This window comes from Phyllobates terribilis, unplaced genomic scaffold (genome assembly GCF_046119375.1).
Source record: "Phyllobates terribilis strain yellow unplaced genomic scaffold, ASM4611937v1 Scaffold_2__4_contigs__length_985480577, whole genome shotgun sequence".
NCBI lineage: Eukaryota > Metazoa > Chordata > Amphibia > Anura > Dendrobatidae > Phyllobates > Phyllobates terribilis.
Genome location: NW_027362762.1, coordinates 84505432 through 84793789, shown reverse-complemented (window position 1 = coordinate 84793789; position 288358 = coordinate 84505432). Strand labels below are relative to the sequence as shown.

Here is a 288358-nt window from a genome sequence, read left to right as displayed (position 1 = left end):
TTCTTACAATCATCCGACCTCACCCATGAGTTATCCTCGGGTCCGAAACCTTTCCAGGCCACGAGATACTGCAAACTACCTCTATACCGTCTAGAATTAAGGATGCGAGAAATTTCATATTCCCCGTCCTCCACCACCGGAGGAACAGAGGCAGAGGCGTCACAATCCGACACAACAGCTTTTTTCAACAGAGAGACTTGAAACACCGGATTAATTCTCCAGGAGGTAGGAACCTCCAACCTAACAGCAGATTGGTTGACAACCTGAAGCACCTTAAAGGGCCCTACAAACTTGGGACCCAATTTCTTAGAAGGAATCCTCAACCGCAGATTCCTAGAGGACAACCAAACTATGTCACCAACAGCGAACAAAACCTCCTGTCGTTTCCTATCAAAGTAGCCTTTAGATTTTCTGTTAGCCTCCTGAAGATTACCACGCACATCCGTCCAAACTCTCTCCAAATCGCCGGAAAAATTCTCCTCCTCAGGCACAGCAGATACCAACTTGGAGAACGACCCAAACGACGGATGTCTCCCAGAACAACAAAAAAAAGGCGAACAACCAGCAGAAGATGTATGATTGTTCAAAGCAAATTCAGCAAGTGGCAGAAACTCAGACCACCCCTCTTGATTGTCTGCCACAAAACAACGCAAGAACTGCTCAACATCCTGTTTTTTCCTTTCTGTCTGGCCATTAGACTCAGGATGATATCCGGATGAGAACGACAAATGAACTCCCAACCTGTCACAAAAGGCGCGCCAAAAACGAGCCACGAACTGAGGTCCCCTATCAGAAACAATGTCAGTAGGAACGCCATGAAGTCTGACAATTTCCTTGACAAAGGCCTTAGCGAGAGTCTTAGCGCAGGGCAGTTTGACGAAGGGAACCAAGTGGCACATCTTGCTAAAACGGTCCACGACCACCCAGATGACAGTAAAACCCTCAGAGGGGGGAAGGTCAGTTATAAAGTCCATAGCCAAATGTGTCCAAGGAGCACTGGGAACCTCCAGAGGGCAAAGCAACCCCGCAGCAGGAGTATGTGAGGACTTAGATCTAGCACATATAGTACATTGACGCACCCACTTAATGACTTCCTTCTGCCATCCAGGCCACCAAAAACTGCGACCCACCAGTCTCTTGGTCTCAGAGATTCCGGGATGACCTGCCAACCGAGATTCGTGACACTCAACAAACAAATCTCTCCTAAAGGTCCCAGGCACAAACAACCTCCCATGGGGAGTGTTAGATGGGGCATTCTCCTGTGCTTTAAGAATCTCATCTTCCAAAACGGAGTCCAAAGCAGCAATCACAACACCTTCTTGTAAAATGTTCTCCTCTTTCTCAGCACCGACTATGGGAGAAAAAGTGCGAGACAAGGCATCCGCCTTAACATTCTTAGTACCTGGGATGTAAGTAACGGAAAAATTAAACCGCGAGAAAAACAATGCCCACCTAGCCTGACGGGCATTCAGGCGCTTGGCAGCATCAAGATATATCAGATTTTTATGATCCGTAAAAACCTGAACGGGAAATTCAGCACCTTCCAAGAGGTGGCGCCAGTGTTCAAATGCGAGTTTAATAGCCAATAATTCCCGATTACCAATATCGCAATTCAGTTCAGTCTCAGAAAATTTTTTTGAAAAAAAGGCACAGGGATGTAATCCATCCCCGTTATCCTGAGACAATACTGCGCCAACCCCCACAGAGGAAGCATCAACCTCAACCAAAAACGGCTTAGTCACATCAGGCTGCATAAGGATGGGAGCAGAGGTGAACCTCTCCTTGAGATACACAAAAGCTTCAATGGCCTCAGAAGTCCACTGAACCGCATCAGCACCTTTCCTGGTGAGATCGGTCAGAGGTTTGACAATAATAGAAACATTTTTAATGAATTTTCTATAATAATTGGCGAAACCCAAAAACCTCTGTATCGATTTCAAACCAATAGGCCTAGGCCATTCCTGCACAGCTTGAACTTTCACCGGGTCCATCTCAAAACCTTCGCTGGAGATAATGTAGCCCAAAAAACTAAATCTCTGCACAGCGAACTCACATTTCTCCAGCTTAGCAAAAAGCGAATTGTCAATTAATAACTGTAATACTTCACGTACGCTCCGCCAATGAGACTCCAGATCTGGCGAATAAATCAAAATGTCATCCAAATACACAACCACATTTTTGCCGATCAAAGGTCTAAGGATGTCATTAATAAGATTCTGAAAAAATGCAGGAGCATTAGTAAGACCAAAAGGCATAACCAAATTCTCAAAATGACCCACAGGAGTGTTAAAAGCAGTCTTCCATTCGTCACCCTCCTTCATGCGCAACAGATTGTATGCCCCCCGAAGGTCAATTTTAGAGAACCACTTGGCCCCCACTAACTGGTTAAACAGATCAGGAATCAATGGCAGTGGGTAAGGATTGCGTACAGTAATTTTGTTAATCTCACGAAAATCCAGACAAGGACGTAAACCGCCGTCCTTTTTTTTTACAAAAAAAAATCCAACCGCCACAGGAGACTTAGAGGGCCTAATGTGACCAGCGGCCAAGCTTGTCTGTATGTATTCCTCCAAAGCCTTTCTCTCAGGAATAGTAAGGTTAAATAAACGACTTTTAGGAAGAGTCGCTCCAGGGACAAATTCAATAGTACAATCATAGTCTCTATGGGGAGGCAAAACCTGTGATTCCTTCTCAGAAAAAACTCTCCAAAAATCCTGAATAGGAACAGGCAATTCCCCCCTATCCACAGCTGCAATACGCCCGTTACAATACTTGTCATAACATTTATGGCTCCAGGATTTAATTTCATTGGTAGACCAATCCAGTACAGGATTGTGCAATTTTAACCAGGGCAATCCCAACACCACCGGAGAAGGCAAGTTATTCAAAACTACCAAATCCAATTTCTCATGGTGAACACCATTAATAGTGAGGGGAAATTCACAGACCTTGAGAGTAACATTCTTCAAAGGGGAGCCATCCACAGAAACCACAGCAATGGGGGATGACAAAGGTTCGGGTTTTAAATTGAGTTTTTCCAAGAATCCCCCATCAATTACATTCAGAGTAGACCCACAATCGACAAACACCCGAAATTCCATTAATTTTTCCTGAGCAATAGTGGAAGCAGCTAAAAATACACCCTTGGAATTTAAACAGGCAATACGGGCATGACTGACCATTTTTTTTTCTTTCTTCATACGAAGCACACAGCTTTTAATGAAATGACCAGAATTTCCGCAATAGAAACACAAACCTTCAGAAAATCTGCGGTCTTTTTCTTGAGAGCGAGGTGCCATCGCTCCAATCTCCATCGGCTCTCCACTGTTAGTACTCACATTCATATGACCAGACTGTAACGGGTCTGGGAGGCGGAACCTCTGAGCTACTATACAAGGGGGCGGTCCTTGTAAGGGAGCGGGTGGCAATCAGGGATGACGGGCAGGCAGTCACAGCAGGTGACCGGGACAGTCTCTGAGTGGACGGGCTGGAGGTCACGGAAATTGACCGGGGCAGTCTCTGGATAAACGGGCAGGGAGTTACGGCAAGTGACCGGGGCAGTCTCTGGATGAACGGGCAGGGAGTTACGGCAAGTGACCGGGGCAGTCTCTGGGTAAAGGGTAGGTACGACCTGTGATGGCAGAGCCTCCGGGTAGGCTAGCAGGCAGATGGTAGATGTGTGCTCCCAGGTGAGCAAGCGAGAGTCTCTGGAATGGTAGGTGGTCACAGCACGTGACGGCGAAGCCTCCAGGTAGGCTAGCAGGCAAGTAACAGGTGGGCGCTCCCAGGTGAGCGGGCAGGAGTCTCTGGAAAGGCAGATGGTCACAGCACGTGATGGCGGAGCCTCCAGGTAGGCTAGCAGGCAGGTAACAGGTGTGCGCTCCCAGGTGAGCGGGCAAGCTGGTCCATAGACAGACTGACAGGAGTTGGAAGGCAGACCATCGGACCTCAGGCTAGCAGGCAGGTGACTGGATATCAGGCAGGACAAAGGCAGCAAGCTGGCAGGAATCTGGCAGGTAACTGGCAGGTAACTGGCAACGGGACCTGAGGGCTGAAGCACAGGTGAGACACAGGTGCAAACAACATTGCTCGGGCACCTCCATTTTGGAGGAGGTGCCCTTTATATGGGAGGTCCTCCGGCAATTGGCCGGGGACTCCTTAGGACGGCGCGCGCGGTCCCTTTAAGAGAGGGGGAGCGCGCGCGCGCGTGCCCTAAGCACACTGCCGGGGAAGGAGCGCGCGCCGGAAGCAGCGGGGAGAGCAGCGCTGGAGGACGCCGCGCCAGGAGCGGGGAGGTGAGAGGGACGGCGTCTCTGCCTAGAACGGGGCAGAGACGTCGATGCTACAGTACCCCCCCCTTTAGGCCCCCTCTTTTTTAGGCCAGAAAGAAATTTTTCAAGGAGAAGCGGGGCGTTGATGTTCTCCCTGGGTTCCCAAGTTCTCTCCTCAGGACCAAACCCCTTCCAATCTACCAGAAAAAAGTTTTTTCCTCTTACCCTCTTGGAGGCCAGAATACTCTCTACCTCAAAGATGTCATCAGCGGAAACCGGAGCAGGAGGAGCACCTGGATTTTTGGAAAAAGAGTTAAAGACAACGGGTTTGAGGAGAGATACGTGGAAGGAGTTGGGGATCCGTAGGGTGGCCGGGAGTTTTAATTTGTAGGCCACAGGGTTAATTTGCCTGAGGACTTCGAAGGGGCCGATGAATCGAGGACCCAACTTGTAGGAGGGTATTTTGAGCCGCATATGTTTGGATGAGAGCCAAACCTTGTCTCCCGGACGGAATTGGGGCGGATCCAGACGTCTCTTATAAGCATATCTCTTCATCCGCTCAGAGGAGAGAAGAAGAGCGGACCTGGTGCTCTCCCAAATAGTAGAAAATTCGCTGACAAGAGACTCCGCAGCAGGGTTGTCCACAGAAACGGAGACAGGAAGTGGAATCCGGGGATGTTGGCCACCAACTATAAAGAACGGGGATTTGGAAGAGGACTCGCTCTCATGGTTGTTATAAGAGAACTCGGCCCACGGTAGAAGATCCACCCAGTCCGAGTGGTGAGCATCCACGAAGTGCCGGAGGTAGCTGGACAAGATCTGATTGATCCGCTCCACTTGACCATTGGACTGAGGGTGGTAAGCGGAGGAGAAATCCAGGGTAATGTCCAGCAGCTTACAAGTGGCTCTCCAGAAACGAGAGGTGAACTGAACCCCACGATCCGACACGATGTGGAGGGGCAGACCATGGAGACGGAAGATGTGGCGGATAAAGTCTTTAGCCAACTCGGGTGCAGACAGAAGACCAGGCAGGGGAATGAAGTGGGCCATCTTAGAAAAACGGTCAGCGACAACCCAAATGACGGTACAACCGGCAGAAACTGGAAGGTCGGTGATAAAGTCCATAGCGATGTGTTGCCAAGGAGCAGCAGGTACGGGAAGGGGCAGGAGATGGCCGGCAGGTAGATGTCGGGGAACTTTGTTACGAGCACAGGATGAACAGGCCGCGACGAAGTCTACCACGTCCTTACGTAGGGTAGGCCACCAGTAATGCCGGGCAATAAGTTGAAAGGTCTTTTTTTGGCCAGCATGGCCAGCTAGTTTAGAAGAATGTCCCCAGCGAAGAACCCTCTCCCGATCTGGCACAGCTATGAACGTCTTACCGGGTGGAAGACGAGTTAGATCCAAGGGAGCCACATTCATCACCTTGGAGGAGTCGATGATGTGCGTAGGTTCCTCCTCTTGATCGGAGGACAGGAAAGACCGAGACAAGGCATCAGCTTTGACGTTCTTGTCCGCCGGACGGAAATGAAGAGTGAAGTCGAAGCGGGCAAAAAACAACGACCACCGGGCCTGGCGAGGATTGAGCCTCTGGGCATTTTGGAGATATGCCAGGTTTTTGTGATCCGTGTAGATAATTACCGGGTAGAGAGCCCTTTCAAGCAGATAGCGCCACTCTCCTAGTGCCAATTTGATGGCTAGCAATTCCCGGTCTCCAATGGAGTAGTTGCGCTCCGACGAGGAGAAGATTTTGGAGAAGAAGCCGCACGTTACCATTCTCCCGGTAGAAGACTTCTGGGTGAGCACCGCTCCGGCTCCGGAGGAGGAAGCATCAACCTCCAGGTAGAATTGTTTATTACAGTCCGGACGGTGCAGGACGGGAGCAGAGGCGAAGGCTTTCTTTAGGGAAAGGAAGGCCTCCTCGGCTTCAGGCGACCATATCCTGGGGTTAGCCCCCTTACGGGTAAGTGCAGATATGGGAGCAGTCCGAGACGAGAAGTGTGGGATGAAAAGACGATAATAATTAGCGAAGCCCAGGAATCGCTGTATCGCCTTCAAACCTTCAGGTCGAGGCCATTTTAGAACGGAAGAGAGCTTCTCGGGATCCATTTGCAGACCTGTTTGGGAGATGACATAGCCCAAGAACGGAAGGGAGGTCTGATCGAAGAGGCACTTCTCGTATTTGGCGTAAAGGTGGTTCTGCCGAAGCCTAAGCAGGACCTGACGAACATCCCTCCGGTGTGTGGGGAGATCCGGAGAGAAGACCAAGATATCGTCCAGGTATACCACTACGCAGGAGTACAGGAGGTCACGGAAGATGTCTTTGACTAGTTCCTGAAAGACCGCGGGAGCATTACAGAGACCGAAGGGCATCACAAGGTACTCGTAGTGACCGTCCCGGGTATTGAATGCCGTCTTCCACTCGTCTCCTTGACGGATACGGACCAGATTATACGCTCCTCGAAGATCCAGCTTGGAGAAGATCCTGGCGCCCTTGAGCCGGTCAAACAATTCGGAGATGAGTGGCAGGGGATATTTGTTTTTTACCGTAATGAGATTGAGTCCTCTGTAGTCAATACAGGGACGTAGCGAGCCGTCTTTCTTTTTGACAAAGAAGAATCCGGCTCCAGCCGGGGAGGTAGATTTTCGGATAAATCCCCTAGCCAGATTCTCTTCAATGTACTCAGACATGGCTCGGGTCTCGGCTGCAGATAACGGGTAGATACGCCCACGGGGAGGAGTGGTGCCAGGTACCAGGTCGATCGGGCAATCGTATGGCCTATGGGGCGGCAACGTCTCAGCTTCCTTCTTACCGAAGACGTCCGCATAGGGCCAGTAGGGAGCCGGGAGACCAGGTAAGTTAGCTGGAGTAGGCTGAGGGCGAAGTGGACGGACCGGAACCAGGCAGGTCCTATGGCAGTCAGGACCCCATCGGAGTACTTCACCTGACCGCCAGTTCAATACGGGTTCATGTGTCTGGAGCCAAGGTAGACCTAGCAACAAGGAGTGAGAAAGTCCGGACAGCACATGGAATGAGATCTCCTCAGAGTGCAGCATTCCCACCTGTAGGGTTATAGGTTCGGTGACGAGCGGGATGGTCTCCGAGAGAAGTCTTCCATCCACGGAAGCAACTGACAATGGCTCCGCCAGGGACTTGGTGGGAATATGGTATCTCTCTACCAGAGACTGGGCAATGAGGTTTCCAGCAGCTCCAGAATCCAGATGGGCGAGTTCGAAGAGACGGTTTTCTCCCCAAGCAATAGAGACCGGTAAGGTCAGAGACGGAGAGGACTTACTTTTGTCTAGGACGACCTCTCCGAGTGGTCCTAGACACTGGCGTTTCCCGGCTTTTCCGGGCAGGAACGGATGAAGTGCTTCTTACTGCCACAATAGAAACAGCTTCCCTCGGCTCGGCGAGATTCTTGGCGAGAACCGACCATCTTGGTCTGGTCGACCTGCATAGGCTCAGGAGAGACGGAGGGAGTGACGGGTTGCTGAAAAGTAGGAGCTAGGCGTGGAAACCTCCTCTCACGGGTGACCTCTTTGGCACGCTCCTGGAACCGCAGGTCAATCTGGGTGGCAAGAGCTATCAGGTCATCGAGGGTGGTAGGAATGTCCCGACCGGCAAGTTCATCTTTAATACGGCCGGACAGACCCTCCCAGAAGACTGAAACCAGAGCGTCATTATCCCAGGCCAGCTCCGAGGCAAGGGTACGGAACCGTATGGCATATTGGCCCACGGTGAGGCTTCCCTGACGGAGGCGTAGCAGTGACGATGCGGATGAGGTCTTCCGTCCGGGTTCGTCGAAGACTTTCCGGAAGGCCGTGAGAAAGGCAGGCAAGTTGGACACCAGGGGGTCTCCTCTCTCCCATAGAGGATTTAGCCAGGCCAGAGCCTCTCCGGTGAGATGGGACATGATGAAGGCAATTTTGGCCCGGTCGGAGTTAAACTGGTGGGACAGGAGTTCAAAGTGCAGGGTGCACTGATTTATGAAGCCCCGAGCCTGAGCGGAGTCGCCTCTGAAGCGAGGAGGTGCAGAAAGCCGGGGTCCAGGGTAGGATACCATAGTGTTGGTGGACAGCGGAGCTGTCGGATTGCGAATCATGGCGCTGGCGGAGGTTGCTGGCGGAGCAGTCAGAGTGTCCAGGCGAGAATTGACATTCCGCAGGTGACCCAGGATGGACTCCTGTTGGGACCTCTGGCGGGACAGTTCATGACACAGGTCCGAGAGCGAGGGAGCTTGGGTGCCACCGGGTTCCATGGCCCGAGCAAACTGTAACGGGTCTGGGAGGCGGAACCTCTGAGCTACTATACAAGGGGGCGGTCCTTGTAAGGGAGCGGGTGGCAATCAGGGATGACGGGCAGGCAGTCACAGCAGGTGACCGGGACAGTCTCTGAGTGGACGGGCTGGAGGTCACAGAAAGTGACCGGGGCAGTCTCTGGATAAACGGGCAGGGAGTTACGGCAAGTGACCGGGGCAGTCTCTGGATGAACGGGCAGGGAGTTACGGCAAGTGACCGGGGCAGTCTCTGGGTAAAGGGTAGGTACGACCTGTGATGGCAGAGCCTCCGGGTAGGCTAGCAGGCAGATGGTAGATGTGTGCTCCCAGGTGAGCAAGCGAGAGTCTCTGGAATGGTAGGTGGTCACAGCACGTGACGGCGAAGCCTCCAGGTAGGCTAGCAGGCAGGTAACAGGTGGGCGCTCCCAGGTGAGCGGGCAGGAGTCTCTGGAAAGGCAGATGGTCACAGCACGTGACGGCGGAGCCTCCAGGTAGGCTAGCAGGCAGGTAACAGGTGTGCGCTCCCAGGTGAGCGGGCAAGCTGGTCCATAGACAGACTGACAGGAGTTGGAAGGCAGACCGTCGGACCTCAGGCTAGCAGGCAGGTGACTGGATATCAGGCAGGACAAAGGCAGCAAGCTGGCAGGAATCTGGCAGGTAACTGGCAGGTAACTGGCAACGGGACCTGAGGGCTGAAGCACAGGTGAGACACAGGTGCAAACAACATTGCTCGGGCACCTCCATTTTGGAGGAGGTGCCCTTTATATGGGAGGTCCTCCGGCAATTGGCCGGGGACTCCTTAGGACGGCGCGCGCGGTCCCTTTAAGAGAGGGGGAGCGCGCGCGCGCCCTAAGCACACTGCCGGGGAAGGAGCGCGCGCCGGAAGCAGCGGGGAGAGCAGCGCTGGAGGACGCCGCGCCAGGAGCGGGGAGGTGAGAGGGACAGCGTCTCTGCCTAGAACGGGGCAGAGACGTCGATGCTACACAGACACTGACATAGCAGAGGATTTGCTCTCATTAACCCTTGCACGCAGTCTCCTATCCACCCGTATAGCTAATTGCATAGCCTGTTGCAAAGCTTCAGGTGTGGGATAAGCAATTAGCAGGTCTTTAACCCTTTCACTAAGCCCTGACAGAAACAGACTCTTCAGAGCAGAATCGTTCCACCCTATTTGAGTAGACCACCGACGGAAATGAGTACAATATTTTTCCACATTACCTGATCCCTGTCTCAAACGTCTCAACTCAGTCTCAGCAGATGAAACACGGTCAGGATCATCATATAATAGCCCCAAAGCAGAAAAAAAACTATCCACTGATCTAAGGCATGTATCACTAGGTAGCAAAGAAAAGGCCCACTCCTGAGGTTCTTTGCGCAAAAGTGACATTATGAACCCTACGCGCTGGGATTCATCCCCAGAGGACCTGGGTCTCAAACGAAAATACAATAAGCAAGCATTTTAAAATGAAAAAAATTCTTGGTGTTCACCAAAAAATAAATCAGGCAAACGTACCTTAGGCTCCAAGAAATGTGTTCCAGAACAGTTACTCACGTGCTGATGGAGCTCGGCCACCTCCAGAGAGAGTCCCTGCAGGCGTTTAGCCAAATCCTGAACCGACACCATGATGGAACAGAAAAATCTTTCCTTAGAGAATTTGCGGGCTGGACTTACTGTTATGTTCTGCTACCAGAGCTAAGGAAAGAGAGGAGATCTGTCCCTACGATAGAACTCAGCTTGATCCCTACGATGTAACAGGGGACCTGATCCTGCGATCAGACCTGCTAAAGTCCTCAGCTAGTCTGTACGGAGACCTATAGATGTGGGGAAGGAATCCCTACAAGTACTAGGGACTGGGAGCAAAATGGACACCTCCTAACAGAAATAGTAGCAGACAGACGAACAAATAATATATATAGAACACAGAGGTCCGAAGACCAAGCAAACTAACAGAGTTAGATACTGAGCACCGGCTAGCTAAAGAGTAGTAATACAATGAAGTCCAGCAAAGCCAGAAGGACGGAGCAGGACTAAATAGGCCAACAAGGTCATGTGACCAGCAATAGAAAAAGCCTAAGAGCAAGGTTCTAACAATGGGGCCCCTACTTCTGTATGGAGCAATGTATGGGGCCCATACTTCTGTATGGAGCAATGTATGGGGCCCATACTTCTGTATGGAGGACTATACTGTCCGGTCTGCACTGTGAGCTGCGAGGATTCGCCGGTTTCTGAGCTATTGTGGAATTTACAATAGATATCACTCATGTAATGTAAGAAGTGAAATCTTTGCATTGTACTATATACTGTACTAGCTGTACTACCCGGCTTTGCCCGGGTTAATAACTGCTGTTAGCAAAATAGAATGTGTTAACAAAAATTTATTCTCCCCACAAAAACCACAAAACAAATAGATAGAAATATATGTATATGTATGTGTATATGTATGTATATATATGTATGTATATATACATACATTTCTATCTCTGCTGAGATGACTCATTGGCCCTTGAGGAAGCAGCTCTTCTTCTTTGATCTGCAAGCCTCGCTTCCCTCTCCTCAGAAAGTTCATTGGCTCTTGAGGAAGCAGTTTATGTTCTCTTGTCTGCAAGCCTCGCTTCCCTCTCCTCAGAAAGTCCATTGGCCCTTGAGGAAGCAGCTCTTGTTTTCATGTCTGCAAGCCTCGCTTCCCTCTACTCAGAAAGTTCATTGGCTCTTGAGGAAGCAGTTCTTGTTTTCATGTCTGCAAGCCTCGCTTCCCTCTCCTCAGAAAGTTCATTGGCCCTTGAGGAAGCAGCTCTTGTTCTCTTGTCTGCAAGCCTCGCTTCCCTCTGCTCAGAAAGTTCATTGGGTCTTGAGGAAGCAGCTGCTGTTCTCATGTGTGTCAGCCTTGTTTCTCGATCTTCACATTTTTCATTGGCCCGTAATGCAGCTTTACTTTTCGCATCAGCTGACATTCGTGCCATGAAATTCCTTTTCTTATGAGGCATCATTGTGGTAAAAATAGTCTGTAACTGGCAGTTTCTATATCCTCTCACATAGAAGTAATGTGACTGACATCAGTCTTTCCACCAACACACCCTAACTGACATCTTATTACCTTACACAAGCTTTGTTATACTGAGAATGTCCTTTGTTGCCTATATTAACCAATCACAGCTCAGATTAATTAACTGTAGCAAAATAGAAGCTGAGCTGTGATTGGTTGCTATTGGCAGCCTGATAAATCTTTGTGAGATGAGTTTTGTGTGTGCTGAGGGTGGTATATGTGTTCAAGCACGTGGTAGTGTGTGGCGCATTTTGTGTGTGTGTTCATATCCCCATGTGTGGTGAGTATGAGTATCCCATGTCGGGGCCCCACCTTAGCAACTGTATGGTATATACTCTTTGGCACCATCGCTCTCGTTCTTTAATTCTCCCGTGTTCACATGTGGCAGCTGTCAATTTGCCTCCAACACTTTTCCTTTCACTTTTTCCCCATTATGTAGATAGGGGCAAAATTGTTTGGTGAATTGGAACACACGAGGTTAAAACTTCGCCTCACAACATAGCCTATGACGCTCTCGGGGTCCAGACGTGTGGCTGTAGCTGCGACGGTGCAGATGCCAATCCCGGACGGACACACACGCACACGCACACATATATTAGATATGTATATATACACTGCTCAAAAAAATAAAGGGAACACTCCAATAACACACCCTAGATCTGAATGAATGAAATATTCTCATTGAATACTTTGTTCTGTACAAAGTTGAATGTGCTGACAACAAAATCACACAAAATCATCAATGGAAATCAAATTTATTAACCAATGGAGGCCTGGATTTGGAGTCACCCCCAAAATTAAAGTGGAAAAACACACTACAGGCTGATCCAACTTTGATGTGATGTCCTTAAAACAAGTCAAAATGAGGCTCAATATTGTGTGTGGCCTCCACGTGCCTGTATGACCTCCCTACAAAGCCTCGGCATGCTCCTGATGAGGCTCAGTATTGTGTGTGGCCTCCACGTGCCTGTATGACCTCCCTACAACGCCTGGCCATGCTCCTGATGAGGTTGTGGATGGTCTCCTGTGGGATCTCCTCCCAGACCTGGACTAAAGCATCCGCCAACTCCTGGACAGTCTGTGGTGCAACGTGACGTTGGTGGATGGAGCGAGACATGAAGTCTCAGATGTGCTCAATCGGATTCAGGTCTGGGGAACGGGCGGGCCAGTCCATAGCTTCAACGCCTTCATAACCATAAGAAAGAAAAATGAGCTGCACTCACCAATCCTTAAAAGCAGTATCTTTATTCCATAAGAATAAAAAGTCCGGCAAGCAGGGAGAGCGGGGAAGAAAAAAGCAGACAACAGCTGTTTCGCTTTAAGACGCTTCTGTGTAACAGCTGTTGTCTGCTTTTTTCTTCCCCGCTCTCCCTGCTTGCCGGACTTTTTATTCTTATGGAATAAAGCTACTGCTTTTAAGGACTGGTGAATGCAGCTCATTTTTCTTTCTTATGGTTATTTTGGACTGTTTTTTAAATTTTTTTATGAGCTTTTGCACCTGAAATGTTACCAAGTCCTATTTAGGTGTCTGCATTGTACATGTTCAGCTTTGCACTGACTATTGCAGCTGCTTGCAGGTGGTGCAGGTTTTTCACTTTCCTTGCTGTAAGACTTAAATGCCTTCATCTTGCAGGAACTGCTGACACACTCCAGCCACATGAGGTCTGGCATTGTCCTGCATTAGGAGGAACCCAGGGCCAACCGCACCAGCATATGGTCTCACAAGGGGTCTGAGGATCTCATCTCTGTACCTAATGGCAGTCAGGCTACCTCTGGCGAGCACATGGAGGGCTGTGCAGCCCTCCAAAGAAATGCCACCCCACACCATTACTGACCAACTGCCAAACCGGTCATGCTAAAGGATGTTGCAGGCAGCAGATCGCTCTCCACGGCATCTCCAGACTCTGTCACGTCTGTCACATGTGCTCTGTGTGAACCTGCTTTCATCTGTGAAGAGCACAGGGCGCCAGTGGCGACTTTGCCAATCCTGGTGTTCTGTGGCAAATGCCAAGCATCCTGCATGGTGTTGGGCTGTGAGCACAACCTCCATCTGTGGACGTCGGGCCCTCATACCACCCTCATGGAGTCGGTTTCTAACAGTTTGTGCAGACACATGCACATTTGTGGCCTGCTGGAGGTCATTTTGATGGGCTCTGGCAGTGTTCCTCCTGTTCCTCCTTGCACAAAGGCTGAGGTAGCGGTCCTGCTGCTGGGTTGTTGCCCTCCTACGGCCCCCTCCACGTCTCATGGTCTACTGTCCTGTCTCCTGGTAGCGCCTCCAGCCTCTGGACACTACGCTGACTGCCACAGCAAACCTTCTTGCCACAGCTCGCATTGATGTGCCATCCTGGATGAGCTGCACTACCTGAGCAACTTCTGTGGGTTGTAGAGTCCGTCTCATGCTACCCCGAGTGTGAAAGCACAACCAACATTCGAAAGTGACCAAAACATCAGCCAGAAAGCATTGGTACTGAGTAGTGTTGAGCGAACATGCTCGACACTGCTCGGTACTCACCCGAGCATCACGCTACTCGGGATGTTCGGCGAGCACCGAGCATTTCCGGGTTACTCGGGCGGGAGCTCGGGTCTCCGCCCTGCATGTTTGGCGCTCTTTACAGAGCCAATGAACATGCAGGGATTGCCAGCCAGTCACTGTAATGCTGCAGCCATGTTGGTTGTGGGCATTACAGTGATTGGCTGGCCGCACAGCGTCACCTCCAGAATTTAAAACCGGGCGCCGCCATCTTGGACACAGTCGCTCCGGATTAGACAGTGTAGGGACAGCGCTGCTGATTTAGGGAGAGATATAAACTGCGAAATAGTTAGTGTAGGGTCTGTAAAGGCTGCCAGAACAAACAAACAGTCCTTTTCAGGACTAATATCCATCCCAGATACCAGGCAGGCAGGCTGTATAGGAGACACAGTGGTTATACCAGAAAACGCTGCATTACAGTCCTGTGTGCTCCTGTTGCTGAAATTGCTGGACTTAGCACCAGGTGTCGGGGGCCAGGAAAAATCCTTTTTTTTTCATCTAAATACTCCTTTTTTATTCCTTCTTCACACTGTACAAATACCCGTCTTATTAACCTTTTGGTGTGTCCCCCCCCCCAAAAAAAAGCGTGTCTCTGATTTTTCAGACTCAAATACTCAAATATAACTGTTGAAAATAGTCTGGTGTAGGCTAGAGAAACAGAAGTGTTGTTTTGCACTTCCACGGTTCAAACCTCTGTATTATCCATTTTGGGCCAGTTGTATCTAAAAAAAAAACAGTTTGAGTGTGTCGCTCACTGTTCAGCCGCAAATCTATATATTTAAAAAAGTCTGGTATACCCCAGTAAACAATAACTGTGGTTTTGCCATCCCACGGTAAAAAATCTCTATTATTCAGCTTTTGGTAGTTTTTTTCCGTAAAGAAAAACAGTAGTGTCTCCTGACTGTTGTGACACAAAAATATATCTGTTGAAAATAGTCTTGTGTAGGCCCGACATCCCAGTGTGGTTTCGCAGTTCCACGGGTCAAATCGCTGTACTATCCAGTTTTGGGCCTTTGGTATCTAAAAAAAAAGCAGTTTGAGTGTGTCGCTCACTGTTCAGCCGCAAATATCTCTATTTAAAAAAGTGTGGTATATCCCAGTAAACAATAACTGTGGTTTTGCCATCCCACGGTAAAAAATCTCTATTATTCAGGTTTTGGTATATTTTCCTTAAAGAAAAACAGTAGAGTCTCCTGACTGTTGTGACACAAAAATATATCTGTTGAAAATAGTCTTGTGTAGGCCCGACATCCCAGTGTGGTTTCGCAGTTCCACCGGTCAAATCGCTGTACTATCCAGTTTTGGGCCTTTGGTATCTAAAAAAAAAGCAGTTTGAGTGTGTCGCTCATTGTTCAGCCGCAAATATCTCTATTTAAAAAAGTGTGGTATACCCCAGTAAACAATAACTGTGGTTTTCCTCTTCCACGGTTCTAATCTACTCTTTATTACCCTTTTTCCATTGATAGTGCAAGTGTAAGCTATTTTACTTCATTTACAATGGGCAAGGCGCGTGGCAAGGGACGTGGAAGTGGACGTTCTGGTGATGGTTTGTGCAGAGGACGGGGCCGTGGCCAAGGTGAAAATGTGCCACAACCAACAGCCACATCTTCTCGCTCCCACTTCTTGACCAAATTACTAGGGAAGCACAGAACAACACCAGTATTGAGAACTGATCAGTGTGAACAGGTTATTAATTGGATAGCAGATAATACTTCCAGTTACCTGGGCACCACCACCTCTGGTCTGTCTTCCACACGGTCAACTCTTAGTAGCCGTGAGTCTCGACCGCATACTCCTCCTCACCCTGATGCTCCTTCCTCCCACCATGCCGAGTGTCGTCAGACAGCAAGTGATCCCACACTTGGACACTCTGAAGAGCTGTTCACTGGTCCATTTCCATATTTGGGCCCCTCGCCTGATACGCTTGAAGTGGTGGAAGAGGAGATCCCATGTTGCGATGTCCAAATATTTGAACAGCCACGGCCACAGGAAGTCGACGTTGGCAATCTGTCACAAGAGGTGGACGATGACGAGACACAATTGCCAGGAAGTGAGGAGGAGGATCATGGTGCGCAAGTGGATGATCTAGTAACTGACCCAACGTGGAAGGAGGACATGCAGAGTGAGGCCAGCAGCACACAGGGGGAGGGAGGCAGAGTACCCCAACAGGCAGGAAGAAGCAGTGTGGTGGCCGCAGACAGAAGGCAGGCAACCGTTCCCCGTAACACCAACACGAGGGACGTTGCCAGTACAAGCGGTAGGTCTTCCAGAGTCTGGAATTTTTTTAAAGACTCTGCTGATAACCCCAAAAAGGCCATATGTTCCACCTGCCATGCCAGTATCAGCAGGGGTGACAAAACTACCAGCCTGACCACCACCAGCATGATCAGGCACATGGCAGCAAAGCACCCGACTTTGTGGGGCGAAACCCAGGGTCCACGACCAGTGTCAGCGGGTGTCACCACTGCTTCTTCCGCTGTTGTGCGTGCAATAGAACCCCCTGTTGTGTGTGCAAGGCAATCCCCTGTCCATACTGCATGTAAAGATGCCCCCTCCTCTCAGTCTTCACTTGTTATGGCAGTTTCTCAAGAAACAGCATCAACGTCCACGTCCCACCGCAGCGTTCAATTGTCCATATCCCAGACCTTTGAACGAAAGCGGAAATTCGCAGCTAATGCCCCACAGGCCACAGTCCTAAATTTGCACATTTCACGACTGCTTGCGTTGGAAATGCTGCTGACGCGCCCCTGGGCCTGTGTCGCGCTGCGTTGCGCACGCGGGAGCTTACCCGGAGCCGGATCTGTTGAGGGTTGTAGTCTCGTGGCGGTGACCCGGTCCGTGCCCAGGGAGTCAAACTGGACGGCAGTCTATTAGCGGTAGATGTAGTACGACTACGCCACCCGTTGAATGCAGCTTATGGAGCTGCCGCTGCAGGACAGTCCGCTGAGGCCGGTGGATGGATGGTGCAGCGGGGATGGTATAACCCCCAACGGGAGGGGTATGGCCTCAGGGCAGCCGACGTGGATGATGGGGGTAGCAGGAACCACTCAGAGACGGTGCGGTGTAATTCAGGGTCTTTACTGGTAACAACGATAAACCCTCCCGGAGTACTTGCTAGCGAACGGGGCCTGGTCAGTCCTTGAGCAGATGGGATCTCCCCTGGCCAGGCGGAGTTGTAGGCCTCCAAAACTGACTGTACTCTTCTGGCTACCTTGCTAGAGGCGGGTATAAGTAGCCCACGTCCCTGAGTGTACCGTGTGGTGCTCACCCGTATGGCCGGTGACTCGGGGCCTTCTAATGGCTTCCGCTCCACGATGGCGGTGCTGGTCCCACGCGTGTGACCGTGCCTTCGGGTTTCTGGGCCTGAGGACCTGAAATCCCCTGCCGGTCGGCTTCTGCTGCTGGGTAAGAGTTAGTCCCCACAGCCTCGGACGCCGGGTCCGGTAAGAAATCTTCTCAGTCAGGGCGAGCTCTGCAGCTGCCAGCCCCTGACTTGTAGTAGTATTGCTCCCACTGAGCTTCTGCTGTTTCTTCCTATGCTGCTTCTCTGTCTCTACTCTCCTTGACTGACTAACCCTGCTTCAGCCCCGGGTTTATATAGGGGAAGTTCTTCCCCTCCCAAGACTGAGCAGGAGGTGTGGCATGCACAGGATCCCTGACCAAAGGACCTCCCACCTGCTCTCAGACATAACATTACATTACTGTGGAAACCAGACCCCTGGGGTGCCACATTCCCCCCTAGTAAAATTTAGTACTCCGGGACTAAACATATTTTAGAAAAACATAACAAGATATAAACAATAATAATACAATAAGAAACACATAAAGGTGGTCACGGCATGTCCGTAACTGGGTGCAGTCTTTGAAGAAAGCAAGGTGTCCATTTCACCAAAACAGGGAGACGTAACCAGGTAGGGGTCTGTCCTACCCCGAGTCCTTAACAGTCTCTAGTCCATCCTGGGTTACGCTCCAACTATGTACAAGGATTCCCGGTAATCCACCAAGGATTCCTAAAAGTAACTGGAAACACAAAATTATACACAAGCAACAATACACAGGTAAACATAAATAAAACAATTTATACACTTCAAATCCTCCAGCGTGCGGGTAACTGGCCTCTAGTGGCCCTAGTGGACCTACGGAGCTGACTGTCTGGCCCTGAACTACAGGGTGTAGGAGCTGTCAAGGGTAAACTGGGCAGCTGTCTACCGGCTCTTTGTCTCACTAGGGGTACGGCAGGCTCACTATAAGCAGAGGGTTGATCCTCCTGTTCTGCTTGTGTGGAGTCTTCTGCCTCCTGGACCGGCTGTTCTTCCAGCTCTACCTGTTGCTCCGTAGGTGCTTGGGATGCTGGTTGGAGGAAGGTGAGTACGGGTACCACAACTGCACCATTGACTTGAGTCCAAGACCGAGGGAAGTCCCCGAGCACAGTACTAACCATATCTTCCCTTTCCTCTACGGGTCGATGGTCTTCTTGTTCCTCTTCAGGGTTCCTCAGTTGTTCGGGACACTTCTTCAGGTGGTCCCGGGATACAATGGCTGTGGTTTCCCCTCCGTCTTTACTGATGGTACAAACCTTCGGGTTCTCGTGGCTTGAGGGCAGTACGGTGTACGGGTCCTTCTCCCACTGGTTGTCCAACTTGTGGAGCCGTCTCTTCCTCTTCAAGACCTGCTCTCCGGGTACCAGGGGAACAGCGGGAGCATACTGGTTGTAAGTTTTCTCTTGTCTTTCCCTAGCCTGACAGAGACTTCGCTCCACGCTCTCCTGTACTCTCCGGTACTGCTGCTGCCTCTCTGTGTCCCAGTCTGTTTCTGGTGAAGTGTCCTCGGGTGTCAGGACTCCCATTTCCAGGTCAACAGGTAACTTACCAGGTCTTGCCCTCATTAGGTAAGCCGGGGTACAGTTGGTGGAACCTACCGGGATGTGGTTGTATAGGTCCACCAGATCGGGCAACTTCTCAGGCCACAGATTGCGTTCTTCCAGGGGCAACGTTTTTAGAAGATCCATTACCACCTGGTTCATTTTCTCACAAAGTCCATTAGTTTGCGGATGGTAGGGTGTCGTCCTTATCTTCCGGCAGCCATACAGATTGCAGAATTCCTGGAAGACCTCCGCTTCAAAGGCAGGTCCCTGGTCCGTCAGCACTTGGTCCGGGTACCCGTGTGGACGGCAAAAGTGCTGCTGGAAGGCTCTAGCTGCTGTTTGAGCCGTTAAGTCCTTGACGGGGACGACAACCAGAAACCAGGAGTAATGATCCACGATGGTTAACGCGTAGACGTAGCCACTTCTGCTTGGGGTCAGTTTTACATGATCCAAGGCTACCAGTTCCAACGGTTGCCGGGTGACGATGGACTGCAGGGGAGTCTTCTGGCTGGCGCGGTCCTTCCTTCTCAGGTTGCACGGGCCACAGTCTCTGCACCACTTCTCAATGGTTCCCCTCATGCCTACCCAGTGGAATCGCTCGCGCAGCAGGAACTCCAGCTTCTTCCACCCGAAGTGTCCAGCTCCGTCGTGGTATGCCTCCATCACCATGGCTGCGTCGCTCCGTGGCACCACTACTTGCCAGAGTAGTTCATGCGTCCGGGAGTTAACCATTCTGCGGCACAACTTCCCCTTGTAAAGGAACAGTCGACTCTTTTCTGCCCATAGTTGTTTGGCTTCCTCCGGAGCGTCTGGTTCAAGGCAAGCCTCCGGGCGAGTCAGCATCTCCTTCACCAGTCGGACGGCAGAGTCGCTGTCTTGCGTTTCCGCCCAGTTGTAGTGAGGTAAGGGGTTCAACGTAACAGCCTGCTTACTCCTTACCCGGTGGGAATACTGGATAGTCCCATGACGGTGGAACGCAGGGAGTTCAACTTCTTCCAGTCCCTCCGGATCTTCTCCTTCGTCCGGCAGGTTGGGCATCCTGGACAGGGCATCCGCGTTGGTATTGGAGCGTCCGGCCCGGTATTTGATTGTGAACTCGTAGTTGGACAGACGGGCCATCCACCTCTGCTCCAGGGCACCGAGTCTTGCCGTGTCCAGGTGTGTCAACGGGTTGTTATCCGTGTACACGGTGAACCGGGAAGAAGCGAGGTAATGCTTAAAGCGCTCGGTGACTGCCCATACTACGGCCAGGAACTCTAGCTTAAATGAGCTGTAATTCTCGGGGTTCCTTTCGGTGGGTCGCAGTTTTCGGCTGGCGTAGGCGATTACTCGTTCCTTCCCCTGCTGGATCTGGGACAGTACGGCTCCTAGCCCGATGTTACTGGCGTCGGTGTAGAGGATAAAGGGCTGGCTATAATCCGGGTACGCCAGGATTTCGTCCCCCGTGAGGGCCATCTTCAGCTGGCGGAAGGACTCTTCTTCCAGCTCCTCCCATTTGAAGGGCGGCTTCTGGTTCTTGGCCTTCCGGGACTGGCCTATCAGGAGGTCCTGCATAGGTGCTGCCTTTTTGGTGAAACCGGGAATAAACCTTCGGTAGTAGCCTACCAACCCGAGGAACTGCCGCACTTCTTTTACGCTGGAGGGGCTTGGCCATTCCTTAATTGCGGTGATCTTATCATGGTCGGGAGCCACTCCGTCAGCGCTCACCACGTGTCCCAGGTACTGCACCTTTGGTTTCAGGAGGTGACACTTGGAGGGTTTCACCTTTAGGCCGTAACTCGCCAGAGCCTCGAACACTTCCGCCAGGTGTTTCAGGTGGTCCTCATACGTCTTGGAATATACGATGACATCGTCCAGGTACAACAGGACCGTCTCGAAGTTTCTGTGGCCCAGACAACACTCCATTAGTCGTTGGAAGGTTCCTGGTGCGTTGCAGAGTCCGAACGGCATGCAGGTGAACTCGCTAAGTCCCATCGGGGTGGTGAATGCGGTCTTCTCCCGGTCCGCCTCTGCTACAGGAACCTGCCAGTACCCGCTAGTGAGATCCAAGGTAGAGAAGAAGTTAGCAGATCTTAAAGCAGCCAATGACTCCTCTATCCTTGGCAAGGGGTACGCATCCTTGTGTGTGATACGGTTGATTTTCCGGTAATCTACACACATCCTCATGGTGTTGTCTTTTTTTCTGACTAAGACTAGTGGAGCTGCCCAGGGGCTACAGCTATCCCTGATCACCCCAGCCTCCTTCATGTCTCTAAGCATCCCCTTGGCGTGTTGGTAGTGGGCAGGGGGTACGGGTCGATACCTCTCTTTTATAGGAGGATGGTCTCCCGTGGGGATGTGGTGTTCTACCCCCTTGACTCGCCCGAAGTCTAACGGGTGTTTACTGAACACTCTCTCGTACTCCTGAACCACCCGATAGACTCCTTGTTTCTGGTGTGCGGGAGTGGAGTCAGTACCCAGATGTAGTTGCTGACACCAGTCCTCCATGTTTTTCTTAGAGCCGTTACCTTCCTCCGGGTGAGATGGAGGCAAGGGTTCCACAGATTGTATAGAATTTTGGTTAATGGTATATAATTTGGCTAGCGTGGCATACCGGGGCAGGTACACTTCCCTCTCCCCGATATTTATTATGCGAACGGGCACCCTCCCATGGCGTACATCAACCACCCCCCGTGCTGTCAAAATGGTGGGCCTACTGTCCGAGTAAACTGGTTCTACCATTGCCTGGTAATCTCTACCTCTCAGACCAATAGCTGCCCGGCACCAAATCATCATTTCACTTTTTGGGGGCATGGCAATAGGAAAAGGGTCACACATTCTTACGCTACCAATCTCACCGCCGGAGAGTTCCACCTGTTGCCGTCGCATCAGTGCCCGGATCTCTTTCTGGAGCACCCGCTGCTCGCCGGAGCTGGCGTTCTTGGCAACCTGCTGTAAAAGGAAAATCACCTCTGCAAGACAATTTTCAATTACATTAGTTCCTAGAGTTATTTTTGGGTGACTCTCATGTTTGTCAATATCTACAATGATCAGTCCCTGTGCTGCCAGTTCGACTCTACCGATTTTAATGGTCACCTCTTTAAATCCGATCTGTGGTACGGGCTGGCCATTGCTGGCGATGATAATCAAGTCGTCGTCAGGGTAGCGGGTAATATCCGAGTCATTCCAGTACTGCTTAAAGAGCACGTACGGGATGGTGGTGACCTGTGACCCGGTGTCCAGTAGGGCACTCATGGGAATGCCATCCAGTACCACAGGCAAGACTGGACGTCCTCCCACATATCTGTCGCGCCAGTTCGATGGGCCTGGTGATCTTTTTCCTGGGGGTTGGCCCTCTACCCCAGGTTGTGCCCGTTTAAAGAACAGTACCTTGCCATATGTCCGGGTTGATTGCAGCGGCGGCAGATGGGTCGTCCGTCCTCGCTGTATCGGTCACTGGGTCTTCCTCTGGCCGGTGGGGTCCTCCTTGGTCGACGCCACGGGATGTCCTCCGGTCCGGATGCCAGCTGGATCTTCCCTGGGGTGGAAGCCTGTAAAGACTGCACAGTTCGGGTTAGCGCAGCAACGCTCTTAGCTAGCTCTTGGACCTGATGGTGTAGGTCTGGAGCCGGGTCATTGTCCAAAGCCTGCGCATCAGCTCCCACAGGCCCTGCCGACAAGGGCGCCGCCTCCTGGTGGTAAGTGATAGCAGGGCGCCTGTGGGTCACAACGCCACCCGGTGCCGGTTCTCGGAGCACCCGGATGGCTCTGTCCTTGAACTGTGCAAAGCCCAGATGGGGATCCTGTAAGGCCATTGCCCGCAACTGGGTTCGGTGGGTATTACAATACAGTCCCTCTATAAACTGTTCGGTCAACAGCCTGTCCTCGTTTCCCACTCCATCAGGGTCGGTCTGCTTAATGGCCCTCAGGGCCTCTTGTAGGTTTAGTGCATAGTCCCTTATACTCTCATGCGCTCGCTGCTTGCACCCGTAGAATCTAAGCTTAATCTCGGCTGAGGTGCGGGTATCAAAGGTATCCTTCAGCCGGGTTAGTATCCCTGCGACAGTCTTCCTCCCAGGTGGCCAGGATTTTACTTCCCTTTTGGCTGCCCCGGTTAGTTGGGCCACTAGGATGCTCACTTTTTGCTCTTCTGTGAGGGGGTACACCTGGAAGAGGCTATCCAGCTTTTCTCTAAAGTCATGCAGGGTATGTGACTCCCCTGAGTACTGGGGTAGCCAAGCTGCTCCCGGGATATAGGGCATGGTGAAGGGCATAACTGCAGCAGCGGTAGCGCTGGCGGGGGTTGAGGCAGTGAAGCTCTCCTCCGTATCCGACATCTTCCTCCCCCCTAGTGGACCGTGGCCTACCTTGCGATGATCCTCTTCCGTAGGCCGCGGCTCCGCAGTGGATCGTCAGGGTTGAGGACCTTCCGTCGCGCTCCTGTGACGTCGGCGTCTGCTGGGCTCCTTCCAGGACCTTACGCAACGTCCGGACGTGAGGCGGGGCTTCAGTTCTCGCGCGTTTTCGGAGTCCACGCCCCTCTTCTTCCCGCGCGGCGTCCTCAAGATGGCGTCCAATGGCGGGAAAACTCCACGGATGGCGGGAAGAAGGCAGAAGATGGCGCCGGATGGCGGGAAACTTCACCGATGGCGGGAAGAAGGCTGAAGATGGCGCCGGATGGCGGGAATCTTCACCACAGGTAAGTTTGAAAAGTCTCTTTTTCAGGCACGCAGTACCCGATGGTTGCGGGCACGAAATCCTGCCGACTACGCCAAAGTTGACGCGCCCCTGGGCCTGTGTCGCGCTGCGTTGCGCACGCGGGAGCTTACCCGGAGCCGGATCTGTTGAGGGTTGTAGTCTCGTGGCGGTGACCCGGTCCGTGCCCAGGGAGTCAAACTGGACGGCAGTCTATTAGCGGTAGATGTAGTACGACTACGCCACCCGTTGAATGCAGCTTATGGAGCTGCCGCTGCAGGACAGTCCGCTGAGGCCGGTGGATGGATGGTGCAGCGGGGATGGTATAACCCCCAACGGGAGGGGTATGGCCTCAGGGCAGCCGACGTGGATGATGGGGATAGCAGGAACCACTCAGAGACGGTGCGGTGTAATTCAGGGTCTTTACTGGTAACAACGATAAACCCTCCCGGAGTACTTGCTAGCGAACGGGGCCTGGTCAGTCCTTGAGCAGATGGGATCTCCCCTGGCCAGGCGGAGTTGTAGGCCTCCCAAACTGACTGTACTCTTCTGGCTACCTTGCTAGAAGCGGATATAAGTAGCCCACGTCCCTGAGTGTACCGTGTGGTGCTCACCCGTATGGCCGGTGACTCGGGGCCTTCTAATGGCTTCCGCTCCACGATGGCGGTGCTGGTCCCACGCGTGTGACCGTGCCTTCGGGTTTCTGGGCCTGAGGACCTGAAATCCCCTGCCGGTCGGCTTCTGCTGCTGGGTAAGAGTTAGTCCCCACAGCCTCGGACGCCCGGTCCGGTAAGAAATCTTCTCAGTCAGGGCGAGCTCTGCAGCTGCCAGCCCCTGACTTGTAGTAGTATTGCTCCCACTGAGCTTCTGCTGTTTCTTCCTATGCTGCTTCTCTGTCTCTACTCTCCTTGACTGACTAACCCTGCTTCAGCCCCGGGTTTATATAGGGGAAGTTCTTCCCCTCCCAAGACTGAGCAGGAGGTGTGGCATGCACAGGATCCCTGACCAAAGGACCTCCCACCTGCTCTCAGACATAACATTACATTACTGTGGAAACCAGACCCCTGGGGTGCCACACTGCCTTTTAGGCTGGTGGAGACGGAATCCTTCCGCAATCTTATGGCGGTGGCCGTTCCTCGGTACTCGGTCCCCAGCCGACACTATTTTGCCCGGTGTGCCATCCCCGCACTACACAAGCACGTGTCCCAAAGCATCTGCCGTGCCCTCAACAACGCAGTTACTGGGAGAGTCCACCTGACAACGGACACGTGGACAAGTGCTTGTGGGCAGGGACGGTACATCTCTCTGACGGCACACTGGGTAAACATAGTGGAAGCCGGGACCCTGTCGGACCTTGGGACGGAACACATCCTCCCCACACCGAGGATTGCGGGCCCTATGTCAGTCAGAGTTGCCCCCACAGTGTACAGCTCCTGCGCATCCTCCTCCTCCTCCTCCTCATGTTCAGCCTCCATCTCAGATATCACCACATCAGTTACAAGCTGGAAGCATTGCAGTACTGCCTCCACCAAGCTGCAACAGGCTGTGCTGAAACTCATGAGCTTAGGTGATAAACCTCATACTGCTTGTGAGTTGTGGACAGCTGTGAAAGAGCAGGCAGATCTGAGGCTGAGACCGCTGAACCTACATCCCAGCATGGTCGTGTGTGACAATGGCCGTAACCTGGTGGCGGCTCCGAGGCGAGGTGAGATCACACACGTACCATGCCTGGCTCATGTGCTTAACCTCGTGGTTCAGCGGTTTCTTAAATCGTACCCCGAGTTGCCAGATCTGCTCGTGAAAGTACGCCGCCTGTCAGCTCATTTTTGCAATTCGGCTACAGCTTCCGCCGCCCTTGCTGTGTTGCAGCAGCGTTTGCAGCTTCCGGCACACCGATTGGTGTGTGATGTCCCCACACGTTGGAACTCTACCCTCCACATGTTGCAATGGATTTGTGAGCAGAAGAGAGCAGTTGTGGAGTACCAGCTGCAACAAGGCCGTCGATATTCAGACTCCACACATAAGACCTCAGGAGTGGACCTGGATGTCTGACATATGTACCATCCTGACAAACTTTGAGGAGGCCACCAAGATGGTGAGTGGCGATGACGCCATCTTTAGTGTCAGCATCCCACTTGTCTGTCTTTTGCAACGCTCTCTGCAGAGAATTAAAGAGGAGGCATTGCAGCCAGAGTATGATGAGATGGATCAAGAAGCCGTAGCGGGCGATTACACACAGCCCAGCCTCATCTCATCCCAACGTGTATTGGGGGACAATGAGGGAGAGGAGGAGGAGGAGGAAGAACAGGAACTGCTATCATGCGTTGTAGACGGTAGTACCTGTACAAGTGTCAAACCGTCGGTTCAGCGTGGGTGGCCTGAGGACAGGGGGGAGGAGGAAGAGGAGGAGGAGGAGGAGAGCATGGTCAGTCGTCATCTTGGTGAGGACACGGAAATCTTGCCCGTTACCAGTCTGGCACGCATGGCTGACTTTATGTTACGCTGCCTTAACCGTGACCCTCGCGTTGTCAAAATGTTGGGTGACAGTCATTACTGGTTGGTGACACTTGTAGACCCCCGCTACAAGGAGAACTTTCACTCTTATTCCTGAGGTGGAGAGGTCTACAAAAATGGGGCAGTACCAGAAGGCCCTTGCTGCAGAACTCTTAAAAAAATTCCCATCTGAACACGCTAGCAGCAGAGGTCACAGTTCGTTGCCCAACCAAGGCGTACAGGCGAGAGAGATGCAACTCCAATCCAGCAGAGGCAGGGGAACACTGTCAATGTTCTGGGACAGTTTTCTGACACCCGCCCAGCTTACAGGCCCTGAGGCGCGGGGTACTCTCACAAGGAGTGGAAAGTTTCAAAAGATGGTGAGGGAGTACCTTGCCGATCGTACCAGCTTCCTCCGTGATTCCTCTGTGCCTTTTAATTATTGGGTATCCAAGCTGGACACTTGGAATGAACTCGCTCTGTACGCCTTGGAGGTCCTGGCCTGCCCTGCCGCTAGCGTGTTATCGGAGCGTGTTTTTAGTGCCGCTGGGGGAATTATAACTGATAAGCGCACTCGCCTGTCAACTGACAATGCTGACAAGCTGACCCTTATCAAAATGAACAAGGGCTGGATTGGGCCAGACTTCTCATCACCACCAAATGACAGCAGAGTAACATAAAGTCAAATCCACTGTGTTATTTCGGGAGGTGTATTCACATGCACCGCTTCACACCCACACATGGGTATACGCATCCTCGTTTCGGCTGCTTTATCTTCTTCTCCTTATCCTCAGCCTCCACCACCACTATACCACCAGGGTGCCAGCATTGCAAGTTCATCCGTCCTTATTTTTGGCAGCTTTTGCTTGCAAGGCATAAGCAAATACTATGGGACACCCACTCCCCAATAATGGGACTTATGTTTGTAATATGCTGTACTGCATGGCTCTTGTAAGGGGCATTGCAAGTTGCTCCGTCCTAATTTTTTGCAGCTTTTGCTTGCAAGGCATAAGCAAATACTATGGGAGACCCACTCCCCAATAATGGGACTTATGTTTGTAATATGCTGTACTGCATGGCTCTTGTAAGGGGCATTGCAAGTTGCTCCGTCCTAATTTTTGGCAGCTTTTGCTTGGAAAGCATAAGCAAATACTATGGGAGACCCACTCCCCAATAATGGGACTTATGTTTGTAATATGCTGTACTGCATGGCTCTTGTAAGGGGCATTGCAAGTTGCCCCGTCCTAATTTTTGGCAGCTTTTGCTTGCAAGGCATAAGCAAATACTATGGGAGACCCACTCCCCAATAATGGGACTTATGTTTGTAATATGCTGTACTGCATGGCTCTTGTAAGGGGCATTGCAAGTTGCTCCGTCCTAATTTTTGGCAGCTTTTGCTTGCAAGGCATAAGCAAATACTATGGGAGACCCACTCCCCAATAATGGGACTTATGTTTGTAATATGCTGTACTGCATGGCTCTTGTAAGGGGCATTGCAAGTTGCTCCATCCTAATTTTTGGCAGCTTTTGCTTGGAAAGCATAAGCAAATACTATGGGAGACCCACTCCCCAATAATGGGACTTATGTTTGTAATATGCTGTATTGCATGGCTCTTGTAAGGGGCATTGCAAGTTGCCCCGTCCTAATTTTTGGCAGCTTTTGCTTGCAAGGCATAAGCAAATACTATGGGAGACCCACTCCCCAATAATGGGACTTATGTTTGTAATATGCTGTACTGCATGGCTCTTGTAAGGGGCATTGCAAGTTGCTCCGTCCTAATTTTTGGCAGCTTTTGCTTGCAAGGCATAAGCAAATACTATGGGAGACCCACTCCCCAATAATGGGACTTATGTTTGTAATATGCTGTACTGCATGGCTCTTGTAAGGGGCATTGCAAGTTGCTCCGTCCTAATTTTTGGCAGCTTTTGCTTGCAAGGCATAAGCAAATACTATGGGAGACCCACTCCCCAATAATGGGACATATGTTTGTAATATGCTGTACTGCATGGCTCTTGTAAGGGGCATTGCAAGTTGCTCCGTCCTAATTTTTGGCAGCTTTTGCTTACAAGGCATAAGCAAATACTATGGGAGACCCACTCCCCAATAATGGGACTTATGTTTGTAATATGCTGTACTGCATGTGACGCGCCCCCTGGGCCGTGTGTACACGTGTGTGGGATACCCGGTGCCGGGTCTCTGGGGTCTGTATTCTCCGTGGCGGTGACCCCTTCCCGTGGCTCAGGCTGGTCAAACCAATGGCAGTCTTTCTTAGGTTTTGAGGTTAATTGTCCGACTGCGCCACCCGTGGATTGGGGTCAGGGAGTACCACCGCTGCGAGGCAGACCGCTGAGGCTGGAGTTGTGTGCGCAGCAGAGAATAGGATAACTCCCCACGGGAGGAGTATAGCCTCAGGGCAATGAGTGTGGATGATGGGGGTGATGGTGCACGAGCGCAGCAGGAACGACTCAGAGTCTTTGCAGTGCTGTTCAGGGTCTTTACTGATGATTATAAGGTAGACCCTCCCGGGAGTACTGGCTAGCATAAGAGGCCTGGTCAGTCTGTGAGCAAGCAGGAGTTCCCCTGGCCAGGTGGAGTTGTAGGCCTCCCCGTCTGTCTGCACTCTTCCTGGCTACCTTGCTGTAAGCGGGTAGAAGTAGCCCACGTCCCTGAGTGTACCGTGTAGTGCTCACCCGTATGGCTGGTGACTTGGGGCCTTCTGTTAGCCTCCGCTCCACGACGGCGGTGCTGGTCCCTTGCTTGTGACTGAGCCTCCGGGCTTCTATGGCCAGAGGACCTGAAATCCCCTGCCAGCTGGTTTCTGCTGCTGGATATATAAGTCCTCACAGCCTCGGACTCCTGTGTCCGGTTCCTATTGTCTTCTGCCAGGGCGAGCTCTGCTCAGCTTCCAGCCCCTGGTCTTTAGCTCCTAGCTCCTACAGAGCTCCTTGCTGTTACTTTCCCTTGCTCTCACTCTGACTCTGACTGTTCTCTGTTCTCTGACTCACTCAACCACGCCCCAGATCCAGTTTATAAGGGCAAAATTCTCCCCTCCCAGGACTGGGGCAGGAGGATGTTGCATGTTTAAGGGATCCTGACCAGGAAACCTCCCACTTGCTCTCCGACGTAATATCTCTATTACTGTGGTGACCAGACCCCTGGGGTGCCACACATGGCTCTTGTAAGGGGCATTGCAGTTCCTCATAATTTTTGGAAAGCCTTCCATTCACTGCTTAGGCCAACAGTGCACAGGAGACCGAGTTGCTATAAATGGAAAAAAAGATTTAGTTAACGCCCTCTAACCTCCATGTCATTTCCAAGGGGCATTGGAGTGCCTCGAAATTTTTGGTAGGCATTGCACTCACTGTATGCCCTATAACTGTGTAGCCAAACCGCTCCTTTTGTTACAGAAACATATCCTACAAGACATATCTGGTTGACTGGCCTGATATTGATGTGAATGGTCCCTGTTCCTCCTGCTCTTTCTCCTTTGCCACTACCTCATCCATCATTTATCACCTGAAGCTTTGTTTTAACGGGAGTCATAGAACTTGGATAGTAGCAGGAAAACATCCAGCAATCCTCGGAGGAGGTAGGATATGTGCCAAAACGCTGACCAACTCAGGCCTAGCCGCTACTACATACATGTGCTTGCATTACAACAAAACAAAGCAGATGCTAACTTCTATCATCCTCATCATGCTCCTCACCTTGGCACTCTCAACTCCCCTGATGGAGAAGCCAGGGCCCACCGGAGGAGTCTGATAGTCCGGTGGGCTCGGCCAATGCTGCCCTAAAGCAGGCCAGGCTAAGAAAAGTGTGGGAAAGGTTACCGGGACAAATAGGGGTGGCTGGGGACCGAGTATGGCCACCCGGCCACCCCCTGGAGGCTGGGGAGCAAGGGGGGACACCCGGCCACCAGGCGGCTGGGGACTGAGTATGGATACCAGGCCGCCGACACAGCCATGGCGTGGTGGCCTGATTCCGCCTCCACATGCCTAAAAGGCCCAATTTAAAGTGCAAGCAAGCAAGCAGTATGGTATTGCAGCCTGGGGGCGGGTGGGTGGCAGGCTGCATACTTGCGCTTGCATTACAAGGAATGGGAGAGGTACAATTGAACACTGCCCTGGGACAAGGACTTGAATGGGGATAGTTGCAAGTCTGCAACGACAGGTGCAAAGTGGGAGGCATCTTCGCATGTACCATGAACAGGGGTTTGGCATGCACACACTACAGCGGAATAGGCTCTCCTTCCCACTAAATACACTGGGGAGGGCACAGGTAATGTTTTGGTATACGCTCTTAATCTTATGTATAAGGCACACCAGGACAAATAGGGGCGGCTGGGGACTGAGTATGGATACCTTGCTGCCAAAGCAGCCATGAGGTAGTGGCCAGCTTCAGCATCCTCCAAACTAAAAGGCCCCATTTCAAGTGCAAGCTAGCAGTATGGAATTGGGGGTGGGTGGGTGGCAGGCTGCACACTTACACTTGCATTAAAAGAAAACATAGCAGATGCTAACTTCTGTCATCATCATCATACTCCTCACCTTGGCACTCTCAACTCCACCGATGGAGAAGTCAGGGCCCACCGGAGGAGTCTGGTTCTCTGGTGGGCTCGTCCAATGTTGCCTAAAGCAGGCCGGGCTAAGAAAAGTGTGTGGGGGGGATGTTCCAAGGAGAAATAGGGGCGGCTGGGGACCGTTTATGGACACCCGGCTGCCCCCAGGCGGCTGGGGACCGTGTGTGGACACCCGGCCGCGGGGCGGCTGGAGACCGAGTATGGACACCCAGCCGCCGGGCGGCTGGGGACTGAGTATGGATTCCAGGCCGCCAACACAGCCATGACGTGGTGGCCAGATTCCGCCTCCACATGCCTAAAAGGCCCAATTTCAAGCTCAAGCAAGCAAGCAGTATGGTATTGCAGCCTGGGGGTGGGTGGGTGGCAGGCTGCATACTTGCGCTTGTATTGCAAGGAATGGGGGAGGTACAATTGAACAATGCCCTGGGACTAGAACTTGCATGGGGATAGTTGCAAGTCTGCATCTTCTGATGCGGCAAGGATCACTTATGATGGGCACACTTTTAGACAGTGACCTGGGAGTCAGAGATGCTTCCAGGGGTCTTCCCCATGCTGTTCCCATGTCTTTTCAGCACTTTATGCATGTGTCACACAGCACATGGCCAGATAAGGTTGTAAAATGTTAAAATGACATTTCCCAGTGAATGCATTTGTCATAGTTGAAAGCAATCCAAAAGTGCAAAAACGCATAAAAAATGCTACTTGTGAACATAGCCGAAGGTGTGGAGGAGTATTTTTGTTTTTGGTCATTTATTTTAACTTATACACATGTCTTTTCCCTGGAAAGGATGTTCCTTAACATATTTCACAGGAAAAAAGTTTCACTTTTGTTTTTGAACGTTTTATTGTGAGCCTGTAAAAGTTGCTTAATACCTCTGACCACGTTGTTGACAGCAGTGACCTGAGGGTCAGAAATGCTTCCTGGGGCAATCCCCATGCTGTCCCCATGTCATTTGAGCACTGTCACTATCGTTTTGGGCACTTGTTAGGCTTTTAAAAGACTGCCGGGGGTGCCACCGCAAAAATGCTCTAGTCTCCCATAGACTAACATTGGGCTCGTTGCTCGGGTCGAGCACCCGAGTATCACGGCGAGCTCGGCCCGAGCTTCGAGCACCTGAGCATTTTAGTGCTCTCTCAACACTAGTACTGAGATGTGGTCTGTGGTCCCCACCTGCAGAACCACTCCTTTATTGAGGGTGTCTTGATAATTGCCAATAATTTCCATCTATTGTCTATTCCATTTGCACAACAGCATGTGAAATTGATTGTCAGTCAGTGTTGCTTCCTAAGTGGACAGTTTGATTTCACAGAAGTTTGATTTACTTGGAGTTATATTCTGTTGTTTAAGTGTTCCCTTTATTTTTTTGAGCAGTGTATTTCTCTGTAGTATCTGTGCATCATGAATCGGGGTATGTGTTAAAGGGGCCCACGGAGACTGGTTCGCCCAGTACCCACGAAAACCTGAAGCCGGCCCTGTGTGTGTGGTGAGTGGTGCTAGCAGTAGTGTTGCTATCTTTTCTGTGGTTTTCTTATTTTCTCTTCTGATTACACTTCCTGCGAATCTTGCATAGGTACTCACCTGGTTGTTGACTAGACACCGACCACGTAACCAGACACCAGCTCTCCGGCGACAGTGGGCCTGGGAAGGGTTCTGCCAAAGTCCCCCTTCATTTTACTGGGAGGTGTATGAAGAGTATTCCCGGCTCTCAAGGGCTCGCCTAGCTGGGCTGCTTCCGCCAAGTGCGTCTGTGGCTGCACCTTTGCTGGTTTGGTGCCAGTCTTGATGGGTTCCTCTGCAAAGCGCATAACCGTAACGATCAAGTTCTTTGTCACTATCCAGTGTGTAACCATTAAGTTCTGTGCCCACATTCAGAGACTGTAACGGTTATAATTTCGGATAACGGGTTATACAATGAATTATGACCCGTTTCATTTTAATCCTCATCCCCCTCATATAGGGAGCTGTGTTTAGGGTCAAGGGCCATGTAGTTAAACTAGACTGTTTCTTCCTCTTCTTGAAAAACCACACATATTTTTCTATGTCTGGACAACCCATTTGAAGTGAAGCTTTTAAGGTATTTGGGGGCGTTCTATTTACCACCATAAGACGATTACCCCATTCCAGTTGGCATATTTCAGTACTTCCTACAGAATTTACAGTTTCCCCCTTTTCTTACACTTAGTGCATGCATCTTCCCGATTTCCATTTTTGAATGCTATACAAATAGATTAATATTATGTGCAGACCAATGAGAACATAATTCTGATTACAGAACACACTTTGTGCTCAGGCTTTCTTTGAATATTTGTTTGCATCCCACCAAACTGTATGTTTTCTTGTGATTGTACAAACAATATTATCTGTTTTCAGACAGACAGATGCAACAACCTAATTACACCAGGAGGCAGCAAATCCTCATCTAAATACAGTATGGGATATATTGTGACTGAACTGCCATCTTGTGGGGAAATATCAGAATGACGTACAACTCATTTTACAGAGAAAATCTTATACAATACTCACAAAAAGTTAGGGATATTTGGCTTTAGGGCGCAATTTATGGAAAACGTAAAAAAGTTCACGCTACAGTGATATTTTATCATGAATGTAGAGCATTTAAGTAGAAGCAGCAGTGGTGATTTCCTCATCTCAAATAATTTATTGAATCAAAAGCCAAGAACAGTGGTGGGTATACCCCCCAAAAAATGTCAATGTCTCAATAACTTGTCATGTGGCCTTGAGCATCAATTACAGCTGGATAACAACGTCTCCTGTTGTTCACAAGTTAAGTTATTGTCTGCTGAGGCATGGCGTACCACTCTTCTTGAAGGGTGGCCCTCAGGTCATTGAGGTTCTGGTGTACAGAGTTATGAGCCTCTACTCGGCGTCTCAGCTGATCCCATAGGTTTTCTATGGGATTCAGGTCTGGAGAAAGTGCAGGCCGCTCCACTTGAGGTCCCTTAGTCTTCAGCCGTCGTTGCCTAATGATGCGACCTCGATGAGCTGGAGCATTGTCGTCCATGAAGATGAAATTAGGTCTGTGTTGTTCATGCAGAGGCATAATGACTGGATTAATGATGTTATTTTAGTAGTAGGGGCTTGTCACAAAGTGTAGGGCTGTTTTGTATTGACTAGACACACCTGCCCATACTGTAACACCACCACCACCAAAGGCGCGTCTGGTGACAACAGTGGCTGATGCAGAGCGCTCTCCTTGATGCCTCCAACATCATTGGTGGCCATCATTTATGCTCCGCGTGAGGTGACTTTCATCAGTGAACAGCACTGAGTCCCGCTGATCCCTCGTCCAGTGTAGACAATGACGCCTGTGCCTGGTGGTGTGGTCAGGTACCTTGCAGGTCATCTTGCACACTGATGTAAAGGTTTCGAATGGTCTGACGTGACATTTGGGTGCCTCTCACCTCCCTTAAATGTGCCTGGAGTTGTGTGGCATTCATCATCTTTTTCCGAAGGGCATTGTTCACAATGAAGTGATCATCAATGTGCGATGAGGCCAAAGGACGTCCACTTCTCTGCTTTCTGTGACTCTTCCAGTCTCTCTGTTGCAACCTGCTGATGACTCTGTGACTCTAAGCTCAGTGGACACCTCCCTCTGAGAACATCCTGCCTGAAGCCTCTCAATGGCGGAGTACTGTTCATCAATTGTTAGGTGTCGTCTTGGTTTCATGATGTCAAAATGTGAACAGCAAGATGTGGAGGACTGTTTAATACCAATTCTAAGTGAACCCTGAAATTTATTTGTCGATTAATGGATCAAACACCTGTTGTGAATTTTACCATTAAGCTCCTTATTAGAGAACAGCGAGTTGTGCAAAAAGTCCTGAAACATTGAACAGTTGGACATATGCCTTCTAAAGTTTAGAGACGGTCACATTAAGTTCACCTGAAAAAGTTAGAGGGCATTTTAGGATTATCCTGAAATTTCACCCGTAAGCCAAATATATCAAACTTTTTGTGAGTAGCGTATATTGGAATCACTCACAGCTAAATTAAGGGAGTTGTCTGGAAATAATAATAATAAAAAAAAAAACCTCATGGCTGCTTTCTTCAAAAAGCAGCACCGCACCTGTTCACAGGTCATGTGTGGCATTGTAACTCTGCTCTATTGATGGGCATAGGTATGACCTGCAATACCACGCATAAACTGCGGACAGATGTGGGGTAGTTTTTCAGAGAAAGTAGTCACTTTTAAGGCTGCTGAGACCCATAACCCATCTGAGACACATAATGACGTGATGGTAACTCAGACTTCCAAACAATGTGTCAGACAGATAAAAATAGTCTCTGGATACAATCAACTATTTAAAGATTCCTATTAACCTAGCAAGTAGGTAAGAAGTGTAAATGATAATAGCCAGCCTGGGCGGGGATGGTGGGTAGTGTAAGGCTCCTAAATAATCAAGGAAGCTTAACATATCCAATCTAAAAATTCAATTCATTGGATAAACCTGTTGTCACGCACAGTGTAGGAAAGACAAAGTGCATCATGAAGGGATGAGGGGAAGGGAGCCCAGACACTAAGGAAAGAGGGGATGAGACCTCCTAGGCAGATCTAATATCACCCTGTCTCCCCTATCATCCCTATATTGGTTCCTCATCAATCGCCGCACAGGAACCTAAAACCCTGTATTTCCCTAGAGCTAGGCCCTGGATAGGGAAAGGGGGTGAGCACTAGTCAGTCCCCACTAACAACTAAAGACAAGAAGGGAGATAGACACGGGGGAATAACTTAGCTTGAGATGACTTCAGAGAAATTACACACACTGCCTCTTAGCACCAGAGAGGAAGTAAGCAGACTGCAACAGCTCCAATCCTTCAAAAGGGGTCATGTGAATATCACCGGCACCTCCCTATAGCAAACAGGAAGTATTTAAATACCCAGGCATGGGTGTCAATTAGCCAGAGGGAGGTAGCCGCTGGGTCCTAGAGTGAGACAGAGCTAAGAAGGTGTCTGTAATGCCAAACGAAGAGATCTCCTGAAACCAACTGTAGGGTGGCGGTCTGTCACATCTGACACACCCGTGACATCTGTATGCGGTGAGCTCCCCCTAGTGGAGACTCCTAGCAGCCAGAATATTATTGTTAATTTTACTATTTGGCAATAGCATGCTGAGCACTTAACCTCTGTATTAGAAAAAAAAACAAAGTTCTGACTGATATAAAACATAAAGAAGATGAGAATCTAGTCGGAGCGTGACTGCAAATTTGCAAATCACATACTTGCGTTCAGACTGGCAAGAAGAACTGAATCCTAATATTATATATATTGAGCACTGCAAGGAATAGGCAGACTGCATTGCTTGTTGAAATTTTTCCCAGAACTGTACAACCCGTTTAATGAAGAAGAATGAGGTCAGGTCAGTAAAAGAATTGATTAAATCCCACCTTTTCCAACTATTTAAAATTTCACAAATTTTTTTTTTTTATATCACAACCTGTATAAAAAAAATATAGAAATCTTGCAATTTCCACACTAGCCAATTACTGTTCTTTACAGAAGTGTTGTCAGCAGTCTCATTATCATCAGAGGCAGGATTATAATGACAGGTAACCTCTCAATACACAGGTGATAACACAGGAGCCACCAATCCTAATAGGCGATGTCCTGACATTTCTCTCCCTCCCTTCACAATCACCTTTGCACATGCTCGTTAGATGCGTCAATAGAAACATTAATGCTGCTTATCTACATGTAAATTACCTGAAAATGCAGGAATAATGAGTTACAAATAGCACCAGAGTGAGAATTGAAAGATTTCTAATTTTTATTTCTTAAACATTATGATAGAAAAATGTCATTGTAAAAAAAAATCCTGTGCAAAAAGGTGACAATGAACTTTTGTATGTAATATTCCTATAATCCCTGCAGTTGTTATGCTTATTAAATTACATCTTCGCTTTATTTTTTTATTTGATAAATCCACAGTGCAAGCAAAGATAAGAAATTTTATATACCTTTTTTTTTAAGAGAGAAAAATGACTCTTTCTCCATTTATCCATCACTTGTCTTCTTCTCTCCAGCGCTGATCATTCATTTTCAAAAACTGCTCGAATCTGTCTACAGATCTGTCTTCAGTTAGGGATCAAATTACGCTTGCTGCTGATACAAATCTATGGAGACGGGGAAAAAGCTAGATGGAGAAGCAGAAACTGCTGAGACTTGTATTGACTACAGCCTACAAATGGGAAAACTGGTAAGTGTACACACACTTATGTTTCCATGATTATGCCCTGTGCCACTACAAGCAATCACAATGCTCCTCTTTCCTACTGGCAATGACCCAACGCAGACTACATGGCTAAGTGCCATCTCCAGTCTCCCTCATGGTCTAGTCTCTACTGATTCCTCAGAGATCCTTATAACTATGGGGATTAGGTCACCAATGCAAAATGTATGTCAAACCATAAAACATTTTTGAAAAAAGGGCAATTTTAATCACATTTTTTAGTGGAAAAAGATTTTTATTTCTGAAAAAATAGTGATTACTCTGAACAAAAAAGTTCATATGAGTTCATGAAAAAAATACACAATTACAAATGTAAAAATAGTGGGGGAGAGTGGAATTGGTCAAAGCATAGTTTACCTCCCCGCTTAATTGTTAAATGCTGCGGAATATGTTGGCGCTATATACCGTATTTTTCGGACTATAAGATGCACTGGACTATAAGACGCACCTAGATTTTAGAGGAGGAAAATAAAAAAATAAAAATGTAAGCAAAAAATGTGGTTATGATGCACTTTTAAGGGGGAGGGGGCCTTCTGCTGACACTGGTATAGGGGTATGTCCCCCAATTCTGACAATATCCCCCATCCTAGTATATATGCCACCCCCCTTCCTTTTATATGTGGTCCCCATCCCCATCCTGGTATACCTTGCATCCCTCCATTCTGGTATGCATGGCACCCCTCATCCTTATCCTGGTATGCATGGCACCCCTCATACCTATCCTGATATGCATGGCACCCCTCATCCCTGTCCTAGTATGCATGGTACCCCTCATCCCTGTCCTGGTATGCATGGCACCCATCATCCCTATCCTGGTATGCAGGGCACCCATCATCCCTGTCCTGGTTAGCATGGCACCCCTCATCCCTGTCCTGGTATGCATGGCACCCCTCATCCCTGTCCTGGTATGCATGGCACCCCTAATCCCTGTCCTAGTATGCATGGCACCCCTAATCCCCATCAGGCTGCACATTAAAAAAAATAAACACTCCTACTCACCTCTCTTCTCTCCTCCAGCGCTGTGTCCTGTCTGCCTGCACTGATCTCTCCATGTGAGCCGCGCATGACGTCACTGCCATGTGCGGCTCACAAGGAGAGATAAGCTGCCAGAAGTTACTGCTCCCCACGCCGGGACTGTGAGCGCGGGGAGGGGAGCAGTGACTTCACTCTCCTTCATAGCCGGCACACAGCGGAGCCGCGCTACGGCAGCTGCCGGCTATCTCCTGTGCCCGCTCATTAAAGGGCATGAATATTCACCCCCTCCCCACGCCCATGAATATTCATGCCCTTTAACAGAGGGCACAGGAGATAGCCGGCAGCAGCTGCAGCGCGGCTACACTGTATACCGCTATTAAGGAGTGAATATTAATTTTCTTTAGCAGCAGGGACAGTGTAGGCTGCAGCGGGAGGCTGCTGCCTCCTGTGCCCCGCTCCACCACCGATACCGCTCCGCCCACACCACACATAAATATACATCGCACCCCCCATTTTCCTCCAAAATTTTGGAGGAAAAAAGTGTGTCTTATAGTCCGAAAAATACGGTAACTAAAATTATTATTATTATTTATTTACCTAAGACATTGGCAGAGCATTGAGTTGGTCAGGTATTGTTCAATTTCACACATTGGTGAGGCACTGTTTACTTTTATACATGTGTAGGGCATTGAGTTGATCAGGCTTGGCTTACTCTCACATATATCACTAATTTAGTTTAACTGTACTAATAGTAACTGCCATTCTCATGCGAAGATATGAAGACATTATGGTTTAAACTTGGGAAAATCACAAAAATAAATGGGTTTCACATCCTGCTGCACCTGCTTTTTTAACGAAAACACTGCAGAAACTGATGGCAACATACTTTTTGCACTTTTCCGATGCTTTCTATGGGTTAAAAAAAACACTGCAAAAACGCTGAAAGAAGAGACATGCAGCAGATTTAAAAAACGCAACAGTTTTCCAATTCAGTCAGGAAAAAAAAAATGTGTTTGCATGAGATTTCTGAAATCTCATAGCTTTTGCTGGTACGGTAAAAAGCACACTTTAAATTGCATAAAAAAAACGCAACTGTTGAAGATTGCCTTGGAGTTGAGCAAAACAAATTTATGCTGTCCTGGTCCGGTTGCTGCAGAGGACGAGCTGGATACTGGACGAGAGCAGCAGAAAACCTTCTGCTAAACTCTACTGATACTCAGCCATTAAGATGATGTACAGAGGCCATGATGTAGGTATGTGTGGATGTACGGGGCTGGAGATGATGTACAGAGGCCATGATGGGGGTATGTGTGGATGTACTGGGCTGTAGATGATGTACAGAGGCCATGATGGAGGTATGTGTGGATGTACGGGGCTGTAGATGATGTACAGAGACCATGATGGAGGTATGTGTGGATGTACGGGGCTGTAGATGATGTACAGAGGCCATGATGGGGGTATGTGTGGATGTATGGGGCTGTAGATGATGTACAGAGGCCATGATGGGGGTATGTGTGGATGTACGGGGCTGTAGATGATGTACAGAGACCATGATGGAGGTATGTGTGGATGTACGGGGCTGTAGATGATGTACAGAGGCCATGATGGGGGTATGTGTGGATGTACGGGGCTGTAGATGATGTACAGAGGCCATGATGGAGGTATGTGTGGATGTACGGGGCTGTAGATGATGTACAGAGACCATGATGGAGGTATGTGTGGATGTACGGGGCTGTAGATGATGTACAGAGGCCATGATGGGGGTATGTGTGGATGTACGGGGCTGTAGATGATGTACAGAGGCCATGATGGAGGTATGTGTGGATGTACGGGGCTGTAGATGATGTACAGAGACCATGATGGAGGTATGTGTGGATGTACGGGGCTGTAGATGATGTACAGAGGCCATGATGGAGGTATGTGTGGATGTACGGGGCTGTAGATGATGTACAGAGACCATGATGGAGGTATGTGTGGATGTACGGGGCTGTAGATGATGTACAGAGACCATGATGGAGGTATGTGTGGATGTACGGGGCTGTAGATGATGTACAGAGACCATGATGGAGGTATGTGTGGATGTACGGGGCTGTAGATGATGTACAGAGGCCATGATGGAGGTATGTGTGGATGTACGGGGCTGTAGATGATGTACAGAGACCATGATGGGGGTGTGTGTGGATGTACGGGGCTGTAGATGATGTACAGAGGCCATGATGGAGGTATGTGTGGATGTACGGGGCTGTAGATGATGTACAGAGGCCATGATGGAGGTATGTGTGGATGTACGGGGCTGTAGATGATGTACAGAGGCCATGATGGAGGTATGTGTGGATGTACGGGGCTGTAGATGATGTATATTTCAGCAGAGGGCAGCATACTACTCCTGACAGAGAAGCCTTCAGTTTCAGCACAAAGACATGGACTGGGTAGACTGTGGTTGGGGGACATGATGACACTCTCTGTTTTAAGATGCTTAATTTGTTGTGGGAGCAGATTGTGTAAAATGGATATTGAAAGGACTGCAATATCTTAGCACCCATCAAATTTATTCTGCAGCAGAACAATGACCCCAGACATACAGCTAATGTCATTAAGAGCTATCTTCAGCCAACAGGGACAAATCTGAACTCATCATCTTTCCTCCATCTCGCATATCTTCCCCACCTGACCTTTCTATAACAATAAATGACATCACGCTTTCCCCTGTACTGGCAATCACTGCCTCGGAGTAACCCTTGACTCTGCCCTGTCCTTTAAACCCCACATCCAAGCTCTCGCCACCTCCTGTCGCCTCCAGCTCAAAAATATTTCCAGAATACGTCCTTTCCTCAACCCTCAATCTACTAAACTGCTTGTGCATGCCTTCATTATCTCCCGCCTGGACTACTGCAACATCCTCCTCTGTGGCCTACCTGCTAACACTCTCGCACCCCTCCAGTCCATCCTTAACTCTGCAGCCCAACTAGTTAATCTCTCGCCTCACTACTCCTCTGCTACCCCCCTTTGCAAATCTCTTCACTGGATCCCAATTTCCCAGCGTATCCAGTTCAAACTACTAACACTGACCTACTAAGCCATCCATAACCTCTCTCCTCCGTACATCTCTGAACTAATCTCCCGATATTTTCTCTCACGTAATCTTCGGTCCTCCCAAGACCTCCTTCCCTCCTCCACACTTATTCGTTCCTCACCCAATCGCCTCCAAGATTTCTCCCGAATATCCCCCGTCCTCTGGAACGCTTTGCCTCAACATGTCCGACTATCTGCCACATTCGGATCTTTCAGACGGAACCTGAAAACCCATCTCTTCAAGAAAGTTTACAACTTGCAATGACCCCGCTGCCACATCACCACCACCGCCAGAGCTGCTGCAACCCCCCAACCTACTGTCTCCTTCCCCATCCTGTAGAATGTAAGCCTGCAAGGGCAGGGTCCTCTTTCCTCTGTACCAGTCTATCATTGTTAGTTCATTTACTGTAAGTGATATCTGTATTGGGTATGTAACCCCTCCTTATGTACAGCGCCATGGAATCAATGGCGCTATATAAATAAATAATAATAATAATAGGGAGTCCTGGTAGAGATGATCCGGCCCCCACAGAGCCCTGATCTCACCAGCATCCATTCTGTCTGGGATTACATGAAGAGACAGAAGGATTTGCACAAGCGACATTCACAGAAGATCTGTGGTTAGTTCTCCAAGATGTTTGGCACAACCTCCCTGTTGAGTTCCTTCAAAAACTGTGTTCCAGTGACAAATAGCTAGAAGAATTAATGAAGGCAAACAGTGGTCACCACATACTGTTAAGACTTTAGATTTCTCTTTTGTTCATTCACTTTGTGTTTCGCTAATTGATAAAAATAAACTACTAATACTTCTATTTTCCAAAATATTCTTACTATGCATCATTTTTTTTACCAACCTGTGTAAACTTTTGCACAGTACCATATAGCACTCTCAAAGCAATGTCTGGCACTCTTCAATACAAAATCTATGCGTGAGTTCCCCACCTACCATACCTCATTTATACTACTAATGTCTTGTGATAAGGAGGCCTTTGGGCCCCTTTGACAATGGCCTTTATGCGATTGAACTGAGCCAATTTTTAAAAATGAATTTCAAGTTTGATTAATTTGAATTGGCCAAAAAATTTGGTTTGCACTGGATCGATTTGTCACAATTCACGAGTGCAATTAAAATACATTTATTATGCTCTAAGGTCTTTACATACCACAAAGCATAGGAAACAGAGAGGAGGGAAGGTGTTCAAATACAAGATACTCCAGTCTTATGTCCACTTCTCACCTTTTTTATCTCTGTAGCTCCACTCTCTTCCAGTGCTGACCAAGCTTCACACAAGCAGTTGCCACACACATCAATGACTTGAGGCCAGAAGATCAGAAGCGAAGACAAGGAGACCCGACATTAGACCAGGTGAGGAGTGGGCCTAGATCAGGTATGTATAATATTTTATTACTTTTTAACGCTTTCTCGGCCCTCAAAATAATTTTAGTGTTAGTTAAAGGGAAAGTGTAAATCAAGTGTGATTCTGGTGAATCCAACTTTTCCGTGAAATTCTTTAAGAATCGATTTGCTAATTTCTACCGATCACTACTTAAAGTACTCCTCTGTTTAAATGCAATGAGAGCACCATTATGGGCAGGGACATCTCTCCTGTAGAGCGCCAGCTCTTATGTGCAGGGTCCTCTCTCCTGTAGAGTGCCAGCTCTTATGTGCAGGGTCCTCTCTCCTGTAGAGCGTCAGCTCTTATGTGCAGGGTCCTCTCTCCTGTAGAGTGTCAGCTCTTATGTGCAGGGTCTTCACTCCTGTAGAGTGTCAGCTCCTATGTGCAGGGTCATCTCTCCTGTAGAGTGTCAGCTCTTATTTGCAGGGTCCTCTCTCCTGTAGAGTGTCAGCTCTTATGTGCTGGGCCCTCTCTCCTGTAGAGTGTCAGCTCTTATGTGCAGGGACCTCTCTCCTGTAGAGTGTCAGCTCTTATGTGCAGGGTCCTCTCTCCTGTAGAGTGTCAGCTCTTATGTGCAGGGTCCTCTTTGCTGTAGAGTGTCAGCTGTTATGTGCAGGGTCTTCACTCCTGTAGAGTGCCAACTCTTATGTGCAGGGTCCTCTCTCCTGTAAAGTGTCAGCTCTTATGTGCAGGGACCTCTCTCCTGTAGAGTGTCAGCTCTTATGTGCAGGGTCCTCTCTCCTGTAGAGTGTCAGCTCTTATGTGCAGGGTCATCTCTCCTGTAGAGTGTCAGCTCTTATGTGCAGGGTCCTCTCTCCTGTAGAGTGTCAGCTCTTATGTGCAGGGACCTCTCTCCTGTAGAGTGTCAGCTCTTATGTCCAGGATCCTCGCTCCTGTAGAGTGTCAGCTCTTATGTGCAGGGTCCTCTCTCCTGTAGAGTGTCAGCTCTTATGTGCAGGGCCCTCTCTCCTGTAGAGTGTCAGCTCTTATGTGCAGGGTCCTCTCTCCTGTAGAGTGTCAGCTCTTATGTGCAGGGTCCTCTCTCCTGTAGAGTGTCAGCACTTTTGTACAGGGTCCTCTCTCCTGTAGAGTGTCAGTTCTTATGTGCAGGGTCCTCTCTCCTGTAGAGTGTCAGCTCTTATGTGCAGGGTCCTCTCTCCTGTAGAGTGTCGCAATGATAATCTGCAGCGAAAATTTCCGCAGCATGTGCACAGCACATGCGGATTATCATTGGGGAACATGGCAGGCCTTCTACCAAGTGTTTTTTAAGTGTTTCTGCAGCGGAATTGCCGCTGCGGAAATGCTTAAAAAAACGCATAGTGGACACACAGCCCAAGTGCTGCTGAAGACAAAGAAGAGTGAAGAATGCAGAGACGAGCTCTGGGCATAGAATCTCATAAAGGCGTCTCTACGATGACAAAATGGTTGGAGACAAACAAGATGGGAACGACTTCAGACTTCAATCAGAGATGATGTCAACTATAAGGTACCTGGATGTAAATTTTTATTTGTAATGCTGACGACTACGTCTCATCAGTACAGTTCCTGTATGGTCCGCAGTATGATGACTAGTAACAACAACTCCCAGTATCTTGTTACCATTATTAATGACCTATTGAGTGCTGCAGGTTCACGTATATGGGACTGACCTGAAACTGCAATTGATCACTGTACTAAGCTTGATGGTGTATTCCTGTACTGATGGTGATTCTGGCGCTGCATTCATGTACTGACAGTGGTTCTAACACTGTATTCATGTACTGACGGTGGTTCTGGTGCTGCATTTGACGCGCCCCCTGGGCTGTGTGTGTGTGGGGATACCCGGAACCGGACCTTTTGTGGATGCTGGGAATTGTAGTCCTTGCGTGGCGGGGACCCGGTCCCGTGGCTCAGGGTGGTCAACCCAAATGGCAGTCTATTATGCTAAATGTCCGACTACGCCACCCGTGGATTGTGGTCAGAGTGAACCGCCGCTGCAGGGCAGACCGCTGAGGCTGGTGTTGTGGGTGCAGCAGAGGGTAGTATAACTCCCCACGGGAGGAGTATAGCCTTAGGGCAGTAAATAGGGATGTTGGTGGTGATGGTGCATGGGAGCAGCAGTAACCACACGGAGTCTGTCATGCAATTCGGGGTCTTTACTGTTGGTGGTATTAAGGGACCCGTCCGGAATACAGGTTAACAATGGAGGTCTGGTCAGTCTGAGAGCAACTGGGAAATCCCGCTGGTCAGGGGGAGTTTGTAGGCCTACCGTCCTGACTTCACTCTTTCTTGGCTATCCCGCTGTAGTGTAGTGGTAGCCCACGTCTCTGAGTGTACCGTGTTGTTCTCGCCCGTATGACTGGTGACTCGGGCCTTCTGTACTTCTCACCCCTCTGGGGCAGTGGTGGTCCCTCTTGTGTGGCTGAGCCTCCAGGCTCCCTTGGGCCAGAGGACTTGAAGTCCCCTGCGTGGTGGTTTTCTGCTGCTGGGTTTATAACACTCACAGCCTCGGACTCCAGTGTCCGGCTTTGTAAGTCTCTGGCCAGGACGAACTTTGCTAGCTCCCCTCCTGGCCTCGTGTTCCTCCTCTGCCTACAGGGACTCCTCAGCCTGCTGCTGACCTGTCCCTATCTGCAACTTGTCTGGAACTTGTCTCTGGCTGGTCTCCCTAACCCCGCCCCAGATCCAGTTTATAAAGGGCAGGTTTCTCCCCTCCCTGGACTGAGGCAGGAGGTGCTGCATGCTAATTGTCCCCAACCAGGGAACCTCCCACCTGCTCTCAGACATGACATTGCTGCCACTGTGGCAACCAGACCTGGGGTGCCACACATTCATGTACTGAAGGTGGTTTTAATCATAATTCATAACATGTTTCATGTTAACTGAAAAATCCTCAAAACTTAGTTTTGATATTATCAGGAGGATTTGGTTGAATTTCTGCTACAAAAACTCAGGTGTGCGGGAGCTGGAGAGCAAACAATTGCAATAGGGTCTTATCTGACAGTAAAGGATTATTTTAAATAGGATTTGCCAACCTGATACAGGTGTGTACCATGCAACAGTTTGAGTAATCAGCTGCCGCAGATCCACAGGTCTCCAGACCAGATTCAAATGATGAAGGAAAAATTGTGGATTGTTCCACGCTGCTGAAGGAATCATAAGGACCCAGGATATAAGGAGCTGTATTTTTGCGGTTTTATTATCAACAAGTTTCGAAGTATAACACACTTATTCAGGATACAACCACATAAGTGGTTTTATCCTGAAGAAGAGGAGTGTGTTATAGTTTGAAACACGTTGATAATAAAACCGTAAAAATACAGCTCCTTATATCTTGGGTCCTTCTCATTCCTCCAGAAGCGCGGAATAATCTACAATTTTTCCTTCATCAACAAAAACTCAGTGTAAGTTTGGGTGTGATCACACAGATTTTTTGGTACTGAAACTGAGCAGAAACTCTCCAAATCCTTTTCAAATACTCAACACTTGGTTCTGATGTACTAATGTAGTGACGGTGGTTCATGTAAGAAACCCTTTAAATTTTTCGGCGGCCTTTCAGATTGGTTTAGCATGACAATGTGGCCCTTGGACCAAAAAATGTTGTGTACCCCTGTCTTATGAGCAGGGACTTCTCTCCTGTAGAGTGTCAACTATTATGTACAGGGTCCTCTCTCCTGTAGAGAGTCAGCTCTTATGTACAGAGTCCTCTCTCCTGTAGAGTGTCCTCTCCCCTGTAGAGTGTCAGCTCTTATGTGCAGAGACCTCTCTACTGTATAGTGTCAGCTCTTATGGTCCTCTCTCCTGTAGAGTGTCAGCTCTTATGTACAGGGGGGGGCATGTTCCTCTAGTAACTTTATGCTTGCGAAGTTCATCTATAATTAAAGCCCTTTGATATCTTTGGCTTTTCATTTCTAAATGATAAGGGGTTTAACACTGAAGAGATTTATAATCCGGCTGTAAAGAGGACAGACCACCTGCTGTTCCTCCTCACACAAAGAAGAATTAGGCCTGACTCTAGGTGATTCTACTTTAAAACTAAAGCTATTTCCATCTTCTGCCTCTACTTATCGGCTCATGGATTTTGACATTTTTATATCACATATATTTAAAGAAATGCAAGTTTAATGCTGACTCCTCGACACTCAGCGTTTTCTATCTCCTGTGTTTTCTCACTTGCCGTAGTAAATCCAGGTTTATGTACAGCGGCAGGATGGAAATGTTAAAGGCGAAGCAGAGGTAATGTTAACGCTAAGCACCGAGAGAGGAAATTAGAAGAAATAGTTTCTTATGAACCAATTTATTATGCGGAAGAAATGCAAATCAAGAAAATTTTGTATTTTAACCCCTGAGTGTCAGAGCCAAATTTGAACTTAACAATGTAGCCCCAGTTTTGAAACCTGACGTGTGTCACTTTGTGTGGTGATAACTCTGGAACGCTTCAACATTTCTTAGTGATTCTGAGACTTTTCCTTGTGACACATTGTACTTGATGTCATTTGTAACTTTAGGTCGAAATGTTTTTTTGTATTTTTTTATGAAAACATCTGAAATTGCACAAAAATTTCGAAAAATTATCAATTTTCAAATTTTTAATGTTTACATCCTAAAACCAGAAAGTCATAGCAAACAAACTATGTAATAAAGTAGACTTATTGGAAATGTTATTTATGTCAGCATAATTTTTCAAACGTCCTTTTATTTTGATACAATGTTATGTGGGTTAATATTTAGCAACAATTTTAGATTTTTTTCAAATCAATAAAAAATATTTTCTTTCCACTAAAATATTGCCTTAGAACCCAATTTGTCATGTCGTAAGGAGCAAATGTAATCCAAAATTTGTTACGCAATTTCACCTACGTGTGGTTATACCCCATCTGTGGTTCAAAACTAACGTTTGAGCACAAGGCACGGCTCAATAGGGAAGGAGCGCTATTTGATTTTTGGAGTGCAAGTTTGGCTGGAGTAGATTGTGGACACCAATTGCAGAGCCCCCAAGGTGCCAGAACAGCAGATACACCAAACAAGTGACCCTATTTTGCAATCTAAACCCCCTTAAGGAATTTATCAAGGGGTGTAGTTAACATTTTGAACTCACAGGTGCTTTACAACACTTTATATCTTTGGGACATGAAAATAAAAAAATATATATTGTGAAGATCTGAGGTTGTGGGTTGTAAATAATCACCTAGGCAGATTAACAATGCAACAATAGTTTATTCCTCACATCCATGGTAATACAACAACTCCAGGTAAATGGCCAAAATACAGTTCTCTCAGTCCTTAAGTTCCCGACCTGGGATCAGTAGTTCCACTGACTTTGTATCAAGCTATACTCACTGTCTTCCAACTTTTGGTTGGCCCACAGATTTCATATCTACAGCCAGTATAGTCTGTAGCCACAGTCCACGATCCTCCAGACGACAGATAAAATGATGGAAGCACAGGTATCCAGTAGCAACAGTCCTTTAAGAAAGTTTAAATCCCAATGACAAATCTTATAACTGTAGCACGTTCATCCAGCCCAATCGGTATTGATCTCCAAGACTCCATATGCCATCGATCCATCAATGGTCCAGGTCCTCAGATTAGATCCTACTCCTTCGACATCATTCCACTAACTTCACAGTAAAGATGTGGCTTCTTTTCTCCTTCACTGGGATGAGCACCCTGAAGGGGCAGAACTGCTCTCAACCTCCCCCCATCCAAAGCGAAGTGTGCATTAGTGGAGATATTTTTCTCAGGTCGAACTCATCACCTGGGTCTGCATGTGAGACTCCCTGTGGTGACGGCTCCTCCGGATCTACTTTCAACACTCACACAATGGGCCTAGTCACTGTTTGAACAATGGTTAGAGGTTCCTGAGATACTAATGAAATTACTGGAATGCTGGACACTTTACAAGTGAAATTCCATATTGACAAGCAAGCAGAACAATAAAACACATCAAGAAGTCACTAATAAAACACAACAATAAGATTGATGGCACTGGTGCTCCATGCTGGAAAAAGTCTGATAGTCTTTAGAACAAGGCCAGATCCTCACATATATTTTTTTCAGTAAAATGTTATTTTAGCATCAAATTTGTCATTTTCACAAGGGGTAATAGGAGAAAATGGGCCTCAAAATTTGTTAGGCAATTTCTCTTAAATGCAGTTATACCGCATATTGAGGGCTATATTTGCGACTAAGCACCGGAGGTCCAGTGATTTGGGAGGCAGGTTGCTGTGGGCTGCACTAGCACAAAGAAAAAAAAAAGTAAATATGAATGAACATGCGAGCAACCCAGAAATGTCAGGGTTAGAGGGGCACAAATCAGATCCACGTTCCAATGTTCAACAACATGATCACACTGCTGACATCGCTGCAGTTCAAGGAGGTCAACTCATCACGCTGCTGAGGTTGTTGCAGCACCACAGAGGCAGTGACAACAGGGGAGCTGGGGGAAGATTCCAGGAATTGTATAAAGAGTGAGGGATCGTGTGAAGGCACAGTATGGGTGCAGTATACAGAGTGAGGGATAGTGTGAGGGCACAGTATGAGGGGCAGTATACACAGCGAGGGACAGTGTGAGGGTACAGTGTAGGGGGCAGTATACAGAGGGAGGGACAGTGTGAGGGCTAACTATTGGGAGCAGTATACAGAATGAGGGATAGTGTGAGGGCTAGCTATGGGGAGCAGTATACAGAATGAGGGATAGTGTGAGGGCTAACTATGGGGTGCAGTATATAGAGCGAGGTACAGTGTCGGGGTTAAGTATGAGGAGCAGTATACAGAGTGAGGGATAGTGTGAGGGCACAGTATGGGGGGATGTATACAGAATGAGGGAAAGCGTGAGGTCACAGTATGCGGCTCCATATACAGAGCAAGAGACAGTGTAAGAGCTCAGTATTGGGAGCAGAATACAGAGTGAGGAATAGTATGAGGGCACAGAATGAAGAGGCAGTATACAGACTGAAGGATAGTTTGAGAGCACAGTATGAAGGTTTGTAAACAGGGCAAAGGACAGTGTGAGGTCACAGTATTCGGGTCAGTATACGGAGTGAAGGATGGTGTGAGGGCACCGTATTTGGGGGCAGTATACAGGTGAAAGATAGTGTGAGGGCACAGAATGAGGGGCAATATATAGAGTAAGGGACAGTGTGAGGGCACAGTATGGGGGAAATATACAAAGCAAGGAATAGTGTGAGGGTACAGTATGGGGGAGGAATAAAAAGCAAGGGACAGTGTGAGGCGGAAGTATACAAAGCAAGGAATAGTGTGAGGGTACGTACAGTATGAGGGGGAAGTATAAAAAGCAAGGGATAGTGTGAGGGCACAGTATGGAGGGCAACATAATTTGAGAGCTCAGTATAGGAGTCAGTATACAAAGTGAGGGATAGTGTGAAGGCACAGTATGTGATAGTGTGAGAACATAGTATGAAGGTGCAGCATAAAGAGTGAAGGACAGTGTGAGGGCTCAGTATGGGGGGGCAGTATAGAGAGTGAGAGATAGTGTGAGGACATAGTATGAAGGGTCTGTGTCACATAGCTAGAAACAGTATGAGACTCAGTATGGGGGCAGTTTATGGAGTGAGGACTAATGTGAAGGCACAGTGTGGAGGGGCAATATACAAAGTGAAGGATAATATGAGTGCTCAATATTGGGGGAGTATGAGTATACAGAAGGGGGGATATTGTTAGGGCACAGCGTGAAGGGGGGCAGCGTTGGGATAAGAGGGTGCACAGCATGGATGTGGTGCAGTGTTAAGAAGGGACACAGTTTGGAGGGAAGACAATGTGAATGAGGTACAGAATGAAAAGGGTTCAGTGCGGTGGGAACATATGCGTGTGTTGGGTCGCAATGAGGTTAAAAAAGGAGACCTCTCCTTCAGTTAACCATGTAGATGTTACTGTCACGATCAGCAACGGCATCTAGGGGGTTAAATGGTCTTTATAGGTGCTAAAACTAATTGTGGCCAATGCAGCAGGATTTCAGCAGCTATAATGTACAGCTGAAACTTGCTGCTATTTTCTTATTAAATTGCAGAGGATTAAGGCCCCTTAATGACCGCCATAAAAGGGTGTATTGGAAGTCATTAAACAATTAAAGATTGCTATAGTTTCTATCATTATTTAAAGGACTTGTGCGCTACCAGACAACCCTTTTAAGAGGCCTAGAGAGGTTGAGAAAGAAAAAAAAACTAGAGTTACATCCTTCATGCTCATTGCTGTGACGCGCCCAGGGGATGATGGGGAGGCGACTTGGCGCCTGGGCCTTGTTGTTGGTTTTGGGGATGTCGCGGTGGCCGGCTCCCGGGCCCGTACCCTGGGGTCACTCTTAAAAGCAAGGGAAAAAGGGGTATGGGAAAGGGGGAATGTTCGTGACGCCACCTGTGGTGTCTGGTGAAGGTCACCAGCGCTGCAACAGTCCTCCGAGGCAGGTGTCAGGGCAGCTATGGATGGTTCGGCTCCGCACAGGTGGAGCGGGGCCTCAGGGCAGCGTAGAGAGGAGTGAAGAATTGAGCGTTGGCGGGTGCAGAGCCGCGGAGGAAAGAACAGACAGAGGCAGTATTTGAAGTCATCCAAGTCTTTTACTCACGGTAGCATTTTCTCAGCTCAGAGCTTCTCTCTGCTGTCACACGGCGAGCTGCGGCCGCCAGGGTGGGGTTCAGCACACTCCAGGTAGTTCAGAAGCACTTGTCAGGACCCCCGCTCTAGTGTGTTCCTCTCTAGTTGAACTTCTCCCGCCTTGTGTCCCCCACTGAGTCCCGTACGGGTACTGCGATGTCCCTTGTGGGTAACATGTAGTTCCCAGACCGACTGGGTGCCCTTATCGGTGACTGGTGGTGGGAACGTGGCGTAAGGCTGGGTCCCTCTGGATAAACTCAGATTAGGGCATACAGGTGGCGACTCCGCTCCGTCCGTATCCCCCTGGGATCCACAGCTGCATCCCCCAAAACATCCGGTGTGGGCGTCATATGTCATGATAACTACAGTCGAAATTTGCCCTTTGGTGTCATTTTTCATTTTAGTAGAATCTGAAAATGGTTGTGACGCGATAAATACCAATCAGGACACTCTAGGCTGCTCGTAGGTGTGTCTTTTTCTCAACAGCACACCGTGAGGTCAGGCATGGTATTACAATTAAAACTTACCAAGATAAAACATTCTCATCCTGTGATCTGTGATTATCAGGCATGAAGCTAAAAAGTGTTGAGATCCCATAGAGTTAAAAGAGAGTTTATAAATGTGTAGTTTAGCACAAAAAAAAAATCATGGTTAAATATAGCATTTAAAGCGTGACAAACCTTGCAGAAAATCTTCACGAAGTAAGTGAAGTCATCTGGAAAGTGTAATAGAAAAGTGAATTGAAAACACTTTGGGGAATACCGCACGATGCTGTGCCAAAGTGTCCGCTCCACCCTGTTTTGTAAGTTGTGTCTATGGTAACTATAGTCACCTAATCCTCTAATCACCGAGCAGGAGCCTCCGATGCAGAGGAATATTTCTGGCAGCCGCTGTATCTGAGTTATTTTTGCAGGTATGGATTTTAGATAGAAAAAAATGCAGGAATAAGATCACGTATGTAAAAACATGCACGGTATCCATCTATTCCGACAACTTTAATTGGATATTTTATTATATATTTTATATATTTTTTATTAGCTGCTCAGGATTCTGACACTTGCAATAATAATAATAATAATAAAACTATTAGCTCTAGTGGTAAGGGGAAATTCCTTTAGTACAACCCCAAATATCTTTCACTTTTCCATTGGACAGATGATAAATGACAGATCCGTGATGTTTTGACCTATTGGATCTCACCAATCACCAGGTTCACTCCTGGCCCTAAAAATCAGGGCTGGGAGGTATTCGAATAAAGCGGTGATCGAACATGTGTATAGGTCCATTTATATTCTATGGGAGTGATGAGAACAGCCCGGCATTGCACCGGGGCGATCCCCACTTGTCAGATCAATCTGATTTAGCGTCCCATAGGTCTGAACACCATTGATCACATAGTGATGTCACATCATCGCTGTCATAGAAAATATTAAAAATCCCTGAACTCACTCACCCCCTCCCTCCTTTTTCCACTCTGTCATTTGCAAAGAGAGCTGACAATCTTCGTTAACCAGGTTAATTAATATGCGAGAGCTCTTGTAGGACATTGCTACATGTGAGTCTACTGACAAACCCAATTTTGCAACACCACTGGTCTTTGCTACATTACCACAAATATACCTCCTGACATACCCAGCACTGCCAAACTGCTGGGCTCTATTACATCATTATTTTTGATTCTTCCAAAAAACCCAGCTCTTTAATATCGCTGTGATCTGCTATATCATCACAAGTGTGCCTCCTGGCATACCCAGATCTGCTATGCTGCTGGGCTTTGCTACATGAGATTCATGAGTGTCATGACAAACCCAGCTCTGCTATGTTGCTGGATCCTACTACATCACCACAAGTGTGCCTCCTAATATACCCTGCTCTGAAATGGCACTCTGCTCTCCTACACCACTATTTGTGAATCTACTGATAAGCTCAGCTCTTCTACATCACTGGGCTCTGCTTCATCAGCACATGTGCGCCTCCTGAGATACCCAGCTCTGCCATGCTGCTTGGCTCTGCCACATCAAAACTTGTGAGTCTACTGACAAAACCAGCTCTACTATGTTGCTGGGATCTGTTCTATTACTGGTCCATACCCAGCTCTGTCATGCCACTGAGCATATACATACACTATGCATCAGCACACTGTGATTAATGAATACATGAGCTCTAATATTGCTGTAAACGTTAAAAACTTAAGGTGCTTATGACTCGCCCCCTGGGCCGTGGGGCACTTGGATCCGGGCAATAGGGGGAACGATGGGAGTAGTAGTGGCAACCCGGTTCCGTGGCTCAGGGTGGTCAGGCCAATGGTAGTCCGTTATTTGTTATTGATTATGTCCGACTACGCCACCCGTGGATTTGCGGTTATTAGGAACCGCCGCTGCATGCAGACCGCTGGGGCTGATGAGGTGTGCAGCTATGGTAGTGTGACTCCCCACGGGAAGAGTGCGGCCCCAGGGCAGTATAATGGATGGTGGGAGTGATGGTAGTGAGAGTCCCAGTGCTGATAGTGCTGGAGGAGCAAGGAGCACACAGACAACAGGTTGCAGTCCAGGGTCTTTACTGAAACAGGCAAACTGACCCCTAAACAGTCCCAGCTAGGAGGGGACCTGGATGTCTGAGAGCAACGGGGAAATTGGCCCTGGTCAGGGTGAGGGTATAAGCCTACCGTGCTTTCTGCGCGCCTTCTGACTATCTCCTCCTGATAGGATAACAGCCGACGTTTCCAAGCTTTCCGTGCTTTCTCGCCTGTATGGCCTGTGACGTGGGTTCCTTTCTGCTCCCAGCCTTGTACGGCTTTACTGGTCCCTTCTGTTGTGGCAGGGCCTCCAGGCTTCTTAGGCCAAGGAAAGTACAGTCCCTTGCGAATTGGTTCTCTGCTGGGGGATGTAGAATCCTTCCAGCCTCAGACACCAAAGTCTGGTAAAATTAAGTCTTTTCTCTGCCAAGACAGGCTCTCTTCGCCTCTTGTCTCTGGCTGGTGGCTCTCTCCTACTGCCACACTTCCTCTTAGGTGAAGTTGACGCGCCCCCTGGGCCATATTCTTTAGGGGAATACCCGGAGCCGGATCAGATGGGGGTTGTAGTCTCCGAGTGGCTGTGACCCGGTCCGTGCCCAGGGTGTCAAGCTCAGTGTGTGGCAGTCCTTACTGATGTTACTAAAGTTCTTTATGTCGACTACGCCACCCGTTGAATTGCGGTCACTACGGCCGCCGCTGCAGCAGGGTCCGCTGAGGCTGATGGTGTTTGTGCAGCTTAGGTAGTATAACCCCCAACGGGAGGGGTATAGCCTCAGGGGGTCAGGTGTAGAGGATGGTGGTTGTGGAAGTGCAGGGAAGATGGTAATGAGAGTCAGAGTCGGGTTGTGCAGTTCAGGGTTCTTTACTTACTGCAGATGTTCCGGTCACTCCGGCCTTGAGTGACCACCTGAGCCGTGCTGCGTCCACCAGGTCCTGGACTCGGCCAACCCCCAAGTAGTTCTGGAGCGTGGTTCTGAGCTCCCTTTCTGTCCTGTCCTCGTCTCTGGCCTTCCCCACCAGGGATCCACCTAAGTCCGGCTCCCTCGGGCCTCTTGTTGGCGAACCCTTGCCTCTGGGTTCCCTGACCCTATGCGTGGTCTGCCTTCTGGGTGGATATGGTGGGTGGCCGTGGCATATGCTGCCCACGGCCTCCGGTCTCTGGCTGAGGTATGCTGTAGCCCCCACCAGTTTGGGATCCGGTACCCTGTTGCCAACTCTTCACCCTGTGATTGTATTTGGGCTCTCAGAGTTCCTTCTTTCTCCCCCTCTGGGTCTTTCTCTCTCCTCTCTCACTCTTGGCTCTGGGGCTGCTCTGCTCTTCTGCTCTCTTCCACTGCTCTGCAAAGACTCACGTCTCACTGACTGTGGCTGACTGACTGACCCTGATCTTAGATGGTGCCCACCTTATATACTCCCTCTATGTGTGAGCTCAGGTGACCAGCACCCAATGAGCTCCTATCTTTACCCAGGCTGCTCCCCCTATCTGCCCCTACACTACTGGGATGTACCACCCCCCTCCCACTCCAGCCAGGAACAGACTCGGTCGTACCTGCACATTTCTAAGTGGGAGTACCGTTGGTCTGTTCCTCGGAAATGGGATGTGTGTAGTGCATGCAGCTTTCTGAGCTCAGCTCCACACTCCATCCTTACCCGGGAGTGGAATATCACACCTCTGGCTGAGGTGCAATACCCCTGTAGCAGCCGAATCCTCAGGGTGCTACACAATCAACTTTCTGTCCCTGCTCCACTCTGGGACACGTCTCAAAGCTGAGACAGGCAATCCAGTTCTCTCTAACCCTGTCCCCAGTACCAGCTTTTATAGGGGCAGCCTGCTCCCCCTACTGGCCTGAGACAGGAGGCATTGCATGCTAATGTTCCCCTGGCCAGAGAACCTCCCCCTTGCTCTCAGACACAGCTTTATTACACTTGTGGCATCCAGGTAGGGTGACACATTCCCCCCTAGTGAAATTTAGTACTCCGGGACTAAACAGTAAACAAAGACAATATGCATAATAATAAAACATTAACAGACAGACGGCGCACAAATTGAGTTCTTTAGGTCACAGTGTGGCCTGTGACCGGGTGTCCATATCACCAAAACAACGGGGAGCCTTAACCAGGTGGGGGTCTGTCCTACCCCAAGTCCTTCACAGTCTTAGTTCATTCCTGGGTTAGGCTCAGAATGCAGTCCACACAAGGTCCCGGTTATAAAATGTCCATAACCTGTGAATCCTCATGGTAGCTGCAAGAAACTGAAACACTCTATTAATAAACATGCAGGTAACTTTGGCAAACATTTTAACATTTGGCAACAAGGTTATTTACAATCTTAGTACACTCTATATTCTCCAGCGAGCAGGTATCTGTCCCTTTGTGCTCCTGGTTGACCTCCTTAACCCACTGTCTGGTGGTGGACCAACCTGGTTTTCCCCACTAGCGTTAGGGGTACAGCTACCAGCTGAATGTACAGGTAGGGCAGGCTGTCTGCGGGTTCTTTGGCTTACCGCAGGCATGGCAGGCTCACTGTCAGCAGAGGGTTGACTCTCCCGGGCTGCTGGAACAGGCTCTTCTGCCTCTGGAACCGCTTGCTCCTTTTCACCTTCCGGCTCTGGTGTTGCTTGTTGCTGGACCGGTTGCAGGAAATGCAGGACGGGTACCACTATGGCATCGTTTATGCGAGTCCAGGACTGAGGGAACTCTCCGAGAACGGTGCTGATCATTTCTTCCTTGTCCTCTGCAGGTTCAAGGTCACTCTGATCCTCTTCTGCACTACGGAGTTGCTCGGGGCACCTTTTGAGGTGGTCTCTGGAGACGACACTAGTGGTTTCTCCTCCGTCCTTGGTGATTACGCACACCTTTGGGTTGTCGTGGTCAGACTGCAGTACGGTGTAGGGTTCCCTTTCCCACTGGTCGTCCAACTTATGTAGCCTTCTCTTCCGCTTTAGGACTTGCTCACCAGGTTCTAGGGGACCAGCAGGGGCGTGTTGGTTGAAGAGTTTTTCTTGCTTCTCTCTCACCTGGGCCAGGCTCTTCTCCACACTCTCCTGTACCTTCTTGTACTGCAATTGCCTTTCCGTATCCCAGTCTGCATCCGGGGAGGTGTCCTCAGGTATTAGGACTCCCATCTCCAGGTCTACGGGCAGCTTACCTGGTCTAGCTCGCATCAGGTAAGCCGGGGTGCAGTTTGTAGCATTCACCGGGATATTGTTGTACATGTCTACCAGGTCCGGCAGTTTTTCTGGCCACAGGCTGCGTTCCTCCAGGGGCAACGTCTTCAGGAGATCAATGACTATATTGTTCATCTTCTCACACATCCCGTTGGTTTGTGGGTGGTAAGGCGTTGTCCGAATCTTCTTACAGCCATAGAGGTTGCAGAACTCCTGGAAGATTTCAGCCTCGAACGCTGGACCCTGGTCTGTCAGGACCTGTTCCGGATACCCGTGTGGACGGCAGAAGTATTGCTGGAAGGCACGGGCCGCTGTTTGGGCTGTCAAGTCCTTTACCGGGACCACCACTAGAAAACGGGAATAGTGGTCCACGATTGTCAGGGCATAGATGTATCCGGACCGGCTTGGAGCCAATTTGACGTGGTCCAGAGCTACCAGCTCAAGAGGCTGCGTGCTGACGATGGGCCTCAAGGGTGTCTTCTGGCTGGTGCGGTCCTTCCTCCTCAGGTGACAAGGGCCACAGTCTCTGCACCATTTTTCTACAACTCCTCTCATGCCGACCCAAAAGAATCTTCCTCTTAACAGGAACTCCAGTTTCTTCCAACCAAAGTGTCCCGCTCTGTCATGGTAAGCCCCCAGGACCATAGCTGCATCTCGCCTTGGGACCACGACTTGCCAGGTCAGCTCGTGCGTCCAGTGGTTAACAATCCTTCTGCACAACTTGCCTTCGTAGAGGAACAGCTTGCTCTTCTCCTTCCATAGCTGCTTGGCTTCCTCTGGGGCATCTGGATCTAGGCGGGCATCTTCCTGGGTCAGCAGATCTTTCACCAGGCGGACTGCAGGGTCACTATCTTGGGTCTCGGCCCAGCTGTGGTGAGGTAGGGGATTCATCATCATAGTTGTTAGATCCTCCTCCTTCACGCGGTGAGAGTGTTGAGCGGCTCCATACCGGTGAAACGCGGGGAGTTCTACCTCTTCCAGCTCTTCTGGGTCTTCGTCACCTTCAGGTAAGTGAGGCATTCTTGATAGGGCGTCCGCGTTGGCGTTGGTTTTGCCTGCCCGGTACTTGATCACGAAGTCATAGTTGGAGAGACGGGCCATTCACCGCTGTTCCAGGGCACCCAGTCTTGCATTGTCCAGGTGTGTCAACGGGTTGTTGTCCGTGTACACGGTGAACTTTGCGGAGGCCAGGTAATGCTTGAAGCGTTCCGTCACGGCCCACACCACCGCCAAGAATTCTAGCTTGAAGGAGCTGTAATTCTCCGGGTTCCTCTCAGTGGGCCTCAGCTTCCGGCTGGCGTATGCGATCACCCGTTCTCTGCCCTGTTGGTTTTGGGACAGTATGGCTCCCAATCCCACATTACTGGCATCTGTGTGGAGAATGAAAGGCTGGCCATAATCAGGGTAGGCCAGGATCTCGTCCCCTGTGAGGGCCATCTTTAGCTGGCGGAAGGACTCCTCTTCCGGTTTATCCCACTTGAAGGGCGGCTTTTGACTTCTGGACTTAGACTGTCCGATCAGGAGGTCCTGCATAGGAGCTGCCATCTTAGTGAACCCGGGGATGAACCTTCGGTAGTAGCCTACCAACCCGAGAAACTGTCTCACCTCTTTGATGTTCGAGGGGCTTGGCCAGCTCTTGATTGCCGTGACCTTGTCAGGGTCGGGGGCTACTCCTTCCGCGCTTACCACATGCCCTAGGTACTGGACCTTTGGTTTCAGCAGGTGACACTTCGATGGTTTTACCTTCAGGCCATAGCCTGCCAGGGCTTCGAACACCTCGGCCAGGTGCTTTAGGTGGTCCTCGTAGGTCTTCGAATAGACGATCACGTCGTCCAGGTAAAGGAGGACCGTCTCGAAGTTTTGGTGCCCTAGACAGCATTCCATCAGCCGCTGGAAGGTCCCTGGTGCGTTGCAGAGCCCGAAAGGCATGCAGTTGAACTCACTCAGTCCCATCGGGATGGTGAAGGCGGTCTTCTCCTTGTCAGCCTCTGCCACAGGAACCTGCCAGTACCCGCTAGTAAGGTCCAAAGTAGAAAAGAAGTGCGGCTAAAGACTCCTCTATTCTAGGCAGCGGATATGCGTCTTTGTGAGTGATACGGTTGATTTGTCTATAGTCGACGCACATTCTCATGGTGCCGTCTTTCTTTTTGACCAGAACCAAGGGGGCTGCCCAGGGGCTACAGCTGTCTCTAATGACCCCAGCTTCTTTCATCTCTCTTAGCATGCCCTTTGCGTTCTGGTAGTGTGCAGGGGGTACAGGTTGGTGTCTTTCTTTTATTGGTGGGTGGCTCCCTGTGGGGATGTGGTGCTCTGTCCCTTTTACTCTGCCGAAGTCTAGCGGGTGCTTACTAAAGACTCTCTCGTACTCCTGTACCACCCGGTAGACTCCTTGTTTTTGGTGCAGGGGAGTGGAGTCAGCACCCACATGGAGTTTCTGGCACCAGTCCTCCTTTTGTTTCTGGGAGCCATTATCCTCCGCCTGAGGAGATGGAGGCAAGGGCTCCACGGCCCTGATAGCTTGGTGTTCGACAACAAACAGTTTGGCGAGTGTAGCGTACCTGGGTAAGTGTACTTCCCTCTCCCCAATGTTGAGGATGCGGACGGGCACCCTCCCATGACGGACATCAACCACCCCCCGGGCTGTCAAAATGGTGGGCCTGCTGTCTGAGTACACGGGTTCTACCATGGCTTGGTAGTCTCTACCTCTCAACCCGATTGCAGTCCGACACCAGATCATCATTTCACTTTTGGGAGGCATGGAAATGGGGAATGGATCACTGAGTCTGACGCTACCGATCTCACCACCAGACAGTTCTACCTGCTGCCGTCTCATCAGGGCTTTTATCTCCTTGTTGAGGACTCTCTGTTGGCTGGAACTAGCATTCACCGCCACCTGTTGTAGAATTACAATTACTTCTGAAAGACAATTTTCAATTATGTTAGTACCCACAGTTATTTTAGGGTGACTTTCATGACGGTCAATGTCTACAATAATCACTCCCTGTGCCGGCAGTTCAACTTTACCAATTTTAATGGTCATCTCCTTGAACCCCATCTGCGGCACGGGTAAGCCATTACTGGCGATGATGCTCAAGTTACTGTCTGGATACCGTGTGATATCAGCATCAGTCCAATACTGCTTAAAAAGTACATAAGGGATTGTGGTTACTTGCGACCCAGTATCCAGCAAGGCGCTCATGGGGATACCGTCCAGCACCACGGGTAAAACCGGGCGCCCCCCAACGTACTTATCACGCCAATTATAAGGGCCTGGTGATCTTATGCCTGGGGGTCGGCCCTCTGCCCCAGGTTGGACCCGTTTAAATTACAGTACCTGGAAATGTGTCCGGGCTGGTTGCATCGACGGCAAATGGGCTGTCCATCCTCTGCGTAGCGGTCTGTGGGCCTCCCTCGGAACGACGGGATCCTCCTCTGTCGACGCCACGGGACATCCTCCGGACTTGAAGCCAGCTCGATGGGTCTTGACGGGTCCACTTGCAACGCCTGGACGGTCCTGGTCAACGCCGCGACGCTCCTGGTCAGCTCCTGGACTTGGTGGTGCAGGCCTTTCGACGGGGCTTGGTTCAGGGCCTGTGCATCAGCCTCCACGGAGTCCATAGAGGAGGGCGCCGCCTCCTGGTGGTAGGTGATAGCAGGGCGCCGGGGGTTTATAGCGCCACTGGTTGCAGATTCACGGAGCACCCTTATGGCCCTGTCCTTAAATTGGGCAAAGGTCAGGTCGGGGTTCTGAAAGAACATGAGGCGCAGCTGGGCCCTGTGGGCGCTGGACAGCAGACCCTCTATGAATTGCTCTGTTAGCAGCTTATCCGTTTCCTGCACACTGCCAGGGTCAGTTTGTTGAATAGCCCTCAAGGCTTCCTGTAGATTTAGGGCATAGTCTCTGATGCTGTCCTGTGCCCGCTGCTTACACCCATAGAACCTCATTTTAATCTCAGCGGAGGTACGTGTATCAAAGGTACCCCGCAGCCGGGCCAGAATACCCTTCACAGTCCCTTTCTCCTCAATGGGCCATGATTTTACCTCCCTTTGGGCTGCGCCAGTTAACTGCCCTGTCAATATGCTGACCTTCTGTTCCTCTGTCAGGGAGTAAACTTGGAACAAACTATACAGTCTTTCCTTGAAGTCAGTTAGGGCATGGGGCTCCCCTGAGTATTTGGGCAGCCAGGCCGCTCCAGGGATGTAGGGCAGGGAAAAGGGCATCACCGCTGCTGCAGCTGCGTTGGTGGTAGTGGGCGCCTCTGTGTCCGACATCTTCCTCCCCCCCTAGTGAAGTGTGGCCTACCTTCCGACGATCCTCTTCTGTAGGCCGCGGCTCCGCTGCTGCTCTGGACGAGGACCTGGCGTCGCACTCCGATGACGTCAGCGTCGCTCTCTCTCCCTTCCAGGACCTTGCGCAGCGTCGGTGCGTGGGGTGGAGCTTCGGATCTCGCGCGGTTTTGACGTCCACGCCCCTCTTCTTCCCGCGCGGCGTCCTGAAGATGGCGCCCGATGGCGGGAAGACGGCAGAGGACGGCGGGAAACGGTCCAAGATGGCGTCTGATGGCGGGAATCGGCTCCGGATGGCGGGAAACGACTCCGGACGGCGGGAAACTTCGCCACAGGTAAGTTACAAAAGTCTTTTTCAGGCACGCAGTACCCGGTGGTTGCGGGCACGAAATCCTGCCGACTACGCCAAAGCTGACTCGCCCCCTGGGCCGTGGGGCATTCGGATCCGGGCAATAGGGGGAACGATGGGAGTAGTAGTGGCAACCCGGTTCCGTGGCTCAGGGTGGTCAGGCCAATGGTAGTCCGTTATTTGTTATTGATTATGTCCGACTACGCCACCCGTGGATTTGCGGTTATTAGGAACCGCCGCTGCATGCAGACCGCTGGGGCTGATGAGGTGTGCAGCTATGGTAGTGTGACTCCCCACGGGAAGAGTGCGGCCCCAGGGCAGTATAGTGGATGGTGGGAGTGATGGTAGTGAGAGTCCCAGTGCTGATAGTGCTGGAGGAGCAAGGAGCACACAGACAACAGGTTGCAGTCCAGGATCTTTACTGAAACAGGCAAACTGACCCCTAAACAGTCCCAGCTAGGAGGGGACCTGGATGTCTGAGAGCAACGGGGAAATTGGCCCTGGTCAGGGTGAGGGTGTAGGCCTACCGTGCTTTCTGCGCTCCTTCTGACTATCTCCTCCTGATAGGATAACAGCCCACGTTTCCAAGCTTTCCGTGCTTTCTCGCCTGTATGGCCTGCGACGTGGGTTCCTTTCTGCTCCCAGCCTTGTACGGCTTTACTGGTCCCCTCGGTTATGGCAGGGCCTCCAGGCTTCTTAGGCCAAGGAAAGTACAGTCCCTTGCGAATTGGTTCTCTGCTGGGGGATGTAGAATCCTTCCAGCCTCAGACACCAAAGTCTGGTAAAATTAAGTCTTTTCTCTGCCAAGACAGGCTCTCTTCGCCTCTTGTCTCTGGCTGGTGGCTCTCTCCTACTGCCACACTTCCTCTTAGGTGCAATCAACTTTCTGTCCCTGCTCCACTCTGGGACACGTCTCAAAGCTGAGACAGGCAATCCAGTTCTCTCTAACCCTGTCCCCAGTACCAGCTTTTATAGGGGCAGCCTGCTCCCCCTACTGGCCTGAGACAGGAGGCATTGCATGCTAATGTTCCCCTGGCCAGAGAACCTCCCCCTTGCTCTCAGACACAGCTTTATTACACTTGTGGCATCCAGGTAGGGTGACACACTTACTTAGCGTTTTTTGATCAAAGAGTGCAAAAGTCATCCAACCACATCAAGGTGTACCCATCTATGGATGGTTCCTATCACTAATGTCCTATCTCTCCATGTGCCAAACCAGCCTCATCTGAATGGGGAATGAAAACAAACCAGGTGTAACTCGCAATTAAAACCTTGTGTGAGAAAGATGGGTGGAAGAGGGTGCTGAGGGCCCTATTTTTTCTTTTTGTAGCACATTTAAGGGGATTTTGCACCCTCCAGGGCTCACCCTTACCCACCCATCTTACCCATACAAGATCATACAAGGTTTTAATTGCGATCTACACCTGGTCTCCTTTTCACTCCCTGTTCAGATGACGCCTGGTTTGACACATGGGAAGGTAAGACATTTAGTGGTTAGGGACCATCCATAGTTGGGTACACCTTGACGTGGTCGGATGGATTTTGCGCTCTTTGATCAAAAAACACTAAGTACCTTATTTTGTTAACTTTTCCAGCAATATTGGAGTGTATTCATTAGTCACAGTGTGCTGACGTATCGTGTATGTATATGTCTGTATTTTGGCCACATTGCGTATTTGTGCACTTGTACATTAATTTAATACTATAAGTGAACGGGACCTATTTTTCAAATACCAACAAGAGGAATATAAATAGCCCAGAGGGATGCTTATGTAGTATTTACCAAATGGGGAAAACCCATATAATACCCCTCACTAAAGACTATAAAATTTAACTTTTATTAAATATTCAATTAAAATTCAGACTGGGTATTAAAAAAACATCCCTGATGGGATCCCTGATAACATCTTCGTGACAGCATGGCAAATCAGGGATGTTCATGGACGGAGCCAATTTTTTGGCGCGAACAAGCCGGAACCCCGAACACGAACCAGAATTTGAAATGCCGAACAAATTCGCTCAACTCTACTTGCGAGTCTCCTAATAAACCTAGCACTGCTATGTCGCTGGGCTCTGCTACAACTGAAGTGTGCCTCCTACCATACCCAGCTCTGCATTGTTACTCATCACTGCTACTTGGCTAGATTACATATAATAATGTTGGGGAGCTGTAGGGCTATTATACTGTGTGGGAGGCGGTTGGGCCATCATACTGTGTAGAGGGGCTGTGAGGGCATTATACTATGTGGGGGGCAGTGGGACTTTGTGGGGCATTATACTTTGTGGGGGGGGCTGTTTGGGCATCATACTGTTTGGGGGATCATCATACTGTGTGTGGGAGTTTGAAGCATCATACTATGTGGGAGGCTTGTGAGCCATCATACTTTGTGGGGGCCTGTTTGGGCATCATACTGTGTGGGGGATCATCATACTGTGTGTGGGGAGTGGAGGGCTGAAAGCATCATTCTAAGTGGGGAATAGGTGTCTGTGGGGCATCTTACTGTGTGGGGATATCATACTGTGCGGGGGGAGCTCTTGATCAAGGTGCATGTTAGAACTCTCCTGTTAGGTTTTTTTAGTTTGCTGGTCACATGACCATTTTTGCCTATTTAATCCGGCTCCGCCCTCCTGGTCTTTCTGGACTTCATTGTATTTACTACTCTTGAGCTAGCTTTGTGCTCTGTTGCCGTTCTCTGTTAGTTTTGCTAGGTCTTCTGACCTCTATGCTTTTTGTTGTGTGTTTGTCTTTGACTGCTACTATTTCTGCTAGGAGGTGTCCAACTTATCCCAGTCCCTAGTTCTTGTAGGGATCCCTCCCTCACATCTATAGGTCTTTGTTCAGACTAGCCGAGGACTTTAGCGGGTCTGATCGCAGGATCAGGTTCCCCGTTACATCGTAGGGATCTAGTTTAGTTCTATTGTAGGGACAGTTCTCCTGTCTTTCCTTAGTCCCTGTAGCAGATCATAACAGTAAGTCCAGCCCTAAAAGAAAAAAAAAAAAAAATTTTCTAAGGAAAGACCTCCAGTTTTCCATCATGGTCTCGGTTCAAGATTTGGCTCAACGCTTGCAGGGACTCTCTCTGGAGGTGGCCAAGCTCCAACAACACGTGAGTAGCTGTTCTGGAGCACATTTTGTGGAACCAAAGGTACGTCTTCCTGATTTATTTTTTGGCGAACAACAAGATTTTTTTTCTTTTAAAAATGCTTGTTTATTGTATTTTCATTTGAGACCCGGATCCTCTGGTGATGAATCACAGCGCATAGGGTTCATAATGTCACTTTTGCGCAAAGATCCTCAGGGATGGGCCTTCTCTCTCCAACCTAGTGATCCGTGCTTTAGATCAGTGGATAGTTTTTTTTTCTGCTTTGGGTTTGTTGTATGATGATCCTGATCGTGTCTCATCTGCTGAGTCTGAATTGAGACGTTTGAGGCAGGGATCAGGTAATGTGGAAAAATATTGTTCTCACTTCCGTCGGTGGTCTGCCCAGGTGGGGTGGAACGATTCAGCTTTGAAAAGCTTGTTTCTTGCAGGGCTAGGTGAAAGGGTTAAGGATTTACTGATTGCTTATCCCACACCTGGAAACTTGCAGGAGGCTATGCAATTAGCTATACGGGTGGGCAGGAGACTGCGTGCAAGGGTTAATGAGAGCAAATCCTCTGCTATGTCAGCTCCGAGTCTTGAGAGGGTCTGTGCTGACAATGGAGAGCCGGTGGAGATTGAGGCGATGGCACCCCGCTCTCAGGAAAAAGATCGCAGGCTTTCTGAAGGCTTGTGCTTCTATTGCGGAAATTCTGGTCATTTTATTAAGAATTGTGTGCTTCTTATGAAGAAAGAAAAAAAAATGGTCAGTTATGCCCGTATTGCCTGTTTAAATTCTAAGGGAGTATTCCTATCTGCCACTACTGCTGCTCAGGATGAATTAATTGAATTTCGGGTATTTGTGGATTGTGGTTCTACTCTGAATGTGATTGATGGGGGATTCTTGGAAAAACTTAGATTAGAACCTAAAACTTTGTCATCCCCTATTGCTGTGGTTTCTGTTGATGGCTCTCCCTTGAAGAGTGTTACTCATAAGGTCTGTGAATTTCCCCTCACTATTAATGGTATTCACCAAGAAAATTTGGATTTGGTGGTATTGGATAATTTGCCTTCTCCAGTAATATAGGGGTTACCCTGGTTAAAAATCCACAATCCTGTACTGGATTGGTCTACCAATGAAATTAAGTCCTGGAGCCCTAAGTGTTATGACAAGTGTTGTAACGGACGTATTGCTGCTGTGGATAAAGGGGAATTGCCTGTACCTATTCAGGATTTTTGGAGAGTTTTTTCTGAGGAGGAGTCACAAATTTTGCCTCCCCATAGAGACTATGATTGTACCATTGAATTTGTCCCTGGAGCGACTCTTCCTAAAAGTCGTTTATTTAATCTTACTATTCCTGAGAGAAAGGCTTTGGAGGAATACATACAGACAAGCTTGGCTGCCGGTCACATTAGGCCTTCCAAGTCTCCTGTGGCTGTTAGATTTTTTTTTGTAAAAAAAAAAGATGGCGGTTTACGTCCTTGTCTGGACTTTTGTGAGATTAATAAAATTACTGTACGCAATCCTTACCCACTGTCATTGATTCCTGATTTATTTAACCAGTTAGTGGGGGCCAAGTGGTTCTCTAAAATTGATCTCCGGGGGGCATACAATTTGTTGCGCATGAAGGAGGGTGATGAATGGAAGACTGCTTTTAACACTCCTGTGGGTCATTTTGAGAACCTGGTTATGCCTTTTGGTCTTACCAATGCTCCAGCATTTTTTCAGAATCTTATTAATGACATCCTTAGACCTTTAATCGGCAAAAATGTGGTTGTGTATTTGGATGACATTCTGATTTATTCGCCTGATCTGGAGTCTCATTGGCGGAGCGTACGTGAGGTATTACAGTTATTAATGGACAATTCACTTTTTTGCTAAGCTGGAGAAATGTGAGTTCGCTGTACAGAGAATTAGTTTTTTGGGCTACATTATCTCCAGTGAAGGTTTTGAGATGGACCTGGTTAAAGTTCAAGCTGTGCAGGAATGGCCTAGGCCTATTGGTTTGAAATCGATACAGAGGTTTTTGGGTTTCGCCAATTATTACAGAAAATTCATAAAAAATGTTTCTATTATTGTCAAACCGCTGACCGATCTCACCAGGAAAGGTGCTAATGTGGTTCAGTGGACTTCTGAGGCCATTGAAGCTTTTGTGTTTCTAAAGGAGAGGTTCACCTCTGCGGTTCAGTGGACTTCTGAGGCCATTGAAGCTTTTGTGTTTCTAAAGGAGAGGTTCACCTCTGCTCCCATCCTTATGCAGCCTGATGTGACTAAGCCGTTTTTGGTTGAGGTTGATGCTTCTTCGGTGGGGGTCGGTGCGGTGTTGTCTCAGGAAAACAAGGATGGAGTACATCCCTGTGCCTTTTTTTCAAAAAAATTTTCTGAGACTGAACTTAATTACGATATTGGTAATCGGGAATTGCTGGCGATTAAACTCACATTTGAACACTGGCGTCACCTCTTGGAAGGTGCTGAATTTCCCATTCAGGTTTTCACTGATCATAAAAATCTGATCTATCTTGATGCTGCCAAGCGCTTGAATGCCCGTCAGGCTAGGTGGGCACTTTTTTTCTCGCGGTTTAATTTTTCTGTTACTTACATCCCGGGTACCAAGAATGTTAAAGCGGATGCTTTGTCTCGCAGCTTTTCTCCCATGGTCGGTGTTGAGGAGGAAGAGGAGAGCATTTTACAAGAAGGTGTTGTGATTGCTGCTTTGGACTTCGTTTTGGAGGATGAGATTCTTAAAGCTCAGGAGAATGCCCCATCTAACTCTCCCCATGGGAGGTTGTTTGTGCCTAGGACCTTTAGGAGAGATTTGTTTGTTGAGTGTCATGAGTCTCGGTTGGCAGGTCATCCAGGAATTTCTGAGACCAAGAGACTTGTGGGTCGCAGTTTTTGGTGGCCTGGATGGCAGAAGGAAGTCATTAAGTGGGTGCGCCAATGTACTGTGTGTGCTAGATCCAAGTCTTCGCATGCTCCTGCTGCGGGCTTCCTTTGTCCTCTGGAGGTTCCTAGTGCACCTTGGACACATCTGGCTATGGACTTTATTACTGATCTTCCCCCCTCTGAAGGTTTCACGGTCATCTGGGTGGTCGTGGACCGTTTTAGCAAGATGTGTCACTTGGTTCCCTTCATCAAACTGCCTTGCGCTAAGACACTCGCTAAGGCCTTTGTCAAGGAAATTGTCAGACTACATGGTGTTCCTACTGACATTGTTTCTGATAGGGGACCTCAGTTCGTGGCTCGTTTTTGGCGTGCCTTTTGTGACAGGTTGGGAGTTCATTTGTCGTTTTCATCTGGATATCATCCTGAGTCTAATGGCCAGACAGAAAGGAAGAACCAGGATGTTGAGCAGTTCTTGCGTTGCTTTGTGGCAGACAATCAAGAGGGGTGGTCTGAGTTTCTGCCACTTGCTGAATTTGCTCTTAACAACCATACATCCTCTTCTGCTGGGTGTTCGCCTTTTTTTTGTTGTTCTGGGAGACATCCGTCTTTTGGGTCATTCTCCAAATTGGTTTCGGCTGTGCCTGAGAAGGAGAGTTTTTCCGGTGATTTGGAGAGAGTTTGGACGGATGTGCGTGGTAATCTTCAGGAGGCTAACAAAAAATCTAAGAGGTACTTTGATAGGAAACGGCAAGAGGTTTTGTTTGCTGTTGGTGACATGGTTTGGTTGTCCTCTAAGAATCTGCGATTGAGGATTCCTTCTAAAAAATTGGGTCCCAAGTTCGTAGGGCCCTTTAAGGTGCTTCAGATAGTTAACCAATCTGCTGTTAGGTTGGAGGTTCCTACGTCCTGGAAGATTAACCCGGTGTTTCATGTTTCTCTGTTGAAAAAAGCTGATGTGTCTGATGGTGACGCCTCTGCCACTGTTCCTCCGGTGGTGGAGGACGGGGAATATGAAATTTCCCGCATCCTAAATTCTAGACGGTATAGAGGGAGTTTGCAGTATCTCGTCGCTTGGAAGGGTTTCGGACCTGAGGATAACTCATGGGTGAGGGCGGATGATGTTTCTGCTTCCAGACTTGTCAGAGCGTTTCACAGGAGGTTTCCTGGTAAGCCTGGACCTAGGGGATCCGGAGGATCCTCTTAGAAGAGGGGGTACTGTTAGAACTCTCCTGTTAGTTTTTTTTTAGTTTGCTGGTCACATGACCATTTTTGCCTATTTAATCCGGCTCCGCCCTCCTGGTCTTGCTGGACTTCATTGTATTTACTACTCTTGAGCTAGCTTTGTGCTCTGTTGCCGTTCTCTGTTAGTTTTGCTAGGTCTTCTGACCTCTATGCTTTTTGTTGTGTGTTTGTCTTTGACTGCTACTATTTCTGCTAGGAGGTGTCCAACTTATCCCAGTCCCTAGTTCTTGTAGGGATCCCTCCCTCACATCTATAGGTCTTCGTTCAGACTAGCCGAGGACTTTAGCGGGTCTGATCGCAGGATCAGGTTCCCCGTTACATCGTAGGGATCTAGTTTAGTTCTATTGTAGGGACAGTTCTCCTGTCTTTCCTTAGTCCCTGTAGCAGATCATAACAGTGCAAAGGCCAATTAACAGGAGCCGCTTGTTTGATTAACTAAGTAAAAAGCAGAATTAATTCCAGTCTATTGGTCGGGCCCTCTACAACAGTCACAATCTCTAATGTGGCCCCTTGGGGAAATTAATTTCCCACCCCTGTTCTATCGTAATCCCCTCTAGAACCTGAGCCTATGTATCATATCCCTGAATAGAAATCTCATTGTTTATAACCTGTTTATACTAATTTAGTCAAGGAATCACTTTTCTTCTACTCCTTGCAGCAAAATTCAATGAAGACTTAGACTGTAATTATTCATTCTGTGTGTATCGTCTTTCTTCTGACTCCATACAGAAAGTCTAATTCATTAAGTAAAAACATAATCATTTATACTAAATTATTCTTTGTGCTCAATGACTGTATTTATTCTTGCATGGCTACTAACTGGTGCATAAAAAGTACCCCCGGGAAATGCAAAAGACAGGATAACATTAAAGGGTAACACCTTTAATATACAGATGGAGGAAGATAAGAGAAAATCACATCAGTCACATTAGGTGTGGGTTATGGCTCACATTCTCCCCCTCTCTGCACTAAGACCTCTGCACAGATCACACAGCATGGCCACAACACAGCATGCCCGCAACAGAACATGCCCGTGACACAGCATGCCCGCAACGCAGCATGCCCACAACACAGCATGGCCGCAACAGAGCATGGCCACAAGACAGCATGCCCACAACAGAGCATGGCCACAACACAGCATGCCCGCAACAGAGCATGCCCGCAACAGAGCATGCCCGCAACAGAACATGCCCGCGACACAGCATGCCCGCAAAACAGCATGGCTGCAACACAGCATGTCCGCAACAGAGCATTGCCGCAACACAGCATGCCCACAACACAGCATGCCCACAACAGAGCATGGCCACAAGACAGCGTGCCCGCAACGCAGCATGCCCGCAAAAGAGCATGCCCGCAACAGAGCATGCCCACAACAGAGCATGGCCACAAGACAGCGTGCCCGTAACACAGCATGCCCACAACACAGCATGCCCACAACAGAGCATGGCCACAAGACAGCGTGCCCGCAACACAGCATGCCCACAACAGAGCATAGCCACAACACAGCATGCCCACAACAGAGCATGCCCGCAACAGAGCATGGCCACAAGACAGCATGTCCACAACAGAGCATGCCCGCAACAGAACATGCCCACAACAGAGCATGCCCACAACAGAGCATGACCACATCAGTCTCCCATAAAAAGTCAACGCCTAACACCAGTCCTATGTAACTGATCTTAACAGGGTTGTGTAGATATACTCTGCTGATATCGGACATGGAGACGCACTACTCTATGTTAAATAGAAAGTTGAAGAGGCAACAGTCTAATTAGTAGGGTCCATTCATGATATTTGATGGTCGTTGCACAGTTGCTCCAGGATCAGTACCACCCAGAGAGTGCAGCGGCATCTCCTGTACCTAATGAGGTGGGAAAGTATGCATGCACCAATGCATCACCCCTATTCAAGGGACTGGGGTCCAAGCTGCAGTTCTTGACAGCAGCCACTATGCAGTGTGGGGAGCTGTGGTGTTCAGTGCCGTTCACTGTTTGCATCTAGCCACAGCATAGTTGATAACACCTGATCATTGAGGGGGCCAAACCAGTCAGATATTTATGACCTATCCTAAGTACATGATAAACTGCAGGATTATCAGAGGTTCAGGCTGATATTCTGTCCCCCATGCTTTATACTGTATCTTTGCTTTAGTGGTGTTTAGAGTTGAAGGGGTTATCTCACAAGAGACATTTATAGCATATCTTATAGCTATGCCATAATTGTCTCATAGAAGTGGGTCCCACCTCCAAAATGGGGGTCACCATAATTGTCTATCGTGAGACAGCCCCTTAGGGCAGGGATGTCAAACTCAAACACACAGAGGGCCAAAATGAAAAACTTGGACAAAGTTGCGGGCCAACCAGTATACAGTATAATGGGCCCCACACAGACCTCCATACAGTATAATGGGCACCAGATAGTCCTCCATACAGTATAATGGGCACCAGATAGTCCTCCATACAGAGTAATGGCCCCACATAGTCCTTCATACAGAATAATGGGCCCACATAGCCCTCCATACAGTATTATTGGCACTACATAGTCCTCCATACAAAATAATGGCCCCACATAGTCCTCCATACAGAATAATGGGCACCACATAGTCCTCCATACAGAATAATGGGCACCACATAGTCCTCCATACAGTATAATGGGCCCCACATAGTCCCGTACAGAATAATGGGCCCCACATAGTCCTCCATATAGTATATGGGCCCCACATAGTCCTCCATACAGTATAATGGGTGCGAGATAGTCCGCCATACAGAATAATGGCCCCACATAGTCCTTCATACAGAATAATGGGCCCACATAGCCCTCCATACAGTATTATTGGCACCACATAGTCCTCCATGCAAAATAATGGCCCCACATAGTCCTCCATACAGAATAATGGGCACCACATAGTCCTCCATACAGAATAATGGGCCCCACATAGTCCTCCATACAGTATAATGGGCCCCACATAGTCTTCCATACGGAATAATGGCCCCACATAGTCCTCCATACAAAATAATGTCCCCACATAGTCCTCCATACAGTATAATGGCCCCACATAGTCCTCCATACAGTATAAGGACCCCACATAGTCCTCCATAAAGAATAATGGCCCCACATAGTCCTCCATACAGAATAATGGGCCCCACATAGTCCTCCATATAGTATAATGGGCACCAGATAGTCCTCCATACAGAATAATGGGCACCACATAGTCCTCCATACAGTATAATGGGCCCCACATAGTCCCGTACAGAATAATGGGCACCACATAGTCCTCCATATAGTATATGGGCCCCATATAGTCCTCCATACAGTATAATGGGTACGAGATAGTCCGCCATACAGAATAATGGCCCCACATAGTCCTCCATACAAAATAATGGCCCCACATAGTCCTCCATACAGAATAATGGGCATCACATAGTCCTCCATACAGAATAATGGGCCCCACATAGTCCTCCATACAGTATAATGGGCCCCACACAGTCCTCCATACAGAATAATGGCCCCACATAGTCCTTCATACAGAATAATAGCCCCACATAGCCCTCCATACAGTATTATTGGCACCACATAGTCCTCCATACAAAATAATGGCCTCACATAGTCCTTCATACAGAATAATGGACACCACATAGTCCTCCATACAGTATAATGGGCCCCACATAGTCCTCCATATAGTATAATGGGCCTCACATAGTCCTCCATATAGTATAATGGGCCCCACATAGCCCTTCATACAGAATAATGGGCCCGCATAGCCCTCCATACAGTATTATTGGCACCACATAGTCCTCCATACAAAATAATGGCCTCACATAGTCCTTCATACAGAATAATGGACACCACATAGTCCTCCATACAGTATAATGGGCCCCACATAGTCCTCCATATAGTATAATGGGCCTCACATAGTCCTCCATATAGTATAATGGGCCCCACATAGCCCTTCATACAGAATAATGGGCCCGCATAGCCCTCCATACAGTATTATTGGCACCACATAGTCCTCCATACAAAATAATGGCCCCACATAGTCCTCGATACAGAATAATGGGCACCACATAGTCCTCCATACAGTATAATGGGCCCCACATAGTCCTCCATATAGTATAATGGGCCCCACATAGTCCTCCATATAGTATAATGGGCCCCACATAGTCCTTCATACAGTATAATGGGTACGAGATAGTCCGCCATACAGAATAATGTCCCCACATAGTCCTTCATACAGAATAATGGGCCCACATAGCCCTCCATACTGTATTATTGGCACCACATAGTCCTCTATACAAAATAATGGCCCCACATAGTCCTCCATACAGAACAATGGGCACCGCATAGTCCTCCATACAGAATAATGGGCCCCACATAGTCCTCCATACAGAATAATGGGCCCCACATAGTCCTCCATATATAATAATGGGCCCCACATAGTCTTCCATACGGAATAATGGCCCCACATAGTCCTCCATACATAATAATGGCCCCACATAGTCCTCCATACAGTATAATGGGCCCACATAGTCCTCCATAAAGAATAATGGCCCCACATAGTCCTCCATACAGTACAATGGGCCCCACATAGTCCTCCATACAGAATAATGGGCCCCACATAGTCCTCCATATAGTATAATGGGCACCAGATAGTCCGCCATACAAAATAATGGCCCCACATAGTCCTCCATACAGAATAATGGGCACCACATAGTCCTCCATACAGTATTATGGGCCCCACATAGTCCTCCATACAATATAATGGGCCCCATATAGTCCGCCATACAGAATAATGGGCCCACATAGCCCTCCATACAGTATTATTGGCACCACATAGTCCTCCATACAAAATAATGGCCCCACATAGTCCTCCATACAGAATAATGGGCACCACATAGTCCTCCATACAGTATAATGGGCCCCACATAGTCCTACATACAGTATAATGGGCCCCACATAGTCCTCCGTACAGAATAATGGGCCCCACATAGTCCTCCATATAGTATAATGGGCCCCACATAGTCCTCCATACAGTATAATGGGTACGAGATAGTCCGCCATACAGAATAATGTCCCCACATAGTCCTTCATACAGAATAATGGGCCCACATAGCCCTCCATACTGTATTATTGGCACCACATAGTCCTCCATACAAAATAATGGCCCCACATAGTCCTCCATACAGAACAATGGGCACCGCATAGTCCTCCATACAGAATAATGGGCCCCACATAGTCCTCCATACAGAATAATGGGCCCCACATAGTCCTCCATATAGAATAATGGGCCCCACAAAGTCTTCCATACGGAATAATGGCCCCACATAGTCCTCCATACATAATAATGGCCCCACATAGTCCTCCATACAGTATAATGGGCCCACATAGTCCTCCATAAAGAATAATGGCCCCACATAGTCCTCCATACAGTACAATGGGCCCCACATAGTCCTCCATACAGAATAATGGGCCCCACATAGTCCTCCATATAGTATAATGGGCACCAGATAGTCCGCCATACAAAATAATGGCCCCACATAGTCCTCCATACAGAATAATGGGCACCACATAGTCCTCCATACAGTATAATGGGCCCCACATAGTCCTCCATACAATATAATGGGCCCCATATAGTCCGCCATACAGAATAATGGGCCCACATAGCCCTCCGTACAGTATTATTGGCACCACATAGTCCTCCATACAAAATAATGGCCCCACATAGTCCTCCATACAGAATAATGGGCACCACATAGTCCTCCATACAGTATAATGGGCCCCACATAGTCCTACATACAGTATAATGGGCCCCACATAGTCCTCCGTACAGAATAATGGGCCCCACATAGTCCTCCATACAGAATAATGGGCCCCACATAGTCCTCCATACAGTATAATGGCCCCACATAGTCCTCCATATAGTACAATGGGCCCCACATAGTCCTCCATACAGTATAATGGGTACGAGATAGTCCGCCATACAGAATAATGTCCCCACATAGTCCTTCATACAGAATAATGGGCCCACATAGCCCTCCATACAGTATTATTGGCACCACATAGTCCTCCATACAAAATAATGGCCCCACATAGTCCTCCATACAGAACAATGGGCACCGCATAGTCCTCCATACAGAATAATGGGCCCCACATAGTCCTCCATACAGAATAATGGGCCCCACATAGTCCTCCATATAGAATAATGGGCCCCACATAGTCCTCCATATAGTATAATGGGCACCAGATAGTCCTCCATACAGTATTATGTGCACCACATAGTCCTCCATACAGTATTATGTGCACCACATAGTCCTCCATACTGTATTATGGGCCCTACATAGGGGTTGTGGTTCTGGGGTCGCGGGCCAAATAAAACCACCCTGCTGGTCAGGAAGATGGGGTAGAGAAAGCAAATTCTCGCCCAGTAACATCTACCGGTCATACTGGGCAGAAGTTCTGTTGCACATAATAATGGAGGAAAGAAGAGACAAAAGGAAAGAAATTCAGTACAACAGGTTTTCCTTTTTTACAGTTTTCTACTTTAATCAGAAAAATAGCAATAAAACCACCGATAATAAGTGCACAACAGACGTGCGGTAAATGCCGGCTGACCTGTGAGTAATCGGATGATTGATTCTTCTGACAGGATGGTTGAACAAGGCAAGTAGTGAAAATGATTGATTCTGACAACCCCAATAACCGCCCTGTGACGTGACGTGATCCGACAACCGCAGCTGTATGTTCTCTTCTAGGTGGATGAATGCTTTGCCCTGTGAGTTTGCAGTCAGTGCTGTGCGGTGTCAGTCCTCTCCTTACATTATGCTTTACTTGTACTTTATTCGAGTCGTCATATTCTTATGTTTTTCTGATAAAACGCTTGAAGCCTCATGCGCAGCACAGATATAGATTTGATAAGAAATCTACCATGCAATCGGTCATAAATATCTCAAACCTGGAAAACTCCTTTGAAGAGCTAAAGAAAGATGTTGAACAAGAAAATAATTAATTAATTTATAATAATTTTTTTATTTTTATAGCGCCAACATATTCCGCAGCACTTTACAATTTTAGGGGGGACTTATACAGACAATACAGAATAAGCATATCTCAAATCAAAAGGAGTGAGGGCCCTGCTCGCAAGCTTACAGTGTATGAGGAAATGGGGGAGACACAAAAGGTAAAGTGTACATATATTGTATAATACAGCTTTAATATACTAAATAGGATAAATAATAATACATGGACTGGTCGCTAGCCAGTATGTGTACAGTCCTGACCGCGGCTATTAAATACATGGATGGTATGAAGCTGAAATTGAAGATTTTAATATGGGGGAAAACTGGGACGGAGAGAGAGTGTGTTTAGGCGATACGCCAGTCTAAAGAAATGGGTTTTTAGGGTCCGCTTGAAACTGTGGGTATTGGGAATTAATCGAACTGTCCTGGGTAGTACATTCAAAAGAATTGGCGCAGCACGCGAGAAATCTTGGAGACGGGAGTGGGAAGTTCGGATTATGGAGGATTTTAGTTTTAAGTCATTGGCAGAACGGAGGGCACGTGTAGGGTGGTAGACTGAGACAAGAGAAGAGATGTAGGGGGGTACTGAAGCATGGAGCGCTTTGTGGGTAAGAGTGATAAGGTTAAATTGAACTCTATATTGGATGGGTAACCAATGCAAGGACTGGCACAGGGAAGAGGCATCGGTGTAGCGGTTGGCAAGGAATATGATCCTGGCTGCTGCGTTAAGGACAGATTGGAGAGGGGAGAGTTTAGTAAGAGGGAGCCCGATTAGTAGAGAGTTTCAGTAGTCCAGACGAGAATGAATAAGAGCTGCAGTAAGAGTTTTTGCCGAGTCAAAGGTGAGAAATGTCCTGATTCTTGAGATGTTTTTGAGGTGTAGATGACATGAACGAGCGAGTGATTTGATGTGAGGAGTGAAGGAAACATCTGAATCAAAAATGACCCCAAGACAGCGGGCTTGTTGCTGGGGAGTAATGGTTGAGCCACAAACGGAAATAGCAATATCGGGCACAGGTAGGTTAGTGGAGGGAGGAAAGACGAGTAGTTCAGTTTTTGACAGATTCAGTTTTAGGCAGAGGGAAGACATGATGTTAGACACAGCAGAAAGACAATCACTGGTCTTTTGTAGTAATGCAGGGGTGATGTCCGGAGCAGAGGTGTATAATTGGGTGTCATCAGCATAGAAATGGTAGAAACCGAATCTGCTGATTGTTTGTCCAATAGGAGCGGTGTATAAGGAGAAAAGAAGGGGGCCTAGGACTGATCCTTGAGGAACCCCGACAGTAAGGGGAAGGAGAGAGGAGGAGGAGCCGGCAAAAGACACAGAAGGAGCAGTCAGAGAGATAGGAGGAGAGCCAGGAGAGAACAGTGTCCTTGAGGCCAATAGTGCGGAGCATAGTGAGGAGGAGCTGGTGATCCACAGTGTCGAATGCTGCAGAGAGATCCAGGAGAATCAGCAGGGAGTAGTGACCATTAGATTTAGCTGTTAGTAAATCATTAGAGACTTTAGTGAGGGCAGTTTCAGTAGAATGTAAAGAGCGGAAACCAGATTGTAGAGGGTCAAGAAGAGAGTTGTCTGAGAGATAGCGGATTATACGGGAATGGACCAGGCGTTCTAGGAGTTTAGAGATAAATGGAAGATTGGAAACAGGTCTGTAGTTGGCCGTGCAGTTCTGGTCAAGGGATGGTTTTTTAAGTAATGGATGTATTAGAAGAGGGAAAGATACCAGATGAGAGGGAGAAGTTGAAAATTTTAGTTAGGTGAGTGGTGACAGCTGGAGAAAGGGACTGAAGGAGATGTGAGGGAATAGGGTCACTGGTGCAGGTAGTAGGGCGAGAAGATGCAAGGAGCCTGGTTCGAAGTCAGAAAGTGAGCAAGATACAATGTGGCAGGGGAGAGCATGCATAACGTTTGGGGATTGGGAGAAAATTTCCTGTCGGATATGGTAAATAATTGGCCAGATCGTCAGCACTGAGGACGGTGGTCGGGGCCTGTGCTGTTTCATTGAGGAGAGAATGAAATGTGTCAAAGAGGCGTTTAGGATTATTGGAAAGTAAGATGATGAGATTGTTAAAGTAGGTTTGTTTGGAGAGGTGAAGGGCAGAGTTATATGTTTTCAGCATAAATTTATAATGGAGGAAATCTTCGGGCAGATTAGATTTTCTCCACAGCCGTTCAGCGCACCTGGAGTACCTCTGGAGAAGACGTGTTTGAGGCGTGTGCCAGGGTTGTCGCCATCTATGCCGAATTGTTCTTTGTGTAGGAGGTGCGGCTTCATCCAGGGCGCATAGCATTATTTTGTTATAATGCTTCAATGCAGAGTCGGGACATGAGAGGGAGGAGATTGGGGCCAATGATGATTGCAACTTTTTCATAAATTTCTGGGTTTTAATGGCGCGTATATTTCTATAAGTGTGGAAAGTGGGGGTGTCTTGAGTAGAGTCACAGTTCTTGACAGAGAATGAAAGAAGATTATGGTCAGAGAGTGGAAGGGGAGAGTTAGTAAAGTCATGTACTGCGCAAAGCCGGGAGAAGATCAGGTCCAATGTGTTCCCGTCTTCATGTGTAGGAGAATTAGCAAGCTGTGAAAGGCCGAAGGAGGAGGTTAGCGATAAAAGATGATTAGAGTGGGGATGTCACAGGATAGAAAATTTGGAAGCCAGGCAGCAAAGTGATCCAGGAACTGACAGGAGGGACCTGGAGGGTGATAGACAACTGCTACTTGCAGGGAGAAGGGCCGGTAGAGTCTGACTGTGTGGGCCTCAAAAGAAGGGAGGATAAGGGAGGGTACTGGGGGGATAACCTGAAAAGCACATTTTGTTGAAAGAAGCAGACCAACACCTCCACCTGATCTGTTGTCAGGTCTCGGGGTATGAGAGAAGTGTAGGCCACCATAGGAGAGAGCTGCAGCGGCGGTGGTGTCTGACTGCTGGATCCAGGTTTCGGTGACAGCCAGAAGGTTGAGGGAATTAGAGAGGAAAAAGTCATGGATGTAAGAGAGTTTATTACATGCTGAGCGCGCATTCCAAAGGGCACAGTTGTATGAGACAGAAGATATGCAGGGAATATTAATGAGATTAGCAGGGTTTCTGAATGTAACAGGGAAAGAGTTAGTGTTATTATTACTGGAGGGTCCTGGATTAGGAGAAATATCACCTGCGACTAAGAGATGGAAGATACAGAGAGTGAGCAGATGGTTGAAAAGATTCATTACAATTACTTCCGGACCACCCATAAACTATAAACGTTCGGGTGGTTCGCATTCTTCTCTGCAGTGAAAAGACTTTTATTTGATACAAAAATTAAGGTACTTCGGTGTACCCTTGTCATGGCCAAGAGTTCCTGATGGACAGTGCTTATGACGCGCCCCCTGGGCCAGTGTTGTTTGGGGGATACCCGGAGCCGGATCAGATGGGGGTTGTAGTCTCCGAGTGGCGGTGACCCGGTCCGTGCCCAGGGTGTCAAGCTCAGTGTGTGGCAGTCCTTTTAGATGTTACTAGATGTTCTTTTATGTCGACTACGCCACCCGTTGATTTGCGGTCACTACGGCCGCCGCTGCAGCAGGGTCCGCTGAGGCTGGTGGTGTGTGTGCAGCTTCGGGTAGTATAACCCCCAACGGGAGGGGTATAGCCTCAGGGGGTCAGTTGCAGAGGATGGTGGTTGTGGAGGTGCAGTGAGGATGTAATGAGACTCAGAGTTGGGCTGTGCAGTTCAGGGTTTTTACTTACTGCTGTTGTTCTGGTCACTCCGGCCTTGAGTGACCGCCCGAGCCGTGCTGCGTCCACCAGGTCCTGGACTCGGCCAACTCCCACGTAATTCTGGAGCGTGATCCTGAGCTCCCTTTCTGACGTTCCTTCTCTCTGGCCTTCCCCACCAGGGATCCACCTAAGTCCGGCTCCCTCGGGCCTCTTGTTGGTAAACCCTTGTCTCTGGGTTCCCTGACCCTATTCTTGGTCTGCCTTCCGGGTGGATTTAGTGGGTGGTCGTGGCAGATCCTGCCCACGACCTCCGGTCTCTGGCTGAGGATTAGTGCCCTCCACCAGCTTGGGATCCGGTACCCTTGTGCCAACTCTTCACCCGCTGATCTAATCTTGGGTTCTTGGAGTTCTCTCTTCTCCCCCTCTGGGTCCTTCTTTCTCCACTCTCTCTCTGGGCCTTGGAGCTGCTCTTCTCCTCTGCTCTCTTCTTCTGACTCCACTCTGACAGACTGACTGACCAAACTTCTACAAAAGACCCTGATCTAAGATGGTTCCCACCTTATATGCTCCCTCTATGTGTGAGCTCAGGTGACCAGCACCCAATGAGCTCCTAGCTTTACCCAGACTGCTCCCCCTATCTGCCCCTACACTACTGGGATGTTCCACCCCCCTCCCACTCCAGCCAGGGACAGACACTGTCGTACCTGCACATTTCTCTAGTGGGAGTACCATTGGTCTGTCCCCCGGAAATGGGATGTGTGTAGTGCATGCAGCCTACTGAGCTCAGTTCCACACTCCATCCTTACCCGGGAGTGGAATACCACACCTCTGGCTTGAGGTGTAATACCCCTGTAGCAGCCGAATCCTCAGGGTGCTGCATTCCCCCCTGGTAAATCACAGCACGTCCTCGGGCTGTAAGATACAAAAACATCCAAAACATATAATTATTTTTCATAAACATCAACATATAAACATATAAAACATCATATATATTATCAGCAATAAACTTTTCCATATAAAACTTTCCATAAATAACAGTCTTGTAAACACTCTTGCTCCTCCGGCCACGGTGCAACTTGTGACCGGGAAAAGCGCGACAGTCTGTTAAAGAAAATGGCTTCCTATAAAACCGGTAGGGGGGCGCCTTAGGAAGCGCAACTATATACAAGGGGAGGTATGGCCGCTCTCAGTCCTCGGCCAGGTAATGGGAATAGGGACACACGGGTTAACAGTTCACTCTTGTCCCAACGGGGACATATTTAAATCAGCAACAGTTCTTGGTACCCCGACGGGCAACTTTATACAGTCTCTCTCTACCGTACTTCAACGACGGCGTCCTCCTGCTCTTTCTTGTTGGTTGGTTTCAGTTTCAGACCCGTCCGGGTCCTCTTGCTCCTCCTCACACCGCAGCTCCTCTTCCGTCAGGCGATGTACATGGAGGGCGTAGGGTCCTTTGGCACATTTGTGCCGGGTGAAGGTGACCTCGTCCCCTACATACAGGTCACGACCTCTGTGTCCCTCCGGCAGATGGCTTTCTACGTCTCTGCGGGTGACAAAGACGTCGCCGGGGGTATGATGGTCTCTTATGAAGCCCCACCCATGCTGCAGGTTGAATTTAATCACAGTCCCGGTGGTACGGGGACCATGAGCTGCACGGGGATCTCTCCTGGTCCGGCTCTTCTGCTCCGCGCTCCTTATCTGTGCTTGCTGTTCCCGGACCCGCCTCTCTCTCCGCTCCTTCTCGAAGACCTCGAGCTGCTGGCGGCAGCACTCTGCACGCTCCGCTGCGGCCGCCCGAGTCTCCTGAGTGAACCCCATGAGGTCTCCTCCGGTGGGGTCCCACTCAAACTGTGCCTCCTCTAGCGGGGGCGAGGTCCTCTTTACAGGCTTCGGAGCCGGAATCAGGGGCTCGCACATGGGCCTTGCTCTCTGGAGTTCCAGCTGAATGTACTCCTGGGGCCATACAAAGGGCTGCCCATCCGGGCACGTATGCTGGGCAAATAGATTTTCACCCAGGTGCGGCACTCTAGATGTTGAGGGCGCGTTGATGGTAGCGGCGCCCGGGTTGACCAGGCCTTGCGACCAGGCTTGGGGCACCCTAAAGGCAAAGGGCACCGTAAGAACGGCGGCGCCCTGGGTTACTCGGCCCTGCGACCAGGCCGGTGGCTCCGCGGAGGTAGGGGGCGCTGTTGGAATTGCGGCGCCCGGGGGTACTAGGCCTTGCGACCAGGCTGATGGTATTTCCTGCTTGGCCACGCTCGAGGTCGAGGCGTGTGACGTCACAGGGGTCGCGGCCGCAGTTTCCGGTTGAGGCCTAGTCTGCGGCGGTGACAATGCAGCGACGGGCACGGCAGGGGGAATTTCGGGCTCTGCGACGGGGAGCTGGGGCAGGTACACGGTATCCCGGCTCGGGGTAGAGACGTCCCCTTTACCTGCCTCCTTCCGTTCGGCTCCCTTCTCGGCGCCGTCTCCGGCCTTGAGTCCTCCTGCACCATCCTCAGAGGCGGTCTGTCTCCTCGTCTCGGGTGGCGTGCTCCGCTGACGGGTTTCGGTCTGCTGGGCCATCTCTCGGCTCCACTCCGCCAACGTCTCTCGCTGTACCCGGGCCATCCTCCGTGCGAGGCTCTCCAGCGCAGTCTGTGCACACTCCCGGTCTCGGGGGAGCTGTGCCAGGATCTCCACTAAGCCTAGTGGGGTCGTTGCTTGCAGCAGGCTCCTGACCACTGGGTCGGTAAAGCCTGTCTCTCCCTCCATCTCCGGGTACGCTTTCTCTGGACTCCTCTCCAGACTTCTTGTCTCCGAGTGCGCTCTCTACAGACTGCTCCAGGCGACACCCATCTTTGCTCTCTTGTTCTGTCTCCGCCCACATTGAGGGTGGTCCCGGGGCAACTTTGTGATTGTCAGTTCCAGGGGCAGTTCTCTCACGCTGATGGACACTTCCAGCATCACAGTCTCTGTTGGTGGGCGCGGTTTCCGCTTTTGGCGCCATTCTTCGACCTGGCCCACGATGGGAGGTGGCCTCTTGCCACCCTCTGGCACGCCCATAATGGCGTCCGCTCTTCCAAGGCGGGAAATCTTTGGAAATGGCGGGAATCGTCTCCCAGTGGCGGGAAACTCCATGGATGGCGGGAAAAAGCGGCAAATGGCGGACAACCGGCGGGAAACGACCTGTGATGGGGTCCGTTGGCGGGGACCCTCCGGAACCGGCGGGAGACTTCTTTTTGAGGTAACGGTGAACTTTTCTTCAGGCACGCAGTACCCGGTTGTTGCGGGCACGTTATCCTGCCGACTACGCCAAAGTTGACGCGCCCCCTGGGCCAGTGTTGTTTGGGGGATACCCGGAGCCGGATCAGATGGGGGTTGTAGTCTCCGAGTGGCGGTGACCCGGTCCGTGCCCAGGGTGTCAAGCTCAGTGTGTGGCAGTCCTTTTAGATGTTACTAGATGTTCTTTTATGTCGACTACGCCACCCGTTGATTTGCGGTCACTACGGCCACCGCTGCAGCAGGGTCCGCTGAGGCTGGTGGTGTGTGTGCAGCTTCGGGTAGTATAACCCCCAACGGGAGGGGTATAGCCTCAGGGGGTCAGTTGCAGAGGATGGTGGTTGTGGAGGTGCAGTGAGGATGTAATGAGACTCAGAGTCGGGCTGTGCAGTTCAGGGTTTTTACTTACTGCTGTTGTTCTGGTCACTCCGGCCTTGAGTGACCGCCCGAGCCGTGCTGCGTCCACCAGGTCCTGGACTCGGCCAACTCCCACGTAATTCTGGAGCGTGATCCTGAGCTCCCTTTCTGACGTTCCTTCTCTCTGGCCTTCCCCACCAGGGATCCACCTAAGTCCGGCTCCCTCGGGCCTCTTGTAGGTAAACCCTTGTCTCTGGGTTCCCTGACCCTATTCTTGGTCTGCCTTCCGGGTGGATTTAGTGGGTGGTCGTGGCAGATCCTGCCCACGACCTCCGGTCTCTGGCTGAGGATTAGTGCCCTCCACCAGCTTGGGATCCGGTACCCTTGTGCCAACTCTTCACCCGCTGATCTAATCTTGGGTTCTTGGAGTTCTCTCTTCTCCCCCTCTGGGTCCTTCTTTCTCCTCTCTCTCTCTGGGCCTTGGAGCTGCTCTTCTCCTCTGCTCTCTTCTTCTGACTCCACTCTGACAGACTGACTGACCAAACCTCTACAAAAGACCCTGATCTAAGATGGTTCCCACCTTATATACTCCCTCTATGTGTGAGCTCAGGTGACCAGCACCCAATGAGCTCCTAGCTTTACCCAGACTGCTCCCCCTATCTGCCCCTACACTACTGGGATGTTCCACCCCCCTCCCACTCCAGCCAGGGACAGACACTGTCGTACCTGCACATTTCTCTAGTGGGAGTACCATTGGTCTGTCCCCCGGAAATGGGATGTGTGTAGTGCATGCAGCCTACTGAGCTCAGTTCCACACTCCATCCTTACCCGGGAGTGGAATACCACACCTCTGGCTTGAGGTGTAATACCCCTGTAGCAGCCGAATCCTCAGGGTGCTACACTTACTTGCCGAGAGCGAGCACTGCCTGAACTGATTCCTTAACACACTGACACTGAAGGAGCCCAGTGGTGTTCACACAATGTCAGTGCAGGCGTGCCGCCAAGTCCGGCTCCTGTCCGCGGATGCAGCTCCCTAAAATGATAGCGGAAGCTTAGCGAGCCAGGGCTAAGAGTGCACCTGCACCCACACTTTGCGACGCCACTGGACTCGTTCAGTGTCAGTGTGCCGTGGATTGAATTCAAGCAGCGCTCACTCTGGGCTGTCATTCAGGATCAAGGAGAGTGCTTGAAATGCAAATTGAGGTCCGCAGAACAGTGCACTGCGTTCTTGGCCACACCAAGAGTGCACCAAAGCTCCCTCATTTACATATGAGATACAAGTCGCTTTTTTTGGCTAATAAAATATTGAAATCCATAGGGCTGATGTTATATTTACAGGGGACTAAGAACCTTATATAACTGAATAAGTAGTTTACTATGCGTTTTAGGGTGGACAGACTCTCTTTAATTAGAGTACTTTGGGCAGGTGGATGAAAAGGTGAATGTGTAAAAACATCTAAAACATCCCAGCACTTCCTCCCTTAAATTTCCTCCTTTTATTTTATCCTTTTTTTGTCTCATGCTACAATTAAAACTGAGAAATTTGCTAGAGAAATATGTTCTTTGTGTGTCTCAGGAGATCAGCCATGTCTCACTCCTCACTGACCTGTCGGCAGCAGGAGCCTCCCCCTCTGCCCTGCCTCCAGTAGAAAAAAAGATGGCTAAGCCCCCACCTCCTTCACTATGGATGCAGGGCTTTAATTGGTTATCAGCTGAAAATGGACCTGATCCGAAGGAGATTCGCTGCTGTGTCCTGTGCATGATTTCTATAGGATTGTTTCAACATCATGTAAAAAATGGTACAAAGAAAGAAAAACTGACCAGCACCCCTTAAAGAATGAAGCAAATGTGAATAGGTGCAAGCTGCTGTGACTTCAATATATTATATCAAAGTATTTATATATTGTGCACCCACCAGCCACAGCAAGGCAGCGTACGTTTTCTTTTATGAACTGACCAATTTGTGCACAAAGTACCTCACTTTATAAGCATATTCTATATGGCAGTAATACAGTTTATATTTCATATATTCAATGCTTGCTAATATCTTAGCACACACGGTGGTATATACATATCTTACTACATAAAGACCTTAATGTTGAGGTGAGTCTGAGAAAAACATCAGCTGACGTTGTTCCGTGTATACTTGAGTATAAGCTGACTTTTTCAGCACATTTTTTGTGCTGAAAAAGACTCCCTCAGCTTATACTCGGATATATACATTCTGGTGGTGGATAGTGGTGGGGGGTTGCAGCGTCGGAGAAGCGGGGCACAGGCACAGGCAGTAGCTGCTGCTGCACCTACCTTGTGTGCCCGCTGCTAAAGGTAAATGAATATTCACTCTTCTCCATGCCCATGGGAGTGGAGAAGAGTGAATATGCAATTTCTTTAATAGCAGGCACAGAGGAGCGCTGAGCTGCGGCTGCGATTGAAAGAAAATGCATATTCACTCCTCTCCACGCATAGTCCCACTTTTTTAGCTCCCGAAACATATTTGTTTCGGAACTCGGGGTGCCAATATATATATATATATATATATATATATATATATATATATAATATTTATAGTGGGTACGGAAAGTATTCTGACCCCTTTAAATTTTTCACTCTTTGTTTCATTGCAGCCATTTGGTAATTTTTTTTCTCATTAAAGTACACTCTGTACCCCATCTTGACTGAAAAAAAAACAGAAATCTAGAAATTTTTGCAAATTTATTAAAAAAGAAAAACTGAAATATCACATGGTCATAAGTATTCAGACCCTTTGCTCAGACACTCATATTTAAGTCACATGCGGTCCATTTCCTTGTGATCTGGTTCTACTCCTTCATTGGAGTCCAGCTGTGTTTAATTAAACTGATAGGACTTGATTTGTCAGGCACACACCTGTCTATATAAGACCTCACAGCTCACAGTGCATGTCAGACCAAATGAGAATCATGAGCTCAAAGGAACTGCCCAAGGAGCTCAGAGACAGAATTGTGGCAAGGCACAGATCTGGCCAAGGTTACAAAAGAATTTCTGCATTACTCAAGGTTCCTAAGAGCACAATGGCCTCCATAATCCTTAACTGGAAGAAGTTTAGGCCCACCAGAAGTCTTCCTAGACCTGGCCATCCAGCCAAACTGAGCAATCGTGGGAGAAGACCCTTGGTGAGAGAGGTAAAGAAGAACCCCAAGATCACTGTGGCTGAGCTCCAGAGATGCAGTAGGGAGATGGGAGAAAGTTCCACAAAGTCAACTATCATGGCAGCCCTCCACGAGTCGGGCCTTAATGTCAGAGTGGCCCGATGGAAGCCTCTCCTCAGTGCAAGACATATGAAAGCCTGCATAGACTTTGCTCAAAAACACATGAAGGACTCCAAGACTATGAGAAATAAGATTCTCTTGTCTGATGAGACGAAGATAGAACTTTTTACTGATAATGCTAAGCAGTATGCGTGGAGAAAACCAGGCACTGCTCATCACCTGCCCAATACAATCCCAACAGTGAAACATGGTGGGGGCAGCATCATGTTATGGGGGTGTTTTTCAGCTGGAGGGACAGGATGACTGGTTGCAATTGAAGGAAACATGAATGCGGCCTAGTACAGAGATGAAAACCTCTTCCAGAGTGCTTTGGACCTCAGACTTGACTGAAGGTTCACCTTCCAACAAGACAATTACCCTAAACACACAGCTAAAATAACAAAGGAGTGGCTTCAGAACAACTCTGTGACCATTCTTGACTGGACCAGCCAGAGCCCTGACCTAAACCCAATTGAGCATCTCTGGAGAGACCTGAAAATGGCTGTCCACCAACGATCACCATCCAACCTGACGGAACTGGAGAGGATCTGCAAGGAAGAATGGCAGAGGATCCCCAAATCCAGGTGTGAAAAACGTGTTGCATCATTCCCAAGAGGACTCATGGCTGTACTAGCTCAAAAGGGTGCTTCTACTCAACACTGAGCAAAGGGTCTGAATACTTATGACCATGTGATATTTCAGTTTTTCTTTTTTAATAAATTTGCAAAAATTTCTACATTTCTGTTTTTTTTTTTTCAGTCAAGATGAGGTGCAGAGTGTACTTTAATGATGGCTGCAATGAAACAAAGAGTGAAAAATGTAAAGGGGTCTGAATACTTTCCGTACCCACTGTGTATAAATATATATGTATATATATATATATTGCAGTCACAGCAGCTTGCTCCTTGGAGGTGGTGACGGCCTCTTTAGTTGGCTGAGCTCATCCCATCAGTCTAAAAGCTCATTCACACATCCGAATTCACACATCGCGTAGGAGTACTGTCCATGTTTTTCACGGATGGCCCCAGTACTTATAATAGTGAATGGGGCAGTCAACATACCCATGATTTTTAGGGACTGCAAAATCGCGGAGACATGTTGATTCGCCCCCAGGGCCGTGGGGCACTCGGCAGCCGGGCCTGATGGCTGCTTTTGGGGGAGATCACGGTGGCCGGCCCGGTCCGTGACCCAGGGCGGTCAGTGCAAAAAGGGGATATTTATAGGGGATTTTGTCGTGACGTCACCTGTGGTGTCTGGTGAGGATCACCAGCGCTGCGGCAGTCCTCTGAGGTAGATGATAGGGCAACTTAAGATGGAACGGCTCCCCACAGGTGGAGCAGGCCTCAGGGCAGTGTAGAAGAAAATGGAGGAGGTGCGCTGGGCATTGCAGTGCAGGGAGGGAAAAGGTACCGGCGAAATGAAGGAGCGGAGGCAGTTCAGTGCAGTCATCCGAGTTTACTCACAGTTCTGTTCAAGTTCCCCAGGTGCATAGTACTGGTGCAAGCCTCCCGCGTTCACCGGGCAGGGGTCCAGTCCTTCCCCAGGCAGCTCGGGTGTACCTGGCAGAACCCCATCTTCATATGTACCTTCCTAGACCGACTTCACGCTGGGTCTTTACTCCCTTCTGCCCTGCGCTTCCCACTGTGAATCCTATTCTGGTGCTGCGAGGTCCCCCCTGTCCGACGGAGTTGCACAGACCTGCTTGACCTTACTTGGATTGAAGTGAGAGTTTGGCTTATAGTTATAGAAGTCAGAAGCCTCCGGTCTTTCCAGCCGAGGCTTGAAGCTGCACGACTGGGCCAGTGGCCGGTCCCCTTCTTGCAGCCTAGATCCTCCTGACACCTGGCAGGTTCGGGGCTCCTGGGCCTCAGTCCTGGGCCCTTGTAGTGGAGTAGAGCTCCTAGAGAGACTCTGCTCCCAGACTGTTCTCCAACTACTAGGCTACTATCCCAAGATGGCTTTCCTATTTTACATCTTTACTGTATCAGTGCTCCCATGAACTACTTCCTCCACCCACACCCACTGCTGGTTCCCCCTAACTTTGGGTTCCCCCCACCCCAGCCAGGGTCAGGGCTCAGCAGAAAACTACATTGCGTCTTGCCCCTCCTGCTGGCCTGGGGTAGTGTAGTGTTGGATGTAGGTGTTTGGGGTTCCGTGCAGCACTCCCTCCTTACCTGAGAGAAGGGAGACACCACACCTCTGGGTGAGGTGCAGTACCTCTGTGGCGACCGAACCCTCAGGGGCGCCACAATGTCAGATCTTGATCCAACTATACCACTGATGAAACTCTCATACGAGAAAATCGCTGACCTGTGGATGAGGCCTATGGCTCACACCCCGGAGTGTACGGACCATCCGCGGGTCTCCTGACCCGAACTCAGCTACCTCATAGGCCTTCATGCTGCTGAGATGTTGCCGACGTGTGTTCTGGCATGTACCACGCTACTTTTTGGATATGTACCATTTTCTTTTCATGGAGAATGACCACACACGTGCAGTGCCCTCTTCGTTGTGGGACAATGTTAGATCACCATTGCCTTCTTATATATACCTTATTATGAAGGTGAATTTATTCCCTCAGCGATTTTACATACTGGAGAATCGTGTAGGAGAGCCATTCAGTGCAAACGAGAAAATTGTTGCCAGAATAATGGATATAAGGCCACGGCCCCACTATCAGTATTTGGTCAGTATTCGGTCAGTATCGTTTCTCAGGAGTGGGAGCCAAAACCAGGAGTGGGTGATAAATGAAGAATTGGTACACTTGTTTCTATTATACCTTTTCTCTGATTGTTCCTCACCTGGTTTTGGCTCCGACTCCAGAGAAAAAATACTGACCAAATACTGATAGTGGGGCCATAGCCAAACTGGAAAAATTGTAAAGTAATAACATCCAGTGGAGCTGTAGACAGGACTCAGACATGGCTGTTGTCTTTATAGCTTCTACTAAATGATATGAAGAGGCAGCCGAGGAGCAGAATTCATGGAGGGGACGTTGGACTGTGGAATGTGACATCAGATGAAGAGGTTGATGACGGGTGCCAAGAACATGAGTTGATTTCTTCAATGGGAGACCCAACAGTCAGTGAGTAAAAAAATACAACTTCACAAGTCTCAAATCAGAAGCTTCAAGTCACAACTTTGGAAAATGATTAAAACGCCTAGAAAAGGTCCAAAGACTGGGCTCAGACGAGAGTATGAAAAGTCGTCTGAGTTTCATCCAGAAAACTCGCATGATTGTTATCCGTGTGTCTGTTTTTATAACCGTGTAACATCCGTTTTTTATACATCAAGATTTTAAAATGCACAAGATCAAATATAGTTATTGGCAATTAATCTATAAATATTGGATGCAATACGGAAGATCCATATATGATCCGATTGTATTTTGTGTGCCCATAGACTTGTTTAGGTGAGTCTCATGTGAAATACAGAAGAGAATAGTGCATGTTGTGATTTTTTTCACATTCGAACCATGTGAAAAAAACTATTGTCTTTACAGCCCTCTTGCAGTTTTTTCCACAGACCGCACTCGGTCCGCAAAAGTAGGAATTAGTCCTACCGGTAATGGTATTTCCAGGAGTCCATCATGACAGCTCCACCAGGTCGTTCTTCTTACATACAGTACAGACCAAAAGTTTGGACACACCTTCTCATTTAAAGATTTTTCTGTATTTTCATGACTATGAAAATTGTACATTCACAAAGAAGGCATCAAAACTATGAATTAACACATGTGGAATTATATACTTAACAAAAAAGTGTGAAACAACTGAAAATATGTCTTATATTCTAGGTTCTTCAAAGTAGCCACCTTTTGCTTTGATGACTGCTTTGTAAACTCTTGTCATTCTCTTGATGAGCTTCAACAGGTAGTCACCGGAAATGGTCTTCCAACAATCTTGAAGGAGTTCCCAGAGATGCTTAGCACTTGTTGGCTCTTTTGCCTTCACTCTGTGGTCCAGCTCACACCAAACCATCTCGATTGGGTTCAGGTCTGGTGACTGTGGAGGCCAGGTCATCTGGCGTAGCACCCCATCACTCTCCTCCTTGGTCAAATAGCCCTTACACAGCCTGGAGGTGTGTTTGGGGTCATTGTCCTGTTGAAAAATAAATGATGGTCCAACTAAACGCAAACTGGATGGAATAGAATGCCGCTGCAAGATGCTGTGATAGCCATGCTGGTTCAGTATGCCTTCAATTTTGAATAAATCCCCAACAGTGTCACCAGCAAAGCACCCTCACACCATCACACCTCCTCCTCCATGCTTCACGGTGGGAACCAGGCATGTAGAGTCCATCCGTTCACCTTTTCTGCGTCGCACAAAGACACGGTGGTTGGAACCAAAGATCTCAAATTTGGACTCATCAGACCAAAGCACAGATTTCCACTGGTCTAATGTCCATTTCTTGTGTTCTTTAGCCCAAACAAGTCTCTTCTGCTTGTTGCCTGTCCTTAGCAGTGGTTTCCTAGCAGCTATTTTACCATGAAGGCCGGCTGCACAAAGTCTCCTCTTAACAGTTGTTGTAGAGATATGTCTGCTGCTAGAACTCTGTGTGGCATTGACCTGGTCTCTAATCTGAGCTGCTGTTAACCTGCGATTTCTGAGGCTGGTGACTCGGATAAACTTATCCTCAGAAGCAGAGGTGACTCTTGGTCTTCCTTTCCTGGGGCTGTCCTCATGTGAGCCAGTTTCTTTGTGGCGCTTGATGGTTTTTGCAACTGCACTTGGGGACACTTTCAAAGTTTTCCCAATTTTTCATACTGACTGACCTTCATTTCTTAAAGTAATGATGGCCTCTCATTTTTCTTTACTTAGCTGTTTTTTTCTTGCCATAATACCAATTCTAACAGTCTATTCAGTAGGACTATCAGCTGTGTATCCACCAGACTTCTGCACAACACAACTGATGGTCCCAACCCCATTTATAAGGCAAGAAATCCCACTTATTGAACCTGACAGGGCACACCTGTGAAGTGAAAACCATTTCCGGTGACTACCTCTTGAAGCTCATCAAGAGAATGCCAAGAGTGTGCAAAGCAGTTATCAAAGCAAAAGGTGGCTACTTTGAAGAACCTAGAATATAAGACATATTTTCAGTTGTTTCACACTTTTTTGTTAAGTATATAATTCCACATGTGTTAATTCATAGTTTTGATGCCTTCAGTGTGAATGTACAATTTTCATAGTCATGAAAATACAGAAAAATCTTTAAATGAGAAGGTGTGTCCAAACGTTTGGTCTGTACTGTACATACTTTCCTTCTACATACATTTACCTCATATAGCAGACAGGAAATCCAAGGGGAGGAAATGTAATGGTGCTGTCATGATGGCATGATCCAATGTTTTGTTGCATCTCACTCAGACCAAAAATACTGTCATCCGACTAGCCCTAAGGATGTGTTACCATGACCATTCCAGAAAACAGCTTAATGTTTCTTCCTTTTTCCAACAGGGAAGCATTTCTTTTATGTCGGCACACCAAAAAGGGTTCAACAGCTGACCCAAGAGGAGAGATTTTTTGAGAAAGAAGAAATTAAAGTCCCATCAGGTGAGAGTTCATGTTAGAACCTTGCTCTTAGTTTTTTTTCCTTTGCTGGTCACATGACCTTGTTGGCCTATTTAATCCTGCTCCGCCCTTCTGGCTTTGCTGGACTTCATTGTATATCTACTTTCTAGCTAGCCTGTGCTCTGTGTCTTGCTCTGTTAGTTTGCTTGGTCTACTGACCTCTATGTTCTATATATTTTGTTTGTTCGTCTGTCTGCTACTATTTCTGTTAGGAGGTGTCCCATATTCCTCCCAGTCCTTAGTACTTGTAGGGATTCCTTCCTCACATCTATAGGTCTCCGTACAGACTAGCTTAGGACTTTAGCAGGTCTGATCGCAGGATCAGGTTCCCTGTTACATCGTAGGGATTAAGCTGAGTTCTATCGTAGGGACAGATCTCCTCTCTTTCCTTAGCTCTGGTAGCAGAACATAACAGTAAGTCCAGCCAGCAAATTCTCTAAGGAAAGATTTTTCTGTTCCATCATGGTGTCGGTTCAGGATTTGGTTCATCGCCTGCAGGGACTCTCTCTGGAGGTGGCCGAGCTCCGTCAACACGTGAGTAACTGTCCTGGAGCACATTTCTTGGAGCCTAAGGTATGTTTGCCCGATTTATTTTTTGATGAACACCGAGAATTTTTTTCATTCAAAAATGCTTGCTTATTGTATTTTCGTTTGAGACCTAAGTCCTCTGGGGATGAATCCCAGCGCGTAGGGTTCATAATGTCACTTTTGCGCAAAGAGCCTCAGGAGTGGGCCTTTTCTTTGCAACCTAGTGATACATGCTTCAGATCAGTGGATAGTTTTTTTTCTGCTTTGGGACTATTATATGATGATCCTGACCGTGTCGCATCAGCTGAGACTGAGTTGAGACGTTTAAAACAAGGATCAGGTAATGTGGAAAAATATTGTACTCATTTCCGTCGTTGGTCTACTCAAACAGGGTGGAACGATTCTGCTCTGAAAAGTCTATTTCTTGCTGGGCTCAGTGAAAGGGTTAAAGACCTGCTAATTGCTTATCCTACACCTGAAGATTTGCAACAGGCTATGCAATTAGCTATACGGGTGGATAGAAGACTGCGTGCAAGGGTTAATGAGAGCAAATCCTCTGCTATGTCAGTTTCTGGTTATGAGAATGTGTGTACTAACAGTGGTGAACCGATGGAGATTGGATCGGTGGCACCTCGCTCTCAAGAAAAAGACCGTCGATTTTTTGAAGGCTTGTGTTTCTATTGCGGAAAATCTGGTCATTTGATTAAAGGCTGTGAGCTTCGTATGAAGAAAGAAAAAAAAATGGTCAGTCATGCCCGTATTGCCTGTTTAAATTCCAAGGGTGTATTTTTAGCTGCTTCCACGATTGCTCAGGAAAAATTAATGGAATTTCGGGTGTTTGTCGATTGTGGGTCTACTCTGAATGTTATTGATGGGGGATTCGTGGAAAGACTCAATTTAAAACCTGAACCTTTATCATCCCCCATTGCTGTGGTTTCTGTGGATGGTTCCCCTTTGAAGAATATTACTCTCAAGGTCTGTGAATTTCCTCTCACTATTAATGGTGTTCACCATGAGAAATTGGATTTGGTAGTGTTGAATAACTTGCCTTCTCCAGTAATATTGGGATTGCCCTGGTTAAAATTTCACAATCCTGTACTGGATTGGTCTACCAGTGAAATTAAATCCTGGAGCCATAAATGTTATGACAAGTGTTGTAATGGGCGTATTGCAGCTTTGGATAGGGGAGAATTGCCTGTTCCTATTCAGGATTTTTGGAGAGTTTTTTCTGAGAAGGAATCGCAGGTTTTGCCTCCCCATAGAGACTATGATTGTTCTATTGAATTTGTCCCTGGAGCGACTCTTCCTAAAAGTCGTTTATTTAACCTTACTATTCCTGAGAGGAAGGCTTTGGAGGAATACATACAGACAAGTTTGGCCGCCGGTCACATTAGGCCCTCTAAGTCTCCTGTGGCGGTTGGATTTTTTTTTGTAAAAAAAAAGGACGGCGGTTTACGTCCTTGTCTGGATTTTCGTGAGATTAACAAAATTACTGTACGCAATCCTTACCCACTGCCATTGATTCCTGATCTGTTTAACCAGTTAATGGGGGCCAAGTGGTTCTCTAAAATTGACCTTAAGGGGGCATACAATCTGTTGCGCATGAAGGAGGGTGACGAATGGAAGACTGCTTTTAACACTCCTGTGGGTCATTTTGAGAATCTGGTTATGCCTTTTGGTCTTACTAATGCTCCTGCATTTTTTCAGAATCTGATTAATGACATCCTTAGACCTTTGATCGGTAAAAATGTGGTTGTGTATTTGGATGACATTTTGATTTATTCGCCGGATCTGGAGTCTCATTGGCGGAGCGTGCGTGAGGTATTACAGTTATTAATGGACAATTCGCTTTTTGCTAAGCTGGAGAAATGTGAGTTCGCTGTACAGAGAATTAGTTTTTTGGGCTACATTATCTCCAGCAAAGGTTTTGAGATGGATCCGGTTAAGGTTCAGGCTGTGCAGGAATGGCCTAGGCCTATTGGTTTGAAATCGATACAGAGGTTTTTGGGTTTCGCCAATTACTATAGAAAATTCATAAAAATTTTTTCTAGTATTGTCAAACCTCTGACTGATCTCACCAGGAAAGGTGCTGATGCGGTTCAGTGGTCTTCTGAGGCCATTGAAGCTTTTGTGTATCTCAAGGAGAGGTTCACCTCTGCTCCCATCCTTATGCAGCCTGATGTTACTAGGCCATTTTTGGTTGAGGTTGATGCTTCCTCTGTGGGGGTTGGCGCAGTATTGTCTCAGGATAACGGGGATGGATTACATCCCTGTGCCTTTTTTTCAAAAAAATTTTCGGAGACTGAACTGAATTACGATATTGGTAATCGGGAATTATTGGCTATTAAACTCGCATTTGAACACTGGCGCCACTTCTTGGAAGGTGCAGAATTTCCCGTTCAGGTTCTTACGGATCATAAAAATCTGATATATCTTGATGCTGCCAAGCGCCTGAATGCCCGTCAGGCTAGGTGGGCACTGTTTTTCTCGCGGTTTAATTTCTCCGTTACTTACATCCCTGGTACTAAGAATGTTAAGGCGGATGCCTTGTCTCGCAGTTTTTCTCCCATAGTCGGTGCTGAGAAAGAGGAGAACATTTTACAAGAAGGTGTTGTGATAGCTGCTTTGGACTCCGTTTTGGAAAATGAGATTCTTAAAGCACAGGAGAATGCCCCTTCTAACACTCCTCATGGGAGGTTGTTTGTGCCTGGGACCTTTAGGAGAGATTTGTTTGTTGAGTGTCACGAATCTCGGTTGGCAGGTCATCCCGGAATCTCTGAGACCAAGAGACTGGTGGGTCGCAGTTTTTGGTGGCCTGGATGGCAGAAGGAAGTCATTAAGTGGGTGCGTCAATGTACTATATGTGCTAGATCTAAGTCCTCACATACTCCTGCTGCGGGGTTGCTTTGTCCTTTGGAGGTTCCCAGTGCTCCTTGGACACATTTGGCTATGGACTTTATAACTGACCTTCCCCCCTCTGAGGGTTTTACTGTCATCTGGGTGGTCGTGGACCGTTTTAGCAAGATGTGTCACTTGGTTCCTTTCGTCAAACTGCCCTGCGCTAAAACTCTCGCTAAGGCCTTTGTCAAGGAAATTGTCAGACTTCATGGCGTTCCTACTGACATTGTTTCTGATAGGGGTCCTCAGTTCGTGGCTCGTTTTTGGCGTGCCTTTTGTGATAGGTTGGGAGTTCATTTGTCGTTCTCGTCCGGATATCATCCTGAATCTAATGGCCAGACAGAAAGGAAAAACCAGGATGTTGAGCAGTTCTTGCGTTGTTTTGTGGCAGACAATCAAGAGGGGTGGTCTGAGTTTCTGCCACTTGCTGAATTTGCTCTGAACAATCATACATCTTCTTCTGCTGGTTGTTCGCCTTTTTTTTGTTGTTCTGGGAGACATCTGTCGTTTGGGTCGTTCTCCAAGTTGGGATCTGCCGTGCCTGAGGAGGAGAATTTTTCCGGTGATTTGGAGAGAGTTTGGACGGATGTGCGTGGTAATCTTCAGGAGGCCAACAGAAAATCTAAAGACTACTTTGATAGGAAACGACAGGAGGTTTTGTTCGCTGTTGGTGACATGGTTTGGTTGTCCTCTAGGAATCTGCGGTTGAGGATTCCTTCAAAGAAATTGGGTCCCAAGTTTGTAGGGCCCTTTAAGGTGCTTCAGGTTGTCAACCAATCTGCTGTTAGGTTGGAGGTTCCTACCTCCTGGAGAATTAATCCGGTATTTCATGTCTCTCTGTTGAAAAAAGCTGTTGTATCGGATTGTGACGCATCTGCCTCTGTTCCTCCGGTGGTGGAGGACGGGGAATATGAAATTTCTCGCATCCTTAACTCTAGACGGTATAGAGGTAGTTTGCAGTATCTTGTGGCCTGGAAAGGTTTCGGTCCCGAGGATAACTCTTGGGTGAGGTCGGATGATGTTTAAGCGTCCAGACTTATCAGAGCGTTTCACAGGAGATTTCCTGATAAGCCTGGTCCTAGGGGATCCGGAGGATCCTCTTAGAAGGGGGGGTACTGTTAGAACCTTGCTCTTAGTTTTTTTTCCTTTGCTGGTCACATGACCTTGTTGGCCTATTTAATCCTGCTCCGCCCTTCTGGCTTTGCTGGACTTCATTGTATATCTACTTTCTAGCTAGCCTGTGCTCTGTGTCTTGCTCTGTTAGTTTGCTTGGTCTACTGACCTCTATGTTCTATATATTTTGTTTGTTCGTCTGTCTGCTACTATTTCTGTTAGGAGGTGTCCCATATTCCTCCCAGTCCTTAGTACTTGTAGGGATTCCTTCCTCACATCTATAGGTCTCCGTACAGACTAGCTTAGGACTTTAGCAGGTCTGATCGCAGGATCAGGTTCCCTGTTACATCGTAGGGATTAAGCTGAGTTCTATCGTAGGGACAGATCTCCTCTCTTTCCTTAGCTCTGGTAGCAGAACATAACAGTTCAGCTGCAGAAGCTGTCCCAAAAACTCAAGGTCTTACACAGTGTTTCTCCATCTTGACCTACAGAATGTATATTTAAGGCGGAGATGTCAACCATAGAGGTCTAAAAGCTCCTACAGTTATGTTATGTCAGGTGGTAAAAGCTCCTACAGTTATGTTATGTCAGGTTGTAACAGTAATCTGCAATCTGTCGGGAAACTTGGTAATAAGGTGCACCCAAGTTTCCATCACAATGAAAATTCAGTATTGCAATGAGCCGATTCAAATCAGTGAGATATCTGTGAAATTGCAGGAGAATGGAAAATTCTTCTAAAGAGTAGACCAATTTGTAAACGCTCTTCACTCTGGTTAAGGCAAGAGGACCCTAATACAGAAGACCCCCCACCTCTGTTAACACAGAAATCCCCAATAGAGTGTATGAAAATGGGTTTTCTGTATTAGACAACTTCTTTAAAAAAAACACCCCCCCCTCTCAAGCCCTGCATTTGGCATAACAAAGAATATTAGTTTTGGCTTTAGAGTTTCTATAGAGGGGAACCTGTCTGATGATTTGTGCTCTTATCTATGTTTTACTCTGAAGCGCTACTTCATTTGTTCTAGTAAGGGGGTAGAATGAGCCATAGAGCAAATTTTGAAAACAAGTCAATTGATTCAGTATCGAATAAGATCACCATGTACAGGAATCCCCGCACTTACAGCCTCGGCTGCTATCACTGAGGTTATTAATGGTCCTCTGAGGAAAGTTCTGCCGCACTGAATGAATGCACTTGGGCAAATCATCAAGATTCGCTGCTGGCAGCTCCTGTACAATTGCCAAAAAAGAACGTCTAGTAGGACACTTTCACGTTCCCTCGTGAAAGCCTCTTTGTGTCGTTGCCCACATGGTCTCTACATGTATCATTGCATCCACAAAAAAAGTTTGACTCATCGCTGAGGACAGACTTCCATTCCAGCCTCCATTGCCGTCTTGCTCTGCACCCTGATATTCTTTGAGAACAGTGGTGTGAGGTCAATAAAACACTCGTAGCCGGACATCTGGCTCATAGCCCAACATCTTGCAATTGTCTTCTGATGGTTTGTGTAGACACTGATGCCTTAGGCTCGGTATTTGACGTCTAATTTCACTTGAAGCAAGAATGGATCACTACAAGCCATTCTACAAGTGTGGCAAGACCAAGTGGGCCACACTATGAAGAGGCCTTCATGAGGGAGCTTCACACCGGTCCTACTCCTGGGATTATTGTGTGCGGTGGCATAATGTATGATAACCAGATCCCTCTAGTCTTCATTCCAGGTGCACTAAAAGCTTGACATCACATTGATTTGGAGGTGGAACCAGTGGTGTAGCCATTTCTCCAAACTGTCCCTGGAGCCGTTTTTCAACACAACACCATCAAGCTCCATGTGCTGTTGAGCAGCCTGTCTAGCCTAAATGCGCCACCATGGTCTACAGCAGCCCGGACTTGTCTTTTATTAGATTTCTTTGTGACTTGCTAGTCACGATCGCAGTATCCTAAGAGTCACATTTGCGACCCTATTCACTTGTATTGCACTGAGATGTAGCCCTAACCATAGATAGATACATTTATTTGCAGGCTGCTAGCAGGGGCGTACATAGAAATCATGGGGCCCCATAGCAGAAGTTCTAATTGCCCCCCCCCAAAAAAAAAAAAAAGAAAAGAAAAACAAAAATTAAATATTTGTCGGGGCCACAGAACTTCATATTTTCCAATTTTCCATCCTTTACATAGTAATTTTACTCCTGCTGAAGTCCTAGATTTCTCTTTCATTGCTCCCATAAAGTATGATGCCAACAAAAGTGCCCCCTAAACACAGCATGATACCCCCATGGTGAATTCCTCCACATGCACAGTTTAATGACCCTACTGGACCCACCTCAACTCCAAAGGCGAATTACGGTGACCCCAACACAGTTTGATCCCTCAAATGTGACCCCCGCAACCCGCCATGCAGTATAATGAGCCTACATATAGTATAATGGCCCCACACTGTATAATGGCCCACACTAGCCCTCCACACAGTATGATGGACCCCACACAAATCTTCACACTGTATAATTGCTTGCATACAGTATAATGGCCCCACATAACTCTCCAAATATTATAATGGTCCCACATAGCCTTTCATATAGTATATTGTGGCCCCACATAGCCTTCCATATAGTATAATGCGCCCCCACCATGGTCCTCCATACAATATAATGCGCCCCCCATGGTCCTCCATACAATATAATGCACCCCCCATGGTCCCTCCATACAATATAATGCACCCCCCCTTGGTCCCTCCATACAATATAATGCACCCCCCATGGTCCCTCCATACAATATCATGCACCCCCCATGGTCCTCCAAACAATATAATGCACTCCCCATGGTCCTCCACACAATATAATGCACCCCCATGGTCCTCCATACAGCATAATGCAGCCCCCATAGCATATAATGCAGCCCATAGTCTTCCAGTAATATGGCCACCATGTACTCACTGATTTAAAAAAATAAATAATACAATACTCACCTCTCCTCCTCGTTCCCCTGCTGCTTCAGTCTCTGAAGCGCATCATCAGCTCCACTACCTAACCCAGCGTGGCGTGATGAAGTGACGTCATCGCGCCCGCTGCGTCAGATGCAGAGGGGGAATAATGGGAGAGGGAGTGTCACATGACGCACATGACGCTCTGCCAATACCGCTGAGTGCAGGTTGGGGGGCGACAGTGGCTGACCAGAGGTGGGGCCCGATGCGGGCTCTGACATCGGGCCCCCCGAAAATTGAAAAATTGATCATGGCGACCACATTGGTTGGCTCCAAGGAGATATACAGACAGAAAGGCCCACAAACAAACAGCAACTGAAAGCCACCGCAGTGAAGGCCTGGCAGAGCATCAAAAAGGAGGAAACACAGCGTCTGGTGATCTCCATGAGTTCAAGACTTCAGGCAGTCATTGCCAACAAAGGGTTTTCAACCAGGTACTAGAAATGAACATTTTATTTACAATTATTTAATCTGTCCAATTACTTTTGGTCCCTTTAAAAACAGGGTGGCACATGTTAAGGAGCTGAAACTCCTAAACCCTTCATCCAATTTTAAGTCTGAACTTCAACTGCATCTGAATTGTTTTGTTTAAAATTCATTGTGGTAATGTCTAGAACCAAAATTTGAAAAATGTTATCTATGTCCAAATATATATGGACCTAACCGTAACTACGATAGAAAATTGATAGAATTTTATAATGATTGAAAATGAGTCAACGCCTAATATCTATGGAGGATTTTTTGGCTTTTAGAAGGAAATACTTTAAGCTACCTGCGCTCGGATGGTTTTAATATTATTTTTGGGGCTTTTTTGTACCTAACAAACCTCCAAAGCGGTGAAGCCATAAAGCCTATATAATATCCAAAATAGCCATAAATCCCTGCATAATTCCGATGTGGCGGTAAGTGGCCTCATTAATTATCCCCATGTGCTCCCTGCTTGAGTGAATGTTCATTAGCAGCAACGTAATAGACAAGGAGCTAAAATATAAGTCAGAGACTGAAGATATTGACGTATATCAGGCGCACGGCCGCTGGAACAGTTTTCTTCTTGGCACTTTGGGAGAATACACTGAATTGTGAATGTTCACCTGCCGGGACATCATAAATAGCCGTCAGTAATTCATCCCTGGCAGCGAATGTCATTATTAAATCACAACTCAACCAGGGCCGTATTCCTGACAGAGAGAGCGGCGGCTCTGTGCGAGGAGGAGCGCGGGCACCAGATCTGGAGAGGAAAAGATGATGTTCTCACTGATTTATTTCAGCACTTCACTGCCAGCCGACATCTTTATGGGCAATTTATTATTGGTGGCGGAGGAAGGGGAACTAAAAGAATGAAAAAAACATTTCCTTCACTAATAATTGTGTACAGGGGCGAATATTGGGGCAATGCCAGAGTGTCTCAGCTGCTGCAGAACCTCATAATACACATCTCAGCTGCTGCAGAACCTCATAATACACACCTTGGCTGCTGCAGAACCTCATAATACACCTCAGCTGCTGCAGAACCTCATAATACACCTCAGCTGCTGCAGAAAATAATACACATCTCAGCTGCTTCAGAATATCATAATGCACCTCAGCTGCTGCAGAACATCATAATACACCTCAGCTGCTGCAGAACCTCATAATACACCTCAGCTGCTGCAGAACATCATAATACACCACAGCTGCTGCAGAACCTCATAATACACCTCAGCTGCTGCAGAACATCATAATACACCTCAGCTGCTGCGGAACATAATACACATCTCAGCTGCTTCAGAATATCATAATACACCTCAGCTGCTGCAGAACCTCATAATACACACCTTGGCTGCTGCAGAACCTCATAATACACCTCAGCTGCTGCAGAACCTCATAATACACCTCAGCTGCTGCGGAACATAATACACATCTCAGCTGCTTCAGAATATCATAATACACCTCAGCTGCTGCTGAACATCATAATACACCTCAGCTGCTGCAGAACCTCATAATACACCTCAGCTGCTGCAGAACATCATAATACACCTCAGCTGCTGCAGAACCTCATAATACACCTCAGCTGCTGCAGAACATCATAATACACCTCAGCTGCTTCAGAACATCATAATAAACCTCAGCTGCTGCAAAACCTCATAATACACACCTCAGCTGCTTCAGAACCTCATAATACACCTCAGCTGCTGCAGAACCTCATAATACACCTCAGCTCCTGTAGAACCTCATAATACACCTCAGCTGCTGTAGAACATCATAATGCACACCTCAGCTGCTTCAGAACATCATCATATAAATCTCAGCTGCTGCAGAACATCATAATACACATCAGCTGCTGCAGAACATCATAATGCACACCTCAGCTGCTTCAGAACCTCATAATACACCTCAGCTGCTGCAGAACATCATAATGCACACCTCAGCTGCTTCAGAACATCATCATATAAATCTCAGCTGCTGCAGAACATCATAATGCACACCTCAGCTGCTTCAGAACCTCATAATACACACCTCACCTGCTGCAGAACCTCATAATACACCTCTCAGCTGCTGCAGAACCTCATAATGCACCTCAGCTGCTGTAAGAGTGGTAGACTGTACTGTCGCATTCCTACCCCTGAAGCCACCAATCGCGTTATCACATAGTGTGAATAGTGTTATGCATATTTTTATATAAATTTATATAGTAATGTATAAAGTATAGAGTAAGACATAGGCTAAGATTCAGGATATAAGGTAGTGTGCAGCATGGTGTAAGTATAGGGTAAGATAGAATGCGATAAGCATTGTAAGTGTACAGAAATGTAATGCATAGTGTCTTGAGAGAGATCTGCCCAGCTACAAACTGCAGGGACAGATATAGTTAAAGTTCAGGACTAGCCCATAATGGGAGGGGAAAGTCACAGTAAAAAGTGACTGCTTCTTGTTAGTTAGAGAGATAAGGAGTTTGTTAACTGAGGTGACAGGGTCAAGGTGCAGAGGGCTGACGGCAAAAGTGAGAATCTAATGTTCTGGGCAGCAAGAGGCCTTATAAAATCCCCTGCGGACTTTCCTGCAACGTCCAGCGCTCAAGGCTCGATACAGGTGCTACGAAGAGCATCTCATCCCCTGGCGTACAGAGGAAGATGGATGTGGAACCCCATGTGGGGGAGGTAACGGATCTCGGGTGTACTGAGGAACTGAATTGGGAATCCCTGGGGCTTCTGTGTGTTTAAATGAACTGCGAGTCCCCTGAGTTATGTGCAGTGGCTCCTGAAGATGGAGGCCTACAAACAGTGAGTGTAATGCACCCCACACACGCCAGCACATTGGGATTCAAACATGATTTTTCTGTAAAATGCCAGGGCGACAAGGAGCAGCAGCTTGCCCATGGCTACCGCTTTCTGGCACTTTACAGCAGAACCTCATAATGCACCTCAGCTGCTGCAGAACCTCATAATACACCTCAGCTGCTGCAGAACCTCATAATACACCTCAGCTGCTGAAGAACATCATAATAAAAACTCAGCTGCTGCAGAACCTCATAATACACATCTCATCTGCTGTAGAACCTCATAATATACACCTCTGACGCGCCCCTGGGCCTGCTTGGTGTAGCGTTGCGCACGCGGGGACTACCCGGAGCCGGGCCTGTTGGGGGTAGTAGTCTCGTGGCGGTGACCCGGTCCGTGCCCAGGGAGTCATACTGAGTGGCTGAGTATTAGCAGTAGATGTTGGACGACTACGCCACCCGTTGAATGCAGCTATGGAGCTGCCGCTGCAGGGCAGACCGCTGAGGCCGGTGGTACGATTGTGCAGCGTAGATGGTATAACCCCCAACGGGAGGGGTATGGCCTCAGGGCAGCCGACGTGGATGATGGGGGTAGCAGGAACCACTCAGAGACGATGCGGTGTAGTTCAGAGTCTTTACTGGTGATAAAGATAGACTCTCCCGGAGTACTGGCTAGCGATCGGGGCCTGGTCAGTCTTTGAGCAGATGGGATTTCCCCTGGCCAGGCGGAGTTGTAGGCCTCCCCAACTAATTGTACTCTTCTGGCTACCTTGCTAGAGGCGGGTAAAAGTAGCCCACGTCCCTGAGTGTACCGTGTGGTGCTCACCCGTATGGCCGGTGACTCGGGGCCTTCTAGTGGCTTCCGCTCCACGACGGCGGTGCTGGTCCCACGCGTGTGACCGTGCCTTCGGGTTTCTTGGCCAGAGGACCTGAAATCCCCTGCCGGTCGGTTTCTGCTGCTGGGTAAGGATTAGTCCCCACAGCCTCGGACTCCGGGTCCGGTGGTAACTCTTCAATCAGGGCGAGCTCTACAGCTGCCAGCCCCTGATTCCTTTTAGCAGGACTTCCCCAGAGCTCCTGATCTCTCTTTCCTATAGCTGCTTCTCCTCTTCTCAACTCTCTCTCTCTAACCCTGCCTCAGCCCCAGTTTTATATAGGGGAAGTTCTTCCCCTCCCAGGACTGGGCAGGAGGTGTGGCATGCCAAGGATTCCTGACCAGGAGACCTCCCACCTGCTCTCAGACGTAATATCTCTATTACTGTGGCAACCAGACCCCTGGGGTGTCACACCTCAGCTGCTGCAGAACCTCACAATACACCTCAGCTGCTGAAGAACATCATAATACACCTCAGCTGCTGAAGAACATCATAATAAAAACTCAGCTGCTGCAGAACCTCATAATGCACACTTCAGCTGCTGCAGAACCTCATAATATAAATCCTCTGTGTGGTCTTCAGATGCATCCAGATTATAGATTCTGACCGATCTTTTCCAATATTTGGCAGTATTACCTTCCTCTCGACTCTATGTGCAGTCATTAAAATCTGTTGTTAAAGGGTGTGTCCACTTTAGCAAACTTGCAAGCTCAACAGTCAGCGACTCCCCAGCCTGACATGGCAGATAACAGAGGACACTAGATTGTAGCATAGCCTTTAGTCCTTACTTTCCTTTGTACCCTTAGAGCAGTGGTCTCCTGCCTGTAGTTCTCCAGCTGTTGTAAAACTACAACTCCCAGCATGCCTTGACAGCCTCCACCTGGTATAGATTGATGGCATAGCATCTGCTGTGAGATCCTGGAGCTGTAGGATGATTTATATGGACAGGAATAGAGATTGATAATAAGGTCCCATCAGGATTCTCAGTGGGCGCTGCTGGGATTTATGGCTGCATGTGGTGCAGTGGTCAGCTGCATCTTCGGAAGCTGCGGTGAGATCCTTCCTGGTGCAACGTCTGAGATATTACGATAATTCGGAGAACGGGAGGTTATTTGGACATTTATAGCTGCCGATATCACAGAAAAGAGGTTTTTATTTAATATGCAAGACACATTAACCCCTTCCCGACATCCGTTATACAAGGACAGCGCATGTCGGGTGCGGGTGCATGGAGCAGGCTCAGTAGCTGATACAGCAATGGTTGGGATTCATAGATGGACATTTTGCCTATACAATTCAGAACCAGAATAAACAGTCAAAGGGTCAAATTTTCATGTTCCCTAGAGGAACGAACGAGAAAAAAAAACTATTTTTTTTGTTATTCTAAAAGTTTAAAAAGTTTCACTCAAATTAAAAATAAATTAGATAAATAAAAAGATAAAAAGAAACACATATATTATCGTGCCTGCAAAAGTCCATGCTATCAAATTCTAAAATATATTAATCCATATGGAAAACGCTGTAAAAAAAAAAAATATTGAAGCTACATATTTGCTGTTTTTTGGACACCGCAATTCCCCCAAAAATAAAATAAAAAGTATTCAAAAAGGTAACAATAAAGATATAATCACACCACTTCTAAAAAGCAAAACTTCACAAAGTGCCATCAACGGATAAATAAAAATGTCTCTGAAAAAATGGTGAAACTAACAAAATGTGTTTTTGTTTTTTTTATAGCAAATCATCAGATTTTTTTATTTAAACTTGTTTTTATTAGGATATGTTCTCACTAGTGATGAGCGAGCACTAAAATGCTCAGGTGCTCGATGCTCGGGTCGAGCACATTGGAATACTCGGGTGCTCGACCCGAGCAACGAGCCCAATGTAAGTCTATGGGAAACTCGAGCATTTTTCAGGCGGCTCCCCCCAGCGGTCTGCAGAGGGCCTAAAAATTGCCCAAATCGATGGGAACAGTGCTCAAATGACATGGGGACAGGATGGGAAAGACCCCTGGAAGCATTTATGACTCCCAGGTCACTGCTGTGAACAATGTTGTCAGAGTATTACGCCACTTTTACGGACTCACAATAAAGCATACAAAAACGAAACCAAAATGGATTTTCCTGGGAAATATGTGAAGGAGCATCCTTTCCAGGGTAATGACTTGTATATAAAGCAAAATAAATAACCAAAAACAAAAATGCTCCTCCACACCTTGGGCTATGTTCACACGTAGCGTTTTTGATGCGTTTTTACACTTTTGCATTGCTTTCAACCGTGACAAATGCATTTACCAGGAAATGTCATTTTAACATTTTACAACCTTATCTGGCCATGTGGTGTGTGAGATATCATCAGACACATCGTGTTTCATTTATGAAGGAGGGACTCTGAAAGTCACAAAGCCTATTTTTATAGGGCCATCAAGCGGCCTTTACTATTTTTAAAGGGCCAGCAGTCGGACCTCACTATTCTTGGAGAGCCATCAGCCGGCTATGTTTTATTGTTCCCATTACTAAAGAGTGTGTCTCCTATACTGTTATTGGGTATGCAGTGAGTGGCAGGGCTGCCCAAAATTTGGATGCACCCCAATATCACTTTGAAAATTTGGATGCATCCCAATACCCCTTGGAAGAGACATAGAGGGCCTCATAAAAAAATGTTCCCATTATTAGGAAGTGGGTCTCCCATAGTGTTGACCTATGCAGTGAATGTAAGGGTTGCCAAAATTTGGAGGCACTTCAATGCCCCTTGGAAGAAACATAGAGGTCAGAGGGCCTCCTCAAAACAATGTTCCCATAATTAGGAAGTGGGTCTCCCATAGTGCTGGCCTATGCAGTAAATGCAAGGGTTGCCAAAAATTTGGAGGCACTCCAATGCTCCTTGGAAAAGACGTAGAGGGCCTCCTCAAAACAATGTTCCCATTATTAGGGAGTGGGTCTCCCATAGTGTTGACCTATGCAGTGAATGCAAGGGTTGCCAAAAATTTGGAGGCACTTCAATGCCCCTTGGAAGAGACATGGAGGTCAGAGGGCCTCCTCAAAACAATGTTCCTATTATTAGGAAGTGGGTCTCCCATAGTGCTGGCCTATGCAGTGAATGCAAGGGTTGCCAAAAATTTGGAGGCACTCTAATGCCCCTTGGAAGAGATGTGGAGGTCAGAGGGCCTCCTCAAAACAATGTTCCCATTATTAGGAAGTGGGTCTCCCATTGTGTTTGCCTATTCAGTGAATGCAAGGGATGCCAAAAATTGGGAGGCACTCCAATGCCCCTCGGAAGAGACTTAGAGGGCCTCATAAAAAAATGTTCCCATTGGAAAGGAGCGGGCCTCCTATACTTTAATGGCCATGCACTAAGTGTATGGGCTGACAAACATCTGCCCCTGGGGGGTATACATGAACATACTGTATACATTTTTTTTTACGGGCATCATAAACACCCTTTAAAACAATTATGTGGGTGTTGCATCACGGACAACGGTCACCCTGGTGATATGGTGGTGGAGGATGAGGAGAAGGAGGAGGACAAGAGCAAATATCCAAAATCAGGAAGAGAATAACCATGTCTGGGCATGAAAAGGTGCATGGGAATACACCTCCCAAGAAAAGACACTGGATTTGAGTTTATGTTACGCTGCTATCATTCGGTGGTATTGAGAAGTCTGGCCCAATCCAGCCCTTGTTCATTTTTATAAGAGTCAGCCTGTCAGCATTTTCAGTTGACAGGCGGATGCACTTATCAGTTATAATTCCACCAGCGGCACTAAAAACCCGCTCTGATAAAACGCTGGCCGCAGTGCAGCCCAGGACCTCCAAGGCATAGAGAGCCAGTTCATTCCACGTATCAAGCTTGGATACCCAATAATTATAAGGCACAGAGGAATCAAGGAGGACATTGGTATGGTCGGCAAGGTACTCCCTCAGCATCTTCCCAAACTTTGCACTCCTTGCGAGAGTACCCCGCGCCTCAGGGCCTGTGCGATGGGAGGGTCTGAGAAAACTGTCCCAGAACTTTGACAGTGTTCCCCTGCCTCTGCTGGATTGAAGTTGTGTCTCTCTCACCTGTACTCGTTGGTTGTCCAACGAAGTGTGCCCTCTGCCGCCAGAGTTTTCAGATAGGAATTTTTTTAATAGTTCCGCAACAAGGACCTTCTGGTGCAGCCCCATTTTTGTAGACCTGTCCGCCTCAGGAATAAGAGATATAAAGTTCTCCTTGTAGCGTGGGTCTAGAAGTGTCATCAACCAGTAATGACTGTCACCCAAAATTTTGAGAACGCGAGGGTCATGGGAAAGGCAGCGTAACATAAACTCAGCCGTGCGTGCCAGACTACTAACAGGCAAGACTTCCGTGTCCTCACCAAGAGGATGACTGACCATGCTCTCCTCCTCCTCTCTGTCCTCTGGCCATCCATGCTGAACACACGGCATGACAGCTGTGCAGGTAGTACCGTCTATAGCGCATGAAATTAGCTCCTGTTCTTCCTCCTCTTCCTCATTGTCACCCAATCCTCGTTGGGATGAGATGAGGCTGGGCTGTTTGTAATCACCCTGTATGGTTCCTTGCTCCATCTCATCGTGCTCCGCCTGCAATGCATCCTCTTTGATTGTGAGCAGAGAACGTTTCAGAAGACAGAGAAGCGGGATGGTGACGCTAATTATGACGTCATCGCCGCACACCTGTCACACTGTCTCTGTATACTGGAGGTAGGGGGCCTAAGCTGACCCTAAGCTGGGGCCCTGACTAATCCCTCAACCTGGAGGTACTGTTAAAGGTACAGAGGTCCAGGCCGCCAGCGTAACCCCTACCTCCTGAGGATCCCTGCACCTAAGTAATCTAGTCCTGAGAAGGACCCCGATCACAACAAAAGAGGACAAGTAATAATATGCCCACACACAGTACTTAGACGAACGAGACAGTACAAGGGAAAAACCAAAACCACCTTGCATACAAAGACTACACAACTACAACAGAGGGAACACAAACGGGAAAGGAGATAAATGATAAAGCGAGGAAGGGAAAATACACTCCAAATACACTTATCTCAGAAACTCCAAATACCACGATCCGCTCTGTAAGTCTGTATGAAATGCTTTCACCGACACTTCCCAAACAGACCAGCAGGCATTTGAAGGAGACTCACTACAGCAGCATTGATTGCAGCTGGGCGAGACTGGACCTCGTCTAGCACAGAGAGAAAGAGAATTAACTCCCTCACTGCCGAAAACACAAAGCACCAAAAAGTCAGCTGCGAGAAGTCAGGCTGTGTAATCGTGACGATCTTCGTGGCGACACACCCGTGACAGTACCCCCCCTTCTACGAGGGGCCTCTGGACCCTCAGGGCCAGGTTTATCCGGGTGAGTCGTGTGGAAGGCCCGAACTAATCGGTCTGCGTTAATATCCGACGCAGGAACCCACATCCTCTCCTCAGGACCATACCCTTTCCAATGAACCAGGTACTGAAGGGACCGACGATTAAAACGTGAATCGATGACCCTTGATACCTGGAACTCCAAGTTACCATTGACCACCACTGGAGGGGGAGGCAAAGGTGACGGTACCACCGGCGCCACATACCTCTTAAGCAACGATCTGTGGAACACGTTGTGAATTTTAAACGTAGGGGGCAGGTCAAGACGGAATGCCACCGGATTAATAATAGAACTGATTCTGTACGGCCCGATGAACCTGGGACCCAGTTTCCAGGAGGGAACCTTAAGTTTAATATTCCTGGTAGACAACCATACCCGATCGTTCACACTTAGGTCCGGACCAGACACTCTCCTCCTATCAGCCATACGTTTGTATCGGTTCCCCATAGTATTCAGATTCTTCAGCACCCCTCTCCATACTGAAGCGAGTGATGAGGAAAATCGTTCCTCCTCAGGAACCCCCGAAGAGCCCCCCCTACTGAAAGTACAAAACTGGGGGTGAAAACCATATGCCCCAAAAAACGGGGACTTACCAGTGGACTCGCTCCGCCTATTATTGAGAGCAAACTCTGCCAGAGGTAAGAAAGAAGCCCAGTCCTCCTGGTTCTCTGACACAAAACACCGGAGATATGTCTCCAAGCTCTGGTTCATACGTTCCGTCTGACCGTTGGTCTCAGGGTGAAAAGCCGATGAGAATGACAAATGCATCCCCCGCCGTGCACAAAACGCCTTCCAGAACTTGGACACAAACTGAGACCCCCGATCAGACACCACATCGGAGGGTACCCCGTGAAGCCTCACAATCTCCCCAATGAACACCTGCGCAAGAGTTTTAGCATTAGGGAGAGCCGGAAGAGTGATAAAATGTGCCATCTTGCTGAACCTGTCCACTACAACGAGTATGACCGTTTTACCCGAAGACGGAGGGAGGTCCGTAATAAAGTCCATAGACAGATGAGTCCAAGGACGCTCCGGGATCTTCAAAGGTAAGAGGGCCCCAGACGGACGGGTATGTGAGGTCTTAGAGCGCGCACAAACCCCACAGGACGCGACAAAAGTTACCACCTCCTTATGTAAGTTAGGCCACCAAAACCGACGCGAGAGAAGATCCACAGTTGCTTTACTCCCCGGGTGTCCTGCCAAAACTGAGTTATGGTGTGCCTCGATCACCTTTTGTCGCAACTGATCTGGAACAAACAGTCTCCCCGGAGGTCCAACAGGGGCGTCCCCCTGAGCCTCCAATACCTCCTCCTCCAGCTCAGAGCATACTGCCGAAACCACCACCCCCTCCTGAAGGATAGGAATCGGGTCGTCCGTATTCCCGGCCCCAGGGAAACTACGAGATAAGGCATCCGCCTTTACATTTTTTGACCCAGGACGATATGTAACGACAAAATTAAACCTGGTAAAAAACAATGACCACCTAGCTTGTCTGGGATTCAGACGTTTCGCGGACTCCAGATATAGCAGGTTCTTGTGATCGGTGATGACGGTGACCGGATGGACTGCCCCCTCCAAAAAATGGCGCCACTCCTCAAAAGCTAACTTAATGGCTAAGAGTTCCCTATTGCCGACATCGTAATTCCTCTCAGCGGACGACAATTTTTTAGAGAAAAAGGCGCACGGATGCCACTTACCAGGGGACGAACCTTGTGACAATACTGCTCCCACCCCTACCTCGGAAGCGTCTACCTCTACAATGAATGGCTGTGACGCATCAGGTTGAATGAGTATGGGTGCCGAGGCAAAACATTTTTTCAAGCAGGAGAATGCTTGACAAGCCTTGTCAGACCACCTAGAAAAATCCGTCCCCTTTTTAGTCATGTCTGTGAGAGGCTTAACCATGGACGAGAAATTACGAATGAACTTCCGGTAATAATTAGCAAACCCCAGGAAACGTTGTAGTGCCTTAAGATTCTCTGGCCGATCCCACTCAAGAACTGCCCGCACTTTCCCAGGGTCCATACGAAAACCGGACGCTGAAACCAGGAAGCCTAAAAACTGGAGTTCCTGTACGGCGAACACACACTTTTCCCATTTGGCATACAGTTTATTATCCCGCAAGATCTGTAACACCTGCCTAACGTGCTCCTGATGAGACACCAGATCCGGCGAGTAAATTAAGATATCATCCAGATATATGACAACAAACTGTCCCACCAGGCGGCGAAAAATGTCATTAACAAAGTGTTGGAACACCGCCGGGGCATTAGTCAGACCGAATGGCATGACAAGGTTCTCATAATGCCCCTCCGGAGTGTTAAACGCCGTCTTCCACTCATCCCCCTCCTTCATCCTAATCAGATTGTACGCCCCCCTGAGATCCAACTTAGAGAACCATTTGGCGCCCACGATCTGATTAAAGAGATCGGGAATAAGTGGGAGCGGATACGGATCTCGGACCGTAATCCGATTAAGTTCACGGAAATCCAGGCAAGGGCGTAGGCCTCCATCTTTCTTCTTAACAAAGAAGAACCCCGCAGCCACCGGTGAAGATGAAGGTCTAATATGCCCCTGAGCCAGACTCTCTGAAATATAATCCTTCATGGCCTGCCTCTCAGGACCAGAAAGGTTATACAACCTAGCTTTAGGTAACTTGGCCTCAGGGAGCAGTTTTACAGAACAGTCATACTCGCGATGAGGAGGTAGTTCCTGACACCCTTTCTCCGAGAATACATCCTCAAAGTCCGCCAGAAATGGAGGTAAGACCCAAGGAGTAACCGCACCGATGACCGTGTTCATGCAGTTTTTATTACAGAATTTACTCCATTGGCTTATCTCTCTGGTTTGCCAATTAATAACCGGGTTATGCTTAGTTAACCAAGGAAGGCCCAACACTATAGGAGTGGGAAGACCCTCCAACACGTAGCAAGACAACAGTTCTTTATGTAACGCCCCCACTTGAAGTTTTACGTCATGCACAGCTTGCAAAAAACTTCCCTGACCGAGAGGCCTGGCATCGATCGAGAATATGGGGATGGGTTTAGCCAACTCACTCAATCGCATACCTTGAACCCGGGCAAACCGAGCATCAACCAGATTAGCCCCGGCCCCACTATCCAGAAGAACAGATATCCTCTCAGTTCTCGTACCCACCACCACCTCCGCCGGTACGAGAAACTGAGACGAACCTAGGGACGAAATACCTACTCCCAGATTGCCGTCCACCACACAACCTGGGATCAACAGTTTTCCGACGACTCTTCACTCTGCAAGGGACGGGATGGACACCCCCCAATAAAATGTCCCTTTCTCCCGCAGAAGAAACACCTTCCTGTCTTATGGCGCACCACCGGTCCCCTCCCCCGAAATTATGTCCCTCCTAATTGCATAGGCTCCTCTGGACTGACCAGGGGAACCACCATATGAGGGGACCTTGTAGGAGGTGGAGTCATCACAGGGGGTCGAGTTATCCCGCACCTCTCCCGAAGCCGTCTGTCAACGCGAATAGCCAGGGCCATAGCGGCTTCCAGTGACGCGGGAGAGTCATACTGTGCCAACACATCCTGTAATTTGTCGGATAAACCTTGACAAAACTGGCTCCTAAGAGCCGGGTCATTCCACTGGGTGTCCGTGGCCCACCTACGGAACTCCGAACAGAATTCCTCCGCCGGACGATCTCCCTGCTGGATCCTACGTAACTTAGACTCAGCAAGGGAGATCCGATCTGGGTCATCATATACGAGTCCCAGAGCAGCGAAAAACCTATCCACTGACTGGAGAGCCGGGGAGCCCGGGGGAAGAGAGAACGCCCAAGATTGTGGGTCCCCTTGTAGGAGCGAGATGACAATTCCCACCCTTTGTTCTTCACTCCCCGATGACCGAGGCCGCAGCCGAAAGTACAATTTGCATGCCTCCCGGAAAACAAAAAACTTGTCCCGCCCCCCAGTGAACCTGTCAGGGAGAGCTACTTTAGCTTCTGGTCTGGCTTGCTCCAGAGGATGCAAAACCTTGGACCTAACGTCCGCCAGCTCCATGGACAAACTCTGCAACTGCCGAGCTAGACCGGCTACTGGATCCATGGTAGCTGGAGAAAAACTAAGTGGGTCGGTGAAAATGTCACACTGTCTCTGTATACTGGAGGTAGGGGGCCTAAGCTGACCCTAAGCTGGGGCCCTGACTAATCCCTCAACCTGGAGGTACTGTTAAAGGTACAGAGGTCCAGGCCGCCAGCGTAACCCCTACCTCCTGAGGATCCCTGCACCTAAGTAATCTAGTCCTGAGAAGGACCCCGATCACAACAAAAGAGGACAAGTAATAATATGCCCACACACAGTACTTAGACGAACGAGACAGTACAAGGGAAAAACCAAAACCACCTTGCATACAAAGACTACACAACTACAACAGAGGGAACACAAACGGGAAAGGAGATAAATGATAAAGCGAGGAAGGGAAAATACACTCCAAATACACTTATCTCAGAAACTCCAAATACCACGATCCGCTCTGTAAGTCTGTATGAAATGCTTTCACCGACACTTCCCAAACAGACCAGCAGGCATTTGAAGGAGACTCACTACAGCAGCATTGATTGCAGCTGGGCGAGACTGGACCTCGTCTAGCACAGAGAGAAAGAGAATTAACTCCCTCACTGCCGAAAACACAAAGCACCAAAAAGTCAGCTGCGAGAAGTCAGGCTGTGTAATCGTGACGATCTTCGTGGCGACACACCCGTGACAACACCATCTTGGTGGAGTCCTCAAAATTTTGGAGGATGGTACATATGTCTGACATCCATGTCCACTCCTTCCCAACATCTGCAGTGTAGAGTTCCAACGCGTGGGGACATCACACACCAGTCTGTGAGCCGGAAACTGCAAACGCTGCTGAAACACGGCAAGGGTGGCGGAAGCTGTGGGTGACTTTCTAAAATGGGCACACAGGTGGTGTACTTTAACAAGCAGATCCGGCAGCTCCGGGTAGGATTTGAGAAACTGCTGAACCACGAAGTTAAGCACATGGGCCAGGCATGGAACGTGTGTGAGCTCGCCTCGCCTCAGAGCCGCCACCAGGTTCCGGCCATTGTCACATACGACCATGCCTGGCTGTAGGTTCAGCGATGTGAGCCACAGATCTTCCTGCTCTTTCAGAGCTGTCCACAACTCTTCAGCATTGTGCGGTTTGTCACCTAAGCATATTAGCTTCAGCACAGCCTGTTGCCGCTTGACCGAGGCAGTGCTGCAGTGCTTCCAGCTTGTGACTGATGTGGTCATTTCGGAGATGGAGGCTGAAGAGGAGGAGGGGGCTGAGGAGGATGAGGTGCAGGAGCTGTAGACCGTGGGGGAAACCCTGATTGACCTAGGGCCCGCAATCCTTGGCGTCGGGAGGACGTGTTCCGTCCCAAGGTCCACTGCGTCCCGGCTTCCACTATGTTAACCCAGTGTTCAGTCAGCGAGATGTACCATCCTTGCCCACAAACACTTGTCCTCTTGTCCGTGGTTAGGTGGACTTTCCCGGTAACTGCGTTGTTGAGGGCACGGCTAATGTTTTGGGACACGTGCTTGTGTAATGCGGGGACAGCACACTGGGAGAAATAGTGGCGGCTGGGGACCGAGTACGAAGGGACGGCCGCCGCCATCAGGTTGCGGAATGCTTCCGTCTCCACGAGCCTAAAAGGCAACATTTCGAACCCAAGCAGTCGGGAAATGTGAGAATTTAGTAGTGTGGCCTGTGGGGCGTTGGCTGCATATTTGCACTTGCGTTCCAAGGACTGGGGTATGGACAACTGAACGCTGCGCTGGGACAAGGACGTGGACGTGCTTCCTGATGCTGCTACTTGAGAGTGTGCAACGGCAGGTGCAGGGCAGGAGGCATCTTCGCATGCACCATGGAGAGTGGATTGGCTTGCATGCACAACAGCAGAAGAAGCAGTGGTGCCACCCACAGACACTGTTCCTGGACCCTGGTGTTCGGCCCACAAAGTCGGGTGCTTTGCTGCCATGTGCCTCATCATGCTGGTGGTGGTCAGGCTGGTCGTTTTGCCACCCCTGCTGATGCTGGCCTGGCAGGTGGTGCAAATGGCCTATTTGGGGTTATCGGCAGAGTCTTTAAAAAACAACCAGACTCGGGAAGACCTAACAGTTGTACTGGCAAGTTCCTTCGTGTTGTTGTTATGGGGAACGGTTGCCTGCCTTCTGTCTGTGGCCACCACACTGCTTCTTCCTGTCTGTTGGGGTGCTCTGCCTCCCTCCCCCTGTGTGCTGCTGTCCTCGCTTTGCATGTCCTCCTGCCAGGTTGGGTCAGTTACTACATCATCCACCACCTCATCTTCCACTTCCGCGCCCTGGTCCTCCTCCTGACTTTCTGGCAATTGTGTCTCATCATCGTCCACCTCTTGTGACACTTTCCCACCGTGGCTGCTCAAATATTTGGGCATCGCTACATGCGATCTCCTCTTGCCCCGCTTCAAGTGGACCGGGCGAGAGGCCCGAATCTATAAATGGAAAAGTGAACAGCTCTTCAAAGTGTCCAAGTGTGGGATCATTTTCTCCAGGCACTCGGCATGGTGGGAGGAAGGAGGATCAGGGTGAGGAATATGCGGTCCAGACTCACGGCTACTGAGACTTGACCGTGTGGAAGACAAAGTGGTGGTGGTGGCTAAGTGACTGGAAGCATTATCGGCTATCCAACCAACAACCTTTTGACACTGCTCTAGGTTCAATAGTGGTGTGCTGCGGTCCCCTAGGAATTGGGACTGGATGGTCGGGTGAGAAGATGTGGGTGTTTGTTGTGGCACAATTTCAGCTTGCCCACGGCCTTGTCCTCGGCCTCTGCATGCACCATCACCATCACGTCCAGTTCCCCATCCCTTGCCACGTGCCTTGCCCATTTTAAATGGAGGACAATATCTTCCACGCTCACTACAAATGACTGAATTTGGAGCGAACTTATATGTGATCCGTTTGACAGAGAAACCACAGTTTTAAATACCTGGCCTGTAGGTAACTACAGTTAGGTCCATATATATTTGGACAGAGACTACATTTTTCTAATTTTGGTTCTAGACATTACCACAATGAATTTTAACCAAAACAATTCAGATGCAGTTGAAGTTCAGACTTTCAGCTTTCATTTGAGGGTATCCACATTAAAATTGGATGAAGGGTATAGGAGTTTCAGCTCCTTAACATGTGCCACCCTGTTTTTAAAGGGACCAAAAGTAATTGGACAATTGACTCCAAGGCTATTTCATGGACAGGTGTGGGCAATCCGTTCGTTATGTCATTCTCAATTAAGCAGATAAAAGGCCTGGAGTTGATTTGAGGTGCGGTGCATGCATTTGGAAGGTTTTGCTGTGAAGTAAACATGCGGTCAAAGGAGCTCTCCATGCAGGTGAAACAAGCCATCCTTAAGCTGCAAAAACAGAAAAAACCCATCCGAGAAATTGCTACAATATTAAGAGTGGCAAAATCTACTGTTTGGTACATCCTGAGAAAGAAAGAAAGCACTGGTGAACTCATCAATGCAAAAAGACCTGGGCGCCCACGGAAGACAACAGTGGTGGATGTTCGCAGAATAATCTCCATGGTGAAGAGAAACCCCTTCACAACAGCCAACCAAGTGAACAACACTCTCCAGGAGGTAGGCGTATCAATATCCAAATCTACCATAAAGAGAAGACTACATGAAAGTAACTACAGAGGGTTCACTGCACTGTGCAAGCCACTCATAAGCATCAAGAATAAAAAAGCTAGATTGGACTTTGCTAAAAAACATCTAAAAAAGCCAGCACAGTTCTGGAAGAACATTTTTTGGACAGATGAAACAACGATCAACCTCTACCAGAATGATGGAAAGAGAAAAGTATGGCGAAGGCGTGGTACAGCTCATGATCCAAAGCATACCACATCATCTGTAAAACACGGCGGAGGCAGTGTGATGGCTTGGGCATGCATGGCTGCCAGTGGCACTGGGTCACTAGTGTTTATTGATGATGTGACACAGGACAGAAGCAGCCGAATGAATTGTGATGTATTCAGAGCCATATTGTGTGCTCACATCCAGCCAAATGCAGCCAAACTGATTGGTCGTTGTTTCATACTACAGATGGACAATGACCCAAAACATAAAGCCAAAGCAAACCAGAAGTTTATTAAAGCAAAGAAGTGGAATATTCTTGAATGGCCAAGTCAGACACCTGATCTCAACCCAATTGAGCATGCATTTCACTTGTTAAAGACTAAACTTCAGACAGAAAGGCCCACAAACAAACAGCAACTGAAAACCACCGCAGTGAAGGCCTGGCAGAGCATCAAAAAGGAGGAAACCCAGCGTCTGGTGATGTCCATGAGTTCAAGACTTCAGGCAGTCATTGCCAACAAAGGGTTTTCAACCAAGTACTAGAAATGAACATTTTATTTACAATTATTTAATCTGTCCAATTACTTTTGGTCCCTTTAAAAACAGGGTGGCACATGTTAAGGAGCTGAAACTCCTAAACCCTTCATCCAATTTTAATGTGGATACCCTCAAATGAAAGCTGAAAGTCTGAACTTCAACTGCATCTGAATTGTTTTGTTTAAAATTCATTGTGGTAATGTCTAGAACCAAAATTAGAAAAATGTTGTCTCTGTCCAAATATATATGGACCTAACTGTATTTTGAACAGCAAACCGGTGTCAAAAACTTCGCTGACACAGTGAAAAAAAATTTGAATGGAGGCCAAAAATGGCAGTATTTTCTGAAAACGTATATGTGATGCGTGTGACGGAAAAAACACAGTTTTAAATAGCTGGATTTTTAGCGCTGTAATATGGAAAGCACCTGGCTGTATTCTACAGTGCCAACAAGCAAATGGCGCAGAAAAACCATGTTCTCTGGATTGCTTTTTAAGCAAATAATGAGGATTAAGATCCAAAAAAAAGTATTCCTGACCCCTGAGACCTGGGCCTTTGTCTAGAAATATCTAACAGCAGCAGAAGGCAGAATTGGAATGGAGCCTCTTGTGCTATATGCACTGCAGTCTGCTATATACACTGCCTGCCTATACACCCTGCCTGCCTGATATCTCTGCAGATGGATTAGTCCTCAGAAGGACTGTTTGTTAAGATGGATATGTGTAATGTATGGTTTTTCTCCCTACACTACCTAATACACAAATATATCTCTCCAGACACAGCAGCAGCTCTCCCTACACTGTCTGATCCGGAGTGACTGTGACGAGCACAGCGGCGCCAGGTCTGATATAGACCTGATGGCGTTGTGCGGCCAGCCAATCACTGTAATGCCACAACCACCATGGTTGCGTCATTACAATGAATGGCAAGCAAACCCTGCATGTTGATTGGTGCTCTAAAGAGTGCCAAACATGCAGGGAGGGGACCCGAGCATCCGCCCGAGCATCTCGCAAGTACTCGGCGAGCTCCAAGCAACTCGAGTACTGAGATGCTCGGGCGAGTTACCGAGTATTTGCGAGTATGCTTGCTCATCACTAGTTCTCACCATGAGCTTTTGGTGAGTTTCTGTTGTAGCAGATTTTTGAAAAAGTACAACTAACCAATTTTACTTACGGTAATAGGTGTAAAAAATCTGCAACATCAAAAATTCACCAAAAGCTCATCGTGGAAACATGGCCTTAGAGTTTTGCATAATATAAAAATAAAGAGCATAGATTGTCCAAGAAAAAGGAGATGTGAGATGTTGCATAGTAATGTAATGCTGAGAATACAAGGTTACTAAGAAAACATATGAAAACTTGTCAAAGATTCATTGAGTCAAATGATCCTCTAGTGGGTTCTTCACGAGATGGGTTTTGGTATATTTTGAGTATTCCAGGATTGAGGATATCCTCTGGATGAAAAAAGACATCGCGTATGTCATAGTGTAACGAGATAGACAAGTGAGAAGACACACACAGTTAATAACTAACAGTGTGTCTGCAAGCAAACACTGACACCTGCTGGTCAAAGACGATAGAGGAATTGAAAGCTGAAAGAATTGCATTAGTAGGAACTCAAGAGTGAAGTGCATGTTCCCTCAGGGAAGAGATTGGAGGAGACACCAGGTCAGGTGATAGCTGTGGCGCAGTTAGTAATTATAAAAGGCCCAGGAGGGCAGTGAAGGGGAGGAGTTGGCGCCCAAACCTGTAGAAGGATAGAATTGCGGTACAGCGGGCTGGCTTATAGCTGCCATTACGAGAGGCCAGATCCGAGGAAAGGAGCCGAGGGAGGCCAGATCCGAGAGAGAGGCGACTAGGCCGCAGAATAGGGACGTTCGTCTGAGCCGTCGTTTCCAGTGTAGATGTACGGTACAAAGTGGGGACCGGGGCCGTGCTTCAGGGAACGAAGGCGGCCAGTGTGACAACTGTACATAATAACTCACCAATCTGTAGTACCGTCTACCCCCGTTAGGACCTGTGTGACTCTTTGTGTTGCCTAGCTGATTCCCTTTGAAAAGTAATATGAATATCTCACCACATGAACACAAGAACAATTTGCACAATTTTGACAAGACTGAGTTTCACTGAACATTTTTTTTATTCTGATTTTAAAACTGAAGATTTTGTAACGAAACTTATTATTAACTTTACTTTCGTTTTATGGGCTGAAAAATGTTTCCATGTCTGGTCAAAATTTTGGAAATGTTTCATGTGTTCAGTGAGATATTGATTAAAATCTTCATTTCAAAGGGGGTGTACTCAGTTATGCTAAGCACTGTGTGGAATATGCTTATTCCTATTAATGTCTACTGGACACAAGACTGCAGTCAGGAGTAGTTTACTGCGGTACTGCCAATATCCTAAGCCACGGACATTAAAGGTTGCCGAAAACAGCGCTGAGGTCAGACATCTTCTTCAGGCTTGGGACTTAGACTGGAATGGCAGAGCGCATGTGTGACCTTCCTCTCTTGTTTTTTGCAGACCAAGTTGTAATTTTAAATGACACCATTGATTTTACCATATAGTGTACTGGGAAAAGGGAAAAAAAATTGCAAGTGCGGATAAATTACAAAAAAAAAAAAATACAATTCCACAATTGTTTTTTTTTTTTTAATTTATTTACAATGTTCACTATATGGTAAAACTGACCTGGCAATATGATTCCCCAGGTCAGTAAAAGTACGCAGAATTATTTTTTATTTTAGTGATGAAAAATTTCGAAATTTGTTTGTCGCCATTTTCCGAGACCCGTAGCGTCTCCATTTTTCAGGATCTGGGGCCGGGTGAGGGCTTATTTTTTGCACCTTGAGCTGACGTTTTTATTGATACCATTTTGGGGTACATACAATGTTTTGATCTCCTTTTATTGCAATGTCACCGCGGCCCGAAAAAATGTAATTCTGACGTTATGATTTTTTTTCTTGTTACGCCATTTACTGATTGGATTAATTGTTTTTATATTTTGATAGATCGGGCGATTCTGGAAGCAGGGATACCACATATGTGGCGTTTTTTTGTTTTATTTTATTTTTTTTTATTTTCAATGGGATTAAAAGGGGGGTGATTTGTGTTTTGCTTTTGTTTTGTTGTTTTCTTCATATTTTTAAAAACTTTTTTTCCCACTTTTTACTGACTTCAGTAGTCTCCTTAGGAGACTTGAAGCTGTGATCATCCGATCAGCTGTGCTATACATAGCAGGGCTTCAGCCGTGCTATGTGTAGCAGAAATCATCATCTCCTATGAATGCCGGACACAAGCCAGCATTCACAGGAGATTCACAATAACAGGTATAGGGTCCTCTGCAGACCCCCGGCTGTCATGACAACCCATCGTCACCCCCGATCACGTGACAGGGGTGCCGATTAGTGACATACTTCCTGCTGGCGTGTTAAATCCCGCTGTCAGAGATTGACAGTGGGATTTAACTGGTTAACAGCCGCAGGTGGAGCTCCCTTCTGTCTAAATAGAATCTCATCAGTAGCAGGGGCCATCTCCTATCTCAGTAATAAAAAAGTCTTCACTGAATACAGATTTTACCCCAGAATTGAAAATTTTGATAATGACTGATCAATTCTGTAATAGAAAGAAGCAAATTTCTCTGATGAGATATATTACAAAGTTGCTTATTTTCATGTGTACTATTTTTTTATGAAATAAAAATTAAAATGACCTTGACTCTTTAAACAGTTTTTATAAGTTTTCATTTTCTTTTACATTTTTAAAGTTGTTTTTTTGGCTTATGCTACAGTTCTGTGGAAAAGTCTTACGCAGGTGTGGAAAAAATGCTACAGAGTAAGAATGTATTCATAAATAAAATTATTAATAGTATAGCTTTATTAATTAACAAAATGCAAAGTGAATGAACAAAAGAAAAATCAAGATCAAATCAATATTTGGTGTGACCGCTCTTTAACTTCACCACTTCTTCTAGGTATACTAGTACATGCGCACAGTTTTTGAAGTTAACTCAGCAGGGAGGTTGTTCCAAACATCTTGGAGAACCAACCACAAATCTTCTGTGGATGTCACTTGTGCAAATCCTTCTGTCTCTTCTTGTAATCCCAGACAGACTGGATGATGAGATCAGGGCTCTGTCGGGGCCGGCTCATCTCTACCAGGACTCTTTGTTCTTCTATGTTGAAGAATGGCTTATGTCTACATCATATATGGCCCCTATCAACTACCACAACACATGCAGATCTGGTTTTTAAAAATGTAAAAATGTAACGAAGAAACCATTCGTGCAGATTTGTGGACTGGTTGTGAATTTCATTGTAATGCATTGAGTAAAATCTGCATGAAAAATCTCCTAGTAACAGGTTTTGGCACAGATTTGTTGTTGATTTGCTGTAAAATAAAATGTAACAATAATTAAAAAATCATATAAAATACACAAACATATAAAGATAATGGTAGAAACCACTCACTGGTGATCTGAGCCCAGCAGACTTGTTTTGGATGTTTTTATTTGCTGTAGCAGGCAATGGGTTAATGCCATCTGACATTGATTGCACTGATGTTACTGCTAATGAGCAATTGTGAAAGTAGAGAAAGCAAACAACAACGTTTACCGCGAGGAGCATTGATGTGACGAGAGGGTGACCCCACCGCCCGTGTAATTATATCTGAGATAGAGTTGATTAATCACCGTCGCGAGTGATGAGACGGCAACTAAGAGAGCGCTGGGCAACTGTTCTGTATATATGTGAGAAGGACACCACCATGTTAATGCTGCTGCGGGGCTCAGCTCGGGGGGGGGGGGCAAAGCTCATATAAGTGGCCCCTAATCAGGTAAACCTGAAAACAACTACTGTGGTGCCCCCTAATCATGGGTAAAGGGGAACCTCAAGATGACCTGGCTGTTAATGAAAATAAATCTCTATAAAAAGACCAGCACTGATATTACTGCCATATGGTCACCACATAGTGGTAGATACCAGTCCTGCAGACCATACAAGTATATACAGTACAGTTATAAATGGTGACTTACAGCTGACGTTCTTTCTGATGGAGTCGTTTACTTTTCCCGTTTTTTATTTTCCATTTGACCCAGACCGTTATGACGACTTCTCCAGCCAAAACTCGTCTGCAGAGATTACCAAAAAGACATATCTGACTGCTCACATATCCAGCACCATCCCCATCTATTCCCAACCCGTACAAACTCCTCATCTTGCTGTCACCCCAATGCTGAGCCGCTGCTGCCGTATCTGGCCCTGTTACTGGACCTTCAGTGTGGCATAGTAAGGGTGCCTGTTTTTCCACCATTTTTTGCATGTAAAAAAAGAATGCTCAAAAAAGTCTCAAAACAATGAACATATTCATTTCTATGGAAAAACAACTCAGTGTGCATATGTTCTGGCTTTCAAAAGGCGCCAAGAGGTTAAAAGAAGTGATGGGACTATTCTTCTGCCAATTTCCCCTAGGAAGACGCTACATACTTACAGTGCAAGTCAATGGGAAGTCTAAAGAGATTCAAAGAACGCAAGTGTTTTCTTCATTGCTTAACCCCCTTCTTCGTAGCCGGTTTTCCTATTTGAGCTTGCATTTTTTCCTTCCCTTCTTCTAAGAGCAATAACTTTTCATTTTTCCATCAACATTGCCCGTACAAATGTTTGTTTTTTTGGCAGGACACTTCACAATTTTGAATGATGCCATTTGTTTTAAGATTCAAGGTGCTGGAAAACAGGGAAAAAAATCCAAGTTCTGTGAAATTGTTAAAAGAAATCCAGTTCGGCCATTGTACACCTTTAACACAAATTCCAAAAATCATTTTATGGAAAAAATGATTCTGAATCATGAGTCTCCCAACTCATTAGGATTAGGGCGATATCAAATTTGTGTAGATTTTTTTATCATTTAGGCCTCATTCCGATGTCCATTTTCCTTGTACGAGTGCGATCTGTGATTTTCATTGATGTCCCTTGTACCTGTGATATTTTATGGGGCCATTGACATGTCCGTGGTTTCCTGCAGACAGAACGGTCTGTGCTAAATCTCGGGGACATGTCCTATTTTGATTTGAGGGTGAGATCAGAATCGGCAATGCAAGTCTATAAGATCATGAAAAAATCGGACAGCACTCGGATGTCGGGGATAAAATATAGAGGAATACAATAAAAAAACTTGCGCTGGACCTAGGCCTAAAATGAATGAGCTGTTAGTAGAGATTTATTAAAAAAAAAAAAAAGGTTTATTTGATAAAAGATGCGTCTTTTTTTTAAAAAGCAAAATAGTCACTTTAGAAGCAAACAAGTATTTGTAGGTACTGGTAGAAGAGTAGGTGAGAGTGGGTGTCACCAATAAACGGATGGTCCTGGATAGTGGTTCTTCCCTAATTAGGAGGAAGAGAGGACAAAGTTAAATAGTTGGGGCAGTAGCCATAAACATAAGAGGAGATTGGTCTAAAGTTACCTGGTGGTCGAGGGTAGAAGGCGGAGGGTGGTCCGGCAGAGTAGTTGGTGAGTTCAGCTGATGATAACTTAGGGAGGGAATACAAAATGTGATTAGAAGAACACCATGTATGGTTATGTATATTAACTCGGAGGTATGTTGATGTACCTACTGTAGTTGTCACGGAATGGTGTATGTAGATCTCCTGGTCTTGATAGAGTGGAATCCAGATAGTCTTCCGTAAAGGATACACTGGGGTCAGTGTTGAATGAGTAAACTAAATGAATAGAGGACCAAACAGTAGGTGAAGCAGGTCCTCCTTTGGGGTAGAGTAGTGAGTTGTCTCAGTTTTTACCTGGTTTTGGTATCCCTGGTTTCGGATTTCGGTGTTACAGATAAGAGTAGACCTACCTGGTGTGTGTGGTAAGATATAGATGATGATATTACCTCCTAGTTAAGGTAGATCTCCTGCAGCTTTCATGTGTTGGAGCTAGATAGCGCGATCTGGTATCAAGCCCCTTTTTGGGGGTTGGATGCCTGGCGCACGGTTATAGGGAAAGTGGCTATGTAGTCCACTCATGGTTCCTGGGATAAATGGACCTGTTTTTGGATATCGCTTATAGCCCGGGTATGTTACCTGCAGGTTAGTGCTCAGAAGCGGAGTTCCCAGTTGCTGGTAGGCAGATTGGTGGTTCGGGCCCTGCGGTGACAGAGGTAAAGTGTAGACTCACTGTTCCGAAGCTCTGTCAGTGGTAGACCCGTGGAGAAGCACTGCCAGCATCTTGGTGATCCTTAGGCCACGGCCCCACTATCAGTAATCGGTCAGTATTTTTTCTCAGGAGTAGGAGCCAAAGCCAGGAGTGGGTGATAAATGCAGAATTGGTGACTTGTTTCTATTATGCCTTTTCTCTGATTGTTCCTCACCTGGATTTGGCTCCCACTCCTGAGAAAAAATACTGACGAATTACTGATAGTGGGGCTGCTCCTCCTCCAGCTTACTGGTCACCACTGCAGTGATTGATCTCACTGCAAGGAGCGCAGTGCTTACAAGTTCTTTCCTACAGAGTTTGTAAGTGCTGTTCTGAAGCTGGCGGGATCATTGGACCCTGTGCTCCTCCGATGCTGCAGAGACAAAGCTGCCTTATTTAACAGCATTTGAGAGAGTGCACAGTTCAGCCCAGGGGTGTAATGATGCCGATGGTCCGAACTGTCAATCTTCCAAAGCGCAACACCCCCTTTCTGTAACAAGCAGGAAAGTAGAAGATCAAACTCCCCTTTAATGGATCCTGTTGTCAGTGCCAGGTTACATTATCACCAGTGTAATGATTGGCTTAGTCGCGTTATTTTTCATCATATACAACTGTGAATGGTTCACCCAAGACCAGAGAATCCTCCATTGAGCCTCGGAATCTGTAGAATATCCGACCTTGGCTGCTTGTAAAATAAAGTGTTGTTTTCCTGGGACTTGACAAATCTTCTTACATTATTATAGCATATAGAGTATAGTATATAAACTACAGTTATAACATCGGTGCTTTATTTTCTCTTCTAGCAGTACAGATGGATAAGATTCTGAAGGTCGAGAAGAATGTCCAAATTTATGGATCTGTGGCTCCCTACAGGAACAGCTTCCTAACCCAACCAGGCCATTACTCCCGACACAAGGGTGAGATTTAACCCCATTCTACACAGCTTAATCCCAATCAATTAATCAGGAGGTATCAGAGGCAAAATCAGAGAGAAGGGAAAAATAGTCATCAAATCTTGGGCAAAATCAGGGGCACTGCTAGAAATTGAGAAGATCTGGGGTTGTCCCGTGAAGAAAACTTATTACATATCCAAACGATCAATGTTAGTTTGTAGATTGGTGGCGGTCAGTCCGTTGGAAACTTGCTGGACGAAGGATTTTTGTAGCATCAGCGTCTCTGCCTCCTGTCGGGCAGAGACGCCGTTCCCCTCACCGCCGGGGTCCAGGTCCGGTGTCTTCCTGCTCCCCTGCTGCTGTGGCGCGCACCGCGTGCAGCTTACCGGGCACTGTGCTTAGGGCGTGCGTGCTCCCTCCCTCTTAAAGGGGCCGCACGTGCCGTCCTATAGAGTCCCCGCCAATGGCCGGAGGACTTCCCCTATATAAGGCACCTCCTCCAAAATGGAGGTGCCTGTGCAAGGTTGTTGTTCTGTGTGCTAAACACTAGCTCCAGCCCTCAGGTCCCGCTGCCTGTCAGTCCTGCCTGCCAGTCTGTCTGTCAGTCCAGCCCACCAGCCTGTCTAATAGTTCTGCCCTCCAGTCTGTCCACAGTTGTGCCCACCAGCCTGCTTACCTGGAGCGCCTGCCTGTAACCTGCCATGCCCGCCAGTCTGCCTACCTGGAGCACCTGTCTGTTACCAGTCGTGCCCGCCAGCCAGCCTACCCGGAGCACCTGCCAGTCACCTGCCGTGCCCGCCTGCTTGCCTACCCGGCGCACCCGTCTGGCTATCTGCCGAACCAGCCTGCTTATCTACCCGGACCATCCGTCAGCCTTCCTGCCGTATTCATCCGCTGTACCGGTCAGTTCCTGCCATCTGACCCATGGGAGTCACCTGCTCTCACACAAGGTCGGTCCCAGAGTGGCACCTGGTCCACCTGCCCGGTCCCTCCCTGGTTCTCAGAGTCGACTAAGCCGCCGTGTGACCTTGGCCGGGCCGAGTAGGCACTTAGTCATGCCCCTCTGGTCCCTCCTTGCACCGAAGCACAGAGGTTCCACCACCCGGATCCGTAACAGTTTGCACAGGCCATGGAACCCGGTGGCCCCCAGGCTCCTTCGCTCTCTGACCTGTACCAGGAGGTCTCACGTCAGAGATCCCAACAGGAAACTATCCTGTCCTATCTGCAGACTGTCAACTCCCGCCTGGACACGCTGTCCACCCCGTCTGTGTCCGTCTCTAGCCAAGCGGCATCTGCTCCGGCGGCACCTCAACTCACTGGCGCCATGGCACCCGGCTCTGGACCCCGGCTCTCTGCGCTTCCACATTTTGGTGGTGACCCCGTCTTATGTCGGGGCTTTTTAAATCAGTGCACGCTGGACTTTGAACTCCTGGCACATCAGTTCCCCTCCAACCGGGCCAAGGTGGCGTTCATCATGTCTCACCTCACCGGGGAGGCATTGGCATGGCTAAACCCTCTGTGGGAAAGAGGGGATCCCCTGGTGTCCGATCTTCTGGCTTTCCTTGCTGCCTTCCGGAAGGTCTTCGATGAGCCCGGACAAAAATCTTCTACTGTCTCCTCACTTCTCCGTCTCCGCCAAGGGAGTCTCTCTGTGGGCCAGTATGCCATACGTTTCCAAACCCTCGCATCTGAGCTTGCCTGGAACAATGAGGCCCTGGTGTCTGCCTTTTGTGAGGGTCTTTCCGGACGGATCAAGGATGAGCTAGCCGGTCGTGACATCCCTTCCACCCTGGACGACCTGGTGTCATTAGCTAGCCAGATTGACGTCCGTTTTCTGGAACGTGCTAAGGAGACTACCCGGGAGAGAAGATTTCCGTGTCTCGCTCCTGTATTCCAAAAGCCAGCCTCACAACCAGCAATTCCCCGGGCATGTTCACCTGAGCCCATGCAAATTGACCAAATCAAAATGGTCAAGTCTCGCCAGGAGACGCGCCGAGCCGAAGGGAGTTCCTTCTACTGTGTCAGTAAAGAGCATCTGATCTGTTCCTGCCCGGTGAGGCCGGGAAACTCCAGTGTCTAGGACCACTCGGAGAGGTCATCCTAGGCAAGAGTAAATCCTCTCCGTCCTTAACTTTATCTATTTCTATTTCCAGTGGTGAGACCCGCTTCTTCGAGATTGCCCATCTGTATTCCGGAGCCACTGGGAATCTCATTCAACAGGCTGTTGTGGAGCGGTATCAGATTCCTACTGTACGTCTGGCTGAACCGTTGGCGGTTGACTCCGTGGATGGGAGGCTTCTTCCGGTGACCATCTTGCTCTTCACAGAGCCTGTAACCCTTCAGGTGGGAATGCTGCATTCGGAGAAGATCTCCTTTCATGTGCTGTCCAGTCTCTCTCACCCCCTCTTGCTTGGTCTACCCTGGTTACAAAGACATGAGCCCGTCCTGAATTGGAGATCTGGTGAAGTGCTCCGTTGGGGTCAGGAATGCCATAAGTCCTGTCTGGTTCTGGTTCGTCCAGTTTGACCCCCGTCTACTCCGGCTAATCTACCTGGTCTGCCGGCACCCTACTGGACCTATGCGGACGTCTTCGACAAAAAGGAAGCAGAGACACTACCACCTCATACGCCGTATGATTGCCCCATCGACCTGGTACCTGGTGCTTCTCCTCCCCACGGGCGTATCTACCCCTTGTCGCTGGCTGAGACCTGGGCCATGTCTGAGTACATAGAGGAGAATCTTGCTAGGGGATTTATCCAGAGACAACCAGCAGACACAAAGGCCCTCTAAAAAATACCTTTTAATAATTCACTCTAAAAAGGACTCAAAAATTCCATAGACAAACAACAATAATACTCCTAATGATAGGACATCAAGAATTAGGGACACCGACGTGGAGCGGGGGCGCCACGAAGTACAAATTAGAGTGCCAACCTCCGCTGTCAGGAAGGGAGAGGTTTTAGGGACAGGATTCATTTGTATTGCCTCCCGGTCGGTGTATTACCTAATTCTTCATGTCCTATCAAGTCCTACCATTCCTGGGCTATATTATCTCCGAGACTGGTCTGCGGATGGATCCCGAGAAGGTCTCTGCTGTCTTAAAGTGGCCCCGACCGGAGGGGTTGAAGACGATTCAGCAATTCCTGGGCTTCTGAAATTATTACCGCCTCTTGATTCCTCATTTCTCTTCCCGGACTGCTCCCATCTCCACGCTCGCCCGTTAAGGAGCAAATCCCAGGTAATGAACTTCCGAAGCGGAGGAGGCCTTCATCTCCCTAAAACAGGCCTTCTCCTCCACTCCTGTGCTACACCGTCCGGATTGCAACAAGCAGTTCTTCCTGGAGGTTGATGCATCCTCCGCCGGAGCAGTGCTCACCCAGAAATCCTCGTCCGGGAGAATGGTAACCTGCGGCTTCTCCTCCAAGCTCTTCTCCTCGTCCAAGCGCAACTACTCCATAGGAGATCGTGAGCTGCTAGCTATCAAATTAGCGCTGGAGGAGTGGCGCTACTTGCTGGAGGGGGCTCTGCACCCGGTGGTCATCTACACTGACCACAAAAACCTTGCTTATTTTCAGAACGCCCAAAGATTAAATCCGCATCAGGCCAGGTGGTCTCTATTCTTTGCCCGCTTCTGCTTCACTCTGCATTACCGCCCGGCGGACAAGATCATTAAAGCTGACGCTCTATCCCGCTCATTCCTGTCTTCCGACCAAGAGGAGGAAACTCTACATATCATTGACCCCACCAAAATGATAACTGTGGCTCCGTTTGACCTGTCTCATCTTCCACCCGGTAAGACCTTTGTAGCGGTTCCGGATCGGAAGAAGGTTCTACTCTGGGGCCATTCATCCAAACTAGCTGGTCATGCTGGCCAGAGGAAGACCTTTCTGCTCATCGCCCAACATTACTGGTGGCCTTCCTTGCGCAAGGATGTTGCAGACTTCGTTGCAGCTTGTCCCTCCTGTGCCCGTAACAAGGTTCCCAGGCACCTTCCATCCGGCCTTCTCCTTCCTCTCCCCGTGCCTTCCGCTCCGTGGCAACACATTGCAATGGACTTCATTACGGATCTCCCTGTTTCTGCCGGTTGCACTGTCATTTGGGTGGTCGCTGACCGCTTTTCTAAAATGGCCCACTTCATCCGTCTGCCTGGTCTTCCGTCTGCATCTGTGCTGGCTAAGGACTTCATCCATCACATCTTTCGTCTTCACGGCCTACCCCTTCACATTGTGTCTGATCGCGGGGCTCAGTTCACTTCGCACTTCTGGAGAGCTACGTGTAAGCTGCTGGATGTCACCTTGGATTTCTCCTCTGCTTATCAGCCTCAATCCAATGGTCAAGGGGAACGTATCAACCAGGTCCTTACCAGCTTTCTTCGGCACTTTGTCAACACTCACCATAACAATTGGGTTGAGCTCCTGCCCTGGGCCGAGTTCTCCTATAACAACCATGAGAGTGAGTCTTCTTCTAAATCCCCGTTCTTTGTGGTCTGCGGTCAACACCCCCGAATCCCGTTTTCCATCTCCTCTTCAGCGGACAATCCTGCCGCGGAGTCTCTGGTCAGCGAATTTTCGGGTATTTGGGAAGACACTAGATCTGCGCTTCTTCAGTCCTCCGAGCGGATGAAGAGACATGCTGATAAGAGAAGTCTGGATCCGCCTCAATTCCGTCCGGAAGACAAGGTCTGGCTTTCCTCCAAATATGTTCGTCTCGAGATACCTTCCTATAAGTTGGGTCCACGGTTCATCGGTCCGTTCGAGGTTCTGAACCAAATCAATCCCGTGGCTTACAAGCTGAAACTTCCGGTCACCTTACGGATTCCCAACTCCTTTCATGTATCCCTCCTCAAACCTGTTGTCCATAATTCTTTCTCTGATGATCCAGGTACCACCCCAGCTTCAGTCTCTGCTGAGGACATCTTTGAGGTGCAAAACATTTTAGCCACCAAGAGGGTAAGAGGAAAGACTTTCTCTCTTGTGGATTGGAAGGGGTTTGGCCCTGAGGAGAGGTCTTGGGAACCCAGAGAGAACATTCATGCCCCTCATTTTCTTAAAAAATTTCTTGCGGGCCTAAAGAAGAGGGGGCGTAAAGGGGGGGGGGGGGGTACTGTAGCATCGGCGTCTCTGCCTCCTGCTGGGCAGAGACGCCATTCCCCTCACCGCCGCGGTCCAGGTCCAGCGTCTTCCACCTCCCCTGCGGCTGTGGTGCGCACCGCGCACAGCTTCCCAGGCACTGTGCTTAGGGCGCGCGCGCTCCCTCCCTCTTAAAGCGTCCTATAGAGCCAATGGCCGGAGGACTTCCCCTATATAAGGCACCTCCTCCAAAATGGAGGTGCCTGTGCAAGGTTGTTGTTCCGTGTGCTAAACACTTGCTCCAGCCCTCAGGTCCCGCTGCCTGTCAGTCCTGCCTGCCAGTCTGTCTGTCAGTCCTGCCTGCCAGTCTGTCTGTCAGTCCTGCCTGCCAATCTGTCAGTCCAGCCCGCCAGCCTGTCTAACAGTTTTGCCCTCCAGTCTGTCCACAGTTGTGCCCGCCAGCCTGCTTACCTGGAGCACTTGCCTGTAACCTGCTGTGCCCGACAGTCTGCCTACCTGGAGCACCTGCCTGTTACCAGTCATGTCCGCCAGCCAGCCTACCTGGAGCACCTGCCAGTTACCTGTTGTGCCGGCTAGCCAACCTACCCGGAGCACCTGCCAGTTACCTGCCGTGCCCGCCTGCTTGCCTACCCGGAGCACCCATCTGGCTATCTGCTGAACCAGCCTGCTTATCAACGCGGACCATCTGTCAGCCTTCCTGCCGTGCTCATCCGCTGTACTGATCAGTTCCTGCCATCTGACCCGTGGGAGTCACCTGCTCTCACACAAGGTCGGTCCCTAAGTGGCACCTGGTCCACCTGCCCGGTCCCTCCCTGTTTCACGGAGTCGACTAAGCCGGCTTGTGACCTGGGTCGGGCCGAGTAGGCACTTAGTCACGCCCCTCTGGTCCCTCCTTGCACCGAAGCACAGAGGTTCCACCACCCGGATCTGTAAAAACTTTTATCCCTTTTAGAGTGGCGCTGCAGTGCACGTACCCAACCGCTGCGCCATTCATTGTCCATGGGGCTGCTGAGCTCTGCATTTGTGTTTTTCCTGCCGTCCTATACAGAATGAATGGAGCGGCGGTGGATCATGCACACTGCTGTTTCATTTTAACTGGGATAAAAGTGCCCCATTCTACCAATCGGTGCGGGTCCCAGAGGTCAGACCCCCATTTATCAATAAGTTCTCCATGAGGCTGCTGAGTTCTGCATTTTGCTTTTTCCTGCTTTTTCCAATGGATAGGTGACAACTTCTTTTCACCAGACAACCCCTTTACCTTTTGCTTGAATTTTTTATGGACTTCAATTTCTCATGATACACATTGAGTACATTATCGTGACGTGCTAGAAGACCCTCCTCAGACAACTATTTAAATCACACACATATAGCAAAAACATCTTCCGACAGAGTATCCCAAATCAGAAAATCAAAAGACAAATATACAGGCCATAATGCTCCGTACAAATAAAAATAATGTTCTCCCCTGCCATCCACAAAGTCCCTTATGCCAACTACAATGTCTCATGTCAGCGTCTAATCCGCCATATTAATTCCTATAATAGTAATATTGTTCCTATGCCAGCTACACTGTCACTCATTTCAGCCACGTTGGCCACTATTCTTCCAAGACGGTCACAATGCTTCATTTGCTATACACAATGCCTACTTCCTTGTATAAGGACGGGTCTCTCTCTACCTCTGATGACCCAAATGTTAGATGTAACAACTCGGTGAGTTGTGGATATGTCAACCAGTGGCAGGGAGAAGACCCAATTTTAATGGTTGCCATATGTTTTGAACATGAATTGCTGGCAGGAGCCGAGCTCTTTAATTATAATTTGGCATAGGATTGCATGGAAATCCTCTACATATGCCTAACAAATAGTGCAGCCTAAAAATTCTTCTCTGCCACGTATTTGGGAAAACAACTCCTAAACAGCCAGCAGATGGCAGTAGTGTGCACGACTAAACACTATTTAATACTCTGGGCTTTGAAATGTGCGTTATATGAACTGAGCCCTACACTCCCTTAAGAAATTATTTCAGTATCCAAGAGACTGTTCAGGAGGTGACGGGTCAAAATAAATGCAATTTTTCAGCTATTTCTAGTTTTTTAATACCAGTTTTATCTGCCAAGATGGCTCGATCCGGACCATGTTCTGCAGATAGATCGTACATTATACGTTTATAACTGTCAGGGTTGTATACAAGATAAAGTGAGGATGAGAGAGGCTCTGGACAATGAACAGTACGTGAAGAGTCAACAGCATCTTCGAGGCACAATTTTAGAGTACGGTGAAGTCATGGCATGTGATTGTGATCAGTTCTGTAACTAAATTGATCTGTTCAGTTTAATTATTTGCAGACGTATCTAAATATAACATTAGGCAAAGAGCAGGGCCTGTGTTAAAATAATTGATCATTAGATTCAGGGTTTTGATCATTAGATCTGGATGCCGTGATCTCCACCGATCATTGGAAACAGAGACAGAAAGGCTCAGCGCAACATTGTGCTCTTTGGCTCTGACCAGTTTTAATCTCTAATTTTAAGGGAGGTGGTTAAACCAAAAATATGTGCTTTAAAAAATACCACACTCTGAAGAAAGGTAGCGAGGCCAAGCTAGCTTTCTTCATGAGGTCCAATTTTTAATCGTGAAAAACTTTTTTTAAATAAAGGTATTTCACTTTACCTCTTTTGGAGCTGTGTGCCGGACTGTTCACCTTTGTTCATTGGGAACACATTTCAGGTGTTGGCCTGTAGAGGTTTAAGATTTCCATTATCCTTTGGGTTCCTCCTAAGAGTAGCAGCAGTAGTTTGTTTGAAAGGAGCAGCAGTGCTTTGTAATTGAGCATCGGTAGTTTGTAGTGGAGCACCGGAAGTTTGTAGTGGAGCACCGGAAGTTTGTAGTGGAGCACCAGAAGTTTGTAATGGAGCACCGGAAGTTTGTAATTGAGCTTCAGTGATTTGTAATGCAGCAGCAGTAGTTTGTAATGGAGCAGCAGTAGTTTGTAATGGAGCAGCAGTAGTTTGTAATGGAGCAGCAGTAGTTTGTAATAGAGCAGCAGTAGTTTGTAATGGAGCAGCAGTAGTTTGTAATGGAGCAGCAGTAGTTTGTAATGGAGCAGCAGTAGTTTGTAATAGAGCAGCAGTAGTTTGTAATGGAGCAGCAGTAGTTTGTAATGGAGCAGCAGTAGTTTGTAATGGAGCAGCAGTAGTTTGTAATAGAGCAGCAGTAGTTTGTAATGGAGCAGCAGTAGCTTGTAATGGAGCAGCAGTAGTTTGTAATGGAGCAGCAGTAGTTTGTAATAGAGCAGCAGTAGTTTGTAATGGAGCAGCAGTAGTTTGTAATGGAGCAGCAGTAGTTTGTAATAGAGCAGCAGTAGTTTGTAATGGAGCAGCAGTAGTTTGTAATGGAGCAGCAGTAGTTTGTAATGGAGCAGCAGTAGTTTGTAATAGAGCAGCAGTAGTTTGTAATGGAGCAGCAGTAGTTTGTAATGGAGCAGCAGTAGTTTGTAATAGAGCAGCAGTAGTTTGTAATGGAGCAGCAGTAGTTTGTAATAGAGCAGCAGTAGTTTGTAACGGAGCAGCAGTAGTTTGTAATGGAGCAGCAGTAGTTTGTAATGGAGCAGCAGTAGTTGGTAATGGCGCAGCTGTAGTTTGTAATGGAGCAGCAGTAGTTTGTAATGGAGCAGCAGTAGTTTGTAATAGAGCAGCAGTAGTTTGTAATGGAGCAGCAGTAGTTTGTAATGGAGCAGCAGTAGTTTGTAATAGAGCAGCAGTAGTTTGTAATGGAGCAGCAGTAGTTTGTAATGGAGCAGCAGTAGTTTGTAATGGAGCAGCAGTGGTTTATAATGTAGCAGTAGCTTGTAATGGAGCAGCTGTAGTTTGTAATAGAGCAGCAGTAGTTTGTAATGGAGCAGCAGTAGTTTGTAATGGAGCAGCAGTAGTTTGTAATGGAGCAGCAGTAGTTTGTAATGGAGCAGCAGTAGTTTGTAATAGAGCAGCAGTAGTTTGTAATGGAGCAGCAGTAGTTTGTAATGGAGCAGCAGTAGTTTGTAATGGAGCAGCAGTGGTTTATAATGTAGCAGTAGCTTGTAATGGAGCAGCTGTAGTTTGTAATAGAGCAGCAGTAGTTTGTAATGGAGCAGCAGTAGTTTGTAATGGAGCAGCAGTAGTTTGTAATAGAGCAGCAGTAGTTTGTAATGGAGCAGCAGTAGTTTGTAATGGAGCAGCAGTAGTTTGTAATGGAGCAGCAGTAGTTGGTAATGGAGCAGCTGTAGTTTGTAATGGAGCAGCAGTAGTTTGTAATGGAGCAGCAGTAGTTTGTAATAGAGCAGCAGTAGTTTGTAATGGAGCAGCAGTAGTTTGTAATGGAGCAGCAGTAGTTTGTAATAGAGCAGCAGTAGTTTGTAATAGAGCAGCAGTAGTTTGTAATGGAGCAGCAGTAGTTTGTAATGGAGCAGCAGTAGTTTGTAATGGAGCAGCAGTAGTTGGTAATGGAGCAGCTGTAGTTTGTAATGGAGCAGCAGTAGTTTGTAATGGAGCAGCAGTAGTTTGTAATAGAGCAGCAGTAGTTTGTAATGGAGCAGCAGTAGTTTGTAATGGAGCAGCAGTAGTTTGTAATAGAGCAGCAGTAGTTTGTAATGGAGCAGCAGTAGTTGGTAATGGAGCAGCTGTAGTTTGTAATAGAGCAGCAGTAGTTTGTAATGGAGCAGCAGTAGTTTGTAATGGAGCAGCAGTAGTTTGTAATGGAGCAGCAGTAGTTTGTAATGGAGCAGCAGTAGTTTGTAATAGAGCAGCAGTAGTTTGTAATGGAGCAGCAGTAGTTTGTAATGGAGCAGCAGTAGTTTGTAATAGAGCAGCAGTAGTTTGTAATGGAGCAACAGTAGTTTGTAATGGAGCAGCAGTAGTTTGTAATGGAGCAGCAGTAGTTTGTAATGGAGCAGCAGTAGTTTGTAATAGAGCAGCAGTAGTTTGTAATGGAGCAGCAGTAGTTTGTAATGGAGCAGCAGTAGTTGGTAATGGAGCAGCAGTAGTTTGTAATAGAGCAGCAGTAGTTTGTAATAGAGCAGCAGTAGTTTGTAATGGAGCAGCAGTAGTTTGTACTGTAGTGGGTCCCACTTGTCAGATGAATCTAACATTTACCACCTATCTTTTGGATAAGTGATAAATGTTGATGGCTGGAATATCTCTTGAAAAAAAGGATGTCACATGGAGCAGATTAAAAAAAATGTAACTAGCATTCTAGATATCCAGCAAAGCTGCATTTTACATTTTACTATTTAAGCTGCACTACTTCTGGGTATCAGGATAACATTTTGGCTTTAAATAGTAGACTCGTTTGTAGTCCACCTGATCTACTGTCTCCTTCACCATTACCTTGTAGATTGTAAGCCTGATAGGGAAGGACCCTGTTCTGTACCAGTCCCTTTGTTTACTTTATTTTATGTTCATGTTTTTATAGAATCAATTGTGGTTTAAAAATAAATAATAATAATAATAATAATAATGAAATCAGACATTAATGATTGTGATTTGCACTAGATGATGGATTCACACCTATTTGTTGCTTAGGCAAATTATCCCCCCAAAAATTTGTGTAGTACACTATAAGTCTCTTTTACTATGGCAGGATTTTTAGCGAAGTGCTATATTTCTAGGATAATCTGCGAGGAGTTGATGAGGATGAAACAAAGCGTTTTCTATGCTAAGTGTTGGCACATTGTAAATGTCATGCAGTCCCGACCTTTGTAATTCAGAGCTGGATTTACTGGTGGATTTATGACCATGATCCATAGTTCATGCATTGTGACAGTAAGGAAAATGTTTCTTCTTAAAGGGAAAGTGAACTTAAAATAAACTAGAGAACTAAATGTCTCAAAATGAGATCAATAAGGTGATGTTGAACAACACTACACCCTTAGCAATGGTGGTGCCTATAAATATGTCAGATCACATAATTTAGTATAAGGTTAATTTGTATTTAATTACAGTGGACTTTCCAGTAATAACCAATTGTCAGTATATTAAGGCATTTCCAGGGTTAGACCAATGGAGCAGCAGTAGTTTATAATGGAGCAGCAGTAGTTTATAATGGAGCAGCAGTAGTTTATAATGGAGCAGCAGTAGTTTATAATGGAGCAGCAGTAGTTTATAATGGAGCAGCAGTAGTTTATAATGGAGCAGCAGTAGTTTATAATGGAGCAGCAATAGTTTATAATGGAAGAGTCAATATCAACCGAAGTGACAACATTCTATGGATAGTATTAACATAGCCAAACGCCTTAAAGAATGGCCATAATATGTCATCCAAATGGACACTCCCTGCACATATTATTCCTACAAAAACATGAAGTCAAAGTCCACCAGTATGGAATATAATCAAGCAAAGTTTATTTTTACACACAAACAAGGCTTATATTTTTTTTGTAACAAGAAAATCATAAAAGTCACAAGAAAAAAGGCTCAGGTGTTTATGACAGCTGTACAGCATATGTATAGCATGGTAGGCTGATAATGGGCCCCTATATATATAATATAGAATTAATTAACATTTCATATCTGCGTAAATTGCATAGTGCAAAATATGTCGTATGACAGAGGACAACCAATAAAGTACCATGTGTGTAATATGTGCATACATACTACCTATATTGTAAGTGCTAGTGCATAGTTATAGCCAGGCAAGAACAGCCCATAGCTCTAGGGAATACAAACACTCACATGTGGTGGTACTTCTGTCCACTTAGGGAACAATACTTAGAATGAACTCATACAAGGTACTCATTTATCCACACTTCCACCTGTGTGACCAGCTGTGCCTGCAGCAACAACGTGCGTTTCGCGTGGGCTTCCTCGAGGGGCTGTCTAGTAGTTTATAATGGAGCAGCTGTAGTTTATAATGGAGCAGCTGTAGTTTATAATGGAGCAGCAAAAATTGACTCTGACGTATAGGATTCTGAAATTGCTTCTCATCTTCATTCACTTGAATGTAATACCTGATGCTGCCTGTGGACAAGAGTGGCACTACTTCTTGAAAACAAAGCAAACACTTTTTTCTAATCTTGAACAACCCTTTTAACAAGGATAGGTCCTCTTTCATGTTATGTCTGTTTTAGTAAATACTTGTGACGCGCCCCTGGGCCTTCTGTGTCGTGCGGCATCGCGCGCACGGGGGCTTACCCGGAGCCGGATCAGATGGGGGTAGTAGTCTCGTGGCGGTGACCCGGTCCGTGCCCAGGGAGTCAAACTAAGTGGCGAGTCTATTAGCAGTAGATGTTGGATGACTACGCCACCCGTTGAATGCAGCTTTGGAGCTGCCGCTGCAGAGCAGACCGCTGAGGCCGGTGGAAGGATGGTGCAGCGGGGATGGTATAACCCCCAACGGGAGGGGTATGGCCTCAGGGCAGCAGGTGGAGATGATGGGGGTTGTGATGGTGCGGTAAGGAGGCACAGAGACGTGGGATGCAGTTTCAGGGTTTTTACTCACTGGTGTTGCTTCAGTCACTTCGGCCGGGAGTGACCACCCGAGCCGTGCTGCGTCCACCAGGTGCGGGACTCGGCCAACCCCCAGGCAATTCCGGAACGTGGTCCTGAGCTCCCCTCTCTCTCTCTCTCTCCGGCCATCCCCACCAGGGATCCACCTTTGTCCGGTTCCCTTGGGCCTCTATATGGTAAAACCTTTTAAGGCTTTCCTGACCCTACTCGTGGTGTACCTTCCTGGTGAATGTGGTGAGGGTCGTGGCAAAACTTGACCACGACCTCCGGTTCCTGATTAAGGATGTTTTGCCTCCGTCAGTTTGGGATCCGGTGCCCTCTTCTGCCAACCCTTCACCCTTTTTAGCTCACTCGTGGGATCTCAGGGTTCCCTCTTGGTCTTATGCCTCTGGGCCTTTCTTCCTCTTCCTCTCTGCTTCAGGCCTGGCCCTGGAGCTGGGCCCAGCCGGAGCCACAGCTCCCTGTCAGCCCTCCTGGCTGAACTCCTCCTCAGAACTCTCCTGACAGACTGACCCTATCTCTAGATGGTGCCCACCATATATACTCCCTCTATGTGTGAGCCCAGGTGACTAGCACCCAATGGGCTCCTACCTCTATGCCCAGAGCCCCTCCCCTATCTGCCCCTACACTACTGGGATGTTCCTCCCCCCCTCCCACTCCAGCCAGGGACAGACGCTGTCGTACCTGCACATCTAACTGGTGGGAGTACCGTAGTTCTGTCCCCCGGAAATGGGATGAGTGTAGTGCATGCAGCTATCTGAGCTCAGTCCCACATTCCATCCTTACCCGGGAGTGGAATACCACACCTCTGGTTTGAGGTGCAATACCCCTGTAGCAGCCGAGTCCTCAGGGTGCTACATTCCCCCTGGTAAACCACAGCACGTCCTCGGGCTGTAAAAGAGTAAAACAATATAAAACATACAAAAATTTTAAAGTGCACTTACATATAAAACACATTAACTTTCAATATAAAACTCTTGCATATAAAACATTCTATTATAAAACACACTCTTGATCTTCTGGCCACGGTGCAATTTATGACCAGGTAAAAGTGCAACAGTCACAAAAACAGTTCCTTATAAAACCGGTAGGGGGCGCAACTATTTACAGGGTGGCCGCTCTCAGTCCTCGGCCAGTGGGGATAAAGGGATGGCTGCTCACAGTCCTCAGCCTGGTTAGGGATAGGGACACACGGGAACAATTCACTAGTCCCAACGGGGACCATATTTTAATTAGCAGCAGTTCTTGTACCCTTACGGGTAACTATTTACAGTTCCGCTTTACCGTACTTCAGTAACGGCGTCCTCCTGCTCCTTTCTGAGGGTAATCTTCAAACCCGTCCGGGTCCTCTTGATCCTCCTCATACCGCAGCTCTTCCTCGGTCAGTCGGTGCACATGAAGAGCATATGGTCCCTTAGCACACTGATGCCGGGTGAAGATGACCTCGTCACCCGGGTAAAGGTCACGTCCTCTGTGTCCCTCCGGCAGATGACTCTCGACATCTCTGCGGGTGACAAAGACGTCGCCGGGGGTTCTGTGATCCCGGATAAAGCCCCAACCGTGCTCCAGTTGGAACTTGATTATGGTCCCGGTGGCGCGGGGACCGTGGGCTGCACGGGGGTTTCGCCGGGTCCGACGTTTCTGCTCCGCACTCTGAACTTGCAGCCGCTCCTCGCGGACCCGCCTGTCTCGCCGTTCCCTGTCGAAGACCTCCAGTTGTTGCCGGCAGCACTCCGCACGCTGGGCTGCGGCCGCCCGGGTCTCTTGGGTGAACCCGGTGAGGTTTTCTCCAGTGGGGTCCCATGCGAACTGCGCCTCCTCCAACGGGAGTGGGGTGATCTTGGCGGGCGCCGGAGCCGGAATCAGGGGCTCACACAGAGGCCATTCCTTCTGGAGTCGGGGAGTGGTGTACTCCGGAGGCCACACAAAGGGTTGCCCATCCGGGCAAGTATGCTGGGCGAACAAGTCTTCACCCAAGGGTAGCACTCTGGAGGTCGAGGGCGCGGTGGTGGCAACGGCGCCCGGATTCACCAGGCCTTGCGACCAGGCCGGCGGCACCCTGAAGGTGAAGGGCGCTGTGGAGACTGCGGCGCCCGGGGGTACTCGATCTTGCGACCAGGCCGATGGCTTAGTGGAGGTAGAGGGCGCTGTTGGAACTGCGGCGCCCGGGGGTACTCGGCCCTGCGACCAGGCCGGTGGCGTTTCCTGCTTGGCCACGCTCTGGATTGAGGCGCGTGACGTCACAGAGGGCGCGGCCGCGGCTCCTGCCGCTTGAGGCCTAGTTTGGAGCGGTGACGGTGCAGCAACGGGCTCGGTAAGGGGAATTTCGGGCTCTGCGACGGGGAGCTGGGGCAGGCTTACGGCTACTAGGCTTGGGGTGGTGACGTCCCCTTTACCTGCTTCCATCTCTTCAGCTCCTTCCACGGCGTCGTCTCCGGCCTTCGTCCCTCCTGCACCATCTTCAGGGGCAGGCGTGCTCCTCGTTGCGGGTGGCGGCCTTTGCTGGCGGGTTCCAGCTTGCAGGGCCATTTCTCTGCTCCACTCGGCCAGCACTTCTTGCTGCACTCGGGCCATCTTCCGAGCCAAGCCCTCCAGTGCGGTCTGTGCATGCTCCCGATCTCGGGGGAGCTGTGCCAGAATCTCCACCAGGCCTTCGGGGGTGGCGGCCTGCAACAGGCTCCTGACCACAGGGTCGGTGCTGCCTGACTCTCCCTCCATCTCCGGGTGCGATCTCTCCAGACTCCTCCAGGCTGCACCCATCCTCTCTCTTTTGTTCTTGATCCGCCCATACTGAGGGCGGTCCTGGGGCAACTTGGTGATTGTCAGTTCCAGGGGCAGACCCCCCACTCTGATGGACATCTCTATCATTGCAGTCTCTGCTGGTGGGGGCGGTCTTTGCTTTTGGCGCTCTTCTGGGACCAGGCCCACGATGGGAGGTGGCCTCTTGCCACCCTCTGGCACGCCCATAATGGCGTCCGCTCTGCCAGGGCGGGAAATCATCTCAGATGGCGGGAATCGTCTCCTAATGGCGGGAAACTCCGTGGATGGCGGGAAAAGGCTGCAGATGGCGGGCAAACGGCGGGAAACGATCCGAGATGGCGTCCGATGGCGGGGACCCTCTGGAATTGGCGGGAGACTTCTTCTTACGGTAACTGTGAACTTTTCTTCAGGCACGCAGTACCCGGTGGTGGCGGGCACGCGATCCTGCCGACTACGCCAAAGTTGACGCGCCCCTGGGCCTTCTGTGTCGTGCGGCATCGCGCGCACGGGGGCTTACCCGGAGCCGGATCAGATGGGGGTAGTAGTCTCGTGGCGGTGACCCGGTCCGTGCCCAGGGAGTCAAACTAAGTGGCGAGTCTATTAGCAGTAGATGTTGGATGACTACGCCACCCGTTGAATGCAGCTTTGGAGCTGCCGCTGCAGAGCAGACCGCTGAGGCCGGTGGAAGGATGGTGCAGCGGGGATGGTATAACCCCCAATGGGAGGGGTATGGCCTCAGGGCAGCAGGTGGAGATGATGGGGGTTGTGATGGTGCGGTAAGGAGGCACAGAGACGTGGGATGCAGTTTCAGGGTTTTTACTCACTGGTGTTGCTTCAGTCACTTCGGCCGGGAGTGACCACCCGAGCCGTGCTGCGTCCACCAGGTGCGGGACTCGGCCAACCCCCAGGCAATTCCGGAACGTGGTCCTGAGCTCCCCTCTCTCTCTCTCTCTCCGGCCATCCCCACCAGGGATCCACCTTTGTCCGGTTCCCTTGGGCCTCTATATGGTAAAACCTTTTAAGGCTTTCCTGACCCTACTCGTGGTGTACCTTCCTGGTGAATGTGGTGAGGGTCGTGGCAAAACTTGACCACGACCTCCGGTTCCTGATTAAGGATGTTTTGCCTCCGTCAGTTTGGGATCCGGTGCCCTCTTCTGCCAACCCTTCACCCTTTTTAGCTCACTCGTGGGATCTCAGGGTTCCCTCTTGGTCTTATGCCTCTGGGCCTTTCTTCCTCTTCCTCTCTGCTTCAGGCCTGGCCCTGGAGCTGGGCCCAGCCGGAGCCACAGCTCCCTGTCAGCCCTCCTGGCTGAACTCCTCCTCAGAACTCTCCTGACAGACTGACCCTATCTCTAGATGGTGCCCACCATATATACTCCCTCTATGTGTGAGCCCAGGTGACTAGCACCCAATGGGCTCCTACCTCTATGCCCAGAGCCCCTCCCCTATCTGCCCCTACACTACTGGGATGTTCCTCCCCCCCTCCCACTCCAGCCAGGGACAGACGCTGTCGTACCTGCACATCTAACTGGTGGGAGTACCGTAGTTCTGTCCCCCGGAAATGGGATGAGTGTAGTGCATGCAGCTATCTGAGCTCAGTCCCACATTCCATCCTTACCCGGGAGTGGAATACCACACCTCTGGTTTGAGGTGCAATACCCCTGTAGCAGCCGAGTCCTCAGGGTGCTACACTTGTTTTCTTCAAAAAATTCTAGAGCCCTTTTTTATCTCAGAACTTCATGTTTATGCCGTTCCTCGGTTGTTTCTTTTGCATAGGAAAATACTGACTTGTCCGGGACTAAGACATTGATAACCCATCCTTAGGATAGGTCATCAATATGAGATTAATGGGGGTCTAACACTCTCTACATCCCGAGCAATCGGCGATTACCTAGTTTCACGGCTGCTTTAAGTTAGCAGTGTATGGAGCTGGATAGTGTACAGTGTATGGAGTTCTGTATAGTGGCCATCCTTGGGTACTGCAGCTCAACTCTCATTCATTTCAATGGGAGCTGAGATGCAGCTCCTTGAGAATGGCAACTATACAGTGTACTAAACCATGTTGTTCCTGTGGGACCTCGCAACAGCTGACTGCTGAGAGTGCCCAGTGTTAGACCCCCACCAATCTGATATTGGCAACCGATCCTATGGATAGGCCTTCAACATCTTAGCCCTGGACAACCCATTCAACAGATAGCAAAGAGAGGTGACAGTCAGTGAAGTTTTATAACAGCAGCTAATAATTGCAGAGACCAGTGGAGTAACTAGAGTCCGATGGGCCCAGTGCAAAACTTAGATTTGGGCCTCCACCTGCATGTTGGTCAGATGTATGTGCCCTTGTTGCGTTCTAGATTCTATCAAGACATATACGTTCGTCTATCATGTAATAATGTCCCCTGCCCTGTAATAATGTCCTCCATCCTGGGCCCCTTCCTGTAATAATGTCCACATCCTGGCCCCTTCCTGTAATAATGTCCCCATCCTGCCCCTTCCTGTAATAATGTCCCCAATTCTGTAATAATGCCCTCCATACTGGGGCCCTTCCTGGTATAATGTTCTCCATCCTGGGCCACTTTAAATAATAATGTCCTCATATCCCTGATCCCTTCAGTAATAATGTCCTCCATCCTGGGACCCTTCCAGTATTAATGTTCCCCTGTTCTTCTTCAACACATTTTTTTTAAATACGATTCTTCTTACGTTACCCAGTTCCCACAATGTGCGGCGTCCTCTTCTACGGTATAGCCAGCGCAGAGACCGGCAACGGACGTCGGCATGCTGTCTGTTGCCGGCCACTGATTGGCGCTGGTGTCGGCGGGCCCTCCCCTCCCACATGGGGCCAGTCGCAGCACATCCTCTGCAACCGATTATTACGCGGCCGCCCATGGTAAAGACACACCTGCTTAGAGGAAATCTATCGTCAGGTTTTGCTATCCCATCTGAGAGCACCATGATGTAAGGACAGAGACTTTCATTCCAGGGATGTGTCACTTCTTGGACTGCTTGCTGTAGTTTTGATAAAATCACAGATATATACTGTATATTCTGCATCTCTGCTAGTCCTCTCAGTGTTGAGCTTCTGCTATGTAGTCCTCCATATCCATGAGCTCCAATTGTCCCTGCTGCCACTACTGATTAGTCTATGGACCAATATACGCATATTGCAGGCAGAAAGCTATTAATTAATATTGTGGGCGCGTTAAAACTTATTGTTGAGAAGACTAGCAAAGCTGTGTTAGATAAAACTACAGCAGGAAGCCCAGTAAGTGCCTATCTGCTAGAATCAGGGTCACTGTCCCTATTTTATGCTGCCTATACAGTAGATTGGGAAGCATACACCTGCTGACAGATTCATGATGGTTACTGCACTTTCTAGTCCCTTATACTGGGCAGAAATTATATCTGCAGGTCTGGAACTCTGAAATAACAAAATAAACTTTTTGAATGAAGCTTTATTAGTGTCTTAATAAAGGGTATGTACATTTTTGCAACATTTTTTAGGGTTCAAATTATTATTTACTTTTCATCTTAAATACAAAGTAAAGCACTTGTCTTGATTTCAAAATTTCCTGCCGCTCAATTTCGGCAGCTCTTATGTAGATTTATGCGTCTCCCTAGTTACTGACTACAAACAAACCCTGTGTAGTCTGATCGTGCAGTCATACTTTCCTCCTGGCAACACATATGGAATGTACAGTATGTTAGCAAGAAGCGGGCGTGACTGCGGGATCAGACTACATAGGGTTTGTTTGTAGTCTGTAACCATGGAGACACATAGGTCTGTATAGAAGCTGTATACACAAAACAGTAAATTTATAAACAAAGCGATTTGTGAAAATTCCTAATATTTAAGGTTATAGAGACATAAAGACACTCTTCAGTAGCATGTCTGCCTAGCAATATACTATAACTGTGCTGGAACTAAGGGGAATCTGTCACCAGGTTTTTGCTTACCCAGCTGAGAGCAGCATGATCTAGGGGCAGAGACCCTGATTCCAGCGACGTGTCACTTACTGGGCTGCTTGCTGCAGTTTTGATTAAAAATAGTTTAATCTGCTACAGATATACCAGTTCTCTAAGTGCTGAGCTGTGTATAAACCCACCCACACCACTGATTGGCTTATTTCTGCCTATACACAGTGTACACAGAAAGTTGCCAATCAGTGGTTGTAGCGGCGTTAGACTACCTCCCAGCAGGCCAAGTAGTCCTCTAGTGATAATATCCTGCTGATAAAATGGTGATTGTATTGAAACTAGAGCAAACATCACGGTAAGTGACACCTCAATGGGATCAAGGTCTATGTCTCTACATTTTGCTAATATCAGATTGTGTAACAAAAACTTGGTGACATATTCCCTTTAAAGAATCTGGTAAAGCTGTAATGGCATCCTTAGTGGTTGTTTCCCGCTTTCTAAGAAACAAACACAACAGGAAGAATAGCCTTAAGCAGTTATGTTCACACGTTGCGTTTTTGCAGCCTTTTTTATGCAAATTAAAAGCTGTTTTCAGAAATCTCATTCTCACACTTGCTTTTTTTTCCTGGCTGAGATGAAAAACTGCAGCATGTCAATTCTTTCAACATTTGTTTAACCATAGAAAGCAATGAGTAAGTGCATAAAAGCAGCAAAACGCTGCTATCAGTTTTCGCAGCATTTTTGGTGAAAAATACGCAGGTACAGCAGGTTGTGAAACTCATTTATTTTTGTGATTTTTTTTTTCCCATGTTTAAACCATAATGTCTTGGTGTCCTCACCTGAACAGGGATGTCAGTGTTAGTACAGTTTAATTAAATTAGTGATATGTGTAAAGGAAAGAATGTCCGACCAACTCAATACCCTATCAATGTGTGATAGTAAACAATACCCGACCAACTTAATACCCTATCAATATGTGATAGTATACAATGCCCGACCAACTCAATACCCTATCAATGTGTGATAGTAAACAATGCCCGACCAACTCAATACCCTATCAATGTGTGGTAGTAAACAATGCCCGACCAACTCAATACCCTATCAATGTGTGGTAGTAAACAATGCCCGACCAACTCAATACCCTATCAATGTGTGGTAGTAAACAATGCCCGACCAACTCAATACCCTATCAATGTGTGATAGTAAACAATGCCTGACCTAAGTATGAAAGTGAACAGTGTCCTACCAACTGAATGCCCTACCAGTGTGTTAGGTAAACAATGCCCTACCAATTCAACTTCCCTCTGCTTTTTTTACATAAAATTTTTTTTCTTGTTTCACAATTAGCTCTTGCATTGGTGGCTTAAAACCTTTTATTGTTCCTGCTTGCAAAGTGGAAGTAAAGGTGAACTTTGGTATCTTGAAAATTGCACCCCCAAAAAAAAACGCTGCAAAAAGGCACTAAAACCTGTGTTTTTGCTGCAGCTTTTTTTTTTTTTACCACCAAGAGATCAGGTTTTGGCTGCAGAAAAGTAGCAAAAAAAAACAAAATGTGAACATAGCCTAACGGGTCTTTTTTTTTTTTTTTTTTTTTTACAGAAACAGTGCCATGTTAGGCTACTGGCTGTGTCTGGTAGTGCAGTTCATCTAGTTTTAAATAAGCACTCCAGTAATTTTTCTTTTATATTCTGGGCTGACAATAATCAGCATCCGCTACTTAGCAGATCCCTTATTTTTTAGGGCTTGCCCCATGCCGTATTTCTGATATCTAAGCCTCTGCTCCAGTCTCCATTATTACCATGTCACCTGCATATAAGATGCCAAAGATCAATGCATGGCGCTGTTACATCGCAGCATGATGCAGCTGAATGCAGGGTACTAGCAAGTCGCAAAAAAGTTGAAACCTTAATGGGAACCTGTCTTGCTCCCAAACACAGTTAATCTGCAGATATAGGGTTAATCTTGAGGTTTATAGCGTTACATTGCTATATGTTTTGCAGTTACTGAAGACTGTAAATCAGGAAAGTCACGCAATGTTAATCTTGTATCAGTCCCTTTAAATGCTGCGCTATTGTCATGCAATGTGGTTATCCTAGACCTTCCGGATCCTCCTATCGCTTCAGGAATTACCACCAGAAACAATGTCAGCGGTTCTCGCATGAAACCTAAGCGATCTGACATACGTGATGTCTGTGATGACTGAGCACTCATCTGCAGCATTGTTTTACTGGCACGGTAAGGAGGAAGTGGAACAAAGTAACAGCGAGCGCGGCAGACGGCGCAGGAAACCACGCTGCTGTGCAGACTGACTCAGGGATATCGTGCAAAGTGTGACAGTCGCTTATGAGTCAGCAGAAGGAGGTCACTGAGCTCTAAAAATAGAATCCGGAAGCTTTATAATGAAGTTATTATCATTACACAACCTGCTACACCGCTTCAAGGGTTCCTCCAGGTCTGTCCATTTATGAGCAATGTGTAGAGAACAGGCAGCGGAACAGAGAATGGAGACAGGTTACTGATCTGCAAAGGATGAAAAACATGGAAACTAAATTGTCAGAACATCTGGATTTATTTAGTATGGAGTATGAGCACCATGTGCAGGAATCCCCGCACTTAGTCTCGGCTGATATCAATGAGGTTATGATTGGTTCTACCACGCAAATCAATGTAATGAGGAGCTGTAAGTGCACCTGGAATGAAGGCTAGAGGGGTCCGGCTACCGTACATTAAGCCACCCCAAACCATTGGAGTAGGACTGATGTGAGGTTCCCCTGTGAAGGCCTCTTCATGGTGTTGTCTACATGGTCTCCAGACTCTTCTTGTCTTCAATCCAAGTGCACTAACAACTCGGTGGTGGGACCAATAGTGCGTCCATTTCTCCGAAATGTTCCAGGCGCTGTTTTTCAACACAACAACACCAGGCCACGTGTTGCTCTTTCTACCGTCAGCAGCCTGTGTGGCCTAAACATGCTACAATGGTCTGCATCGTCTCCAGACTTGTCTCCCATTGAGAACATCTGGGACGTCATTGGTCGGTGATTACACAGGAGCTGCCAGCAGCGGATCTTGATGATTTGCCCAAGTGCATTCAGTGCTACAGAACCTTCCTCAAACGACCATTAATAACCTCATTGATTTCAGTGAATCTCCCAAAATGTGATATGCATTGAATAATAAACTCGATGCAAGTTACATCAGCCGTCAAGTGCGCTGTTTACAGAGCATCAATTTTAGGCCACGTTCACACGTTCAGTATTCAGTCAGTATTTCACATCAGTATTTGTAAGCCAAAATCAGGAGTGGTTGATAAATACAGAAGTGGTGATGTGTTTCTATTATACTTTTCCTCTGATCGTTCCTCTCCTGGTTTTGGCTTACAAATATTGAAGTAAAATACTGACCAAATATGGAATGTGTGAACGTGGCCATACTCTTATTTATTTGACCCATTTTCATGTCAATGTCAATGGTAAGATTTGTGATGCTGTGAAACCTGAATGTCTAAAATATTAATAACAGTATTTTTGAGGTGCTGGCGGATCTGCCTGTCAGCAGGATGGTGCAAGGGATAAAGTTTTCATTTTGGAAATCACCAAGTCGGAATAAGGAGACTTGTAGGCCATGCAATGCCCCCCTTCCCCCTGGGAATATGAATTTACAAATATCCACTTCAGAGAGAAAGAGGACGGGGGCTCTAGTGCCACCTACTGGATGTAGTAATCCTAAAAGTCAATATTAACCCCTTAACGGGCCTTGCCTCACGGTTTAGGATGAGAAACCAAACCAAACGCTCAATTTGCAAACTAGTGTTTTGGTTTTTTTCCCCTCATTGGTGCAAAGCTGGAATAACTGGTTTGGAATCTAAAGGGCAATGCTTTCAACTTTAAAGAGGACCTTTCACCAAATTTTTCTTCTTGAGCTTCACACACAACGTATTAGTGGCTGCAGAGAGGATTAATACATTTTTTTTTAATTTTGCCTTTCTGTTGCGTAGATATTAGCAATCAAAGTATTTGGTTAATGAATAACTCTTAAGTCCAAGTGGATGTCATCAGTTTTCTCTGGGGGTTTTACTTCTTCTCCATGTATGAGTCGGTATCTGGTACAAATATCTCATATAAATTCAGCAAAAGTACCATCATTTCATTCACCAGGAATGTTACTCTAGTCTCTGACTGGAGTAACATTTCTGGAGAAGCGCATGCCACTGATAAGATGCGTCGAATTGATTAAGTGGTGCGCACCTTTTAATGAATTTGGTGCACCCTCCTCCTATGAAATGCCAGTCTTAATGAATTGGGACGCAGATGCCCAAAATGCTCACTACCATTAGATCCATCTTTTAAAGCAGCATTCCAACTTTTAACATGTATTACCAATTTATAGGATAAGTCATACATTCTGGATCAGTAGCAGTTGGACGGCTGGGATACTAATTAAAGGGGTTGTCAGGCCTTATGCTATGAGTCTTAAGTCACTCTATGTATGCGCACTGTGAGGATTCCCCGGTGCCGAGAGCAGGTGGTAATGTGACCGCAAGTATTGCATTTGCATACCTCCGGCCACATTCAGACTGGACTTGTCTGGTCTTGCTCAATACACTTGCACTGAGTGAAGCTGCGCACGTCTAGTCAGCATGTGACCGCATGTATGCAAATTTCATACTTGTGGCCAAGCACCCTTGTACCCTAAAGCTGGATAACCCCTTTAGCTGATGGTGAACAGGGAACCCCTTCCGAATCCACCAGCATGTCTAAAAATATTTTCTGGAGTATGCTTGTGCACTACCACTTTTTTAACATCAATGAACATGAGACAACCTCTTTTAATACAATTCTGTGGCAGGTAATCCAAAATTATTATACAATAGAACATATAGATAAATAATCAGATACAAGTCTTACTCTCTGCCTGGATATGTCTCCGCATTATAAGAAGCTCAGCAGTTCTTTCCACCTACCACAGCCCGAAATCCCACACTTTCTTAGAGTCGGGTAGTGTTTGTTTTCTTTTTTTTTTAAGAAGCAGTTCTAGGAAGTGCTGAAAACTGTATTGTGGCTAAAAGTTTTGAGACTGACACAATTTTTGCACAATTTTGGTTTTCACACGTTTTGCTGCTTCAATGTTTTTCGCTCTTTTAGTGGGATGTCTCTATGGTTACAGCATTATCAGCATTCCATGAGTCTTTACACTTTAATTGACAAATACGTCAAGTTTATGTAAAGACTCAATATTTACAGTGTTGACTGTTATTTCCCCAGACTTCTGTCTTTTGTTCTAGCAGCTGGATATCAACTTTTGGCCCAAATCCTGACAACTAGTGATGACAACTAGTGATGAGCGAGCATGCTCGCTACTGCTCGGTACTCGCCCGAGCATCTCACTGCTCGAGTATTTCCAGGGTTGCTCGGCGGAAGCTCGGGTCTCCTCCCTGCATGTTTGGCGCTCTTTAGCATTGTAATGCTGCAGCCATGTTGGTTGTGGCATTACAGTGATTGTCTGGCCGCACAGTGTCATCAGGTCTATATCAGACCTGGCACCGCCATGCTCGTCACAGTCACTCCGGAATCAGACAGTGTAGGGAGAGCTGCTGCTGAGCTAGGGAGAGATTTGTAATAGTTAGATATACAGTACTGACCAAAAGTTTGGACACATCTTCTCATTTAAAGATTTTTCTGTATTTTCATGACTATGAAAATTGTACATTCACTGAAGGCATCAAAACTATGAATTAACACATGTGGAATTATATACTTAACAAAAAAGTGTGAAACAACTGAAAATATGTCTTATATTTTAGGTTCTTCAAAGAAGCCACCTTTTGCTTTGATTACTGCATTGCACTTTCTTGGCATTCTCTTGATGAGCTTCAAGAGGTAGTCACCGGAAATGGTTTTCACTTCACAGGTGTGCCCTGTCAGGTTTAATAAGTGGGATTTCTTGCCTTATAAATGGGGTTGGGACCATCAGTTGTGTTGTGCAGAAGTCTGGTGGATACACAGCTGATAGTCCTACTGAATAGACTGTTAGAATTTGTATTATGGCAAGAAAAAAGCAGCTAAGTAAAGAAAAATGAGTGGCCATCATTACTTTAAGAAATGAAGGTCAGTCAGTCCGAAAAATTGGGAAAACTTTGAAAGTGTCCCCAAGTGCAGTTGCAAAAACCATCAAGCGCAACAAAGAAACTGGCTCACATGAGGACCGCCCCAGGAAAGGAAGACCAAGAGTCACCTCTGCTTCTGAGGATAAGTTTATCCCAGTCACCAGCCTCAGAAATCGCAGGTTAACAGCAGCTCAGATTAGAGACCAGGTCAATGCCACACAGAGTTCTAGCAGCAGACACATCTCTTCAACAACTGTTAAGAGGAGACTTTGTGCAGCAGGCCTTCATGGTAAAATAGCTGCTAGGAAACCACTGCTAAGGACAGGCAACAAGCAGAAGAGACTTGTTTGGGCTCACGAACACAAGGAATGGACATTAGACCAGTGGAAATCTGTGCTTTGGTCTGATGAGTCCAAATTTGAAATCTTTGGTTCCAACCACCGTGTCTTTGTGCGACGCAGAAAAGGTGAACGGATGGACTCTACATGCCTGATTCCCACCGTGAAGCATGGAGGAGGAGGTGTGATTGTGTGGGGGTGCTTTGCTGGTGACTCTGTTGGGGATTTATTCAAAATTGAAGGCATACTGAACCAGCATGGCTACCACAGCATCTTGCAGCGGCATGCTATTCCATCCGGTTTGTGTTTAGTTGGACCATCATTTATTTTTCAACAGGACAATGACCCCAAACACACCTCCAGGCTGTGTAAGGGCTATTTGACCAAGGAGGAGAGTGATGGGGTGCTACGCCAGATGACCTGGCCTCCACAGTCACCAGACCTGAACCCAATCGAGATGGTTTGGGGTGAGCTGGACCGCAGAGTGAAGGCAAAAGGGCCAACAAGTGCTAAGCATCTCTGGGAACTCCTTCAAGATTGTTGGAAGACCATTTCCGGTGACTACCTCTTGAAGCTCATAAAGAGAATGCCAAGAGTGTGCAAAGCAGTCATCAAAGCAAAAGGTGGCTACTTTGAAGAACCTAGAATATAAGACATATTTTCAGTTGTTTCGCACTTTTTTGTTAAGTATATAATTCCACATGTGTTAATTCATAGTTTTGATGCCTTCAGTGTGAATGTACAATTTTCATAGTCATGAAAATACAGAAAAATCTTTAAATGAGAAGGTGTGTCCAAACTTTTGGTCTGTACTGTAGGTAGTGGTACTCCAGGAGTATATATACAGTTGAAACCAGAAGTTTACATACACATTTCGGACCAAAGCACGTTCATCTCTGGGACACAGAACCCGTCTCCTTCCTGAGCGGTATGATGGCTGGACATTCCCATCTTGTTTGTACTTGTGTATAATTGTTTGCACAGATGAACGAGGCACCTTCAGGTATCTTGAAATTGTACCCAAGGATGAGCCAGACTTGTGCAAGTCCACAGTTCTCTTCTTGATATCTTGGCTAATTTCTTTAGACTTTCCCATGATGCTACACAAAGTATCAGTGTGTTTCATGTGTGCATTATAATACATCCACAGGTGTGTCTTTAATTAACTCAGATGTTGCCAAAAAGCAGATCAGAAGCATCCAAGCACAGGACATCATCATATGTGAAGTCCAGAATTGTTTAAAGGCATAGTGATCTTAGTGTATGTAAACTTTTGACTTTGCAGTAAGTAATAAAAATGCCTTAAAACATTCTCTCTCTCATTATTCTGACATTTGGCAAATATTAAAAATTATGGTAATCCTAATAGACCTAAAACGGGAAAGATTTATTGTGATTTCATGTCAGATATTGAGAAAAACATGCAGATGTGTCTTTTTATATAGTGTATGTAAACTTCTGGTTTCAACTGTAAATCCATCTGAACTAACAGTCCTTCTGAGGACTAATCCAGCTGCATATATTCAGTGGTGATAGCAGGAGTTAGGCAGGCAGAGAAATTTGTGAACACTATACAGCACAATAGTGTCCATTGCACGTTCTGTCTGCTCCTGCTGTACCAGATATCGGTAGACATAGCCCCAGATATCAGGGGCCAGGGCTAATTGCTTTTTTTTGTATCTTAATCCTGATTATTTTCTAAAAAAGTAATGGTGTCCAACATTTTACTGCTCCATTTGCTTGTTAGCACTGCAGAATCCAGCCATTTGTAGCAACCGTACAAAATACTGTCCTCTATTTACAGTTTGGCAGCAGTGTGTCAGTGAAACTATTCACACGTGGTCACTGGGAATAATAGGAAACTAGAAGCCCACTATTTAAAACCATAGGCATCCGTCAGACATATCACATATAACTGCAGTGCAAATCCAGACATTTGTAGGGGACTTCAAGATATTATATTCCATTTACAGTTTGTCAACAGTGTGGTAGTGAACCTATTCACACGTGGTCGCTGAGCAATACTAAATTAGAAGGGCGGTGCTTAAAACTGTTGGCGTCCCGTTACACGCATCAGATATTACTGCAGTACCAATCCAGCAATTTGTAGGGGACGTTCAAGTTATTATACTCCATTTAAAATGGGCAAGGTGCGTGGCAAGGGATATGGAAGTGGACATGATGGTGATGATGCATGCGGAGGCCGAGGCCGTGGGCAAGCTGAAATTGTGCCACAACAAGCACCCATATCATGTCGCCCTACCTTCCTGTCTCAATTCCTAGGGGACCGCAGCACACCACTATTGAACCCAGAGCAGTATCAAAAGGTTGTTGGTTAGATAGCAGATAATGCTTTCAGTCACTTTGCCACCACCACCACCCTGTCTTCCACACGGTCAAGTCTCAGTAGCTGTGAGTCTTGGCAGCATATTCCTCGCCCTGATCCTCCTTCCTTCCACCATGTCGAGTGCCTGGAGACAACTGATTCCACACTTGGACACTCCGAAGAGCTGTTCCCTTTTCCATTTATAGATTCGGGCCTCTCTCACGGCCAGTTTCAAGCACGACAAGCGGAGAATGCGTGTAGCGATGCCCAAATATTTGAGCAGCCACGGTCACACGAAGGCAGCGGTGGGAAAGTGCAATTACTGTCGCAAAAGGTGGATGATGATGAGACACAATTGCCAGAAAGTCAGGAGGAGGACCAGGGTGCGAAAGTGGAAGACGAGGTGGTGGATGATGAAGTCACTGACCCAACCTGGCAAGGTGACATGCAGAGTTAGGACAGCAGCACACAGGGGGAGGGAGGCGTAGCACCACAACAGGCAAGAACAAGTAGTGTGCTGGCCACAGACACAAGGCGGGCCACTGTTCCCCAGAATACCAACACGACGGAAGTTGCCAGTACAACTGTTAGGTCTTCCCAAGTCTGGTTGGTTTTTTGCACACTTGCAACTACCACCATCAGCAACCACATCCACCTCCTTGTCCTCCTAAATTTTGGCAGCCATTGCAGTCACTGCATATGCACTAACTGTATAGCAGAACTGCTCCTTTCTAATGGGAACATGTTGTTACCGAGGCCCTCCTCTATGTGTCTTCAAATTGGTATTGGAGTTTTTCCTACATTTAGGCAGTTGTTGCAGTCAATGTGTGATGCCTCTACTCGAAAAGCCCTTCGTTTTACCCTGGGAGATGGGGGACTCGGAGTCGGGTCCTGTGATGGAGAGATGGGGGTGCAGCCGTGGCCTGGACCCGACCCGTGCTGAGGGCCGTCACATTAAAAAGGATGGTGTGGGTTTGTCCGGGTTGAGTGGCTGATTTACGACTACGCCACCTGTGGCACCTGGTGAAGGCCACCAGCGCAGCTGCAGTCCGCTGAGGCATGGTGTTATGGCGGCCATAGTTCTTACTACTCCCCACAGGCGGAGCAAGGCCTCAGGGCAGAGGGACAGGATGGAGGGGGTAGTAGTAGAGGAAGACGGGCGCCGCGTCATGCGGTGTAGCGCAGAATAAACAGTCCGGAGGCCATAGGGGTGAACTTCCATGGCTTTACTCACTTTAGAGATGGCAGAAGGAAGGCGACTCCCTGCTCCCCGCGGAGTCCTGCGGTCACCAGGGACGAGGGTCCGACATCCTCCGAGTAAGTCCAGCGTTCAGTCGGGACCCTACATCAGAGTGTTCCTGAACTACAGACCGAATCCTTTCCTGTCCGTGTGTGTAGATAGGCCGGGTCTCCCTCTGAACTCCTCTCAGAACAAGGGCACGGGTGGCAGCTCCGCTCCGTCCGATATCCGGTGGGATCCTCAGGGCCTACCGGGCTTTCCCGACCAGGACATGAAGTAGCAAGGTCGGGTGTCGGGGGCCGGTACCCCTCTTGCAGCTGGACTCCCTCCTGAATATATCAGCATGGCGAGGACAGGTGGCGTACACCGCTCCGTCTGCATCCTGCCTGGGATCCATTTGCTGTGGAGCCACACTCTTAAGCTCCGGGCCTTCTTGGTCCTGGTTCTTGACCTGGTTGAGACATTCCTTGTCTACAACCTACCCCGCGTCCCAAGGCCAGGGCACGAGGGCTGTGTCTCCCTCCAATGCGGGCCCACACAGGATCCACGTTGGGGTGAGAGATCACATTCCACTCAGCAATTGACAGCATAGAGACAGTCAAAGAGCGATTGAAGGCAGCCAAAGAACCATTACTAAGGACAGACTGACTGCCAGAGACCAATGACCAAGATGGCTCTTTATTAAATATGAAATTTAAAGTGTAACTAACTTGTAGGTCCTCCACCCTCACCCACTAACTGGATCCCCTAATTCTTGGTTCCCAAGCCTCCCTGTAACCAGGGGAGCAGCACCTAGTGCATACTAGCCCCCTCTGGTGGAGAAATGTGGTGTTGGATGCAAAGGTTGGGTCACGACTATCACACTGTTCTTACCTCAGAGGAGGAACACTACACTCCATTAGAGAAGTGCAGCATCCCTGTGGCGGTCGAACCCTCAGGGGCGCCACAAATGCATATGCAATAACTGTATAGCTGAACCGCTCCTTTCTAATGGGAAAATGACGTTACTGTGGCCCTCCTCTATGTGTCTTCAAATTGTTTTTGGGGTATTTCACAAATGTAGGTGACTCGCCCCCTGGGCCGCGTTTGCGCACGTGTGTGGGTTACCCGGAACCAGGTCTCTGGGGGGGGGGGGTTGTAGTCTCCGTGGCGGCGACCCGGTCCCGTGGCTCAGGGTGGTCAAACCAGTGGCAGTCTATTTATGGGATTTTTATGGTTAATTGTCCGACTACGCCACCCGTGGATTGCTGTCAGCGCGGACCGCCGCTGCAAGGCAGACCGCTGGGGCCGATGGTGTGTGCAGCTGAGGTAGTGTGACTCCCCACGGGAAGAGTGAAGCCCCAGGGCAGTGTAGTAGATGATGGGAGTGATGGTGCGAGCGTCCCAGCACTAGTAGTGCTGGCGCGGCGATGAAGCACAGAGACGAGGGATTGCAGTTCAAAGGCTTTACTCACAGTTCTTTATATTCCAAATCACTTCGGTACCGGTAGTGACTGCCCAAGCCGGTGCTGCGTCCACCAGGCAAGGGGCTCGGTCAACCCCCAGGCAATTCCAAAGTGTGGCACAGGACTCCCTTTGATTCCTTTCTCTGGCCGTGCCCCACCAGTGACACTACTTTTGTCCAGCTGCCGCGGGCCTTCTCTTGGGATGTTGGATGTCCACTTCCCTGACCCTATGTGGTATGCCTTTCTAGTAGGTGTAGTGAGGGGTCGCACCAAGATGTGATCACGATCACCGGTCCTTGGCTGAGGATTAGTCGCCTCCACCAACTTGGGATACGGTACCCTGTTCTGCCAAACCGTCACCCGCAATCTCCTGGGCCTTTGGGGTTCCTTCTGCCTTCGTGTCTCTGGGCCTCTCTTAGTGTTCTGTTCCTTCTTACTTCCCTTTCTGTTCCTCTCTGTTTCTGTCCTCTCTGCTGTTTCTGGCCTTCACTCCAGGCCTGCCTCGTGGAGCTGGGCCCAGACTGAGCCACAGCTCCCTGTCAGCCCTCTCTGGCTGAGCTCCTCTCCTCTTCTCCTCCTGACTGAACTAACTACTGTCCTAAGATGGTGCCCACCTTATATACCTCCCTCTCTGTGTACGAGCCCAGGTGACTTGCAACCAATGGGCTCCTACCTATGCCCAGAGACCCAACCTCTATCTGCTCCTACATCACTGGGTTTTCCTCCCCCCTCCCCACTCCAGCCAGGGACAGATGCTGTCGTGCCTGCACTTCTGTCTAGTGGGAGCCCCGTTGAGCTGTCCCTCAGAAATGGGGTGTGTGTGATGCATGCAGCTTACTGAGTCTTGGTCCACACTCCATCCTTACCCGGGAGTGCAATATCACACCTCTGGTCTGAGGTGCAATACCCCTGTAGCGGCCGAACCCTCGGGGCGCTACATTGGCAGCCCTTGCAGTCACTGTATGGGCTTTACCACTATAGGAGACCCACTCCTTTATACTGGGATTTTTTGTTTTACTGAGGCCCTCCTATATGCCTCTTCAAAGGGGTATTGGGGTGTGTCCAAATTTTTGGCAGCCCTTGCAGTCACTGCATACGCAATAATAGTATAGGAGGCCCACTCTTTAATAATGGAAACAACAAAGCATAGGCGGCTGATGGCCCTCTAACAATAGCAAGGGCCGACTGCTGACCCTTTAAGGATAGTAAGGGCTGCCTGATGGCCCTATAAAAATAGTCTTTGTGACTTTGAGTCCCTCCTTCATAAATGAAACAGGATGTGTCTGGTCATGTCTCATACACCACATGGGAAGATAAGGCTGTAAAATGTTAAAATTACATTTACTGGTAAATGTTTTTTTCACCGTTGAAAGCAATGCAAAAGTGCAAAAACGCATCAAAAACGCTACGTGTGAACATAGCCCAAGATGTGGAGGATAATTTTTGTTTTTGGTTATTTATTTTGCCTTATATACAAGTCATTACCCTGGATTGGATGTTCCTTAACATTTTTCCGAGGAAAATCCATTTTGATTTAGTTTTTGTATGCTTTATTGTGACCCTGTAAAAGTGGCGTAATACTCTGACAACATTGTTCAAAGCAGTGACCTGGGAGTCAGAAATGCTTCCAGGGTTCTTCCCTATGCTGTTCCCATGTCATTTTTGCACTGTTCCCATCGATTTCTGCAATTTTTATGCCCCCTGCAGACCTCCGGGGAGAGCCACCGGAAAAATGCTCGAGTTTCCCATAGATTTACATTGGGCTCGGAACGAGCACCCGAGTATTCCAATTTGCTTGATTCGAGCAAAGAGTACCCGAGCATTTTAGTGCTCGCTCATCACTAATGACAACACATTCTTGTCTATACTGTGCTCGGAGTTGATCAGAATGTTTGGTGTTTTAGTTTGTCCACCCGCTTTTGGAGGATTGACCACAGGTTTTGAATGGGATTGTGATCTGGAGAGTTACTGTCCATGGACCCATAATCTCAATGTTTTGATCACCAAGCCACTTGGTTATCACTTTTCCCTTGTGACTAAGGTCTCCATCACGTGGAAAAAGCATTGCTCATCTTCAAATTGCTTCAGAATCGTTAGAAGTCAGTCTTTGAGGATGTTTAGATCTCATTCTTTGTTCATGGCCGTGTTCTTAAACAAAATTGTTAGTGAGCCCCCTCCATGGATGAAAAATGATGCTATGCATTGATGGTCTCACGACGCTTTACTGCTGGCATGACACAGGATTCATTGTAGCCCTCACCTAGTCTTCTCCGCACAATAATTCTTCCAGATGTCCCAAACAGTTTGAAGGGCGCTTAACAAACAGTTTGAAGAGGGCTTAATCAAAGAAAATAACTTTTCCCCAATCCTCTACAGTCCAATCCATGTATTTCCTGCAGAATGTCAGTCTGTCTGTGATATTTTTCTTAGAGAGAAGTGGCTTATTTGCTTTTCTTGACACCAGGCAGCCTCCAAAAGTCTTTGCTCTGCTGTGCATGTGGCGTGCCCCCTGGGCCGTGGGGTACTCGGTGCCGGGCCGGTCGTTGCTCGGGGATATGTCACAGTGGCGGTGACCCGGTCCGTGACCCAGGGCGGTCATTCAAAGGGGGATTTTTATAGGGGATTTATGTACAAAGTTCGTGACGCCACCTGTGGTATGCGGCTAAGGGAGTCGCTTCTGTGGAGCAGGTCTTCTGGGGCTGATGTTCGTGCAGCAAAGCTGGTGTGGCTCTCCACAGGTAGAGCTTAGCTCCAGGGCAGTGTAGATGTTATAGGTGATGCTGGGCGTTGTAGTGCAAGGGGTGATGGCGCAGGCAATAATCAGAGAGACAGTGGGGTGCAGTCTTCCGAGTTTACTCACAGTTGATAAGTTCCTCAGGTTACAGGTTCCGGACTACAACCTCCCACGTCGTGCTGCGTTCACCAGGCAGGGGTTCAGCAATCCCTCAGGTAATTCAAGAGTGCCTGACAGGACCCCTTTATATGTGCCTTCCTCAGTCGTCTTCCTGTGCTGGCTCTAGCCATCCTGCCCTGCGCCTCACAATCAGTGTCCCAATCCGGTAGCCTCGGGTCTTGTCGGGCGACCTGCAGTCCCCTGGACCCTCTGTGGCCACCTTCTCGGCGATATAATTGTGGTTGTGGCCACTGCACCTTGCAAGTACAGCAGCCTCCGGTTCCTAGCTGAGCCTTGTAGTTCTCCACTAGTTTAGGGGCCAGTCCCCTCTGCGGCTCGATCCCTCCACCGCCTGGCAGATTCGGGCGTACGGGTGGCCTCCAGCACTTCCCGTACCCCTGGGATCCCTTCTGTTCCTGGAGCCTTTCTCCTGCTCCCTCTCCTCTTCCTTCAGTCCTGGGCCTCTCCTCAGGCCCGCTCTGGAGCAGAGCTCTTGCAGAGCCTCTGCTCCCCTCACTTTCCTCCTCCAACACCACTCCTCACTGACTGATCACACTGAACTGACTGGACTTTCAAGATGGTTCCCCCTTTTATATCACTCCCTCACAAGTGCCCCCCTGATCTACGTCCTCCACCCACACCCACTACATGGTTCCCCCTCACTAGGTTCCCCTCCACTCCAGCCAGGGACCAGGGACTGTGCTCTCCCGTAGGAGCAATCTCGCCCTGCCCTACTGAAGTGGACGTGTTGGATGCAGGTGTTAGGGTCCCGGGCTGTACTCTATCCTTACCTGAGAGTGAGATACCACACCTCTGGGTGAGATGCAGTACCTCTGAGGCGACTGAACCCGCAGGGGTGCCACACATGCAATGACACCTGCCTGCTGCTATTCCTGAGCAAGCTCCGCACTGGTGTTGAACGCAGGGCCACCATCAGAGCATTACTGCCCTTACTACAGTATAGGGCTCGGCAGACCCAGTGTCAGCACCTGCTGCACCCGGGCAAGTGCCGGGGCCCTGAGGCAAGGAGTACATTGCTCAGGGCCCTGGCACAATACTTACCTCTCCCCGTGCCTCCGCAGCAGGTCCTGCATCTTCCGCGGCTGCTGCACTGTGATACCTCAGGTCAGAGGGCGCAGTGACGTCTTTCCACCGTGCCCTCTGCTGAGCAGTCACATCGCAGAGCGGGAAAACGCCAACGCGGCTGAGGAGTCCGGAGCAGAGCAGCAGCAGCAGGTGAGGAGGAGTGAGGTGAGTATTTTTTTTTTTTTTTATGTATGGAGGCATGGGGCATTATATGGGGCACCTGCATGGGGCATTATATGGGGCACCTGCATGGGGCATTATATGGGGGCCCAGGAGGCATGGGGCATTATATGGGGCTCCTGCATGGGGCATTATATGGGGGCCCAGGAGGCATGGGGCATTATATGGGGGGCACAGCCTACATGGGGCATAAGATGGGGCACCTGCATGGGACATTAGATGGGGCACCTGCATGGGGCATTATATCGGGGCCCATGAGGCATGGGGCATTATATGGGGACCCAGGAGACATGGGGCATTATATGGGGGCCCAAGAGGCATGGGACACCTGTATGGGGCATTATATGGGGACCCAGGAGACATGGGGCATTATATGGGGCCCCAGCCTGCATGGGGCATTATATGGGGGCCCAGCCTGCATGGGGCATTATATGGGAGCACAGCCTCCATGGAGCATTATATGGGGCCAGTATTCTGTATGGAGCATTATATGGGGGCCTGTATTCTGTATGGAGCATTATATGGGGGCCAGTATTCTATATGGAGCATTATATGGGGGCTAGTATTCTGTATGGGGCATTATATGGGGGCCAGTATTCTGTATGGAGCATTATATAGGGGCCAGTATTCTGTATGGAGCGTTATATGGGGGCCAGTATTCTGTGTGGAGCATTATATGGGGGCCAGTATTCTGTGTGGAGCATTATAAGGGGGCCAGTATTCTGTATGGAGCATTATATGGAGCCCATAATACTGTATGGAGGACTATACTGTCCGGTCTGCACTGTGCGCTGTGAGGATTCGCCGGTTTCTGAGCTATTGTAGAATTTACAATAGATATCGCTCATGTAATGGAAGAAGTGAAATCTTTGGCCTTGTACTATATATATACAGTATATTTCTCTGCGGTATCTGTGCATCATGAATCGTGGTATGTGTTAAAAAGGCCCACTGAGTCTTTTTTGCCCAGGGCCCACAAAAACCTGGAGCCGACCCTAGGGCACGGTGATCAGAAGCAAAGGGCCCCTCTCTTCGCTTCTGCTTACCAGGCCTCTTAGGGAACAGTTCGGCGCATGATGCACCCGGTGGACGGAAATGAGCGCTGTACCTTTAATCCGCGGCCGAGTGCATCATAGTCCTGGTCATGTCAAAGATATGTAAAGACCAGGCTCAACTATGAAAAAAAATTCCTTTTAATGATTCTCCAATAGGTAGCTGCCCAACGTTTCAACCCCACCGGGGTTTTCATCAGGGGCCTCAAATCAACTGATGCAAGATCATGAAACCAAAATAAAGAAAAACATAATATTAATGCTAGAAAAGCTAACATCATAATAGTGGGAGAACCACGGATTTGTGTACATTCTGGTAGTAGATGAATGTATATTGCTGAACATAATAACAAAGAAGCTGAAAAAATGGTAAATAGATCGACATCCCACAAAACAAGATGACAGAGCAAATATTATATTGTGGAATGCATTAAGGAATAATACACATATAACACAGTGAGGCATATATCTACAGTATATATACTCCATATGAGACATCAGACAACAGACCTGAAACTGAGAAGTAAAGGAGATATAACAGAAATATTTAAATACCCAAGATTGTAGGTTTTTGACCAATGCGGGTGGAGAGTCTTCCGGAACAGTATGGGATACCCAGGCAGCTAGTGCTGCTACTAGTGACAGAAAGAGACCCATATAAAACAGCAATATAATAAATGTAATGCTAAATATAGTTAAATGAGAGTATACCTACCAATAGATTAAGGTGTCAGGTGTATCACCTAAAGTGGGTGTTAGAGGTGTTGCCACCAGGGACTGCAAGATAACTGCGCTTGCCAGTCTAGGAGAGAAATGGGTCCTTATCGGTGAAATTTTCCAAGGATGCATGATAGCATAAAATATAAATTTCCACTATATTGGTAGAACATACCTGTGTGCTTCAAAGTGTGTCTTGTGAAGGTGGCTGTGGTGTGCTGTGCATGTGGCTATCTGGCATTAAATAGCGCTATACCCTGTGCTGTGTTTCCAGTTTCCGGAGTTTTGGAGCATAACTTCCGGTTTGGTGGAACGCAACTTCCGGTTTGGTGGAACGCATCATCGCGCATGCGCGAGATGCGTGTTTCTGGACTAAATCAAGTAATGGAACGCAAGCTACGCGTTCCACTGCATAGCTGGGAACTACACTGTGTTCCAAATTATTATGCAAATAATATTTTCTCAGATTTTCCCAAATTACCTTTATGAATTGCAGTCATTGTAATTTTCCAGTCAAATAACTATTAGAGTACAATTGAAAGGTTTTTGTACAAACTGCCTATGATAACAGTATATTTTAAAAAAAATAAAACACTCAAACTGCACTCAAAATGCATGTTCCAAATTATTATGCACAGCAGAGTTTTCAACCTTTTCATTTTAATAAAGAACAAAAAAATGGTCATTTTTGAAATTATAAGCATTAGCAGGTTATTACAAACTGAAATCAAACAGTTTTCAACTCAAAACTTTATTCTAGGTGATGTAACATTGAGACCTCAACCCCATTGAGAACCTCTGGAGCATCATCAAAAGAAGTGTCTATGATGGCTGGAGGCAGTTCACATCTAAGCAACAGCTCTGGGAAGGAATTCTGTCCTCATGCAAAACAATTGAAGCAGAAACCATCCAAAACCTGACAAATTCAATGGCCGAGAGAGTTCAGAAGCTCTTTTCGAACAAGGGGTCCTATGTGCAAATGTAACATCAACTAGAATAAAGTTTTGAGTTGAAAACTGTTTTATTTCAGTTTGTAATAACCTGCTAATGCTTATAATTTCAAAAATGACCATTTTTTTGTTCTTTATTAAAATGAAAAGGTTGAAAACTCTGCTGTGCATAATAATTTGGAACATGCATTTTGAGTGTTTTATTTTTTTTAAAAATATACTGTTATCATAGTCAGTTTGTACAAAAACCTTTCAATTGTACTCTAATAGTTATTTGACTGGAAAATTACAATGACTGCAATTCATATAGGTAATTTGGGAAAAACTGAGAAAATATTATTTGCATAATAATTTGGAACACAGTGTACATATGATATACCACGACTGCATAACGCAGGCACGCAGTGTGTATATATTGATGTCCATATGGGGGAAGATGACAACAAAAGAGAGGAAAAAAGAGGAGACAAAAAGAAAAAAGGGGAGGGAAAAAGGAGGGAAAGAGGGGCAGAGTGAACATGACATACACTGTGGAATCTCAGAAAAGATGGATAACATAATAAGGTAAATGAAGAAATGTATAGGTATCTAATACAATCTCAATGTAACAAAGGATATATGGTTTCATATTCATTGTTAACCTGGAAAGGACAAATCATGTATATACATGGAGGATCTGGAAGAAAAAAGAATAAAAACATTAGTATAGTGTCAGGGAAACAAATACAGGGTTAATATAGGGGAATGAAAGAACTAGTAACGGACCATATAGAGAGCTCTCTCATGGTCAATATGACAAAAAAGGGGGAAAAGCGTTCAAACTTGGATCTCGTTCTCTCTATTGAGACCATGTGGTTCCAACGTTTTCAAGGTAAAAATCCAAAAAGCTTCTCTATCCTTGAGTATCTGTATCCTATTATCCCCCCTCCTACTAAGTGGGACATGATCAATAACCTGGAAGCGAAGCTGTGCAATTGAATGGTGTTGTGTGGAAAAATGATTGGGGATGGGTAGCAGATTGTACTTACATCGGATAGTGGATTTATGTTTGCTAATGCGGTCTCGGATATGCAGGGTGGTCTCCCCAACATATCCGAGACCGCACGGGCACTTGATCAAATACACAACAAAAGAGGACTCGCATGTAAAATATCCCTTAATGGGGAATCTCCTGCCTGATGATGGATGAGTGAAGAAACTGCCTTTTGTCATGTTGGAACACTGGTGGCACCCCAAACATGGGAAATTACCCATGCGAGGCGCCGCCAGAGTCCTCTGACGTATATTAGTATGAAAGCTACCAATGTCGGCCCTCACCAACCTATCTCTCAAATTTGGTGGTCTCTTGTTACATATCAGAACAGGCTGCTGAAAATCCATTATTTTCGGGTAGGATCTGCCTAATATCGACCAATGATCTTTGAGAATGTCCTGAATCAATGTCTGATATGGATGGTAGGTATTTACAAAGATCATCCGATTTGTTATCGGTGTGCGTTGTCTCGATTCCAATGGGAGAAAAGAGACAGAAGGTGAGTATCATCTGTTGATAAATTTTTGTCCCATCTCGTGACGTCGAATTTTGAGGGAAGGGTCTGACACTATTCTGCTGACTCTTGTATGTTGTGAAATAGGAAGAGATTTTTTTACATGTCTGGGATGACAGCTGGTATAATGTAACAAAGCATTCCGATCTGTCGATTTGACAAATAGGTCAGTGGTAAGATTTCCCCTGTCATCCACAATAACCATAATGTTAAGAAAATTGATATGACATCTGTCATAGTTCAGGGTAAAGGAAATGTCCGGTGTACAACCATTAAGATATGCAAAAAAATTCCTTAAGTTCTATTTCCTCTTTATCCCAGATGACAAAAACGTCATCGATGTAACGCTTCCATAGCCTGATGCCTGAATGTGTACTCGTGTCTGGTGATACATATTTCTCTTCAAAATATGCCATAAAGATATTTGCATAGGGAGGGGCCATGTTGGAACCCATGGCTGTCCCTTGTTTCTGTATATAAAATCTGTCACCGAATAGAAAAAAATTGTTATGCAGAATAATGTCAGATAGATCCCTACAAAAGTCTTTACGAGACTGTGGACAATTACTATATTTTTCAAGGAACCATGTGAGTGCCTCTATGCCTAGATCATGATTAATAGACGTATATAAGCTATTCACGTCTGATGTGACTAAAATAGACCCTGGAGGAATTGTATCAAGTTGACGAAGATGTAACAAAAAATCGGATGAATCTTTGATATATGATGGGATAGCTGGTAGAAGTGGTGTTAGAATTTTCTCCACTGTTTTTTTGCAAGCGGAGAGAGTATGGAATCTGTGGATGCAACAGTCGGGGGTCCAGGTGGAAACTGTAGGTTTTTGTGGATTTTAGGGAGTGTGTAGAACACTGGAGTGATGGGATGTTTATTTATCAGATAATCAGATAATTTTTGATCAATGACTCCTAAACTGGATAGTGTCTCTACCTTAGTGCGGATCAACTGACTGATGCGGGATGTGGGGTTATCTGAAATCATGGTATACACATCTGGATCATTCAGTTGCCCTTCAATCTCTCCGATATAATAGGAGCGATCCATGACTACTATGGCGCCCCCTTTATCCGCTGGTTTGATAATAATTTGATCATTCGTAGTCAATGAATGTAGAGCCTGTTTTTCCTCCTTATTATGGTTCATCCGAAGAGGAAACATACCACTAGAGACCTTAGCCTTGAGTTTTTCAATATCTCCCCTAACTAGTGTGATATATGTCTCCACAGGATGACATGTTTTGGGAGGATTAAAATGAGAGGGTATTCTGAGTCCCAATTCGTTGAGTGAAAGTTGTTCTCTCTCATGCTCGATAGGGGGGCGGCTGAAAGGGTCCTCACTGTTAGAAAAGTGGACCTTAAGCCTGAGATTCCGGAAAAAGCGTCTGAGTTCCCGATCTAAGGTGAATGGGTCAAAGGACGGGGTAGGGCAAAAGGATAGTCCCTTCTGTAGTAATCTGGTCTCTGTGGGAGTGAGAAGCTGTGATGAGATGTTGTAGACAAGAGTGTCGGGCCTACCTGTGACCGAAGTGTCATTCTGTCGGACTGCACCTGCGAGGGAAGAGGAGGCGGTACAGTTGTTAGACTCATGTTGGGCTCTATGACGTGACCCCCTACTGCCCTGCCGCGCTTGGCGCGTCGGGATTGGCGTGTCCCAAAAAAATGTCTTGGGCGTGGGGGCATGTATTCGCCCTCGCTGCCAGAGGAGGAATAGAAGCGGGAATTTTGTGTTGTATAGGTCTCTTTCTTTCTGTCACTAGTAACAGCACTAGCTGCCTGGGTATCCCATACTGTTCCGGAAGACTCTCCACCCGCATTGGTCAAAAACCTACAATCTTGGGTATTTAAATATTTCTGTTATATCTCCTTTACTTCTCAGTTTCAGGTCTGTTGTCTGATGTCTCATATGGAGTATATATACTGTAGATATATGCCTCACTGTGTTATATGTGTATTATTCCTTAATGCATTCCACAATATAATATTTGCTCTGTCATCTTGTTTTGTGGGATGTCGATCTATTTACCATTTTTTCAGCTTCTTCGTTATTATGTTCAGCAATATACATTCATCTACTACCAGAATGTACACAAATCCGTGGTTCTCCCACTATTATGATGTTAGCTTTTCTAGCATTAATATTATATGTTTTTCTTTATTTTGGTTTCATGATCTTGCATCAGTTGATTTGAAGCCCCTGATGAAAACCCCGGTGGGGTTGAAACGTTGGGCAGCTACCTATTGAAGAATCATTAAAAGAAATTTTTTTGGAATTGCAACTATTGACTCCTTGTATCTGTTTACGAGTGCCGGAACCTTATTTTACTTATTGGTCCTGGTCATGTGACACGCTGCACACTCATCCTCAATCCGAAGTAGAGCAGTGTACGTGCCACATGTGTTGCAGGGACGGCGGCCGGTAAGCTGCTCTGCTGAATGAGGGGAGGCTGATGAGGGAGGGGAGGCTGCTGAATGAGGGGAGGCTGATGAGGGAGGGGAGGCTACTGAAGGAGGGGAGGCCTATAAGGGAGGGGAGGCTGCTGAAGGAGAGGAGGCTGCTGAGGGAGGGGAGGCTGCTGAAGGAGAGGAGGCTGGTGAGGGACGGGAGGCTGCTGAAGGAGGGGAGGCAGCTGAGGCAGGGGAGACTGCTGAAGGAGAGAAGGCTGATTAGAGGATGCTGGTGAGGGAGGAGAGGCTGCTGAAGGGATGCTGTGAGGGAGGGGAGGCTGCTGAAGGAAGGCTGATGAGAGGATGCTGGTGAGGGAGAAGAGGCTGCTGAAGGGATGCTGGTGAGGGAGGGGAGGCTGCTGAAGGAGGGGAGGCTACTGAGGGGATGCTGGTGAGGGAGGGGAGACTGGTAAGGGGGAAGCTGCTGAGGGGATGCTGTTGAGTGGAGGCTGTTGAGTGACTGCGGAGCGGGGGCACCAATTTTGTTTCAAGAGGGTACCAACCTCCGCAGACAGGTAGAGACGAGTGGCTGCTAAATGGGGTGCCCCCCTTCCCCCTTTACTCTTGACTACTTGATAATTTTTTTATATTATTATCACTTTTAGTTATCATGTTTTGAGGTGTATTTATATTCTAGAATTTATAGGTTTTTAATGAATACCAATGAAGATATTTTTAGTAGTGTATAATCGTTGAATATATATGCAATAATACAGTTATATGAAAAAGTTTGGGCACCCCTATTAATCTTAAGCTTAATGTTTTATAAAAATTGGTGTTTTTGCAACAGCTATTTCAGTTTGATATATGTAATAACTGTTGGACACAGTAATGTTTCCGCCTTGAAATGAGGTTTATTGTACTAACAGAAAATGTGCAATCTGCATTCAAACAAAATTTGACAGGTGCATAAGTATGGGCACCCTTATCATTTTCTTGTTTTAAATACTCCTACCTACCATATAACTGTATACCCTGTTTACATTTATTAATTCGGTGATCGTAGGCTGCGGCGGTGGGCAGGTGGCGGCGGTGGGCAGGTGGCGGCGGTGGGCAGGTTGCGGTGGTGGGCAGGTGGCAGCGGTGGGCAGGTGGCGGCGGTGGACAGGTGGCGGTGGTGGGCAGGTGGCAGCGGTGTGCAGGCGGAGGTGGTGGGCAGGTGGCAGCGGTGGACAGGTGGCAGCGGTGGGCAGGTGGCGGTGGTGGGCAGGCTGAGGCGACCATTAGATTCTTCTTGACTGGGCGGCGGGTCCGGCTGCGGTGCCACAGGCTGTGTGAGTAGCTAACTTAAGTCCATGTATTAATTTGTACACCATTTCAGTACGTGATTGTATGATGCAATCATTCCCTCCCCTCCCACCTTCCAACCCCCAACCAAAATTTATAAGGTCCTGGATGACCCTGAGCGATGCTGCACAACCCAATGCCCAATTACAGCATCATGAGGCCGCGCTCAGGATTCTCCAGGAGCTTGTACATTTTGGCTGGGGAGGGAATGATTGATGGAATCTGCAATCAGAAATACAGATTATTAAAAAACAAATTCACAATCTGGTTACAATTAGTTTAAAAAAATGTATGTGACAAATTCCCTGAAAGAAAAATACATAAAATATACCTAAAAAAAGAGTATTGGATATTTTTAAGAAATGTTTATTAGGTTAGAGTAGAGTAGGGTCCGGCCAGAAGAGTCTCCTTGTCGTGGTGGCAGCTGCTGGCTATGTGTGTGATCTGGTGTTCAATGGGATCTATTAATGTGTGATTGGTGAGGACGTGGTGCAGAAGTGGAGTTTTCCCAAGAGCGGGCGGTGAGACTGTGGAAAGTTCAAGGGGTGGAGGCATTTGGGGTGGAGCCTGGGCGGAGTCTCAAGGGAGCCCAGAAATTTTGACAGTATGAGGGCCTGAAATTCCTAGTGTCAGCCCTGGTTGAACTGATCCTTCAGCTGAATTCTCTGTAGTAGACAGTCCAGGCACTCTCTCTTTGAAGTTCTTGATGACCCCATAAATGTTTGATTTAGGTGGAAACTTACAAGCTGCAATGTCCTTGCCTGTAAAGCCCATTTGATGCAAAGCAACAGTGACTGTACATGTTTCCTTGGAGGTAACCATGGTTTATAGAATAAAACAATGATTTTAAGTACCAGACCCTTTTTAAAGCAACCAAACTGCTTTTATAATTCAACCAGTAAAGTATCATGAGACCACTCATGTATGGGGGCAGAGTGAGGTCAGCTGCCTTGTCCTCGTCAACACTTTCTTCTGAGCTAACAAGAATATCACTGAATTGATGTAAGCAGGCCACTTTGTGGAAATTCAGTGGAATTGGGATTTTTGTTATTACATTAATTTTAATGGCAAAGTATGGCGTGAAAATCAAAGTTTGTGTCAGTCTCAAAACTTTTAGCCACGAATATTCATGCAAAGAATACAAACCCTGTTCATAGGCGAATCTTCCTTAATAAGGTCATTATGAAAAATATACCACAAAACATGTCAGACATTGGGCAGGCAAAAACTTCTGTGGTGGAATCACATTCTATATTGATTGTCACCCACCTTTTCTATGAAAATATAACTAAGAAGGAGCAGACTAATACACTTCACAAAGTTACTAGGGATTTTTAGTCCATCTTATCTCATGCAGCTTTATAATAATCATGAAACATACAGTGGTGTACTGTCAATGGAGACAGACCATGCAACTACTTGGGGGACCAATGACTGATAGAACCATTATCCAAGATGCCTTGTCTGATACTTCCACCATCTCCTTACATTTGCGCACTTTTGCTAAAATGATTTTTTTACGCAATTTTTCAAAAATTGCAGTAAGAACATTATGGGAATCTGTCAACAGGTTTTGTTTCTATTTAATCTAAGAGCAGCATAGCTAGGGACAGATACCCTGATTCCAGTGATTTGTCACTTGCTCAGCAGCTTGCTATAGTTTCAATACAATCAGTATTTTATCAGCAGGAGATTATCACTAGAGGACTAGGTGTCACGTGCCTGGCAGTCCAGCTAATCTCTGTAATCCCGCTCCCACCACTGATTGGCAGCTTGCTGACAGTATACACAGGGAGTTGCCAATCAGTGGTGTGGTTGGGGTTATACACAGCTCAGCATTTTGAGCACTGCTACACCTACAGCAGAGAAAACAGGGATTCTGTAAAAACTACACCAAGCAGTTCAACAAGTGACACATTGCTCGAATCAGGATCTCTGCCCATACATCATGTTGCTCTCAGATTCCATAGCAAAAACCTGCTCACAGATTCCCTAAAACCAACATTTTCTAATTTTGTAGTAGTTCTTGCAAAACTACTGTAAAAGGACATAGTGGAGATAAAAAAAATAATAAAATGTTGCTAAAAAAATAAAAAAAAAGACTAAAAAAAAGACTAAAAAAAAAAACTTGTGAACAGGACCTAGAGAACAAGGACTGGGCAGCTTTAGCATTAGCCATGATTGCCCACTCTTGTGAAATGTCCTTGAAGCCCCTAGATAAAAAAACTTCTCAGAATTTTGCGACAGTTGGCAAATGTCTCAGGAGCACACCAAACAGAATGCAGTACTTCCGAAATGATCGTCTGTAATGAGGACTAATGTCCAAATGCACCTTAAAGAGTGTGGAGTACACTGCGGGTGGTCTATAGCAGAGGTCCCCAACCGCCGGTCCGCGGACCAGGACCGGGCCGTTGGGGTTTTTCAGCCGGTCCGCGGGGAGAGGGGGCCCCTCCAGCCTCCAGCAGGGCCGCCATCAGGGCATGACTGCCCTGACTCCAGTATGGGGCCCGGCCGGTAGGAGCCCCCTCGGAGCCCCCCTCTTGTGCGTCTCTCTCCTCATGGGGCCCCCGGCCGCATGCTAAGCGCCGGGTCCGGGACATCTTAGCGCTGCGCTGCTGCGGCAGCACCTTCATGATTCCCCTGACTTCCGGTCATGTGACGGCGCCATCACATGGCCGGAAGTCAGGAGAACCTGGTGTCAGCGATTTGGACGAGCGCCAGGATTCTGCAGGGATCGCATGGGGGTAAGTATAACAAGTTTTATTTTTTTTTAAATACAATTAACTAGGAGTGGGGGGAATGGGAGATGCACATGGGGGGAGGGGAGAGATGAGAGATGCACATGGGGGAGGGGAGAGATGAGAGATCCACATGGGGGGGAGGGGAGAGATGAGAGATGCACATGGGGGAGGGGAGAGATGAGAGATGCACATGGGGGAGGGGAGAGATGAGAGATCCACATGGGGGGGAGGGGAGAGATGAGAGATGCACATGGGAGGGAGGGGAGAGATGAGAGATGCACATGAGGGGAGGGGAGAGATGAGAGATGCACATGGGAGGGAGGGGAGAGATGAGAGATGCACATGGGAGGGAGGGGAGGGGTGAGAGATGCACGGGGGGGTGAGAGATGCACGGGGGGGATGAGAGATGCACGGGGGGTGGATGAGAGATGCACGGGGGGGTGAGAGATGCACGGGGGGGATGAGAGATGCACGGGGGGTGGATGAGAGATGCACGGGGGGGTGAGAGATGCACGGGGGGGTGAGAGATGCACGGGGGGGATGAGAGATGCACGGAGGGGATGAGAGATGCACGGAGGGGATGAGAGATGCACGGGGGGTGGATGAGAGATGCACGGAGGGGGATGAGAGATGCACGGAGGGGGATGAGAGATGCACGGGGGTGAGCTGCACATGGGGGGGTGAGAGATGCACATGGGGGGGTTATGTTTACATAACTTTGTTGCCTTATGAAGGGCGGGGCCCCCAAAAATTTCTTGCACAGGGGCCCACTACAGTCTGTGTCCGCCCCTGGGATGAAGTAAATGCAGCTGAACAGCAGCTGTCAGGACAGCTGCCCTGTCCTGCTGCAGGGCGTGATGGGGCCTCAGTGATGCGGCTCCTGGCACAGCACATTATGTGGGGCTCCTGGCATAGCTCCTGGCGGGGACCTGGTCTACACTATATGATAAGTATGCACTAAACTCCAAATCCCTCCATTACCCCGCCCCCATATGACCAAAGCCCCGCCCACCCCACCCCCTCCTTGCTGGGCCATGGAAAAATGATCTTGCTTCAAGCCGGTCCCTGGTGCAAAAAAGGTTGGGGACCACTGGTCTATAGCATAAAATGGGAATAGATAGGGGGAATAAAACATTTCGGGCAGCGACACATAAAAATGAGTGACTGTGCATAGTTCACATGGATGTGGCAATTTCAAGATGTTTTTGATCCAATTCAATCCTGCCTCCAAACCAAGTGGGACCGCCTATTTGTGGGTGGAGCTTTTAATAACCCCTCCCCTTTATAGCCAGAGATATAACCACATTTTAGGGGATTGTTTCAGAAGCATCGAGACCGTCCCAGCATCCAGTTTTTGGGACTGATGACAAGTATGGGTCATACATATATCTGAGTTTATGTATCTTTAAAAGTTTTGCCCAGGGGCCCAATATTTTTTGATTTACACTGCTGGAAGCAGACATGTGTAAGCCTGTTTAGATACATGAGAATGTGGAGCTTTATATACATATTTATTCTGTATGGGATATTAGTAGAAATCAGTAATTGTCACAAAGGCGACTATTTGTTCAGCTGTTTGCAGGTGATTAGTAGACATTATTCCTGCAGGTTCCTGTATACTTGGTGACTCAGCCGCTCTACACAGACGATTTCCCACGAATAAATGGAAAATAATGATACGATTGAGATCAAGATCAGTAAATCCAACCAGTGAAATGTGATAATACATAAGGCTTTTAATCCTTTTTTTGCCCTGTTGTTTTTTGCAGCCAGCTTGGCCGTTACTTGCAGTCAGGCGTCCGCCTACTCTCAGTACCGGAGAATCCTGACAGTGCGCAATGTGCGCTTGAACATTCACAAACACCTGCAGTCACATAGAGTGAGTTCAGACATGAACCCCAAGCCTGGACAACCCCTTTTAAGTAAACAAAATTGTCTACAAATGGTGGTCACCTCAGTCTGGGATCCTACAAGTTTCACGCAAGCGGATTGAACGCTGTTGAGAAACTAAACCTCTGTTTCTTGGGATCTGTAGCGTCTGAGCTAATACTGACCACATATGTATTAATTTCATATCAACATGCCACAAGGCTTCACATTAGAAACGTACTTATCTATACTTCTATATAATAAAGTAAATTTATACTCGTGTTTCCTTCTAATTCCTTTATGGCAATGTGCTCACTCCATGTCACAAATGAAAAAAAAAGATCTTATGCTCTGTCCAGGTGCACTATAGCACAGATGAAAAAAAAATGAAATGCTGCATTCCTTTTTTATATTGCTCACATACTGAGGCACACTCCAGGGTCAGTTTCATTACCAGATAGTTTAACAAAGTAATATGTTTTTGGAGTGTGGGAGATAACTGAAAGACGATTGAAGCAAGTGAAAAGTTAAAAAAAAATTTTTTTTAAATATTTAAAAAAATATATATAAAAGTTTTAAATCACCATGCTTTTAGCCCCATTCAAAATAAAACAATAAAAAAAGAATCAAATATACACATATTTGGTATCGCCGAGTTCAGAATTATCCGATCTATAAATATCTAAAAATAATTAATCTGATCGGTAAATGGCGTAACGAAAAAAAAAATCAAAACGCCAGAATTACGTTTGTTTTTGGTTGCCACAAATTGCAATAAAATGCAATAAGAGGCGATCAAAACATTGTATCTACCCCAAAATAGTATCAATAAAAACGTCAGCTCAATGCGCAAAAAATAAGCCCTCACTTGGCCCAAGATTCCAAAAAATTGAGACGCTACAGGTCTCGGAAAATGGCAACTTTTTTTTTTTTTTTGCACCACTTACGAGAACCTATACATGTTTGATATCTATGAACTTGTAATTACCTGGGAAATCATAATGGTCGGTCAGTTTTTGCAGTTAGTAAACATGGTAAAAAAAAAAAGGCCAGGGAAGCTGCAAGGTAACGCTGATGCCCTGTCTAGACTTCCTAGTTTGGTGTCTGAAATTGCTAAAACTCCCGACTTTGGGCAGAGGAGGGGGATATGTGACAAAGTCACTGGCAAAGTACTGGAGGGAAGATATGCATCTCTGAGGTTGTTAGCTTCAGTGATATGAACCTAGAAAATTGCTTTAGCACACTAAGTGCTGAGTGGGGTTAACCGGCCATGTTTAGGGCTAGGTTGATTGAACAGTTGGTGAGAGGCTGTTCAACATATCTCCACCCCAAGGTGGAGTCAAGAGCATTAATACACAGCCTGCTTTCTGATTCATTGTTGGGTGTGTCTGGAGATGTTCTTGTTAAGGAAAGCTGAACTTTTATATGTTAGTTCCTAAGCGAGCGGATCTCTGCAGCAACACAGACTGTGCCATACATTGGAAAAAGAAGAAATTATTGCCAGCTCACCTTCAGTGGTTCATGCGATGGAGCACGGATCTGCGTCCTGACCAGACATGAAAACAGTTCATAAGAAGAAAAAGGTTTGTCCAGCTCCAATAAAAATATAGATCAATGTCCCACATCTAAATGGAACCTTCCTGTTACATTTTTTCCCCACCGGATGGATCCTTTCATTGAATGAAATTGTCATTTTTAAGATATTTTTGATATGAATAAATTGAATGTTTTTATTGGAGCTGGTCAAACCTATTTCTTCTTATGCTGTGCCACACGTTATGTTTTGTTTTCTCGTTACGCCAGAAAGGCTGTGTTTATTTTGCTAACCCTGCACTGGTTTATGCTGTATCCATAATAAACCAGTGGAAGATTTAAAGAGACAGTGTTCCTGAGTCTACCTCTATGTGCAGCTAAGTGAACTGATCTACCACAACAAAGATAGATGGATATACAGTATATGGCGGCATTATTTAGATATAAAGTATTAGGTGGTATTTTTAAAATACAATTTAGATTGCCATTAGTTATGTTTTCCGTATTGCTGTATTATTTATATATACAATATTTGGTATATTTATTGAAAAAAAAATAAAATTTATACATTTTCTGCTACATTTACGTGTTCAATATTCAGTGTATATTTAGAAAGAGAGAATGGTACAAAGTATGCTCTTATTTTTGTCATATGCCGTATTAGACAGGGTGGGGGCTCAGTAACTTGTTTTGCCCAGTAGAACCAAAGGGGTCCATAGCAAAGGTGCAATATACCCCTTTAAATATAGCCTAACTCTATACTCAACAATAGCAAATTTGCTAGTTGGCACATCAACCCCGCGCATCTCTAAGCAACAACATAGTTTTGCTATTCACACAACCCCCTTGAGAGTCGTAATTGTGTCCACATTGATTGCTACCCAATTTTCCCAGAACGAAACATAAATTATAAATTGTAGAACATATAATAATCAGCACCTCAGGGGTCATGTTTAAAGGTATTTTTTTTATATCAGGAGAAATATTTTAATGCAAAAACATACAGTACACCCCCAAGAAAATCCTCTACTCTATGCAGATCATGATGAATGCACAATAAACTGTACTGTACCGTTTATTTTTTTGTTTTTCAGTTTATCCATCAGTTTCAAACAGCAGCACAATGCACAAGATAACAGGTACGTATTATCTGGGGGGAAAAGGCTTGTTGTCTTTTTTTTTAATTTAAAAAAAAAAAAAAAATCAACAATTTTAGTGGTTTGACTGTACACAACCACAGCAATAATTACAGGTAAACTGCAGAGAAAGAATTTAGTTATATGATTGCTAGTCACATTTCATTCCGCACTAAAAAAGATTAAAGTGCCCTTATAACCCCAAATTTGTTTGGGCCTTAAAGAGAATCTGTCACCCGGTTTTTGTTACTTAAAATGAGAGATGCGTGATGTAGGGACAGAGACCTTGATTCCAGCGATGTGTCACTTACTGGGCTGCTTGCTGTAGTATTTATAAAATCACTATTTTATCAGCAGGAGATTATCACTAGAGGACTAGCAATCCTATTGCCAGGTAGTCCAGCCTCGCCCCCATCACTGATTGGAAGCCTATGCACAGTGTACACAGGAAGCTTCCAATCAGTGGTGGGGGCGGGGTTATATAGGACTCAGCATTCAGAGATCTGGTAAATCTGCAGCAGATAAGTGATTTATATGAAAACTGCAGCAAGCATCACTGGAATCAGGGTCTCTTCCCATACATCATGTTGCTCTCAGATGGTGTAGCAAAAATCTGGTGTCAGATTCCCTTTAAGGCTGTGTGCCCACGATGCGTTTTTTAAGCCTTTCCGCAGTGGCATAAACGCTGCAGAAACGTTCAACGCATGGTAGAAGGCCTGCCATGTCCCCCAATGATAATCCGCATGTGCTGTGCACATGCTGCGGAAATTTCCGCTGCGGATTATCATTGCGGAAAAAAACGCAGCACTACCAATTATTTTGCGGAAGTGCTGCGTTTTCGCCGCCATTGACTTGCATTAGAGCGCATGCATTCCGCATCACTGTATATCTAGATGCGCATTCCACGCGTTCTAATGTGCGGATGGTACCCAGGTCTAGAGAAGAGGAGACTCTCCTCCGGACCCGGGAACCATAGAAAACTGTAAAAAAAAAAAGAATAAAATAAAAAATAAATATATACTTACCTTCTGGCGGCCCGCGGTGCGCTCCTCGTTGCTTGCGGCAGTTCGCGATGGAATGAAGGACCTGCGCTGACGTCATAGTCATGTGACGGGTCACGCGACGCTGACGTCGGCAGGTCCTTCAGTGTACCGCTGCCGGCAGCCGGGACGGAGGGAATCAAGACTCCGGGGTCCATCGGAAGGTAAGTATAGATATTATTTTTTATTTTTTATCATTCTTTACGGTCACACTATATAAATCCATGCCGTTTGCATGGATTTATATAGTGTGACCAAGTTGTCAAGCACTTTACAAGTGATGCTAAAATCGCTTGGAAAGCGCTTGATAACCCGCAGGCAGAAATGCAAGTGAAGAACGCTTCACATCCGCATGTCCCTGGCAGGAAAACGCATGTACAATCCGCATGTACAATCCGCATGTACAATCCGCATGCGTTTTTTTCTGCCAGGGAGATGCAGAAACGCTTAGGAAAAAATCCTGAGCATTTCTGCATCGTGGGCACATAGCCTTAGAATGCAATACATTTTTTTTTCATTTTTGCCTCTTTCAGAACTTTTAGTTTCTATCTCATTGACATAACCTTGTTTTAACAGAGAAAAATTATAGGATTTTTTTTTTTTGCTGAAGTTGGAGGTAGATATACTGTATATTACTAGTTAGTTTATTTCTTTTTGTGGGACATAAAACAAAGAAAAAAAAAATCTATATATTTTTTTTAATTTTTTTATTGATTTTTCAGTTTTTTCTGGTCTAGTCATTTTTTTGATAAATAATCAGTTTTTTTAAAATCGCAATAAATGATTACTAGTAAGTTATAAATTATTAATAAACAGTACTTCTGTATGTAACTATAAAAGTGCAAATACAGACCAGGGGTCCTATCTATGTCCTGGCGACGCAAGCAAAGAGGGAAGTTCCCTTTGGTCATGCTGTGGTCCATGTCTAAGGGTCTCTCAGTCAATCCTGCTATATCGACAGGTTTGGCCGACTTTCGTTTTGAGAAGGATCAGCACCTTGGAGTTTCAGTGGTCGATCCTTTTGTTCTGCGTTGAGATAAGCAGCTGCCAGAGGAGTCCTCCGAACGTTCCTGTATATGTGGGAGCTGCCCACAGATATCTAATGTGTACGAGGACTTGAACACTGGTGTGTATGGGTTCAGAGAGGTCCAAGCTTTTTAGGGAGAAGGGCGTTTATTTTGACGCGCCCCCTGGGCCGTGGGGTACTCGGTAGCCGGGCCGTCGATGCTGGGGGATGTCACGGTGGCGGTGACCCGGTCCGTGACCCAGGGCGGTCAATAAAAGGGAATTATAGTTTTTATATATACAGCTGTTGGTAATGCAGCAGAGTTGGTTCAGCTCTCCACAGGTAGAGCTAAGCTCCAGGGCAATGCCGTGATGGTTAATGATGAGATAGCTGTTGTTGTGCAGTCTAGTGCAGGGCGGGTGATGGCGCAGCAATAATTCACAGAGCCAGTGGGGTGCAGTCTTCAAGGTTTACTCACGGTTATCACGTTGCTCCTGGTTACAACGGTCAAATTATCACCACCCGCGTCGTTCTGCGTTCACCGAGGCAGGGGTTCAGCAATCCCTCAGGTAACTCGAGAGTACTTGACGGGACCCCGTTCTGTGTGCCCTTCTCGGTCGTCTTCCTGCGCTGGCTCTCACCCTCCTGCCCTGCGCCTCGCAACCAGTGTCCCAAGCCGGTAACCTCAGATCTTGGCGGGCAACCTGCAGTTCCCTGGATCCTGTGCGGCTACCTTTTCGGTGATTATTTGCGGCTGTTGGCAACTACACCCTGAAAATGTAGAAGCCTCCGGTTTCTAGCTGAATGTTGTAATTCTCACTAGTTAGGGACCGGTCCCCTTTGTGGCCTGATCCCTCCACGTCCTGGTAGATTCGGGCGTACGGGTGGTCTTCTGCACTTCCCGTACCCCTAGGATCCCCTCTTTCTTTCGGGAGCTTTCCTCCCTGCTCCTCTCTTCTCTTCAGTCTCACCTCCTGGGCCTCTCTCACTCAGGCCCGCTCCTCCCGAGCAGAGCTCCTACAGAGCTCCTGCTCCACACACTCTCTCCTCACTGTTCTCACCACTCCCAAGATGGCTTCCCCTTTTTATACTACTCCTGAAGTGCTCCCTTGTCCTTCTTCCTCCACCCACACCCACTACATGGTTCCACCCTCCAGCTAGGAACCAGGGACTGTGCTCTCCCTTAGGAGCAATCTCGCCCTTCCCTACTGAAGTGTAATGGATGCAAGTGTGTGAGTCCTGGGTAGTACTCCCTCCTTACCTGAGAGAAGGAGACACCACACCTCTGGGTGAGATGCAGTACCTCTGTGGCGACTGAACCCGCAGGGGCACCACAATTTTTATTCTCATGTTTCATTGTTTTCTCATTTCATCTATTTTTGAACAATTTAACATATTTTTTGTTTAATTCTGAATGGGAACACATGTTCCTTGCTGACTTCATACACAGAATGCTGATAACCACTGATCTGACTGTCGCCAGTGCTCAAAATACACAGACCTGCATAGAAGACACAGATTACAGGAGCATGTTTTTCTATTGTAATGCATGGTGGCAGCTGAAGTCATTTCTGGACTTTGATGAATTTCAAATAAAGAAGAAATGTTTTATAGTTTAAAGGGAATCTGTCAGCAGGTTTTTGCTTTGTAATTTGAGAGCAGCATGATGTAGGGGCCCAGAGCCTGATACCAGGGATGTGTCACTTACTAGTCTCAGTTTTTGTTTCAATAAAATCAATGTTTTATCAGCATGAGATTATCACTACATGACTAGGTGTCTCCTGCCTCCTAGTCCTGCTGCTCTGTGTAACCCCGCCCCCACCACTGATTAGCAGCTCTCTGTCAATATACAGTGTACATAGAAAGCTGCCAATCAGTGGTGTGGGCGGGGTTATATACAGCTCAGCATTCAGAGCTCTGCTAGATCTACAGCAGAGAAAACTGTGATTCTATCACAACTGCGGCACCCAGTAAACTAAGTGATACAATGTTGAAATCAGGCTCTCTGTCCCTACAGAATAGCAAAAACCTGCTAATGGAATCCCATTAAGATCCTTGTGCTGGATTGATTTACATCCTTTCTTGAATTTTTCTATTTGCGTTTCCCTGATACGTCTCTCCTCAAGAACCTGACATTTCATCCTAGCACCCGAAAGGGAACCTGTCACTAGATTCATGATATCTGAACCACGAGCAGCCTGAATCAGAGCCTCGGTGCACAATTGGAGCCAGGTATGTTTTACTTTGAAACGCTCCATCATTTCAGAGCAAACCTAGTTGAAAGATCTGGGGATCATAGCCAGATGTCAGACTAGTCTGTCTGCACCGCTGCTGTCAGCTTTTTCCCGCCCCACTATAGTTGATTGATAGGTCTCCTTATGTACACATATGGGGGGAAAACTCAATCAACTGGAGATTGAAGAGAAGCCAGCGGTGGCCAGTGCCAGACTAGTCTCATCTCTCCCTATATTCCCTCGGCCAACTTTGCAAATTATGTTTCCTCTGAAATTCTGCAGTGTTTCAAAGACAGACATACCTGTCCGCAGTCGTGCAGCCAGACTTTGATTCATACCGTCCATGTCCCCTATAAGGGTATTGGCACAGTGGTCATGAGTGTGCCAGCTCAGCTAAAATCTACCAACAAATTTTGTCCCAAAACTCAAAATCCTCCAATTAACTGACAAATGAACCTCGTGGTTAATTTTAGACCTTCTGTCCCTAGACCACCCTGGAATATAATAGCACATTCATTGACCATAGAACCTAGTAAAGAGAGGTGACTATTAGAGGGAAGCAAATCTTTTGAAATTCAAATTCACCAGCTTTGCCAAATTTCCCCAAGAATTGATTATCCATTACCTTCAATTGTCCTTAAAGGGGTTTTCCCACGAACAAAAGTTAACTTTAAAAATTGTCTGTGTCTGATCATGTACGGAACATACCACAGCTCCTGGTCAGACAGAGACAATTTCTAGAATTAACTTTTGTTAGTGGGAAAACCCCTTTAACTATGTAGGACACTATTCTCTTTTCCTCAAACACTAATCCTCTTCACTGATGAAGATGTCTTTGAGAATGAAGTGATTAACCAGAGACAGCATGGGTTTGTAACTAATAAGTCATGTCAGACTAACTTCCTTCTATGACAGAATCACTGACTGGGTGGATCAGGGAAACGCAGTAGATATAGTATATCTAGACTTCAGCAAAGCATTTGACAAAGTATCTCATACCATTCTTATTGAAAAAATTACCAACTACCAACTATTGAATGGACAAGGCAGCTGTTAAGTGGATTACTAACTGGTGATCGGATCCAAAGAGTGGTCATAAATGATTGCACATCCAGTTGGAAGAATGTCTCAAGTAGGGTTCTACAATGCTCTGTCCTGGACCCTGTCTAGTTCAACATCTTTATCAATGATTTAGATGAAGGAATTGAGGGTAAACTGATTAAATTCGCTAATGACACAAAGTCAGGAGGGGTAGCTAATACTAGAGAAGAGAGAGGATTCAAAAAGATCTAAACAAATTGGAACTGTGGGCAGCAACTAATAGAATAGTTTTTATCAGGGAGAAATGCAAAGTCCTACATCTGGGGAAGGAAAATGAAAAAAGCATATACAGAATGGGAGGAATAGGGTTAAGCAACAGCACATGTGAAAAAGACTTGGGTATACTGTGACATGCAGAAGTAGTGCTGTTGCTTCAAAAGCATCCAGCAACTATTACAAATAACACAAGGACAGGAGACAGGAAGTGTTGTGCTTCAGAGGCATCTAGCAACTAGACACTCCCCCCTCCATCTCCATGCAGGATAAAGGATGCTGTGTACTATTGTGTCCTTGTGAAGGAAAAGCCTGTGGTTGTGTATGCATAGAAGTGTGCTGCTAAGAGATCTCATCTATGCTGAATTATGCTACTGAAGAGACTGTAATACTGTGCCTTGTGAAGAAACTACTGTATTGTTACTGGAGCCGGTTGCTCAAGAAACTCAGACTGTACTGTAATGAAGATTGTGCTGTAATATACCTGAATTGCACTGGCCGTGCTTCAGATTAAATTCCACTGTTAAACTGTTGAAAAAGACTCTTGTCGGATTTGTCTGGTCAGCAATTGAATCTTTCGTGTGCCTGAGAGAAGCTGCAGCCTGTGGTCGCCCTGAGTAACGGTTCCCCCAGGATTCCAAAGAATTTATGAAATCCGTCTCACCCTATCTGAACCTAGCAGCGTGTGTGTAACATTGGTGGCCCGTACGGGGAATCCTGAGCGGGAATTAGCGTGTAGAGGGAGAAGAGGAAAAGTGTCTGGAAAAACACCTCAATTCAACACTGCTGCAAGAGTTAAAGGGGACCAGCCCTAAAGAAAACTCACTAGCAGCAATGGATGTGGAAATACAAATGGACAGAATTTGTGAGCTGCTTCTTCAGTTAACCTGTGAAGAATTGAGAACAGTAGCAGAACATATAAAGATGTCAGAAGAACAGATGTCTAAAGCACACAACCGCAGGCAACTGTTAGCTGCCATTAATGCAAAAATGAATGAGCTGGGGGAGAAAGAACCTGAAGACGTCATGGGGACGTTCCTCCAGGAGCTAACACAGTTTCTAACCAGGTTGAAGTTGGAGGATGGAGTGGCGGCACCAATTACCAAAAGCGGGAATCTCCGTCCGCAGACAGAACTACAGGAATTGAAAGAACAATTCAAAGCCCTAACAACAGCCCTGCAGGAATCGACCAAAACCTCTTAACGGTTAATAGACTCAGACAGGACCTTTAACCTGCTCCGGTTAGATAAATCAGGGAGACAGTCCTCTTTAACACCACAAATCACCATAAGGAAAGAATTCAAGATCCTGGGACAGATTGGAGAGTGTGAACATGTCTTATATGGACTAGTTGCACCAGATCGATGCAGGCTTACAGAAAGACTACCAGCCAGATGAGATCGTTGAGGGGGTGGTGAAAGCGATCAGTCCAGGACTGAACCTCCGTAGTATGCTAGAAATGAAGAGTCAATTGACCTTGCAACAGCTGAAGATGATTTTAAAAGGACACTATAAAGAAGAGTACTACAGAATTGTTCCACCGACTCATTAACCTCTCACAGAAAAATAATGAATCACCCCAAAGTTTCTTGTTCAGAGCAATTGAACTGAAGGATAGACTGTTGTTTGCATCCAGAGATGTAGAAGCAGAGGAGAAGTTTGGTGCTGGACTAGTCCAGAAGAAGTTCTTGAGATCATTGGGAATGGGGTTAATCAGCAAAGACATCAAGTTGCAGCTGAAACAGTACCTAGAAGATCCTGGCATTCTGGATGAAGTCCTAATTGAAAAAATGAATGAGGCAGCTAGTTTGGAGTCAGAGAGCGAACAGAAGTTAAAGAAAGGCTCTGCTCCTAAAATCACCAAAATGAGTCAGCTGAAGTTGGAGACCCCTGGTGGCCAGTCCGAAGATAATCATGGAGACCCTCTAGTGCCACCTCCGAGAGGGAACCTTAAATCACCAACAAAAGAGAGGACAACCAGAGCTGACTGGGAGGAAGTAATAGGAGAACTGAGAGCGAAATTGGTTGAGGTGAAAAAGTTGATTTGTTCTAGGCCAGAACCTGTATCCCTCAGACCCAGGAGTGGGTTCCAAAACAGAAGATACTCGGCTTGTGAAGCATGCCGTTCATCAAATCAGAGTACGGTGTGTTTCCACTGTCTGAGAAGTGGTGAGGAAGGACATTATGCCAAGGAATGCCAATAGTCATGGTCGTTTGGGTTAAAAGACAGGAGGTTGCTAGTGGGGGGCGACTGGTAACTACGACACGGAGGAGGCCCCAGAAGCAAATCCAAATCTCACCAAACCCCAGAACAGCGCATGAGGTAAAACGGCTGCGTCAGTACTATCCCCAAGTGTGTTCCCGTCTACAACAGCTGCAAAAGAAACAGGGGCATCAGTTACTTAATGCCCAGTGGGGAGGTCAAACGATGTACTCCTGGAATGAGGATTCCTCGGTCAGTAAAGATAGCCTCATCAGCCTAATCGGTCACAGGTGCTTTATACAGTGCCAGCTAGATGGACTCCGGGTAAAAGCACTGTGGGACACAGGAGCCCAAGCGAGCCTTTTAAATGAAGAATGGAGAAGACGCTACCTTCCACATACCTGCCTTTGGTCGCTAAAAGAACTCGTTGGACCAGTGGAACTTTACGGCAAAGCTGTCAACCAGACCGAAATCCCTTTCATAGGCTGGGTGGAAGTAACTTTACAACTGAGGGCCACGAAGAACAGCAACACCATCGAGCTTTTGGTACCTTTTCTCGTGACCAGTGATCAGAACGTGGCAGAGGATCCTATCCTGGGTTATAATGTAATCAGTGAGGTCATCACGAAACACAAGTCAGGGACGCTGCTGTTGGATGCAATTGCCACATCACTTGCCATACCCAACGCCGTGGCAGAAAATGTAATTTATAGAGTAAAGAAAGCACAGAATACAATGGACCTAAATGAAGTCAAGGTAGGCTGGCGCCCAACCATCCCTGCAAACCAAATGGTGGGGGTGAGGTGTGGAGTCCGGGTAGAACCGGGAAGAAAAGTCCAGAAAAGACTTTTCATGCCAAAAGACTCTTCAGAACTTCCGGAAAGCCTAGTTTAAGGTGAGACTGTGCTTACGATTCCTACTGGTGGGTTTGCTCGAGTGACAGTACCGGTGATGAATACTACGAAACACGAAATTAGACTGGATCCAAAGACTGTGTTAAGTCACATTGAAACCGATAAAACGGTATATCCAGCCAGTGTGAGACTCGCCAAAGAGTCTACTGTGAATTCAGTCTCCCCACCAAGGAACAGCAGTTGCCCAGGGGAGGAAATTGCACGACCCGCCTCAGGGTCCTGGGATCCCCCAATACCCCTGGAACACTTGTTTGCTGAAGATATAGCGATAGCAAAACAGATGCTGAGAGATGAGTGTCATGCATTCCTAAAGATGACTCTGATATAGGCTCTATCCCGTCATTGCAATTGAAAATCAATTTGAAAGACACGACCCCAGTAACCAGAAGTTACATGTCTGTGCCAAAACCATTACACCGTGAAGTGAAAGAGTATTTACAAGATCTAATCAACAGAGGTTGGGTCCAAAAGTCGAAGTCATCGTATTCCTCTCCTATTGTTTGTGTTAGGAAGAAGAACGGTACGTTGAGACTCTGCTGTGATTACCGGGAACTAAACCGTAAGTCAGTACCTGATCGGCACCCGATACGAAAGATTCAAGATATGCTGGATAGCCTATCAGGAAGTACCTGGTTCTCTGTCCTTGATCAGGGTAAAGCATACCATCAAGGGTTTGTTGAAGAGTCCAGTAGACCTTTGACAGCATTCATCACACTGTGGGGGTTATATGATTGGATCCGGATACCGTTTGGGCTCAGTTCAGCTCAGGCAGAATTTCAGAGGAGCATGGAGACCTGTTTGGAAGGATTGAGAGACGATATCTGCCAGCCGTACTTGGATGACAATGTAGTACGCAGCAAAACCTTCCGGGAGCATGTTGAACACGTGAGGACCGTATTACAGCGGTATCAACAACACGGAGTTAAGTTGACCCCAAAGAAGTGTGAACTGTTCAAAAGGCAAGTCCAATTTCTAGGGAAAATTGTATCCAGATAAGGATATACCATATACCCAGCAGAAATCGCTCCGGTACTGGCCTTAAAGGACAAGTGGCCCTCTACTGTCAGGGAGTTGAGGCAGATCTTAGGATTCCTCTCCTACTATCGTACTTGCGTTCAGAACTTCTCGAGGATTGCCGCCCCGCTATACCTCCTCTTCGGGACAACAGTGTCAATAACACCCACTGAGAAAAAGAAGAACACGGGTAGGACCAGGCTTAAAAGAAACAATGCCGTTTCGTCCCAACAGCCCATTCTCTGGACAGCAGACCACCAGGAGGTATTGGAAGAACTAGTAGACTACCTGGTAAAACCATAAAACCACCCAAGTTGGGATATCCTGATTTCAACTTACTATTTGCTCTTCATTATGACGCTTCTCAAGTTGGACTGGGAGCTGCCATGTATCAGCATCAAGATGGAAAATTGAGAGTCATCGGTTACGGTTCTAGAACATTGACAGATGTAAGGCGGCGGTGTTCACACCGTGCAGTAACTGAGGCAGTGACCCAAGCAAGTCCAACATAAGCAGCTTTTATTCAGGAAAACTTACAGGTAAACAGAGAGTCCTCCAGGTTCACAGCCGGGTTAACACAAGTTCATAACAACCGTTGCCGGGGGCAACGGCCTCGCCGGGCCGCACAGAGCCTGACGTGTGCAGAGCCTTCCCAGGCATGGGTTCAGCTACTCACAGGCCCGCCGAGCTTTCCTGCTATGCTCCTAGCAGGTCCCAACACTAAACAACACTAATCCTTAATGCAGGATTTTTAAAGGACCTGTGGCAAGAGCCGCTGGAAAACCCGGTTTGGAGGGAGGAGGTCGCCCCACTGCCTTCCTGTAGCCTCTTCCAAGAAATGAAGGCCCTGCCGGGTTTTACTAGTCTGCCTTAGCCAGATAGCCTGACCAGGTCAATGCTCACCTTCATTCCTGCATTGCAGCCGCAGGTGTGTCTGTGACTGCAATGCACTCCAATGGATTTAATAGGTCTCTGTACACATTCTGGGGATATATAACGTCCCTCGTATATGATCCCAGTCACTGCCTCACACAGAACATTGACAGCCGAGAAGAATTACCATCTATATTCCGGAAAGTTCCTGGCATTGAAATGGGCTATCTGTGAACGATTTAGAGATTATCTCTACTACAGCAAAGAGTTTGAGGTATACACTGACAACAACCCTTTGACCTATGTCCTTACTACAGCCAAACTGAATGCAACGGGTCAGAGATGGGTCGCTGAACTAGCTGACTTAAATTTCAGCATCAAGTGCAGGCCAGGAAAATGCAATGTGGATGCTGACGGATTGTCGAGAATGCCACTAGAGCCAAGAGGAAGACACACCACTGTGGTGTCCGTTGACGGTGGAAACCACCATAAAAGTGAGAGAACAAGATCACCCCCTGTCCATTCAACAACTACAAAAAGGAAAAATCCGTAGAGCACAACGGGAAGATCAGAAAATTGGTAGAATACTACTTTTTGTGGACCAAAATCGGTTTCCAAGTAAACGGGAGAGAGACAAAGAGTCACCAGCAGTATCTGTTTTAGTTAAAGAATGGACGAAGCTCTACCTCAGTGAAGACGGCATCCTGTATCGTAAAGGAGGACAAAACTGGCAGTTGGTACTACCCCGATTTATTCTGACTGCTGGTTTCAGAGTCGGGAGGGAATTTTTCCTCAGGTGAAGATTGGCCAAATCATTTGGGGTTTTTGCCCTCCTCTGGATCAACTTTAGCAATTACAGAACTAACAGGTCGAACTTGATGGACGCAAGTCTTTATTCGGCTTTACTAACTATCTATGTAACTATGTATTCAAAGAACTATATGAAAACATGGGACACCTGGGAGTGGAAAGGACAACCAACTTGATCCATGAAAGTTTATTCTGGCCGTACATGCAGAGAGATATTGAGAGGTACGTGACCAGGGAGTGTAGGTGTCTGAAAGATAAACATCCCAACACATCAACCCGGGCACCTATGGGCAACATCCAAACTGCATATCCATTTGAGATGGTCTCAATAGACTTTCTACATTTTAGATGTGCAAGTGTGATTATGAATACATATTGGTGGTAATGGACCATTTTACTCGATTTTGCCAAAGCATATGCCACCACCAATGAAGCCAGTCGAACAGCGGCAGAGAAGATCTTCAATGATTTTGCTTAGAGGTTTGGGTTCCCTACGAGGTTACACCATGACCAAGGAAAAGAATTTGAGAACCAGCTCTTTGCCAAGCTAGGAAAGTACTGTAGAATTCAGAAATCCCACACAACGCCCTATCACCCAGAGGGTAATGGACAAGTGGAACTTTTTAACCGAACATTATTGTCGATGTTGCGCACTTTAACAGCTGACGAAAAGAAAGACTGGAAGAGTTTTCTGTCAAAAGTGGTACATGCCTATAACTGTACAAAGAGCGATGCAACGGGTTACTCACCCTTCTTCCTATTGTATGGACGATCGCCAAGACTGCCAATCGACATCATGTTCGATACTCCGGTGGCAGAGACATACAACATAGCGTCCAAAGTGGTTACGCAAGGACAGAGCAAGAGAAAGGAGTACTATGATCAAAAATGTTATGGAGCAGAATTGGCACCGGGAAGCCGGGTGCTAGTCAAGAATGTACGTGAGAAAGGTGGTCCAGGAAAACTTCGTTCGTACTGGGAAGACCAGGTGCATGTGGTCGTAAGGAGGGAAGCTGATGACAGTCCAGTGTATGAAATCCGAGACAAGAAGACGGAGACAAGAAAACGAGAATAGTCCATCAGAATCTACTACTACCCTGTGATTATCTCCCACCACAACAAGACTTCCCAGAAATAGACGGATATCGTCCGAGATCGACTAAGGGACCATCACATACTGAAGCTCCAGAGGTGTTTAGTGACCTTGAAAGTTCCAATGAGGAAGAGCACACCATTGTATTGCTCGGACCGGCAAGAAAAGGGATGTACCATCCTCAGGAGACTTAACTAAGTCCCGAGGCTCCAGAGTTTGTACCAAGGAGTACAGATGAAGTCCAATTCAGATCTGATGATCGAACACTGGTTGCCGAAGAGACCGATTAACACTCAGGAGGAGCGGAATTACCAGACCGTGCGGAAACAGGCGATTCAGGAGAAGTACAGGAACTTACAGAGGCAGCTCCATGAGCATCCAAGGAAGCACGGGAAATGAGTGCAGTGGAAGAAACTCCTGTGACCGAAGAACCTGTGGTATCTGAGGAACAATCCACTAGGAGGATGTCGACCCGAGAAGTGAAGAGGCCTGTGATGCTGACGTACGAGACACTTGGTGAACCGAGTCAAGTGCCAAGGACTGTCGACTGGAAACAGGTATCTCTGCCTGTGGACCAGGTAAGCCCACTTGCGTGGAATTCATTACCGAGAGGCAGTATGGAAGATTCATGCTTTGATTTTCCTTAAAAGACTTTGTAGAAACAAAGAACTGTTAAGGCCTAGTGAGAGAGAGACCTGGTTGAAGACGTACGAAAAGCTCCTGCTGAAGAGATGCTGATTGTTTTAATTGTGTTAATTGTTTATTTCTTACAGGCGTCCTACAAGAAAAAGGTTGTAAGAATAGGTTGTTATCAATGTTTATAAATGTTGTGCCAATTTGTATATAAAGTTACTCAACTTTCACCACTGTCTCAGAATTGGTCAGATTGACCACTTAAGACCAATGTCGAGGACGACATTCAAAAAGGAGGGAAGAGTGTGACATGCAGAAGTAGTGCTGTTGCTTCAAAAGCATCCAGCAACTATTACAAATAACACAAGCACAGAAAACAGGAAGTGTTGTGCTTCAGAAGCATCCAGCAACTAGAGGGGTTAACACAGTCACAGGAGACAGGAAGTGTTTTAGCAGAGCACCAGGGGTATTGTGGGGAACTTGTTATTGTAGTCTGGCTGAAGCCGAAGAGAAAGGTGGTGTGTTATCTGGATCTGACAGAAGGCTACTGAACAGGATTCAGATCAGGAGAGAAACTAAACACAGGTCAGATAAACTCCCTGAACTAACAGTGCATAGTATTATCGGGCAGGAAGATAAGTACTGGAAGGAATTGTGTCACAGGGATCATCTCCCTCATCAAACCCTTCCCCCCCTCCATCTCCATGCAGGATAAAGAATGCTGTGTACTATTGTGTCCTTGTGAAGGAAAAGCCTGTGGTTGTGTATGCATAGAAGTGTGCTGCTAAGAGATCTAATCTATGCTGAATTATGCTACTGAAGAGAGTGTAATACTGTGCCTTGTGAAGAAACTACTGTATTGTTACTGGAGCCGGTTGCTCAATAAACTCAGACTGTACTGCAATGAAGATTGTGCTGTAATATCCCTGAATTGCATTGGCCGTGCTTCAGATTAAATTCCACTGTTAAACCGTTGAAAAAGACTCTTGTCAGATGTGTCTGGTTAGCAATTGAGTCTATCTTGTGTCTGAGAGAAGCTGCAGCCTGTGGTCGTGCTGAGTAACGGTTTCCCCAGGATTCCAAAGAATTCATGAAATCCGTCTCGCCTTATCTGAACCTAGCGGTGTGCATGTAACAATACTAATAGATCACAGACTGAACATGAGTCTAGATCACGTGAAGTAATTATCCCCCTCTACTCCTCTTTGGTCAGACCCCATCTGGAATACTGTGTACAGTTTTGGGCATCACATTTTAAAAAAGACATCGAAAAACTGGAGCAAGTTCAGAGAAGAGCTACCAGGATGGTGACTGGTCTACAAACAAGGTCCTACGAGGAACGGTTAGAGGATTTGGGAATGTTTAGCTTGCAAAAGAGAAGGCTGAGAGGAGACTTAATAGCTGTCTATAAATATCTGAAGAGATGTCATGTCACAGTGTAGAGGGATCATCCTTATTCTCATTTGCACGTGGAAACACGAAATGCAATGGGATGAAACTGAAAGGAAGAAGATAAAGATTAGATATTAGAAAAAACTTTTTGACAGTGAGGGTGATCAATGAGTGGAACAGGCTGCGACGAGAGGTGGTGAGTTCTCCTTCAATAGAAGTCTTCAAACAGAGGCTGGATAAGCCTGAGATGGTTTAGTAAATCCTGCATTGAGCAGGGGGTTGGATACGATGACCCTGGATGTCCCCTCCAACTCTAACATTCTATGATGTGCTGTCACGCAATATCTGTACAGTTGCTTCAGTATTTTATGCCTTTCTCTCCCTATACCTATAGCTAAGCTGACTGCTGTAATGTTCTCTCACTAAATCCACTACAAATTGACTGCTGCTTTCCCAGCCTTGGCTTTTGCATATGCTATGATAGTCCTCCCCCTGATTAACACTGATGTGATATCTGCCAGGCATTATGGAGAAACTTGCCAGAGATCATGTGACTCTTCTCTGGCTACTGCTGTCTTCTACAAAGTGTAGAGTTCATGGTGGTCATCTTCATATCGCAAATTGTTCAAATTTCTAGAAACTTTATAACAAATTTAATTTGCATCAAATTGATTTGCTCAAATCTAGGGACCATATTGCCAGTGGACAACAACCACCTCAATAAGAGCCATCCATGACCTCCACATCACCAGCTGCTATGACTGATGATCAGCACCGAAGTCTAGTCTTTGCATCTCCAACCAAAATTCATATTTCGGAAGGGCTACTGTCATTCTGGACTACTATTATCATTATCTCTCTTGTTCAATATGATTTTTTTTATCCCCTCCTCATCCTTTTTGGCTTTCTCCTTTCTTCTTAACCATAGTTAACCCTTTGTTGATGACTGTGGCCTTCAAATCCAGTCATGTCTAGGCCTACTCTATGGTGCACCTTGAGGAGCTGAATATTTTGGTTCTTTGTCTCACCACAGTAGATGCATATTCTAACTGTACAACTGGGGACTTCTGGTCATTCAATGACGGCCATTTCAATAATGTCAATCTGCATCGCTGATATGAGGCTAGTGCTGAGGGATTAGATCCTTCTATATCTAAACATAGCTTTCACAGTCACATTCTGCTGATCTGGCTGGTGGAGGGCTGATCCGGAGAATTATTGATGCGGGGAGAGAGAGGCCGGGTCTCAGTCTGGTAATTTTATCAGGTAGAGAGCACATCTGTGCATTGTGCTGGCTGCAATTAAGTCATTAACTTGTATACCTTGCTTTCTGCATACTAATAAGTCGGCTACATTTTCACCGGCCCTTGAATATTCTAATATGTGAATTTTATTTCGAGTTTTAAGTTATTCTTTCATTCTTTCCTACTGATACTTATAAATGGAAAAATATCAGAGATTAAATATCTGCTGCAGAATGTATACCTGCCCTACGGCCCATCCATGTTTTATGGCTAGAATTTCCAGTCAACGGCAGATCTAGTGTCCCAAGCAAACATCATCATCATAGATTCATTCAATGATGTCGCTTCAAATAGGCTTTCCTAAGATTGCAATCTGCTGTATCGATAAGGGATGACATATGTATAAGAGTTGGGCCCAACTTGCGTGGTAAACTGTAAAATCCGTATAGTTTACAGGAAGTTCCTGTCTGGGTGCTTTCATCTCTGGCAACATGAAAGCACGGAAAAAAAACACTGTCTCTAGCAGTAGAAACATTATTCAGATGAGATACTTGCTTACATTTTAGAGGAACAACATATTTACAACATTTATGTTTCTCCCAAACAAACTTCTTCTGGCCAACCCACCAGATTGTCCAATTCTAAAGACCTTTCATTCCGGAGTGGTACCCATGTTGGCAGTGAGCTTTTCTCTCAATCTCTCTCTCTCAAATGCCCCTCAGTCCCTCGTTCCTCTAGTGCAGTGTTTCTCAACTCCAGTCCTCAAGACCCACCAACAGGTCATGTTTTCAGGATTTCCTTAGTATTGCTCAGGTGATGGGATTATTGCCTGTGCAATACTAAGGAAATCCTGAAAACATGACCTGTTGGTGGGCCTTGAGGACTGGAGTTGAGAAACACTGCTCTAGTGGCTTACTCTTATCTCAAAGTGCTGGTTTGCATCTCTTCACACCTTGAGTTTCGCTCATCAGCTCTTTCGAATGGCAGGCACTTGCCACTCGGTCCTGGCAATAACATCTTCCATCTCCATAGGGATCGAATTCTCCTCACCCCTTGTGGTTCCATTTCTCTGGCACTGAGACAACATTGCAGACCTTTATTATTCCCTAGCTATGGATGGCTATTGGGAAAGCTGATTATTACGGCAGTCTTCTCATCTTCTCCTTCCTGACGAGCACATGTTTCTCCGCCCGGAACAATCACAATCTATTACGTGGGATGATACACTTCTTCAGATGAGTTTTCTTCCTATTCGCAAGTCATAGATTGTAAGATACATTGTAATTACTAACCGCTTTATATCCCCTCTACAACTTACCCAGAATGGAGGGGAGCCTGCCTTTAACCACTTCGCACCAGAGCCTGTTTTTGCCTTCGTGACCGGGCCAATTTTTTCAATTCTGACCACTGTCACTTTATGAAGTAATTACTCTGGAACGCTTCAACGGATTCCCCTGATTCTGATACTGTTTTTTCGTGACATATTGTACTTCAGGATAGTGGTAAAATTTCTTCGATATCACTTGCGTTTATTTGTGAAAAAATCGGAAATTTGGCAAAAATTTTGAAAATTTAGCAATTTTCAGACTTTGAATTTTCATGCCCTTAAATCAGAGAGATATGTCACACAAAATAGTTAATAAATAACATTTCCCACATGCCTACTTTACATCAGCACAATTTTGGAAACCAAATTTTTTTTTGTTAGGGAGCTATAAGGGTTAAAAGTTGACCAGCGATTTCTCATTTTTCCAACAAAATTTTCAAAAACATTTTTTTAGGGACCACATCATATTTGAAGTCACTTTGAGGGGTCTTTATGACAGAAAATACCCAAAAGTGACACCATTCTAAAAACTGCACCCCTCAAGGTGCTCAAAACCACATTCAAGAACTTTATTAACCCTTCAGGTGCTTCACAGGAATTTTTGGAATGTGGAAGAAAAAAATTAACATTTAACTTTTTTCACAAAAATGTTACTTTAGACCCAATTTTTTTCATTTTCACAGGGGTAACAGGAAAAAATGGACCCCAAAATTTGTTGCGCAATTTCTCTTGAGCGCGCTGATACCCCATATGTGAGGGAAAACCACTGTTTGGGCGCACGGCAGGGTTCGGAAGGGAAGGAGCGCCATTTGACTTTTTGAATGTAAAATTTGTTTGAATAATTAGCGGACGCCATGTTGCATTTGGGGGGCCCCTAATGTGCCTAAACAGTGGAAACCCCCCACAAGTGACACCATTTTGGAAACTAGACCCCTTAGGGAACATATCTAGATGTGTGGTGAGCACCTTGAACCCCAAGGTGCTTCACAGAAGTTTATAATATTGAGCTGTAAAAATAAAATTTTCACATTTTTCCCACAAAAACGTTTTTCATCCCTTAATTTTGCATTATCATAAGGGTAACAGGATAAATTGCACCATGAAATTTGTTGTGCAATTTCTCCTGAACACGCTGATACCCCATATGTGGAGGCAAACCACTGTTTGGGCGCACGGCAGGGTTCGGAAGATAAGGAGCGCCATTTGACTTTTTGAATGTAAAATTTGTTTGAATAATTAGCGGACGCCATGTTGCATTTGGGGGGCCCCTAATGTGCCTAAACAGAGGAAACCCCCCACAAGTGACACCATTTTGTAAACTAGACCCCTTAGGGAACTTATCTAGATGTGTGGTGAGCACCTTGCACCCCCAGGTGCTTCACAGAAGTTTATAATATTGAGCCATAAAAATACAATTTTCACATTTTTCCCACAAAAAATGTTTTTCATTCCCTAATTTTGCATTATCATAAGGGTAACAGGAGAAATTGCACCATGAAATTTGTTGTGCAATTTCTCCTGAGTACGCCGATACCCCATATGTGGGGGAAAACCACTGCTTTGGTGTACGGCAGGGTTCGGAAGAGAAAGGAGCGCTATGTTGGCTGGGATAGGCAGCAGACACCATGTCACATTTGAAGAGTCGCTGACATGCCGAAACAGCAGAAACCTCCACAAGTGACCCCATTTTGTAAACTACACCTCTCAAGGAATTCATCTAGGGAAGTAGTGAGTATTTTTTAATTTTTAAATTTATACCATTGGGCAGTGAAGAAAACATAATTGTATTTTTACCACAAAACAATGTTTTACCCTCAGATTTTACATTTTCACACAGGGCAATGGGTAAAAATGGTGCCGAAATGTGTCACACAATTTCTTCTAAAAGTGTCAATACCCCATATGTGGCTGTATCGTACCGCTTAGCCATACGGCGAGATCTGGGGGGGACGGAGCGCTATTTGACAATTGGAGAACAAATTATTGTAGAATAGGCATTTGGATTCGGGAGCACAAAATTTTCTGAATTTCTTTTGGGGGGCAAGGACCATTTCGCTTTTCCAGAGCCTTTCTGCTACCAGTAACTTGGAAGTCCCTTATATTTTTAACAGATGACGGACCTGAGTGGGGACTAGCTTTTTTTGAGGACTGAGTTGAAGCTTTTATTGGGAACATTTTACGTAACATTTATCCGGCGCTCTAGGCTGAGCACTTACATTGGGGTTTCCATCTAAATTTCCAAGTGATATAATTCAGATGAAACCCCTGCGGGATCGATTCACTGTAATGAGGCAGCAGAGTTACTCTGGACTCCGTCTGGCCTCTGTTTAGCGGTGTCCTTTTATTCAGAAGTGCACAAAACTGTGGCCAACCGCACTTTTATGCACGCCTAAAACAAATGACATCGTGGGATCCCAGGCTAGACGGCGTCCACAGTGGCCTATATCTGCCTCATTACAGGGAATCTTCCGTCATGGGTTCCGTCTGAATCACGTATTTCAGAGATTTACATGGAAACTCTGGTGTAAGTGCTCAGCGCAGAGCGCAGGATAAATGTGAGCAGAGCCTTACTGCGATCTTTGGGAGACATAATAAACAAATCAGTAGCAGGTGAAGAATTGGTTTTATTTATTTTTTACGCCTTTCCTCGTGCAGTATAAGTGATGAGATTACTTTATTCTTCGGGTCGGTGCGATTACAGAGATACCAGATTTATATAAGGTTTTTATGACTGACAGATGTCACACACTAAAAGACGCTTTTTTTTGCAAAATCTAGTTTTTGCATCGCCATATTTTGAGAGCTATAATTTTTCCATATTTCGGCCGACAGAGTCATGTGACGGCTTGTTTTTTGCGGGACGAATTGACCTTTTTATTGGTACCATTTTTGGGTACGTGACATTTTTTGATCGCTTTCTATTCCGTTTTTTGGGAGGTAAAATTAACAAATACAAACAATTAAGAATTGTTTTTTGAGGTTTTTTTTTATGCCGTTCTGCGTGTGGTAAAAGTTTTCAGGCAGTGTTATTCTTCGGGTCAGTACGTTTACAGCGATACTACACTTACTGTATTTTTTTTATGTTTTGGCACTTTTACACAATAAAACAATTTTTTAGAAAAAAATATTTTTTTTGCATTGCTTTATTCTGAGCGCTATAACTTTTTTATTTTTCGGCTGATGGAGCTGTATGGCAGTTTTTTTTTTGCGGAACAAGATGGCGTTTTCAGTGGTACCATTTTTATTTCCATTTTGCTTTTTGATCGCATTTTTTTCCACTTTTTGTTTGGCGATATGAGGAAAAAGCATAGTTTTTTGCTCCGTTTTTTATTTATTTTTATTACGGTGTGCACAGAAGGAGTTAATTAGTGTGACAGTTTTATAGCTCAGGTTGTTTCGGACGCGGCGATACCAAATATGTGTACTTTTTTTATTTTTGCATAAATATATGGATTTATCGGTTTAATATTTTATTTATTTTAATTTATTTTGTTTTGTTTTTTTAACAGTTTCAAAACATTTTTTTTTACATTTTTACTTAGTCCCTGTATGGGACAATAATTTTTATTTTTCTGATCGCTGATCTCATGTAATGTAATAGACATATATTACATTACATGAGATCTTCACACAGTCAGTGTGTCCTGCCAGGCTTCAGCTGCAGGCTGACGCTGGCAGGACACCATATATGGTAGAGCTGGAGGCGGTCATGTGACCTCCAGCTGCCATAGCAACCCAAGGTCCTTGAAGGTATCAGGGGTCTTCGGAGAGGTAAGTATACCACCCCCTCTCCTCCTGCTATCGTCTATATGCCGCGATCACTATAGATCGCGGCATATAGAAGACAGCAAAGGGTTAACATCACTGGGACCTGATCCAATCAGGTCCCGATGATGTTCCCTGTCAGAGCTATCGCTCCGCACCGCTCTCGCAACACTTGCAGGACCCTGGGGGTCCTGAGCGCTGCGAGACCACCCACCGTTTTTAAACGTCCGCGCTGCACAGAGTCCAGGCAGCGCGGATGTTTATGTACAGTGGGCGGTCGGGAAGCAGTTAAATAACCTATGTCCCCTCCAGTCACACTCTGAAAACAAGTTACTAACTAAATGGCAGCTGAAGTGTCAGAATAACTCAGCACTTTCCATAGATGCAAATCATTCACAGAATACGGTCAGAATTCCTGTTGTCCTTCTACAGTTTGACCACTAGTGGCTGCTATTGTTCACCTTAATAATTGTGCTGCAATCCCACTCCTTACCACTGAAGGATGCTGTTGTGTTCTGCAATTGCCCTTTACTAAGGTGGCAGATTCTGAACCTGTGGTATCCATCTTGTTTCCTATTTGGGCCTACTTAAAGCCACATGGATCTCACTCATTGCTTGAGTATTGTGTCTAGCTGTTAGCCTAATTCCAATTTCCAGCTCCTTAACATTCTTACCCAGACTGTTTTCACTTATCTACAGATTGTTTCCTTCAACTCCTTTTGCTAACTCTAAGAAATTCTACTACTGCTTGCTGTTCCTGCTTGTGCTCCTTCGGCCACTGGTTTCCAACAGTACTATGCCAATAGCATAACAAATGCATAGATGAAAATGAATAGAGGATTAAAACAGAAACAAGTGCACTGAGCATAGTGAATGGAGGGGAGCTGAAAGCACACAAATTAAAGGTTCAGTCTCTCTTGTAAGAAGTTTACCAGAAAAGTAATTTTCCACCCTTTCCCATACTGATCACTAGAGGTTTGACCTCCAGCAATCCCAAAAACAAGACTCATGTGCACCTCCATTCTAGTCTTTGTCCATATGTCTGGTGGAGAATGCCAAGTACAGCATTTGACTATTTTAGACAGTCACATAAACAATGCACAGCGCGGATATGCACATGCTCAACCTCCTCTCCATTCAGATGGAGCTGTGCACCCCATTCTAAGGGATCACCAGGTGTATATCAAAATGCAGTGAAAAATGCTGCAAAACTAATCAAGTCATTTCTAACTAAGCAAATAACTTTGTACACAATGTAGGAACAATAGAAATCCATTCTTTTACTTTTCAAATCAGTTTCTCCATTGCCTCCAAAAGTAATTTTAGGCAATATGCAAATGAGGATTCTTAGTGCATCTTTGACGTAACCACCCACTTATTAAGCATGCTGCCTTGACGTGTGTCTGTGCAGGAGAGAGTGTCACTCTCTCCTCTCTGCTGACATCACTTGCTACTAAGTGTGCAGGAGCAAGTGCACACATCTCTCCCTGGTGATGTGTGTACTTCTCCTGCACTGGAGTGATATCAGCAGAGAGGAGAGAGTGATGTGTGTGCTTGTCCTTACACAGATAGTGTGCACATAATGGAGATGTATCACCAGCCAGCACTGACTCTTGAGAAACCAGTGTGCTGTCAATCAACATGGAAGACAGGGGCATGCTAAGTAAGTGGGTGGATTGGTTCACCAGAGCATCCTGCCACATCAAGGGTGCACTGGGCACTCTCATTTGCTTATTGAAATAAAGTTCTTTTTGCACTTTGATGCCATCTGTGTGCTGGCCGTGACTTTCACGGACCCATAGACTTGTATGGGTAATTTAAATCTGTGATGTTAGTAAAAAACTTATGTCTCCATTATTTTCGCATGGACATGTGCACAGCCCCATAGACTACGGGTATGTGTTGTTGAAAATCATGAATAGATCACATACATGAAAACCAGACATCTGAATGAGACCTAAGATATGATACTGTATACTAGATTTTCTTTTGTGTAGATCTGTGTTGCATTACCACACATAGTGGTTATCCAGCAGGGCACAATCATTTTAAAATCCAATCAGAAAGGTGTAAAATATTGTAAGCAAAGTCACTTTACTGATCTACTACCCCTTTGGTTCTGATGCTTTCCAGGTCCATGGCAGGTCTCCATCTTCTGCTCCAGCTATGACGTACCCAACACTGGCACGGTATTGTAGCAGCCAATGACTAACTGTAGCCGGTCACTGCTGCGGCCAGTGATTGGAAATTATTACACTAATTATGAAGCCATTGTCTTGGGTGCCGAAAAAGACAAAGTATTTATGAAAGTTGCAAACATTCCATCACCATTATACAATGATTAGCCTCCATATACAGAAACTGGAAACAACCCATAAAACTTGAAAAATTACAACATCTTGTTTAAGATATAATGGACTCATTGTGCATCTTAATACAAGCGATCGCCTCTGTGGTGACATTCTGTAACTGAAGAGTTAGTCCAGCTCTGAGGCTGCCAGCCTGACCCTGACCAGCCACGCACTGACCCTCATATGAGGTCTTTATGAGAGGTTTGACTTTGCTGAACTCATATTCACAGTGTGCCAGTGATATATTTCCACATTCAATGAAAATTATATGCTGATTATTCAATGTATGTATATTTCACAGTATATAGCTAAAGGTATATTTCTGGGCCATGTTCCCACATAGCGTAAGCTCAGGGAATCTGCTATGTTTAAAAGGTCAAGCAAAGTGGATGTGATTCCATGAAGCTCATGCCCACCGCTTTCCAATATTTAAAGTACTGATTTCCTATCTCAGACTTTAATGCAGGCTCAGGAGTTGAGCCTGCATCATTCCCAGCAGATAATGGCTGTGTTATTGAGTGATGATCTACATCTAACAGCAGCAGGGAAAGCTGAGCACTGCCTGCTGTTGTTAATCCCTTAAATGCCGCAGTCAATCTCTGACAAAGGCATTTAAAGTGCATGGGCCATGGGGCGCCCCTTCCTGGTGACATGAATGTGCTGGGACAATGAGTTGACATGATAGCAAGGGGCCTGCTGAAAGCCATCGTATCTGTCAGGACAATGCTCCTGTGAAGACCAGCCTGTGGCTGGGCTTCAAGGAAGACCATAATTTTTACTATATACTGTAATATTATACTATATTATATAGTAAGTACAGTACAAGTGATGGGATGATTGCAGCTTTACGTTTTCTAAATAAAGAACAAAAAATTCTATTTAAAAATATATAAAATTAAATACTGTGTATAACATTGGTTAAAGACATAAAAAATAAGAATGTGTGCCGGAATAGCTACATCTATAAACGTCCGATCTATCAGTTAATAAAAAGAAGTCCTCGCAAAAGCTCCATTTATGGAAAAAATGACTCAACCCTAGTGCAGGTTTTAGTTATGGGACACAGAGGAACACCCCTGCCAACTACTGGCGATACCTCCCTTAACCCCTTGCCACAATAGCACATAGAGTTATGTCCAATGTGGCTCCCTTACTTTGATGCGGGCTCACAAGCTGAGCCTGTATCTTTTCCAGCAGATGATGGCTGTCATATTCAGCCATCATCTGCCTCTAACTGCTGCTTGTGTCAATTTCTTGACAGATGCTTGGATGATGTTTTTGAATCACTTTTCCACACTCTTTCAAGGACATTGTCATCCATAACGTTAGTGTGCTGATGGGTTACCATGGAAGCCAAACAAAGGCCTCCACTTCTACCATTTATATTGGCCTACTAGGCCAAGGAAGAGACGTGGTCTAATGGATTGTCCATCTATGATACAGAGTCCAAAGCACTTTGTATCAAACAATCGCAGCTTCAAATCCCATTCTGGGACATAACAAAAAAGAGAGACTGACTCATAACAAAGTTATGGCACAAGAAAAAATCTGAGGGAATAAGCACAGCCATGGATGCAAAACTACCCTAAATCTTACGAGGGGTCTGCAGACCCTTAGGAAAAGGCTTATAAGGAAAACTTTGATGGAAGCTTCTGATCCGGTTGTCGGCATTGAGGTTACTAACTGAAACCCAGGATTGTTCCTCTGGTTCATAATTCTGTATTTAACCAACATGAGGAGGAAAATTACTATCGGACTGCACTGGCCGACAGTATTAAGTAGTGATTTGTGACACACACTGGGTATCCGGAAGGAAAAGAGGAGTTTCAAACGAAAGGCGACAGGATTATCACCTCAATATTTCATGAGATCCAAAGAACTTGGATCCTAGCTCTGCAGAAGGAATCTAAAGTTTTATATTTTTAGTGGACAACTATACCTTATCCCCAACACTAAAACGTGGCCCATCCATGTGTCTTTTATTAACAGAAGAGGTCTGTTGGTCCTGTGCTCTTCTCAGGTATTCTCTGACCTCAAACCAGATAAGCTTCAACTTGTCTATGGATTTTTTTGTCTTTGGAGTACCAACTCAGGGGCTGAAAAAGAACCAAAATGCAGGTAATACCCAAGATTACAGAAGAACAGGGAGGTCTTAGTAGACTTTTGATATTGCTTATTTATGGCACACTGGCAAAATTTATGGCAAAATTCTTCTCGGCAGATGAGAATGACTCGCCCCCTGGGCCGTGGGGCACTCGGATCCGGGCAATAGGGGAACGATGGGAGTAGTAGTGGCAACCCGGTTCCGTGGCTCAGAGTGGTCAGGCCAGTAGTAGTCCGTTATGTGCTGATGATTATGTCCGACTACTCCACCCGTGGATTGCGGTTATTAGGAACCGCCGCTGCATGCAGACCGCTGGGGCTGATGAGGTGTGCAGCTATGGTAGTGTGACTCCCCATGGGAAGAGTGCGGCCCCAGGGCAGTATAATGGATGTTGGGAGTGATGGTAGTGAGAGTCCCAGTGCTGATAGTGCTGGAGGAGCAAGGAGCACGCAGACAACAGGTTGCAGTCCAGGGTCTTTACTAGAACAGGTAAATTGACCCACAAATAGTCCCAGCTAGGAGGGGACCTGGATGTCTGAGAGCAACGGGGAAATTGGCCCTGGTCAGGGTGAGGGTGTAGGCCTACCGTGCTTTCTGTGCTCCTTCTGGCTATCTCCTCGTTATAGGGTAACAGCCCACATTTCCAAGCTTTCCGTGTATTCTCGCCTGTATGGCCTGCGACGTGGGTTCCTTTCTGCTCCCAGCCTTGTACGGCTTTGCTGGTCCCTTCTGTTGTGGCAGGGCCTCCAGGCTTCTTAGGCCAAGGAATATACAGTCCCCTGCGGACTGGATATCTGCTGGGGGATGTGGAATCCTCCCAGCCTCAGACACCAAAGTCTGGTAAATTAAGTCCATTATCTGCCCAGACAGGCTCTCTTCGCCTCTTGTCTCTGGCTTGTGGCTCTCCTCCTGCCACACTTCCTCTTAGGTGCAATACAACTTTCTGTCCCTGCTCTGCTCCGGGACAAGTCTCAGTACTGAGACAGGTCATCCAGTTCTCTCTAACCCTGCCCCCAGCACTAGCTTTTATAGGGGCAGCCTGCTCCCCCTACTGGCCTGAGACAGGAGGTACTGCATGCTAATGTTCCCCTGACTAGAGAACCTCCCCCCTGCTCTCAGACACAGCTTTATTACATTTTGTGGCATCCAGGCCAGGGTGACACAAGAACTTTTGTGAAAAGAGGGCACATGGACAGGGTTGAGTGAGAGACTGTGTCCCCTGTGACAACATGGCTCCAATTGCAGTCTCTGGGGTATCTATTTCGCCAACCTACAATGATTTCTACAGTCATTGTCCCAGATGTTCAAAACTGTCTGAAGGGGGCTTCATCAGAGAAAATAACATTACCCCGGTCCTCCGCAGTCCAATCCCTGCAACCAGAGAGAAATAAAACTAAAATAACTAAAAACAATAAAGCAGCAAGTTGTAAAGAACAAAATTCGTGTCAGTCTCTAAACTTTTGGCCACGACTGTATATATATGTCAGAAGTGTGACTCATAATCTGGTGAAAAGAAAAAGATGTCATCAAGATAAATGACAACATAGAAACCACTTATATCTCAGAATCAGTCATTAACAAAACTTTGAAATACAACTGTGGCATTAATTAGGTCAGCACAAGATTCTCATAGTGACCCTCAGCTGTACTGTCTTCCACTCATCCCCTTCCCTGATATAGATCAGGTTATACCCCCCTGAGATTCAGTTTGGTGACCAACCGGCTCTGAACAGCTGAGATCAGGGATGAGTGACAAAGTAAGTTTGTTAAATTCCTGGAAGTTAAGAAATCGTCTTAGGGTATGTGCCAATTTCTTCAAGGCGAAAGTTTTGCAACTTTCAATGCAATTTATGCTAGAATTCTGTTGAAATTTCTTTGATGAATAGGGGCTTATATATTTTATCCTTAGCGAGACTGTAGTAGGGTACGAGATCCATAAACATTGAATGGAGGTAATATTTTAGGATCAGACATCGAATAAACATCAGCAAAATTTTGACATTTTTCAAGTAACGTTTCTCCTTGTAGAGAGTGACATACCGGCTCTGGCATGCCAATGTAAAGAGGCTTGTTTGTCGTGCAATGCTCCTCTGGGAAGTTTAACATGCATATTGCCTCTTCAGAAAGAAAAAGGACTTGCTCTATAGCGCCACCTATTGGAAGCAAGAATCCTACAAGTCACTATCAACCCTTTATCGAGTCTTGCAATATGACTTAGGATAAAAAGCCATATCAGAATCTCAATTTGCAGACACGGTGTTTCGGGTTATTGCCCCTCGTCAGTGCAAAGTATGAAAACTGATTTGGCTATGTGAGAGACCCCTTAGACCTCAGTCCAGAGCCTCTCACCTAGCCAAATCAGTTCTCATACTTTGCACTGATGAGGAGCAATACCCCGAAACACTGTGTCTGCAAATTGAGGTTCTGATTTGGCTATTTATCCTAAGACATATTGCAAGTCTCGTTAAAAGGTTGATAATGACTTGTAGGATCACTACTTTCAACAGGTGGCACTATAGAGTTCAAGTCCTCTTTCTATCTGAAAAGTCAATTTGCATATTAAATTTCCCAGAGGAGCATTGCACTGTAAATAAGCCTCTTTACATTGGCATGCCAGAGCCGGTATGTCACTATCCACAAGGAGAAACGTTACCCCTTAGACCTCAGTCCAGAGCCTCTCACCTAGCAAATCCATTCTCATACTTTTCACTGACGAGGGGCAATTCCCTGAAACACCGTGTCTGCAAATTGAGATTCTGGTTTGGCTTTTTATCCTAAGTCATATGGCAAGGCTTGTTAAAGGGTCTATAGTGACTTTTAGGATTGCTGCTTCCAACAGGTGGTGCTATAGAGTTCAAGTCCTCTTCCTTTCTGAAGAGGCAATTTGCATAATCTCTCAGGTAACTCACTGGCCAAAGTTTCAGACAAATTCACAGGTAAGGATATACATTTCTTTTTACACTCAGGGCTTCAACCAATAGTATCTCCCTAATGCCAGTCAATATTCGGGTTATGTCTGTGTAACACTGAGGTACACCCAAGACCACAGTCGCAGACAGGTTTTCAAAAACAAAAAAACTAAATGTACACAAGAAACATACTGCACCACACCCTGGGAAAGAGGTTTAAGATTGATATCAGTGACTTTCATAGAAAAACATAATTTTGATAAGGGTAAGTCAAGCTCTTTAGCCACTTTGGCAAAACCATAATTTGCTGCAGGACCGCAATATGTGTTGAAGCCTGACAGTTCTAATAGGATCTGTTGGCCTGTCTGAGGAAGACCAAAGTGGTGCCCTGCTCTTCACCCTATAATTCCTTCAGAGGGATCTGGACTTATGACTTACACAGGTACGCCTGGGTTGTCTCCACAAAGTGGCTGCTAGCTGATGGAACAGGTTGTCAGGAGATGGTCAGAAAGCAGCGTCAATACCAGAAGGTCAGGAACAACAATGGAATCGTCAGACGGTTCTGTTCATGTTCCTGACCTTCTGGTATTGACTCTGCTTTCTGACCATCTCCTGCCAACCCGCTCCATCATAAGAACAGACCAAGGACAGAAACAGGAATCAAGCAGAACAGTGGCATAAAAACACATGTAAACCAGAGTAAGGGAACTCACAACTGGCCAATAGAGGTATGAAGGTAGAGGATAAAATAGTGTGAGCCCTGCTCAAGGGTCACAGAAGGGTGTTAATTAACCCCCAAGCTCCATGCCTGAATGGCAATACAGCTTCCGAAATATCAATCTAAACGGCTGCACTGTGGCCCGTAATGAAGGCGACCGCCGTGTAGTGGCAGAACCAGGAATGGGGGGGAAAGAGCACAGACGTGAACACAACAATATGCAAATTAGACTTGGACTACATTGCAGCATATCACTGTGCTCAGAGTACATCAACCTGCTCCAAGACTTTTTTGCGGGTGGCTTCAAAGCTTGATTTCTCATCGATGGCACATTGCATTACTACAAGACAAGTATCTTTTGTAATGTTATACTAGGACCCAATAGTTTCAGTAGTCAAAAAATGCCCTGACAATTCCCTTTGAGGGGATCTGTATCTCCAGCACTGCTTGGTGCACCTCTGATGCGGTTCCTCTGGCACTGTTGCATGGTTTGGCGTCATCGCTGATATAGTATATGCTGTAAATACATACGTACTCTTCTTTGTATTCTCCAGTTCAGAGTTATTTCCAAAATTAGTCATTATGTGAAGCATTAAAAGTAAATATTCTGCATATATTGGCCAATCTGTTCATAGAGACATACTTTTTTAACACTCACCCATTAACCACACCTGTCTGATATATAAGAGGCAAACTGCAACATCTGCCGCAAAATTCTGTCTCCTGATCTCACTTGTCTGCTGCTTTGTACTGATCCCAAGCACTAACCTGGGAGACTGTGAGATATAAGAAGTATAATTAGACGAAGTGTACAACCAATCCCAAGGTAGTAAACAGATATTGTGTTTTCACCCTTCGAACAGATGGTGCTTCCAGTAAGAAATGGCTTCCAAAACCGCTGACATCCCAGCCAAAGCCCTATCTCAGCAGGGACGCAGAAGACGTGCCTCCTCCGTAGTGTATTTTTGTTCATTTTATGATGCCTACCTTATGTTCTTTTGCTACCAGATGCTTTTTTCTTAGATTGTTAACACTTTTTATGGTGCTATTTTGGAATATTTACAGTGCATTTGAATGTGATGCGAAAAATATCACTTAATAAAGGAACTGCGTCTAGTTCCAAGACTTCTGGGTTGAGATAAACATTTTCAGCGTTGGCCGGGAGACTTCCAATTGACTCGAACAAATACGCAAATTTAAAGGAATTCTCCAACCAGAAGGAGGAATCTGCCAGTCTTCATTTTCCATTGCATTAGAGTTGAGCAAACAGATACGTAGGACCCTGGTCCAGTGGCCACATTGTCGTCCACGGCCGTGAGACCAAAACCCTACAAACCCCCTGCCGCCTGCTTTACACGATGGATTTTAAAAAATAAATAAAAAAAAAACGCCTTCATTTTTTGCTTTTATCATTATGGAGTACACCGCGATGTAAAATTTCCATTTTAACTTTACTTTTTGGATCAGTGTGATTACGATCACACCAAAGTCAAACCAAATACGAAAAAAAAATATATAGTTTAATTTCATTGGAAAAGTATAAAAATTCTACAAAAACACATATTGTTTCTGTCCTGATATTCTGAAACCGATAACTTTTTTTTCCATTGATGTTTTTTTTTCTCTTGGGATTTTTTTTTTCTATTAGTTTTTAGTGATACATATGACTTTTTCATCACTATATTGCAAAGGCACGGTGACCCAAAAACACAAATTTAGTTATTTTAATGTTCTTTTTTTCAGTGTATATTTGTTGCCCGTGTTTATATGTGACATGCAGAAGTAGTGCTGTTGCTTTAAAAGCATTCAGCAACTATTAGAAGTAACACAAGCACAGGAGACAGGAAGTATTGTGCTCCAGAAGCATCCAGCAACTAGAGGGGTTAACACAGTCACAGGAGAAGGGGAGTGTTTTGGCAGAGCCCCAGGGGGACTGTGGGGAAGTTGTTTACTGTCTGGCTGGAGCTGAAGAGAAAGGTGGTGTGTGTGTTCTGCATCTGACAGAAGCGCCCCTGCAAGGATTCAAGTCAGGAGTGAAGCTAAGCACAGGTCAGGTAGAGTTCTTGAACTATTAGTGCAGCGTATTGTCAAGCAGAAAGATAAGGACTGGAAGAAATGGTGTCACAGGGATCATCTCCCTCAGCAAACCCTCCCCCCTCCTCCATCTCACTGTGCTGTAAAGAATGCTGTATTTATTAATGTGCCTTTGGATTAGAACTGTGCTGTCCTGTACTACTGGGAAGACTGTGAACTGCTGTGCTGCTAAGGAAACTGTACTGTTTGTCACTGGAGCCTGTTGCTCATAAGACTTAACTTGCACTGGCTGTGCAGCTTCTTATTAAATGCTACTGTTCTACCGTTTATGAGGACTCTCGTAAAGTGTGTCTGGTCAGCAAGTGAAACAACCTACGTGTCTGTGCCTGAGGGTCAATACCCCTGTGTGCCTGAGAGAAGCTGCAGCACATGGTCTATGGTCACCCTGAGTAACGGATCCCCCAGGATTCCAAAGAATTCAAGTAACATGTCTCGCCGCTATCTGAACCTAGCGGCGTGCGTGTAACATATAGCGCCACAAAATACTTGCATGTGTAATATAATTCATATGTATTGCCAGTTATGGTGAGGGTAAGTTCTCTGCTATTTTCATTACACACACATACCCTCACCATGCAGGCCTGACCAAAACCCTGTATGTGAATTGCATAGAAGCTTCTGGAACTGTTTGCAGAACTCCAGTAAAAGGTACAAACTTATTACCCTGTCTAAAGCTAATTATTTTCTGCTTCACCATTCCTGCTCCAACTCCCCTGGGAGCCAGCCCTGGTTGGGAAGGGTTAATCATCTGGCACTGCTCATCACCACCTAACTCCCAGGGATCTTCATCAGTGCCCGGCCATACCAGGCCGAACATCCCAACTGGCGCCACAAACCTTTTTATTATTTTATTACCCCCACAATTGATAAAGACTGGCGTGCGCCCCCGGTCGGACCATACCAGCTCTCGGACCGCCGTGTGTGGCGCCCCTGAGGGTTCAGTCGCCACAGAGGTACTGCACCTCATGCAGAGGTGTGGTGTCTCCTTCTCTCAGGTAAGGAGGGAGTGCTCCAGGCCAGCTGGCGGGGCAACATGCATGAGCGCAGCTGCTGAGCCCTGACCCTGGCTGGAGTGGGGGGAACCCAGACGTAGGGGGAACCAGTAGTGGGTGTGGGTGGAGGAAGGAGTTTAGGGGAGCACTATAGAGTGAGATATAAATAGGGAGGCCATCTTAGGGTGGCAGAACAGTTGAGTAAGGGGGAGAAGTCAGTCAGGGAGCAGAGTCTCGTCAGGAGCTCTGCTCCACAAGTAGGGCCCAGTCCTAGAGGTGGGGAGCAGAGGAGTAGGCTCCGTTCTAAGAAGGGATCCTAGGGGGTACGGCGAGTGCAGGATGGCACCCGTACGCCTCGCATCTGTCAGAAGACAGAGGAATCATAGGCCGCAAGAAGGGGACCAGCCCCTGGTCCAGCCGTGCTACTCTACGTCTCGGCTGGGAAAATCGGAGGCTTCTGGCTTATATAGTCAGTTGCCGAAGCCTCATTCTAATCCCCGTGAGGGTCAAGCAGGTCCGGGAACTGCGACGAGACAGGAGGGACTTCAGAGCACCCGAGCGGGATTGAGAGTGGGAAGCGCAGGGCAGGAGGGAGAAAGACCCAGCTTGAAGACGGTCTAGATAGGAACACAAGAAAGTGGGGTTCTGTCAGGTACTCCTAATCTGCCTGAGGAAGTGCTGAGCCCCTGCCTGGTGAACGCAGCACGACGTGGGAGGCCGACAACTGTACAGTGCACCAGTGGAACTGTCATAAGAACTGTGAGTAAAAACTGTGATGACTGCACCGCACTGCCTCTGTCCCTTCTTTCATCTGCGCCATCTCTCCCTCCTGACACTACAACGCCCAGCGCAACCTACACTTTCTACACTGCCCTGGAGCTAAGCTCTACCTGTGGAGAGCCACACCATCCCTGCTGCCGTAACACCAGCTCCAGAGGACTGCTCCACAGCAGCGGCACCCTTTAGCCGCAATCCACAGGTGGCGTCACCAACTTTCCAAATCCCCTATAATTAATCCCCCTCCCTTTTTACTGACCGCCCTGGGTCACGGACCGGGCCAGCTACCGTGATATCCCCCATACCGGCATCCATAGGCCCGGCACCGGGTACCCCACGGCCCAGGGGGCGCGTCACGTGCACCAGTACCGTGACTGCAGCGGCCCAGCCGGGGCGGTACGTATACACAATGCAAAATTTTAATTGTTTGTATAATCACAGATGTGGTCATTCCATATATGTTTTTTTTAGTTTTAGATTTTACAAAAAGGTGAGTTAGGCCATGTTCACACGTTCAATATTTGGTCAGTATTTTACATCAGTATTTGTAAGCCGAAACCAGGAATGGAACAATCAGAGGAAAAGTACAATAGAAACACGTCACCACTTCTACATTTATCACCCACTCCAGGTTTTGGCTTACAAATACTAATGCAAAATACTGACCAAATACTGAACGTGTGAACGTGGCCTTAAGTTTTGTATTTTTTTTTCAATCAGGCTTGATCCTGGTTGATGGTACAATACCATGTAATACTTCTGTATTGCAGTGCATTGTCCTGCCAGTGTTATCCTATTAAGATCAATGGGTCTTCTGTTAGCCACCAGCTGACATGTCAACCCATAGGCACATTGGATTTGATTGCAGCATCTAAGGGGAAAAACTGCCGGGATCAGAGCTATCTCTAATGCTGACTGTTGATCATATATACTGGAATTAACGTGTTGGTTTGTCTTTAAAGGAAACTTTTAAATGGTCTTGTAAATCATTAATAGCTGACCTCTGAATTAACATCTTTTTCTCTTCTCCTTAGCTTGATTGACAGCAATCTTTTGCCCAGAGCGAGTGTTGCCTGAACCGAATTCATGGTCCTACGCGTCTATTAATGCTTTTTTTTTAATGTAAAACTAAAAGAGTGAAATTTATACTAAAGGTAGGATTTTTATATGGGCTAAGTCCACTCCCAGGCTGTATAAGTGGTCTAGTTTCAGTTTGGCAGGTGACTGACTCCCTTTTAAAAACCTAGATCTCTAATGATATAATGTAATGACTCTGCTAATCTCGCCCCATTCTATACAACAAAGCTGACAAGTGAACTGCAGAAGATAGAACATTTCAAGATTTTTTTTGGTGAATAACCACATAACAAAAAAATAAAAATAACATAATAAAGTACAATTTGCTAATGATATACTGCCCTTAAACTATTCCTCTTTTGAAACACGCGCTGAATGTACAGTAGATGGAATTTAATAAATTAACTGCTCAACTGAGTCTGTCTGGTTCCTTGATATACTGACTGCTTCTTGACCACTACAATGTTATTTCATTACTTACTTTGTCCTTTTATGTTGCTATATGCAGCTAATTTTTCTGAGGATTAGTGAACGTAATATGGAAAAATAAGTGAATTTTACCAACCCTTCAACCTCTGGCACAGGTTCAACAACACCAGGAAGATCTTTTACTGTGCAAATTTTAAACACTGGGAAAAAAAGTGTTCTTTACCAGAACTGCCACGTATGAAACTGTACTTCTTAGAATGTTCTTATCTAAAATAAGAACTTTTTACTCTTTTTTTTTTATTTAGAATCGGACATCCTCCATGTCTGGAGGAAAAAAGATTTCACCTTGACATGACAGATAGCAATTATTCACTGTACAGGCAGTGAGACTATGGATTCTTTACTGTGCAAGCAGTGAGATTATGGAGCTCTGCCGCTAGATGTTGTGATGGACCATTCAGAAATCAAGTTGAAGGAGAACTTGGACTCCTTTCTTGATAAATTTTATATTATAATTACTGTTGAGCGCGTATGCCTCATGAACCCTTTCGGCAAGCACGCTCGGGTGCTCGCCGAGTATTTTGGCGTGGTCTGCGTTTCATTCATTGACGCTGCGCCTGCAAGTGTCACGGCTGTTAGACAGCTGTGACACATGCAGAGATAGCCTGGCGAACAGGTGATGCAACGTTGATCCAGGGAATTAGTCTGATTGCCACATGTCGAGTCGTGAAGAAGTTTTTACCCAAGTATGGGGCAATTAGCATCTGCCTCAAGGGGTTTTTGCCTTCCTCTGGACTAGTAAAGTAGGATAATAAACTGATCTTGATGGACCTGTGTCCATTCTTTCAACCTTAACAACTATGAAATTACAATAGTGACCAGTTTTATATCACAAAAACCCACACTAGGCGTACCTTACACATGGACTATGTGATTTATAGGAGCCATAATGGCATACTTCCCAATTCTTCCAAAACATCCAGGAGGCCTCCAATGATTTTAGAAGATTTCTTGTATGGGGAGGTGGTGAATTAGACGTGGCAGAGAATGAGTGCAGAAGGGTATGTATCCCACCGTTTTGTATCCCACCGTTTTGTAGAATGCCAGATATCTATACTGGTGTTTTGGCCTAGAGCCCTTGATGAAGCCTTTTCAGGCGAAACCAATCAGAACAGGGAGCAATTGACCCGAGAGTTTTAATTGATATGCTGTTTTATAGAAATCATTTTGTAAGTATGATATTAATGAAAGGCAATGATCTTCATATTGGAACCTATAAAGTGTTGTCCCTTTACAATCTTGTAGTCCAGTACGAGTGTTAACCTGTGAAGATCCAGTGAGACGGTGCAAAGTGGTATGATCGGCGTTACCAAAAGATTGCAAACTAGAACATTCTGGAGGAGAGCCTCATTTGTACTGAAGATTAGAGATGAGCGAACTGAACTGTAAAGTTCGGGGTTCGTACTGGACATCTAGTGTCCGGTGCCGAATTCTGAACACAGACTTCTCCCAGAAGTCTGGAGAGAGAGAGATGGAGAGATAGTCTGTGGGGGTACTCTACTACCTTTGACAGCCCCCTAGCCTATGCTATGACAATTTTACAACACCAAAGTTTGGGTCCCCATTGACTTCTATGGGGTTAGGGTAGAATTCTGGTACCCAAACCAAACTTTGAAATAAAGTTTGCTCAAACCTGACCATCCACAGGTCCGCTCATTCCTACTGAAGAGAAGTGGATTGGTATAACAGACTGAGATTGATGAGATAAGGAGGGGGGGCATAGATAAGGAGGGGAGGACATAGGTTAGGGATAAACACAGCGCTAGTGTGGCACCCCTGAGGGTTCGGTCGCCACAGAGGTACTGCATCTCACCCAGAGGTGTGGTATCTCACTCTCAGGTAAGGAAGGAGTACTGCCCGGGACCCTAACACCTGCATTCAACACATTCCACTCCAGTGGGGGCAGGGCAAGATTGCTCCTAAGGGAGAGCACAGTCCATGGTCCCTAGCTGGAGGGTGGAACCATGTAGTGGGTGTGGGTGGAGGACGTAAATCAGGGGAGCACAGCAAAGGGAGTGATATAAAAGAGGGAACCATCTTGAAAGAAGAGTTCAGTTCAGTGAGTTCAGTCAGAGGAGGAGTTGGGAGCAGGAACTCTAGGAGCTCTGCTCAGGAGGAGGGCCTGAGGAGCGGCCCAGGACTGAAGGAGAGAGGAGCAGGAGAGAAGGCTCCAGGAACGAGGAAGAGACCCCAGGGGTACGGGCAGTGCCGGAGGCCACCCGTACGCCCGAATCTACCAGGAGATGGAGGGGTCAGGCCGCACAAAGGGGACCGGTCCCTCAACTAGCAGAGTACTTTATGTCTCAACTAGAAACCGGAGGCTGCAGTATTTCAAGTCCTGCAGCTGTGGCGCCCTGCTGCGCATTGGTGCCACAGATCCTAGAGGGGTGCATGGACGGATTCCTCCACAAGAGGCCCTCATAGCATTCACACACCTCCACCTTCCACCTCAGACCAGCAGAGGGAGCCCGTTAGGGATATAAAAAGGGAAGGTGGAGCTAGGCAGTTCAGTCTAGTCTGTGAGGAGGTCAGTCTGCTGCAGTCAGAGAAGTTGCCAGTCCAGTCTAGACTCAGGGAGCTCAGGTTAGTGAGCCTAAGGCGTGCCGACGCCATAAGAGCGGTGAAGAGTAGCGAGGCCTACTGCCAGTGTGAAGCCTAGTGAGGGCCCCGAGTGAGGCCGAAGGCAAGTGGAGTAAGCGAGCTACATAGGGGGCAGAGGAGCTTTACCAGCTCACCCCACAACCATTTACCGGACACCGGGTCCTTGTCTGCAAGGATCTCTAGGACCAGCAGAAACAACCGGAACCCCTGGCGAACTACATATCCCAGGAACACCAAAAGCTGACTGATATACCAGGATCAGGAGTCACTGAGGCCCAAGAGACCAGGGAGTGTGATCTCCAACAGAAGGCCCTACCACCAGGTCAGCCAGTGCAAGACAGAGACTAAGCTAGGCCTAGCTCCAGGCAGGTCATAAACTTATCAGGAAAGGCAAGAAACGGGAGGCCCCACACCCGATCACTAGGGAGAATCCTGAAATGCGCCCTTCACCCTACAGTGCCCTGGATCGTGCCTGAAACACCACCAGTAAAGGTACTGAAGTGAACTGTTGTGAGTGTGCCTATTCTTCTTCTGACCCGGCTGGGTCCCCTCTGTCCTGCATCCCTTCTCCTACGCTGCCCTGAGGCCCCGCTCCACCTGTGGGGAGCCGCACCAACCAAGCTGCCTGACCACCGGCCTCAGAGGACTGTAGCAGCACTGGTGATCCTCACCAGAAACCACGGGTGGCGTCACGAACTTTCCCCTTTCCCATACACATTTTCCCCTATTATTTCTTGCTTTTAAGAGTAACCCCAGGGTACGGCCCCGGGAGCCGGCCACCGCGGCATCCCCCAAAACCAAACAGCAAGGCCCGGGCACCGAGTCCCCATCCCTTGGGCGCGTCACAGCCAACAGTCCACATCAGTCTCACCAAGAAGGTAGCCATAGAAGACCCAGGGGACGGAACAGACGTCGCCCGACAAGGCCCGTGGGTACTGAATTGGGACACTAGGTGTGAGGTGTAGGAAGATGGCCAGAGAGAGAGAACACACAGAAGGGGGTCCCGCTAAGTACTCCGGAGATATCTGAGGGTTGGCTGAACCCCTCCCAGAGTAAGCGCAGCACGATGAGGGAAGTTACACCGGGATTAGGTGGAGGGCTGCTTTAACACCTAGAATTATATAAAAAATGTGCAGCCATTCCTCATAGTCCTTTCTTCCTACACTGTACTGAGCATTAATCTTCACATGTGCACAAAGTTATTTCAGAATAGATGAATTGTACAGAGATAATTGTTGCGGCTGATGGATTTCTGTTGAAATTACCGTAAATTATCATGTAGATTTTAATCTTTTGATCTCCTGAAATGATTGTTTAATTCTGGAGAACATCACTTTACATTTTCTGAGGATATCTGAAATAAAATAAGTGATGTCTGTGGGTTTTATTCCGCGACCACAACAATCAGTCATCCATCAGATTAGAAATGTATTAATGTGTGAAGCAAAAATTAAACACATTTATAAAGCAGCCATTATAACATGTCAGAATTGTAACCTCTTCCCAGAGGTGGGCATATTTTTGGTGCAAGGGGGGCCCCAGAGGTAAGGGGGCCCACTACCACCTTCCAATCAGCAAGCAGGTTCTGCCACAGAAAGGAGCCCATATACTGTTCTTGCACAGGAGCCCTCTTCCAACCACAGTAGGTTGCGGAGTTGCAGCTGCTCTGGTGTTGGTGAGGCGGCAGTTCCAGTGCTGGTGAGGCGGCAGCTCCGGTGGTGGTGAGGAGGCAGCAAGGTTATTGCAGGCTGTAAGCTTTCTTGAAGAAATGAGTTTTCAAGTTCCGTCTGAAGGATCCAAGTGTGGTGGATAGTCGGACGTGTTGGGGCACAGAATTCAAGAGGATGGGAGATATTTGGGAGAAGTCATGGAGGCGATTGGGTGAGGAACGAATAAGTGTGGAGGAGGGAAGGAGGTCTTGGGAGGACCGGAGATTACGTGAGGAAAAATATCGGGAGATTAGTTCAGAGACATACGGAGGAGAAAGGTTATGGATGGCGACGCGCCCCCAGGGCCGTGGGGTACTTGGCAGCCGGGCCTCTATGGATGCCGGTGGGGGATATCACGGTGGCTGGCCCGGTCCGTGGCCCAGGGCGGTCACCCAAAAGGGGGATTATTTATAGGGGATTTGTAAAGTGTTCGTGACGCCACCTGTGGAGTGCGGCTAAAGGGAGCCGCCGCTGCGGAGCAGTCCTCTGAGGCAGATGGTAGGGCAGCTTGTGATGGAACGGCTCCCCACAGGTGGAGCGGCCTCAGGGCAGCGTGGGGTAATGGATGGTGGTACAGGGGAGAGACGGCCAGGAAGGTTCAGGAGGAAATGACGGACACTCACACGGGGGTTTGCTTCGGTACCTTTACTGGTGAAGATGCAGGTATGGTCCAGGGTACTCGGTAGGCAGGGTGCACTTCTGGACTCTCCCCAGTGAGCGGGTATAGGGCCTCCTGATCCATTGCTTCCACTTGCTAAGCTTCTGACCTGCCTGTAGCTAGGCCTGGCTTTATTACTGTCTCTCTTTCTCTTTTGCACCTGCTGACCTGGTGGTAGGGCTTTCTCCTGGAGATCACTCTCCCTGGACGTTGGGGCCTCCGTGACTCCTAGCCCTGGTACTGTAGTCAGCGTTGGTCGACCTGGGACTTGTAGTCTTCAGGTGTCCGGTAGTCCCTACTGGGTGTGAAGGTCCCTGTATGCGCGGACCCGGTGTCAGGTGTATATTTCGTGGTGAGCCTGGTATGCTCCTCTGCCCCCTCAACTCCTCTCTCCTTTCCTCTTCTCTCTTCTCTCTTCTCTCTTCTCTGTTCTCGCCTTCGGCCACACTCAGGGCCCTCACTAGGCTTCAGTGCGTGCTGTAGGCCTCAACTTGCCTCACACAGCAGCCTGTGTGCTGCTCTCTCACTGAACACACTAAAATCTAAACTAAACTGAGCTGCCTGGCTCCACCCTCCATATATATATCCCTATCGGGCTCCCTCTGCTGGTCTGAGGTGGTAGGGTGGAGGTGTGTGAATGTAATGAGGGCCTCTTGTGGAGAAGTCCATCCATGCACCCTACTGGGTTCTGTGGCACCTGTGCGTAGCAGGGCGCCACAGATGGCTTTGTAGGTCAGTGTTAGAAGTTTGAACTGGATATGCTGGGGAATTGGGAGCCAGTGAAGGGATTTGCAGAGGAGAGAAGCAGAGGAGTAGCAAAGAGAGACGTGAACCAGTCGGGCAGCAGAGTTAAGAATGTACTGGAGAGGTGAGAGAGTGTTAGCAGATAGGCCACAGAGGAGGATGTTGCAGTAGTCCAGGCGGGAGATGATGAGGGCATGCACAAGCAGTTTAGTATTCTTTGATCAGAATTTGGTCCGAGTAGTATCAGTTTTTCTTGTACGAGGAAAGAAAAAAAAAAAGTTTCTCCACCTTTTCCTTTCTGACAGTTCTTGAAAATCAGACTGCACTCAGATGTCATGTAACATTTTCATTTTTCGGGATCTGGGGGCTTATTTTTTGCGCGCCGAGCTGACATTTTTAATGATACCATTTTGGGGTAGATATGATGTTTTGATCACCTTTTATTGCATTTTATTGCAGTGTAGCCAAAAAAATGTAATTCTAGCGTTTTGATTTTTTTTTCATTACACTGTGTACTGATCGGATTAATTTACCTTAGATTTTGATAGAGCGAGCGTTTCTGAGCGCAGTGAAACCAAATATGTGTATTTTTTTTTTCATTGCTTTATTCTTAATGGGGCAAAAGGGGTGATTTGAACTTTGGAGGGTTTTTTTTCACATATTTTTAACAACTTTTTTTTTTTTTTACTTTTTACTGAATTTAATAGTCCACTTAGGAGACGTGAAGCTGCGATCGTCGGATCACCTGTGTTATACTTAGCAGGGCATCAGCACCACTATGTGTAGCAGAAATCCCGATCTCTTATGAGACCGTTCATGGGAGGCCTATAATGACAGACATCAGCAGACCCCCGGCAGTCATGACAACCCACAGTCCCCTTCCCCGGCAGGGAACAGGGAGACTACCCTTGATGTAAAAGTACCTCTATGTGACTGCAGACTTCTTAATCCTCACAGTAAGGTTACGGTCACACGTTCAGTATTTGGTCAGTATTTTACATCAGTATTTGTAAGCCAAAACCAGGAGTGGGTGGAAAATATAGAAGTGGTGATGTGTTTCTATTTTTTCTCTGATTGTTCCTCACCTGGTTTTGGCTTACAAATACTGATCCAAAATACTGACCAAATACTAATAGTGTGATCGTAGCCTAAACCCAGTGTGCGCTGTCAGGATTCTCCAGTGCAGATGGACAAGTAACCGTATATATGCAATTTGCATACATGCAGTCACGTGCCGACTAGACGTGCATGGCCTCTTTTAATATAAGTGAATAGTGTGAGGCCAGACTCGACTAGTTGGAATGTGGCGAAGAGTGTGCATATTGCATACTTGCGGTCACATGACCTCCTACTCCCTACACCGGAGAATCCCAACAGTGTGCACTGTGCACACTGTGAGGATTCACAAGTCTGCAGTCACAAAGAGTAACTGCAGACTTGAACCCCCAAGCCTGGACAATCCCTTTAACTAACACAACGGCAGAATTTTTTTTCTTTTTTAACACCACTTCAAAATAGATAGTGTACACAAGTTGATTATTTTGTATGGTGTCAACAAAAAGCGGCTGATCCATTCAATTAGCATTATGTGTTAGGCGGCGCCATTACTGGTCAGACTTTTGCTTGTGTTTTTCTTCTTCATGAATAGAACACGTACCCATTATATTCTATGAGCCTTGCTCCTCACAAAAAATGGAGACATGTCCAAGTCTTCATGGAGCAAACTCACACGTGAATGAACGGGTTTGTGAAGTCACAGACGAAAGTGTTACATCCATGTGCTGTCCGTTAAAAAACATGCAAGCGTGAAATCGGCCCAATGTGTACTACCTTATTTATTATGACATATGGCCCGACCATTTTTGCCTCCAAGAAAAACAGATGACGCACAGACCAGGACAGGTGACCAACCGATGCCTGAATGAGGCTTTAAATAGAGAATGTCACAAACAAACACAGCCACCTACACAGTACAACCAGATAGTGCCTACTTTGCACTGGCACACAATGCTCAGGAGCCGCTGCACTCCAACCTCTTGGATCACCACCTACTGTATCAGGCATTTTTGGCATTTTCCGTGAACATCATTTTACTTATATGGAGCTACGATCTCTCCAGTGCCCACATTCTCCTGAAGAACCCACACTCCTATCTGCCCAAACACATTTTGAGTGTAAAACTCAGGTCAGTGAAAGGAGATATTAAGGAGAAAAATATTATATATTTGCCTACAAAATGCCCAAAAAACATTCTCTAGAGTATAGGACATAAAGATTTGCACTATGAGTCCATTAACATTGTGACTTTTATTTTCCTTAATCACATTTGACGGAAAAGTGTATACTTTAATTTCATATACATAAGGGAAAAGAAAGACGTAGAGTGTAAACAAGGTAACAAATAATGCATCACATAAAATGAACGTTCTGTAAATATGGAAGACGTTTCACTTTGCAGGGAGTCTTCAGGAGTTTTCTAAACCTCAGAGCTCAAATCCTGAGACCCACTATACAGTATGGCCACATTCACACATTCAGTATTTGGTCAGTATTGTACATCAGTATTTTTAAGCCAAAACTAGGAGTCGGTGAAAAATGCAGAAGTGGTGAGGTGTTTCTATAATAATTTTCCTCTGATTGTTCCAAACCTGAAATTGGCTTACAAATACTGATATAAAATACTGACCGAATACTGAACGTAAGAACGTGGCCTATGAATGAGACACATCATCTCCATTTTTTGCCGATAGTAACCAGGTCCTAAGGGGGAGTTTGTTGAAAACTCCCTTCTCGGATAGTCAGCACTCACACAAACCCTATGAAGCTGGAATTTTGGAAAAGTGCTAATTGCAGCTATTGAATCACAGAACTATCTATCCCCTTCCTGTATTTATCTCAGATCTGATTACTAAAATCACTACAGAAAAAGAACACAAAGTAAAAGTTACACTTAAGACTTCAATACCCTAGACCACCAGGGATGATGGCATTGAATACTTAAAGAGAAGAGCTACCAGGATGGTGACTGGTCTGCAAACTGTCTTACGAGTAACGGTTAGAGGAACTGGGAATGCTTAGCTTGCAAAAAAGAAGGTTAAGAGGAGACTTAATAGCTGTGTACAAATACACTACCGTTCAAAAGTTTGGGGTCATTTAGAAATTTCATTATTTTTGAAAGAAAAGCACATTTTTTTTTCAATGAAGCTAACATTAAATGAATCAGAAATACACTCTATACATTGTTAATGTGGTAAATGACTATTTTAGCTGCAAATGTCTTGTTTTTCTTGCAATATCTACATAGGTGTCTAGAGGCCCATTTCCAACAACCACCACTCCAGTGTTTTAATAGTACATTGTGTTTGCTAACTGAGTAAAAAGACTAATGGATGTTTAGAAAACCCTAGAAAACCCTTGCACAAGTATGTTAGCCCAGCTGAAAACGGTTTGGCTGATTTGAGAAGCTATAAAATTGACCGTCCTTTGAGCTAGTTGAGAATCTGGAGCATTACATTTGTTTGTTCTATGAAACTCTCAAAATGGCCATAAAAAGAGAACCTTCATGTGAAACTCGACAGTCTATTCTTGTTCTTAGAAATGAAGGCTATTCCATGCGAGAAGTTACCAAGAAACTGAAGATTTCCTACAAGGGTGTGTACTACTCCCTTCAGAGGAGAGCACAAACAGGCTCTAACCAGAGTAGAAAGAGAAGTGGGAGGCCCCGCTGCACAGCTGAGCAACAAGACAAGGACATTAGAGTCTCTAGTTTGAGAAATCGACACCTCACAGCTCCTCAACTGGCAGCTTCATTAAATAGTACACGCAAAACGCCAGTGTCAACGTCTACAGTGAAGAGGCGACTCCGGGATGCACTGAGCAGGGGGCTCAACACGATGACCCTGGAGGTCCCTTCCTACTCTCACATGGCCATATTGACCAAAAAATAAAAAAGTTATGGCTCTGGGAAGAAGGGAGCAAAAAACAAAAACGGAAAAACCCAAGGTTGCGAAGTGTCTTAAAGTGGTTATCTAGCAAGTCTAACACTACACTTGGCAAGTGGTCATTTTTGCATCTAACCATGTTTCATGGTTTCATGTTTCATGCAGCTATCATTAATTATCATTAATTATTAATTAATTTATTAATAGGACAGTGCACAATACCTGCACAACAACTGCTGCTACCTGGCAGATGCCCTTTAAAAAAACATCAACAGCGCTTCTCATAGCCCAATGCAAAAGAGAAAGACACTGCACAAACCTTTTGAACTCCAAAGATCTTTTCATTTACCATCTTATACCATTAAGGATGTTGAAAATGACCACTTTAATGCACTAGACCACCAGGGATAATGACACTGCCCTCTTCAATACCTAAAACCCCAAGAATGTAGGCATTGACCACTTCAACATCCTAGCTAACCAAGGATGTTAGCATCAACCCTTTTGACTGCCCTACACCATCAGGGTTGTTTCCATGAACCTCATAACCTCTCCATACTTCCAGAGATATTACACTTACTCCTTTATGCAATACGGGTAGTCAGAGGGGCAAGCTGAACTTTATCCATGACAAGACAGAAAATAGTAATTTCTACCATTCCATCATTTGTGGTATGCATTAGAAAGGACTTTTTAAATGCTTATTAATCGGCAATGGTCTGGACTCCAGTATGATTAAATCCTAATGTACTAAACTAATAAGTTTATTTTGTTACTTGCACACACAGCAAAGAGATCAGATAAGTTTCATGTAACCATCTAGTACAAGGGGCTTTTCTTTCATTTGAAAATTGCAGAGTTTAGTTACAGGACCCTATTCATGACGGCACAGTAACACGGCGAGCTGGAATGTAATATTCAAGGTACGGGGGTAAATGACTGCGTTATGTATGAATTCCTTTAGATGTTATTGCCACAGATTATATAAAAGGAGAACTTTCTACCAGCTCCGCCAGTTCGGAATCAGAGGACGTTACCCCTATTACAATATAATCATATTCATACTCATAATAATTAGCACTCATTGGTTAATTTGGTAATTTCATCATGCAGTAGAGCTGGAAATGCATTTTAACCCTTCTCCTATCTCCTAGCATTGAAAGACAGATGTTTTGCCCACTAAGACACACTTGTAACAATGCACAGTCTTTTTGTGTGACCTCACAGAAATAGTGCTGCTATTGAAGGTCTTTTGTGTTCTCACCCACTACGATACTCATTCCATGGCGCCCATAAAGTATAATTCTTCCCCACACAGTATGATGCCCCTGCAATGCCCTTGCAATATAGTTTAATACCCCCAATACAAACAGTACAATGTCCCACAGTGTCCCCTCTACAGGCAATGTACAATGCCACCACACGGCCGCTCACACAGTATGATGCGCCCATAGTACCCCCCACAGTGTATGATGTCCCACAATGCCCTCACATAGTATGATATCATAGAATCATAGAATGGTAGAGTTGGAGGGGACCTCCTGGGTCATCTGGTCCAACCCCCTGCTCAAAGCAGGATTCACTAAATCATCTCAGACAGATGTCTGTCCAGCCTCTCTTTGAAGACTTCCATTGAAGGGGAACACACCACCTCTCGTGGCAGCCTGTTCCACTCATTAATCACCCTAACTGTCAAAAAGTTTTTTCTAACATCTAATCTGTGTCTCCTCCCATTCAGTTTCATCCCATTGCTTCTACTCTTTTCTTGTGAAAATAAGAATAAAGATGATCCTTCTACAATGTGACAGCCCTTGAGATATTTGTAGACAGCTATTAAGTCTCCTCTCAGTCTTCTTTTTTGCAAGCTAAACATTCCCAAATCCTTCAACCGTTCCTCATAGGACATGGTTTGCAGACCAGTCACCATTCTGGTCGCTCTTCTCTGAACTTGCTCCAGTTTGTCGATGTCTTTTTTAGATGAGGTGCCCAAAACTGTACACAGTATTCCAGATGAGGTCTGACCAAAGAGGAATAAAGCCCGATAATGACTTCACGTGATCTAGACTGTATGCTTCTGTTAATACATCCCAGAATTGTATTTGCCTTTTTTGCTGCTGCATCACACTGTTGACTCATGTTGAGTCTATCCCCACAGTACCACCCATTTATGAGGCCCCCATAGTGCCCCTCACACAGTATGATGCCTTCAAAGTGCCCTCTCAAAATATAATGCTTCACAGTGCCCCGATACAGTATGATGCCCCCACAGTGCCCATCTCACAGTATGATGTCTTTAAAGTGCCCCCTCAAAGTATAATGCTTCACAGTGCCACCCATCCAGTATGATGCCCTTACAATACCCCTCACAATATGTTGTCCACACAGTGCCCTTATATAGTATGATGCACCAACCAATGATGTGTCTCAGATATAACGATGCCCCCACGGTTCCAGCCCACCACAAAGTAGGATTCACCCAGGGTGCCCCTCACACTATACGATGCCTTCACAAAGCCCCCCACACAGTGTGAAACCTCCACAGTACAGTATGATGCTTCCACAATGCTCTCACACAGTATGATGCCCTCACAGTGCCCACCACAAAGTATGGGGCCCCCACAGTGCCCTTACATAGTATGATACCCCCACACTGCCACCATACATAATAATGCCCTCACAGTCAATGGCGTAGCTTGAAACTCATGATCCCTACTGCACAATCTCATACAGGGCCCCAATTGGAGATCTTTACATTATTATGCCCCCACAGTGCCTCTCACACAGTGTAATGCCTTTACAGTGCCAACCCACCAAGAACAGGCAACAACAAAAAAACAAATTCTCATCTTTACCGGTACTCACATTGAGCGGAGCAGACCTGCGCTGATCTTTGCAAGGTGAGGCTTGGCACAGCTGGTATCTTATAGCTCTCTGCTCCACCATTGTATTCAAATAAAACTGCTTCCTAAAAGCACAATACAGTTAAAAGAAAGTCAAACCTCCGACCTCTCTGGACAGTAGGACACCTTCCCAAATCCTGGAATGTTCCTCATGGATCCTGGACAGTTGGGATTTTGATTTTTCTTTCTCGCCTTCCAAGATCTATAATATATTTTTTTTTCGGTCAATAGAGCTTGACACGCCCCCTGGGCCGTGGGGTACTCAGCAGCCGGGCCTCTGGTTGCTAGGGGATATCACGGTGGCTGGCCCGGTCCGTGACCCAGGGTGGTCAGTAAAAAGGGGGAGATTTTATAGGGGATTTGGGAAAGTTTTCGTGACGCCACCTGTGGAATGCGGCTAAGGGGTGCCGCCGCTGCGGAGCAGTCCTCTGGAGCTGGTGTTATGGCAGCAGGGATGGTGTGGCACTCTACAGGTAGAGCTAGCTCCAGGGCAGCGTGGGGTGTAATAGATGGTGGTGCAGGGGAGAGACGGCAGGACGGGCCCGGAGGAAAGATGGACACTCACACGGGGGTAAGCTTCAGTACCTTTACTGATGATGTTGCAGGCACGGTCCAGGGTACTCCAGGCGAAGGGCACACTTTTGGACTCTCCCCAGTGAGTGGGTATAGGGCCTCCTGATCCGTTGCTTTACTCTCTAAGCTTCTGACCTGCCTGGAGCTAGGCCTAGCTTGGTTACTGTCTCTCTGTGCACCTGCTGACCTGGTGGTCGGGCATTCTCATTGGAAATCACTCTCCCTGGACGCTGGTACCTCCGTGACTCCTAGCCCTGGTACTGTAGTCAGCGTTTGGTGAACCTGGGACCTGTAGTCCTCCAGGGGTTCCGGTGGTTCCTACTGGGTATAAAGGGTCCCTGTAGGCGCGGACCTGGTGTCCAGTATATATATCGGGGTGAGCCTGGTATGCTCCTCTGCCCCCTCACTACTTCTTCCTTCTCCTCTCGCCTTCGGCCACTCAGGGCCCTCACTAGGTCTTCACACGTGCTGTAGGCCTTGGCTCGCCTAAGCACAGCAGCCAGCTCGCTGCCTCTTCACTGCTCTCTGAGCATCAGCACGCTCTCTGCTCAACTCTGAGCTCTGTCCCTCTCTGTCTCTGAGCAGGAACTAATCTGAAACTAAACTGAGCTGCCTGCCTCCACCATCCCTTTATATATCCCTATCAGGGCTCCCTCTGCTGGTCTGAGGTGGTAAGGTGGAGGTGTGTGAATGTGTGAGGGCCTCTTGTGGAGAAGTCCATCCATGCACCCTTCTGGGTTCTGTGGCACCAGTGCGTAGCAGGGCGCCACATTCCCCCTAGTAAATCTCAGTACTCCTGGACTGAAGCATTTTTCTCAAAACAGGTTTAAACAATAACATTTCTTCCCTTTATGGGAGGCACTTTTCTTGAACGTTACAGGTAACATTATAATACAATAATAACATTAATTAAGTCACAGCAAGTCCTGTAACCTGGTGTCCATTTCACCGATGAAGGAACATGAGGGACCCGCCTGAAAACCCTCAACGTAGGCCCTGGGCGTGGCTACAGGGCACAGGTGATCCAGGTGCTGGACCACGTCTTCCGCCACCCCAAACGTGTTTTTGTTCCGTGGTCACTTAAGAGGCACTCCAGGGAGTGCAACTATGTACATGACAGTTTTTGGGCTGCTCACAGTCCTCAGCCACCGAGTCCTTTATATATACCCTTATGGGTAACTAAATAAACACATATATTTAATTTCAGTTTATACAATAAACATTATGCAATACCCTACTGGGTAACTATTTATACTACAGGTATTTTTTTTAACTTACTCCTTATACCTGACAAGGGTCTGGCTCTTTGTGGTACGCGATGACCTATGTAGTACTGGAATGCGTGTAGTATGGATGTTTGCGCTATTTTCCACTCTATGTGTTGGTGGACTGCAAGACTGCCTTAACATTTCTACGGGACTGGCAAGTACACTAGTTACTGGGCCTACTGGCTCTGCTTCTTCCGGTGATCCTTCTTCCGGGGATTCTTCCTGAGCAGGCTCTTCCGGGGCACTTACAGGTTCTACTTGCAGTGGAGGGTCTTCTGGCTGTTGGTAGAAGTGTAGCACAGGTATTATTACCGCTCCATCCAGTTGAGGCCAATCTGCAGGGAAATCTCCTAAGATAGTATGGAGTACTTCTTCTTTAGGCTCCTCCGGTATGGTGAGAGGCACTTCCTCCTGGGGCTTCAGCAGACTTGGGCACAACGTCAGATGGTCTCTTGATACCGTTGCAGTCGTTCTTCCTCCGTCTTTGCTAATCAGACAGGTTTTCCTATTGTCGAACCTGGAATTCAACACAGTGTAAGGTTCCCTTTCCCACTGGTCATCAAGCTTGTGGTTTCTTCTCTTTTGTTTCAGCACAACTTCTCCAGGTGTTAAGGGTTCTACGGGTGCACTCTTGTTATACTGTGCTTCCTGCTTATCTCTCACCCTACTTAGACTGTCTTCGACACAGGCCTGAACTCTCCTGTACTGCTCCTGTCGAGTCACATCCCAATTTTCCATGGACATATCTGCTTCTGGCTCTACCACTCCAAGCTCCAGGTCCATGGGCAACTTTCCGGGTCTTGCTCTCATGAGGTACGCTAGAGTACAATTGGTGGAACTCAAGGTATGTGATTGTAGAGATCTACCAGGTCAGGTAGTTTATCTGGCCACTAGTTTCTTTCTTCTAGGGGTAAGGTCTTCAACAGGTCGATGACTATATTATTCATCTTTTCACATAACCCATTGTTTTGGGGGTGGTACGGTGTAGTTCGGATCTTCTTACACCCATACAGATGGCAAAACTCTTTGAACAGCTCGGCTTCAACGGCAGGGCCTTGATCCGTCAGCACCTTATCCGGGTATCCATGGAGCCTGCAGAAGTATGCATGAAACGTTCTTGCTGCAGTTTCTGCTGTCAGATTCTTGACGGGGGCTACCACCACGAACCGGGAGTAGTGATCCACCATGGTCAGGGCATACGAGTAGCCTGACCTGCTGGGTGACAGCTTGACATGGTCCAGGGCGACGATCTCCAGGGGCTGGGTTGTCTTGATAGACAGCAGGGGTGCCTTCTGGCTGCTGTAGTCTTTTCTTCTGAGGCTACAGGGTCCACAATCCCGGCACACCTCTCTATGGAACTCCGCATTCCAACCCAATAAAACCTTCAGGAGGGTTTCCAGCTTTTTCCAGCCAAAGTGCCCTGCTTGATCGTGGTAGGCTTCCAATACCATCTGGATGTCTGTCCTGGGCACTACGATCTGCCATACCATCTCATGGGTCCTTGGGTTGATATACCTTCGGCACAGCTTCTCTCTATAGATGAACAGCCGGCCTCTCTCATTCCACAGTTGCTTGGCTTGTGGAGAAGTGTCCTTCTCCAGAGAGGAACCTTCCTGGGTTCTCTGTTCCTTGATACGGCTGACAACCGGGTCGCTGTCCTGGGTCTCCTTCCAACTGTGGTGAGGTAAAGGGTTTAGTGTCTTACCACGATACCTCCTGGAGGTGCGCTGCTCGTGGACCATCCTATTTCTATGGAAGTCAGGTAGCTCAATCTCCTCCAGGTCATCCACTTCTTCTTCAGTGTCCGACTGGTGAGGCATTCTGGATAAGGCATCGGCATTGGCATTCTTGTGGCCTGCCTGGTACTTGATGGTGAACTGATAATTTGAGAGCCGGGCCATCCAACGCTGTTCCATGGCTCCCAACTTGGCTGTCTCCAGATGTGTCAGGGGTTTGTTGTCAGTATAGGCCGTGAACTTTGTACAGGCCAAGTAGTGCTTGAATCATTCAGTGATGGCCTAGACCAAGGCCAGGAGCTCCAACTTGAAGGAGCTATAGTTTTCTGGATTCCTCTCGGTAGGACGGAGCTTCCTGCTGGCATAGGCAATCACCTTCTCTTTGCCACACTGCTTCTGGCTTAGCACAGCTCCTAGTCCCTCGTTGCTGGCATCAGTGTACAGCAGGAATGGTTGGCTGTAGTCAGGGTAGGCCAGGATTTCTTTGCCAGTCAGGATCTCTTTCATCACTGCAAAGGACTCAGCTTGGTCTTTACCCCACTGGAAGGGGGGGTTCTTGCCTCTGTGGGACTGTCCTACCTGGAGATCTTGCAAAGGCGCCGCCTTCTTGGTGTAATCCTTTACAAATCTCCGGTAATACCTGACCAGTCCCAGGAACTGACGTACCTCCTTGAGATTCTTCGGTTCCGGCCATTTCTGGATGGCAGTGACCTTCTACGGGTCTGGTGCTACTCCTTCTGGACTGACGATGTGCCCCAGGTACTGAACCTTCTGTTTGAGCAGGTGGCACTTGGAAGGTTTCAGTTTCATCCCATACCGGGACAATGCTTCAAATACCTCCACCAGGTGCTTCAAATGGTCCTCATAAGTCTTGGAGTACACTATCACGTCATCCAGGTATAGCAGCACGGTCTCGAAGTTACGGTGTCCCAAACAGCACTCCATCAATCTCTGGAACGTTCCAGGGATGTTGCAGAGTCCGAACGGCATACTGTTGAACTCACAGAGTCCTATCGAGGTAGTGAAGGCCATCTTCTCCCGGTCCTCCTCAGCAACTGTTACTTGCCAGTACCCACTAGTGAGGTCAAGGGTAGAGAAGTAATTTGCAGACTTTAGTGCAGCCAGGGATTCCTCTATGGGGGCAAAGGGTATGCATCTTTATGTGTTATGCGATTTACCTGTCTGTAATTGACTCGCCCCCTGGGCCGGGGGGCACCCGGAACCGGGCAACAGGGCAATAATGGGAGTAGTAGTGGCAACCCGGTCCGTGGCTCAGGGTGGTCAAACCAAACGTTGTGGCAGTAGGGTTTTAAATGTCTGACTACGCCACCCGTGGATTGCGGTCAGAGTGAACCGCCGCTGCAGAGCAGACCGCTGAGGCTGGTGTTGTGGGTGCAGCAGGGAATAGTATAACTCCCCACGGGAGGAGTGTAGCCTCAGGGCAGTGAGCGTAGATGGTGGGAGTTGTGGTGCAGGGCGTCAAAGTACCGTTAGTGCTGGCGCGGTAAGAAACACAAAGACAACGTGTTGCAGTCCAGGGTCTTTTACTCACAGTTAATACCCAAGTCACTTCTGCCGGTAATGACTGCCCAAGCCGTGCTGCGTCCACCAGGTGAGGGGCTCGGTCAACCCCCAGGCAATTCAGGAGTATGGCACAGGACTCCCTTCTATCCTTTCTCTGGCTTGTGCCCCACCAGTGACCAAACTTCTGTCCAGCTGCCGCGGATCTATGCGGGTAAACGTGGGCCCCGTTTCCCGCTATCCTTTATGGTGCCTTCCTAGCAGGTTTGGCGGGGGGTCGCACCAATAGATGATCACGACCTCCGGTCTTTGGCTGAGGGATAATTTACCTCCACCAACTTGGGAATCCGATACCCTTATTCTGCCTGACCCTTCACCCGTTATCTCGTGGGTTCTTAGGGTCCCTTCTTCCTTCTTGTTTCTGAGCCTTTCTACTCCTCTGACTTTTCTCCTTCTTTCCTGTTCCTTCTTCTCCCCCTTCCTCGGCCTCTTCTCTAGGCCTACTTACTGAGCAGTGCTCCTACAGAGCCTCTGCTCCCTGTCACTTCTCCACTGAACGTCTTTTCCCTTCTCTTCTCTGCACTCCACTCTCTGAACTAAGATGGTGCCCGCCGTTTATACCTCCTCCTCTGTGTGTGAGCTCAGGTGACCAGCACCCAATGAGCTCCTTCCTATGCTCAGAACCCAACCCCTATCTGCTCCTACACCACTGGGTTTTCCTCCCCCCTCCCCACTCCAGCCAGGGACATAGTCAGATGTGCCTGCATACATATATAAATGGGAGCACCGTAGAGCTGTCCCCCTGGAAATGGGGTGTGTGTGATGCATGCAGCTAACTGAGCCCTGGTCCACACTCCATCCTTACCCGGGAATGGAATATCACACCTCTGGTTGAGGTGCAATACCCCTGTAGCGGCCGAACCCTCGGGGCGCTACATAATCTACACACATTCTCATGCTTCCATCCTTTTTCCTGACCAGGGCCAGGGGAGCTGCCCAGAGGCTACAGCTATCTCTTATTACCCCTGCTTTCCTCATGTCGTGCAACATTTCCTTCGCTTTCTGGTAGTGTGCTGGCGGGATTGGCCTGTTACATTCTTTGATGGGTGGATGGTCACCTGTGGGTATATAGTGTTGTACCCCTTTAATCCTCCCGAAATCAAGTGGGTGTTTACTGAATACCTGCTCATATTCCTGGACCACCCTGTAAACACCTTGTTTTTGATGGACTGGAGTGGCGTCAGTCCCAACATGGAGCTGTTGACACCAATCCTCCAACTGTGCTTTGCAGTCATTGTCCCCCACTTTGGGGGGGGTTAAGGATTCCACTGTGTGTATGGCGTTGTTATTCACAGTATACAACCTGGCAACAGTGGCGTATCTTGGTAATTTAACTTCATCCTCCCCATAATTTAGGAGTCATACGAGTACCCTCCCATTGCGTACATCAACTGCCCCTCTGGCAGTTAAGAGTGTAGGTCTGTGCTCCGAACTAATGTGCTCTACTACCGCCTGATAGTTCTGTCCCTTGAGACCTATTGTTGCTCTACACCGAATCAGCATTTCACTCATCGGGGGAATCACAATGGGTATCGGGTCTGTCACCCGTACATTACCAATTTCACCACCTGATAGCTTTACCTGTTGCTGGTACATAAGGGCTCGGATCTCTTTATGGAGCTCCTTCCTCTGTCCTGGTTTGGCGGTGTCAGCAATCTGTTGGAGCAAAAACAACACTTCTCCCAAACAGTTACCGACAATATTTGTACCAGGTATCATATACAAATCTGTATCACCAGGATTAGACTCCACTACAATTAGTCCTTGGTCCTTTAGTTCCGCTCTCCCCACCTTCACTGTCACATTCTTAACCCCTACTAGGTTAAGAGGAAGGCCATTAGAGGCATACACGGAGAGGTTCGGGGCTGGCGGCTGGAGTTCATCTACAGACCTGTACCTTTTGTAGAGGACATCAGGTATGATGGTTACCTGAGATCCAGTGTCCAGCAGGGCAGGTGTCGCGATGCCATCCAGCACAATGGACAGGAAAGGCCTTCCTCCCACGAACCGATGGCACCAGTTTGATGGGCCTGCTTGATTTACTCCTGGGTGTCGGCCCTCGGCCCCAGGGTTTGCTCGTTTAAAGGACAGTTCCGCGCTGTGTGGCCTGCCTTCTGGCAGCGGTAGCAGATGAACTCTCCTGGAGGGCGACGTTGGTCGTTGGTCCTCCCACGGGGTGGCGTTGTACTCCTCCGGGGTGGCATTGTCCTCCTTCTTCTTCTCATCCAGGGGACATCCTCAGGGCTGTCGGCGAGTAGTATCCTTCATTCCAACTCGGGCTCCTCCTGTAGCTGCAGGGTGCTCAGGACAGTGGCCAGGTTTTTACTTAACTGGCGCACTTCAAAGCGCAGGCTGTCCAGCTCGCTAGGGGGCACTGTTTGCATCTTTGTTTCCGCCGTTAGTGAAGGAGCAGTGGGTGCTGCAGGCACTGGGGTGGCCCCACCCTGGTAACGCTGGATAGCAGTATCTGATGTTTCCAGGGGCTGCAGACCCTTTATAGCAATGTCCTTAAGGGTGACAAAGGTGGCATCTGGATGGTCTAAGGTCCACCACCGTACAGTTCTGCTCTCCTCCTGGGACCTCAACCCCCGGATGAACTGTTCCATCAGCATTTTATTTTCATTTTGTATGCTGGCTGGACTAACCTGTTTCAGGGCCCACAGGGCTTCCTGCAAACGCCAGGCGTAGTCCCGGACACTGTCCTCAGGTTCTAGACACAATGGTAGAACCTCATCCGGAGATCTGTCTCAGGGCGGTTTTCAAACACAGTTTGCAGTCTCTTAAAGATGATGGATGCTGATTCCTGGTCTGCGGCTGGCCAGGTTTCAACTTCCCGCTCCGCGGCACCAGTCAATTGTCCCAGCACAACAGCGGCTCTCTGTTTACCGGTCATAGAATACATGTCTAACACACCGCATATTTTTCTCTTGAATCCGGACAGGGTGTCCGGTTTGCCATTATACTGGGGGAGCCACTTCGCTCCAGGGATATACGGCAGGGCCATGGGTATCAACGGAGTCACGACCCCTGCTGGTGGAGCGGCCGCTTCGGCCTGTGCAGCGCCGGGCGCAGGTTGGGCATCTGGAGCGTTAACCGGTGCTCCGGCGGCTTGCTAGTCGTCGGCCATTGTTGCACCCACCTAGTGAACAGGAGCCTACCTTCTTCACTTTCTTTATCAGCTAGGCCGCAGCTCCGCGGGTGACGGTCTTCTTCCAGGACCTTGCGTCGCTCGCGTCTGACGTCAGAGCGTCCTCTGGGCTCCTTCCAGCACCTGACGCTTCCTGGTTCGACGTCAGGGGAGGGGGCGTGTCCTGGGCTTCGCGCGCTTCCAGCGGTCACGCCTCTCCGATTCCCGCGGTTACGCCCCTCTTCTTCCCACGCGGCGACAGGAAAATGGCGGACAATGGCGAGAAATCTCGGGAATGGCGGGAAACCTTCACCTCAGTGAGTATTACAGTCTTTTAATGCGCACAGAACCCGGTGGCAACGAGCACGGAATCCTGTTTGTGACGCCAAGTCTGACGCGCCCCCTGGGCCATGGGATACTCGGCAACCGGGCCTCTGGTTGCTGGGGGATATCACGGTGGCTGGCCCGGTCCGTGACCCAGGGCGGTCAGTAAAAAGGGTGAGATTTTATAGGGGATTTGGGAAAGTGTTCGTGACGCCACCTGTGGAATGAGGCTAAGGGGTGCCGCCGCTGTGGAGCAGTCCTCTGGAGCTGGTGTTACGGCAGCAGGGATGGCGTGGCTCTCCACAATTAGAGCTAGCTCCAGGGCAGCGTGGGGTGTAATGGATGGTGGTGCAGGGGAGAGACGGCAGGACGGTCCCGGAGGAAAGATGGACACTCACACGGGGGTAAGCTTCAGTACCTTTACTGGTGATGTTGCAGGCACGGTCTAGGGTACTCCAGGCGAAGGGCACACTTTTGGACTCTCCCCAGTGAGCGGGTATAGGGCCTCCTGATCCGTTGCTTTACTCTCTAAGCTTCTGACCTGCCTGGAGCTAGGCCTAGCTTGATTACTGTCTCTCTGTGCACCTGCTGACCTGGTGGTCGGGAATTCTCTTTGGAAATCACTCTCCCTGGACACTGGTACCTCCGTGACTCCTAGCCCTGGTACTGTAGTCAGCGTTTGGTGAACCTGGGACCTGTAGTCCTCCAGGGGTTCCGGTGGTTCCTACTGGGTATAAAGGGTCCCTGTAGGCGCGGACCTGGTGTCCGGTATATATATCGGGGTGAGCCTGGTATGCTCCTCTGCCCCCTCACTACTTCTTCCTTCTCCTCTTGCCTTCGCCACTCAGGGCCCTCACTAGGCCTTCACACGTGCTGCAGGCCTTGGCTCGCCTAAGCACAGCAGCCAGCTCGCTGCCTCTTCACTGCTCTCTGAGCGTCAGCACACTCTCTTTGTATATCCCTATCAGGGCTCCCTCTGCTTGTCTGAGGTGGTAGGGTGGAGGTGTGTGAATGTGTGAGGGCCTCTTGTGGAGAAGTCCATCCATACACCCTTCTGGGTTCTGTGGCACCAATGCGCAGCAGGGCGCCACAAGCTGTATCAGTAATTTTTTTTTTTTTGTGGTACAATCTGTCATTTTTATAATAATGACTTTTCTATTGACCAAACAAAAGGATTTCTGTCATTTATTTATTTTTCCCATTTCAAATTTCACCGTATAAGATAGATAATATTTTTCTGCTAGCTGTGAAAGTTACAGAAATACCAAATATGTTATTTCTTTATTTTTTAGATTTTATTCATGCACTGAGAAAAAAGGGCATGATAATAACTTTTATTGTTTTATTTTTTACAAATATTCTTCTTTTTTTTACATTTTTTATTGACCTTTCTAATGAACTTGAACCTATGATGACTTTTACAATCCTCTGCAGTACTATAATTTGGCAGTGTATTATATTATCACCAATCTCCTATTGAGGCTGGCAGACACATGGGCCTTCAGTCAGCTCCCCACTACCATGCCATCGGCATCCCGCAATGATGTTCCAGGTGGTGGGCAGATAGACATCGGAATGGATACTTTCCATCGTTTCCAACCTCCTAAATGCCTCTGTCATGATTGACAGTTGCATCAAAGAAAACCTAAGAAAAAAAGAAAATGAGCAAATACCCTGCAGCAAATAACTAAATAGCAATTGTGCATGAAAATAAGGTAAGGTTTTGATGCTAGAGTTTAGGACCGTCCAAATAGGATCACCTTGACGCTTTAGGATGGCTTTTACGTTTTTTTAATCAAAATTATGTTAACTAAGTATCCTATGTTGTTTTCATGCACTATTGCTATTTATTTATTTACAGGGTATTAGCTCATTTTGTTTTTTTCTTATGTTTTGTCTGTTTAGTGGCCAATGTGAGCATGCACCTACACGTTGCATGCATACCAACTTATATTCCAGCTCATATTTTTAGGTTTTAGTTGCATCAAAGAAGTTAAACTGTTTAGACTCTGGTTAGACTTGGGTGTTGGCTGCTTAACACAGCCTGCACCCTACTGATTTTGCTCCATACATTTAGTGTGCAAATTTGCTGTACATGTGGATGGAAACAAAGTGCTGGAGAATTCTGAAGTGGCAGCAATGAGTCGGGATCTAAATCCCATTGAACATCTGTGGAGAGAATTACTGTTGGGAGAAAACGCCTTCACATATGAGAGACCTGGATCACTTTGCAATAGAAGAGTCCAAGATGCCAGTTGAGATGTGTAAGAAGCTTATTGATTCCAAAGGGTGTGCAACCAAATATTAAGTTGAGGATACCAACAATTTTGTCCGGCCTATTTTTGGGCTTTTGTGTGAAATTATGTCCAATTTGCCCTTTTTTCAGTTTTTTTTGTGTTGTCCAAATACACAAAAAGGAAATAAACATGTGTATAACAAAACATACTTCATTTTCTGGAACAATTTCAAGGCGGGGCAACACTTTCGGCCATGAGTGTGTATATTGCGTCATATGAAGTGTAAACTATGTCCTGTGGTTTTGGAAATGTATTAGGTAGTCATGTGATATAATGTGAATTACCATGTTTTGTGATATGGTAATGTACAGGTAATGTAAAGGATATGCATAATGTGAGTAGTGTACAGTGCAGAATAAGTAAAGGGTAAGAAATAGATTAGGACATAAAATAGAGACTGTAGTTAGATGATAATAGGATAAGATACTGTTAATGTTTGGGACTAGTCCACAGTGGGAGGGAGAGGGGCGAGTAAAAAAGGACACTGTTTCCTGTTTGGAGGGAGCTCGTTAGCTAGAGTGATAAGGTCAAGTTCAAGGTGCACTGTGCCGATAGCTAAAGAGAGTGCATATTGTTCTGGGTGGTACGAGGCCTTGCAAAAATTCCATGCGGACATTCCTGCAACGTCCGGACCTCAAAGCTCGATACAGGTGCTATGGCGAGCACCTTAACCCCTTCCGTACAGAGGAAGATGGACGTGGAACCGCGTGTGGGAGAGGTAATGGAAAGAAATGCTGGAAATGTACTTTACTATGGAAACAAGAAGTGTAGAGTGTTGTGCCTGATTGTTACAATCTGATGCACTTGAACTGTCAAGTAAACTTTTGTGTGTTGAAATGAACTGGGTGTCCCCTGCTCTATGTACGACAGCTCCTGAAGTTGAAGACCTGGAGACAGCTGAGGCCTGCAGCCTACAAGTAAGTGTAACGCACCCTACACGACAGGAAATTTGAACTGGGACACGATTTTCCTGTAAAGTGCCAGGGCGCAGCTCGACCACAGCTACTACCCTCTAGCACCTTACACTTGTGTAATGAGGCACGGGGCGGTAACCATGGGCAAGGTACTCGTCTGTTGCGCCCCGGCACGCTACATGAAGGTGGTGGTCCTGGCTGGGTGTGGGGACTTGTGCTGTGAGGTGCTACGCCTGTGCAAGTTGCATGTAACTGATGACACTAGTTTGCCAGGACCACGTGTTAGATGGTTCAATGAGGGAGACCACCAATCAAAAATAAACTTTTTTCTGAACATTAACTTTGGAAGAGTTATGTACAAGAGATAGCAGGCTCATATCTTCATGAACGTTTCTTTCACAACATGGAGCATTTTCCTCACACCAATTCCTTCTAGTTTCTCTGTTTCCACTGTTTTCACCATTCCTCTTTACTCTGTTTACTTGTCCTCTATATTTACTGTTTCCCTCTACTATACCACGACCCAGCTTGACACTACAGTTCTGTTTAGCAAGAGTCCTTTACTCAACCAGCGGTTCCGCATCTTATTTCCCCTTGGGGGAGCTATGGTGCCAGTATGGTCAGTACTTATTGTGGCACCCCTGAGGGTTCGACCGCCACAGGGATGCTGCACTTCTCTAATGGAGTGTGGTGTTCCTCCTCTGAGGTAAGAACAGTGTGATGGTCAGGACCCTACCTCCACATCCAACACCACACTTCTCCCACCAGAGGGGGCTAGAAGGCACTAGGTGCTGACCCTACTGGCATTCGGAAGACTGGGGAACCAAGAGATAGGGGAACCAAATTAGTGGGTGAGGGTGGAGGATTCACATTTTAGTGACACTTTAAACTTCATATTTAATACCCAGCCATTTTGGTTCGTGGTTCTTTGACTGTTCTTTATCGTGATCTCACTCCGAGAGCGTGGATCCTGTGTGGACCTGCAGAAGATGGAGACACGGCCCTCGTACCCTGGCCTTGGGTCGAGGAGCAGGTTGCAGATAATGAATGTCTCAACCCGGTCAAGGACCATGACCAAGAAGGCCCGGACCTTAAGAGTGTAGCTCCACCGCAAATGGATCCCGGGAGGATGCAGACGGAGCGGTATACGCCACCTGTCCACGCCAAACTGATCTATTCAGAGGGATTCCGGCTGCAAGAGGGGTACCGGCCCCCGACACCTGACCTTGCTACTCTACGTCCCGGTCAGGAAAGCCCGGTAGGCCCTGAGGATCCCACCGGGTAACGGAAGGAATGGCGCTGCCACCCGTACACTTTTTCTGAGTGAGGTTCAGAGGGAGACCCAGCCTATCTACACACACACAGACAGGAAAGGACCCGGTCTGAAGTCTAGGAACACTCTGGTGCGGGGTCCTGATTGAATGCTGGACTTAGTCGGAGGTTGTCGGACCCCCCCCCTCGTCTCTGGTGACCGCAGAACTCCGCGAGGAGCAGGGAGACGCCTTCCTACTGCCATCTCTTTTGTGAGTAAAAATCCTGGAAGTTCACCCCTATGGCCTCCGGACTCTTTATTCTGCACTACACCGCACTACGCAGCAACAGACCTCCTAGACTACTACCCCCTCCATCCTGTCCCTCTGCCCTGAGGCCCTGCTCTGCCTGTGGGGAGTAGTAACAACAATGGCTGCAACAACAACCTGCCTCAGCGGACTGCAGCAGCGCTGGTGGTCTTCACCAGGTGCCACAGGTGGCGTAGTCGAGATCAGTCACTCAACCCGGATAAGCCCATACCATCCTTTTTTTAGTGCGACGGCCCTGGGCACGGAGCGGGTCCGGGCCACGGCTGCACCCCATCTACCACACAGGACCCGGCTCCGAGTCCCCCATCTCCCAGGGTAGGGCTTTCGAGGCGTCACACTTATCTTCTCTAATGCTGACGCTCTGGAACTCCCACCTGGGGCATTCTATTCGTGTCACCTATTCAGTCCTGTCTAGGCCCATTACCTTCTGGAGTTATAAACGCTGGGCCTTACTGCTAGACATTCTCTCCCAGGACCCGTCTCCAGCATATCACTCCGTCTCTCAGTCACTTCTACTCCGGATCACGCTATCTATGCCATGGTCTCCTCTCACTTTTGGGGCACCCAAATATGTGGCTCTGCTCAAATTGGACCTTAGGTCCTTTTCTCTATATACTCCAGACTCTATCTCACTTTCAAGCAGGAAATTGTTTCTTTCCCTTCAACTCATCCCCTCCCACTCTGGACTAGTCCCAACATTAACTCTTCCTGTCCCTACTGTCAGCCAATTCACATTATCAACATTACGAATATCTTTAATAGAGATGAGCGTTGTTCTACTCGAACTGTTCGCCAATCTCAAATTCGAGCTGTTTTGGGCGGTGTTCAAGCCGTTCGGCGAACACGAACAATTTGAGAAAAATTCGGCTGTTCGAGGTTATGTTCGATAACTGTTCGTGCACCAAAATCATAACTGGATTTTTTCTCAGTAATGATGAAAATTAATGTTAATACGCAGTTTGAGTGTACAGCGGGGTGGGGGGAGGGGCAGGGGATGGATCTCTGCAGGAACAATGAAGATCTCCATTTTTTTTTCTCTTTCCCGCATTTGCAGTGGGGAGGTGCAATCTGTCAGCCTATCAGCAGCGCACACACGGAGCGAAGTGCTTTTTTTCACACAAGCAAGGGCATGTGTCATTGGCAGTGTATGTCACATGTCCTTGCCCTATAAGACCAAGCCATTTTCCCCGTCGCCACCATTTTCTCACTGCTGCAGCTGCGTGTTAGACGGCACCGCTGTTGCTGTGTGCGCTATACCTTGTTAATTTCAAGCCAATTTTCGCACAAATCTACAGATAGCTTGGGAGTAGGGAATAGTTGTGATTGCAGTCCTTTTAAGGACTAGGTTACAGCATTTCCTACGACTTTTATCAGGCAGGTCTGTGCTCTTAAATAGATAGATTGTGGGAGTAAAGACTAATTGTAATTGGAGTCCTTTTCAGGACTAGGTTACATCAGTTCCTATCAGTTTTTGCCAGGCAGGTCTGTGCCAGTGCTGTGCAAGTTTTTTTCACATCATTTGGCTGAATCTAGCAAAGCTAATCCTTTTTGGCCTATTGCAGAGTGTGTTAGTCAGTGGAGTAGCCTATCTGTGTTGCAAGATATACCACCTGTGTATAGAATAGCAATTTTTTTACTGCACCTAGTGAAGTAAAATCTTTTGGGCATAGCATCATTCTATTAGTCCATCTATACTGACCTCCATCAGGTTGCAAATTCAATATAATTTTTTTCTGCATCTAGCTCTGAAAAAATATTGGGCTTCTAGCTGTGTGTGGGACTTGTTCTATTAATCCATCTATACAGACCTCCATCAGGTTGCAAACTGAATATATTTTTTTCTGCATCTACCTCTGAAAAAATATTGGGCTTCTAGCTGTGTGTGGGACTTGTTCTATTAATCCATCTATACAGACCTCCATCAGGTTGCAAACTGAATATATTTTTTTCTGCATCTACCTCTGAAAAAATATTGGGCTTCTAGCTGTGTGTGGGACTTGTTCTATTAATCCATCTATACAGACCTCCATCAGGTTGCAAACTGAATATATTTTTTTCTGCATCTACCTCTGAAAAAATATTGGGCTTCTAGCTGTGTGTGGGACTTGTTCTATTAATCCATCTATACAGACCTCCATCAGGTTGCAAACTGAATATATTTTTTTCTGCATCTACCTCTGAAAAAATATTGGGCTTCTAGCTGTGTGTGGGACTTGTTCTATTAATCCATCTATACAGACCTCCATCAGGTTGCAAACTGAATATATTTTTTTCTGCATCTACCTCTGAAAAAATATTGGGCTTCTAGCTGTGTGTGGGACTTGTTCTATTAATCCATCTATACAGACCTCCATCAGGTTGCAAACTGAATATATTTTTTTCTGCATCTACCTCTGAAAAAATATTGGGCTTCTAGCTGTGTGTGGGACTTGTTGTATTAGTCCATCTATACTGACCTCCATCAGGTTGCAAACTGAATATATTTTTTTCTGCATCTACCTCTGAAAAAATATTGGGCTTCTAGCTGTGTGTGGGACTTGTTCTATTAATCCATCTATACAGACCTCCATCAGGTTGCAAATTGAATATAATTTTTTTCTGCATCTAACCCAGCCAATAGTTTTGGCCTAATACCACAGTTTGGCCACTCAGCTCTGCTCGGTTCCCATCCATTGTTTTTTTGTGCAAACAACTCCAGAGTTGTGAATTAGTTAACCACCAAAATGAGTGGAAAAAGGCCTGCTGCTGGTGGAAAGGGGAATAGGCGTGTTGGGAAGGGGAAAAAAGGTTGTGTCCGTGGGGTAGGTGTTAAAGCAACAGTAACATCTGCAGAAGAAAGACCATCTTCCAGCCAAACTAAAATGTCTACTTCTTTTAGCGGACAATGTGATAAGATCCCTTTCTTACGGCCACGCCAATCGCTACAAATTCCAGATGAGGCACAAAAACAGCAGGTGCTTCAACGGATATCAAGTGCTCCTTTAAGTGGGCTCTCCTCCACATCAACTTCAACATCACAAATACTCCAGTCCTCAAAGGTGTCACCCCAATCGCACTTGCTTCCTCACAGCTCCCAAATCTCCAGCTGCCCGTCTGAGTATGAGGTAGAACAGATGGTTGAGTCTGCAGAGCTGTTTACTCATACTATAGCCTGGGAATCAGAGGTCGACTCCAGCGCTTCTGTGAATCCAGACGAGGAAATGATCTGCACTGATGCCCAGAATCTTTATGAGTCGGATCCAGGACCAGACGCAGAAGGTTCTGAACATAATGTAGACCCTCATTCCCAAACTGTAACTCCTGTTGGTGGAGACAATGAGGAAGACAATGATAAGACTCAAATACCTGATTGGAGCGACAACTTTAGTTTTTTGTCAGGGCAGGAACAGGTTGGCTCTGAGGACGACGGGTGTGATAACGCACAGGGTGATGATGATGAGGTTGGAGATCCCACTTACTGTCAACCCACAGTCAGCCAAGAGATGAGGTCAGCAGAGGAGGTGGAGGAAGATGCTAGTGACGACGAGGTCAGGTTGCGCCTTCCTGGACAGAGACGTAGTACTGGAAGCACGTCAACAACTGCATCCTCAAACACAACTCTGCCTCTCACCACAAGTCGTGGTGGCTCTTCAGGTCGCATGGGTGCTAAGCCTTGCATAGCCTGGGCATTTTTTCAGATCGATAAAGATGACCCAACTCGTGTTATCTGTCACATTTGTCAGCAAAAGCTAAGTAGAGGCCAAAAAATACATAGTTTGAGTACTTCATGCATGAACCGGCACATGGACATGAAGCATAAGTTGCAGTGGGAAGCTCAGTGTGCTACAATGCGGCCTAGCCGGCCGGGCCAACCACCGTCTGCCATATCTTGTGCATCCGCGGCCTCTTCATCCTCTGTGACTGGGGGGACAGCAGTCACACCTGTTTTGGGGCGCAGACCTGCCACCTCTTTACCCGCAACAGCCAGCGTGATTGGCAGGTCATCATTTTCTTTGGAGGTGGTAACACCAGCTGGTGTTGAGCGCTGTCCGACATCGATAGCACCACCTTTGGATCAAGGCAACCTAACATGTCCGCCTGCATCTTCCTCACAGACCGGCAGTTTGCCGGGGACACCCTTATCAACCCCGTCTAAGCACAATAGCCAGCCCTCGGTCCCTCAGATGTGGACAAGTAAAAGACCATTTCCTCCTAGCCATGAGAAAGCTAAGAGGTTGAATTTCACCATCTGCAAGCTCTTGGCTACAGAAATGCTGCCTTTCCGCCTGGTGGACACAGAGGATTTTCGAGACCTTATGTCCGTCGCAGTGCCCCAGTACCAGATGTCCAGTCGGCACTACTTCTCAAAGAAAGGTGTGCCTGCGCTCCACCAGCATGTCGCACACAACATCACCGCTTCTTTGAGAAACTCTGTGTGTGACAGGGTGCATTTCACCACAGACACTTGGACGAGTAGGCATGGACAGGGGCGTTACATGTCGCTGACTGGGCACTGGGTAACTATGGTGACAGCAGGACAAGGGGCTGCTGTCCAAGTCTTGCCGTCCCCACGAGTTGTGCGTCAATCCTCTTTATGTCAAAGTTCCTCCACTGCTTCTGCCTCTTCAACCTCCTCTCGGTCTTCCACCTGCACCCAAAGCCTGTCTGGTCATGCCACAAGCTTTCTAACTGCGCAGAAGGGATCCTGCACACCTCCTTACTATGCTGGCAGTAGGGCTCAACGTCATCAGGCGGTTTTTACATTGAAATGTCTGGGAAATGTGAGTCACACAGCTGAGGAGTTGTGGTCAGCTCTGGAGAACCAATTTCATGAATGGTTGTCTCCACTGGACCTGAAACCAGGGAAGGCCGTGTGCGACAATGCTGCAAACCTGGGTGCGGCCCTTCGCCGGGGCAATGTCACACACGTGCCTTGTATGGCTCACGTGTTGAACCTGGTTGTCCAGCAATTTTTAGCCCACTATCCCAGACTAGATGGCCTTCTGCAGAGGGCACGGTCGCTGTGTGCTCACTTCCGCCGTTCGCATCCCGCAGCTCAGCGACTTACATCTCTACAGAAGTCGTTGGGCCTGCCACTTCACCGGCTAAAATGCGATGTGCCTACCCGGTGGAATTCAACTCTGCACATGTTGCAGCGACTGTGGCAGCACCGACAAGCCCTGGTGCAATACGTTCTGACGTATAGCCTGGGCCAACGAGATTCAGAGGTGGGGCAAATCACGCTGGAGGAGTGGTCTCAGATCAGGGACCTATGCACCCTTCTGCACAGTTTTGAAATGGTGACGAAGATGTTTAGTGCTGACGATGCCATTATCAGCATGACTATTCCGGTGATTTACATGCTGGAGCACATGTTAAACAGAATTCGGAGTCAGGTGGTGGCACAAGAGGAGGTGGAGGAAGTAGAGAAGAGGAGTTGTATGCGGAAGGGCTAACATCTGCAAGGTCCAGACGGTCGGCAGCACCAAGGCGGCAGGCATGTGAGGGTGGGGGAGATGGTTTTACCAGGGTGCATGGTAGCAGCCAAACTAGTGAGGAAGGTGCAGGAGCCCAGGAAGAAGTGGAGGACGAACTGATGGAAGACTCATCAGATGAGGGAGACCTTGATCACATTTCTGTTGTGCGAGGTTGGGGGGAGAGGACAGAGGAAGGAAGCATGATTGTTACCTCGCCACCAACACAACAGGGACTTGGTGCTCCTGGATGCGCAACACACATGAGTGCCTTCTTGCTGCACTACCTGCAACATGACCCTCGAATTGTGAGAATTAGAAATAATCCTGACTACTGGGTTGCCACACTGTTAGATCCCCGGTACAAAAGTAAATTTGCAGAAATTATTCCTGCCATAGAAAGGGATGCACGTGACGCGCCCCTGGGCCTGTGTCGCGCTGCGTTGCGCACGCGGGAGCTTACCCGGAGCCGGATCTGTTTAGGGTTGTAGTCTCGTGGCGGTGACCCGGTCCGTGCCCAGGGAGTCAAACTGGACGGCAGTCTGTTAGCGGTAGAAAATGGTTGATGACTACGCCACCCGTTGAATGCAGCCAGGGGGCTGCTGCTGCAGGGCAGACAGCTGAGGCCGGTGGAAGGATGGTGCAGCGTGATAGTATAACCCCCAACGGGAGGGGTATGGCCTCAGGGCAGCCGACGTGGATGATGGGGGTAGCAGGAACCACTCAGAGACGGTATGGTAGCGTTCAGGGTCTTTACTGGTAACAACGATAGACCCTCCCGGAGTACTTGCTAGCGAACGGGGCCTGGTCAGTCCTTGAGCAGATGGGATCTCCCCTGGCCAGGCGTAGTTGTAGGCCTCCCAAGCTGACTGTACTCTTCTGGCTACCTTGCTAGAAGCTGATGTAAGTAGCCCACGTCCCTGAGTGTACCGTGTGGTGCTCACCCGTATGGCCGGTGACTCGGGGCCTTCTAATGGCTTCCGCTCCACGATGGCGGTGCTGGTCCCACGCGTGTGACCGGGCCTTCGGGCTTCTGGGCCAGGGGACCTGAAATCCCCTGCCTGACGGATTCTGCTGCTGGGTAGAAGTTAGTCCCCACAGCCTCGGACTCCGGGTCCGGTAAAGAATCTTCTTAGTCAGGGCGAGCTCTTTAGCTGCCAGCCCCTGACTCCTTGTGACTCTGCTGCTTCCTATGCTGCTCTTGTCTCTACTCTTCCTGGACTCACTAACCCTGCCTCAGCCCCGGGTTTATACAGGGGAAGTTCTTCCCCTCCCAAGGCTGGGCAGGAGGTGTGGCATGCACAGGATCCCTGACCAAAGGACCTCCCACCTGCTCTCAGACGTAATATCTCTATCACTGTGACAACCAGACCCCTGGGGTGTCACACTCCCCCCTAGTGAAATTTAGTACTCCGGGACTAAACACTTTTTAGAAAAATATAACAAGGTATATCAAAGAACAATAAAATACAATAAGGAAACACAATAAGATGGTCACGGATGTCCGCAACCGGGTGCAGTCTTTGAAGAAAAGCAAAGGTGTCCATTTCACCAACACAGGGAGACGTAACCAGGTAGGGGTCTGTCCTACCCCGAGTCCTTAACAGTCTCTAGTCCATCCTGGGTTACGCTCCAACTATATACAAAGGATTCCCGGTAAATCCACCGAAGACTCCTAAAAACAACTAGAAACACAAAATTACACACAAGCAACAATAAACAGGTAAACATTGTAAAACAACTTAAACATTTAGATCCTCCAACGTGCGGGTAACTGGCCTCCAGTGGCCCTAGTGGACCTACGGAGCTGACTGTCTGGCCCTGAACTACAGGGTGTAGGAGCTGTCAAGGGTAAACTGGGCAGCTGTCTACCGGCTCTTTGTCTCACTAGGGGTACGGCAGGCTCACTATAAGCAGAGGGTGGATTCTCCTGTTCCGCTTGGGTGGAGTCTTCTGCCTCCTGGACCGGCTGCTCTTCCAGCTCTACCCGTTGCTCCGTAGGTTCTTGGGATGATGGTTGGAGGAAGGTGAGTACGGGTACCACAACTGCACCATTGACTTGAGTCCAAGACCGAGGGAAGTCCCCGAGCACGGTACTAACCATATCTTCCCTTTCTTCCACGGGTCGATGGTCTTCCTGTTCCTCCTCAGGGTTCCTCAGTTGTTCGGGGCACTTCTTCAGGTGGTCCCGGGATACAATGGCTGTGGTTTCCCCTCCGTCTTTACTGATGGTACAGACCTTCGGGTTCTCGTGGCTTGAGGGCAGTACGGTGTACGGGTCCTTCTCCCACTGGTCATCCAACTTGTGGAGCCGTCTTTTCCTCTTCAAGACCTGCTCTCCGGGTACCAGGGGAACAGCGGGAGCATACTGGTTGTAAGTCTTCTCTTGTCTTTCCCTAGCCTGACAGAGACTTCGCTCCACGCTCTCTTGTACTTTCCGGTACTGCTGCTGCCTCTCTGTGTCCCAGTCTGTTTCTGGTGAAGTGTCCTCGGGCGTCAGGACTCCCATTTCCAGGTCAACAGGTAACTTACCAGGTCTTGCCCTCATTAGGTAAGCCGGGGTACAGTTGGTGGAACCTACCGGGATGTGGTTGTATAGGTCCACCAGATCGGGCAACTTCTCAGGCCACAGACTGCGTTCTTCCAGGGGCAACGTTTTTAGAAGATCCATTACCACCTGGTTCATTTTCTCACAAAGTCCATTAGTTTGCGGATGGTAGGGTGTCGTCCTTATCTTCCGGCAGCCATACAGATTGCAGAATTCCTGGAAGACCTCCGCTTCAAAGGCAGGTCCCTGGTCCGTCAGCACTTGGTCCGGGTACCCGTGTGGACGGCAAAAGTGCTGCTGGAAGGCTCTAGCTGCTGTTCGAGCCGTTAAGTCCTTGACGGGGACGACAACCAGAAACCGGGAGTAATGATCCACGATGGTTAACGCGTAGACGTAGCCACTTCTGCTGGGGGTCAGTTTTACATGATCCAAGGCTACCAGTTCCAACGGTTGCCGGGTGACGATGGACTGCAGGGGAGTCTTCTGGCTGGCCCGGTCCTTCCTTCTCAGATTGCATGGGCCACAGTCTCTGCACCACTTCTCGATGGTTCCCCTCATGCCTACCCAGTGGAACCGCTCGCGCAGCAGGAACTCCAGCTTTTTCCACCCGAAGTGTCCAGCTCCGTCGTGGTATGCCTCCATCACCATGGCTGCGTCTCTTCGTGGCACCACTACTTGCCAGAGTAGTTCATGCGTCCTGGAGTTAACCATTCTGCGGCACAACTTCCCCTTGTAAAGGAACAGTCGACTCTTCTCTGCCCATAGTTGTTTGGCTTCCTCTGGAGCGTCTGATTCTAGGCTAGCCTCCGGGCGAGTCAGCATCTCCTTCACCAGTCGGACGGCAGGGTCGCTGTCTTGCGTTTCCGCCCAGTTGTAGTGAGGTAAGGGGTTCAACGTAGCAGCCTGCTTACTCCTTACCCGGTGGGAATACTGGATAGTCCCATGACGGTGGAACGCAGGGAGTTCAACTTCTTCCAGTCCCTCCGGATCTTCTCCTCCGTCCGGCAGGTTGGGCATCCTGGACAGGGCGTCCGCGTTGGTATTGGAGCGCCCTGCCCGGTATTTAATTGTGAACTCGTAGTTGGACAGACGGGCCATCCACCTCTGCTCCAGGGCACCGAGTCTTGCCGTGTCCAGGTGTGTCAGCGGGTTGTTATCCGTGTATACGGTGAACCGGGAAGAAGCGAGGTAATGCTTAAAGCGCTCGGTGACTGCCCATACCACGGCCAGGAACTCTAGCTTAAATGAGCTATAATTCTCGGGATTCCTTTCGGTGGGTCGCAGTTTTCGGCTGGCATAGGCGATTACTCGCTCTTTCCCCTGCTGAATCTGGGACAGTACGGCTCCTAGCCCGACGTTACTGGCGTCGGTGTAGAGGATGAAGGGCTGGCTATAGTCCGGATACGCCAAGATTTCATCCCCCGTGAGGGCCATCTTCAGCTGGCGGAAGGACTCTTCCTCTAGCTCTTCCCATTTGAAGGGCGGCTTCTGGTTCTTGGCCTTCCGGGACTGGCCTATCAGGAGGTCCTGCATAGGCGCCGCCTTTTTGGTGAGACCGGGAATAAACCTTCGGTAGTAGCCTACCAACCCTAGGAACTGCCGCACTTCTTTTACGCTGGAAGGGCTTGGCCATCCTTTGATTGCGGTGATCTTATCGGGGTCGGGAGCCACTCCGTCAGCGCTCACCACGTGTCCCAGGTATTGCACCTTTGGTTTCAGGAGGTGACACTTGGAGGGTTTCACCTTTAGGCCGTAACTCGCCAGAGCTTCGAACACCTCCGCCAGGTGTTTCAGGTGGTCCTCATAAGTTTTGGAGTATACGATGACATCGTCCAGGTACAACAGGACCGTCTCGAAGTTTCTGTGGCCCAGACAGCACTCCATTAATCGTTGGAAGGTTCCTGGGGCGTTGCAGAGTCCGAACGGCATGCAGGTGAACTCGCTAAGTCCCATCGGGGTGGTGAATACGGTCTTCTCCCGGTCCGCCTCTGCTACAGGAACCTGCCAGTACCCGCTAGTGAGATCCAAGGTAGAGAAGAAGTTAGCAGATCTTAAAGCAGCCAATGACTCCTCTATCCTTGGTAAGGGGTACGCATCCTTGTGTGTGATACGGTTGATCTTCCGGTAATCTACACACATCCTCATGGTGTTGTCTTTCTTTTTGACTAAAACTAGTGGGGCTGCCCAGGGGCTACAGCTATCCCGGATTACCCCAGCCTCCTTCATGTCTCTAAGCATCCCCTTGGCGTGTTGGTAATGTGCAGGGGGTACGGGTCGATACCTCTCTTTTATGGGAGGATGATCTCCCGTGGGGATGCGGTGTTCTACCCCCTTGACTCGCCCGAAGTCTAACGGGTGTTTACTAAACACTCTCTCATACTCTTGAACCACCCGATAGACTCCTTGTTTCTGGTGTGAGGGAGTGGAGTCAGTACCCAGATGTAGTTGCTGACACCAGTCCTCCATGTCTTTCTTAGAGCCGTTACCTTCCTCCGGGTGAGATGGAGGCAAGGGTTCCACAGATTGTATAGAATTTTGATTAGTGGTATATAATTTGGCTAGCGTGGCATACCGGGGCAGGTACACTTCCCTCTCCCCGATATTTATTATGCGAACGGGCACCCTCCCATGGCGTACATTGACCACCCCCCGTGCTGTCAAAATGGTGGGCCTACTGTCTGAGTAAACTGGTTCTACCATTGCCTGGTAATCTCTACCTCTCAGACCAATAGCTGCCCGGCACCAAATCATCATTTCACTTTTTGGGGGCATGGCAATAGGAAAAGGGTCACACATTCTTACGCTACCAATCTCACCGCCGGAGAGTTCCACTTGTTGCCGTTGCATCAGTGCCCGGATCTCTTTCTGGAGCACCCGCTGCTCGCCGGAGCTGGCATTCTTGGCAACCTGCTGTAAAAGGAAAATCACCTCTGCAAGACAATTTTCAATTACATTAGTTCCTAGAGTTATTTTTGGGTGACTCTCATGTTTGTCAATATCTACAATGATCAGTCCCTGTGCGGCCAGTTCGACTCTACCAATTTTGATGGTCACCTCTTTAAATCCGATCTGTGGCACGGGCTGACCATTGCTGGCGATGATACTCAAGTCGTCGTCAGGGTAGCGGGTAATATCCGAGTCATTCCAGTACTGCTTGAAGAGCACGTACGGGATGGTGGTGACCTGTGACCCGGTGTCCAGTAGGGCACTCATGGGAATGCCATCCAGTACCACAGGCAAGACTGGACGTCCTCCCACATATCTGTCGCGCCAGTTCGATGGGCCTGGTGATCTTTTTCCTGGGGGTTGGCCCTCTACCCCAGGTTGTGCCCGTTTAAAGAACAGTACCTTTCCATATGTCCGGGTTGATTGCAGCGGCGGCAGATGGGTCGTCCGTCCTCGCTGTATCGGTCACTGGGTCTTCCTCTGGCCGGTGGGGTCCTCCTTGGTCGACGCCACGGGATGTCCTCCGGTCCGGATGCCAGCTGGATCTTCCCTGGAGTGGAAACCTGTAAAGACTGCACAGTTCGGGTTAGCGCAGCAACGCTTTTAGCTAGCTCTTGGACCTGATGGTGTAGGTCTGGAGCCGGGTCATTGTCCAAAGCCTGCGCATCAGCTCCCACAGGCCCTGCTGACAAGGGCACCGCCTCCTGGTAGTAAGTGGTAGTGGGGCGTCTGTGGGTCACAACGCCACCTGGTGCCGGTTCTCGGAGCACCCGGATGGCTCTGTCCTTGAACTGTGCAAATTCTAGATGAGGGTCCTGTAAGGCCATTGCCCGCAACTGGGTGCGGTGGGCATTGCAATATAAACCCTCTATAAATTGTTCGGTCAACAGCCTGTCCTCGTTTCCCACTCCATTAGGGTCGGTCTGCTTAATGGCCCTCAGGGCCTCTTGTAGGTTGAGTGCATAGTCCCTTATACTCTCATGCGCTCGCTGCTTGCACCCGTAGAATCTAAGTTTAATCTCGGCTGAGGTGCGGGTATCAAAGGTGTCCTTCAGCCGGGTTAGTATCCCTGCGACAGTCTTCCTCCCAGGTGGCCAGGATTTTACTTCCCTTTTGGCTGCCCCAGTTAGTTGGGCCACCAGGATGCTCACTTTTTGCTCTTCTGTGAGGGGGTACACCTGGAAGAGGCTATCCAGCTTTTCTCTAAAGTCATGCAGGGTATGTGACTCCCCTGAGTACTGGGGTAGCCAAGCTGCTCCCGGGATATAGGGCATGGTGAAGGGCATAACTGCAACAGCGGTAGCGCTGGCGGGGGTTGAGGCAGTGGAGCTCTCCTCCGTATCCGACATCTTCCTCCCCCCTAGTGGACCGTGGCCTACCTTGCGATGATCCTGTTCCGTAGGCCGCGGCTCCGCAGTGGATCGTCAGGGTTGAGGACCTTCCGTCGCGCTCCTGTGACGTCGGCGTCTGCTGGGCTCCTTCCAGGACCTTACGCAACGTCCGGACGTGAGGCGGGGCTTCAGTTCTCGCGCGCTTTCGGAGTCCACGCCCCTCTTCTTCCCGCGCGGCGTCCTCAAGATGGCGTCCAATGGCGGGAAAACTCCACGGATGGCGGGAAGAAGGCTGAAGATGGCGCCGGATGGCGGGAAACTTCACCGATGGCGGGAAAAAGGCTGAAGATGGCGCCGGATGGCGGGAATCTTCACCGATGGCGGGAATCTTCACCACTGGTAAGTTTGAACAGTCTTTGCTTTTCAGGCACGCAGTACCCGGTGGTTGCGGGCACGTGATCCTGCCGACTACGCCAAAGTTGACGCGCCCCTGGGCCTGTGTCGCGCTGCGTTGCGCACGCGGGAGCTTACCCGGAGCCGGATCTGTTTAGGGTTGTAGTCTCGTGGCGGTGACCCGGTCCGTGCCCAGGGAGTCAAACTGGACGGCAGTCTGTTAGCGGTAGAAAATGGTTGATGACTACGCCACCCGTTGAATGCAGCCAGGGGGCTGCTGCTGCAGGGCAGACCGCTGAGGCCGGTGGAAGGATGGTGCAGCGTGATAGTATAACCCCCAACGGGAGGGGTATGGCCTCAGGGCAGCCGACGTGGATGATGGGGGTAGCAGGAACCACTCAGAGACGGTATGGTAGCGTTCAGGGTCTTTACTGGTAACAACGATAGACCCTCCCGGAGTACTTGCTAGCGAACGGGGCCTGGTCAGTCCTTGAGCAGATGGGATCTCCCCTGGCCAGGCGTAGTTGTAGGCCTCCCAAGCTGACTGTACTCTTCTGGCTACCTTGCTAGAAGCTGATGTAAGTAGCCCACGTCCCTGAGTGTACCGTGTGGTGCTCACCCGTATGGCCGGTGACTCGGGGCCTTCTAATGGCTTCCGCTCCACGATGGCGGTGCTGGTCCCACGCGTGTGACCGGGCCTTCGGGCTTCTGGGCCAGGGGACCTGAAATCCCCTGCCTGACGGATTCTGCTGCTGGGTAGAAGTTAGTCCCCACAGCCTCGGACTCCGGGTCCGGTAAAGAATCTTCTTAGTCAGGGCGAGCTCTTTAGCTGCCAGCCCCTGACTCCTTGTGACTCTGCTGCTTCCTATGCTGCTCTTGTCTCTACTCTTCCTGGACTCACTAACCCTGCCTCAGCCCCGGGTTTATACAGGGGAAGTTTTTCCCCTCCCAAGGCTGGGCAGGAGGTGTGGCATGCACAGGATCCCTGACCAAAGGACCTCCCACCTGCTCTCAGACGTAATATCTCTATCACTGTGACAACCAGACCCCTGGGGTGTGACACACGCATGCAGGAGTATCAGCAGAGACTGTTGCAGAATCTTACATGTGCTTTTCCACAAAATACCAGTGGTGCACGTAGTGAATCTCACAGTTCCAACTTGCCAACCGTGGGACCGTCAAGTGTTCAGCACTCAAACCGTAACAGAACCACAGTATCTGCTGGTAACATCAATTTTGCGGAATCATTTCACCACTTTTTTAGCCCATCCTTTGCAAGGCCACAGGAGACAAGAAGTCTGACACATAGTCAACGCCTAGAGACGATGGTACAGGAGTATCTCCAAGTAAACATTGAAGCCACGACTGTGTCACTGGACCCTTGCTCTTTTTGGGCTTCCAATCTGGATAAATGGCCAGAGCTAGCCACTTACGCCTTGGAGATCTTGTCATGCCCCGCAGCCAGCGTTCTGTCTGAACGTGTGTTCAGCGCTGCTGGTGGTGTGCTGACAGATAAGCGCACGCGGCTCTCCACTGATAATGTAGACAGACTCACATTCATAAAGATGAACAAATCATGGATCCGAAACGACTTTTCTACCCCTGTGTCATCCTGGGGAGAGTAAAAGCTTGATGATTGGTTAAAATCACCCTACCAACCGTTTTAAGCTTTCAAATTACTAATCATGTTTATCTGTATCTTGGCTGGAAAATAATTTGGGCTTTGTAGCAGTGTGCAGCACTGATTCTATTAGGCCATCTATAATAAGCTCCACCAGATTTAAAATTACTAATCATGTTTATCTGTATCTTGACTGGAAAATAATTTGGGCTTTGTAGCAGTGTGCAGCACTGATCCTATTAGGCCATCTATACTAAAGCTTCACCAGATTTAAAATTAATAATAATTTTTAGCTGCATCTAGCCCGGAAAATAATTTTGGGGCTCCGAGATGCGCAAGACACATAAGTGCCTTCTTGCTGCACTACCTGCAGCATGACCCTCATATTGTCAGAATTCGAAGTAATCATGACGACTGGGTTGCCACACTCTTAGATCCCCCAAACTTTTCGATCAACCTTTTCATTTTAATAAAGACCAAAAAAATGGTCATTTTTTAAATTATAAGCATTAGCAGGTTGTTAGAAACTGAAATCAAACAGTTTTCAACTCAAAACTTTATTCTAGGTGATGTTACATTTTCACATAGGACCCCTTGTTCGAAAGGAGCTTCTGAACTCTCTCGTCCATTGAATTTGTCAGGTTTTGGATGGTTTCTGCTTCAATTGTTTTGCATGAGGACAGAATACCCTCCCAGAGCTGTTGCTTAGATGTGAACTGCCTCCCGCCATCATAGACACTCCTTTTAATGATGCTCCAAAGGTTCTGAATGGGGTACAGGTCAGGGGAGCATGGGGTCACACCATAAGTTTGTCCCCTTTTATGCCCATATCAGCCAGAGATGCAGATGTTTTATGTGCAGCATGAGATGGTGCATTATCATGCAGAAAAATGATCTTGCTGTGAAATACACGGTTCTTCTTCTTGAACCATGGCAGGAAGTGCTGTTTGAGAAAATCCACATACATTATGGAGTTCATCTTTAGCGCCTTCAGGGATCCTAAAGGTGCCGACAATCTCTCTCCCCATGATTCCAGCCCAAAACATTACTCCACCTCCTCCTTGTTGGCGCTGTAGCCGTGTTTGCGTGGGGTGTCCATCAACCAGCCATCCTCCACTCCATCCATCTGGACCATCGAGCGCTGCACGGCACTCATCCGTGAACAAAACAGTTTTGAAATCAGTCTTCATGTAATGTTTGGCCCACTGGAGCCGTTTCTGCTTGTGTGAAGTGGATAGAGGAGGTCGACAGGATGGCGTATGCACAGCTGCAAACCTCTGAAGGACCCTGCATCTTGTTGTTCGGGGGACGTTGGAGGCACAAGCAGCTTCAAAAACTTGTCTGCTGCTATGACAAGGCTTTTTTGCCGCTGCTCTTTCAACCTGACGTAATTGCCTGTAGGAAAGAGTCCTCAATTTGCCCTTATCAGCACGCACACGTGTGTACTGTGAATCAGCTACATACTTCTTGATTGCCAAGACACTTCATCCTGATCATCGCACAATGTTGATTGTAGTCATGCCTTGACCTAAACACTCCACAATTTGTTGCTTCTCAGCAGCCGACACATCCTTTTTCTTTCCCATTTTGGCAGAAAATGTAGGCTGCTTAATAATGTGAGACAGCCTTCTTAAGTAGTCTTGCCTTTCATTGGACACACCTGCCAAACTAATTAGCACAGGTGTCTGCAATTGCTTACAGTGATATAAAGAGCCCTGACACACATCACCATCAATGAGTTTAACTGACAAACAAACAAATTCTTCCCTTATCACTCCTAAACACTTTTTGTATAATAATTTGGAACGCAGTGTACATGTGCTTTTCCACAAAACACCAGTGGTTCACGTAGTGAATCTTACAGTTCTAACTTGCCAACCGTGGTCTGTATGGAGTTGTTCAATAAAGGGCCCAAAATTAAGATAACATAGATGGGAGAGGTCTCTATGAATAGGAATTCCTAAGTATTTGATACCCTGTGAGGGCCAGGCAAAGGGAAAGTTGGACTGGATGGAATCCTATATGGATTTGGGGAGGGAGACATCGAGGGCCTCAGACTTCGCTGCATTGATTTTAAAATTTGACCATGTAACAAAGTGATCTATTTCAGCCATAACAGCATGGATGGATATATGTGATTGAGTGATATACACTAGGACATCATCAGCAAATAGAGAGCACTTGTACTCGGTGCCTCCCACCTCAATCCACCTAATATTGGGGTTATGGCGAATTGATGAGAGCAGGTGCTCCGTCACTAGGATGTATAAGAGAGGGGACAGAGGACATCCCTGCCTTGTCCCATTGGTGATTGTGAAAGGTGATGAAAATGTTCTGATGCACCCCCTGGGCCTTGGGACACCCGGAGCCGGACCCTTTTTGGTGGATGCTGGTGGTTGTAGTCTTCGTGGCGGCGACCCGGTTCCATGGCTCAGGGTGGTCAAACCAGTGGCGGAACTATTTATGTGGTTTTGATGTTTAAATGTCCGACTACGCCACCCGTGGATTGCGGTCAGAGTGAACCGCCGCTGCAGGGCAGACCGCTGAGGCTGGTGTTGTGGGTGCAGCAGAGCGTGGCATAACTCCCCACGGGAGGAGTATAGCCTCAGGGCAGTGTATGCGGAGGATGGGGGTGATGGTGCAGGGCAGCAGCAGTAACGACACGGAGTCAGTGATGCAGTCCAGGGCCTTTACTCACAGTTCTTATTATCCAGAGCACGTCTGCAGGTAACGGCTGCCCACGTCGTACTGTGCTCACCAGGTGAGGGGCTCAGACAACTCCCAGATAACTTTGGAGCGCTTCACAGGACCCCCTTTGTGTGTCCTTTGTCTGGCCTTTCTTACCAACCCTTCTGTCCGGCTGCCTCGGGCCTCCTCTTGGTAAACTTGGCGCCAGTTTCCCTGACCCTATGTGGTGCCTTCCTAGCGGGTGTAGCGAGGGGCTGCGCCACATAAAATGTCACAGCCTCCGGTTTCTAGCTGAGGGTCGTTTCCTGCCTCCACTAGTTTCGGGGACCGGTCTCCCCCTTTGGCCTGACCCCTCCACGCAGGTGGATTCGGGCGTGCGGTGGCGACTCGCCCGTCCGCACCCCTGGGATCCCTTCATTCCTCGTTCCTGGAGCCTTCTCCGCTCCTCTTCCTTCCTTCTCCCTCTTCCAGGCCTGGGCCTCTGTTACTAGGCCCGCCTCCGGAGCAGAGCTCATGCAGAGCCCCTGCTCCCTGCCACTTCTGCTCAGACTTCTCTGCACTGAACTAAGATGGTGCCCACCTTTTATACTCCCTTCTCAATGCACCCAGGAACTGCTTCCTCCCTGCTCCTGCACTACAGGGTTCCCCTTCCTCAGTGTTCCCTCCCCCCACTCCAGCCAGGGACAGGGACTGTCGTGCCCATCTCAGAGGCATATTGGTCGCCCTGCCCCACGGCAATGTGGTGTAATGCATGCAGGTGTCGGGTCCTGATCCACACTCCATCCTTACCTGAGAGTGAGATATCACACCTCTGGGTGAGGTGCAATACCTCTGTAGCAACCGAGCCCTCAGGGTGCTACAGTTCCATTTATCTTCAGCCTAGGTGACGTATTGTGATACAGGGCCGTGATTTTGGCTATAAAAGGGTCCCCTAGACCCCTACCCCAAGCTTTTTAAGAGAATCATATATGGCGTGCCAGGAGACTCTATGGAATGCTTTCTCAGCATCCAACGAGAGTATCTAATTACAAATTTTTAACTGCATCTAGCCCAGGAAATACTTTGTGCCTAGTAGCAGTGTCTGCTAGTCAGCGGATTATCCCGGCTGTTAAGCAAGCTACACCACCTGTAGTTTAGACGCTTAATTTTTTCAAAGGAAATGCTTCGGGACCATGGGATACTCAGTGAAGAGCATCAGGAGGCACCCCAAGGCATAGGGGCTGGGACTGGCAGTAGGATGCCTTGCGGTGGACAGCCGAGCTCGATCCTTATAAAAGCTTTTTAACTGCAGCAGCTTTAGTGGACGCTACTGGAGCTGGAATTACGCGGCTGCTGGCATGAGACTTGCCCTCCAATAGATCCTTGTAAATGGATTTAAAGTGTATTCATTCAAATTAGAGAGACAATTTAAATTAAAAAGCTTAGAGCTGCCTCCACCACAGGGGGGCTCGCTCGACCCACCAGCGGACAGGCACCAGTATTGGGAGAGGGGGGCTGGCCATCAGGGTTCACCGCGGCTCTGGCACAAACCCGGCGACACGGAGGTGGCACGGGCAGGAGCGGACTGGCCGTGTCGGCTTCTCACTTTTTGGATTTTAGAAGGGCATGACATGCCTATATCTGTGTCTCCCCCTCCTTTTACTCCTCCACCTCTTTTATTTTCGCATGACTATATGTACTTGTCACTTTTCCATATGTTAGTTATGTCTTCTGAGCAGTTTGTCAGCTTTTGGACACCTTTGAAGGTGTTTTCTATGTGTTTCTATGTGTTTTTGTTTGCCTGCCATTGGTTTTAACGGTGTTCGACAAACCGAACCGAACTCGAACACTACGGGGGTGGCTTAACACTAATCTTTAACACATCAGAATTCACATTATATATCACAGTTCATATTACAATAACACTTGTTTCTTCAAAAGGGAATGTGGGCAATATGTCCATCTCCTTACACTTGTGCCATATAAAAAAATGCTATTGGGCCCCTAAACTTGGGAAAAAATGCGACTCGTGCCAGATATTCCCTCCCTTACTTGATACCCACCATATTCTCCATATTTCTGCTGTTTATGCGCTGCAGATGTTGGGAGGATTTTATGTAGCCAGCTCAGATGTGCCTTCTCCATGCCGAGCAGGTGCTGGCTGTTTTCCACAGCAGACATCCACTGGTAACTGCTGCGATTGGAGTTAGCTCTGATCGCAGCAGTTTAACCCTTTAGATGCCATGGTACAAGCTGACCATAGCATCTAAGTGGTTAGACAGGAGGGGTGCCCTCTTTCAGATCTATTAGGTTCATGGGAATCTGATGGGTTATTAAATGGCAATCGGGGCCCAATATGGACCTTTCTGTGTAATACCCTGCTGGGCACTCCTTTCAGGAGATCTCAGACTTTTATGACGTATTTTGAGGATATGTCAAAAATGTCTAACATTGGATAGGCCTTTAAAGTTTTTTTTTACTGTAACATGTCCTGGACTTGCAGTACTTTTTTGTACTGTATTATATGAGGGATGAAAAGATTTGGCGGAACACCGCTGCGTCGTTCTTGGCTCATTATAGGGCATTTATAGAAATGCCTCGTTGAACCACATATGATCCACCACCCCTGTGGTTGAGAAGTGACCTCCCACGGTGTCACATCACATTAAATCCTCACCCGCCACCCACCAAGGTCAGCCTGTCCCCCAGTTCTGGTTCTCTGTAATGATACACTAGAACAAAGTTTTGCACAGGTACTCGGCAATTTAGAAGGATTTAAAACCTATAAAAAATTCTCAGCTCCTTAGAATCAACTTAAGGAAGAAATATACAGTATTCTCGGATATTTCTTTTACCTTTCTCGAAAAGCTTTTAACTGCTAAGAGGAGAAAAAAAAACCTAATATGACATTGCATGAAAACCCTATTCAATGCATTCATTGTGTCGTAAAATAGAACCAGCTCCTACAGCTATTTAGAAAGTATTTCTGAAAATCTACAAATGATTGCAAAGATTCTAAGTCTGGCTTAAGATGAAAGAGTTTTCTTCTCTTACGAATATAGAAAAAGGTACATTTCAGCATACAGATAATTAGGCCTGCAAATATATATTTCAGACCCTGAAATCCCTTTTCACACCCAGCTTGTTCAATAAATTAGCTTTCAACTTCTCGGGCCTATGTAAACTTTCAGGGATTAAGTAGAAAACCAGCCTCATTTATCAACTGTCTTTGTTGCCTCTAGCAGCCAGAGTTCAACTTTCAAAGTTTTAAAAGCAGTTTAAATTTTTCAGAGCAGTTAAAAAAATCTATTAAAGTTCTGCTCTCATTGGATGCTATAGGCAAATAAAGTTAGTCTTACAGAGGTTATATGTAGGGAGAGGCCAGGGGGACATTTGCCTAATGTGGTGGCCTCTGCACTGATGCACTTTCGAGTCGACTGTCAGTCAGTGCCGGTGCGTGCTTACAGCGGCTGCTCACTATGTATTGAGCGGTGACTGAAGACGTGGTGGAACGCCTCCGTGACTGTAAGCCGGAGGCTGCCGGAAGAAGTAAAGTTCATTTCCTCCCGGGAGCTCCACTTTCAGTGCGGCTGCTGGGCAACTTTAGAACGCTATTAACCTGCAGATTAACCACATATGTGCAGGATAAAAGCATTTGGGGATAGGTTCCCTTTAAGATAGGGACAATATGGCAGTTATAGCTAATAAAGGCGGACAGTGTGGCAGTTATGAACTATCTCCCTTATTAGCTATAAAGGTGGACATAGTGAAGGCAATATTTTATAGGGGAGGATAATGTGGAGGCCATGTACAATAAGAGGAACAGTGTGGGGGTCATATTTGTGCAGGGTGCAAAGTGAGGGGCAATTATTTATTCAGGGACACAGCGTATGGTAGATATTTTTATTCAAGAGCATTATAATGACATTGTAGTTCTTAAGGGCATCATATTAGGGTGTGCCGCTGAAGAATGGAGAAGATAAAAGTGTGCAGAGACGAGCTATGAAAAGTCACCATGGTGTCTGGACAAGATGGAGAAAAAAAGAAAGAGAATGACCAGGATGTCTATATTAACTTGTGCTACCTCCTGCCTCTCACCATTACTGTGATTCCAGTATGGTCATCAGTCTGATGACTGGTAACACCTCCCAGATTGCAATTGATTGCTGTACTGAGCTTGACAATGTATTGATGTACTGATGGTGATTCTGATGATGTATTCCTGTACTGATGGTAGTTCTGGTGTGGTATTTCTGTACTGATAACAGTTCTTGTGATGCATTCATGAACTGCTGGTGATTCTGGTGTTGTATTCCCATACTGATAACAGTTCTGGTGATGTAATTATATACTGATGTGTAGGTTAAAAATGCTCAGTACAACCTTAGATGTATTCCTTGACGGGTCTAGTTTCCAAAATGGGTTCACTTGTGGGAGTTTCTGCTGTTTGGCATGTCAGGGGGTCTGCAAATGCGACATGGCATTCACAATCTATTCCTGCCAAATTTACACTCCAAAAATCAAATAGTGCTCTTTCCTTTCTGAGTCTCGCGATGTGCCCAAATAGAAGTTTTTGACCACATATAGGGTATCATTGCGCTTGGGAGACATTTTGTAACAAATTATAGGGTACATTTTTTCTATTATCCATTGTAAAATTTACAAATTTGGGGCTAAAACAACATTTTAGCGGAAAAAGTATAATTTTTATTTTTACATCCACATTTTAAAAAGTTTTGTGAAGCACATATAAAGTCTATACAGTCTATACAGACTGTCCTGAGGAAGTGGTGTGATCACCACGAAACGCGTAGAAATAAAGTCTATTTCATTATTACATCAACTTGGATTCCTCTGGTACATTATTCTGACAGGCGAGCAGCGCATTTTGATGCCCCATTCTCTTTACTCAACAAAGGATCATGGCTTCGGTGGGTTTGCAGCAGCCGCCAATGCTAAGTACAGTGGTTGTGTCTTACACAACCCTAATAAGTGAGTGAATTTGAATTATCTTTCACGAATATTCCTTTTATCTCAGATAAGACCCTATGTGCACTCTATATTCCTTCTAGTTACCTTGAAAAAAATTAAAAATTGCTGTTAAATTTTAACCATTCTGATATCGTAACAAAATAAAATGATGTTTGAAAAATGATGCTGCTGACATAAAGTAGGCATATGGGAAATGTTATTTACTAACTATTTTGCGTGGTATGACTATTTGCTTGAGGGATATAAGCCTTCAAAGTTGGAAAATCACAAATTTTTTGAAATTTTCATCAAAAAAAAACTGAAAAACGTATTGAATTTAATTTACCGCTAACAAATTACAATGTGTCGCAAAAAAAAAATATCTCAGAATCATTAGGATATATAGAAGCATTCCAGAGTTATTACCACATAAAGTGACACTGGTCAGATTTGAAAAGTGTGGCTTGGTCAGTAAGGTTAAAATTGGCTCCGTCACTAAGGGGTTAAACTGCCATGCCTGCTACTGGATGTATATATGTTTTACCAGTTTTTTCAGTAAAGAAAAGTTTATTTTTGTACCGTGGTGTTTCTCATTCATCTCTTATTCCTTTGGTCCTGGCCTGCCTTGTTCAACGGCAGCATGCGGTCTGCAGTGGTGTATCACCATGCACCCACACCCAGCCAGGATTCCCCTTTATCTGTAGCGTGGCGAAACACGGATGGGATCCTTGGCCACGGCCGTCCCACCTATTACACATTCATAATAATCAAACTGTGAATAATCTAAACATTGTATCCTCCATCTTCAGTACAAACACGTGGAACATTACGCAGCTGATCTAAAGAATAATGTGTTTGCCTACTAGAGACATCTGCCAGCGGCTCGTTGTTTCGTCCTGCAAGGAACATCCATTTGTTCGCACTCATTAAATGTGTCGTCTTCTAATCATAACATAAATGTTTCATTGTTAATTATTTATTCTCGGCTCTTTGAAGTAATGCGGGGAAATGAAATAATTAGATAAACTGCCCATTTCATAATGGATATTTGAAGGAAGAGAGTTTCTATTCGGCTAATGATAGAATTAGGAGGTGATGGTAGAATGTTAATGCGGCGCCGGATTATTTTTTCAGCCTGATTTCATATTAAATAGACAATAACATGAATTAATATTTTATGTCCGAATGTGTTTTCTGTGCAAATACTGAATGTCAGATATTTCTTAAATCTATTACTAGGCAGAATGGGTAATGCCTCGTGTAAGTACTGATTTATAAACTATTGCTATAGGGGTAGAAGTCTTCTCCTTGTTATATAGATAGCACAGAAGTCACAATCTCTCTTGTTTCGGCAGGTCCCCTAGGAGTGGGAGGGGCCTAAAACAAGTCTGTGCAACATGGAGAGGCAGTCTATTGTATAGGAGATTGAACTTTCTCTTCAGTCTCTCATCTAGGATTATCCTGGCAAAATTGGAACTGTGGCCAAGTTTGCATGATGCCTTGCTCTTACCGAATGGGTTAGGGCTCCAATTCTCTGTACAGCTCTGGTCCTGGAGTGCCAATAAAAATGGTGGAGAGGCCGCGCTATCTCTAAACAGCAAGTGATGGAATATCCCACCAAAATTTGCAATAACTCCAGTGATAAATTTGCCCTTCTCTTGACCGGCGCTAAAGCGGTTTGATTGGTCTACTAAGAATTTTGGAAATCAATGCTGATCTTATAACATACAGTACAGACCAAAAGTTTGGACACACCTTCTCATTTAAAGATTTTACTGTATTTTCATGACTATGAAAATTGTACATTCACACTGAAGGCATCAAAACTATGAATTAACACGTGGAATTATATATTTAACAAAAAAGTGTGAAACAACTGAAAATATGTCTTATATTCTAGGTTCTTCAAAGTAGCCACCTTTTGCTTTGATGACTGCTTTGCACACTCTTGGCATTCTCTTGATGAGCTTCGAGGTAGTCACCGGAAATGGTCTTCCAACAATCTTGAAGGAGTTCCCAGAGATGTTTAGCACTTGTTGGCCCTTTTGCCTTCACTCTGCGGTCCAGCTCACCCCAAACCATCTCGATTGGGTTCAGGTCTGGTGACTGTGAAGGCCAGGTCATCTGGCGTAGCACCCCATCACTCTCCTTCTTGGTCAAATAGCCCTTACACAGCATGGAGGTGTGTTTGGGGTCATTGTCCTGTTGAAAAATAAATGATGGTCCAACTAAACGCAGACCGGATGGAATAGCATGCCGCTGCAAGATGCTGTGGTAGCCATGCTGGTTCAGTATGCCTTCAATTTTGAATAAATCCCCAACAGTGTCACCAGCAAAGCACCCCCACACCATCACACCTCCTCCTCCATGCTTCACGGTGGGAACCAGGCATGTAGAGTCCATCTGTTCACCTTTTCTGCGTCGCACAAAGACACGGTGGTTGGAACTAAAGATCTCAAATTTGGACTCATCAGACCAAAGCACAGATTTCCACTGGTCTAATGTCCATTCCTTGTGTTCGTGAGCCCAAACAAGTCTCTTCTGCTTGTTGCCTGTCCTTAGCAGTGGTTTCCTAGCAGTTATTTTACCATGAAGGCCTTCTGCACTAAGTCTCCTCTTAACAGTTGTTGTAGAGATGTGTCTGCTGCTAGAACTCTGTGTGGCATTGACCTGGTCTCTAATCTGAGCTGCTGTTAACCTGTGATTTCTGAGGCTGGTGACTCGGATAAACTTATCCCCAGAAGCAGAGGTGACTCTTGGTCTTCCTTTCCTGGGGCGGTCCTCATGTGAGCCAGTTTATTTGTAGCGCTTGATGGTATTTACAACTGCACTTGGGGACACTTTCAAAGTTTTCCCAATTTTTCGGACTGACTGACCTTCATTTCTTAAAGTAATGATGGCCACTCGTTTTTCTTTACTTAGTAGCTTTTTTCTTGCCATAAAACAAATTCTAACAGTCTATTCAGTAGGACTATCAGCTGTGTATCCACCAGACTTCTGCACAACACAACTGATGGTCCCAACCCCATTTATAAGGCAAGAAATCCCACTTATTAAACCTGACAGGGCACACCTGTGAAGTGAAAACCATATCCGGTGACTACCTCTTGAAGCTCATCAAGAAAATGCCAAGAGTGTGCAAAGCAGTCATCAAAGCAAAAGGTGGTTACTTTAAAAAACCTAGAATATAAGACATATTTTCAGTTGTTTCACACTTTTTTGTTAAGTATATAATTCCACATGTGTTAATTCATAGTTTTGATGCCTTCAGTGTGAATGTACAATTTTCATAGTCATGAAAATACAGAATAATCTTTAAATGAGAAGGTGTGTCCAAACTTTTGGTCTGTACTGTAGATGTGAAGCCTGTTCACACATTTGGAATGAGCTGAGATTTCAGCATGAATTCAGTATTGAAATCCTCATCACATCCACTAACCTCCCCTCTCCAATCCAAGCAAAAGTCACCTTTTCGCGTTAATCTATGACATATATTAGAAAATCATTTTCTCTCTTTAAATTGTTTTCACCTGGACAGACGTCATTCTAGGACTTGTTCATATGTTTTTATTATTTTTTGGATTACAGCAGCATTCTGTATGCACTTAAAGGGAATCTGTCAGCAGGTTTTTGCTATGTAATCTGAAGACAGCATGCTGTAGGAGTTAAAACACAGATATCAGTGATGCCTCTCTTATCAAGCGCCATGCTGTTGTTTACTTACAATGATTGTTTTAGCACCAAAAGCTTATCATTGTTGGACTACCTCAGCGCGTGCCTGGTAGTCTGACTCCGTCCCCTTCTGAGATAAGCAGCACACTGTCTATAGTCATTATATATAGAGAGCCTGGAGTGTGCGGGGTTAGGTTTCTCAGCTCTGCTTCATGCTAAATCTAAAAACTTTGATTGTGTCAAAACGGTTGCACCCAGTAGACTAAATGATACATCATTGGATTCAGCTTCTCTTTGACTACATCATGCTGATCTCAGATGAGGTAGCAAAAACCCACTGACATATTACCTTTAAGAAACTAACTACATGCAATACCAATATTTCCTTGAACTGCTCCAAAAACATCCATACTTAGTATGAGTGTCCACCTCAGCTCCTGCGCTGCTGCTCTGATGCATCAGGACTGGAAGTGATGACGGACCCACTACCAGCAATCTAACCCTGCAGCAAAATAGTGGCTTCAAAGGACAGGTACTGATGGTCGGAATCTCATCACTTCCAGTTTTGATAAAGCATGTTTGAGCTGCATTGCTGGAGCAGAGGTGAATGGCTTTTTTTTTAGAATAGCTCAAGGAATTACTGGTATTGCAAGTAATACATTTCTCAAGTGCATATAAAATGCTGCAGTGACCAAAAATAAAAAATATATGAACAAGGAGCGTAAAACCCCTTTAAATGCCCTGACTCAACCAACTAATTAAATGGTAAGCATGCAATTAACTTACTCCTAAAACTTAAAGGGATTGTATAGGATTAGAAAAACATGGCTGCATTCTCTTGAAATTCAACTCATTGACAGATTTTCTGACATTTTCCTTTAAAATTTGCTGGTATAATTTAGAATCCATTGTTCCATCTATGGCCCTAGCCCAAATGCAGGAAAACAGGTCCAAACCATGATATTTCCACCACCATGTCTCACAGATGGTATGAGGTTTTTATGATGTATTTCACTGTTTTACTTTCTCCAAACATAACGCTTTTCATTATAAACCAAAAAGCTCTATATTGGACTCATCCAGCCACAAAACATTGTTCCAATAATCTTCTGGCTTGTCCAGGTGATCAAACTGCAGACAGCCAGCTATGTTCTTTTTGGAGAGCAGTGACTTTCTCCTTACAATCCTGCCATGTAATCTGTTGTTCAGTATTCTCATGAACATTAAGATTAGCTAAAGTGAGAGGGGCCTTTAGTTGCTTAGTGGTTTTCGTTGGGTTTCTTTATGACATCACAGACTATTATTCATCTTGCTGTTAGAGTGATCTGACTCTGTATTAGTGGAGTCCAAACTCTCTAGATATGGCATGGTAACCTTTTCAGCCTGATGAGCATCAACAAGTCTTCTCCTGAGGTCTTTGTGAAGATCAGACTTTGATCCCTATTCTTTAAATAAAACACATCAACCACTCACACCTGATTGTCATCGCACTGATTGAAAACACCAGACTCAATTTCACATTTAAATTATCTGCTAAAGGCTAACCCTTAAAGGGAATCTGTCACCCCCCTGGGAGATATCAGACAACTATTATGGGCATACAGGTTATAGAAAAGTAAATCTATACATACCTGTATGGCCCATAGTAGAGGTCTGATTGCAGAGAAATGTGTTTTTATCAACTCGGTTTTGCACAGGCTTGGCGTCCGGGGAACGCCAAGAAATCCCCGCCTCTCTGTTTATTAATCCCCGAAATCCTCGCCTATATGCTTATTTACTATATTCTCCCCTCTCCCCTGCACGTCACAGGGCCCTGTGATGTGCACTGTGCTCCCTGACTTCCCGGGCATGCGCAAAGCGCTGCTTAAATAGAGCGCGCTTTGTTCCCTCCCGGCCCCGTCTGTCTGTGCACTGCGCCACAGGGTTCTATTGCGCAGGCTTCGGGGAATCAGTGACTTCCTGGCACCTGCACAATAGAACTACATTATATTAAGCAATTAATGTGAATAAAATGTAAATCACACTCTATGTTGCATAAAAAAAATAATTTCTTAAAATTAACCGTTTCGGAAATTCATGTGTATCACCCAGGGGGATATAGGGGACTCGGTACCCGGGCCTTTTACCTTGCTAAGGATGTCACGGCAGTCGGCTCCCGGGCCCGTACTCTGGGGTCTCTCTTGAAAAAGGGTTTTTTTAGTGTATGGTTTGTTTCGTGACGCCACCTGTGGTTTCCGGTAATGGTTATCGGCGCTGCTGCAGACCTCCGGGGGTGATGAGATGGCAGCTGGGATGTTTCTGCTCCCCACAGGCGGAGCGGACCCCCGGGACAGAGTTGATGGATGGGATGCAGGTGAGAGCTGGCCAGGTCGGGGGGAATGACGGACACGCACATAGGGGGTTCGCTTCAGTACCTTTACTGGTGTAACGGCAGGTATGGTCCAGGGTACTTGCTAGGAAGGGTGCACTTCAGGACTTCTCCCCAGTGAGCGGGTATAAGGCCTCCTGATCCGTGTCTCCCTCTCTCTAAGCTTCTAGCCAGCCTGGAACTTGGCCTAGCTTCTGTGTTGTGTTGCTCTCTCACCTGACCGCTTGGTAGCAGGACCTTTCTTTGGCAACCACTATCCCTGGACGCCGGGGCCTTCGTGGTTCCTAGTCCTGTAAAGGGTTTAGCTTCAGGTCGACCAGAGATCTGTAATCCTCCTGGTATGCCGGTAGTCCCTACTGGGTATAGAGGACCCTGTAGGCGCGGACCTGGTGTCCGGTTTGTATCTTGGGGTGAGCCTATGATGCTCCTCTGCCCCCTCAACTCCTCTCTCCTCTCCGCCTCCGGCCACACTTGGGGCCCTCAATACAGCAGCAGACGTGCTGCATCTTCATTGCTCTCAGTGGCAGCACACTGTCTCCTCAGACTAAACTGAACTGCCTATCTCCACCCTCCATATATATATCCCTAACAGGGCTCCCTCTGGTGGTATGAGGTGGAAGGTTGGAGGTGTTTGTTTGTAATGAGGGCCTCTTGTGGAGAAGTCCATCCATGCACCCTTTTGGGTCCTGTGGTACCTGTGAACAGCAGGGTGCCACACATGCCCATAGGCGTGGGCGTACATAGAAATCATGGTGCCTCATATCAGAAGTTTTAATTGCTCACCCCCCCTTAAAAAAAATTAATAATTGTCGGGGTCACAGAAGAGCAGATCTCACAACTTTCCAGCCTTTACATAGTAATTTTCCTCCTACTGAAGTCCTAGATTCCTCTTCATTGCCCCCATAAAGTATGATGCCAACAAAAGTGCCCCCAAACACAGTATGATCCCCCCTTGGTGAATTCCTCCACATGCACAGTATAATGATCCTACTGTACCCCTCCTCAACCCCCAAGGCAAAGTATGGTGACCCCAACACAGTATGATCCCCCAACTGTGACCCCCACACAGCTCTCCATGCAGTATAATGGGCCTACATACAGTATAATGGCCCCACACTGTATAATGGCCCGCATTAACCCTCCAAACAGTATAATGGCCCAACACAGTATGATGGACCCCACACAAACCTTCACACTGTATAATTGCTTGCATACAGTATAATGAACCCCCAAACATTATAATGGCCCCACGTAGCCTTCCATATAGTATAATGCGCCCCCCCATAATCCTCCATATATTATAATGCACTCCCCATGGTCCTCAATAAAATATAATGCACTCACCATGTCCTCCATAAAATATAGTGCATTCCCTATGGTCCTACATACAATATAATGCACCCCCATGGTCCTCCATACAGTATTATGTACCCACATGGTCCTACATATAGTATAATGCACCCCCATGGTCTTCCATACAGTATAACGCACCCCCATGGTCCTACATATAGTATAATGCAGGATGGAGAAGGGAGCATCAGCAGGCGCTTCCACCCCCATCATTCTGTGCAGGATCCAAGCAGTGCAGGTGTTAACGGGCGGAGGACGGGCCCGGTGCGGTGAGAACCCAATGCGTTGAGGGCCCTTGCGATGAGGGCCCAGCGCAATGAGAACCCGATGAGGGTCCCTCCCGACTCACGGGCCCCATAGAAGTGGTGTGGCTTGCAGCCATTGGCGGTACGCTAGTGCCCATAGGATATTTGGTGTCAGGCTTGAGTATCCAATAGGCTTCTCTCAACATGAAACGCTTCTGCCAACTCCCCCCTCTGACGGGGTGGAGAACTTTTTCTGCAATATAAAATCTGAAGCATTTAGTGCCTCCATTATGTGCATTGACAAAGTGCTTTACCGCACCCTAGCAAGATGCATTCTTTTTGACTATATTAGCCAGGTGTCCTGAGATACGTTGCTTCAGTTTTCTACTGGTGCAGCCTGTGTATTTTACTTTGCCAACATTGCATTCTGAGCAATAAATTATGCGGTGATTGTCACAATTGATAAATTTTGCAATATGAGAAGCTTCACCCTGTGATGAAGTGAATTCCTTGGTTTTATCCAAGGTGAAAGCTCACATATTGCACTGACTACCTTAGCACTTAAAGAATCCCTCAACATTTAGCCAAATGCTGGTAATGTCAGGTCTATGAAACAAACTAGGTGTTAATATATATCCAAGCGGTCGTCCCCTCCTGGCTACAAACCTGCATCCACCTGAAATAATTTTACCCAAAAAATATCATCTTGGCATGTATTTTTTTCCTTGTAATTATACATACTGATGTAAGTTCTCCATTAGTGTTCAGGTGTATCTCCAGTCATGTGGTTTTCCTGTTAATTGCATTTACATCATGTGTTTGTCTACCATGATTGTTCTTTTGACCATTGTAATACAAGTGTTATACCATGATTAAGGGTGAGTGATTCGCCTGAAACGCGTCGTCTTTAAATCCTTTGTTTGTCGATAATGGATACAGATTAAAAAATTATTGACTTTTATTTACCTTGGATGCGCCGTCTCTTCGATTTTCCCCTTGGCTCGATGACTCCTTATCTGGATTGGATGTTCCTATTATGCCAGGAAGGTTGGCAGGTGATGGGTGCGATTAGACTTACAGCGGAAAGACAGCAGAGAGCGAGGGCCACTTATGTTCCCGGTAAGGAGGTCTATAGGATGTCTATCCGATTTCCATCCCGCTGATTTTTTCATATTGCTCTGCCACAGTAAAGGCCTCCATACAGATAAGACTAGATTAGAACCCAAAGAATTGATCGTCGGGGGAGATGTCGATCGGACATGTCTGATTTTAGACTGCCAATCGCTTTGTTCTCCAGAAGGTAAGGCGCTGGCAGAAATGTCTGTCGGTGGCTTTCTCATAGAGAGCATAGGAGCGCTTGGCCGAGTGAGCGTTACCCTGTATGGGAGAGATGGTGGAAGCGTTGTTCAGCTGACAGCCATCTAATATGTATGACGGGCTTAAGTATCTGGGTATGTATGAGATTCTGCCATTAAATTCACAAACCAAAAAGCCAAAGATCGATTGATTCTGCAAGATATGGCATGGAATCGTGATGTGATAGACTCTGGTAATCATCTTTTCTGGTAGGTTACTTACAGATCAGACTAATAAATGGGTTCTTCAGCTTACAAAACACATTTTTAATCAGACCATCAAGGAATACTGAGTGAAAAGCAGCTTTCAGGCCAAATCCTCAAATCTCCAGTGCCTCCATCAAGCTACAGATCACCGACTCCAGACAGTGCAATATGCACAGTCAGGATTCTGCTCTATTATCTGCTAGAGCGGTCAACACACCAACATCTAGAGGGGTTAAACCAGCTCTGATTGCAGCATTTAGACATGGGTGTTGGCTAACCAAGGCAGCCGGCACTCACGCTGCATGGGGAGGCTCAGCATCTGATAGATTATGCGCAGGGCTGAGTGGGCTCTCTCACTTGCCCAACTCACTCTGGAGGACCTGTCTTGTCCTTCTAATCACAGACAGACCATTGTAATACTTAATTTCCCCTGTGGTGGCGTTGCAGGGAAACTGAGCACCTCCAAGAGGTTTCCCCACAGACTCAACTACAGCTGGTCACTGGGGGGTCCAGCAGTGGGACATTGCATGACGTACTTCTCGTAAGTAGTTGTCCAAACTGTAGAAACCCCTTTATAATCGATCTCCCACAACCCTTTGTTTGCTTTAATCAGTTTATTGCTGGGAAGCCAGGAATATAATCCATAAAAATCAGCTATTATGGCTGAAAGAAATTGCATACAGTTGCACCTTTCTCCTGTAGGACAAATGTGGTATTACATGGTGCTTATTCAAGCTAATAGGTGACCACATAAAAAATGGCCCCACTGAGTTTTCCAGGGCAAGATCTGCTGTTCGCAGCAGCTTTCTACTCTGGTTAATGGTGGCAAAACTAAAAGGGAACATGTACAAAGAATGTCCTCCTAATAAGTCAACCCTATTAATGTGACTACTTTATGCGTTACTTTAGTCTTATGTATTAGAGTTACACTTGTACTTAAACATTTGTGAACCCTTCAGAATTTTGCATAATTCTGCATAAAATTGACCTAAAACTTCATCTGATTTACACTCAAGTCCTAAAAGTAGATAAAGAACCAGATCAAGCTAATGAGTCAAAAAGAATAGACTTTATCATTTTTTTATTGAAGAAAATGATCCAATATCACATGTATGTGAGTAGCAAAAGTATGTGAACCTCTGCTTTTAGTATCTGTTGTGATCTCCTTGTGCAGCGATAACTGCATATAAATGTGTCTGGTAATTGTTGATTAGTGCTGAACATCGGCTTGGAGGAATTTTAGCCCATTCCTCTCTACAAAACAGCTTCAACCCTGAAATGTTTGTGGCTTTTCTCCCATGAAGTGATCGATGCACGTCTTTCCACAACATTTCTATAGGATTGAGGTCAGAACTTTGACTTCGCCATTCCAAAACTTTAACTTTATTCTTCTTTAGTTGTGATTTTGTAGCATGACTTGTGTGCTTAGGGTCATTTTTTTGCTGCATAATCCACATTCTTCCAGAAACAGCGCCACTCCTGTTCATAGTATGATCACATCTCAGCTCCATTAAAATAAATTGGAGTGAACTGCAGTAAATACACATAACCTGAAATTTCAGGGGGCGCCACTGAGTCAAGGGTGAAAACCTGAATATATTACATTCATGAATCTGAAAAAGGCTTTCAATTTTAATCTACTGTATATCCTGACTTAGCCGATCGCATACATAAAAACCTTATAAAAAAATATGAATTATATATTCCCTTGGAAACATTCGACCTCTGTAAATTGAGGGCTCCATGAGATTTCATCTCTTGCTTTAGACACTACCATCTTTACCAATATGCATGTAAATCACACTGCATGTCCTTCACTCAATGGAAATATCAAACCACCATGGAGGACTTCATGAATTTAGACTAATGCTTCCCACTAACCCACCAATAGAAACTGCGTCCACATTTAATATAATCTTTAAGGAAGCAAGCGGTCAACAGCTAGAGATATCACTTACCAGTCTTTGCCAATCATTTCATACTACAGAATGATGAAGACGAGGACACCAGGTCATGTCGATCCAGAGTTTTAGTTGCTATTTTTTAGTTGCCATGTATTTTGTATACTCTATATGCTAAACACAATGTAAAACATACAGTGGTGCTTGAAAGTTTGTAAACCCTTCAGAATTGTCCATGTTTCTCCTTAAATATTAGCTAAAACTAAATCTCAGTTTTACACAGGTCCTAAAAGTTTATAGTCTGGTGTTTTTTCAATCAAAGGGCTGGCAATCAGGTGTGAGTGGTTGACCTGTTTTATTTAAAGATTAAAACAGGTCAACCAACAAAGTCTGATCTTCACAAAATCTGATCTTCAAAAAGTCTGATCTTCACAAGAGATTTTTGAGGACCTCAAAAGAAGACTTGTTGATGCTCATTAGGCTGAAAAGGTTATCATGCCCTCTCTAGAGAGTTTGGACTCCTCTAATGCACAGTCAGACACATTGTGAAAAAATCGAGGCAATTTAGGACCATAATTATCCCCTATTGGAGTGGTCAACAAACAAAGATCACTCTAACAGAACGATGAATAAAAGTCTGCAATGTCATAAAGGAACCCAAGGTAAACCACTAAGCAACTAAAAGTCTCTTTCACTTTAGCCAATGTTAACATTCAGGAGAATACTGAACAACAATAGTGTACATGGCAAGATTGTAAGGAGAAAGTCACTGCTGTACAAAAAGAACATTGCTGCCTGTCTGCAGTTTGCTAAAGATCATCTGGACAAGCCAGAAGACTATTGGAGCGATGTCCAATATAGACCTTTTTTGGTTTATAATGAAAAGCATTATGTTTGGAGAAAGTAAAACAGTATACAGCATAAAAACCTCATACCATCAGTGAGACATGGTGCTGGAAATATCATGGTTTGGGCCTGTTTTAATGCATTTGGACCAAGTCGGCTGCCATCATAGATGGGACAATGGGTTCTGAATTATACCAGCAAATTATAAAGGAAAATGTCAGAAAATATGTCAATGAGCTGAATTTCAAGAGAATTTGGATCATGCAGCAAAACAATGACCCAAAGCACACCAGTCATGCTACAAAATCATGACTAAAGAAGAATAAAGTTAAAGTTTTGGAATGGCAAATTCCTGACCTCAATCCTATAGAAATGTGGTGGAAGGACCTGCATCATTCAGTTCTATTAGAGAAAACACACAAACATAACAGAGTTGAAGCTGTTTTGTAGAGAGGATTGGGCTAAAATTCCTCCAAGCTCATGTTCAGGACTAATCAACGTTTATCGGAAACATTTATATGAAGTTATTGCTGCACAAGGAGATCACAACAGATACTAAAAGCAGAGGTTCACATACTTTAGCTACTTACAGACATGTGATATTGGATCATTTTCCTAAAAAAAAATGATAAAGTCTATTCTTTTTGACTCATTAGCTTGATCTGGTTCTTTATCTACTTTTAGGACTTGAGTGTAAATCAGATGAAGTTTTAGGTCAATTTTATGCAGAAATATGGAAAATTCTGAAGGGTTCACAAACGTTTAAGCACAAGTGTAACTCTAATACATAAGACTAAAGTAACGCATAAAGTAGTCACATTAATAGGGTTGACTTATTAGGAGGACATCCTTTGTACATGTTCCCTTTTAGTTTTGCCACCATTAATCAAAGTAGAAAGCTGCTGCGAACAGCAGATCTTGCCCTGGAAAACTCAGTGGGGCCATTTTTTATGTGGTCACCTAATAAATTGAATAAGCACCATGTAATACCACATTTGTCCTACAGGAGAAAGGTGAAACTGTATGTAATTTCTTTCAGTCATAATAGCTGATTTTTATTGATTATATTCCTGGATTCCCAGCAATAAACTGATCAAAGCAAACAAAGGGTTGTCGGAGATCGATTATAAAGGGGTTTCTCCAGTTTGGACAACTACTTACGAGAAGTAGGTCATGGAATGTCCCACTGTTGGACCCCCCAGTGACCAGCTGTAGTTGAGTCTGTGGGGAAACCTTTTGGAAGTGCTCAGTTTCCCTGTAACGCCACCACATGGGAAATTAAGTATTAGAATGGTCTGTCTGTGATTGGAAGGACAAGACAGGTCCTCCAGAGTGAGTTGGGTAAGTGACAGAGCCCACTCAGCCCTGCGCATAATCCATCAGGAGCTGAGCCTCCCCATGCAGCGTGAGTGCCGGCTGCCTTGGTTAGCCAACACCCATGTCTAAATGCTGCAATCAGAGCTGGTTTAACCCCTCTAGATGTTGGTGTGATGACCACTCTAGCAGATAACAGAGCAGAATCCTGACTGTGTGCATATTGCACTGTCAGGATTCGGAGAGCTGTAGCTTGATGGACGAACTGCAGAAATGTTGATTTGTCCTGAAAGCAGCCTTTTACTCAGAATTCCTTGATTGTTTGATCAAAAATGTGTTTTGTAAGCTGGAAAACCCATTTATTAGACTGATCTGTAAGTAACCTACCAGAAAAGATGATTACCAGTGTCCATCACATCATGATTCCATGCCATATCTTGCAGAATCAAACGATCTTTGGCTTTTTGGTTTGTGAATTTAATGGCAGAATCTCATACATACCCAGATACTTAAGCCCGTCATACACATTAGATGGCTGTCAGCTGAACAACGCTTCCACCGTCTCTCCCATACCGGGTAACGCTCACTCGGCCAAGCGCTCCTGTGCTCTCTATGAGAAAGCCATCGACAGACATCTCTGCCAGCGCCTTACCTCCTGGAGAACAAAGCGATTGGCAGTCTGAAATCAGACATGTCCGATCGACATCTCCCCCGACGATCAGTTATTGGGTTCTAATCTAGTCTTATCTGTATGGGGGCCTTTACTGTGGCAGAGCAATATGAAACAATCAGTGGGATGGAAATATGATAGACATCCTATAGACCTCCTTACCGGGAACATAAGTGGCCCTCGCTCTCTGCTGTCTTTCCACTGTAACTCTAATCGCACCTGTGGCACCCCAGGGGTCTGGTTTCCACAGTAATGTAATGTTATGTCTGAGAGCAGGTGGGAGGTCCTTTGGTCAGGGATCCTGTGCATGCCACACCTCCTGCCCAGTCTTGGGAGGGGAAGAACTTCCCCTATATAAACCCGGGGCTGAGGCAGGGTTAGTAGTCAAGGAGAGTAGAGACGAGAAACAGTCATAGGAAGAAACAGCAGAAGCTCAGTGGGAGCAATACTACTACGAGTCAGGGGCTGGCAGCTGCAGAGCTCGCCCTGACTGAGAAGCTTTCTTACCGGACCCGGCGTCCGAGGCTGTGGGGACTAACTCTTACCCAGCAGCAGAAGCCGACCGGCAGGGGATTTCAGGTCCTCAGGCCCAGAAACCCGAAGGCAAGGTCACACGCGTGGGACCAGCACCGCCATCGTGGAGCGGAAGCCATTAGAAGGCCCCGAGTCACCGGCCATACGGGTGAGCACCACACGGCACACTCAGGGATGTGGGCTACTTATATCCGCTTCTAGCAAGGTAGCCAGAAGAGTACAGTCAGTTTGGGAGGCCTACAACTCCGCCTGACCAGGGGAGATCCCATCTGCTCAAGGACTGACCAGGCCCTGTTCGCTAGCAAGTACTCCGGGAGGGTCTATCGTTGTTACCAGTAAAGACCCTGAATTACACCGCACCGTCTCTGAGTGGTTCCTGCTACCCCCATCTTCCACGTCGGCTGCCCTGAGGCCATACCCCTCCCGTTGGGGGTTATACTATCACGCTGCACAATTCTACACCGGCCTCAGCGGTCTGCCCTGCAGCGGCAGCTCCATAGCTGCAAATCAACGGGTGGCGTAGTCGACACTCAAATAACACCTATCAAGACTGCCACACACTGAGTTTGACTCCCTGGGCACGGACCGGGTCCCCGCCACTCGGAGACTACAACCCTCATCTGATCCGGTTCCGGGTAAGCCCCCGTGCGCGAGACGCTGCGCGACACAGCAGGCCCAGGGGCGCGTCAACTTTGGCGTAGTCGGCAGGATTTCGTGCCCGCAACCACCGGGTACTGCGTGCCTGGAAAGCAAAGACTGTTCAAACTTACCAGTGGTGAGGTTTCCCGCCATCCGGCGCCATCTTCTGCCTTCTTCCCGCCATCCGCGAAGTTTTCCCGCCATCCGGCGCCATCTTCGGCCTTCTTCCCGCCATCCGTGGAGTTTTCCCGCCATTGGACGCCATCTTGAGGACGCCGCGCGGGAAGAAGAGGGGCGTGGACTCCGAAAGCGCGCGAGAACTGAAGCCCCGCCTCACGTCCGGACGTTGCGTAAGGTCCTGGAAGGAGCCCAGCAGACGCCGACGTCACCGGAGCGCGACGGAAGGTCCTCAACCCTGACGATCTACTGCGGAGCCGCGGCCTACGGAACAGGATCATCGCAAGGTAGGCCACGGTCCACTAGGGGGGAGGAAGATGTCGGATGTGGAGGAGAGCTTCACTGCCTCAACCCCCGCCAGCGCCACCGCTGCTGCAGTTATGCCCTTCACCATGCCCTATATCCCGGGAGCAGCTTGGCTACCCCAGTACTCAGGGGAGTCACATACCCTGCATGACTTTAGAGAAAAGCTGGATAGCCTCTTCCAGGTGTACCCCCTCACAGAAGAGCAAAAAGTGAGCATCTTGGTGGCCCAACTAACCGGGGCAGCCAAAAGGGAAGTAAAATCCTGGCCACCTGGGAGGAAGACTGTCGCAGGGATACTAACCCGGCTGAAGGATACCTTTGATACCCGCACCTCAGCCGAGATTAAGCTTAGATTCTACGGGTGCAAGCAGCGAGCGCATGAGAGTATAAGGGACTATGCACTAAACCTACAAGAGGCCCTGAGGGCCATTAAGCAGACCGACCCTGATGGAGTGGGAAACGAGGACAGGCTGTTGACCGAACAATTTATAGAGGGACTATATTGTAATGCCCACCGAACCCAGTTGCGGGCGATGGCCTTACAGGATCCCCATCTGGGCTTTGCACAGTTCAAGGACAGAGCCATCCGGGTGCTCCGAGAACCGGCACCAGGTGGCGTTGTGACCCACAGGCGCCCAGCTATCACTTACCACCAGGAGGCGGCGCCCTTGTCGGCAGGGCCTGTGGGAGCTGATGCGCAGGCTTTGGACAATGACCCGGCTCCAGACCTACACCATCAGGTCCAAGAGCTAGCTAAGAGCGTTGCTGCGCTAACCCGAACTGTGCAGTCTTTACAGGTTTCCACCCCAGGGAAGATCCAGCTGGCATCCGGACCGGAGGACATCCCGTGGCGTCGACCAAGGAGGACCCCACCGGCCAGAGGAAGACCCAGTGACCGATACAGCGAAGACGGATGACCCATCTGCCGCCGCTGCAATCAACCCGGACATATGGCAAGGTACTGTTCTTTAAACGGGCACAACCTGGGGTAGAGGGCCAACCCCCAGGAAAAAGATCACCAGGCCCATCGAACTGGCGCGACAGATATGTGGGAGGACGTCCAGTCTTGCCTGTGGTACTGGATGGCATTCCCATGAGTGCCCTACTGGACACCGGGTCACAGGTCACCACCATCCCGTACGTGCTCTTTAAGCAGTACTGGAATGACTCGGATATTACCCGCTACCCTGACGACGACTTGAGTATCATCGCCAGCAATGGCCAGCCCGTGCCACAGATTGGATTTAAAGAGGTGACCATCAAAATCGGTAGAGTCGAACTGGCAGCACAGGGACTGATCATTGTAGATATTGACAAACATGAGAGTCACCCAAAAATAACTCTAGGAACTAATGTAATTGAAAATTGTCTTGCAGAGGTGATTTTCCTTTTACAGCAGGTTGCCAAGAACGCCAGCTCCGGCGAGCAGCGGGTGCTCCAGAAAGAGATCCGGGCACTGATGCGACGGCAACAGGTGGAACTCTCCGGCGGTGAGATTGGTAGCGTAAGAATGTGTGACCCTTTTCCTATTGCCATGCCCCCAAAAAGTGAAATGATGATTTGGTGCCGGGCAGCTATTGGTCTGAGAGGTAGGGATTACCAGGCAATGGTAGAACCAGTTTACTCGGACAGTAGGCCCACCATTTTGACAGCACGGGGGGTGGTTGATGTACGCCATGGGAGGGTGCCCGTTCGCATAATAAATATCGGGGAGAGGGAAGTGTACCTGCCCCGGTATGCCACGCTAGCCAAATTATATACCATTAACCAAAATTCTATACAATCTGTGGAACCCTTGCCTCCATCTCACCCGGAGGAAGGTAACGGCTCTAAGAAAAACATGGAGGACTGGTGTCAGCAACTACATCTGGGTACTGACTCCACTCCCGCACACCAGAAACAAGGAGTCTATCGGGTGGTTCAAGAGTACGAGAGAGTGTTCAGTAAACACCCGTTAGACTTCGGGCGAGTCAAGGGGGTAGAACACCACATCCCCACGGGAGACCATCCTCCTATAAAAGAGAGGTATCGACCCGTACCCCCTGCCCACTACCAACACGCCAAGGGGATGCTTAGAGACATGAAGGAGGATGGGGTGATCAGGGATAGCTGTAGCCCCTGGGCAGCTCCACTAGTCTTAGTCAGAAAAAAAGACAACACCATGAGGATGTGTGTAGATTACCGGAAAATCAACCGTATCACACACAAGGATGCGTACCCCTTACCAAGGATAGAGGAGTCATTGGCTGCTTTAAGATCTGCTAACTTCTTCTCTACCTTGGATCTCACTAGCGGGTACTGGCAGGTTCCTGTAGCAGAGGCGGACCGGGAGAAGACCGCATTCACCACCCCGATGGGACTTAGCGAGTTCACCTGCATGCCGTTCGGACTCTGCAACGCACCAGGAACCTTCCAACGACTAATGGAGTGTTGTCTGGGCCACAGAAACTTCGAGACGGTCCTGTTGTACCTGGACGATGTCATCGTATATTCCAAGACGTATGAGGACCACCTGAAACACCTGGCGGAAGTGTTCGAAGCTCTGGCGAGTTACGGCCTAAAGGTGAAACCCTCCAAGTGTCACCTCCTGAAACCAAAGGTGCAGTACCTGGGACACGTGGTGAGCGCTGACGGAGTGGCTCCCGACCCTGATAAGATCACCGCAATTAAGGAATGGCCAAGCCCCTCCAGCGTAAAAGAAGTGCGGCAGTTCCTCGGGTTGGTAGGCTACTACCGAAGGTTTATTCCCGGTTTCACCAAAAAGGCAGCACCTATGCAGGACCTCCTGATAGGCCAGTCCCGGAAGGCCAAGAACCAGAAGCCGCCCTTCAAATGGGAGGAGCTGGAAGAAGAGTCCTTCCGCCAGCTGAAGATGGCCCTCACGGGGGACGAAATCCTGGCGTACCCGGATTATAGCCAGCCCTTTATCCTCTACACCGACGCCAGTAACATCGGGCTAGGAGCCGTACTGTCCCAGATCCAGCAGGGGAAGGAACGAGTAATCGCCTACGCCAGCCGAAAGCTGCGACCCACCGAAAGGAACCCCGAGAATTACAGCTCATTTAAGCTAGAGTTCCTGGCCGTAGTATGGGCAGTCACCGAGCGCTTTAAGCATTACCTCGCTTCTTCCCGGTTCACCATGTACACGGATAACAACCCGTTGACACACCTGGACACGGCAAGACTCGGTGCCCTGGAACAGAGGTGGATGGCCCGTCTGTCCAACTACGAGTTCACAATCAAATACCGGGCCGGACGATCCAATACCAACGCGGACGCCCTGTCCAGGATGCCCAACCTGCCGGACGAAGGAGAAGATCCGGAGGGACTGGAAGAAGTTGAACTCCCTGCGTTCCACCGTCATGGGACTATCCAGTATTCTCACCGGGTAAGGAGTAAGCAGGCTGCTACGTTGAACCCCTTACCTCACTACAACTGGGCGGAAACGCAAGACAGCGACCCTGCCGTCCGACTGGTGAAGGAGATGCTGACTCGCCCGGAGGCTTGCCTTGAACCAGACGCTCCGGAGGAAGCCAAACAACTATGGGCAGAGAAGAGTCGACTGTTCCTTTACAAGGGGAAGTTGTGCCGCAGAATGGTTAACTCCCGGACGCATGAACTACTCTGGCAAGTAGTGGTGCCACGAAGAGACGCAGCCATGGTGATGGAGGCATACCACGACGGAGCTGGACACTTCGGGTGGAAGAAGCTGGAGTTCCTGCTGCGCGAGCGATTCCACTGGGTAGGCATGAGGGGAACCATTGAGAAGTGGTGCAGAGACTGTGGCCCGTGCAACCTGAGAAGGAAGGACCGTGCCAGCCAGAAGACTCCCCTGCAGTCCATCGTCACCCGGCAACCGTTGGAACTGGTAGCCTTGGATCATGTAAAACTGACCCCAAGCAGAAGTGGCTACGTCTACGCGTTAACCATCGTGGATCATTACTCCCGGTTCTTGGTTGTCGTCCCCGTCAAGGACTTAACGGCTCAAACAGCAGCTAGAGCCTTCCAGCAGCATTTCTGCCGTCCACACGGGTACCCGGACCAAGTGCTGACGGACCAGGGACCTGCCTTTGAAGCGGAGGTCTTCCAGGAATTCTGCAATCTGTATGGCTGCCGGAAGATAAGGACGACACCCTAACATCCGCAAACTAATGGACTTTGTGAGAAAATGAACCAGGTGGTAATGGATCTTCTAAAAACGTTGCCCCTGGAAGAACGCAGTCTGTGGCCTGAGAAGTTGCCCGATCTGGTGGACCTATACAACCACATCCCGGTAGGTTCCACCAACTGTACCCCGGCTTACCTAATGAGGGCAAGACCTGGTAAGGTACCTGTTGACCTGGAAATGGGAGTCCTGACACCCGAGGACACTTCACCAGAAGCAGACTGGGACACAGAGAGGCAGCAGCAGTACCGGAGAGTACAGGAGAGCGTGGAGCGAAGTCTCTGTCAGGCTAGGGAAAGACAAGAGAAAACTTACAACCAGTATGCTCCCACTGTTCCCCTGCTACCCGGAGAGCAGGTCTTGAAGAGGAAGAGACGGCTCCACAAGTTGGACGACCAGTGGGAGAAGGACCCGTACACCGTACTGCCCTCAAGCCACGAGAACCCGAAGGTTTGTACCATCAGTAAAGACGGAGGGGAAACCACAGCCATTGTATCCCGGGACCACCTGAAGAAGTGTCCCGAACAACTGAGGAACCCTGAAGAGGAACAAGAAGACCATCGACCCGTAGAGGAAAGGGAAGATATGGTTAGTACTGTGCTCGGGGACTTCCCTCGGTCTTGGACTCAAGTCAATGGTGCAGTTGTGGTACCCGTACTCACCTTCCTCCAACCAGCATCCCAAGCACCTACGGAGCAACAGGTAGAGCTGGAAGAACAGCCGGTCCAGGAGGCAGAAGACCCCACACCCGCAGACCAGGAGGATCAACCCTCTGCTTGCAGTGAGCCTGCCATATCCCTAGTGAGCCAAAGAGCCGGTAGACAGCTGCCCAGTTTACCCTTGACAGCTCCTACACCCTGTAGTTCAGGGCTAGACAGTCAGCTCCGTAGGTCCACTAGGGCCACTAGAGGCCAGTTACCCGCACGTTGGAGGATTTGAAGTGTATAAATTGTTTTATTTATGTTTACCTGTGTATTGTTGCTTGTGTATAATTTTGTGTTTCTAGTTATTTGTAGGAGTCCTTGGTGGATTTACCGGGAATCCTTTGTACATAGTTGGAGCGTAACCCAGGACGGACTAAAGACTGTTAAGGACTCGGGGCAGGACAAACCCCTACCTGGTTACGTCTCCCTGTTTTGGTGAAATGGACACCTTGCTTTTCTTCAAAGACTGCACCCAGTTACGGACATGCCGTGACCACCTTTATGTGTTTCTTCTTATTGTACTATTATTGTTGTTATATCTTGTTATGTTTTTCTAAAATATGTTTAGTCCCGGAGTACTAAATTTCACTAGGGGGGAATGTGGCACCCCAGGGGTCTGGTTTCCACAGTAATGTAATGTTATGTCTGAGAGCAGGTGGGAGGTCCTTTGGTCAGGGATCCTGTGCATGCCACACCTCCTGCCCAGTCTTGGGAGGGGAAGAACTTCCCCTATATAAACCCGGGGCTGAGGCAGGGTTAGTAGTCAAGGAGAGTAGAGACGAGAAACAGTCATAGGAAGAAACAGCAGAAGCTCAGTGGGAGCAATACTACTACGAGTCAGGGGCTGGCAGCTGCAGAGCTCGCCCTGACTGAGAAGCTTTCTTACCGGACCCGGCGTCCGAGGCTGTGGGGACTAACTCTTACCCAGCAGCAGAAGCCGACCGGCAGGGGATTTCAGGTCCTCAGGCCCAGAAACCCGAAGGCAAGGTCACACGCGTGGGACCAGCACCGCCATCGTGGAGCGGAAGCCATTAGAAGGCCCCGAGTCACCGGCCATACGGGTGAGCACCACACGGCACACTCAGGGACGTGGGCTACTTATATCCGCTTCTAGCAAGGTAGCCAGAAGAGTACAGTCAGTTTGGGAGGCCTACAACTCCGCCTGGCCAGGGGAGATCCCATCTGCTCAAGGACTGACCAGGCCCCGTTCGCTAGCAAGTACTCCGGGAGGGTCTATCGTTGTTACCAGTAAAGACCCTGAATTACACCGCACCGTCTCTGAGTGGTTCCTGCTACCCCCATCTTCCACGTCGGCTGCCCTGAGGCCATACCCCTCCCGTTGGGGGTTATACTATCACGCTGCACAATTCTACACCGGCCTCAGCGGTCTGCTCTGCAGCGGCAGCTCCATAGCTGCAAATCAACGGGTGGCGTAGTCGACACTCAAATAACACCTATCAAGACTGCCACACACTGAGTTTGACTCCCTGGGCACGGACCGGGTCCCCGCCACTCGGAGACTACAACCCTCATCTGATCCGGTTCCGGGTAAGCCCCCGTGCGCGAGACGCTGCGCGACACAGCAGGCCCAGGGGCGCGTCACACCCATCACCTGCCAACCTTCCTGGCATAATAGGAACATCCAATCCAGATAAGGAGTCATCGAGCCAAGGGGAAGACGGAAGAGACGGCGCATCCAAGGTAAATAAAAGTCAATTATTCTTTAATCTGTATCCATTAAAATGACAAACAAAGGATTTAAAGCCGACGCGTTTCTGGAGAATCACCCTCCCTTAATCATGGTATAACACTTGTATTACAATGGTCTTACTTAAAGCACAAAAAAATAATCATGGTTGACTTAATGCAATTAACAGGAAAACCACATGACTGGAGATACACCTGAACACTAACGGAGAAGTTACATCAGTATGTATAATTACAAGGAAAATAAAAGGGGGGTTCATTACCCTTGGTCAATATGAAAACATAACTACATTATATTGAACAATTAATGTGAATAAAATGTGAATCAAAAAATGTAAGCAATCACACTCTATATTCCGTCTTCCCTCTGGTTCGCCATTGCCGCGCTGCACCGACCTTAGACATGCCACCCTTCGGTCCGATCCTCCTATCTGCATTTGAACTAGTGTGATGAAGCTCTTCACCTTTTTTTCTTAAGAAGTGATCGAGCTATGGATTAGATGTTTTACTAAGCAAAGTTTCCAACATTTTCTATGGGTGGCGAAAAAGTATTATGGGCACTGTCCTTCTGGTAGTAATACTGACTGGTCCAATGGGTTGAAGGGGTGGTCCTAGCTTAGCAAGTTATCACCTATATTCTGGATTGGGGAGACTTTGCTGATCGTGGAGGTCTCACTGCTGGAACTCCTCCCAAAGTAGAGAACAGAGCTCTCGACCCCTGATTTGAAAGGAGTGATGGCCGAGACTTCGCGCCTCTGCAAGAATAGGAGCCTTTGGGCCCATACATATGACTCCAGTGTCATATGGAATCGATGTACAATTGCATGCTGTATTTCCTTTCCCCTATGGCAGAATACAATGTTTCACGTAGCAATATACGGCGGCACACAAAATGCATAATTTTCCATAATTCTGTCTCATTGTGTGCCTTATGACTGGGTTGGTACCATGTTACATCATTGATGGTTTATCCTTAGGGTTGGTCATCAGTATCAGATTGGTAGGGTTCTACCACTCATTACCCCAACATATCAGCTCATAGTGTGCAGCCAGAACAGCACAGCCCCGTTCACAGTCACCCCCACTTCATTAGGAGACTGAGCTGCAGTACCAAGAATGGCCACTAGAAAGTATAAAGAGCTGTGTAGTTCCGGCTCTGAGCACAGTTTACATCTGGTCAGCCTCAGATGAGTGGGGGTGCTGTTGGACTCCCACTCATCTGGTGGCTTATTGTAAAGATAGATCATTATTATCATAAGCCTAGAAAGCCCCTTTAAAAAATATATATTTTATATAGTTCTTCCATTATACAATTTTAATAATTGGTAATTATTATCACCCCCAAAATATCACAAAGTACTTAATTACAATATCCAACAAGGCATTGCCTACCGCACTATGATAATTACACCCCATTACCATCATCCAGCCCCTATGCATTGTACATTCATACAACCGTCTGCTGCCGCCGGTGTCCTTCACATTCACTGCTTAATTGCTTCCTTGCCACAGTAAATATTCCGCGCTTTACTTTGAGCATGCAGGATACAATAAACTTCACACCTGGAGCTCAGTCCTCGAACATCCATTGTCAATAAGGAGATTGTTCGATGCTGAAGACACAAGGTCATCTGAGTTCACCGGCTGCAATTGAATTCTTTTCCATCACATCATAAAATCGCCATAAATTAAAGAAAGATGAGATTAAACTGACTTTATGGATCACGCCAATACTACAGTGATCAGACCCAAGTTCACATCATCAAAGAAACAGGCATTTAGGCTGAGTTCACACGATGCGTTTTTCATGCGTTTCCGCGGCGTTTTTGCAGTTGCGTAAACGCCGCGGAAACGCATGAAAAACGCATGGTAGAAGGGCAGCAATGTTCCCCAATGGAAATCCGCATGTGCTGTGCCCATAATGCGGATTTTTCCGCAGCGTAAACGCTGCGGTCAAAAATCCGCAGCATGTCAATTAATTTTGCGGAAACGCTGCTCTTTTGCCGCCATTGACTTGCATTAGACCGCATGGAATCCGCATCACTGTATATGTTGATGCGCTTTTCATGCGGTCTAATGTGCGGATGGTACCCGGGTGTGGAGGAGAGGACTCTCATCCAGACCCAGGTACCAAAAGAATAAAATAAAAAATATATATATTCTCACCTTCTGACGGCCCGCGCTGCGTCCTGCCGGCTTCCCGCGCACTTCGCGGTTGAATGAAGAAGGACCTTCGCTGACGTCAGAGTCATGTGACGGGTCACGTGATGCTGACGTCGGAAGGTCCTAAAGTCTTCACTGCCGGCAGCCGGGACCGATGAAGCAAGACACCGGGGGCCATCAGAGGGTAAAGTATAGATTTATTTTTTATTTTTTGACATTCACACACTATATAAATCCATGCCGGTTGCATGGATTTATATAGTGTGAAGTTGACAAGCACTTTCCAAGTGATGCTAAAATCGCTTGGGAAGCGCTTGTCAACCCGCATGCGGAAATGAAAGTGAAGACCGCTTCATTTCCGCATGTCCCTGGCAGGAAACCGCATGTACAATCCGCATGCGTTTTTTCCTGCCAGAGAGATGCAGAAACGCTCAGGAAAAAATCCTGAGCATTTCTGCATCGTGTGCACATACCCTTAATCTCCTAAAGGAACTCCCTACAACATCCAACTCAACATTTGTCCCAAATTGGGAAAATTGTAAATATCTTTCATATCTGCGTCCCCCATGAGGACACTTACTCTTCTGCTCGGGTAGCTCGGTGTTGTCATAGGTTTACTAAGAATCATAAGTAAAGAAACATTAATTATCTTTTACTTTTTAAAACACTGATAAAAAAAAAAGAAGGAAGAGATTTGAATGGTTGATGCAATAACATTTAGGTAATGTTCGCACAGAGGGAGGTTTCTCTCAAAACTCATCCTCAAAACTCATTAATTTCTTCGGGAAATCCACTTTGCCGTTCATATGAGGAGGCTTTTTTTAGTGTCTTATCTTGAAAAAGAAGTGCACATCGCTTCTTTGAAGCGGATCTTGATAGAACACGCTCCAAAGTAGACACTGTCGAATCAAAAGGCTGTAAAGAGCTCTACAGGAAAAAAGATCTTCCAAAATTTTTCGAAAAACTTCCAAACACCCTACCAAAAAAGAAGTTTACACTTACGGTTTTTGAACACCTCAAAAAACTTTGTGTGAACATAGCCTAAGATATCAAAACGATGGTGCAGGCAGGGCTGGTTTTGGGTGTGAGAAAATTGGGCACTTGCCAGGGTTCCTATATACAAAGGGGGGGCCCTGCTCCAGAAGCCCCTCCATAAAGTGAAAGGAGGATGCACATCATTGCTTACAGTGCATCTTCCATAGTCCTGGAACGTCACTCTCAGCTTCTTGCCAGCGTCGGGTCAGAAGCTGAGAGAGAGAAGTACCGGGCTCACAGCATGCCTTCAGTCCTGTCTCTGGTGTGTCTCTCTCCACTTCCTGATGTCTGAGCCCTCCATGACTGTAGTTGGATCAGAGAAAGTGACAGATCTATCAAAAGAGGTTACTCGTATGTATAAGTGTGTGTTTGTGTGTGTGATGTATACAGTGGATATAAAAAGTTTACACACCTATTAATATGCAAAGTTTTTGTCATGTAAAAAAATCCTACCAAGAAGAATCATTTCAGAACCTTTTCCACCCTTAATGTCACCAATAATCTGTACAAATCCATTGAGAAGCAAACTGAAATAATTTTTAGGGAGGGTAGAATAAAAATAATAAGACTAAAATAATGTGGTTGCATAAATGTGAACACCCTCTGATAATTCTGAGTGTATTTTTAGTTGCATTTTATAGCAAAGGCTATGGTCCATAAACAGCTGACAAAACAGCAAAGGGATCTAATTGTTGAAGGATATTACTCAGGAGAAGCGTACAAAAAAATTACCAAGGCATTAGATGTACCATGGTACACTGTGAAGATGGTCATCAAGAAGTGGCTTAAATTTCACAACAGTGACATTACCCATAACTGGACGTCCTTCAAACATTTTTTTGAAAACTCTTGTATTGAAGGATACTTCATAGCAAACGCTACAAACATACTGTACAGTAAAAGATGTAAACATATACAGGATTAGACATCGTAAACAGTAATATAAACGATGTAGTCTACAATTAGCAACAGTAATTGCAGTACATTAAGGCACACACATATAAGGCATTGCATACATCTGAAACTAAAGAAATACATGAGTATAGCAAAGATTAAGACGTATATTAACTCAAAGATAATTTACACTCCTTCTAATTTAGCTTAATGTGAAAATTACCATCATATACCTTTAGATTCCCGGATCACATCAGGAAATACAGCGCAAAAGTGAAGAGGATAATGTGCTGACTGATAATTGCGTTAGAGGTGAATCACACTACTTTCCCCAGACTTTAATAGATTTTTGACGACATGCTCTGTTCTTAAATACCAGGGGTCCCCAACCTGTGGCCCACGAGCCCTTGATGTGTGGCTCACAGCTGTTTGAAAACTTAGCAGGCACCAGGTCTAGCTAAAAGTTATGAAGAGCAAGTCTCCAGATGGTGACTTTTGTGAGTAGGCCCACATAGAAGAGCAGATCTGACTGCACATATATTGGCATTGGGGTTGGAGAGATACATTAAGTAAGTGCTAACTTGGACATAAAATTCAGCTGATAAAAGTGGAGCTTGAAATGGATGTGATGGATGGATGTGATTACCAAAGAAGGTAAGGTGAGAACCCCTAGATGCAAGTATATTGCCTCAGTGTAATTTATTTGGTGGAGCTTTGGGTGTAATTATACCAATACTGGGGGCTCTGGGTGACATTAATGTGGGGGAGGCAGGAGCTGAATGTCACTCTTCGCTGGGAGCTCTGGATGTGGCTCGTGACCCTCTCCCAGAGCTGAATGTGGCTCTCAAGGTAAGAAAAGTTGAGGATCACTTTTATATACTATGTTCCCATTTGGTATTGTATTATTAACTATTTTTTTTTTGTAATAGTGTAAGGCCTCCCCCCATCCATCTCAGTACTATTGCCTTCCTGGAAAGGAACGTAGTCTCATGAAGAAATATTTTATCATAAAGGGGTCACACTTCCTCATCTACAACTCTTAATACACAAAGTTCTGGTACATAATCTACTGGGGCTCTAATGATTTGTGACAGCACGTTAATTATTTCCCCCCAGTATTGCCGTATGACCACACAATCCCAAATAAGACACCAAAAGTCTACACTTATGCCACCGCACCTTTGCAGCTATCTGATGATAACCAACTGAATCGATATAATCTACGGGGAGTTAAATGAGATTGGTGAAATATATATACAGTACAGACCAAAAGTTTGGACACACCTTCTCATTTAAAGATTTTTCTGTATTTTCATGACTATGAAAATTGTACATTCACACTGAAGGCATCAAAACTATGAATTAACACATGTGGAATTATATAGTTAACAAAAAAATGTGAAACAACTGAAAATATGTCTTATAATCTAGGTTCTTCAAAGTAGTCACCTTTTGCTTTGATGACTGCTTTGCACACTCTTGGCATTCTCTTGATGAGCTTCAAGAGGTAGTCACCGGAAATGGTCTTCCAACAATCTTGAAGGAGTTCCCAGAGATGCTTAGCACTTGTTGGCCCTTTTGCCTTCACTCTGAGGTCCAGCTCACCCCAAACCATCTCAATTGGGTTCAGGTCTGGTGACTGTGGAGGCCAGGTCATTTGGCGTAGTACCCCATCACTCTCCTTCTTGGTCAAATAGCCCTTACACAGCCTGGAGGTGTGTTTGGGGTCATTGTCCTGTTGAAAAATAAATGATGGTCCAACTAAATGCAAACCGGATGGAATAGCATGCCGCTGCAAGATGCTGTGGTAGCCATGCTGGTTCAGTATGCCTTCAATTTTGAATAAATCCCCAACAGTGTCACCAGCAAAGCACCCCCACACCATCACACCTCCTCCTCCATGCTTCACGGTGGAAACCAGGCATGTAGAGTCCATCCGTTCACCTTTTCTGCGTCGCACAAAGACACGGTGGTTGGAACCAAAGATCTCAAATTTGGACTCATCAGACCAAAGCACAGATTTCCACTGGTCTAATGTCCATTCCTTGTGTTCTTTATCCCAAACAAGTCTCTTCTGCTTGTTGCCTGTCCTTAGCAGTGGTTTCCTAGCAGCTATTTTACCATGAAGGCCTGCTGCACAAAGTCTCCTCTTAACAGTTGTTGAAGAGATGTGTCTGCTGCTAGAACTCTGTGTGACATTGACCTGGTCTCTAATCTGAGCTGCGCTTAACCTGCGATTTCTGAGGCTGGTGACTCGGATAATCTTATCCTCAGAAGCAGAGGTGACTCTTGGTCCTCTTTTCCTGGGGCGGTCCTCAAGTGAGCCAGTTTCTTTGTAGCGATTTATGGTTTTTGCAACTGCACTTGGGGACACTTTCAAAGTTTTCCCAATTTTTCGCATTGACTGACCTTCATTTCTTACAGTAATGATGGCCACTCATTTTTCTTTACTTAGCTGCTTTTTTCTTGCCATAATACAAATTCTAACAGTCTATTCAGGAGGACTATCAGCTGTGTATCCACCAGACTTCTGCACAACACAACTGATGGTCCCAACCCCATTTATAAGGCAAGAAATCCCACTTATTAAACCTGACAGGGCACACCTGTGAAGTGAAAACCATTTCCGGTGACTACCTCTTGAAGCTCATCAAGAGAATGCAAAGAGTGTGCAAAGCAGTCATCAAAGCAAAAGGTGGCTACTTTGAAGAACCTAGAATATAAGACATATTTTCAGTTGTTTCACACTTTTTTGTTAAGTATATAATTCCACATGTGTTAATTCATAGTTTTGATGCCTTCAGTGTGAATGTACAATTTTCAAAGTCATGAAAATACAGAAAAATCTTTAAATGAAAAGGTGTTGCCAAACTTTTGGTCTGTACTGTAGCTGTATTGGTTTATTATTTTCAGTTGGTGATACTACAGTATGAGCCTCTAAGGCATCATCCACTGTTCTCCAGTGAAGGAGGGGATTAGTTGATGCCATTTATCCTCCACAGCAAGTCGAAGCGATTGTAGAGTTTAGTAGAACTGTGTAAAGTGCAGATATCATACTATTGACCCTATCAATGGGTACTGAGAAATACCCAACTTTGGATGAGGGAACTGGTGTGTTATTGCATGTCTCAATTGAAGATATCTATACAAATCTTTATGTGAGACATGTGTAGTGTCAATTTGGTCAAAAGATAATAACATTTCCCCCTCAAAAATTTGGTCTCCTGTTATGTTGTTTCCAAAATATTGGGTCCTGCAAGCTTTTAAGATATGGGAATTCGGGATTGTAACATCCCTGGCGGCATGCTTGCATGGCTTACCACCTCCCACCATGCAAGACCGCCATCTTACTTATCAATCCAGGCTGCACACTTTGCTCCAGTACCTGCTGTGTCTCTTGTCTGATTGCTTAGGGCGGCGGCGCGGTTACTGCCTGATTCTTATAGTTACTGTGTGCGCACTCCTAATGCCTCCCCAGCCTATTGCTGTGAGTCACTGGATACTTAAATCCCCTCCACCCAGTAGGGAGGGCCTGAGCAACACTTTTCTTCAGTGTGTTCCTTGCAACTGAGTTGCCAGGTCCTGTCCTGTATCTTGTCTGTTCCGCCCCTGGGGGCTGTATACCCAGGCCTGTTACCTGTATCTGTGACTTCTAGTCTGTCTCCGCCACCCTGGGGGCTGAGTTCCCAGGCTCGTTCCTGTATCTTGTTCCTGGTTCAGTTCCTGTCTAAACTGTGTCCTAGCCCGTTACCTGTTTGTCTCTATGTCCGAACCTTCCCTTTTCCTGCAGTGTCTGAACCTGCACCTAACTCCAACTCGTTGTCTCTGAACTTCTGTTTGTGAGTTTTGTGTACACTCGCTACTTCATTGTAAGTACCTTTTGTGTATCTGGTTCTGCTTGTTCACCGCACCTGCGGTTTTGCTCTGCTCTGCTTGTTCACCGCACCTGCGGTTTCGCTCTGCTCTGCTTGTTCACCGCACTTGCGGTTTCGCTCTGCTCTGCTTGTTCACCGCACCTGCGGTTTTGCTCTGCTCTGCTTGTCCACCGCACCTGCGGTTTCACTCCGCTCTGCTTGTCCACCGCACCGGTGGTTTCGCTCTGCTCCGCTCTGCTTGTTCACCGCACCAGCGGTTTCGCTCTGCTCTGCTTGTTCACCGCACCTGTGTGGCGCCCCTGAGGGTTCGACCGCCACAGGAATGCTGCACTTCTCTAATGGAGTGTAGTGTTCCTCCTCTGAGGTAAGACCAGTGTGATAGTCGTGACCTAATCTTTTGCATCCAACACCACACATCTCCACCAGAGGGAGCTAGTATGCACTAGGTACTGCTCCCCTGGTTACAGGGAGACTGGGGAACACAAAGTGGTAGGAACCAGTTAGTGGGTGAGGGTGGAGAACTTACAAGTTAGTTACACTTTAAATTTCATATTTAATAGAAAGCCATCTTGGTCTCTGGTCTCTGGCAG

At 47.2% G+C, this 288358-nt stretch overlaps 1 protein-coding gene across 4 annotated transcripts; it reads left to right on the top strand.

Moving 5' to 3' along the window:
- The first annotated feature begins 51826 nt into the window (after positions 1 to 51826).
- On the top strand, positions 51827 to 209582 carry CUNH11orf97 (chromosome unknown C11orf97 homolog). 4 transcript variants are annotated; one of them, XM_073669744.1, is made up of 6 exons: positions 51827 to 51934; positions 89109 to 89253; positions 91628 to 91723; positions 125145 to 125258; positions 175344 to 175388; positions 209227 to 209582. In XM_073669744.1, the coding sequence occupies exons 2-6, from the start codon at positions 89124 to 89126 to the stop codon at positions 209229 to 209231; spliced, it is 390 nt and encodes a 129-aa protein (XP_073525845.1). In that variant the 5' UTR covers positions 51827 to 51934; positions 89109 to 89123; the 3' UTR covers positions 209232 to 209582. The 4 variants fall into 4 exon arrangements, with proteins under 4 accessions (XP_073525845.1, XP_073525841.1, XP_073525836.1 ...); XM_073669740.1 differs by lacking the exon at positions 209227 to 209582 and adding an exon at positions 205193 to 206894 and having other exon boundaries at positions 125148 to 125258; XM_073669735.1 differs by lacking the exon at positions 209227 to 209582 and adding an exon at positions 205193 to 206894.
- The last annotated feature ends 78776 nt before the right edge of the window (positions 209583 to 288358 follow it).

What these genes read in the sequence shown, in the direction of transcription:
- CUNH11orf97 (XM_073669735.1), top strand. Translation starts at nt 89,124, where the DNA reads ATGAAGAGGCAGCCGAGGAGCAGAATTCATGGAGGGGACGTTGGACTG. An exon ending in AATGGGAGACCCAACAGTCA is followed by an intron (nt 89,254 to 91,627) that starts GTGAGTAAAAAA and finishes TTTTTCCAACAG; the next exon opens with GGAAGCATTTCTTTTATGTC. An exon ending in CCATTACTCCCGACACAAGG is followed by an intron (nt 125,259 to 175,343) that starts GTGAGATTTAAC and finishes TTTGTTTTTCAG; the next exon opens with TTTATCCATCAGTTTCAAAC.